The sequence below is a fragment of the Rhinolophus ferrumequinum genome, chromosome 14 (genome assembly GCF_004115265.2).
Source record: "Rhinolophus ferrumequinum isolate MPI-CBG mRhiFer1 chromosome 14, mRhiFer1_v1.p, whole genome shotgun sequence".
Taxonomy (NCBI): Eukaryota; Metazoa; Chordata; class Mammalia; order Chiroptera; family Rhinolophidae; genus Rhinolophus; species Rhinolophus ferrumequinum.
In genome coordinates this window covers 8,459,349-8,747,706 of record NC_046297.1, presented here as the reverse complement: position 1 = coordinate 8,747,706, position 288,358 = coordinate 8,459,349, and the positions used below count along the sequence as shown (strand labels likewise).

Genomic DNA, 288,358 nt, shown 5'->3' with positions numbered 1-288,358 from the left:
AAGGGCCTATTTAAATGCATCCTATTGTTTCACCAAGACTGGTTCCAGGAGGGGAGAATGTTTGAGTCATCAAAGAACTCATCACAGAGCCTCGGATTTTGCAGTGTTTGTGGTCCACAAAAATGTCCACCCCGGCCTGTCAAATTTCCTAAGGGTAATAATATGAACTACCCAGGAGAAAAATCAGAGTGATGACATCTGCATGTGGTACTATCCAGATTACGACTATACACGGAAGCAGGTAGTAGAGCATGAGAAATTCCTGTACAATTGATTTCGTGGTGGTTTATCGAAACTTTATGAAGAACATTATTGTGTAGAAATGGCACCGGACTGGGACCTGGGTTGGGGTTTGAGACAAGGTCCTGCTTATTCTCGGCTGTGATACCTTGGGCAAATCACTCTCTGGGGCTCAGGGACTGCCAATGCTGCCCCCCCCACGTGGGGGTGTTATGAAACTTCTATGGGGCAGGCAGGTTGTGAGAGAAGGCTCTGGAAGCTGCTAGCCTCGAAGAGTGTGACCTGGGTTGACCGTTTTCAAGGTGGTCTTGTGGGGTCATGGTTATAGTCACAGAGATGCAAGATTTAGACCCAGAAGGGAACTAAAGGATCATGTAGTGAATCCCTGGTTACTCAAGAGGAAACTGACACCAGAAGAAATGGACTTACCCATCTATTTTGAATTAAGAGGGCCCCCAGTGCGAGCCTGCACCCCTCCGCACGAGCTGAAATGCTGTGTAAAGGGCCACCGTGAGGGGGAAACTTGCAGAGCTTCTGCCTTTGCAGAAACTAACCAAACTGAGCTCACTTGACGGATCGATAGTTAGAAAGTATGCGACAGTTCCTAGAAACACAGTCAGAGCTTTGTAAATAATGTTAAACTCATTTCATAGAATGATTCTTTGGAATTCATGTTGAACGATGTGATAAGAACTTCAGCAATCCCAGTCTAGTGAAAGCATAATTTACAATGGCATTTATTCAGAATAAGGGACAATTTACCATGGCATTTAGTCAGGGCTTAGATCGTAGAGTAATGTTATGCTCTAGATTATTTGGCAGTCAGGATGTGGATTTTTAAGACAAATGATTACATGGAGTTGCCCAGAGAAGATACTGGCGAATTAACAGCTCTCAATGAAAGAGTAAAATTAATGATTGTGTCAGTGATGTGATGTAGAGATTGACAGCCTAGTTCTTGGACCTGAAATCATTAAAATGCTAATTCTGTTGGTCCCAGCTGCTTACTTACTGAGGAAGGAAAGATAGAAACCTGTTATAAAGCACTGTAGATGCAAGTGACCTTTAATAACCTTTGAAAGTAACTTTAAAATATCCTTTATAAAAGATCACACAAAGATCAGAGCAGAAATAAATGAAATAGAGACTAAAAAGACAATAAAAACGATTAATGAAACTAAGAGCCGATTCTTTGAAAAGATATACAAAATTGACAAACCTTTACATAGACACACACACACACACACACACACACACACACACACAAAACCCAAAAAACAAACAAAGGAGAAAAAGAGAGAGAGAGAGAGAGAGGACACAAATAGAATCAGAAATGAAGGAGGAGCCATTACAACTGATATCCCAGAAATACAGAAATACAAAAGATCTAAGAGACTACTACTGTGTTTCCCTGAAAATAAGACCGGGTCTTATTTTTTTGCTCCCAAAGACGCATTAGGGCATATTTTCAGGGGGATGTCTTACTTTTTCATGTACAACGATCTACATTTATTCAAATACAGTCATCTTCTTCTGGAACATCGTCATAACGTACTAAATGCATCCGTCTGGCTGCCGATCTTAACTGGGGCTTATTTTTGGGGTAGGTCTTATTTTCGGGGAAACATGATATGAACAATTATATGCCAACAAATTTGACAACCTAGAACAAATGGATAAATTCCTAGAAATATACAACCTACAAAGACTGAATCATGAAGAAATAGAAAATCTGAATAGACTGATTACTATTTAGTAAGGAGATTGAGTCAGGAATCAAAAAAACCTCCCAACAGACATACATCCAGGACCAGATGGCTTCATTGGTGAATTCAACCAAACACACAAAGAACAATTAGTGCCTATCCTTCTCCAACTCTTCCAACAAATAAAAGAGGAAGGACCACTTCCACATTCACTTTATGAGGCCAGGATTCCCCTGACAATCTCGGGTAGGACGCCACAAGAAAAGAAAGTTACAGGCCACCATCCATGATGAACACAGATGCAAAAATCCTCAACAAAGTATTAGCATCCGAATATTATTCAGCCATGAAAGCAATGAAATCTCATCATTTGTGACAACCTGGATGGACCTTGAGGGCGTTATGCTAAGTGAAGGAAGTCAGACAGAGAAAGGCAAATAACAAGGAATGATTTCACTTATACGGGGAATCTACAAGAACAAACAACCTGAGGCCATGCATAGAGAAAACAGATTGCTGGTTGCCTGTGGCGAGGGTGGGGGTCGGGCGGCGAGATGGGTGAAGGGAGTCAAAAGGTACAAATTTCCAGTTATAAAAGGAATAAGTTATGGGGATGTATTGTACAGAACGGTGACTATAGTTAATAATAATAATGTGCTGCAGATTTGAAAGTAGCTAAAAGAGTGGCTCTTGGAAGTTCTCATCACAGGAAACACAATTTGTAATTATGTATGGTGATAGATGTTAAGTGGACTTACTGTAGCGGTAATTTTGTAATTACATATTAATTTTGAATCACTGTTGTACACCTGAAACTAATATAATATTATGTCAATGATTCCTCAAAAAAAAAATCCTTTACTATAAGCAAGATTATAATAATCGGTTACGTGAAAGAATGTTCTTTTTGTTCAGGAAATGAAGACTACATTGCATAAGAAACATGGATAATAACATTTTCAGATGGGAGCTTAGTTTGCTGTTTAATAAAGAAGACATTTTGTGGAGAAGTTCTGTGATTGTGGCAAGGCGTACGTCTCAACTTAAGGTTATGCTTTGCTGGATATATGAAGAGCTACATCTTTAAATGACTTAACGGGACGTTTTCAAGCAACTCAGCACTTGGCAGATTTAATTTTGATGAGCAGGAGCAGGTGGGTGGCTCAGGCTTCTCAACCTTGAAGAGATGACCCCAAATGACTTTGTTTTTTCCTGATAGCAAGATAAAATAAGATTTAATTCAGGAACTCGGGGAAGGTAATATCTGTTGTTCAGGTGAAAGGGAGAGCAATGTGTCACAGACGAATAGAAAGAAACAGGTGTAACAAAATGCAACATGACATAAGCTCTGGGAAGCACGCTGCGGCTTGCTGGGAACTTGGGAGAACGCTTTCTATTTAGTACAAAGAAATTAAACCTAACCAGCAGTGGCACTCACACAGCCTGCGTACTGTTGTGACTTCTCAGCAGGAGATATCTTCTGTTTTTCTACAGTTGGGTGAGAGACCTCAGCACTGAGGGAGAACACCTTCATGCAGGCTTCTGCCTTTTCAGAGCTCTGAGAAGCTTTCGGTACTTTGCAAAACGGTGTAATTTTCCTGAAATCATTTCCAATTGTACCCATTTTGACACCGTCTTTCACTTTTTCGAATGATTCTATTTTCTTCCTTAGGTCCCTTCCCCCTTCTGCTGCCTCTCCTCTCTTTCCCTCCCGATTTGGGTAAAGTTTCTGGCACCTGGCTTGTTTGCCAGGAAAAAGACAACTGCTTGCAAAGGAGAAAACTCTCTCCCCCTTGCTGGGCTGTCTTCGGATCCTAGACCCGGAGACCGTTTTGAAAGCTGTGGCTGTGCCGTGGTTCCTGTTCTCTTGGAAAGGCGAATGCCCCCCTTGTATCCCTCTTTTCAGAATGTGGGCAATTTCAGGGGTCTCGGGAAAGAGTTTGAAATCTGTGCCGTCATTAGTCTGCCTATCTTTCTAGAAAATTCTTTGGGAGGGTAATCAGTTCCTTAACACTGTGTACTTGGGAGCATATGATTATGGGGCACAGAAGGTGCTCTATTGCGTGGCTTCTTAGAGAGAAAACCTTACGGACTGTAATTTGGGACCGTAGGCAAAAGCTGCTTGCTCTCAGGGAATGCCGGGAGAATCCATGCTGTCAGATTGAACAGGGTCAGTGAGGTGTTTGATTTTGGGTTTGTTTGTTTTCTTGATATAAAAATTCTATCAGAGTCTCTTATGTTCAGATCGCTCACTAAGTTTATAAAAGTTTTGCAAACCAGGATAAAAATATAATATACACATTAATATATATATATATATATATAAATCATGACTCCTATGTCTATATCTATATATATATATATATATATATATATATATATATTCTTTTTTGTTTAAATCGTCATGACTCCTATCAATCTGTGCTGTTCTCTTCTTTCACAATATCACCTTCTCCCATTGTTACATCATCTTAGATAGTTCTATGAGTGTCTACACCAATGAAATAAAGAAATGAGATGTCATTTAAGGAGGGCATCTGTCTTCTCTGACCTACACCGACTAAATGGCTTCAGTATTCTTTAACTGTTGAGCCAATAAACTCATCCTCACAAATGTCCAGAATGTCCCCTGGAGGTGCCAATGTTGGTTAGAAGATGTCTCATAAGCACAGATTACTGCTCCACAATGAAACAAAAAAAAGAATATATATATATATTCTTTTTTTTGTTCCTCTTGGTGTTCCTTAATAATGGTCTAGCCCCTCACCTCTTCGCTTTAGGCGCCTCTTATCTGTTGCATCTTATAGTCCTGGACACGTGGGATTTCCCTGTTTCCACAGATGGATTGTGTGTTGACTTGAGGTTTAGGAGAAGAACATGAACTAGCTGGACTCCCCACACGTGGCACTTCACGAGGATGGATGCAAAGACGAATATGTCCTTCAGTTAAGCCCAGCAGGACGTGGGGCAGTTCCTAGAACTCAAACCAAGGCTTCGGACATTCCACACATTTCTCCCCCCACATGTGGTAGAGGTCGTTCACGTCACTCTCAAAGGTTTTACGCGCCTTGTCGTTCCTGAATTTAGATGAAAATCTGGAACAGAAATGGGATCAGAGAACAGGAAGGTCTGGTTTTGAAGGGCCAACTTGCCACACTGAAATAAGAATTATAAACAGGTGCCTTTGAGTGACCAGTAGTCCAACCGTGGACAACCAGCCTGTCACAAATCTAAGGAAATCAAGAATGTTTTGACAAAGGTGGATCTGGTCCAAGTGATTAATCTCTTATAACCAGTAGTAATAATAATGTCGACTAGTCAAAGGAATCTTAAGGAGAACTGTATTGATCTGAGGGGTTTTTTGTTGACTGTGTTTAGGCAGACATATTAATAAAAAACGGGCCATATACTCACTACTTGTCATCATTCCACTCTTCCTTCAGTCCGTTTTGTGTCTTTCTCACTCTTTTGCTTTCTGAGGGCTCATAATGTTGCCTTCTTTAAATGCTTTCATGTTCCAACTTTTCAAACATGATGAGTCTGACTTCTGAGCTGACCAGATGATTTTGTTACATTCATGCTCTAAAATCACATTTACCAATTGTCATCGGTCCGCAGCAGACAGAAGTGGCCAGGGCCACCGAGAAGATGGGGGTACATTCATTTTGTGGCATTTTACCCTGTGGCCTTTTTGTTTTGGGAAATTGGGTTATGCGACCTTCCCTGGTCCAGAAGTTTCTTCCTCAGAAGTGTTCTGGGTGTTTTGACCCGGGTCAGAGACTGCTTTGGCTCGTGGCAACGTGACAAAGTGGCACAACAGGACAAAAATGAGTTGATTATTTCAGCTGAATTTGTTGGGAGTCCCATTCACAATACGAGAGAGGCAGAATGAGTAGAAAACTGGAACACGCAGCTCCTCATTGTCCCTCTGTTGTGCCTTCCATTCAGCAAATGTTTACACAAGTCCCTTTATGCTTCTTAATAGGAGACTCTGAGGGAGAGTGCTGAGTTCCCATGGCTACGAGAGGAGGCAGTGAGGTGCCTCAGAGAATTCAGAAGGAGGAGTTAGACGTCCTGCGTCCCCCTTCTCACCGGCTAACACGTCTGATGGCCTGTGTCCCCCTTCTCACTGGCTAACACGTCTGAACCTCACACTCCTTATAAAAACAACACCCGTTTTTGTCTCCAGTACGGTGTACTTGTGAGGGTTACGTGAAACAAGCAAATTCCAAGTATGATTTAAAAACATTTTTTTTTTATACTGAGACAGTGGCAGCTTTTTTGAGACCCTATAGCTGGGAATTAAGCTCCAGGAGTCCGGGGTACAGGTCTGACAGCGTCCAGAGGGTCGGTCTGCTGTGTATCTCCCAGGGCAGTGGAGGGGGCTTGGGGTTATAGGGCAAACCCTTTGAATGGGGGCAGAGTGCGCAAGAGAACAAGCTAGCCATCCTATTGTCTCTGCGACCTCCAAATGTCAGCACTGAACTCATCACATCTGAATCTTGGCTGTGGGCCGGCACTTGCCCTTTGTGGTCTTTTCTGGCCCGAATACCCCTGCCTTCTGAAGTGGACAGCACGGAAGGCAGCTGTGTCCTCCCCCAGTGTGGCCCTTGGCTGCACTGGTGGGGAGAGAGGGCCAGAGTGGACAGGACTCTCATGGCCTGGGATTTGCCCCACTGTGGCTCACACTTCTGATTGCCAAATCGGCCAAGAATGGAGACTATCTGGGGTAGGTTTTCACTAAAGAATTCAGAGTGTGTTGAACAAAATCAATGGCAAGCGATACAATTGGAGGGAAAAAAAGAGCTGGATTTAGGATTAGGTGATCCAGATTCAAGCCTGGTCTCTCTACTTAATGTTCCTGAGGCCTTGGGAAGATGACTTCACCTGTTTGCTCTCAGTTTCCCCACCTGCAAAAGGAGGTTAGTGGTAACTGCTGTGATCATGTTACAGAGTTACAAGGAGAGGCAGGTGGGGGGTGGATTTGGGGGGTCGTCTGCTGAACTGCTCCCTGTGGCGCAAAGAATTTGGGTCGTTTCATTGTTAAAGAAAGGCAACTGGAAGGAAACTAGAATTTACTGAGGATTTATTATGAACCTGACAGTGCTGAGAATTTTACATACATAATCACACTGAATCTTCCTAAGAACCCTGTGAGGTAAGTATTGTTATCCCCATGTTTGTCTGAGATTTTTGTGAAGTACCTTGTCCAACATTACACATTGGCAAGTGGACTTGCCAGAACTGAAATCCAGGTCAGGCTGACTCCAAACTCTTGCCCTTCACCTGACACCTGCGGCCTCAATAGTCGAACAAATATTTGTATTTTGACTCTAGGCAGTATATTAGTGATCTCTGTGCTTGGACATACAGAGATAAAACAAATCAACAATAACAATAACAAAAAAAAAACCCCAATCCAATCTTTGTATCTTAATCCAAATTATGTATGGGAGAACGGAAAGGCTGGGCTAAAAGCATAGGTGTATCAGAGAGATTCAACGCTGAAGGTTCTTCAAATGCCACACCTAAGAGGGTGTTTATTCTGGCAGCATTAGGAGAAGAATTCCAAATGATGGGACTTCCGTGAGATTGCACAGGGACAGTCATCATCCACCGGGACAGCCTGAACCAAACCCTTGCCATCAGCAGGTGGTGGAATGGACAAACCCGCTTGAATCTGGCTGCTGAGAAGCATTTCACATCATCTGTGCTGGCCAGCGCTGAAACTCACTAGATTTAAACGAAAGCTGAAGGAAATGCAGAGAATTCATGGAGGAATGTGTTAAGTGGAAACTCAAGTGTAAATCTCTCATTACTTTGTTTCTCAGGATCTGTGAGACGGTTTAAGGATCCTGGTATTTCAGATCTGTTTAGTCTAGGGCCAGTTTGTGGCCTTATGTTTAGAGTCACATTTTGAAACTGGCCCCTGGCTTGCAGGCAGACAGAAAAACAATAAAGCCATTTGGTATGACTAGTTAGAAAACTTAGCTAGTGCTTTTTAAAAATAGTTCCAAACCAAATTAGCTCTGGGCACCTGCTGGAGCTTAGTATGTTTTCAGATAGATTTGTTTGCTGTCAGCCAAAAAAAAAAACCTAACTCAACAAAACCCTCCACCCACATGGTTTGTTATAAAACCTGACACTCCCAATGCTTTTCCAAACCGCTTCTCTTAGATCAAATCCTTCAAAGAAGGAAAAAAGACTTTTGGCACCTTGAAAGAAGGGGACAAATTATTTGTTGTTAGATTAGTCTCAGACATTGTCAGGGGAAGAAGAAAGGTAGAGATGGTGGATAAGGTGGTGTATGAACCACCCTGTGGAAGTGTTTCGAATTCCTTATGTGGATTTGTTTCAACACTGATATGGCTGGAATTTGAGGATTTGCGGTTTCACTGGGTAGGCCCCTTCAAGTGATTGGGACATTTTGTTCCTTTACTCGACGGAAGAAATATAGACGGTGTCTAAATGAATAATGGCGACACAAATGGCAACAGTCATTTTGTGGAGATTTTTATATTTTAGGTAATAGCGAAGGCTGTCAACTGCTCACAGAGGATGCTCAAATCTGACAGATGAAAACCTCATTTCTGCAGTGTTCTGGGAGTGCTTTAGGCTGTTCAAGTTTCACCTAAAGTCTTTCTCCGACTGCGTGGTTTATTATACACATGTTTGCCCTAGTAAAAAGGAGAAGCCTGTCTTACCATCACTGGGTACATGTCACTGAATAAAATACAACCGATTTACGAGTGGTTCAACCCGCCTCCCTGAGCAATTCTGAGTCATTTCTCTCCTAACCACTGCAGGTTCTTGAAATCAAATTGGTATCTTAGAAGTCCTGGTGGGGTAACTATAATAATGACAACAAGGGTACTGATAACTCCGCTGCTGCTGCCACTTATTAAATGCCTGGTACAGAAACAGATACTTTATATGCGTTTCTTATATGCCTGATAACCCTGTGAAATGGTTAGTGCTAGCCCGATTTTGTACATGGTAAAAGCGAGCATCTTAGAGTCCACACAGTGAAAATCATGGGACTATTCGAATTTAAATCTAAGTCAACCTGATTTAAAACAATGTGGTTTTCATTACATAAGGGGGTGGGGGGGGGAAGGTCAAAGAAAAGGAAATTGGCACGTTTTTTCCAGGAAGTGGCCTACAAAATGGTAAACTTGTTTTGCTCCCCTTGGTAGGGTTCTGAAACCTGAGACAAAAATGTGATGCAGAAACACACTCTTGTTAACTCTAAATGAGGAGATGCAGGTCAAAACTTGCAGGAATTCTGTAGTCACCCTTCTAAACAGGTGTGGTTTAAATTAACCCAGTGTGGCAGAGTAACTAAAGCTGCCTTACTTTTGCCAAAAGAAAAAAAAAAAAAAGTTGCCAAAAGGCCTGGTCAGGTAGAACCCATCAAAATGTCTGAGTTCTCTATGGAGTTATCTGCTTTTGCCCGGAAATCCTAAACTCTTCTTTATGAATGTGAAGGCTCACTAATTCTTCTTTCACTAAACCCCAAACCCTATAATTTTGACTATGTACCCGAGAATGTCACAAATGCTAACATCAGAGCATTTTAGTCTATCACAACTATTTTGTCTAAATGATCATTGCAAAATCAGATTCAGTTTTTCCTACAAGTAACTGCAATGAATTTCGATGCACCACATAAAGTGTTTTAGTGGCGCTGATCCCTGATCTGTTCTTACTGATAGCAGTTCAGTTTAACGTGGCATTATTTACACTTTTATTTCAGGTTCTCAGGTGGGACGGATGCATGGCACTATTATTTATGTGTTTGATTATTCACCTCACAGTATTTAGATATTAGTTTAGCAACCCGAAAGAAACATTTCTTGGTCTTGGACTTTTCTCTTTTTTTATCCGGAGAATTCAAGCTTTGTGTAAATCCTTGTCTATGCACCTGTGGTTAAATCAGAATACAGTACATGAAAAAAACTTGCTTCGTTTCCTTTGTCCCCACTTACTTATACAGCTGAGTCAAGAGGTGAGTATTTGAAAGCATCTTCCACTATTAACTTAGCCCTTAGCTCATTGGGCCAGAGTTGAAAAAAATCCTATTATGATACGCCTGAGGTTACGTAGGCTTGGCTGAAAATATCCTGTCTCATTCTTGTATATTAAACAGTTTAAAAGGCCATATAGGTAAAGAACTGAATAGCGATGTATAATGCATTTATCTCATGAGAAATGTAATCGTGAGATGTTTCCTAGCGGGTCTTTCTTGACTGTCCCCAAGCTGATAGAAACCTTTTACTGCCCAAAGTACTTAGGTCATATCTTTTTCTTATGCAAGACCACCTGTTGGAACATACCATTTCTTTGTGCACATTACCAAAAGGCACCCTGCTGGCTGGACTAATTACAAAAAGTTACCCCTTCCTCTGGGTCGGGCTAAGGCAGCTCAGTGCCCGCTCTGTGTAGACTGGATCTCAGCTCCACTGTCTGTCCTTGTGTGGTGGCCTGTTCTTGTGTGATGTATAATCAATCGGTCGTGTAGTATAGATGTTTGCATTTGATCGTTCATTCAATCAACAAATGTTTAACAAGCACCTATCATCAACCAGGCACTGGCTAAGTTCTGGAGAATACAACAAAAAATAAGGCACAGACCCTGCCCTCAAAGAACGCCTATTTTAGTGGGTGAGGGAGATGTTTGTCAGTCAGTGTCAGAGCAGCACACCGATGGCACCTTCATAGGATAAACTGAAGGGAATCTAATAAAGAGACTATTCACAGCTCAGGGTGCAGGAAACTCACAAAGGATCCTCCAGGATCTAAGGGCTAGTTATGCAGGGCTTCAGAATGGTTGATGGAGGAAGCAGTTACTGGAATGGGGAGGGAAGGAGAAGGGGCAGGAAGAGAGAGAGAGAAGAGATAGAAAGACAGAGAGCGAGCAAATGAGCACTTACATGTCAGGGTCCCTGGCTGGATCTGAAATTTTGATGGAGGAATATAGGTAGGGACTGGGGGACCGTACAGAGAGTGAGGTGTGTGGAGGGGATAAATACCCCATCCTCACACTACTTCTGTCTTCTGTTCTTCTCCTGATGTCCTTCAACCAGAGATCAGGAGGCAAGGAAGTTTATTGATGTCGTCCTTACTCAGAGGTCAGCCTTCTGGGGGCAGAGAATGGGGTGGAGGAGAGTGGAGAGTCGATCTGGAGAGCAAAAGACGATGTCCAGCCCAGTCCGTTCCTCTTGCCTCTCTCTATCCACTCTTGTCCTTTACTCAGGTAAATATTCGTGTCCCAGCACAGGGGATAGAGTGCCATCAATCCCTGGTATTGATGCCATCAGTCTGGTCATATTCCCAGCTGAAAATGAAAATGAGAGCAGTCACCAGTGTTCTTCATATAAAGTCAGAGAATGTGGGGGAAGAAGGGGGAAAACGAGCAATTCATATAAAATATGGTGGCTCCGTTTTTCTATTTCTGTAGCTCATCACAAGACTTAGTTGGTAATCCTAGTGGCCTTTGTTCAGCAGCCATTCCATGTTTTCTCTGCTAACATCTCACCTGGAGAGAGTGCTTTACCTAGTGAGGTGACCCACACCTTCATTCCTATGGGCTCTGCATCCTTGGATGTTTGCCTTGATTGAGCAGCTGCAGTTTTCCGTTGACCAGGGTTATTGGTGCCCTAGGGGATCTCTGTCACACACATAGTTCTTCATGTGTCCATTACATAGTAACAGACCAATGTCCTCGTGGTAATTGGGATCAATCACCCTGGCCAGGAGAGTGACCCTCTTCCTTTGTCTGTTGACTCAGAGACATGAGAATTTCAAAGAGGCCAGAGGACAGCCTCAGAATCCATTAGAACAGTGATGTGTTTCCGGGTAGAAGCATAATTTCTGTGGACATCTAAATCCACCGATGTCCAAGTTGCATGGGGAGGATGCAACATTGCTGTGAGTTGTGGGGACAAGATGGAAAAACTCACTAGATGTAACAGTGAGAGGACTACGAGCACCTCCTCCCTCTGGTTCCTGGAGGAGATAGAACCGCCTCGTGGAAACGTTTCAGGCATAGACTACTACGTCCTGTAGGATAGCACCACAGCCTCACAGCATGGTCTCCCAGATGGTGGTCTTTCAACAAGCCATTCTACCATTTTTATGAAGCCAGGTATTTTGGGATGGTACAACCAAGGAATGACATATATGTGAACTCATTGCTATTCTTCCTTTGCCTTAAGGAAGCATTTTAAAATTTAAATATATTTCCTCCAGATGGAGCACCTGTGTGAGACACCAAGGGCAATGATTAAAGCATCCTAAGTAAGTCTATGTATGGAGGTGCTGGAAAAAGCACTTCGGACAGAGAAGACAAACCCACCCAGAATGTGAGCGTAACGTGTGAGGACAAATATACACCCCTTCCATCATGGAAGAAGTCCAGTGTCACTTACGGACCTCTGGGGGACTGGCTGCTCTCCTGGGAATCATGTTAGATCAGGCGTTCATTGTTGGTCTCCACTGTTGGCAGGTTGGACACTCAGCAGGTGTGGTAGCTACGTATGCTTCTCAAGTCCATGCACAGCCTTCCTCCCTGCTGCCGTGGCCACTTTTTTCATTGGCCCATCAAGAGAACACTGAAGGAAAGAGGCTGCCGGATGTATTGAACAGGGCACTCTGCCCTCCTGATTATTGGGGGCTTCCTGCAAAGTGATCCTTCCGGTCCATATCTTCATACTTCACATCCACTGTAAGAGTCCATCCACCTATCGGTCCCTTGTTACCAATTTTTCAATTTTGTTCTTTTCAAGTTTTTGACCAGCCAGCCAACCAACACTGTTAGCCTGTGCCCAAGAGTCCGTGTAGATCGAGAGCTCCACCATTTTTCTCTTCTCATGGAGCAGACAACAAGATGTGCTTTTCCGAGTTCTCCCATGGGGAGAATGTACATTAACCACTCTCTTTTGGGGATGGCCTGGAAGACATACAGTGCAGGTCTGCCTGTTACTGGGCCCATGCACTTCCGTCCTCTCTACAGATCACAGGGAACGTCCAATGACATCCCGGGGAGAGCTGCGCCTTCCATCCATGCTGAGGCTGTTCTGTATTGTACCATTTCTCATGTATATTGGAATGATGTTGTGCACAGTTTTGTGATTGGGGGGGTCAGATAAGCCTCCAGTTCATGACAGTTCAAATTGCAACGTTACTTGATGCCCCATGGTCTGAAATTCACTCCCTACCAGGGCTTGGGAATAAGCCAGAAGCTGCATTTCGAATGGAGAATCATTGTTGGCAGAATCATTGTTGGCATGGCTTGCTGCAGGCTTCTTTTTGGCACCAACCGGGAGATAATACCTGCCAATTCTCTTACAGAAGAGGAAATAACTGAGTCAGGTTTTGAAGGATGGATAACACAGGGTGGGAGGACAAGCTCTTGAATAGCATGTGCAAAGATATGAAAAAGTGAAATAACAGAATCCTAAGGTAGTTTGGTATTAGTGGATTGTGGGGTGTAAAGAGATATGCTCCGGGGTGGGAGGCCCTTTGAACCCTGCAGAGGAAGTCCCTGAATTCTTTCCAGCAGAGGAGTTATCTCTTTAAGGAAAGGGAGTATTCTTTGAGTCTGTTCTGGTGCCTTGTACAATCCCTTACAATAATTGATCATACAGATTGTTTTGGTTTTGAATTGTAATCAGAAATATGGTTTGTTACATATTGTGCCATTTATTTCAGTAAGTTCCCCCCCTTTTTTGCTAGGTCTCTAAATCTCGACCCCCAAACTAAAATGTTTTCTTATATCAGGCATCCTCTTCAATAAGGTTCACATGTGACTTGTTTAGTCCCCTCTCTCTCTTTCTTTCTCCCTCGCCCCTTCTCCACTTCCCCCCTCTTTTCCATGCAAACGAGAGTGCATGGAGGCACTTAAATGAGAATTGGGTTTTTTTTCTGCTATTGGATTCTCACCATTAAAATTTTTAGTCTAATTGGGTTCTTTGCCATGTAAATTCCAAAGAGAAAAGGTTTCACCTCCTCACTTCTATGAGTAAGATACTACTGCAAATGGATGCCATCTGCTAACCTTTTTGTACTCTTTTCCTACATGTAAAAATATCTTGCCTAAACTACATGAAATATTCTATGGGTAATGAGCCTTATGTTTTTGTAAGTGCAGAGTGTCTTTAAAACACGAGTAAATCCATTGCTAAAATATTTATAGTTTAGTCAATATACATAAACTGGAAGAATGATCAGCTGTGGTAACAGATACCCACACCTTCGGGATATCTTGAGAAATATATTACCTTACATTGTTGCATACCATCACTTCTGAAACGTTGCTTCCATATTTGGAAATTGGAACTTCTGTTGTTCTGTGATAGGAGCAGGGCATAGCACCAGTGAAAAGTGCCATCTGGGCCAGGATCCCGGGAGGGAAGGAAAGAGAGAACAAATGGCAGATCAAAAGTTTGGACAGAAAACTCAAGCAGTGTTTAGAGTAGGTCTGAGCATGGCATGCCTTTGATTTCAAAGATGGCTCCGTGCCTGGATAAATTTTGTAGGCTGTGGAACTTGGGGATGACTGGCCCTAGGGAATACACAGAACACTGGGTTCCCAGAAGAGAAGGAAAGATCAAGTCTGCCAAGCAAGCATGAAGGAGACATTGAGCAGTATACCAGGATTTAAACTCCCTTTAGCAAGTCTTCTGAGAACATGCACACAACACTGAACCACTGAGCAGGGCTACGAATTCTGTGGGATTGGACTGAGGCTCTGGAGAGCTGGGGGTTGGTAATACTGTCTGACAGTAAGAAAGAGGTGGAGATTGAATTATTTTGCCTCACTGTAGAATATCAACAAAATACATGTAGCACTCACTACAATGGGTTCTCTTAGAAATCATGAACTCAGGAATTACTGATTTGCAAGGAAAACGTGTCAACAAATTGAACTGAGCATTTTCCAATTCCGTTTTGTCGCCTTGTCAGTAAGATTTATCATGTCAATAAGATTTATTCTTGGAGAAATTTGGGAAGTGTTAGTGCTTTCCTGGTGGGCAGTGCCTATAAATGGTGTGTACATATTGGTAAACATGTCTGCAGAGCTGGCAAGTGAGAGGTTCTATTTTGAAGTGATTTTTCTCCTGGCTTTCAGCTGAGGTTTACTTTCATATCAGCAGTAATTACAGGAAACGTGTGGCGGTAAGGATAAATATTATGTTGCTTAAAGAGCATCTTATGTATTATGTGGCATGCTGTAATAATTTGAGTTATTTCACAGAAAGAAAGAAGTCTGTCCCAGCAATTGTGATACATAGGATTTGAGGTCCCTAGAAGCAGAGGGTACAGACGATTTGAGCTTTTGTAAAATCTGTGTTGTTTTGCTCAAGGAGCATTTTTGGAAAATGTACCCTCATAAACACTGGGGAAATTGAGAGATCGATACAGAAATAAAAATAGCTTGTGTTTTAGTCGAGAAGTTTTAAATAGACATGAGCCAGAGGACTTAAAAATACAAATGTTGTCAGCGTGCAGAGGAGCCCATCAGAGAAGGTGGGCGGCGCGGAGTCAGGTGGGCAGCTGTAGTGTTGAATCCCAATTGAAGAAGCTTCTTTGCTGTTGAGTGGCCTTGCTGTAGAGTGAAGGAAACGACTGCCTGCCTCACAAAGTCGTGAGATAATGGATGCAAACTCCTTAGCAAATTCACGGTCCATTAGTCGTTTGAGACAAGTTTCTTAAACCAAACCCACACACCTTTCTCACATCCCTTCCAGTGCCTTCCCTGCCCCCAGGTCAGCCTAGGTGGCCAGAGTCAGAGAGAAGACCGAGAAGAAGAGCCTGAAGAGCCAGCTCAGGACTCACGTGTTTCTTTCTTGGGGACTTTGGCCTAGATGATGTACGACTTACAACGATGGCTTTGCTCAATTCCAAAGCAGCGAGCGTGTGTCACATTCATGACTGGTCATCATCTTTTGAGTGGTCTTTCTATATTTAGGAAAGACTCTCATAATGAGTTTTCAACTCCCTATTATAGAGGTACACTCAAATTCCCAGCCCTTTTGCAGTGAGGATGGACTTTGCCAATCAGATATATCTGCGTGGCTCTGCAATTCAGGTGGGAAGAACATGAAGAAACATGTTGGAAATGGAGGCTCTGTTTTTGGTGGCCCTGGAGGCCATAGCATAATTTTCCTCCAGTGCTCACTGCAGTAGTGGTTTCCTTATCTGAGATTAGGCTTTATTTTTGGAAGGTAGGTCTTGCATCTTTTTTCCAGTCCTCTTAGCCATCTATGGGCCACCCAATACCTTTTACATAAACTCTTTTTCTAATCAATCAGCCAGAGTTAGCTTCTGCTGCTTGCAGCTAAGAACTGCTCTTGACAGAGAGATAATCTGCTGTGTTTGGACTCTCTAACATGTCTCATCTTTAAAGAACACCCCTGCCTTCTCCTATAAAGTAAGGGAGATTTGAGATTGAATTCACTCACTATTCAATCAGCAAACATTATTAGGTGACTTAAGCATGGAAGACACCATTAGGTAATGAGTGTTCCATGAAGAAGCCTGTTCCTATTCTCCAGGGATTTGAGATCTTGCAGAGCAAATAAGCGTTAGTATATGAACCAAATGTGCTATGCCAGAGGACTGAGCCAGATGTGATCTGTGAGTATGATCATAATTGATACAATGTTGAGAATCGCTCCCAGCCATTGGGCAGAAGTTAAGGATGAAACAGCTGGGGATCATTTATATTAACATGGCCTCATGCTTAAAAAGAATTTTTTTTTTTAAGTAGGAAGGGAAAGAAGGAAAGGCCATAGTCATTGATCACCTTGCTTCTCGTTTCTTCTAACTTGCTTTGGAGACTGGTATGGATGCTTGGATAGGTTTCATTTCAAGCTTATGGAACATTTGTTATTGGGGAGGTGAAGAGAGTTTTTATTGGCACTCATTTAATGTTCTTGATGTTGATGATTTGACTGAAGGATAAAAGAGGTACGGAAAGTTTAGACTTAGGTTCCATCATTGTTGACTGAGTACCCAGTAGGGACCAGACACTCTACTGGGGGGTTCCATATGTTATTTCAGTCAGTTTGTCTTTCTCCCTCCTTGCCTGTGTACGCGTAGGTCTCTTTAAAACCACAAGTGGAAGAAACACCACTCAGAGCAAAACCGGGAATGTTTTGGTTCATGTAACTGAAAAATTGGGGGGTAACTTCATGGAAAACTGGATCTAGGTGCTCAAACAATGTCATTGGGGATTTCCTCTCTCCATTTCTAGACAGTGCTTCCCTCGCCTCTGGTTTTGTTTTCTCATTGTTGCCTCCTTCATGGAGGCTGGTGAGAGCTCCAGGGTCACGTCCTATCCAACTAGTCACATCAGTGGAAGAAGAACTTCTAGTTTCTAAGAGTGGCAGCAAGTCCCAGGTTTCAGCTTAAGTCAGTTGGAATGGTTTTGACCCCAAATAACATGAAACTGGATAAAAGGGGTTTACTTTTCTTACGTAGCAAGAAGCCCAGAGATAGAAGCACTTCACCGTTCGTTAACACAGGGGATCGATCAAGTTAGGTCCTTGGTCAGTTTCTCCATGGCTGTCTTGACTTTCTCCTTATGGTCTCAGATAGGGAAGAGTTCCCAGCATCACATCTTTATATGACAATGTCCAAACACAGGAAAGATAAGTCTCTGCTGTGTCTTCTTTTGACAATGTGGAAAAACTCTCCCCAGAAACCATTGAACACACCTCTCCTTATATCTCATGGGTCAGATACAGTATGTGCTCCCTCTTTACCAGTCCTTTTCAAGGGGAATACACTTAACTTGGTAGTTTCCAAGCTTATTAACATCCCTTGGGGCTAGGTGGGAGCCCATGGAGGTCCCTCAGCTCACCCAATAACTAAACAACATCAGAGTTCAATTAGCAAGAAAGAAGAAGTGGGCTGTGTAAGTCGCCAACGGTGTCTGCCCTGGTCTCACTGGACTAACTCAGGTTATGCATCCATTCCTGACCACTCACAGTGACTACCCTTTGTCATATGCCTACCTGTGGTGCTGTGGGGATAAGGGCCATGCTGGGAGGTAGAGGTATTGTGTCAGTCCACTCAACTTATGAGGTTGGACAATGAAGTTTGCAAACTCATCCTAGAAAAAGTGCTACATACCTCATTGCTGAATATCACTAAGGTCACCTTTGAAGTACTCCCCTTGGGAAGCTATGCACTGATGCCAACACCTAGTCCACCCTTCAAAGCAATTTTGGAACTCTTTTACTGGAATGGCCATCAGAGCTGTCATTGTATTACCCTTGATGTCCTGAATGTCATCAAAATGTCATACTTTCAATATTTCCTTTATCTTCTAGTAAATAAAGAAGTCATTGGGGGCCAGATCAGGTGAGTAGGGAGGGTGTTCCAATACAGTTATTTATTTACTGGCTAAAAACACCATCACAGACAGTGCTGTGTGAGCTGGTGCATTGTCATGATGCAAGAGCCCTGACTTGTTGCTGAAAAGTTCAGGTCGTCTAACTTTTTCACGCAGCCTTTTCAGCACTTCCAAATAGTCAACTTGATTAACTGTTTGTCCAGTTGATAGAAATGCATAATGAACAATCCCTCTGATATCAAAAAATGTTAGCAATATTGTTGCAACAAGTTTGCGAACTTACTTGTCAGACCTGGTACATGGACTGAGAGTGGAAGAAATCGAGTCCCTATTCTTCCAACTGTGATTCCTATACAGAAGGAGCAAATCCTTTGTTAGATTTTAGGCCCAACTGTTAGTTGAAAAAAAAATTCCTGTTTCTGTCACTCAATCTTAACCTAACGTTTTGGGGTCACTCATAAATATTTCTGAGTTACCATAGACGGTGACCTGGGTGGTCGAGGATAAGGAAGCATGTGTTCAAGAGGATGTCTCACAAGAGAAGATACATTATAAGCTGTTTGACATGACACTGTTGTCACGGACCATCTGCAGAACGTGGAAATGCTTGTTAGTGGAAATATTTATTGTGATGATACTTGGGATTGTGTTGTTTCACTGTTGTTCTGCTTCTTCGCCTTGGTATACCTTTTGTAAAGTTTCCTTTTTAAGAATCCACTGCATAAATGTAGATGGATGATCTCCGGGCTTTACTGAAGAGATGATAACTCTGTATTGGGCACAGACATAAATACCCACGAGGTGACTTAGACCCACATATAAACTACATTTTATAGGTTGGGTGGTTAAACATTTCCATCATGAGGTCCTTCTCTCCAAAGTGTATAAGAGCTTTTTGTTCTCTATTGTGACAAGACCTCATTCTTCTTCCTGATTTTCAGGACTCCTAGTAATCTGTTCTATCCTTACTTTTCATTCATGATGCCCATACTCTCCAACCGAAGCTTTTCCCTAAGCTTCCACTTCTATCTTGTGACTTGCCTGGTGCAGGTTCTGACCATTGAAATGCCCTCCCTCTGCTTGTCTGAATTCTATCCATCCCTCAGGGCCAAGCTCCGTTTCCCCTCCTCCGGCCAGCTGACGTACTTCTCCTTGCTTTGTGGACTCTGAACCCATGATTACCACATATAAAGCAATTTAGCATGAAAAGCATCCCATGTTTCCATGTGTATATCCTGTCTTGAATTCTGAGTTACATCTCTTGGACATAGAATAAGTATCTTTGGCTCAGATAGTTCACTTAGCACCAAACGAATACTAGAGATCTGACCTTGGATATCTCAGAGACATCTCAACGTCATGTCTGAAATTGTACCTGTTACTTGCCTCTCTCTTCTCCACCTCACTCCTGTTCCTATAATCAGTTTCTATAAATAACCTTCAATGCAGGTGGCCAAACCACTCTTGTGTCTTCCCTTTCTTTCAGAAACTAATTGTCCAGTTCCTGAGTTCCGTCAGTTCTATTCCTATGCGCGTCTTGGGATCCCTTTCTCCATCCCTGGCACCACTGGCTTACTTCCAGCCTTTGTCATCCTTTGCTGTCCTTCCAACAGATCTCTCTGGCTCTGGACTCACCTCTTTTAATCATCTTTACTGTTACCCGGAGAGCATAGATTATGCCACCCCTCTGCGTAAGGACCTTCAGTCATTCCCACTGCCAGAAAAAATTCAGAACTCTTGACATAGTTTACAAAGTCATTAATAACCCAGCCCCCTGCCTCGCTTTCCAGCTTCATGTTCTCTGTTTCCTAACAAGTCCTTTCCTGCAGCCAAATTGAGCTCCTGGTGGTCACATGAAAACCCGTGCTCATTCAGGTCCGCCAACATGGATTTGGCATCTGGAGTTACCAGATGCTGTGCTAACTGCTCCATAGTACCAGTTCTATGTTGATGTGTGTCTTTCCCTCACTGGACAATGGGGTTTGTCGGTAATGACTGATACAAAGTAGGAAATCAGTATATGATAGATGAATATATGATGAGGTAATGATATGTAAACTCTATACGTGAGAGACTACGTATCCTAACTTCAAATCTCTCACAGAAGAAGCACTAGATTAAACCCAACACAGGCATTCAGCACACACTTGTCATGTGATTGACTCTTTGCCAGTGCCGAAAGCAAGGAGTCCCAAATGTTCACTAATTTTTAGAAAAATAACCTTAGGATCCATCCGTGTCTTTGCCCTTATTCAATGCATTATTGACTAGGTTTTTGGCACTGGTACAGGGTTTGCACAGCCTCTGGTCCCTTTATGGGTAGAATTCTGAGTATTTCAGGCAAGCCTTTGCTGATGGGCTCTGGATATGGCAAGGAGTGCCCTTGGATTGGTCCTACACTAAATCATCCACATAATCAGTTATCCAGAGGAATAAGAGCAATACGTGAATTAGAACATAATTTAGAGATGGAAACCTACTCTGAACTCCCTTTTGAATTACCTATGAATGCATTTTAAACTCCATATTTTGGGTGGAGGTAGGGTGTAAACATATGTAAGCAAACAGTGAAAGGTTTCCAGGTAAAGTCTACGTGGGGAGTTCTGTTTTCTAGTGATGAGAAACTTCAGGAGCGATTACATCTATCCAGAAACAAAGCTGTCCCATTGACCCAGTACAGGAGAACCTGTTCTTCTGGAATCATCAGCATTTCCTCAAAAGGGAATCTTCTCTATGACTGTCTTAACCCTTTAAGCCCTACAGCTTTTCAATGGGGTCGGATGGAGGTTTTAATAATAGAAAGTAACCATGCGTCTTAAATGAATCCATTGGGGTAGGACCCGACTCATTCCTTTTCCAAATTCCTCATGTGATGCCAGCAAGAGTGACTGAGATTCTGTTGGCTCTTAAGCTGCTAGCTGTTCTAGAGTACCCCACCCCCCGACACAAAGCTTTTGTTACCAGATCTCTTGTCCACTGTCACCTTTAGCTGCTAGTAATTTTTGTGGTCTTGGCTGCTTCTAATCTCTAATGTCATTATCTTCTGTTTACAGCCTTTGCAGCTTGCCATTCTTTTCCTTCTGTGTGTCACTTTTTATTTTAATTTCATGATCTCTCTTTTCCCTGATTCTGTTGACAATGGGGCTTACCTTTTTCAGCTGTTTCGAGCCTAGTAAGCCTCTCTTTCCTTGTTTTTATTACTGCTAAAGGTCCAGGTCCTTATTAGCTGGAGAAAGTAATATTGCCCTTGGTTTTCTTGTGGATGGAGCTCTGACGTATGGAGAAGTGAGGCCCTGGAGCATGAAAAAAATGAGGCTCTTCTTAGGCAGAGGGTGTGCATAGTCTCTCCCCATTTTATTAGAAACAGAGCCATTTTATTTCATGAAAAGCTATGGCATTCACGGAGTGAGAGAGAAAATGATTGTCATCACTAATTTACCTCTCTCTTCTATACTAGATAGAGTATAATTTCCTTGATGGTGGGACCCATGCCATAAGAATGTCTACTGCATATATATATATATATATATATATATATATATATATATATGATAGATAGATAGATAGATATAGATATAGATATGACACTCTACATGACACCTGCAGCTTATTAAGTGTTCAAATGAAAGAATGGCTGAATAATAAGATACATGACAAAGGTATCAGGATAGTACTTCTTACGAGAATCACCAAAGACTCATTTACAGCACATTGATGCCTAGACCAACTACTCTTCTTAGTTGATTCTAAGAAGCAATTTCCCTCCACATTTCAGCATCTCAGGAATCAACGCTTCTTACAGATGCTCCTTACAATTGATGTGATACGTAAAGAATTGTGCTATAATTTAATTTGAAGCATTTTCCTTTCTCAGTTGTACCTAAAATGCACTTCAGCTAGCCAATATCATCTTAGATTTTATGAAACACAGGAAGTCAGAATCTCTACAGGGTATAGCCTTGGTGAACATATTACTTAAAGTGCCCCCAGGGAGTCTGATACGTACTGAGAGTTACAGGCCTCTGTACTAAGGGGCTTATATGAGGCAGCCATTAGCAGGGGATGACGTACTTTCACATCGACCTTTGAATCCTTAGCATAGCACCTCGTCCATTGTAGATAACCAATCCTCATTGGCCGAACCAAATAAAACTGTTCAGGGTATTGCAGAAGCCATCAAATTTACAGTATGGATATATGGTCTGTACACTATTCATTCTCCCTCTCTCCCCACTATTGATGATATAGCAGTTGTCCTCTAAGAGAAAAGCAAGCATTTCCCAGGTGAGCAGGAGAAGAAGTCTAAGAAGCTGTGCAAAGGCCGACGAGGATGACACCCTAGAGTGTGTCTGGGTGGGTGTTTTTGGAGAGGAAGCATGTTGGAGGTGGGGTTGTGGGCGAGGCTGGAAAGGTGGTTGTTTTCCTCTATAAACCCAGAATAAATCCTGTTGAGATTGATTTGAGAGCAGGCCAATGGGCTGCTGGCAATTGGGAGCAAATTGAAGCGCTGATCCAAGCTGTCAAAATTCTGAGTAGCCCAAGAATGTCTTTAATCACTGCCCAGCTTCCATTGTGTTGGGGTTTTATCTTTGTACCAAGTGCCAACAGCCTGCATTGCCACATTTGGCTGGCCTGGACGTCCCACCAGGCTCCCTGTTCTCTTTCTGACCTTACTCTCACCCAAAATATCTCCAGTGCTTCACTGACTTGGTCGTTTTACATCTGCATCAGTTGCACACTTCCGGGGGGCACCATTCACACGACAGTTTCTGTCCTGTGTCAGCTCATAGGGCACCCGGTGTCACCCTCCTCTCTCATTTGCATGTTTCACAGAATTGGTCCCACAGCAGGAATTTTAGGGTTCATGGCTGATTATGGAAGAGGTAATTTTTTGACTGGGTAAGTCTTCTGTCAGAGGCAAGCATGATTTCATAGTTAGAAAGAGAAAGGGCTTTGGAGCAAAATGTGGTTTTAAATCCTGACTGCTGCTTAAAACTGCGTAACAGGGACACACGGCCTGCTGTTTATACCTCCGTGTTCTCCTCGGGAAGATGGGCGTATCATAATACCCGTCTCACTGAATCGTTGTGAGGATTAAATGGTTAATGCGAGAAAGCTTCTGAAATAGTGTCCAGGACATAGTAAGCACTCAGAAACTTTAGCTGGTATTATTTGCTCGGCCCTTTTTGTACCTTCGTAATCTCCTCTCTATACCATGTGCAATTTTCTGCTTTCCAAGAGATGGTAGGTTATTTCTGGTTCTTCAGTTATTACTATTCATTTGGTGACAAAGAGGAGAGCAACGGTAGAAGTGGGTTGGCAATTTAGTAGCGTTGCTTGCTTCAGGTTTGACTATGTTCCTGAATTTCAAAATTACCCATCACTTTGGTCATAGGTCTCTGCTTTTACTAGGTTCTGGTCAGCAGAATATGATGAAATTCACGAGAGGATGAAATTGAACTTGAGGGATGGACTCTGTGTCATTGTGTCATCCAGCCTTTATTGGAACGTCTCCAACTTTGAGATTATGAAATGATACCCCGAAAGTCAACCCAGAACGGTGGTGAGAAGACAAGCATTGAACCTTCCCTTCTGAGGCTGAGACTCTGGATTTCTGATTGGCAGTTATGGGTTATCTTCTCTTCTCTAGTAAATGGTTTAACTTTCAGTTGGGCCTTGGTATACTAAGCACAAGCTTAATGATGTCTCCTGAGGCATCACATAAGCAGCACTGATTTGAAGAAGGAATTAGTGCAGTATTGGTAGCGTCTTCGATCGTATTAAACTTTCAGAACCCATCAGAAACAAACCCAGGGTTCTGCAGACCTCATTATATTGGCAGCTTGTGGCAAAGAGGGCTGGCTCCGATTTTTAAGTTAATGGCAATTACATAGCGATGTCAGAGGGAGTGTACCGGATGTTTTTAACCCATTTTTAAAAAGCAGGTCAACTTCAGCAGCTGGAGAATAACTTGCAATTTGGTTGAGAATAATTGAACAAGTGTAACACGAAATTCAATAAAGGGGTCAGGGATAGTCTAAGTTTAAAATTCTGAGATAAATTTTCTTGGCCCAAGGCCCTTGTCAGCTGTCTGTGATTGCCAAGTCTGAGAGGTACCTGGGGTTTCATTTGTCCAGAGAGTATCTGTCTTGTTAAGATTGTGCTGAGTCACTCTTGGTCGTTCTTTAGAAAAACATAAAAAAGTCAGTGGTCTCTCTGCTTAAGAGGTGAAGTTTGCTGAACTATGGTAGAAGAACGTAGACTACAGAAGGGGTTCAAGTTCACCCCTTCTCAGAAGAAGGAAGTGAGGGAGAGGGGCAGTGACATGTTCCCAGAAGCAGGCCCAGAGAACATATGCATGTGCAAGTGACGAGTTCAAGACAGTAGCAGGGAGACAGTCAGGATGTGGGGTGTCAGCACACAGATGGAGGCTCAGGGGACAGCTACAACCCAGCCCTGCAGGGGACTCCAGGGTACAGGATGTGCTCCAGAGTTGTCCCCACCCACAGCAAGGTTGCTGAGGCTTTCATGTGCCTGCACCATTAACTGCTGGTGAAGGACCATGGAAGGGAGGGGTTTGGGAACCGGGACATGCGTTCTTACACTCTTCCCATTCCCATGTCTGCCCGTGAAGCAGGCTGTGGTAGCTCTTTTAGAAAAGATCCTGAGCTGCTGGCTGTTGAAGGTGAAAGCCAGGGAGCACACAAAACGAGAGGAAGGGATTCTAGGGGACCCAGGCAAAGCACCAACCTTGTCCACTACAGAGAAGAAAAGGTGCTGGGGCTCCTTCATTTTCTTCCTGCCTCCCCACACCCGGGGCCAAGTTTCAGCGGGGGTAGGGTGGGGTGGGGTGGGATGGTGGCTCTAGCAACATCTGTATATGAGGGAAACACACAGGCAGAGGGTGAATCCCAACACGGGGGAATCCGGCATAGTTAGGAGTGGGGACAGGGCTTATCGGGCAAAGGCAGACCTGGGGTTCAGCCCTGAGTCTCCTCTGTCTTCCACAGAGCAGGGAAGATGTCTGGACGTTCCCACACGTAGGTGGATAGCACTGGGTTGGGGGCCAATTGGAAGTCAGCAGATCATAGGGAACCACACTGTATCAGTGGGAACCAAGGTGAAAAATGAGCCACCTGGGAGAACTGCAAGGTCGCAAGGCCAGGGGCCGGGAGGTGGGTTTTTGGTGGAAGGCATCAACAGAGCATAGAAAAGGCAGGCTAAAGGGGTCGTCCCCTTTCCTTCCTGTGCTCATCTGTCTGGTTGGGCTTCTGTTTGGAGGACTCCTTCTGCCTTGGGTGGTGAGATGGGCCAGGGGAGGGCTGGGAAGAGGCGAGATAAGGCTATGGTGCTTTGTTCTCATTCTAGACTCTGAAGTTCAAAGGTGAGCGATAAAAGGGACTTCAGAAATCATCGCAGGAGAAGGGAGGCAGGCAGAGGTTCTGGACAGAAGCCCCATTTGGCATAAAGAGCCAAAGCAGGTCTAGCTGTAGGCAGCCTCTCAGCGGGCTGGCTTTCTGACTAATTAGCTGCAGCGTATTAATACCCTGCCTCCTGCTCATAGTTTAATAGACTTCCTTTCCCAAGATTGTTTGTAGAGGAGACGGGTACAGTCCTTTTGTCTTTGAAAAGTCACTGAAACATTTTCTCTGCTGTTATAAAAGTGCCTCAGGCTCATGTTAGAAAAAATATGTATGTAGAAAAAGAAAAAAATAAATACCAGTATTTCTACAACCCAGAGAAAACCATTGTTTTCATTTTGGCATGAATCCTTCTCATCTTTTTATCAATACATACTATTGAGGACACACACACACACACACACACACACACACTGTTTATTTACATTTTAACAGGGGGTGCTTGGGGGGGGCAGGCAGGTGACATTCTCACTCCCTGAAAATGAATGAGTTCAGACTTAGGCATTCTCTTTTTTATGAATCTCTATCATTTATTTATTTCAAATTTGTATTTTCAACTAATATTTACTAAGTTCCCATCAGATGCCAACCAATCTGATCAACGCAGCTAGTATATTGACTTATTTGTTTTATGTCTAGCTAGTAAGCTTTGAGGTCTGACACAGCGGTTTTCTTAATGTTGTATTCCGAGTATCTAGCATAGTACCTGGCATGTAGTAGGTGCTCATTAAATGCTGTTTGTATAAATCAAGATCTGGTGGTACTATTTCCTAAATAGAAAATCAGGACGTATGCTGACAAAGCACATTTTTTTTTCCTTATTAGTGGGGTATTTATATAGAATCTTATTAAAAAGCTAATTGATTCTGTTGGCTATGGTGAAAACGAAAAAAGACCTGGAGTACGACAAGTTCCCCAAATTGGTTTACTCTGACGAGGGGGGCATTTTCTTTGGGCTGAAGTGAGGTTCCCCAGGTTCCTTGGTTTTCTGGGAGCTCCTTGGAATGAGGCTCCTTCCTCATTAGCACCCTGTTCCTTTTAGGGCTGAAGTCCATCCTGGTCCGGAGGCAGTAGAGATGCTGATTTCTTATGTAGCTTTCCAAGAAACCAAATTTACGCTGCGCCATTTTATTGTAGGTGAATACCATAAGAAGAAAACCTTTCCCTCCCTCCTATGTCACCTTGCATGCCTTCTGTCCTTGAACTTGTCTTTTTATGTGCAGGCTATTTCAAGGCCTACTTTCATCCCAGGCTTGCCTTGGCACCTCTAAACTGGGCAGCCCTTTGAGGCAGAATGGCTGGAGAGGAACGGTGATGAGCTCCTGCCCCAGCCTCAGGACACAGAGCTCGGTCAAAATAGACACTACCTGTGATCACATTCAAGACACTGCCTCCCTCTTCCCAGTGGTCAGAGTCCCAGACTGGGGAATTGGGAATGGCTTCTTGTAACTGTGGGCTCTTGTGCTTCTGGGGTGGAGGTGTGGCACGAGGCCATGGTGTGGCGTGGAGAGTGGCATGCAAGAGCCCAGAATATATCAGTGTCTTCCCTGACTTTTAGTTAATCTTTTTCTTTTTTTCTTCTTTCTTTCTTTCTTTCTTTCTTTCTTTCTTTCTTTCTTTCTTTCTTTCTTTCTTTCTTTCTTTCTTTCTTTCTTTCTTTCTTTTCTTTTTTTCTTAACAGAGCTGTCAGTATGGAAAGAAACAGAACCTAGACATTGCTATTAATATGGCATAACTAATTAATGATTTAAGGAACTTGGAAAGCACGAGGAGTTCCGTAACAAGATGATGCTTACATTAAAAATGATCTTGGGCTGGGGAAATGTACTTGACGTGCAGTTTATATAAGGAAAGAACACTCTTTGCTCCCTGGTGGAGGCCCCTGCTGCATTGAGGAGTAATCGGGCTTTCTGTGATGGACGGATAACTGGTTCACACCCTATCCGTAGTCAAGGGCCAGAGTCTCTCCCTAATTGATGATTATCTAACATTTTTCATGTGCACACATCAGGAAGGTCACTCCTCACAAATTCCTGTATTTGGACTCAATTGTTCCGGCTGGAACTGGATGGCTGCACTGTGTGGTGATCCGGTCATCTTTTTCACAGACATTGATCACGATCAATTTATTTCAGATCAAGTTCTATTGAGTTTGTCTCTGAGTTTAAAAGTGTCTCCTGTTTCAAGATTTTATTTATGAGCCATGATTACTAAATCTTTATAGATTTAAATAATAATAATAATAAAAAAAATCTCTTCTGGGCTCACACATTCCTTCTAGAAAACTCTGACATCATTTTATTCAAGGGGGGACTAACTGAGATAGATTTCTTATCTTGGCCTTTATGTTTTAGGGTCAAAGGGTGTATGCCATTTATTTATTTTTTATTTTTATTTTTATTTTTTTTTAAAGAGCAGGCTTTTGTCAGGGCTTCTTGTTTTTATTTTTACTTTTATTTTTTTTGTTTTGTTTTGGGTTTTTTTTTTTTTTTTTTTTAGATTTTATTGGGGAAGGGAAACAGGACTTTATTGGGGAACAGTGTGTACTTCCAGGCCTGTATTTCCAAGTCAAGTTGTTGTCCTTTCAATCTTAGTTGTGGAGGGTGCCGTTCAGCTTCAAGTTGTTGTCCTTTCAGTCTTAGTTGTGTCGGGCGCAGCTCAGCTCCAGGTCCAGTTGCCGTTGCCAGTTGCAGGGTGCACAGCCCACCATCCCTTGTAGGAGTCGAACCGGCAACCTTGTGGTTGAGAGTATGCGCTCCAACCAACTGAGCCATCCGGGAGGCAGCTCAGCTCAAGGTGCCGTGTTCAATCTTAGTTGCAAGGGGCGGAGCCCACCATCCCTTGAGGGACTCGAGGAATCGAACTGGCAACCTTGTGGTTGAGAGCCCACTGGCCCATGTGGGAATTGAACCGGCAGCCTTCGGAGTCAGGAGCGTGGAGCTCCAACCGCCTGAGCCACTGGGCCGGCCCTTTGTTTGTTTTTATATATATATTTTTGTAGATAATACAGGCATCGTGTGAAATACATAAGATACAAAAATCACATACAGTGCAAAGTAAGCTTTCTAGAAAATTAAACCACCCTGTTTTTCTGTGCTTACTTAGAAATATCTCCTTATTGTCAATATGGATTCCTATGTCAACACACATCACGAATATAAATAATATGTTTTTAATATGAAGAATAAAGCTTTCTTTCTCCTTTCACTTGATTCTGTCTCCTGGAGATGGTGGTAATCGCTGCTCACTTTTCCTTTTGGCCGAGGCAGTAGGGGTGCACTTCTCTGACTCTGCAGTTAGGTAATCAGATGACTTTTTTTAACCACAGAAACATAATCAGAAGCAACGTGTGTCACTTCTGGGTGAAAGGATTTAGAGCAGGTGCATAATTCTCTGTTCCGCTCTTCCCCTGCTGTTGTGCTGTGATGTTCTAGATGATGAGCCCAGGTGTGGACAGAGCACCTCCACTCCACGAATATACGTGGTATGGCGGAAAAATCCTGCTTGTTAAGCTACTAAAGTACCGGACGTGTTTGTTATTGCAGTATAACCTAGGTTATCCTGGCTGATACAGGGTCCTTGGCTAGTATGCACAGAACTACCTCAATCTTTTTGACACATGCACAGAAATCTATTGTTTGGAGGTCCTACAATTTATTTAACTGACTACCTATTGATGGCTACTCGGTGTATTTCCAGTCTTTCGCCATTACAAACAACATGGCACTGAAAACCTTTGCACAGTATGTTATTGTAGGGCTGGATCGTTTTAAATTAGTCTTTGAATGAAGTAAGATCTTGATCCAGCTATTTGCAGGAGGGGTGTGTGTGTGTGTGTGTGTGTGTGTGTGTAGGCACCTTGCAGTGGTGGGAGTCAGGTCATGGTCAGGCTAGCAAGAATTCTTCCTGTTTCCCAGCAGCATTTTTCATGAGCTGGGGCAGCTGTCTATAGGCTGGTGTAGCCTTTACCTCCTTCGAGCCAACTCGAATGAGTGACTGTATCTACCCTGCCTTGTAGACAGATCACTTCCTGCAAACATGGCGTGATTACTGATTTCTCATGTAGCTTTGCCTCCCCTGCTTCTCCTTGGTGCTATTCCTGGTTCACAGAGCTTGTTCTAAATTGGGAATTACTGGTTTTGCCCGCTGGTACGTGTCCCCTACTTTACAGGGTCTGTGCTTTGCTCCTTTTACTGAGATTCATAGTCGCAGGCATTCTCTTGCAGCATCGTCCGGTACCCCTGTGTGATGCTCCCTGCGTTTGGCCGTGCCTCCTCATAGTTTGTATTTTGGGGCCACATATGTCTTCTAGCTTCATCACATAGGTGCCTTGATTAATATCTCCTGTTGTCTTTGTTTTGGGGCGATTTCCAAGAGAAGAACTGGGTAACACCAGCTTTCTTATGTCATTTTCAAACCAGAAGTTTCTTCCAACTTTTAAACATCTTAATTTAATAGTTGTTGCTCATTACTTTTAAACCCATGCCGAGTCCGGGAAAGCTCATGTAACTCAGCTGGGGGAGTTATTAGTATAAACAGTGAGATAGTTGCCATTTTTGTAGTAAAACACGGTAGAAGATCCGCGATTTCGTGGGGCCCAGCCTACGCTCTGGAGAGTTTATCCACGGCAAAGATGACGTAGTGCCCCCTCAGCTAAACACAAGAGGCAGGGGGCCACCCGACAGTTGCTGGTCATCACTGAGCTCTCTGTCTTGCCCAGGTACATGACCGTCTGGAGCGCTGGCATTGTTGTCCCTTATTTGAAACCCCGGTCCTGGCTCCGTTTGGCATGAAGCAGAGAATAGGGCAACATTTATATATTTTTAATAGTCAGCAACTATATCAGCACCATAGTTTCTATTTTCTTTAATTTATGTCATGACCAGCTAGACCATATTTTTATAGAGAGCCCATAATGGATTCCACACGGCAGCATTCCCTAAATTAGAGTGTGAGCCTCAGGAGAAATAGGTAAATTACGAACGTTAGACTGTCACATGGAGCGACAGGTAGACGTCTCACGGTGTGACCCAAGAAATAACAATAGAGCACGTGACTTGTGTATGATAGCTTTTGTTGGTTTGCTTTGGGCTAGCATTTCTGTCTGGAAGTTGCCTTCCTCTGGCTCACGTCCGAGGAAACTTCAGCATGGTGGCAGCAGCGGTAGCAGGAAGACATTTCTGAGCCTCTATCGCAAATAATTTCAGAGTCCACACTGCACTTACATAAGAAAAGTGAACCTCCTGGGTTCCTGCCGAGATTGTAGGTTCTGTTCAGCAGCTAGAAAAGACTGGAATAACTTTATTTATTGAATAAATAGAGTTATTTTTCTGTACTTGAGCAAACGGCCTCTCAACTTTTTTGGCCCCGAGGACTGGAAAAGAAAAAGGTCTGTTTGTTGGGGGCAGTGACTAAGGAAGAGTGGCGTCATCTTTCTCCTGACACGTCCCCTTTTGGGTTCGCCTCACGTCTGTTCCAGCTCAAGTTCCCAAGAGAGGGGTATGTTGTTCCACCATCCCTGAGTCTGTCATATTGGGGGTGACTGCAGGTGCAGCGGCCAGGGTCTGTGCTGTGTCACCTCAGCATCAGTGTTATTGAACAGGCAACTGCTGTTTCTTACTGCGAAGCCCGCAGCTCTGTGCGGGGTTTTCTCTGGTTGTAGGGGCATAACTGACCCATACACGAGGCAGATCCGAAGCGCTGGAAAGTTAATCCTCCCAGGAGTGGCCCTGGATCAGTGACAGATGGGAGCTGGTGGATATACGCCCCAGCGTCCTGGCCCCTCCCTCCGGTGGGAACACCCGGAGGTGAGTCCTGTGAATTTTCCCAGAGTTCCCCAGTGGGACTGCACCCCACTTGCCCACAGTGGTAGCCAGCTCGTCAACACAGCCACCTTCGCTTCCTGTTCTCCTCTGTCTCATCCCTCTACTCCCTTACAGGGCTTCCTGGGATCACTTTCCAAAGAAACTCCTTGTACTCAGTTCTAGTCTCAGGCTGTCCTTCTAGGAGATTCCAACATAAGGTGGCTGGTACTAGGAGTGGTCCTAGGGAGCAGATCCTTAGGATGAGTTCTGGAAGTTGGGTTCTTCTCTGGCCAGAGGGCAACAAGGACCCCATTGCTGGAGTTCAGGTGGTGGTGATAACCCCTAGGGTCCTGTAGCATCACACTTACTAAAACTCACCAGGAGTGGGTGAGGCTGGCCGGGGAGCAGGAAGAAGGAGGTGGATTGGCTCACACAGCATTCCAAGTGCTTGGAAGGTTGGGGTAGTGGTGGTTCGCTGGCTGGTGTTAATGGCCATAGAAAGCCTGAAGGAAGAAGATGACAGACTCACACGGCCACCTATCAATTCAGGGCATGGTGTGAAAGCTCAATGGCTTTTAAGGCAGGATTTAAATAGTCCCCCAAAGCTGGAAGGCAGACTGTGCTGAAAGCCAGGCACAAGATTTGGCTGTAAGTGTGATAGTCTCCTATGCTGGATTTAGGGCCCTGAGGTCGCAGGTGGGACCTGAGGTCTGCAATGAGGGCATTTGGGTGGAAACCCTGAGGTCCCTTTGATTGCTGCGGGCTGGCAGACATGGAGAAGAGCAGACTTCTGTGGACTGCTGTGTTTATTTCCTAGGGCTGCTGTAACAAATTGTCACAAACACGGTGGCTTAAGACAACGGGAATTTATTCTCTCACAGTTCTGGAGGCCGGAAGTTCAAAATCAAGGGTTGGTTCCTTCTCGGGGGCTCTGAGGATGGAGCTGTTCCACGCCTCTCTCCAGCTTCTGGTGGCTGGTGGCCATCCTTGGATCCCTTGGCTTCTCGATGCGTCACTCCATTCTTTGTTTCCTTCTTCACATGGCAGTCTCCCTCTGTGTCTGTGTGTCTCCTCATCTTGTAAACACCAGTCATATTGGATCAGGGCCCCCCTACTCCAGGATGACCTCATCTTCACGGATTACATCTGCAGAGACCCCATTTCCAAATAAAGTCACCGTCACAGGTATTGGCGGGTACGGCTTCAGCATATTTTTCAAGGGGACGCAATTCAGCCTGCGACATGCAGAAAGCATGTGAAAGGCTCACCTGTGAAGACGTTCTGCAAGATGGTGTATTTCTTTGTCAAGAACTGCCTCTCCTCACTGCTTCTAGACCAATGACTAGGGTTACAGTTCAGCGTGGCCCAAGTAGGGGCAGACATTCTCTGTTGTGAGAAGCAAAGCATGACTCCTCAAAAGAGCTGCAGGGCAGGGCTCACACGTACCCACAAGAGCAGGAAGGCTACGTCTGGGACTTGATCTTGAGGGTTTGGACTAGGATGGGCAGAACATAAAGGACAGCGTTTGACATGGGGCAGAACTTAATATACTGGCAAGGGCATTGGAGCCTGTCCTCCTGTGCTGATGGGATGGCCCCTGGAAGCTTGGAAATGACATCAGCATCCAGTAAAAGAGGTGGACGTGCTAGAAGCTCCTTGGCAGGTATTGAGGAAAGAGGTCAAAGGCTCAGAAGTGGGGCTGTTGGAATGAGAACCACAGTGCGGACCTAGAACCCGATCGTTACAGCAGAAGGCAACCTGGGCACAACTGGTCGGTCATTTCTCTTTATTAGATTTCATGAAAATTCTCTGCAATTCATTATTGAGAAGGATTCAAATCAAGACCCAAGACAAATTGTAATGGGAGCTGTATATTACATAAAACTCTATTTATGGAAGCAGGAAAACCGCCCCGTTTTTCCAGCTCTTTTTAGGGGGTTTGGAGTTGGGAGTTTTGCAAAGTTCCTTTGGGGCCTTACAGCCTGAAATTTGAGGGCTTCTCTCTGAGCTTCCGCTTTGGATCAGGGGAGACGTGTCCACCTGTGCACCATGGGTTCCCAGTGGACACCCGTGGGCAGGAGCTGCCAGGTCAATTAAGCGTCCAGCTCTCTGAGCTCCCAGCCATAACTTCCATTTTCTCACTCTGCCATGATGCCGACGTCACTTCTCCCAAATCCACTTTCCATGCACGCATTTCCTGGCATTTTCAAATGCCTTTCAGCTTCGTCCTGAGCCCCGAGTTCAAAGCAGCTCTTGGCGTTCACGATATACGCAGACACCTTTATTAGAAACTTCATTCAGACCTCTGTGACGTGTTGATTTGTAGCTCCCCACAGAGAGTCCTCTCCTGCAGAAATAAGTGAACTGGGAATTATATCCCACCTTTCAGCTGGGACGTGGAATCTTCAGTGACAGCACATGAGGTAGTTGTTGTGGGAGCAAAAAGAAGTCCACACTGGGAGAGCAAGACGGGTGCTGCAGCTGGACCACCCAGCCTGGGAAAGGCAGCCACAGCTTCACTGACCAAGTGGTCCGGCAACTGGTGCAGTTTTACATTTTCTGAACAAGACCACCAGTTACCATAAAAAATGGAACATGTTGTGTTTCTTGCATTTGAAGCAATACAGAGCCATGAGGGGTTGGGACGCATTGTGTGCACAGCTCCAAGTAAAAATGAAACCCAGATTCCGACAGACTCCACGGGGACTTGGTTCATTGCAAGGATCTTCCTTGTGGAAATGGATCACTGCTTACCCTGCTGCTTTTCGGTGCCATCTGCAGAATGTGAGCTGACGCCGTTGACCTTGAAATCCTCGGGCTCAGTTCCCCGTGTTCCGCTTGCCTCACTTATTTTTGGCTCGCCTCTGTGCTGTCCCACACGGCTGCTAACCAAAGCTTCGGGCGAGATGTCGCCTGCAGAGCTGATGGGATGCGCTCACGCAGACGCTGTAGCAGGCAGCGCTCTCAGAGACCAGTGACAACAGAGATCGTAGTGGCTTCCAAACTGTCTGGGAGAGTGAGTCAGCACTGGCACACCTGTAGCTAGCAGCTCAGCTCACACTTAGCACATAATTCACCAATCAACAACAATGTCCATTAAATGCACATAATTATTTAGATGAAGATGAAGGAGGCCGGATACATATACTAACCCCAGAAGGAGCTCCGTGGAGCTCCTGGTGGATGGGACCGGGTTAGGCTGTTAGGAGACAAGCAGATGACAAGATGTACTCTTACCCGGTGCTTCTGTTTATGTGGACCATCACTTTCACACTCAGGCCATGAGAGCCGGCACTTACTGAAGGTTGATTATACACTTGGCACCATCTAAATGTTTACAAACATTCATCCCTTGCATCCTATACCAAACCTGTGAGATGGATGCTACGATTAACCTCGTTTCACAAAAAAGAAGCTGAGGCAGAGAGGTGAAAATAACATACCTGAAGCCAGGCAAACAGTAAGTAGAGAAGCTGGGATGGGAGCCCAGGTCGCCTGCTCCAGGAGCTGATGTCCTTTGCTGTGACACGACAGCAGCCTTCTAGGTAATAGCAGTCCCTTTTGCTACGTGTTCTGCCTGGAATGATTTCCTCGTGTCATTTGAGTCCTGAGCTCAACACTGAAGTTGTGGGGTAACCTGCCTGGGTGTCAGTCATCCTTTTCCAGAGCCTTAGATCGCACTGTTAAAGCTGGTTACCTGCTACCACGAGAGCCGAAGTGAGAGGGCGAGGATGGTTCAGTACGTCTTCTCCTCCATCACCGGAAATACAGCTCATGTCGTATGATCAGGGAGCGCAGGTGCCATCAACTTTATCTGTGTATTGCGCTCTTAATTCCCAAATTGGACAGTTAAGTGGGAACTGTTGAGCTCAGTTCCTTCCATTTAATGGGAGGAGGCTGAAATCACATCGGGTACAATGTGACATAAGACAGGCTTGTGAGACGGACGACATCTCGTAATTGGCTCAAAGGGAGAAAAAGAGCAAGATTGGATGAGGGAGCTAATAAAATTCCAGGTAGTCGGGTTTTAACGGATTGCAGTTGGAGACTCTGTTTCCTTGCTCTAGTTCCAAACTGAGTAAAGGATGCAAGCGAGAGATAGGCAGATGCCAAGGGCCACCCTCGCATTAGACAGGCACTTTCACCCAGTCACGCGGGCAGGGGCAATGGCTGGCCTCACCTGCACTTGTAGCGGCTCCTTTCATGCTCCTAGGAAAGTGGCCCTCAGACACCTCTCTGCAGCCAGGCTGGCTCTGAACGAGAACCCAGAAGGGATTGAGGGGAGCCTGCCCAGTTCATTTTTCCAAACTCACTAGTCACGTAATTCACTTCCTCTTCAGGGTGTGGGGAGGGTTGAGCAGCAGGGGGGTGCCCCGCAGTGCAGAGCAGGCAGGAGCAGCCAGGCAGGTGTGTCCCTCAGGTAGGTGAGGGGCCACCACAGCCAGCTGGCCTGGTCCTGAGACCCTGGGACGTGAGACTCTCCCGCTAAGGGACCTGGCATTTTAGTTACACGGTAGCCCTTAGGCTTGTGCAGATGATATGTTGAAGAAGAAGAATAATATTTTCTTGATTAATATTTTCATTAACAATCATAATACTTTAATTAATAATGATCAATATTTGTTGGGTTTACAAAACAGTTTTCCTTCTGTTATTTTCCTGGATCCTCTCCATGACCCAAGGATAGGTTTATCATCAGTTTACAGGGTCTGGGCAAAGAACTGAGGTTCAAAGAAATCAAACAATCCCAAACCATATAAACCCGGGTGTAAGGAAACCAAGAATGGCATTCGGTGGTAGGGTCTCTATGTGCTGCTTTCCTGCTGTGAAAACCAGCCTCTCTCTTACTGTGGTGATTTGACGTAAGCTGAAATTTTAGGCTGGGTTCAATTTCTCAGAATAAGACGATGGATATGTTTTGAGCCCATGCTATGTGCCGGGCACTGTGTCTACCTGCGTTAGTTCACTGACCCCCCCCCTCCGGCCCCCACCAATCTATGACTTGTGCACACTCCTCATCCCCATTTTACAGATGAGGCGCTGAGTCACTTGACCAAAGTCACACGGCTTGTGAATGGCAGAGCCGGGATTTACACCCCAGCCTTGGACTCTGAGGGTCAAGCTCTTCTGTTGCCTCTGTAAGGTCTGGTTTAGTGGTGATGACATGGAGAGGCGCCTTTGGAGCCAGGAAGTGAGAAGCTGGAGGGTGGAGTCCCGTAGGTGCCTGGAAAACATGGTAATGGATCCCCAAGAAACCGGAGGGAGGGCAGGGCTCTGTCACACACGTGTCATTCAATCTGCTGATGCAGGAAAGTGTGTGATGTGCTGTCCTTGGTGAAGCCCGGGGCGTTGGAAAGACTTCTAGCTTTGACGGTTGGTCCTTTTAGAGGCAATTAGAAGACAGAAAGGCCGCTCAGAAAACCACAAACTCAGGAGCTGATTTTGAAATGTCCAAGGACGGATGGGCTGCTGTGTCTGAAAGCAGAGGACATAATTCAACACCTCCGATGAACTCCGGCTTCACGTAGTTGTAGTGCTGGAGAAAAAGGACACTTTTTCACGGGTTTAAAAACTTAACATATCATCTTGGGTTATATCTTGGGTATGGGTGATTTTTAAAAAGTAAAGTTGCGGCTTCTTTTTTTATCCCAAATACAGTCTCATTAGTATGGCAACAAAGAGCTCTGGCAGTAAGACATTTTCTTGCTGGCTCTTAGCAAAGGCACTTGCTTTGGGCAGATTTCTAGGGAGCCTCGACTGCAGTGCACTTGGGAAAAACATGATTTATTGTTTTGTTCACCAACTTGAAAAAGTTTGAAAGTGTGGCCTCTGCCCTCGTGGTCCTGGCATTTGTGTTTTGGGATGTACCTGTTTGATCAAAATTAGTGTCGCAGTGACATTTTGGAGTGTTGCGGAAGGCAGGACAGGCATTCTGCTTTCGACAATTAAGAACTAGAAGCTCCTGTAGGAAGGGTGACTATGTGATTTACTGTGTGAGCCAGGATGCTTTTGAGAATAAAGAAGGCACTGTGCCTAGTGATACCAGGACGCCAGCCTCGATTGTGACTGTCCCGGGGAAAGGGGGCATAGGGTCACCTAGCTTTCCCGAGTCATGCTTTGCAAGGAAGCGGGTTCCAGACGTGCAATGCCATGTGTTGTCAATTTTACCCCTTTCCCCACTGTTTTTGTTCTTTTTCAGTCCAGCCACACAGTTATCTAGGGAGCATCTTCAGACATAACAGCCACTGATTTAGTTCTCTGACATCCTCGCCAGGCATTCTGGCTTGGGCAGTTCACGTCTATGACCCACAGTGCAGAGGAAGATGTGTCACCCTGAGCTGCCTGAAGAGCCAGGACCAGAGGGCAGGGAAGTTCACAGGTCATAGGCTGAACCCTGGGCGCTCTTCCTTCACAGCTCTACAAACTTTGGGAATTTGCTTTTTGTCCTCTGAACCTCCATTTTCCCTTCTGTGGAATGGGAATAATAATAATACCGATTCAATCCACCTTTTTGTTTGTAGTGAGGATCAGTAAGCAAAAGCACGTGATAAATAGTACAGCACTGTAGGAATGGTGGTCATTAATTAGTATTGCTTTTACTATTAATGAGCTGAGGAAGAGTGGGCAAGTTATTTCACCTCCCTAAGCTGCCCTGTTCCTTGTCTGCAGAAAGAGAAGAATTATATCTGCCTCTCTGAAGGACTGATTAAATATAGAGAGTCCCTCCTCTACAGACCCAAGAAGCTTCTCTTTCAATTGGGCTGTTTTTGGAACTTTGGAACTGAGTGATAAATGGATTATTTTCCTCAGCCTAGTTGTCCAGGGGATGAGCTCTTGGTATCTTACACGCCCCACTTTCGGCAAAGGACCTCAGGAAGCTGTGTGGACCCCTTTGGAGGCTCCCGGTCAGGAGTGTGGATGCTGGCTGGTGCAGGAGACGACAGTGACAGGAAGATTCAGGGGACCGGCTCAGGAGTGGCAGACTGCGAGCCTGCCAAGAAAACGCACAGGGAGCGCCTTCCCTCACATTGCTAAAAATACTACCGGGAAAGTAATTCCTGTGGTCCAATTTTAGAAATCAGAGACAGAGCTACCATATTCATGTTTGGATCCTGCTCAGCCTTCTGGTTTGAGTTTTAAATTTCAAGAGAGATTTTTTTTTTTCTGGGGAGAGTTAAAATAATCTGCGTAGCGTTTCAGAATCGAAATTTGAAAAGGCCATGAAGGAAGATATGTGTTAGGCATTATTTATGTCACTACTAGTGTTGTTTCCAAAATGCTTTATTAGAGGCAATCAAAATGTCTGATGACGAAATCTTTCCAGCTGTGTACTTACTTATGTGAGTCAGTGATTTTATATATATATATATACATACACACACATATATATGTGTGTGTATATGTGTATGTGTATGTGTGTGTATATATATATATATATATATATATATATATTTAACTTAATGTAGATGTATCTAAAAAAAGGCTATTTTCCTTTTTCTCTCCTTTTTCTGAGTTTTCCCTTCCCTTTTCTTTCCTTCCTCTTCTGAAGCCTTCCTTCCATCCCTTTCCTTCCCACGCTTAGTGACTGTTTCACCCTGAGATACAAACCTTCTCTGTCCCTGTCTACCAGTTTGCATATCCCTGGTGCATTCTGCCTTTGCTTTCATCTTTCACTGCAGCTTTTGTTCACTTGCTTTCTTTCAGCAAACATTTACCAAGTATCTATTTGTGCGAAACACTGTATCAGGCCCTAGGAAAGTGCCAGGGGGAAAACAGACAGTAGTAGCACATGACTCTCGCTCTCAAAGGATGATACAATGTAGTGGATAGAGGAAAAGACATGAGGTTCAAAACCAAGGGGAACACTGACTGTGGAAGCAGGCCACTTTACCAAAACCCAGCTTGCCAACATTTCCCCAAACCACCAATATGCTGAAAAGCCTTACATTCAAAATCAATCTGCCATTGGCCCAGAGCTGCTGAGTATTATTTGGCAGAAATAATCCACCCGAAGGTTCCACAACCTTAGTATTAGGAGAGGCGGTACTGGTAAGTCCTGGCTTACTGATACAACTATGGTGGAGTGTCCTGTATACAAAATCGCAGTAATCAGAAGTGTGGTTTTCTTAAATAACAGAGGTGATTTTTTTTCATCTTACTCCTGATATTAGTCATGGTTCCAGCAGGAAGCAGATGGCACCAGCAGACTTGGAAATGGGAAGAGAAGCTAGTAAAAGGATATTTTTCAAGGCACAGGCAGGATGTGGGGAACCAACGAGGTATAATGCAGTGCCCTCAGGGTGGTGAGAGCAGGGAACCCTGGTCACTGGCAGCTGGGAGAAGTAGCTATATGGAAAGGGTCATCCAACTGGAGAAGGGGTCTGGTCACCTCTCGTCTCTCATCTCTCACAGGTGCCTCTCATTGGCCAAACCCAACTGTAAACCAAGGAAAAGGACCCCCAGGCACAAAGCAGGGGGAGAGAGGACGTGGGGGCATTTGGCATGTCAGGTTAGAATTCAGTAACATGCCACCGAATGACCATTTTGTTCAGTCACCGGCGAATATGTTTGTTGTTTCAGACTTAAAGCTCAGTGTTACTCCAAAAGTTCCTCAGTGGTGCCAAATTGATTACTGAAGAGTTGGAATGTACAACGAGGTGCCTGATAAAAATGATTTTTAGCAAGAGAAATTCTCAGTAATTCACCATGTAGATGGATTCAGCAAACGGTCTTGGAGTAGTAGGTCTTTGTTCAGAAGAGTTATTTGAATGAGACTCTCTGGTTCGCTTAACGCCAGACTGTTGGAAAAGGCCAGACCTGGGCTTCCATTCCTGCACCCACTCTCCTCCTCCCATCCCAGCATCGTCTTAGCTTTTGTTTTCTGTCCCCACTTTTCCCTCACCCTGGTCCTTCCTTCCATGCTGCTGGGTTCATCTCTGCCTTCAGGAATGGCTCACGGCCCTCCTGCTCATAAACCTAGCGTGGCTTCTTCTGTCCGCTGGAGGAAACCCAAACTCCGTGATGGAGAATGGAAGGTCCCCTGAGACCCCTGTAAGAATCAAAGTCCCATACATCCCCTTTCAACGCCATCTCCCACTATTTCCCTTCGCACATGTCTAGCTCTGGCCCAGACCCAGCTATTTATGTGCTTCGCTGGCTTGCAACTTTCCCTGATTGTTGCCAGGTAGGAGGAAATTCCGCTTCTTCTGAATTCTCACAGCCTTTTCCTCATGCCCCTCTTCTATGGCGACTATCACATTTTACACTATCTTATAATTTTTAAGGAATGTGTTTTTATCTCCTCCGCCCGGCAGCATGCTTGAGTGAGTCTCACCCCTGTGTCTGTCGTCTTTGTACCTGCCTCATTCCGGTCTTGGACAGGAATACATATTTTAAATTGGTTCATTCTGCCGGGCTCAGCTGGAATACTAAACCAAAAGGCTCCCCGGCCCACTTCTGTATTGGAATAAATCTAGGGTTGATTTGTTAACATCGTTTGTCCCTCAGATCTTTGATAAATCAGGCCACATGTGGGGCTGGCCTTTAGCTTTTTAGGACATTAAGGGTTCTGCACCAGAATCTAAGGGGTGTGTGTGTGTGTGTGTGGTGCTCCCCACACATCTAAGCAATTCTCTGACACCAGCCGGGGGTCCTACAAGTCAACACAATTCTGATATTATCTACTGGAGATAGCATCAGAGCCCACAGGCTAAAGCCTCAGTCCCAAAGAGGCTGCCCCCTTCCTCCCCCCCCCCACAATGATCACAAACCCAGGTTGTCACCTGTGCTACTGACCCACTGGCTATAGATCGGAGGTTCTTACTACCTCTTCCTTGGGCTCAATTAATTGCTAGCATGGCTGACAGGACTCAGAGAAACATTTCACTTCTCCGGTCAATGGTTTAGTTTAAAATGATATAACTCAGGAATATCCAGGTGGAAGAGACGCATAGCACAACGTACGGAGTGAGAGTGGGGAGCTTTCATGCCTGTCTGAGCACGTCACTCTCCCCCAGTCTCCACCTGGTCAGCGACCCGAAAGCTCTCTGAACCTAGTCCTTTTGGGTTTCTATGGAGGCCTCATGACACAGGCACGACTGGTTAAATCATTGGCCATTGGGGATTGAACTCACTCTCTAGCCGACCTCCTCTGCCTGGATGTCCGTGGGTGGGACTGAAAGTTCCAACCGTGGAATCACATGGTTGACTCCTCTGTCAACAAGCCCCCACCCTTAGGGGCTTTTCAAAAGTCACCTCATTCATGCAACCAAAGACAACTTCCAAAAGTTTTAGGAGTTCTGTGCCACAAAAGGGACGGAGACCAAGTATATGTATTTCTTATTAGGGGTCACAATATCACAGACATCTTTGAAAGGACCGGACTCCCTCAGGTTTTTCTGGTCCCAGCCCCGATTCAGAAGGGAGCAATCAGGGAGTTGGGGATCCGTCTGGGCACCCCTTTGGATCCAGCATGTTCTTTTCTACTGTATATGTGATAACCGTGTTTGTGTATTTCCTTTAAGTCACTTTGTTCCCTTGTTGGATCGAAGGGGCAGGAGGACGGGGTGGGGTGAGTTGCAGAAGGAGAAAATGGTCAATCAGACGAGACGAGAAGGGAGACAAGTCCCAAAGAGTAAAGACAAGTCATTCTCTTTCAGTGGGGAGTTAGGGTCCCCCTCTCTGGTGTGACTGACGATTTGTGCCCACGGGTGCAGGGCTCACGGCTCTGCTCACCGCTCCCATTCCTCGGTCACTTCCTCCACAATTCCAGGTTCTGCTGGTTCAGTCAATGATCAGATATGTATTGATGTTTGACACAAGGTACTGGACCAGATATTTTAGGGAAATAAAAAAGAAGAAGTTTAAGGTACAGACTCTGCCCGTTAGGGGTTTTGTAGTCTAATTGGCATGTTTCAGGTTGAAATAGGCGTGAGAAAAAGCCATAATGTAAAACAACACTGAGCACAGGACGCAACCAGAAGGGGAACCAGCTAGCAAGTATCAGTGGTTTCCAGGACTGACTTCACACACACAAAGAAACACTGTAAACATTGATTTAAGCCACTCCTCTTCAAGACATGATCCAGTTCCCAGACGTTTCTGAGCTTCTCTGAATAACTCAATAAATAAAAATCATGCTGGAAGTCAAATATCTTGGATGTTAACGCATGCTCTGATCTCTCTAGCCATCTGGCTCAGTGAGGGCCTCTTTTCTCGGACTCAATAAAAAGTGTTTTTAACAAAACCTAAAGGATTCGAAATAGTGGGTCACTGGAGAGATTCAAAATTGTCGTATTTGGGGTGAAAGTGTGAGACATAAAACACTGAAAACATTTTAGTGTCCAGACGAACAAGCACTCATTTTTACATATTGCCACTAAAACCTGGAGCGTTAACCTACTTCTGGCCAGAAAGAGATGCACAAATGACTATTAATAGATACAGTAACCTGGTGTGAAGCCTTTACCAAGAGATACTGATTCTCCAGCAAGAATGTCCAAAGCATCCAATTCATTACTAAAATTGGGAAGCTCCTTTGAATTGAAAATGACTGGTACTTCCAAAGGAGTCACAAAAACCTTTTTATGATCATTTCTGTCCCTAATCGACAAGCCAGGAAGTAGCACCCACCGCAGCCTGAGTTCTGAACTTGGAAGCCCTCAGGGTTTGCAGTGTGACTCTCGCTAATTCTCCTTCTCCGTATCCCAAATCGCTCTCTCTGAAGTAATTATGCTAACATTATCTACCTCACTGGAACACGGACCACGGAGCTAGGAGAGGAGTTGAGACAAAAGACACATTCTCATATCAGAGAGCTAATTTCGACACCCTGAAAAGGCACCATACATGTTTAACCACACTGAGGCCTCTGGTGTTCAGGAGCTAAGTGCCCCAGTGTGGGTTGTCTAGCTCTATTGCTTCACTGTGCGGCACACTTTTTACCTGTTTCCCTCAGTGCAGTTTAAACACTGGCCTTTACCCGAGTGCATTTTCTCCCCTTCTCCTGGCGATGGCTGTCCTGGCATCTGCCCCTTCTGTTCGCCTCCGACCACCACTCCTTCCACCCACTGCCTTCACTTTCTTTGCCTCTGTCTTTGGCTCTTCCTCCTCCTCTTACCCCTAGGGGAGTGAACCCAAGGGAAAAGGAATCCCCTCGCCTAGACCCCTTTAGGTGCAGTTGGGAAAATGCAATGATTCAGAGGGAATTTTTATGTCAAAAACAATCAAGAGGAAGATGAAAAAAAATAGTTGCATTGATAGATTCTAGATTTTGATCCTGACTTGACCACACATTTGCTTGGTTGGCACAATTTCTGGACACTTCTTCCTGGATCTTTCCCCTCTGTGCCTGGGGTGGGTGCTCGTCTTAGCTACCTGGCTTGTTGTCCCTCATGGACTCCCCCTGATCCTGCTGCTGGGTCCAGGGAGATCGAACTATTCTTGAGCTTGTTTTTGTGTTGAGACCCTCAGTTTGATTCTCTGGTCTGACGTTCTCACAGCAGTGCTCCTGGCTCAGCATAGCTGGGCCAGTCTTAGAGGAAGTTGTGCCACTGATTAAAAATTTCTTCCACGACACCTGACAGCCTACCAGCAGCACAAAAGGTATCTTTTGTGGGCCAGCTGAGAACCTTCCCAGCATTTATTATTTGTTTTAATGAGTACACGTGCTCTAAGCTTCCCCAAATCGCTTAGAAACCCAGCTTTGAAATATAAGCTGTTGTCCTTCACTGTGTGTGGCTGTGTGTGCGTGTGTAAACACACACACCCAGTTTCACATGTAAACGCATCAGACTTTGTTTCACTTTGTGTGTAAATATCTTTTTATTCTAGAGTGCACCTTTCCAAAGGCGGAACCTCTTCGCAGAGTATAAGCTTATACTTGGTAATTTGCTGAATCAGATGTAGGCACTAGTTCTCAGATTCCCTCAGATTCGTAAGGCAGCTTCTGTTAGCTTCCTCATTTGTTCTGAGTTTCTTCCTTGCTAAGTTTTGATTTTAATTTGTCGGGAGTTTATGTCACAGGAAAAAAAGTATCTCACGGTGAAGAATCATTAAAAACATGGCTGAACTGTTGCATGTCTCTTCAACTTCATGCTCTTTGGAACAAATGCTTAAACCGGAATACTTGTCAGAGAACGAACGACACTCACCAAGGAAGTCCCTCCTTTCTTGCACTTACAGGGATAGAAATTTCATCTCCTGAAATTAGTGTGGTTTATCATTTTTCAAAGGGCCCATTCCTACCATTCTATGAGAGAAATGAAATACCTTTTGACTGCAACATGAATAGAATTAAGTACCTGTGGTCCAATTAATACATGTGTTTTCAGATGCCGAATAACGTGTTTCATGTTTCAAGGCCTTTCTTCCCTGGAGGTATAATGATGTGAATGTGTCATTCCTGGAAGCCTCTCAGAGTCTAGCTACTTTCTGAATCGATTTCAGAACTACCAGCAGCCACTTCAGCAGTGGATTGAAGGGCTTTTTTTGGGGGGGCGGGCTCTATGTGATAACTGAAACATTTTTAAAGAGCTCATTTGTGTGGCTAGAACCTTTGTTCAATCAGATCGTCTATCTAATGTAGATCTGGGGTTGGCAAGTTTGTCTGTACAGGGCTAGCTAGATAGTAAATATTTTCTGCTTTGCAGGCCACCTGGGGTCTCTGTTCCCCCTAATCCCCCACGTCCCTCCCCATTCCCCTCTTCCTCCTCCTTTCCACTAGAAATGTACAAATCATTCTTAGCTCAGGGGCTGTACAGTCATAGTCTGCAGGATGAATTTGACTGTTGGGTTGCAGTTTACTGACCCCTGATGTAGGGCTGTACGCTACAGTAACAACTCTAATACTTGAAAGTCTCCATGGCTTAACACACTTGATACTTATTTTATACTCGCCCAGGTCAGGTGGCCCTCGTCCATTTTACAGCTGGTAGACCTGCACCAGCCATCCTCAGACTCCCTCAGAGCAGGGCCGGCCCTAGGGTGAAGCAAGAGGTCCAGTGGGCCCATTTAAGAGGCCTTCGCTCTCCGCTTCATATCCTCTGTCTCTGAATGGAAAGGGAGGGCTCGGGGAGCACATAAGGTTTTTTTTTTTTTTCAAAGACTTTATTTTTTAGAGCATTACAGAAAAACTGAGAAGACAGTACAGGGAGTTCCCATAACCCCTGCAGCTGGTTTCCCTGTTATCAACATCTCATGTTAGTATGGTTCATTTATTACAGTTAATGAACCAATATTGATACAGTATCATTAGCTAAAGTCTATACTTTATTCATATTGCCTTTGCTTTTACCTAATGTCCTTTTTTTTTTTTTTTTTTTTTTTTTAATATTCCAGAATCCCATCCAGGATCCCTCATTGTATTTTGCTGTCCTATCTCCTCCGGGCTGCAACAATTTCTCAGGCTTTGTTTTTCACAACCCTGCTCGTAGTTATGAGGAGTACTGGTCAGGTGTTTTATAGAATGCCTCCCTTTTGGAATAGGCCTGGTGTTTTTCTGTGGTCAGACTGTGTTTTCGTGTTTTGGCGAGAAAGACCACAAGAGGTAAGGTGCGTTTTCTGTCACAGGAGAGCAACATGATTGTCACTGTTGATGTTGACCTTGATCAGTTAGCCCACGTGGTATTTTTCAGGTGTCTTCACTTCCAAAAAGAGGTGTCTCCATTACTCTTTTTCCCCTTTTTCCATGCGACACTCTCTGGAAAAGAGTTGCTATGCGCAGACCACACTTAAGTAGTGAGAAGTTATGCTTCTCCTCCACGAGGGCAGAATTCTTCTGCAAGGAGACTTACATACGTATGGGCCCTTGTATATTTATCTTACACTTTGGGTTACAATCCAATACTTCTTTATTTTGTGGCTCAAATTGTGCCAGCTTTGGCCACTGGGACCCTTTCAGTGGCTCCTGTGTTCGTTTGTCATAAGTAAGCACTTCCTTTTTGGCACAAGAAAACCTTCCAGGCTTGTATTTTCTGTGCCAGTCCCAGAATCAGCCATTTCTCCAAGGAGTCCTGGTTTCTTTTACTGGAGAGACCAGGATTTGGGTGTTAGCTGTGCTCGTCGCTATTGGGGTGGTATTGCTTCTACATGGCACATATTTTAAGGGCCAGGTGTGAAAATATCTTCAGGGTGTGCTCCATAGACTGGAATCATCCTCCTCCTCTGAAAAATATATAGTTGTAGGCCCCAGACCTACTGAATTCACACCAATTTTAACAAGACTGCCAGGTGATTTACATGTACATTTGGGTTTGAGAAACTCTGTAAGGACTCAGTCCCATGGCCCCGACTGCAGGGGAAGCTGGAAATGGGTGTCTGGGAAGAGGAAATAATGTGGTGAAAGTATTGTGGTGTCTCTACAACTATGCACTCAAGTATTTGCTCAGTATTGGTGATTTGTTTGGATATTGTATGCTTAAAGTACCTATTTAAGTTCTGTCCTTGCTCTTCCACTGCGTTATTTTTTTACATAAAGCATTCATTCATTTTGTTTAAATACTTACTAGGCAAATACCTGCTATGTTTCTGTTACTGGGCTGAGTACGAGGAATGTGACAGTGAACAAAAAGATAAACACTTCTGCCTTCAGCTTACAATTCATGTGGTGGTGGAGGGCACAGAAAAAAATATGTCTACGTTAGACGTGGTAATTGCTCTAAAGAAAAACAAGACACGTGAAGGGGTAGAGCGTGGTGGAGGGGACGGGGAAGGTGGCTGATTTACACAGGATGGCCAGATCAGTGACGCCGAGATCTGAATGAAGTGAACAAGAAAGGTGGTGGCTATATGGGGACATTCCAGCCAAAGGGACTACAAAGCAGCGGTTTCTCTTTAAAGGCAAGACACATTATTTAACATTTTTAAAGCTCAGCTCCAAACTCAGGTATCAAAATATTCAGGTGTTGATTACTATGATTTTCAGTAAACACAGACATTGATTATGACAGTTTCTGATCTGGGATAGAGAATTATTCACATGTAGGATGTAATGCTATGTTACTTCTTTGGTCAGGAATGCATTCTCCCATGTTCTCCCGTTAAAATCTTCTTGTCATGGAAAAATAAGGCACGGGGTGAAAAGCATGAAAAACTCACACATTGCTGTTTTCTTCTTTGAAGAGATTTCTCTCTCATGATGTTTTTGGGCTCCATTAACATTTTTCATATTGATAATCTCTGGGATCAGGACTGAGAAAAATCTGCCTTCCCACTCCCTAAAATGAAACATGGACCATTAGACAACAGTTCTCCAGACCCAGATTTCATTCGTTCTCTACTCTCGCCATTGAGCTGAATTCCTGAGAAGTCCAGGAAGAAAACTGCCTTTGACGACTGGAATCATTCCCTCGGGTTCTTTGACCTTTGTGCTTCTCTCGTTTATAACCATTTTGCATATTTGCTGTAATCGTCATCAAGTAGTGCGATGAAAATGGCCAGCGAAGAACCTTGGAATCATGGAATCATAGAATGCTGGCTTCCTTTTTCAAGCTCCAATGTGATGCTTCTCTCTCAGTTCAGGATGTATGGCCTTCCTATTCTGTTGTATTTCACCCTGTGAGTTAAGATGGAAAAGCTTCCCGTTCTTCAAGCAACAGATGTGCTATGCACATGAAGTTGGGCCGTCTTGCGTTGTGATCTTCGCTATAATAACGATCTTAAATGTAAAAGAACTTCAAACGACAATAATACTAGGTTAATCCTAGAAGCATTAACAGTCTCCGCCTCACGCACCCCGAAAAGGGAAGCATTTATGTAACTAATTAGTTTACCATAGTAAATATCCGCTGACATTTGTAAGAACCACTCTTATGGGAGCCTGGACTAAATATTATGTTTCATGTTAAACTATAAATAGGGTGAATCGTGGTACTAGGCCCAGTTATAAAATGCTATGGAAAATAAGCGAGCTTCGTCTGGGTGACAGGGTGTTACAAGCCCTCTATACACAGTGTCCAGTTGCCTGGCTCACGGTCCCTATAGCTGCTGTGGAAACTTGATGATTCATCCCGCTTTCTCCAGCATGACGAGCTACAAGGCAGCTAAAAAAGTGAGGGAATGTTTCTCTTGGGGAAAAAACAAACTGTAGAAGGTGAGAGAAAACAAAATTTGTACCGGACTTAGAGAGGTGGAGTCCATCCAGCTTTGAATGGAGAAGCTACTGGCAGCCTAGATGATTCAAAGCGTTGAGATAAGGAAATCGTATCATGCTCCAGATCATCTTAACCTTGACGGTCTGTGCATTTAGAGATTTTCTTCAAAACAGCCCATCAGGTGTAGCCAGAATGAAGCCCAGAGTCGGAAAGTGAATGATGAAACAGAACGTTTACGAGCCCTCAGATTTGGGTGAAGCACAAACCAGGGACTCAATTTAAGGCCTAACTAAAAGGGAGCGAGGAGAGGAATAGAAAGGAGGACCAGTATTTTTAGGTCTCACCCAGGCAGAGCCAAAACAGCAGCTGCCTTTCCAGGATATATGAGGGGTCCCAGATTCCTCACTTGCCTCGTTCCTGAAACTCCAATCACGAGAGCCACACATTCAAATGCAGTCTCTCCTGGTGGAATGATCCCATTCCTGTGTGTGACCACATATTCATCCATTCAACTCATGGACTCAACATTTCCTGGGGCCTATGGATTGTTCTAGGCATGTAAAGATGCCAGAAACAGAAAGACAAAAAGTGGTATTTCCTGTCTCAAGAACTTCATGGTCCAGTGGGGTAGGAAGAGATAAGAACACAAACGGTGATTGTCTTGTCGGTGTGGGCTGCTATAACAAAATGCCATAGACATGAACTAACAGACGTCTGTTCTCACTGTTTGTAGGCTGAGAAGTCCAAGACCAAGGTGCTGGTAGGTTTGGTTCCCTGTGAGGTGTCTCTTCCTGGCTTGCGATGACCACCCACAGATTTGGGTGAAGCACAAACCGGGGACTCAATTTAAGGCCTAATTAAAAGGGAGCGAGGAGAGGAGAGAGTCAGTGAGAGAGAGAGAGAGGGACAGAGAGAGGAAGAGAGAACACGCTTTGGGGTCTCTTTTTCTTATAAGGACACTAATCCCATCATGGGGGTGCAAAATTATCAGATGGTCAATTCAAGACATAATTAAGAGAGGCGTGTCAATGCAGGCCAATAACCAGGGTGCTACAGTGTGATGTGTCCCCCCAAATTCGTATGTTGATTAGTCAGAGCCTTCATGAATGGGTTAGTGTCCTTATAAAGAGGCTGCGGAGAGCTCCTCTTCTTTTCTACCATGTGAAGACACAGGGACCAGGTATCGGTGATGACCCGGGAGGCAGGTCCTCACCAGACCCAGAGCAGGCCTTGATATTGGATTTCCAGCCTCCAGAACTGTGAGAAATTGATTCCTGTGTTTATAAGCCACCCAGTCGGTGGCATTTGTTATAGCAGCCAGACCAGACTAAGACACAGGGTCACACCAGTTACAAGGGCCCCTTGTACCTGGTGGGTTCTGTGTGTGTGGCAGAGCCCTTCCCCCTGATCTGGCCCACAGAAATCCCCAGCTCCCTTTGCAATCCACCTCTATGACTCCTAAAGAGATGTTGGAGGGAGAATGCATCCAAGGACTCCACTGATATCTGCATCCGACTACCAATAGGTTTAGAAGAAAGAATATAAAGGGTGATAGCAAAATCAAGACAAATGCGGTGACCACAAGGTGGCCACGGGGACACGAAAGTCAATTGGGGAGTGTAATCAATGATGTTGTGAAGATTTTGTGGGGTATCCGATGGACACTTGTCTCATTAGGGAGACCACCTCAGGGATGATGTAGATGCCTGATCACTGCACTGTACACCTGAAGCTGAAGCTGAACAATAATGAACGTCAACTACAATTATATATATATGTGTGTGTGTGTGTGTGTGTGTGTGTGTGTGTGTATAATTGTGTATATTTATATATGGTTACCATATATATATATATATATATATATATATATATACCTACAAGAAGCGGAGTACAGCATTAGGAATAGCGACAGTGGAAATGTAATGGCTGTGTGCGATGTCAGAGGATGGGGGAGGGGGGTTGTCACTGTGTGAGGGATAGAAATGATAAATGTCTAACTGTTACATTGTTTTGTGCACCTGAAACTAATAAAAAAAATGTTTAAAAAAATCATGACAAATGGTCCTCGGCTGGAGGACTGGCTCCGAAACTTTGCTGGGCTAACACGCCCCCGGGCTGAGGCCGCCTGGGTCTGAGGGCCTCTTCCTGGGGTGTGGAGAAGGCTGAGTGGGGCCCCTTGCAGGAGGCCCCCGTGGTGCCTGTACTCGGGAGGAGTTTGTGTCTTCTGAACGGCTACGATTAACTTGCAAACCCAGTGAACCGTGATCTCTGATCAGAGGATCAGCCTCTAATTCTCTGAAGCTGCATTTGGATGTAGCATCTCTCTGAGATCGTTCAAGGTGCTGGCTCTTTGAGAGTTCCATTCCTGTTTTAGTTCCTGTTGTTTAAGTGTGGGGAGGGAGGAGCTTCTGGGTGGCAGCAGGGGGTGAGATATAGACTTCCATGTGGAAAAATCAGGGTACCCAGCGCCCCACCCTACCAAGGCCAGGGCCTGGACGACTGAAACAGTGGCTGGGGAGGCCACTTAGTGTCCTGCTCTGAGCTTGACCCTGGTCCACCTGCTGTTCTCATCACTGCTACACTTCCACTCCAGGAGCCCTTCAGGCTACTCCAGCCAGAAAGGAAGTGAGAATGGGAGCAGCGTTTTCCAGGGAGTCCTGACCCACTGACTTCTGCCTTTGGGGTGGATAATGGAGGAAGCACCTCTTTCCTCTAGAGCAGGGTTGTCAAAACTGCGGCCCGCGGGCCAAATGCGGTCCACAATCCATTGTTAATTGGCCCGCAGCAAATTCCAAAAATATATTTAGTTTACTTACAGGTGAGGCAATACGTACTTCACCTCGAGTGAGTGGCCCGGCTGTTTGTGTCTTTTACCGCATATGGCCCTTGGTGAAAAACATTGAAAAAAGTTTGGACACCTCTGCTCCAGAGGATTCTCATCTCATTCACAATAAAACCCAGATTTCTTGCTACAGCCTCCACGGTCCTGCGTACTCTATGTAGCCCCTGCAAATCTTCCTTCTGTCATTCCCTCCACTGCTTATTCATGCCAGTCTTGCTGGCTTCTTTGCTGATCCTGGAATGGGACAGGCGTGATCCTGCCTCTGGGTGTTTGTGTCTGCTGTTCCTTCTGCCCTGGGTTGTTTGCAAGCCTCCCTCCCTCCTTCCAGTGCTGCATTCAAGCATCTGCCCAAATGTCTTATCATACAGAGACAAAAATCCTGAACAAAATTCTAGCAAATCGAATGCAACAATGCATTAAAAAGATTATCACGACAAGTGGGGTTTATCTCAGGGGCACAAGGATGGTTCAACATACGCAAATCCATCAATGTGATACATCACATAAACAAAATAAAGGACAAAAATCATATGATTATATCAATTGATGCAGAAAAAGCATTTGACAAGATACAACATCCATTTATGATTAAACACTTAATAAAATAGGTATAGAAGGAAAATAACCTTAACACAATAAAGGCCATATATGACAAGCCCTCAGTTAATCTCATAGTTAATGGTGAAAAAAAAAACTGAAGCCCTTTGCTCTACGTTCAGGAACACGACAGGGCTGTCCCCTATCACCTCTGCTTTTCAACGTAGTGTTGGAAGTCCTTGCCAGAGCAATCAGGCAAGAGAAAGAAATAAAAGGCATCCAAATTGGGAATGAAGAAGTTAAATTGTCACTCTTTGCAGATGACATGATGCTATATATAGAAAAACCCTAAAGACTCCACCAAAAAGCTATTAGAAGCAATCAACGAATACAGTTAAGTTGCCGGCTACAAAATCAACGTACAAAAGTCCATTGCATTCCTATATACTAACAATGAAATCTCAGAAGAAGAAATAAGAATAATTCCTTTTGCAATTGTGGCAAAAAGAATAAAATACCTAGGAATAAACTTAATCAAGGATGTGAAAGACCTAGATGCTGAGAACTATAAGATATTTTTTAAAAGAAATTGAAGAAGACACAAAGAAATGGAAAGAAATTCCGTGCTCATGGATTGGAAGAATCAACGTAGTTAAAATGGTCATATTACCCAAAGCAATATACAGATTTAATGCAATCCCATCAAAATCCCAATGTCATTTTTTAAAGAAATAGAACAAAAAATATCAGATTTATTTGGAACCAGAAAAGACCCCGAATAGCCAAAGCAATCTTAAGAAAAAAGAAAAATACTGGAGGGTACCACACTCCCTGACTTTAGTTTGTACTACAGGCTACAATAATCAAAACAGCATGGTATTGGCAGAAAAACAGACACGTAGACCAATGGAATAGAATTGAGAAGTCAGAAATAAAACCATTTAAATATGGACAGATAATTTTGACAAAGAAGCCAAAAACATACAATGGAGAAAAGACAGCCTCTTCAATAAATGGTGCTGGCAGAATTGGATAGCCACATGCAAAAGAATGAAACTGGACTGCTCTCTGTCACCATGTACCAAAATTAATTCAAAATGGATCAAACACTTAAGCATAAGACCTGAAACAATAAACTGCATAGAAGAAACATAGGTTTAAACTAATGGACCTTGGGTTCAAAGAGCATTTTATGAATTTGACACTAAAGGCAAGGGAAGTAAAAGCTAAAATAAATGAATGGGACTATATCAAACTTAAAAGCTTCTGCACAGCAAAAGAGACCATTGACAAAATAAAGAGGCAACCAACAGAATGGGAGAAGATTTTTGTAAACAGTGCCTCCGATAAGAGGCTAATATCCAAAATATACAAGGAACTCATGCAACTCAACAACAAAAAAACAAACAACCCAATTGAAAAATGGGCAGAGGACCCGAAGAGACATTTCTCCAAAGAGGACACACAAATGGCAAATAGACATATGAAAAAATGCTCAACATCACAAATCATCAGAGAAATGCAAATAAAAACCACAATGAGATATCACCTCACCCCAGTTAGAATGGCTATCATCAACAAGACAAATAATAACAAGTGTTGGAGAGGCTGTGGAGAAAAAGGAACCTCATACACTGTTGGTGGGAATGCAGACTGGTGTAGCCGTTATGGAAGGCAGTGTGGAGGTTCCTCAAAAAATTACGAATAGAATTACCATATGACTCAGCAATCCCTCTCCTGGGTATCTACCCCAAAAATCTGAAAACATTTATCCATAAAGACACGTGCGCTCTAATGTTCACTGCAGCTTTATTTACGGTGGCCAAGACATGGAAACAACCAAAATGTCCTTCGATAGATGAATGGATAAAGAAGTTGTGATATATATACACAATGGAATACTATTCGGCTGTAAGAAAAGATGAAATAGGACCATTGTGACAACATGGATGGATCTTGAGAGTATAATGCTAAACGAAATAAGTCAGACAGAAAAAGCAGAGAAACATATGATTTCACTGATATGTGGTATATAAACCAAAAACAACAAAAGAACAAGACAAACAAATGAGAAACAAAAACTCATAGACACGGACAATAGTTTAGTGGTTACCAGAGGGTAAGGGGGATCAAATATATGGTGATGGAAGGAGAACTGACTCCGAGTGGTGAACACACAATGGGATTTATAGATGATATAATACAGAATTGTACACCTGAAATCTATGTAATTTTACTAACAACTGTCACCCCAGTAAACTTTAATTAAAAAGAAAAAGTCTTATCAGAGACCCCTGCCCCCCCAACCTAAAATACTCCCTACTCTCCTCCCTGCCTCGCCTCTCACTCTCTACCCCCTTCCTGGCTTTCTTTCTTTTCCTAGCACTTCCTACATCTGACATAAGTTGTAGCTTTGAGATGATAGCCTAAGTGTCTTTCTCCTGTCACCTAAATGCAAGCTCCTTGAGAGTGGCGACTTGGTATCCCCGGCGCCTGGAACAGCATGTGGCACATGATAGGGATAGCCAAAAAATATTTTCGAATGTTTACTGAAGGGGTGAGGGCAGTTTTCTTTAAAAACATAAATAAATAAAATACTGTACCTTCAGTGTCTGCCTGCATGTTAACTTTCTATTCACTCTGCAACTCACAGCGACGAAGCCTCACCTTTGCTGAATGATGACTCTTTCATTCATTCAGCCCTTTTCAGCCTTATTTGACTTTCTGAGGCAATTTCTGCTATAAAAAGAGTATTATGGACTTTGGAGCCAGCTAGGTTTGGCTGTCACCTCATCTCGCCACTTAATAGCTATGCAACCCTGGGCAAGTTACTTCACTTTGCGGGGCCACAGTTTCCATGTGAGTTAAATTAGGATACGAATGCCTCGCTCGTAGGATTTTTTCCAGGATCATTAAGCGAGAGCTCATATGTGAGATGTGATGCAGGACTGGGGACATAATCAGAGCTCAATAAATGTTAGTGCCATTGCTTTCGTCCCTCCCCCTAGACACTTCTGCGACTCTCTTCATTCTTCTCATCTCTAGTCATTTCCTTTGTCCCTTGCCCACTTTTCCTTATCCATTTTCAACCCAACAGAACTACTGTTGTTCCCTGAGGCTGTCCTTAGCTTTGTTCTCTTTTTTTGTTCCCTGGGTTATTTCCTCCACACCTACGACCGACCCCCAGCTACCATCTGTACACGGATAATTCCCCAATCCCCGGGCTCCTCCCACTTCTCTCTTCTGGGCTCCAAACTCCTATTTCCTGCTTTCTACTGGCCTCTCCAGCCAGATGTCCTGCTGGCATCTCCAACTCAACTTGTTTCGACCTAACTCATTAGCTTTTCTACTCCTCCAACCTCTCTTCCTCCATCTTATACAAAGATACCTTCTTCCCAGCTGCTCATGGGAAATGTGTGCCAATTTTCTTGTTCGCTTTTCTCTCTCCTATGTCCCATGTCATTAAGCCCAATAATTTCTAAATATCCTTTGCACATTTTCACCCTCCCTGGTGCTGCTCTCTGAATTCAAATGGTAATCATTTCTCACCTCCTTTGGCTGCCATTGTTTTTAACTAATCTCCCCATCTCTTGTTCTCACTTTTCTAAATAGTCCCTCAGTGTGAGCTTTCTAAAATGGACATGTGATCACTGCACGTCTGTTTAAAAGCAAAATCCTTCAATGGTTACCTGTCACCTTCAGAATCGAGTTCGAACTCTTTAGCACGGCCGACGACTTGTCATGATTTGGCCCATTTTCAGCTACACTCGCCGTTGCCCCAACGCACTGTATTTCGCACCCCGCAACCTCCCCTTTGCCCAAGCTCTTTCTTCCGTTTGCTTGAAACACCCTCCTCTTCCCCGCGTCCACTCGTCCATTCACCCACTCGGCTCAGCCTTGCAGTACTCGGCATCGAAAAACAACCAGTAAATAGTTCAGTAGGATTAGTATTCGATTTGAAAAGTTATGCGAAGCCCTGATACTTCTCGAAGGAGAACAGACTTGAGCACAAGAGAAAATTCTGTACATTCAACTCTCCTCCCCCACATTATTTGGATCCCAGCTCTGAGCGTCCCTGACTGTGGGTTTTCAGCCAGGGGTTCCTTCAGGTCACCCACCTGCAGTTTCCTCCTCTATAAAATGCACACGATAATGGTAACTGTGGCCTGGGGTTTTGGGAAAGATTAGATAATGCCTGTGGAAGCGCCTTGTAAACTGCAATGCGCCAAACACATGTGAGTTTGTATTTCGTGGTCGGCCTCAGGCTGTCCTAGTTGCTGGGACTGTCATGACGAGGAGGGCACGGTCCCGGCCTTTAAAATGTTGTTTCCTTGAAGCCCTGTGGCCGGGCCACCCTTGACTTGTGTGTTCTGGCTACCATAGGTCACAGTTTCCTATTTCTCTTACCTCCCATGGCTAATGTTACACACAGAGCAGATTGAGTTAAGGCAATATCTCCTTTCCTCCCATACAAAACTCCAGTCTCCAAGGTAGACTTTCTGATCAGATGGCTCTCCTAACAGCAACATTCGTCCGTCGGTGACACAGTACTGAAGAACAACGCAGTGTGGGTAGCTGGGGAGGAGAAACCCCCGGGAGTGGCCTGGCTCAGTGGCAATTAGGAGCCAGGGACCTTGCCTTTGTCCTGATATAAGGGGTGAGCGCAGCACAGACTGCCCACGGTCCACTCACAACAACCTTCCGTCTTCCGCTGGTCACAGAGCATCCAGATTGAGCTGAGCACGTGACTGCCAAGCTGTCCACCAAGGTGTGGCTCTGCAGCTAAGTCCTGTGACGTGCACAGAACTGTGTGTGCAACTCCCGGGTGGTGCCGCTCCAAGGGATGAGGTCCTCACTCAGTCTTCTCCCCTTTCTGTAGGCTGGAATATTGACGTGATGGCTGGAGCTGTAGCAGCCATCTTAGACGACAAAGTGGAAGCTGCATGCTGACAATGGCAGAACAAGATGGAAAAAAAAGGGCCTGTGTTCCCAGTGCCCTAGGAGCAGCTTTGTTAGTGATGGCCGGCTTATACATTGCCTGTCCCATAAGGGAGAAATAGACCCTATTTTGTTTCCGTCCCTGTTGCTTGGGCATTTGTTATAGCAGCTGTATCGCAACTAATCCAGAGAGGAAGGCGATTTTGTGCCTGTAAGGATGGACACCTCCATACATTATGGGGACCATTGGATGAGGTCGTTGTTAGTTAGTGGAATAAGCTCAGACATTGGCTCGAAAGACTGTGTTAGCATTACCACATAATTGTTGGGCAAGTTATCACCCTCTCTGCGCCTCCGTTTCCTCTTCTGTAAAATAATAATAATAATAACGATAATACTAGTCATAATGGTACCACCTTCTAGTATCTTAACTGATCTTGCTTTAGGTGCCACACACTGCTTGGGTTAAGGGAAATAAAGTCTTGAGTAAACCTAATACAAATGTTATTTTAAACTTTGTTTTACACACACACACACACAGACACACACTCACACACACATTATTATTTGATTTTTCCCATACCGATTTCTTGCTTACGCAACTGCTTATGGGCACTGGCCACTCCTGAGGCTTTGCATCCCACAAAAGACCTACTTCAAAATTTAGCACGTAATAGATAGTTAATGAATGTGCGTTGAAGGCATCGCTTATTTTTTTATTTTTATTTTTTTTAAGGAAGGCGCAGCTCACAGTGGCCCATGCGGGGATCGAACTGGCAACCCTGGTGCTACCAGCACCACACTCTAACCAACTGAGCTAACCGGCTACTCTGGCATAGCTTATTTTTAGGTGGGATACTTGTATTGACAGAATGACATTTTTATCTTGAGCTGCAATTTTAAAACTGTGTTATATACATAACATAAAGTTGATCCTTGTAACCATTTTTAATTGTACATTTCAGTGACATTAAGTACGTCCACACGGTGGTGCAACCATCGCTGCTGTTCATTTCTGGAACGTTTTCATCATCCCAAATAGAAATTCCAGACCCATTACAGGAAAACTCCCATTTCTCCCCTCCATCCCTTTCCAGCCCCGGGAGACTCTATTCTACTTTCTCGCTTTACGAAGGTGCCTATTCTAGGAACCCAAATAAGTGGCAGCACCCACTCCTTGTCCTTTTGTGTCTGGCTTATTTCACTGAGCGTGTTTTCCAGGTTCATCCACGTTACAGCCCATGTCAGGATTTCATTCCTTTGTAGACCTGGATAATATTCTAATGTATGGACAGATCACATTTCGTTGATCCAGTTACATGTTGATGGGCCCTTGGGTTGCTTCCGCCTTTTGGCTCCTGCGAATGCTGCTGGTATGAACATGGGTGAACATGTTCTGGATGTGTGATGGAAACGGCAGTTTTGACCTCACATCTGGGTGGACACCTGGTCTCTTTGGGGCGTTGCTGTGCGGGCAGCTGCCTGCAGGGTTTCTGTTGGAGGCGTGCTTGGGATATCGCAGATGCCGTGGGGGTGCCTACACACAACAACTGGTCCCTGGCACAGCTGTGAGGACGTTCGCAGTGTGCTGCCATGTCCTCACGTTGCACGGAAGGACTCTAAGGGACAGAGAGGACATGGGGAGGGTGACCCTGGTGTGTGTGCGCACAGTATGCGTTTGTGCCAATGAGTCTGTTTCTGGATATAACCTGTCCAACCTGACGTTGGGCGACCGCTTCCGAAGGGGGCAGGCACATCAGTTGGCTGCACGGTGAGGTTGGCGTCTTGGAGCCAGAGAGAGGTCAGGCTCCCTGCCCTCCCAGCACTTACAGTGCCGTGTGTGTTTGGCTGATAATCCTTTGCTCTTAGAATTGGCTCCCTGCTGCAGCAGCAGAAGCCGATGACTTTGAAGCTGTGGAACAGCAGCAGGACGCCTGTGGAATGCGGCCATTACTCCAACTTCTGAGCAACGCCGTCGTGAGGATTCTCACTTGATGTCTCGCGCCCTGGGCTGCCTGGACCTGCAGGTTTCACACTGGCTGCCAGCGAATTTTCGAGTCTGTGTCAACAGAGAAGCCAGTGCGTGGTGGCCTTGGAGTGGGTCACGTTGATCCTGCAGCCTGTGAGATCAGATTCCAGGAGGATGGGTTGTGGCCTCCCCTATGGTTCAGACCAGGTCAGATGAGGACAGCGCAGGCAGGTGTCCTCCTGTGTCCTTGGTTTCGGGATCTGTCCCTCTGGGTTTCAATCATTCAGTGAAAATTCAGATCCTTTTAAGCACTGTGGGTGTAAACTTGCCTTCACTGCTTGCGAGGAGGTGTAAAAGGCCTAATGAGATACGCTCAGGAAAATCAAGACGCTGGGCTGCATTAGGAGAAAAAAAAAAGGACTTACAGACCATTTTTTTGGTTCACTTCAGAAATAAAAGAGTTGATGGAATAGAATAGCTCCAAACCCACTGGCTGGGGTCCAACGTCCTCATTTGTTTTGCTTGCCAGGTTTCTAAAAAATTAACTCGTTTTCTCTCTCTCTTTTTTTAATTGAGAAAGAAATATCTGCACGTCGCCTTAGCCTAGGAAAGAGAGTTTGGAAAACAGTTGAAGTGCTGCCAGTTAACTGGGGGGTACAACGAGGAGGTGGGCAGCCTGAGGGTTCTCATGTCTCCACATCTTTGTCAACACTGGTTATTTTCTGGTTTATTTTTGTTTTAATTTAAAACATTTTTTTTTTTTTTTACAGCCACCCTGGTCGGTGTAGGTGTAAAATGAAGTGTGCATTTTCCTGATGACCAAGGATGTTAGCCCTCTTTTCATATGATTATTGGTCATTGGTATATCTTGTTTGGAAAAGTATGTATTCAAATCTGTTGCCCATTTTTAAATTGGGTTGTCTTTTTCTTGTTGAGCTGTACAACATCTTTATATAGTCTACATAGAAATTACGTATAAGATGTATGATTTGCAAATATTCTCTCCCATTCCATGAGTTTTTTTCTTCTTACTTTCTGATGGTGTCCTTGAAGCACCAAAACTTTTAACTTTGATGAAGTCCAAGTTGTTTAGTTTTTCTTTTGTTGCTTGTGCTTTTGGCGTTTTATTTACAAAACTATTGCCTAATCCAAGTTTATTAAAGTCTATTCCCTTCTTTTCTAATATTTATAGTCTTAAGCGGTTACATTTAGGTATGTGATTCATTTTGAATTAACTTTTATATATGATGTAAGGTCGGGGTGCAGCATTTAAAAGACAATTAAAAAAATAAAACAAGGTGTTTTTTGTTACACGTGAGCCATGTACATCCTCTCTTAGTTGAAGCTCATTTTCCTTCAGTAGAGATTTGCTCATTCATTCACTCATTCAATGAGTATTTATTGAGCAACTGCTCTGTGCCAGGCGCAAGCACAGAATGCAAAGGGGAATGAAAAATACTCTCTATTTCCAATGAGCTAACAGCGTAGAAGGGAGAAAGAGGAGACAACTGACAATGACTGGTGTGGCGATAGGAAGGGTGCGCATTTCATCCTGAGGAAGTCAGGGGGATGCTTCTCTGGGGAAATAATGATCAACTTGAGCATTGACGAACGAGGGACCACACTACAGGTGGCGTGACAGCACGTGTACAGAAAGCCACGCAACCCGTGAGGAAGTGTGGAGCGTGTGCAGACGTGAACAGGTCGCCATGTGCAGTAGCATACGGGGGATCTGCCTTACAATCCTGGTGGCAGGAAACCAAGGTGAGACGACCTTGTTCCTGGAACCCTTTGCTCTCTGACCGGTGAGGAGGGATCAGAAGCTCAGCTAAGTCAGAGGCTGTGGAAATGGAGCAGGCGGTAGAGTCAGAGACTGTTTCGGAACGCTGAATTGATGGGAGTTGGTGGCTTTCACTGGGCCGGTGGAAAGCAGGAGCTACCTAGAATTACAGTGTCAGGGGGACCAGGGTGCAGTTCCCTGAAGCCATGAATTCAGTTAGGGACCTAAATACGGTTTGTGAACATCTACCACATTTTAAGTAAACTTGGGCCAGGTTCGAAGCTCTCAAAAGGCATCAGAGAAGGTCGTTGACTCAGGTCCTCTGCCCATTTTTTAAATTGGGTTGTTTGTTTTTTTTTTTTGGTGTCGAGCTGTGTGAATTCATACACTCGTATTTTGAATGGCGATGGATGGTAACTGGACTCGAGGTGGTGACCACTTTGTAGTGGATACAGGCATTGGGTTGCAATGCTGCACACCCGAAACTGATAGAATAAAAGAAGTAAATGACATTCCTGTGCTGTCAAACTATTAGGGTGGTGCAAAAGTAATTGTGGTTTTTTCAGTTATTTTTAACATTTTAAACCACAATTACTTTTGCACCAACCTAACAGTAAGAGGCTTATTTACTTTAAAAAATGTACATACATTGCTAAGGGACAGAAGAAAGATGTACAATTATGAGTTTTCTCAAGGAAATGCTCTAAGAAGGGAGGAGAGGTCTTTTCCGCTTTCTGCACCAGGCAAAATTCTCTCTCTATATTTTAATATTTGTATTTACCCTTCCAGAAAGCTCTATAAAAATTAACACAATTTCAATCAAAATCACAATAAAAATTTTTGATGGAGTAAAAAAAAAACAACAAAATGGTTGCTCAAGTGTTCTTCCTTCAAAGTCCAATTCAATTTCTTCCGTTTGAGCTCTTACCTCCAGAGTTTCTTATGTTATTACCACATCATTGGATCAGGTACCTATTCCTTTCCTTTCCTTTCCTCCTTCCCTCCATCCTTCTTTCCTTTTTCCTTTCCTTTGTCAAGACTGAATGTCAACTATAATTTAATACAGTTACAGGAGGTGGAGTACAGCACAGGGAATAGAGTCAATGGAATTGTAACAGCTATATCACTATATAGGGTAGTAGATTGGGGGAGGGAGGTTATCACTTTGTGAGGGCTGTAAATGTCTAACTAGTATATTGTTTTGTACACCTGAAACTAATAATAATAAAAAAAGGACTCTTTTGCAAATTTGTGTTGAACTAGCCTATTGCAGGCTGGGGAAGGAAGGACCCAGGACTCTCCAGGACTGTTTTTTCCTTCCCCCTCCCCTGCTTCCCCACCTTGCGGTTCCTCTCTTTGTTGAACTGACCAGATCTTAGTGGATGCAAAGGAATTTGCTTTCCTGCTGGGCCCCTTGGTGAGAGCATTGCAGGGACCGAGCAGATGCTTCACAAGGAGGAAAAGCTGTTGTTGGAACAGGAAAGGGGGGTGATTGGCAGCTTCCTTCTGGCTGCCAACCTGCCCTGAAAACCTGCTTCCCCTGAGTGCAGCTTTTCCTGGTGTGGCTGTGGCTCCCGGCACACAGAGGCCGTCCTTGGGGAATTAGAAACACATTGATCTGAGCTGTAAAAGCTGATGGCTCAGGACAGTGAAATTGCACGTCTCCTCTGAGAGTTCGGTCTGTGGGCCGAGGGTGGTGAGCGAACCAGTGTCTGGCTCTGCTTTGGCTGGGCTGGGACCCAGCTTTCGACAGCAACACCACGGGGCAGGGCCCTCATCCTTGGTCCCAGGGGGGCCAGAGAGTCAGAGCATGTGTCTCCTTCACCAGAGTGCAAGCTGTCTGAGGACAGGGGAGTGGGCTTGCTTCCCTAGTTCCATCGCACCCAGCATAGTGTGCCTCCAGGAGAAAAGGCAGTTCAAGTCCAGGAGTCCAAGTGGCCTTGTTCAGGGAAGGCAGCAGCTGGGTGGCATCCTTGACCCTTTCTTTTCCAGCTCATTCTCAGGGGTGCTCACGGGGCTTGGAGCCAATAAGTGGGCCACCACTTTTGCAGGATCTCTGAAGCCAGCACACACAAGGAGTCATTCTCCTTGGTGTCTGGGGAGGACTGAGGGGCCAGCTGAAGGGGAGCTCGCCTCTCCTTGGGGCCTGGGGAAAACACTGGCATGTCATACTTGCCCAGGGGGATGAAGCTGGAGAATTTCACCTCCACGACCTCCACCTGGAGAACTTGCGGACCGGCGGGAAGGCCCCCACCAGAGCCTCAGGTGCCTGCTACTGATTTGCTGGCTCATCACCGAAGGCCCACCTTTAACCCTTTCTTGGTTTGCTCACGTTGCAGAGCCTCTGATGGTTTGACTTGTCTGCTTGCAGGGCTGGGGTGAGAGCATGGGACACAAAACCAGGAACAGGCAAAGAAAGAACCAAGACAAGTGGATACAAAAGCCAAGTGGGACATCTGGCGCAGGGCAGTCTGCAAGGCAAAGCTCTTTCCACAGATAAGGTAAGAGAACTTTAACCAAAAACCATGAAAATTCTTATGGAGATGAAATAAGAGCTTTAAAACGGTTTTTCTGAAACTAAAGAACTGTGGTGTTTGGAGAAATTCAATCGTTGCATTTTGAGCATCAATTATTGGAAAAAACCCCTTATCTGAGTACAGAGGTGACTGAGACGGTCTCTTACAGAGTTTACAATCTAGTGAAGAAGAGAGGCTTGAATAACTGGACACGGCACAAAGGAGGATGACACAAGAGCTTGTGTGAAGTCGAACTAGAGTGTTTTTGCACAGAGAAGGAGCTATTATTCCAAGTGGCAGATGGGAGAAACTTCTTGGAGGGAGTGCCATTTCAGGAGATGGAAGCGTCTCAGCGGGGAAGGGTGAGGGGAAGGGCAGGCAGGATACTGGACCAGTGAGACCGGACAATGTCATGGGACATGAGGTCGGAAAGTGGTCTGGAGTCACATTACAGAGGGTCTCGTTGACCATGATAAGAAATTTGAGGGCCACGGCGGTGCATGGACCCGGAGCGGTGCCACGGGTGTAGGAGAACGAAGGACCGAGTCCTTGGTCTCAGGCACACTTGGGTCTGAAAGCCTGTTACGTCCCTCACAGCTGTGTGACCCAGCAGGCATCTCACAGGTCACCACTCTGTCATGGCATTGCTCATGGAAAAAGAGAACTAACGTGTAAGAACGAGGAAGCACATTCGTAAAGGGCGTTTGGTACGTCACAGTCTCTCGCTGTAGGTCTGCTGCCTGAATAAGTAAGCCTGAGCGAGGCTTGTGTGAGCTCCATTTTAAAGCCAGCTATTTGAGGCGGAGAGAGTTTAAATAGCTTGTCTAAGCTGCCTGAGCAAGTAAGAATTTCCAGTATGGATTTGAGCCCAGAGCCCACGTCCTTCCTCTTGAAAAGGCTCTGTGGGAGAAGGCCCAGCACAGGCAGTGGCTGTACAAATGGCAGCATCTCTGCCTTCCAGGGGGTTGACCAGGGGTCTCTTTACATGGGAAGTGGGACTTCTGAGCCAATGCTGCCATGCGGTAGTGGTGCCAGGGGGCTCAGAGGAGGAGCCGAAGGGCTGGGGAAGGCTTCAGAGTTGTCCAGGTTGGGTAAGAAGACCAGACCTGTCACCTGGACTGGTCAGTCGCTGGGTGTGCACTTCCTCTGGAGGGAGTGGGACCTGGAGCGAGGCAGCTCTCTCTTCAGCTGAGGCAAGTCCTGGAGGGCTGGCAGCTGAGGGCCATCGCCTTCCACCTTCCTGCAGCATGGCCCACAGCGGAAAGCGGCAGTCCCTCATTCCTGGAGAGGTTGCTGGGCAGCCAGCTCACAGCCTCCACCCCCCTGAAAGTCCCTCTATCCAGCCAAGTCCACAGGGAGCGTGGCTTCCTCCAGGAAGCCCGCCATGGCTGCGTCTTTCACAGGGACTGCTCCTCCTCTGATCCCACTGGCTACGTTGGAAGGCTAAAACCCAGCGGGGGGCTGGCTCCCATGAGGGGTAGCCTCTGACCCTTCTTCTTCAGATACTGGGAACCTTGGACAGTCATGTGCCCCATAATGACTCTGGGTGATCGCCGGACTACACAGACCATGGTGGTCCCATAAGATGATAACGGAGCTGAAAAATTCCTCTTGCCTGGGGACGTTGGAGACATTGTGATGTCCTAGGGCAACCCCTTACTCACGTTTGTGGTGATGCTGGTGTAAACAAACCCACTGTGCTGCCCGTCGTAGAAAAGTAGAGCACATACGATTATGTTCAGTGCATCCTGGATAATGATAATGGTCCAGGTTCATGTGTTTCCTATACTTTTAATCGTTATTTTGGAGTGTGCTCAACTTATATAAAAGATCGTCTGCTCTAAGACAGCATGCTGTGTTTCACCAACAGCCTCACACTTCTGTTTATTGCGTCTCCTGGCTGCATTCTTTTCTCTTGGGCTTGATTTCATCTTGTGTTGTTTTGCACAGTGACGTGCTGTGCAGGCTTGTGGCCCAGGAGCAGTGGCTGCACCACACAGCCCAGGTGTGCAGTGGGCTGGACCACCCAGGTCTGTGAGTGGAGTCTGTGATGTTCGCACAATGACAGAATCGCCTAACAGTGTGTCCCCATTGTGAAATGGTGCATAACTGTACTGCTGGAAAGGCTCTAGCCTGGTCCCATAATACACGGTGGCTGTTTCCTCTGTTTCTTCTAATTTTCAGGGCACTGAAGAAGCTGGTGTACCTCCTTCCGTGAGGCCGTCACAGGCTCAGAGCTAAGTTTTGGAAAGATGTGGCTTTGTATCTCTGGAAAGCCCAGGCCACAGCGAGAGAAAGGACAGGCTGGGGGAAGGGAGACCCAGTGGCAATGAGTTGCCGAATTACTGTGGTGGTAGTGGGACTGCAAAAGGGAGCCTTTGAAACATACTGGAGGCGGAATGTGTGGGAGGTAACAAGGGCTCGGGCAGCGAGAAGCCCGGTTTCAGCTCCCAGGGGATGGTGGCTGGTACCGCTACTGAAACGCACTGGCAGGTAATTCTCATAAACCCTGGGAGATGGGCTTTCAAAAACAGATCTGGTTTCAAAATCTAGCTCTGTTACCACCAGCGGAGAGGGTGCTATCAGGTGTGTCACCTCACAGCGCCGGGTTGGTTGTTTTTAATTTGCAAAATCTTTCTCATTGAGTTATTTCTTGTAAAGAACCAATTAAATGAGAAATCATGAAACATTTACAATAGGTCAATACTCAGTAAAAGGTAGTGACGGGGCTGATTCATGCAATGTATGAGGTTGTGTCGGGGCCATCGATCAGCCTGCAGAGAAGAGCGACCGGTTCTGGTTGAGCTGCTCAGGGGAGGCCCGTGGACAAGTCATGACTTTGTGCTGGGGTCTCTTCAGGTCTTTGATGTTTTAGAAGTCCAACTCGCCCAAGCACAGAAATGAATTGATTTATAAAATAGTCTTTTTCAGGGCAGCTATGAATGACACGCATGAGTACTGTTGATCATTTTTCTCATACTTAGATAATGTGGAAATTCTTTTCTTTTAATAACAGATGAATACTTTTTTTAAGAGGGGGATTAAACCACAATGACATGTACTGTTTAACATGACATGTTTGTTTAACAAGAGAAGTTCAACGATGTTATGAAGGAGCCTAGCTTTTTCTAACTTTCTGCGTTCCCCTTCCTGTTGGGTTTTCTTATGCTTGCTGTCTCATGGTTGCAAGGTGGCTGCCATAGCACTGGGCATCACATCTATATTCAAGCCAGGAAAAAAAGAGGAAGGTGCAGCACCATTGAGTTTTTATCAGGAAAGCCAAAAGTTTCCCAGAAGACTCAGTACTTTCATTGGCCTGAATGAGGTCACATGGTTATCTCCAAGGATTAAAAAAGGCCAAGAAAGTAAATATCTGGCAAAGAGAAAGGGGATTGTCTGACAGGGGGACCCTACCTTAAGGGGAGATTTTTAAGCAGCTGAGATTTTTGGCATACGATTTTGGCAACTGAGAGTTCTGGTTTATCTGGTGACTCATCACTTAACCGCAGGTCAGTGGACATTTTCAAGTCTGAGTAGGCAGCCTGTTTTCTAGGGGTAAGAGAACTAAAAGTCCATTTTTGGAAGAAGAGATATTTTTGCCTTTTTGGTTGTCCAGGGCAAACACTTTAATTGCTTTTTCCTTTTCCAGAAACTTTAATTCCCCCTTTCTTTTAATTTCAATAAATAAATAGTGGGTCTCTCCAACTAGATAATTAATGAAAAACATTGGTGGATTTAAGATTCAACTTGAGGGTTGCTTTTAAAATTAATCTATGAGTTCGGCAGGAGGCTCAAATTTCCACAGGAAACTGAAACAACAGGAAAAGAAGACTAGGAAGCCCACTCCACCTCGAGCATGAGGGGGCTTCTGCACTCGTGATTAGTGGTAGCTCATATTCATCCCTCAGGCCTGGCCTCTTTCTTATAAAGAAGAAGTTCCTGACCCTTCACGATTGAGCTGAAGATAGCTGATGCATTCACAGATATTTACAGTCCCTTCGTCATCAATTCCTGGTTCTAACATGAATCAGAAAAATGGTATATTGGATGTGCCATTCAGTGACCTGAGATACGGTGATAAAGCAACTTACGACAATAACTTCAAACACCTTTGCAAAAAAAAAAGAAAAAAGAAAAGCCCAGTTAGTGAAATGACGAATACCAGTAGTTATTTCTTTGAAAACGGGCAACTTTTAAGATGGACGGTGCTGATGGTTGCACGGTAATGGACTGAACAGAATGTCATTGAACTGCACTCTTACACATGGTTAGAATGGGATGGTTGTGTCATGGATATTTCACCACAATAAGAAGAAATCTCCTGAATGGAGTCCGTTGGAGGGACCCGTTCTCATAAATGGAGAGGCTAATTTGTAAAGAGAAGAGCAAACCATTGCATATAAGTGGGTGTGTTTTGCCTTCCCTCTGCACTGGGTCTCCATCCTGATCACATGGAGTGATCTCTTCCACCTTGGACCTGTACACCCAATGGCATCCTGTCCGCTTCACCAGCACCTCTGGTCCACGATGCCTCACACTACCTACGTCCAGTGTCTTCAGCTCACCTGTGCACGCCTCTGCCCACCATCCCGGTCCTAGTGAAGGACCCTAGCTGGCGCCCAACTGCTCATGCCTGAAACCTGGACGTCATTCTTGAATCCCACTTCCGCCTCCCTCTGCACACCCAGTCATTCACCCCCTCGGGTTAATTCCATCTCCTCCTCGCTCCAAGGTGTGTTCCTTTCACCCCCACAGTTGCCCCTCTAAAATAAGGAAATCTCTGCATCAGCGCCTAGCATCCATTCTGCCATGCACTACTCTTAAATGCCTGAACAAATTTCAAGGTGCTAAGAAATAATTCAAAATAAAAATGTATTTTGTGATGAGAACACTTAACGTGTGATTTTTCCCTCTTGGCATTATTTTTAAGTGCTTAATGCAGTATTGCCGTCTACAGACACAATTTTGTACAGTGGATCCCTAGAACTTATCTTGCTAAGCTAAAATGTTATACCTGTTAACTAGAAAGGATTTTCTGGATCACAATTGATGAGCGGCTGGCCTTCTTGGATACATTACCAACTTATTTAGCACACCAGTTTTACAAAGGTGCTCAGCCATAATTTTTGCCAAATATGTAGGATTTCTACATAGGCTTAAAACTTCTCCTACAAAGTATTAGCCCTCTCCCACCTTCCATTTAGCATAGGAATATTAACACTGTAAGACAAAAGAATTTGGTGGTGGGGGGGTCATGTCCTCAGGGCATGGAAGATGGTTGTGTCTCTCTCGTGTGTGAGCTGTCCAAGGGCAAAGTTATTTCTGTTTTATTGATCCACGCATCAGTCTTCTTGGACATATGTGTTATTGGGGTAGAGAGATGGGACATAGTCCCCACTGGCAAGGAGCACAGAGCCGAGTGGTGAAGACAGCCTTGAAAGATGTGATTTACGTAGCAAAGTGCTGATCATCAAGCAAGGTGGTCTGGAGTCACTGAGCAGGGACATTGTCAAATTGAATTCCCAGAGCTGGAGAGTGACGACAGTCTGGATTTGAGATCGGGGTCTGATTCCAAATCAAGCCCCTTCTCCATGGCAGCTGAGAATGTAACCGGTGTGCCAGGTGCTAGATTTTGAAAATCGCATTTTAATTTGCGTTTCCCTCGCCACCAGTCAGGTTGAGAGTCTTTTCCTGTTTATTGTCTGCGTGTATCTTCAGTTGTGTATTGTCCGTTCTTCTCTGCCATTTGTGGAACAATCTCAAGGTTGAAAATAAACTCTCTGAGGCAGATAGGGAACTTGTCTGGTGTTCATGGAAGGCATTGTTTTCCTAAATCCTACACACAGCTCCTGACAAACATAAGGGTCAGGATGTTTTCCTAGAAGCCCCCATGCTTCCTGCCAATCACTCTCTGGCTTCTCTCTGATTATCAGGCTTCCTCTTCCAGCCTGCGGGTCACTGAAGAGCAGCAGGGACGTGATGGAATCTGTATGTACGGACACTGTCGTCACCTTTTACTGCTTAGTTGTTTTTTTCCTGTCAAAACTAGGGCAGAAATCTACACAGATGGACAGAGAGAGTTGTGTGTGGACTTGCAATTGTGAGCACTGACTGATAAGAAGGAAGTATTTGAGTGTACACATCTTAAAGAATGAGGTCCAGTTTCCTATCTGATTGGAGAGAACCGTGTAGATAAACTGCGGGATGGTTGTGGGAGTGACTCTTGTTCATGCAATAGGAAGCACATTGTCTTCAACCTCAGGTATCAATGTTTTGTCCCCTGAGGACTCAAAGCTTTGTGCTGTCTGGCCTGATGGTAGCCAGAAGGACTCTCCACCTGTGCCCTATGCTCTAAGCTCTCGGTGGTCAGAGGACAGTCAGAGCTGCTGAGACGTAGGGAAGGCATACCCAGGGTCTTGGAGCCAGAGGCCCTGGGTGCAAGTCTTGGCTCTGCTACCTGTCGGCTGTGTTCTGTGAGACAGTCACCTCCACCTCTCTGGGCCTTGGTTTTCTCACATGCAAAATGGGAGACATGCTTCCTACTGCACACTGAGTTATGAGAAGGACCAAATAACATGACTGCTGGACAGGTGTGAGGAACGAGTCTATGTATTCTTTTTCACCCTTCTTTCTTCTTTACCGGACCACGCACGCAGCCAAGCCAAGGGCCTTCCCGGAATGGAGTTGGTGTTTGATACTTGTGTGTCGCTTGACACAGAAGTGGTTCTCAAAGTGGGGTTCCCCAGCCAGCAGTGGCAGCATCACCTGGGAACATGTGAGAAATGCGAATTCCCTGACCTACTCAGCCGGAAACGCCACCAGTGGGGCTGATTCTAGTGCTTGCTACAGTGTGGAGACCTCTGAAATGGTCTCCTTCCTGTGTGGCCGATATAGACTGAGACTTGTGAGTAGGGGCAAAAAAAGAAGTGTGCATGTTTTAATGACGTAAAAACTAGTTAATGTCCCAGGAGGTGATTTTTATCTCAGGTTGGGTTTTCCTTCACATGGTGAGTGGCATATGTCTCAAGCAGGAGAACTGTTTCCTGTTACCCACTGCGGAAAAGCACCGAGTTTGACTTCATGTGGGATTTGAGCTAAGCTGTCTGGATGTCTACGCTGAACTGGATCAGTGAACTTCTTAACGTCTTTTCTGTTCTTTCTCTGTAAATATTGACGACAGAATCTGTAAACTACGGGTGCTACACTGATTCCTCAGCTCTCGAAGAGCTGACATTAGGACGTTTGGCTATTATGTCTGATTAAATACACTTTAATTTTATGCAAAGCCAGAGCCATTTGCCACAGTGATTAAACATAATAGCTGGGCCCTTGAACACATTTCTGCACATTGATGAATACATCAGGAGGTTCGTTCCTACAACACAGAGCAGGGTCACTGCACCAAGCCTTTGTCAGGCTGGTTTCTCATGTACCTCACTTGTGTCTTTTCCTGCTGCAGGTTTTGTGACTAACAGACATTAGTGAATAGCTGTACCCAGTGTACATAATGAGTGTTCTGTGTTATTAAATATTCCTAAGCCTTTCATGAGAATGCCTCAGTGTTTGCCAGTGTGCCTTCTGATGGCCATTAGAAGCTCCGAATTTTAATCGTCTGCCTTTTGCTTTTGAGAAGGAACCGATTTAATTGTATAAAGTACAGTGGATTCTACGTGCAGACTACATTTCTTAGGGCAGGACGTGAGGCTTAATGACCAAAGGCTGGTAGAATTTCCTTTCAGTGAAGTTCAAGAAACATCTATTTTGCGTAATAAATGTTTGATGAAGGAGTAAGAATCGCTAATAAGGTGAGACTATTAAGTGTAATAACTACTACCTACTGTAGGTTGAGAGTTTACCACAAGCCAGGGAGTTGACTGAAGTTACCTGCTTTGATTCTATAAAAACACCATGAGGCAGATATTATTGTCCCTATTTCACAAACATCAAAACTACCTTTAATATGTACCAAATGGCCACGTGACGTCCGGTGCAGGCATATCCAGTGGATATGGGGACAACTCAAAAGGAAGTGTGTGGCTGGTTCCATAAAAATGGCATCTGAGAAAGTGGCATGCCTGAATTTAGGCCGCCTTCTGCTTCTCTAGTTGAATTAATATCCTCAACTAAGCTGGGATGCTTGTCAAGCTGCAAGGGTGAATTGTGTGTGTCTGAGCATGCAGCTGGTCTGGGGAGGCTGACACGGAGCTATGATTAGATGCCATGGGGAGCTCAGGCTTTGCAGGACGCTGAGGCAGTAGGTGTATTCTGAACACACAAGCAGTGAAATTCCTGCAAGCTTGGAGCAAGGTATTAGGTATAGGTTTTGAGTACTTCCTTTGTAATTTTCTCAAGTAGTCTTTAGAATGTCAAACACAATACAGGTAAATTGTTAATACTTTGAATGAAGCAATGGAAACCCCCAAACCCAGTCTATTAGGATCTTTAAATTTTCACCGTCTGTTAGATCTTTGAGATTTTTCTTTTTGTGAAGAAAAAACAAGGATATGATTATTAGAAAAAAATGGAGAGATGTTGACACACAAAAATTCTAATGGAAGAAAACCAAATTGTAAAGTAAGGAAATACAGGGAAATAACAAAGTGGATACTGAGAAATGACAAATCATGCTGCATTTCTCACCTCACTTGTATTATGACAAACAAATCAGATGGCTAACAATAAACCTTATTTTGAGCACAAATATGTTTCATCCTTTGGCGCTTTCTTGTGTTGAGATTACTTTCCAAATTCTTGCTTGGTTTCAATGGAGTGATGAGTACCAACAGACAAGTGAATGCCTTACGGATTTGCGTATTTCTGACTGCTGCTAACTTTTTATTTGGCCCAAGTATCTGATATAAAACTGCTTTCAGAATGCCATCTCCAGTTCTTAGGTGAGGGATCCCACCCCTTGTTAGCTCTACAACAACACTATGTTTGCACATCTTCTTGGGCTTTACCTATTGCAGAAGTAGCGAGCTATCTGACGTCTAGGGACCTGCCCTACAGGACGGAAGCTGTCGTGAAAACATGCCAAGAACATGAGAAAATCAGATGGCCTGGGCTTCTCACTTTTGCTTCTGCTTTTACTGCACAGGGGATGTGTATTTATCTACCAGATTCTTTTCTTCCAAATATGTGCCCTACACGGCAGGAATGTGACACATACAGCGTCGAAACCAAAGACCTCTATTGCTTTCCCTTAAGCAAATATCATCTTGAATTCCACTGAATGTTCAATATTCTTGATATTTCACAACCGAGTTTGTATGGGGCAGGTATGCAGACAAGGACACACTTCAACATGATAATCACCTTTATTGAATTTATTCTGCCTCTAAATCCTCCTACATTCTTTTCAAAGATTGATATACTGTCCTCTTTTTAAAAACCTTAAAAAATTTTCAGTTACAGTTGGCATACAATATTATATTAGTTTCAGGTGTACGACAAAGTGATTAGACATTTATATACCTTCTGATCCGTCTGGTACCCGTCTGATCCCTCGTTATTACATCGTTATTGATACATCGTTATTACAATATTATTCACTGAATTCCCTGTGCTGCACTTTACATCCCTGTGGCTGCTTTGTATCTGGCAATTTGTATATCGTAATCCCTTCCCCTTTTTTTACCCAGCCTCCTGACACCCCTCCCAGCTGACAACCATCATCCATCATTTTTTTCCTCCATATCTATGAGTTTCTGTTTTGTTTTGCTCACTTTTTTTTTTTTTAGAATCTGTATATAAGTGAAATCATATAGTATTTGTCTTTCTCTGTCTGACTTATTTCACTTAGCATAATACCCTCTAGGTCTATCCATGTTGTTGCCAATGGCAAAAATTTCATTCTTTTTTATATTATGGATGAGTAACATTCCATTGTCTATATGTACCACATCTTTATTCATTCATCTATTGATAAACACCTAGGTTGCTTCCATATCTTGGCTCTTGTAAATAATGCTGCAGTGAACATAGGGATGCATATGTCTTTTCAACTTACTATTTTGGATTTCTTCAGATTTCTCCCAGATATAGAATTGCTAGGTCATATAATAGTTGTTTTTAATTTTTTGAGGAACCTCCATACTGTTTTCTATAGTGGCTGCACCAATCTGCAATCCCACCAACAGTGCACAAGGGTTCCCTTTTCCCCACATCCTCACCAACACTTGTAGTAGTTTGTTGATTTATTTCCGATAGCCATTCTGACAGGTGTGAGGTAATAGCTCATTGTGGTTTTAATTTACATTTCCCTGATGATTAGTGATGTTGAGAATCTTTTCATATGTCTACTGACATATGTATGTCCTCTTTGGAGAAATGTCTATTCAGGTACTGTGTCCATTTTTAAAATTGGAATGCTTGTTTTTTTGGTGTTAAATCGTATGCGTTCTTTATATAGTTTGGATAGTAACCCATTGGATATATCCTTGGTGAATATCTTCTATTCAGTAGGTTGTCTTTTCATTTTGTTAATGGTTGGTTTCCTTTGCTGTGCAAAACTCTTTTGTTTGATATAATCCCATTTGTTTATTTTTTCTTTTGTTTCACTTGCCTGAGGAGACATATCCAAAAAAATATTCCTAAGAGTGATGTCCAAGAGTTTATTGCCTTTGTTTTCTCCTAGGAGTTTTATGGTTTCAGGTCTTACATTTCAGTCTTTAATCCATTTTGAGCTTATTCTTGTATGTGGTGTAGGACAGTGATCCATTTTTATTCTTTTGCATATATCCAGTTTTTCTAACACCATTTATAGATGAAACTATCTTTACTCCATTGTATACTCTTGCTTCTTATGCCATAGATTAATTGACCATATAGGTGTGAGTTTATTTCTGGGTTCTCTATTCTGTTCCATTGATCTGTGTGTCTGTTTTTATGCCAATACCATGCTGTTTTTTTTTGTTTTATTTTTTTAATTTATTGGGGTGACAATTGTTAGTAAAATTACATAGATTTCAGGTGTACAATTCTGTATCACATCATCTATAAATTACATTGTGTGTTCACCACCCAGACATGCTGTTTTGATTACGATAGCCTTGTAGTATAGTTTGACATCAGGCAGGGTGGTATCTCCAACTTTGTTCTTTTTTCTCAAGATTGCTCTGGCTATTCGGGATCTTTTGTGGTTCCATACAAATTTTAGGATTTTTTGTTCTAGTTCTGTGAAAAATGCCATTGGTATTTTGATAGGGATTGCATTGAATCTGTTTATTGTTTTGGGTAGTAAGGACATTTTAACGATATTAATTCTTCCTATCCGTGAGCATGATATATCCTGCCATTTATTTGTATCTTCAATTTCTTATAGTTTTCCAAGTACAGGTCTTTTACTTCCTTAGTTAAATTTATTCCTAGGTATTTTATTCTTTTTTGATACAATTGTAGAGGATGCAATTGTAAATGGGATCATTTTCTTAATTTATCTTTTTGATAGTTTGTTATTAGTGTGTAAAAATGCAACCAAATTCTGAACGTTAATTTTGTATCCTGCTAGGTTACTGAATTTATTTAGTAGTTTTGGTGGACTTTTTAGGATTTTCTACATATAGTATCATGTCATCCACAAATAATGACAGTTTTACTTCTTTCTTTCCAATTTGTATGCTTTTTATTTGTTTCTTGTCTGATTACTATGGCTAGAACTTCCAATACTATGTTGAATAAAAGTGCTAATAGTGGACATCCTTGTCTTGTTCTTGATTTTAAAGAAAACACTTTCAGCTTTTCACCACTGAGTATGATGTTAGCTGTGCGTTTGTCATATGTGGTCTTTTTTATGTTGAGGTATGTTCCCTCTATTCCCATTTTGCTGAGAGTTTTAGCATAAATGTATATTGGATTTTGTCAAATACCTTTTCTGCATCTATTGATATGATCATATGATTTTTGGCCTTCATTTTATGTGATGTATCACGTTAATAGATTTGTGGATATTGAACCGAACTTGCATCTTGGGAATAAATCCCACTTGATCATGGTGTATGATCTTTTTAATGTATTGCTGGATTTAGTTTGGTAATATTATGTTGAGGATTTGTGTATTACATGTTCGACAGGGATAACGGCTGCTGATTTTTTTGGTAGCGTCTTTGTCTGGTTTTGGTATCCCAGTAATGCTGGCCTTGAAAAATGAGTTCGGGAGCCTTCCGTCCTCCATAATAGTTTGAGAAGGATAGGTATGAATTCTTCTTTGAATGTTTGCTAAGCACTTTGAAGATTATTTTGCCGGTTTTCATAGCCAGATTTCTAGGGACCCCTCTTCCCGGTACTGGAGATTTGGGCTGAGGAGACTGGTATGGGGTAGGGACACCTCGCTCCTTCCTCCTCCTGGGGTGACCTCTCCAGCTGAGATATCCCTCCTGATTTTTTTTTTCCATAAATCAAGTTGTTTTTTTTTTTTAAAAAAATATAATTAATTATTTTAAGGAGGGCACAGCTCACAGTGGCCCATGTTGGGATCGAACCAGCAACCTTGGTGTTACCAGCATCACGCTCTAACCAACTGAGCTAACTGGCCGCCCCTCCCTCCTGATTCTTCATTGCCACACATGCCCGTTCTACGTCTCTATCCCTCCTACCAGTCTCCACACGGCTTCTTTACATCAGTTATAGGAATTCTGTTCAGCTAGTCTTCAAGTAGTTAATAATGGCTGTCCGATAAAGTAGTTGTGGTTTTGATGTGGTCATGGGAAAGCTTTCCCTACTCTGCCTTCTTGAGCAGAAGTCGATACACTGTATTCTTGACCACAGGAACTGCACAGCTTTATCAATCACTAGCTGAACAGTGATTTTTCAGGCCCTAACTTTTGTGTTAGTTCTAATGGTTTCTATCAGACTTGAGATTCAAGAGAATACCAAAGAAATGTTATTGAACACTAAGATGAACTGTCAAAAGAACACCACGATATTTGTCTAAATCTTTTAGGCCTTCTAGGCACTCTGTGTAATTTCTGGGTTCATCTTAGAGATCAAGTTCAAACACACACATGCACGCATGCACACACACACACACCCCAAATTCGTTTAAAACGTGCCTCTTAGTTCAAAATACCAGGCTATCATTTAAATGCTAAACTATTGTTAATATTTAGTATTTCGTAAGGTTCCAACCTAAATATCATAAATACCTCACTAGAAGTTATAAAACAGTAGGATACTAACGACATTATTCAGAACTTTTAACAGACTCCACTATTGTTACATCAAGCGAGTGGCACTAAGGAACTTATGAAAATGGGCTCATTCGACCCACACTGTTACCTTGAATTTCATGTTTTCTACCTTTCCATGGCCGACGAGTGTGACAGTGTGAAATAATGCTAGCCAACACATGCGGACGAAAAAGCGCAACATTTAGAGTCAGATCTGGGACTCCAATACAAACTTTTACAACGTTTTGGCTACGTGTCCTTGGGTAAGTCATTCAATGGCAGGCAATCTTTCCCAGGAACCTTGTAAGAATTTCAGGAGACACTGACCTGAAAGTTCTTTGTAAAGCAAATGTCTCATCTTCTACTATCACGAAAAGCACATTCTGAGCAGAGAAGGCACTCTAAGTGTGGTTTTTCATTTTCACAGTGACAAAGACTCACTGAACACCCCTGAAGAAAGAACAGCATATGACCTGTGGCATAATTAACCTTTCAAAAGAGGCCTTTAGTGGATCTCACTGTAGTTTTTAATGCGTTTAAAAGTTTTTTCCTAGTTACAACAATCAGTAAAAGCTAACACGTCCTAGTTACAACAACTAGTAAAAGCTAACACAGCAGTTTTACTATGTGCCAGGCTCTGTACTAAACACTTAACATAAATGTGCTCATTTCATCCTTAGAACCATCATGAGACCAGTGCCATGGTCACACCCCCTTTACCAAGCAGAAACCAAGGGCACAGAGTAGAGAAGGAACCATAGTCAATCATGACGACAGCCAGAATTTCATCCATTCACAGCATTCATCAGTATTCATTATATTCTCTATATTTTGTTATTTTCTCCTACTCCCATAAATCAGAACTCTACAGAGGGTGTTACAGAATACTAAAGTACTTTTCAGTACTTCCAGGGTAAGAATGAATATGTCAGATATAGTTCCCAAAGCTGGGATAATCAAACACAGCCTGATAAAACTGTTCCCCTGTACTGGCAGAATGTGCCACGTCTACAGCGACACAGGAAGTTGGAAAGACGAGGCTACATAACTTTCCAAAGCATGAAAGGAAAGCTGCTAGTAGCACTGAGTATATGGCTGGGAAGCCTGCTCACCACGAGTCTTGAAATAGTTATTGCATTAAAAGGATATGCGGAATATTTTCCAGATTCCCCAACCACACAGTTTTCACCGTAGCTTTGGCTGCAACTGTTAAAACGTGTGGTTTGGACACGAATCTGGAATTAATAATCTTCCTAGCACCCTGCACTTTTCCTGCCGGCTCCAGGATAGTCTGTTCTGTGTTGCGTTCCTTTGGGATTTGCTAGGAGATTAATTGTGTAAGTTGGTAAACGTGGCAGTACCTGGAAGTGATAACTTTGAGCATTATTGATATGAGGGTCTACAATATGTTCGCCCTCAACAGAAGTGACGAATCTAGGAATCTAAAAGCACCCTGGCAGCTCCCTGGGAAGCTGTTTTGGAGAAGGTCCTTTTATTATACCTCAGAGGTACCTCGCCTAGGCCAGCACCAAGGATGGCTTCAAGGGGAGCCCAGTGGCTGGAAGTTCTAGTGGCAGCAGGAAGCCTAAGCTTCCAGAAGCGTGCTTATGCAGTAGGGGCCGTAGCAACATACTGATTTATTTGGGGCACGATGGTCAAGAAACTTTAATTAACTAAAAAGTACTGGGCCAGCCCGGTGGCTCCGGTGGTTGGAGCACTGTGCTCCTAACGCCGAGGTTGCTGGTTTGACTCCCCAAGGCTCATCATACCAGCCTGGGCCAGGGAACTGTGTCCTACACAACTAGACTGAGAAACAACGGCTTGAAACGGAGTGTGGGGAAGGAGGTGGAAGAAAGCGGGGGAAAAAGAGTACCCACGCAGGAGGGAGACATACTGTAACTTCAGATTTTCCTTAGAAACAGGAGCAGATTTAAAACCCTGGATAAGGCACTAATCCAATTAATGAAAACAAGAACCAGAGCAATGAATCTTATTTTACAAAATTATTTGAAAGGCCCAGGATGAAACCTAAGAAGGAAAGAATGGTGCAGTGTCACTGCCTTGTGCCACCTGGATCCTTTGAGCACCCCCATGCTCCGCTGTTTCTATTGTTTATTTTTCAGCAGCTCTTTCTTTCAACACCACCACCACCGAAAATTCCACATAACTCATGACAGTAATTTACTCACAAAGAAAACACACCTGCAACTTTTTAAATAACCAACTTTTTATTATTAGAGCAGATACAGTTGTGAAAACTGTACATTATACATTTTGGTTTCAAGGATTATAAATAAAGGAACTCATGGGTAGGGAGTTCTTTTTCACAGCAAGAAACTTTAAATAAAGTCATGTTTTATTAAGGACATCGGCAGACCTCATGTGCTGTCCAAAATGTAGAGTACAGTATAACAACCCATTAGAAAGAGCCTTTCATGTAAAATACAGCTGTGCACATTTTAGAAAAATACCAACAATTTGAGCTTTGTTTTAAAAAAGCTTATAAATCATACATATATTTATAAATGGAACCAACATGCTCACTGTATAAACATATCCTTTAGTTATCTGTTACCCATTATTCCAAAGCATTACACATTTTAAATAAACACTTAAGATTAAATATTTAAAAAAAAAAATCAGCTTTCCAGCATCAAGAGCTATGGGGTCAGGAAGGAGAAGTGAGTATTGAGACTGACACAGGAACTTCAACGTTTCTTAGGTAAAAACGTACTTCCTAAATTTAAAAGTCAAAGCAAAATGTAAAAAATAAATAAATATACAAGTTGTAATTTTCATGTGCTCTCTTTCTGCTTTCTTCTTTATTCCACATTGGTCACACCCAGGAGTCTTAACGTATTGTACTTCTGCAGAAAATGCCACCGGGCTCTGACATTCAGCCCACACCTGTGCTAACACCTGACCATCTCTTCTGCAGTGAAAAGGTAGCAAGTAAGGTAAAAAGAATCTGATTAAGTCGTGTAGGTCATGAAAGTATTTAGGAATAGCTCCCTCTCCACAATGTAATGTTTCATAGAGATTTAACCGAAACCTTTCCTCCCCGATTTCTTTTTAAATAATTACTTTTAGAAAGACCATGTAGTTTCTCGAAGTAAGCATGCTTCTGAGTAATAAAGGATACATTAGAAAACAGGGGGAAAAAAATCAGAGTATGTCAGAATAACAAAGGACTGCAAAAGACAAGTATTTAAACAGAAATGTCTAAGCCTTTAAAACGTGAAATAAAATTACAAAAGGACTGAAAAAACACAAAGCAGTCATTTCACAAAGCTCTACCTGAATGTATTCAACGAAAATTTTAAGTTGGAAAAAAAAAGAAAGAGAAGAGCAGTTATTAATAGCATCTTGCTTAACTTTCAGGGGAATTAACATAGCACTGACAAGATTTTATTTGGTTGTAAAGTACGTCAGCAATGAAACTGAATCCGTTGGACACCGATTACTGCAATCCATGCAACATTTTGACTCTACTTCATAGAATTCGGTTGTCTTTCAGCTTTTCATATTTAGCACCTCCTAAGTGCATAAATAATTCATCTTAGTAATGTTAAAAATATTTAAAATTAAATGACTTCTTAGGACTGTATAATGCTTTCAAATCGCTCAATTTTAAAGATAAATAGCCTGTTACAAAATGTTTCGGAAGACTAAACGACATGAAAAATGATGTATTGCTCTCAAAATCAACACATTTTTTTCTCTAGAATTTTGTTGTTTCTTTTCCTTGAGATGCGACACGTGTGTTTCCTCCGGCCCGGAACGCACGTCGAAGGTGACTATACATCGCATTTCAATAAACGGCAAAAAAGGAACACAGTCGTGCACAAGCAAACAAAAGGTTCTCTCCCAGAACATTCCGGGAGATGTTAAAGCAGCAGGTCATGGCATAAGACTGGTGAGTGAGTGATGCTGAACCTATTTCTTCTAATGAGACAGGAGTGAATGCTGGAAGCACGGCCGCAGCAATGCATTCCTCTGCTCCGGCTGCATTCCTCAGGCCGTCGTTTGTTTCCCCAGCTCCCTACTAAAAACGTCAGATGGTAAAATAGTAAGGCAGCTGTTGACTTCCATCAAAAAAAAAAAAAATGCAGCTCCATACATTTCCAGTTTAGTCACACTCTGCTAGGACAGATGGAGTAACCAATGCCAAGGACTTTGCCGGATGGGGCTGCTTCAGCAGATTTTAAAAGAGAATGATTATTAAGTTTTGCTCTCCGTCATGGCTGCTTGCTTCAGCTCCCAGAGGACCCCAATGCCACCAAGCACTCCCAGGGGAACCGAACAGGTCCTCTGGCTGTATTTTCCAAGTTTCATCTCTCTTGCGATCCCATCCTAATTCCAAGCCTCCTTCCCTGTGTCTGAGTCTGATTGGGGTGTGCCATTTAAAAGGCTGATGACACCACTGCACCACTGCACCACTGCAGAGAACTGTGGGCTAATACCACTAGTTGTCATGACTTCACTGAAGGGTCAAAACAGTTAGATCATTAAGTAACTATGTTGAACCACATTCAGGCACAGCCAAAAGTAAAAAGTGAAGGACAATATGTAGTTGTTTAAAAAAAAAAAATTAAATTTGAATATGGGAAACAAATGTTATATTTGGGGATTTTATACAGAAATGAAGGCTATTCTTACCTTTCCTAATTCCAATCAAGTTAGAAAGTGAACAAAAAGGATGGCCAACCCGATATTCAACAGCATGACAAGAACAATCATGACTGAGTTAGGGCCCTGGAAATGAAACAACAGAAGAAGCATCACTTTTCCATGTTAATATCAGTATATAAACTAGCTCACAAAGCCAATTACCAAAAACATAAAAAAACCCCACAGTTGCAGTAAATAAAGCAGGATTAATAATAGCAGTTACAAAAGGCAGAAACTAAAAATAGCAATGCTGTATTTAGATGGAGCCATCGTGGAACTTTCCCTTAACAATGAACACAGTCTCGATTAAATCTAAAAATGCCTTAAAAATAATCTGTTTTATTCACCTCAAAACATTGGGCAGCAGCCTGGGTGAGACACAGTTCCCCATCACGGGGTTAGGGACTGACGGGAATGAATTACGCATTTTTTTGTAATCCGGACGAGGAAGAATTATTTCCTCATAAAGACGGTTAGAATGTGGGAGTAAAATCTGTAGGACGGTGAGGCCTCCTAGGAGAAATTTAGGGAAAACACACAATGAGGTTCTCTGACTCTTGCTTCTTTTCCTGGTCGTCTTTTTGGATTCTGTCCCTTCCTTAAAATAAAATCTGTAAGTGGGAAGCTGAACACTTGCAGAAATTATTTTATAGGTCTAGCTTTCTGCTTCTTGCTCATAACCACATTTCAGAAATCGTTATCTTTAGTCGCAGAATCCTATTTCGATTAATGCCGCTGTAAGAAATACCCCACGGTCCGAGGTATCCAAACTTTACTCGTTTAAAAAAGCAAACCAGCCTGAGGTGACCCATCTTTTGAGATCTGCCCAAGTTTGGCCATCTTCATGACGAAGAAGACACAGTCTTCGCGTTTATTACTAAAATGGTGTCTGATTCTTAAATAGCAGCGAAAGCATTCTAAGGCTGGTCTCATGACGTCAATGGGGAGGTAGGATGGTTCTCGTTTCCAAGATGAGGAAACAGTTGTACTGTGTGTGACTCTCCAGGGAGGAGACGGCACTAAACCTGTGTTATCGTCCTCAGGTGTTGGGCTGATGGGGAAGGGGTGGAGGAAGGGAGGCGGGAACTGCCACTGGTCCGGTGCTCATCTCCCAGGGTCTACGGCGTGGGTTCCAGAACCTTCCAAGGAGGCCAAAGCCTCCACGGTAGAGGCCAGAGTCTGTGCGCCGTTATTTCTCTGTCCTAACACTTCACGCTTTCTTGTCATTTCTTGTTCATTGCTATCGTCCTCCCTAAACTGAGTTCCACGGTGGCAGAGGCCCTGCCCCGTTCACCTTTGGGCACCCATACAAGGGGCTCCCCAATTCAGTCAGGCAGCCATTGTTTAATGAAACAGTGGGCTGAGACTCCTGTGTAGATTATTTTTGAAAACTCTTTACAAGTGATCGTTAATTCTGTTTTACAGAGCTCTGGGAGGGGGTGTTGCCCAAGGTTACTCAGCCAGTTTGCACGAATTGGAACTAGAATTAAACTTCTGTGTTCTTTTCTCTACATCCCTATTAAAACCACAGGCTTTAGTCTAAATATAATAATTTCCCATCAACTTCTTTAAAATGGCACATTCATCTGTACCCTAGGATTCCACAGTACCAGAAAAACATCAAATTTTGATAGTGACTGGTGGTTTTTTTTTAAAAAATAGGTGTGTTCTAAAGGAATTGGGGAGTACTAGCCAAGGCAATGTCTCAATGATGGTTACCTCTGAACAGATAAATAATGTAGGAAACTCTTATAACTCAGAAAATAATTGTGATGATCTTTCAACATCAAAACTCGGCGTAGAGATTAAGGAAATGCTACGAACACTACCAAGTTGGATTAGATTTTGCTCATGAATGTGTTAACAATTTTGGGATTGTTTCCAGTCTTTCGGGGCAGTGGATTGAATTCGTAATTCCCAAAGGTAGCGAGCAATATAAAAGATGAGGAAAAGCATCCAGGGATGGACCACTGCAATGAGGGGTTCAGAGTCTTACAGTGGACCCAGGGAGAGCAGAATCAGAGACAGTGCCCTCAGGAAACCCAAGTTCAAAAGCTGGAGGTGTGCCTGGACCTTTGCTTCCTATTTTGTACGTCCCCACAAGGCTCCATGAGTTGATGTAACCTTTTTGAATTGGTTCGTATTTGGGGCTTGAGGACTCTTTTCTGGTGAACACATACATAGACTTATCCTGTACATACTCTACTACACACGCCCATTTACCCTATTAGTAGAGCTCCATTTTATCAAGGGATCTTTAAACATGACTCAGTGAAGGTGAGGGTCAACCAGCAATAAAGAGTTCAGATGGCAACCAGGTGCAAAGTAAGTTCTGGGACGCTGTGTTTCGTGGGCAGATACCGAGACACAACCTCTGTGTTCTTCAGATGCCTCGGCTGGGTACAGGGTGGAAGGCTTTAAGGTGAAGTTTCACAAATGTGACTGGTGGCCAGTCGTAGCTTAAAATAGCAAAATGAAAAAAAAAATCAGTCTTGCTTTTCAAGACTGACTGGGACAGGTGTGATGAAAGAAGCTGTGGCATGACCAAATGCAAGTCCTGATGGGATGAAAACCTCAGGCGGTTAAAGTGCAGGACGTCAAAATATGGAAAGAAGTTGTGACTCAAGATATCTTTTCCTTTTTTTTTTTTTTCCCCGCCAAGAGACCATCTACTCATTTGAAATTATCAGGACTCTTCTGCTAAAGAGTGAGCGTAGTTTATGTTACATGGAAAACTTCTCCCCAAACAGGAAAGAACAAAGCTTAATTTAGTATTCATGGCAACATTTAATATATATTGACTGTTGCAGTGTGTGTACGTGTGCGGTGCAAACATGACCAAACATGACAGAAAGGCCTTAAGTGTCACAATGGTTCAAAAGAAGTCACAGGTACATCTCAAAATAAACTTGGAAGCTGATCAGAGTGACTGCTAAGAAAGTGCAGGCAGTTTGCAGAAGGGGCTGAGATTCCTGAGTAGAAGACCCCTCACCAGTCCAGGTGACAAGGCTTTACAGACGCCTGTCCTGGCTCCGACCCGAGTCGGCAGGTTGCAAAATCCTCTCCAAACTGTGTACTCACATAGGATTTGCTGTCCTGGGTCACGGGACCCCCGGCAACCCACCCAGAGGAGTCACAGAGTTTTGGAGGAGGGCTGTGGAGTCGTCCTGCCTACCTTCCTTCTCCTCCCTCTCAGAGTCACGTAATTACTCTGCTCTAAGTGTCAGCCTGTGTCACAGATTTTCTGTATTTCTAAGAGAGGAAGAGCCATGTCGAATAATGTTATTGTTTCAACATGGTTTTGTGGTAACATTGAGGAGAGGGGGAAAAAAAAAGTAATTTCCAGCTGGGGCCACTGTGTGTGTGGAGTTTTCCTGTTCTCCCCACATCTGTGGGTTTTCTCTGGGGACTCGGGGTTCTTCCCACACCCCAAACATACGCACGTGAGGCGAATGGACTTGTCTCCATTGTCCCTGACTGTGGGTGTGGGTGGCCCTGTGATGGAAGTGTGTCCTGTCCAGGGAGGGTCCCACGTTGTGCCCTGAGTTGGGGTAAGTGGGGTGGAAAACAGTTATCGGACTTGCTTTTATTCTTCTTCCTTAAACATATACAGCTCACATTTATGTCAATATTTAGATGAGAAGTGTTTGGGTCTTTGTTTAGAAGTTTGGTGATGTTTCTGTGACTAGAAATGTGCTGTAGGAACTTAACTCGTTTTTGTCCATTAGCCTGTGGTCAAATTGGTCTCGTTACCATCATTTCACTTAATGTCAGAGTTTACAAGAACCTGTCTCGAACTTACTGCATTTATGAAATTTTTATGCTTCAGCTGGTACAGTGTTGAAGCAAAGCTGATAAAAGCCAATGTTTTCTGAGTACTTACTATGTGCTGGGTACCATGCTAAGAACTTGGTAAGTATACACTCATTTAATCTTTACAACAATTCTGTGACATAGGCACACACGAGGAAACCAAAGGAAACCAACTCGCGGTGCAGTTAGGAAACCCGCCCCAGGTCACACAGCAGGGAAGCCACACAGCTGGGGCTGGGACCCGGGCAGTTTGGCACCACCGTTCACACCTTCAGCCACGAGCTTATTCTGCCTCAATCGGCTGCCTGACTGGAATTCCAGACTCAATTCGGGGAGCCACCCTACAAATGGTGATTCGGCCTCCAAGAGCACCGACTGGTTCAGTCTGGTTTTCCCTCAAATGTCTGCTTTACTGTGATGGTTTCTATGAATTTTCAAGTTGTTACTGATAAACCTCTAACTCATACAGCGTCTTAATCTCAGAATTGTTTGTAGTACTCCTTTGTTTGAAAGGCTGTCCGACTACCTTTATGATGACTTTGTGACTTCTTAACTCTGGGAAGAAAACATTAGTAGGGCGTGCAAGGCAGCTCTCTGTTATTCTTAGGAAGAGAAGGTTCATTGTTCAAATCTTCCCACCAAGGTGCCACGTCAGTCTTGACTACCAGTTCCATCCTGTGCAGGTGGGAGCTGCTCAGACTCCTCTCCCCGTGGGGTGTGGAAGGGAACCCGAGAGACCAACGGACTGGGCTGGAGGATGCCTGACAACTTGCAAGAATCACACAACTCTGCACATACGTAAAACACAGGCTTTTTCTACACAAGGAGACTGTGAAGTTTATAGAAAGAGTGGGACAGGTAAGAGCTGGGCAACTCACCTAATGTGTAGGACACGGGGGCAGAGTGTCCTTGTCCCTTGGAAGTCAACTGAACCCCGCTGTGGAACCCAAAGGGATAAACTACAGGGCCCTGCATTGTTTGAACTTCCCCCTTGGAAGTCAGGCAAACTCATGCTGACATATATGTGAGGCTGATGAATCTGTGGCTATAAATGCTGAAAGCCCAATGAGAAGCGAGCTGTTACATTTAACAAATTTAATAGTGACAGTATTCTGTATGTTAGGTTGGTGCAAAAGTAATTTCGGTTTAAAAGGTTAAAATTAACTGCAAAAAGCGCAGTTACTTTTGCACCAACCTAATAGTGATAACATCAGGATACTGAAATGTCAAAGCTAAAATTGAAAAAAACAAAACAAAAAACAAAAGAGTGCTTCCTGAATAGCCCCAGTCTGTTTTGAAAACCATGAATTCCCAGGGAGGTTGACTTTCAGAAAGTTAACCCAGTTAATCTGATTAATTTATACTTAGACAATTGCAAAGATGAGAATTTGAAAAAAGGGTGGGGACCAGTGTTTATAGATATTAGCAAAATAAACAAATGCAAGAAATGTCACACATAAGTGAATTAAAAAGATGAATGTCAATTGTTTAACCCTAAGAGTAGACTGAACAGACAAGAGAAAGAAACCGATGGTTGTATTATATTCTTCCTGGCCAAGGTATTAACACACACCTTTATGCAAACGTGTCTGTGAAATTACCTGTAAATATTGGGTTGGCTGTGGCTTCTTCCCTAAGCTACGATTAAAGTGCAACACCGCTATTCCAAAGGCATATGAACAGGTCAGTCGACGGTTTATCAAAAATGACTTAGCTTCAGATTTTATAAATTCTACAGAATTTGATAAAATAGTAATTCCAAATATCACCATTAAATAAATCTCACTGGAATGAGGATATGACATTTACCAATAACTGAGAGCTTCCAGGTTGAATAACAAAAACCTTGAATGCTCACCACATAAGAAAACCAGCATCTACCAGAAAACTGAATTTTTAGGAGCACTTGCAGTCTGAGGGGTTAGAAGACGAAAGTAATTTTCCTAAACAGTTGAAAAATTTCAGTTCTCATATGGGAAAGAAAAACGTTCTAGCTGCAAAGCCTGGTTAATTAGGTAAAAGCCAAACTACATACTTATGAGACTAATTCGCAATAGTGAGAAAAGATGGTCTTTCATCTAAAGGTGCAGACTATTTTGGGGGGACAAAAGGTCGGCTAAGCATCAGCAAATGGCAGAGGAACCCTTGTCTTAGCTGGCGCTTTGGGAGTGGCCAGCCCTTGGCAAGGCCCGCGATTCCTTTGTGGCCACCAGACAGTTAGCTATTGCTACGGGCTGCATGTCTGTGACCTTCCAGGATTCGTGTGTTGAAACCCTAATCCTCAGTGTGACAGGTACCTGGAGATGGAGCCTGTGGAAGGTGACGGCGTGGTGAGGGTGGGGCCCTCAAGATCGGATTAGTGCCCTTACGAGAAGGGACACGAGCGTTTGCTTCCTCTCGCTCAGCTATGTGAGGACACAGAGAGACGACGAGCTATGACCCAGGAAGTGGGTTCTCAGCAGACATGACATCTGCTGGTGGCTTGATGCTGGGACCCCCCCCCCCGGGACCCCCCCCCCCCCCCCCGCTTCCAGAACTGTGAGAAATAAATGTGTGCCATTTAGGCCCCCGAATCAATGGTATTTTTGTGACAGCAGTCCAACAGCTACTGTGAAGCTTACCAGGAAGTGCTGGTAAAGACTGGCTAAGAGGTGACACTGCAGCCAGCTGGCCTGTATGTAGCCCCGTTTCTAGTGGCCTGAGGCAGGTGGGTGGCTGGCTGAGTCACTACGCAGAGCTTTTTCCTGTCCCTTTCCTGTCTGTGAATGTGCTCAGAGCTGCTCTGACAGCCCTGTGCGCTGGCCTTGTGCCACCAAGCTGCCGACCACCCACCCATGCTGCGCCCCAGAGAACCAGGGGAGGAAAGGAGGAGAAAACCCATCTTGCCCAACTTACTGAATTGGCTTCTTTTTCCAAAGAAGGGCACGAATCGTGGCTTGCTGGATTCTTTGGTATAGCAAGTTCGGACTTCTTAGCTTTTGGCTCAGCTTTGCTTTCTTTGGCAACTGGTTTTGTCCCAGATTTAGGGGCACTCCACTTGTTGGGTGACGGCTTGTGCACCAGTGCGGAGGAGGATTGGCTGGAGCCTTCGTCTTCCTCCCTGTCTTGCGGACGGTGCTTGGAGGCGTTCAGTTTCACGTAGTAGCCGTGGTACTGCGAGTGCAGCTCCCCGTTACTGGGGTTGGGGACGTGGTGGCGGCCAGAGTACTTGGACTGGGGTGCTCCCACCTCCTTCGAGGGAGCTTTGGACAGCAAGGGCTTGTTGACGGTGGCTGTCACCTGCTCATCAGCCACACTCCTTTTGTCTCGGTTGAGTCTGGCCCCTGAGCTGGGGTTCTGCTTCCTCAGAGGCTTTGGGGAAGGCTCGGGAGAGTGGCTTTGTTTGGGACTTGCCTCAGGAGACCCTGGGGGTGTGGTGCCTTTGCGATAAAAATGAGGAGATTCCTTTGGTGTAGGAGGCTTCTCTGGTACCTTTTCTTCTGGATTTTCTTTAGCATCTACACCTTCCTGAAATCTCTGTTTGATATAATCTGGGCCTGGGGAAAAATGACAACGGAAAGGAAGGTGATAAAAATAAGGCATAAAGGCTTGTGCCTTATGATATGTATATACAGCAGGTCCTCCAACAACGTTTTGTTCAGCGTCATTTTGTGGTAACGTTGATGAGGTGCCATAGGAACTTAGCTCTTGTTTCTATCAATTAGTAGTAGTAAGGTTTTGTCATGCGTCATTGCAGTTCAAGTCACAGAACCTATGGACGGTGTTAAGTGAGGACTTAGCAAAAATATACAGTAAGTCAGCTTAGCCTTTCCTCTTTTTCTTTCAAGTGTGTTTATGAGGCCTGGCCTAAGCACATGTCATTCCCCAGGGGAAAAGATGATTGCTGAAAAAAATGTTTCTACGGTAATATATACCATTTTTTATCCGATTTTGATAGCCATAGTGAAATAGTGGTGACTTCCCTAAGAATTGCGCTGTTCCTGCCGGCATATAGAAAGACCACTGAGGCAAACAAAATTCCCCTTGATGAGCAAGGCTCACAGCACCAGTTAATCTGCATATTCAAATTACACGATGCGACTAACACACACATTACACACTCATCCATAAAGCTGACTTGTATGTTTCGTATTTAATCAGAAAACACTTAATTTTAATACATGAACTGCACGATAGGAGGAGAACCGGCAGATACCATGTTTTTAATGATCCTCCACCAAAGGATCGTTCCAATGTCCCAGTTAGCAACGAGGTCTGTGGTTCAGGCTGCACTTTACAAAGTGACTTACCAGGAGCCCTTCCCCGGCACACACACCGGCACCAACGGCAAGACAGGGCAGTCATCTCGGGCTCTCTAGTGCCAGCCTTTTTGATTTCCTGAATACTTTAGGGTTGTTTACAACAATCACACTAATTTTTATAAATGGAAAACCTGTCATTTAAAAAAAAGGGACCCTGCTGCACCGTTGTTTTACGGGGAGATCTGAGTTCGTGTACAAGGGAGGAATCACCCCACCAACGTGCTTACAGGACTGGACCAGGTCTTGTCAACTCCACAGCTTCTGCTCACTTTTCTGCCCACCCCACCCCCACCCCCGAAAGGGCTGAAGAGCCATTATTATCCTTAATTGTTAAAAATACATACTGCCTTCTCACACTTTTAATTGCTCTTCCCGTGGGGTTGGAGGGGTGTCTGAGCAATAATTTATTGGAGGAGACTGACATTTATTATACAAGGTATTTCCCCAAATTCAAAGCCTCACCAACATCTTAGGAAGCAGGCATTATCCTGATTTTACTGATGTGGAAACAGCTGTAGCAGCTGAAAAACCAAGTCACATAGCGCCTATGTATCCTTAAGAGAAAACAGAATGCAACATATACGTAATGTAATATAGTACTTTAAGCCCACAAATGAGAATGCCTAAGGACCCGCAATTATAGGTTGTGGGCAAGGCCAAAAACCTTAAGAGCACTGTCCCACTTTGCATCCTCCAGAAGATACGTCCACCCCTGAGGGCTCAGATTTCCCCAACAGGTCAAGACTGCATGTCAACAATGGAGATTTCCTTTCTAAACTCAGTATAAGCAATTTTCTTTTTAGCCCTCCGTCAAGAATGGCAGTCTGAATGGCAGGCACAGAGAAAGGCCTCTCACTTGAGTGAAGAGAAAGGGGCAACTGCAATTATTCAAAAGGTGCTGTCTTTCCCCAAATTCGTTCCCGGAGCTGGGACCGGGAAACAGGACCGAGAAAGCAGCAGCCATCAGCAGTGATGTGCTTCTCCTGCAGGCCTGGCCCTACTTTCTAGAATCCATTTAGGCCATCTGTCTGGGTCATTCAGGAAGCGGACCCTTTTTATACTAGTGCACAAGTATTTTCACGGAACCCCTCTTCTGTCCAAGCAACTCTTGAGAAAAATGACAGCTGCCAGCCAGGGTGAGACTGATGAAACACTAACAGCTACAAGAGATAGATTATTTGGGGGGAAACTCAGGTAATTTAGTAATCGTGGGTCCAAGGAAAATTATTTTTTAAAGTCAGCAGTTTATGTAATATGCTTTAGCTATCTGGAAAAAGAGCACAAATCTGGAATACCTGAACATAAAGCACATTTTCAAATGCTTTCTGTAAATTGTATAAATGAAGAGGTAGGCGGAGTTCTATTTATTATCAATAACAGGCCAAGGTAGGAATAATTTGGCCATTGGAGGAATTTGTATTGATGGATTTATGAAGCGACATTTTGGATTCCATTGAATGTATTTATCATCTTTATTAACTCATATACTGGTCTAATTAAACACTCCTTTAGATATCTGATGTGTTACTTCTTTGGACACAGTTTTCCTGTCCTACATGAATGAGGAAAGGCATTTCTTACACGATTACTTGTGCCTGTGTCTCCTACGATGCAGTTTTCAGGCATATTCATTCTGGCTTAACCTACAGAGCTTGTATTCATATTCAAAATCTATTGGGCTGAAAGAATTTACTAGAATGGTGGAAGTACACTCTAGCACCAACTTTCAGATTAAAAAAAAAAAAATCCCAGCTTTATATTATGCATTAAACACAGCTGATAGAGGACTAAATGTATTCCAAAGCAGTGGCCCCAGATCTGCTGCCAGTAAGAGGCTCCTGGGGTATGAGTCCCAGAGACTTTGAGTTCATGAGTATGAATCGAAGCCTAGAAATCTTGATGTTTAACAAATGCTCCAGGTGCCTCTATGGTACCCAGTGATAGGTGTTTGAAAGCACGCAAAAAAAAAAAAAAAAAGCAAACGTTGACTAGTGGTGACCTAATTCCAGGCTTACGTTGACTACAGCCAGTTGGAAATGGTTCCGACATGGCCCAGTTGTATGGGGGCTGGGCAGCTAAATGAGGACATACAGTTACAATTTCCAAAATAAGATGAAATGCTTTTTAAACAAGCCATTTAATATAATGCAAAGGACAGACGTTTTTCCTGGACTATTTTCTTGGAAGGCACACGTTGTGCCTGCTACTTGCTCAGCGTCGTGACATGTGGGAGCTCCGCCCATGCCAGCAGCAGCGTGGATTTGATGAGATACAGCAGTTCCTTAAAAAGGCCGGTCGGAACATTGCCAGAGAGGAAAAGGATGGCAAGTGTGAAGAGTTGCTGCGGTCAGCACTCACTCATCTGTTTTTATAGACAGTATCTACGGATCCTCAGGGATTTGTCACCTAAGGATTCATACTGGGTTCCAGGTCATATACCCACTGCCGTGCCACACAATGTGCAACAAGAACATTCGGCAAACGTCATCCACCTACACTGAAAGGTGACTTGTTATCGTCGGCATGAAAGCTCTGAACAGATATGGCAGATGGTCACAGCAGGGTACCCAGCTCATTGTTACAGGTGAGCCTCGGTGGGCTGCCTAGGGCAGGAGCTGCTCCGTGAAGATGCCCCAAATGTCTACAAGGGCAGTGCTGATCACCAACGCTTCGTAGCAACATCAGAGTCATTACATGGAAATTAGATCTCTTTGATGGAGACGGCCATCAAAGAGTCTAAAACGATTATATAAGTGGGAGGAGAATCTTTTATGTGCCGTGTGGAAAGAACACCTCACCGTCCCACCTGTGACAACTCTGCCACTTCTGTGAGCCCAGCCGCGCGGGCTGGTCTGCAGGACGTCTGTTCCTGGGCCTTGCATGTGGCTGGCCCTCATGTTGTGGAACCGGATGAGTAAGTGGTGAAGAATAACCAGCCAAATCATGAACTGTTCATTTCCTTATCAAGGAGTAGGTTATTCCAGTTCCCGTTTTCTATGAAAACAATTTGTTCGGAATTTTGGGTTTTGGAAAGGGAGCTGAGAAGTTGTCTATTCCAGAATGTTTCCCTTGTTTTAACCAAAAATATAGGAATGATAGCCATTTCTAAAGACTTCTAATTGATACCAGAAATGTGAGCTTAGTGAAACACAACCCATAATAACCTATGCCACACAGTCCACTTTTTACTGTAATTTACAGTGTGTGAACACAAACATGCGATTACGGACTACATGTGAAGCCTCGCCTCAACTTGCTGGTATGTGGAGGTGAGTCCTTTGGGAGGTGAGGAGGTTTAGATTAATTAGGTCATGAGAGTGGGACCCTTAGGATGGAAAGAATGATCTTATACCAAGAGGACGAGGCTGCAGAGTCCTGACTCTCCACTTGACTTGCACCCAGGGAAGGCCAGGAGGGTACACGGAGAAGACAGTTTATGCTGCATCCTGACCCTGGACGTCAGAGAAGGGGCTCACACCTTCCTCTTTCCTTTCCACCCACGTACCCACCTCCCGCTCCTCGGGGAGAAGGCACCCCCACTTCCCCCCTCTCTCTTTTTAACCTACCTCTTTCTCCTGGGCTTGCTGTCTCCGAACAATGGCTCTCCGTAATACATCTGCCACATTCTGGGGCGGTGTTTCTAACCCATGCCCTGTCACTCCCCCAGAGGGTAATATAAACATTTTACACTCTCCTCAATAGTAAATACAAAATATCTTGACAAAAAGGAAACTGAAGCAGTGGAACGAACAACCGTACATATATATTTCCCCCCTCCCATTCCCACCAGGTCCCACTCCCCCCAGGTTCGAGGGACCACCCAAAGTCTCATCTTACCTTGCCCAGCGTACAAACTCGACTTCACCAGCACTCGAAGCAGAGCCACCCCTGGGGGCAGACTCCCATGGCCACCAAAACTCACAAGACTGATGTGTAACAACGCCAGAAGGCCAATTCATTATTTCACAACCACCAACGCCAATGTCACATAGGCCAGGGGATTTGTACGGCTACCACCAGTGCGTGCTCTGCTTGCTGGTAGACCTCGACCAGAAGCTCAACCCAAATGAGAAGGTTCCGGGGGAACGTGGACTCAGGACCAGGAGCATCACTGAATCCAACATTTCACAGCAGAAGGTGCAGCCCTTTCCTCAGTGGGTGCTCTATGCCAGTCAAGTCATACGCCATTGGCTATAGTTCCCCACCTCCTTCCTCAGAATAGAAATGTCCTCGCCAAGGCAACTGTCAGAGTCCAACGTTCTGGCCAAGGCGCCTGTGTCCTCTGCACGGTGTTTGGATGTGCACGGCCACTTTTTGCCCATGTGACTCTTTTGTCCCCCTATATTTCTTTGGGTGACCAAACTTTTTTTTTTTTAGATGTTTTAATAGGCTCAACCGGGTTACAAGGAAATCTTGCAGTACCAAAACCCAGGCTGTCACTTTATATACCTCTGCGCAGTCTCAGGGGTTCCCTTTAAAATTAAACTCTCACAGGGCAACCTTACTCTCAGTTCTTGGCGGAGGACTCACTGTGTTACTCACACTCATGGCAGTTTAGGTTTCTGTGTGTGTATGCGGTTATCTACACACACATTCACATACGTCCCATTTGTATGCTTTTTCTGATTTAGTAGAATTTAACCCTTTACTCAAAGTCATCCTACAGGGCTACCTTTCTTGCTTAGTTTTTAACTGGACTGTAGAATAATACAGTTTTGAACTAAAAACATTAAGATTTAATGGAAATGGTAGATAACCTCCCACGAAAGTGATCAGAATGTAAGCTACGACCTCGTTTTTCCCAGGGTTAACAACTTCTCTGCATGGCCCCTGCACACCCAACAATGTGTAAATTCTACCCGAGATATGTAAATTAAATAAGCAGCCTGACTTAGAAAAAAGACTTGAAAGCCTAGCTGAGGCCATTAACAAAGAACGAAATCGTAACCATTTGTGATGACATGGCTTGACCTAGAGGGCATTATACTTAGTGAATAAGTCAGACAGAGACAGACAAATGTCATATGATCTCCCTGATATGTGGAATCTAAAGAACAAAATAAACGAACACACAAAACAGACTCATAGATACAGAGAACATTTTGATGGTTACCAGATGGGAGGGGGGGTTGGGTGAAAAAGGGGAAAGGATTAAGAGGTACAAACTGCCCGTTATAAAAACCATCACGGGGATGTAAAGCACAGCATAGGGAATATAGTCAATAACAGTGTAATAACTGTGTAGGGTGCCAGTTGGGTACTAGACTTACCGGGGTGATCATGTCGTAAGTTATATAAACGTCTAATCACTATGCTGTCCACCTGAAACTAATATTGTATGTCAACTGTAATTGAAAAATAAAAGAGTGATGAGAAATGAAAAAAAAAAAAGTCTATCTGATTTGCTCGCCCTGTGAAAGCAGAGGGGAAAATGCCTGAGTTACGCTCCCTTTAGAAGATCAATAATACTCAGCAGAGAGAAGACTTTCCAGAGAGCTGCCAAAGGAAGGGCGGACTGCAGCCCCCCCCCCCCACCCCCCTCAGCTGTTGTCTCACACAGACCCGTTGTCATCTCCTGCTACTGGGATGTATTCATTACGGGCTGACAACTTGCTTCTGTGAAGCCGTTTTCACTCAGAAAGGGTGGAATTACATTTTCCCACAATATTTTTTTCCCCCTCAAATGCTTTTACAACAAGAAAGGCTTTTAAAACCATTTAGTCTGGGAAACTGAGATGAACTTCCGTATCATTTACCTCTTGGTAACACCCAATACAAATCTACAGGGACCCCATTCCCCAACAGAATTAACAACAGATTCTAGAAATTACCATCTGCAGACTACAATAGGAAGTTTGTTTGCTTTCAAAGCCGCTCAAGCCCAGTGCTGATGGTGAAGCAAAATGGTCTCCTGACAACGGCTGCATGATGGGGGCGGGGGATGTGACAGTCCCCCTAGGGTGGCTGAACCCCCAGCTCTCACACCCTACAACATATGGTACTCCAGCGTACTTAGGTACCAGGGAAGTGAGTTCATTTCACACCAGGAAACAGCTGTCTCACCAGACGTCACCATAAAAATCAGAAAGTTTCCCTTTCCCAACAAAATACACATACCTACATATTAAATGATTTCAACTCATCCGGTGGGTTAAAAAGCAACATGAAGGAAAACACCCATTACCACTGGCTGCCTCCCTTGAACGGTTGCAGACATCACTCTGTGACAACTCCATCACGCACCAGGACTGGGCCTTGCCCCAGCCTCTCCCTTATAAAAACGGTCTTCTTAACCGGCTTTCTACTGTCTTCATTCTTTGCGCACACACACACACACACACAGACACACACACACACATACTCACAAAATCACCATGTTATTTCCTTCTCCGTCCTCCACCCTTTATCGTAGCCAAGGATCTTGCTATTTTGTTCACTTTGATTTCCCTGCTTCATGTAGTCACGGTAATGGGCAGTGAGTTCCAGTGTGCTGTCACCCTCCCTGGAACCAAATGTGTACTGAACACATACACGTGTTCAGGGTGCTACTCACCCAGCTGATTGAACAGAAACCAACGCAGAGAAATTCTTTACCAAGAAAATATAAACTTTGACATTTAGAAATTTAGAACATCTTCGGTCCCTTCCCCTAGAAATCTGGCGATCCCTCAATCAGCAGAACGCTGCTGTTTATAAAACACAAAACATACATAAAAGAAACATACACAAAAATGGCTACTGCCATTTTATTAACATCAGCATATTATAGAAAAGGATGGACACAGTCTCCTAGGAAACCACTGGGAAGTGACTGAAATAGTTAAACCGACTGCAAATATTTGTCTACTGATATTTTATAACACTTGAGAGGCAGATAATCAGTATTGATTTCTATGTTTCGAGGCTGTCACTTTCACTGCCTCCATCGTGACACGCATTGCCATCTTAACCTGTGCAGGCCAATCTCTCTTTAAGGGGATACTTCTTTACCTCCTAACGACATTCCTTTGAATTTTAGTTTAAGTGCATTAAAAAAAAAGTCACAGTTCTTACTGGCTCTTCTCTTACTGCTAATGTTACAGGTGCCTCTGATTTGGGGCTATTTGTTACAGCACCTGTAACGGTCACTGAACTGTAACACACTTTCTTAGAATCAGATACTTCTTTTAGACCCTGTGGCCTTTCCTGCCATCAGCTCAGTTTGTTGGTGGGGGAGGGGAAGCAGGACCGGAGATATACCCTGGGGAGAATCTGAGTCTCCAGCGCTAACACTCAGGCTTCAGGAATGATTTGTAACTCTCGCTGTCGCTTGTTTCCTAGTTTTTTCTGGGGTTCATGAAGCACACAACCTTTCAGTGACACGGAAAAGGACCCAAACGGGAAACCGGACGCCACGCTCTTACCTGTTCCATCACAGGACAAGGGGCTTACCTGGTTGGTAGAAGTCCGGCGACAGCTCCCTGGCCACAGCTCTCGCGATGTCGCTCTCCTGGCGGGCAGCCAGCGCAGCCTGGTCCGCGGCGTCAGCTTTCGCTCTGGCGTGCGCGGTCCTGCAGGGAGAACAAAGGGCCCGTCAGCAGGGCGGCACCTGGTTAATTAAGCGCGGACAAGCACACCCGCTGCCGCGGAAAAGAAATGCTAATTGTGATCCTGCAGCACCTGCAACCCCAAGTTTTACAGTCCTGTTGCTGTGACATTTCAAGGGAGACAACATGCACGAAACCACCAATAAATGGCCTCAACCCCTTTTCAGGGCAAAGGAAAGATGAGCATGTCTATACAGCCAGATGCAAACCCTGGTTTTCAGAACTCAGGACATCAAATCGCCTAGGGACTTGGCTTGGGGGTCCTCTCCCAAACCGCGGAGAGTAGAATTAGAGGGCATAAATTAACATAGCGTCCATGGATTTCATTCCCGAGGTGAAATTCGATTAAGAAGGGTCTTCCCAGTGATATGCGGGTATAGTAGCTGGGGGGTTGGGGGCGGGAGCCAGGCAGGGAAGTAAAGCTCTGATTTGTAGCACTGACCCATTTCCGTGGTGTAAACACTCCCACCGTGGCCGGTTTCAGGCGACCAGCGTCCTGTCACTGAACGTGTAGTTGGGAAGAGGGGAGCACAACGGGCTCCCCCAGCCTCAGGGGCAGACCTCAGGGCCTGCTCTAAGGGTACACTCAGCAGGGTTCCCAGGCATCCCTGGAGTTGTTCCTGAAGCACATTGGTTGTGCAAAACAGAAAGGAGACAGGCGGCGGTGGGAGAGGAGGACACGGATGTCTTTCATCTTTCTCCCCTGGCCCAGGGCCACCCTCACTCAGAGACCTTCGATGTTTCTGGAGGGCTGGGACTCAGGACAACGCAGCAGGGACAACATGGGACTTGTTCTGGCAACAACAGGGGAACCGATGTCTGCCTGCCTGAGAAGAGGGCATTCGAAGGGCCTGACCGAGACGCTGGGCCACCTGCTCCCACAGGAGACCTTGTCCAGTTAGCACTTAGATGATCACAGCACCTGGTTCTTACGGCAAACGTTCTACGTTGCCTATTTTATTAGAACAGGCAGGGCGGCAGGTAATCAGTAAAACTTAATCAAGTCTAAAAAAGGTGCTTGGACTTCTGTCAGAGACGAGAACAGGAGGGAGAAGCGGGGAGATGGCACCGTGCCCTCACTGCTCTTTGGAGAGAAAACACAGAGGCGAGCAGACGGTCTGTGGGACGAGACTGTAGGAAGAAGGAACAGGAGGATGAGGTCTGACCTGAGACCATGGGGCTGACTGGTAGGGGGCCCCACTCTCAAATTACTTTTTCCAACTGTCCCCTCTTGTCCTCTGCTCTCACAGGGCCGTTTCACTCCTACTTAGGACCCAGCTGAGCCTGGGGGCTTGATGGACCAGACGCAAGCTTCGCGATCCCTGAGAATTTAAAGTTTTGGTCTTTTGTGGTATGGCCCGTGCAAAGAACACTGCCTGGCACATAGTGTTCATTGAGGGCTCACTTTATAAAGAAAGGAATGAATGATGCTGCCTTAGAAACAGCTGAGTAGTTACTTAAAGATGAATGGACTGACAAGACTACAGAGGAAGTAAAAAGACCAGTGAGTGGTTGCCAAGGATTGAGGTGAAAGTGGGCGAGGGATGGATGGGTAAATCACGGGCTATTTGGGGCAGTGAAACTATTCTGTGCGATACTGTAACGGGGAACACACGACCTTTTGCATTTGCCAAAGCCTACTGCACTGTACAAAGAGTGAACCCTAAAGTAATTCACCGACTCGAGTGACCGTGTTTCCCGGAAAATAAGACCTAGTGGGACCATCAGCTCTAATGTGTCTTTTGGAGCAAATGTTACTATAAGACCTGTCTTATGTTATATAAGACCTGGATTTATAATATATTAAAATAAGACTGGGCTTATATTAATGTTTGCTTCAAAAGATGCATTAGAGCTGATGGTCCGGCTAGGTCTTATTTTCGGGGAAACATGGTAATCCTACTGTATCAACATTGGGTCATCAATTGTGCCGAATGCCCCCTCTAATGCAACGTGTTAATAGGGGGACGCTCTGGGTCTACGGAGAGGAGATGTGTGGGGACTCCTTGTACTCTGCTCAATTTTTCTGTACAGTTAAAACTGCTCTAAAAAATAAAGTCTATTAAAAAAGAGTGGATCAAGGTCCATTAATCAAAACTGTTACCTCTGAATCCCGGAGGGTGTTTTAGATGATCTCTGTCTAAAGGGTATCATGAAATGGAGAGAAAATCAGGAGTGTTCGAATGGATTCCTAAACAACCGGCTTCGTAACCCCGGCAGGGCAGCCATCACCAATGACAGGTGATGCTTCAGTCCCATGCATCGTGCCTGATAATCAGCAGGTGCCCTCTGGTATATTCTTTCAGTTTCCCAGAATCTCAACTCCTTTCTCCCAGAATTATTTTTCGTTTTGCCTGCTATTCTTAGCCAGAGCCTCATTATGTCTGGTATCATAATTAATGGAACCGTGAGAGTACAGTTGCAGTGCCTTGTAATAAAATCTCCTAGCCCTTCAATGATCAATTTATGAAACTCAAGTACAAACACCTTATTTGGATACAATCATGATCAAATAAAATGGTCAAATAAAATGGTAGGATTATTTTTGCCGCTTTTTACAATGTGCCGAACTAGAGAACAGCTTAGCCTTTCTGCAACTATATTTGGGAAGCATAACATCAGTGAAGCCTTGACCCTTGAAAGTTTTATCTGCTCTTTCATGTAAGACCAAACGGGGAGGGGACACCTTTCTATCTAGTGCCCGTCCCTGGGTCAAGGTTCCCTGCTCAGCTGGCTCAGCTGAGTCAAAACCATGTGCAAAGCTGAAACCAGAGGTCTGCCTGGAGCTTTCGGTAGCTGTGCATCTGATCACAAGCCAAAGAGAACAGAAACTTACTCGGAGTTTGGTGTCACCACCAGCTTTGCGTGGCCAGGCCACGGCTATGTCCAGATGTTGCCTGGGGGGCAAAACTCTGGCTCATGTTAGTGAATTCATGGGTTCCAACTCCAGGCTCAGTTCCAGAGCAACACATGACCCTTTTAATCAGTCAGCCTGTAGGACGTGCCACCATTCATGGGTTGGGGGCATGGGGGTTCAGGGTGGTCAGTCGGGGGTGATCAGTCCTGCTGCTGTAGCTGGTTACATGGAAAACATATACACACAGAAGGGGCAAGCGTCCCCATGTGCCTTTCATTCACTCAAAAGACTGCTGCCATCACGGATGTTTGGACTCTCCTCAGCCTCCAAATACCATCAGCACATCCACTTTCTCCAGAAAATGCAGCAAGCAGTAAGTGAAAAGCAACCTCTCTTGGGCGATTGCCACTGACTTTCTTGCAGGGTCATATTTTTATAAGTAAACCAAAGCTTTAACTTGTAGCGAGTTACTATGTATGAGTGAAGAGACGCAGACACCTCGGCAGCTGGCTAAGCTCACACAGCAGCTAAGTGACTCCCTCCTGGACACGAGCCCTGCAAAGGTCGCCTGTGAACAGCCGAAACAGTCAATGTTGGCGTCACCTGCATTAAGAACTTGACTACAACTTATTTCTCCCATCAGTGATTTAAAGAGTATCTGAGTGTTTTGTTTTTTTTTTTCCTTTAATGATCGAAACAGTGTTTCATGAACTCTTAAGCCATCTTTCTCAGAACAACGTATAGTCTGGCTTCCCAATATTTATTAAACATAATAATATTTATGCCAAAAACACGCATACAAACAATACATGCCCAGCTAAGGTAACATGTGGGTCCCCATATGCCTTCCCCAATTTCTCCCTTTCTAACATAGCTGATAATGATTTCCATCTACAATGTACAATTCCGCTGAAGACAAAATGTATACGGTATTTACACATTTTGCTAGTTCTACTTTTCATACATTTTCTCCCCAACAATAAACTGCTTCAAAAGATATGCTGATTTTGGTGTCTTTTGAAATTTGTTACCTATGAAATCAAAGTTTCCTGGTCTGACTCTGATGGCTGAGGCCATAATTTATTTGGTTCAGGGGTTGTACAGGTGATTTGCTCTGACGTCCAAATAGTTAGAGAAAATGAGCACAATTTAAAAGTAAGAGCGATTGGTCATAAGAGCCTGAGCCTCAGTTGATGCGACACCGTTCTCCCAGTGGCTCAAGCCAAAACCCCTTGAGTCACCCTGATGCCTCCCCTTCTCTCACACGCCACACATCCACGGTCAGCAAATCCAGTTGGCACTACCTCCAATATATGTCCCCAATCCAGCCATTCCTCGTTCTCGCCACTGCTCCTGCCCTGCCCACATCACTGCCATCTCTCGCCAGGCTTCCTGCAAAGGCCGATCTGACCTCCCTGCTTCCTATCCTCGCTGGCGACCCTTCTGTGCCCCTTTCCGGTTCTCTCGAAAATGCCTGACAATAACCAAAATTCTTTCCTGGGTGATGGCATTACGCGAAGAAAACGCAAAATATACGACCCATTAATTAGCCTTTCTTTTTTGGACGGTGACATTCATGGATGAGAGACCTAGATTTGCGAAAACCGATGATCTTGTGCACACATTTGTAGCCCTTTTAAAGAAGAAATCAGTCTGGTAAGCAAGGAATGGTCTCGATCCGAATAAAACCGGGTGGCTCCACAGAGGTCAGTTAAAAGCAGGGGCCCGATTGCTAAGTCCCTGCACCTGTAAGGAAATGGTCTTTCAATTTGGATTTGGTTCTCTGATAAAACCGACCGGGCAAGGCTCAGCACGTACTTCTCCAGCTAAGGGACATGGGGTCCCTTGGATGTCTGGCCCAACTTCTACCTTTCAGTCTTTTTATACATCTATTCACTGACATAGCTGACGACAATTTCAATCTAGAAAGGACAATGATTCTCGTCCAGGAGATCAAAAATTAAACCACATGATTTTTTAACTATCATAGGACTGTCTTCAGAGAATCATCATCATATCACACCCTTGGCTTTTCATCGAGGGCAGACCACGGTTCGTATGAAGAATGGTTCCATACCTTGTGTAAAATGCGGTCCACTGTTTGAACCCGTATCACTGTCATGTTCAGAAAGATCTAGGCGGTACATTCCTCTTCAAGGTCACTGCCAGGAACAATTTGGACTCTGATAATAAACTGGTGTGCTTCCTTGTGCCATAGACGAGAACTACACACTTGGCTGTTTCTCTTCTTGTGAAGGCCACGGGGAAGCTTGGAGCAAACCTACCCTCAATGTACGTGTATGGTGACCTTCCCTAATGACATGGCTTTAACATCCCCCAGTGCCAGGAATACTCCTACATATGCAACCCATCATTAGGCCCTTGCAAACCCTTTTTGGAAACTGGCAAGATAGGGGAAAAAGTTACTGGCTCCCTAAGGTCTTGTTGTACTGTTTTCTGGACCCAGCCCCTCACGGTACGCTGACGCTCAGCGACGTGTCGAGAAACTTGGGGACAGTACAACCTACGAGTCAACTTCCTGTATAGGATTTTCTTCTATACCCAGAATATTGTCAAGCTTGGAAAATACGTCCTCATTCTTAAGTAGTTTGCAGACTTCATGCCCTAACATTTGACCGAACTTAATAAGCTTAAGGGCCGTGCTCTCTGGATAGGTCAGGTCCAAATGCACCTTTCTAATCAGTGGAAATATACCAAAGAATTATCTCTCTTCTACTTTATTGGTTTATAAAATTTATCTGGAATTTGCTTTCCCGTGCAATTTATGCATTGAGGAAAACTGGATGTAAAAAAAAAAAAAAAAAAAACAACTTAAGGGATGTTTTATTCTTGAAATAATTTTTAGAAAAATAGTCCTTTTTAATGGGGGTTTTTTTAAAGTTCAGAAACAATACCACTAAATAAGATTAAAACTTCACTTTGAAATAGAATCACCTGCAACCCAATGAATGGGAGAAAATATTTGCTGACCACATATCTGATAATAGGTTAGGTTCTAGAAAAATCTAATAAAAACCTCCCACATCTCAACAACAACAACAATTAAAAATGGGCAATGGACTGGAAAAGACATTTCTGTAAAGATGACATACAAGTAGCCAATAAACACATGAAAAAATGTTCAACATCATTAATTATAACGTACGTGCAAATCAAAATCATAATGAGATCCACCTCATAGTCACTAGGACGGTTACTATTAAAAAAAACCCCACAAAAAACAACCCAGAAAATAACAAGTGCTGGCGAGGATGTGGAGAAATGGGAACCCTTGTACACTGCTGGTGGACGTGTAAAATGTTGCAGCTGCTGTAGAAAACAGTGTGGTGGTTCCCCCCAAATTAAAAATAGAATTACCATATGATCCCTCAATTCCATTCCTGGCTATATACCCAAAGAACTGACAGCAGAGTCTCAAAGAGGTATCTGTACACCCAGGTTCACAGAAGCGTATTCACAACAGTCAAAAGGGGGAAACAACCCAAGTGTCCATCAGCAAATGAATGGATAAACACAATGTGGTCGATACGGCCATGCATTGCATAACGACGTTTTGGTCGATGACACATAGATGGCGGTGGTCCCATAAGATTGTATAATGGCGCTAAAAAATTCCCATCCTCGTGAGCTCGTAACTGTGGTAACATTGTGGCGTGAGGCATTCCTCACACGTTTGTGGTGATGCTGGTGTGAACAAAGGTGAATGTGCTGCCAGGGGCATAACAGCTTAGCACATACGATTACAGTCGGAAGCTAGACCATGTAGGTTTACATGAGTACGTACGCTCCTTGATGTTCACACAACGACACGGCCACCCGACGATGCACTTCTCAGAACATATCCCCCTCCTTAAGCTGTGCATGACTGTACGTACGTAGAATAATAGTCAACCTTAACAGGAAGGAAATTCTGACACCTGCTACAACGTAGCTGGACCTTGAGGACACTATGCTAAGTGAAATAAGCACGAAGATTGCACGACTCCATTCCTATGGTACCTAGAAGAGTCAAATTCATAGAGACAGAAAGGAGAAGGGTGGTTGCCAGAGGCCGGCGGGACGGAGAACGAGGAATTAGGACTTAAGGGGTGTAGAGGTTTAGTTCTGAAAAGATGAAAAAGTTTTGGAGATCTGCTGCATGACAATGTGAATGCAGTTCACACTACTGAACTGTACACTTACAAATGGTTCAGAGGCTCAATTTTAGGTTCTAGTTTTAAAAAGAGAGAAAACACACTCACTGATGTACAAGTATTTCTAGAGCGTCGTATGTGTCCAGCAGAAGTGAGGTGGAAAGGCCAAAGGCTGGGCTCAGCTGAGTGGTCGGTCGCACTAACCCCGGCCAGCGCATGTGGTGGGCTGAGGGCACTGGCTGTAAGACCAGGAGTAGCCGAAGGCCATTTTAAGGGAAGAACGCTCAGAACTTTGAAACATGAGGGCAGCCTCCCTGTCTGTGTTGCCAGCTCTTAACATAAGGCCCGGCACAGAGGCGGTCCTCAGCAAATACTGGTGGAACGGCGAAATGGGGAAGAAGGAGAGAAACATAAAAGATAACCCCAGGAATTCTAACTTGGTTCTCCAGATGAATGACTTTCCTACAGAAATTGTGCAGGTGGGATGGGGACACAAACGGAAGGTGATGACAAGTCCACTTTCGGACGAGCAGGATCTGACATGACACAGGCATTCATGGTTGGAAATCCGGGGCTGCCAGGCTAAGCAAAGGTCCAGGTCAGAAACAGGAAGGGGGGCATCTGACCTCAAAAGATGAGTTCACGAAAGGTGGACGAACCCATCGAGTGAGTCCAGAAAGCAAAGGTCTCAGGCCAGAGACAAGAGTGTCCAGGGGACTTGGGAGGCACCGGTATACAGGTGGAAAGTGAACTTCCCATAGAACCACCCAAAGTTCTTCCTGGAGAAATCTGTGTTCCTCTTAGGAGTTAAGTGGGCCAGATGGGACTCTGTCCCCTCTCTGGGGCAGCAGCACTGACTGGCTGACTTACGTGGAGTCGCTGTGACTGTGCGGTTAGAATCAGAGGGAGGGATAGTTTGCCAGTCCTGCCATGTGCTGGAGAAAGCTGAGGGCTGTAAGGAGGCCACCAAATGCGCTAAGAACCTTTGAGAAGGCAGTCTGAACCAGAAGGCCACAGCAGAAGCCAGACCCAAGGGGGTTGGTGAGCAAGGGGGCAGAGGAAGCAGAGCAAGCAGGTGTGGGCCACAGGCTGGAGACTTCTGACCCAGAAAGAAAGGGGGAGATTTGGACGATAACCAGAAGGATGAGCTGGACCAAGGCAAAACACGCTTTACTCGTATCTTAAGAAAACGAGAGCTGATCCTGCCATAAGGCGGGAAGAAGAAAGATGCTCAGAGAACAGGACGAAGAAGCTTTGAGAAGATAACAACTGTTGGAGTCAGGTCTGAGATAAAGCAAAAGAAGGGGAGAAATATAAGAACAGTGAAGGGTTGATCCAGTGTTTTAAAGAGATGTGAAAGATCCTAAGCCTGAAGGAGACAGGGAGAGCTGTGGGCTTTGGAACAGACCTGGGTCCAATCCCCAGTTTAAGCCTGAAGGAGACAGGGAGAGTTGTGGGCTTTGGAACGAGACAGACTTGAGTCCAATCCCCAGTTTATCACATACTGGCTGTGTCATCTTCATTTCCTTACCTGTAAAACGGGGATGATGTTATCTTGCAGAGTTGTTCTGGATCAGAACAGCTTTATATGAAGTACTTAGCGCTAACTTAGAGAGGATAGTGAGTCGATACGTGGCCATTCATCTTCTGCTGAAATTTAGGGTTGGTGGGAAGAATGTGGGGGCTTAAAGAAGGGAACATTTGGAAGCGACACTGCATGCAAGTTTTACGGAAGGAAGGAGGATTAGAATTGCTGAATGGGATCAGAAACACCTGACTTTAGGTCTCAGCAGAAAAAGTAGAAGGTAGTCTTGATGCAGGTAGAGACCCCAGCAAGAAGGATGGAGGGCACCACCACACAGCTCTGGGTAGGCAGGAGGGCACATGCCGGGTGGCGTCCGGGCCAGAGGAAACAGAAAGGGTCAAGTTAGGATGAAATGAAAACTGGGGAGGTAACCTGATAACTGTCAAGTCATATGAATGCAGCCTATTATTACAGTTTTAGGTGCTTTTAAATAGAGTGAAATAAGGCTTTATCTATCCTTCCTATGGCAAATGCTACAGAAACGACCTTATTCTGACTAAATCTGGCTTACTACTAAAGGGTACACCTTTAGCTCAAATTAGCAGCTAGTAGGTTTTTGGTAACAAAAGGTAGGTCAACGTATTTTAAAACAGAGGCATATTCCGTAAAGCGAAACCAGATGTAATCATGACGACGCTTTCCTTTTAGTGCCATCCCAGAAACATCTGGAGGTGCCGGATAAGAACTTTGCAACTTTCAGTACCTGAGAAGACCTTCTGGGCAGCGGCGATGAGAATTGTCAGGTCCGTGCTGTTTTCGTTTGCACACCAGTGTGGTTTTGCTTCTTGTTCTTTACCCCTGGTCCTTTATGGGTACAAATTAAAGTATGACGAAGAATTCGAGCAATTTAAGACTATCTACTTGGTCAACACACATGATGGCAGTGAGCACTGTTTGGCTGAGGGGGACCCAAACTCCACTTACTGCTTCAAACACCCATTAAATACACGCTCCGTGGTGCTCAAACCCTTCCATTTTATAAATCCTTATACATTTTTAGAACATTAAGCAAACATCGCTCACACTTTCAAAATGACAGGCATCCTTTAGAATGCCTCCTTCACAACTCACAACGGAAACACATTCTCTCAGGTAATAAAATACCCATTTTCTATCTTTATATTACCGAAAATGGCTCTCTAAATCCTGTAACTAGGTGTAGCGACGACTGTTAACTAGTCTCATTGTGGTGATTATTTGGCAGTATACACAAATATTGAATCACTATTCTGTACAGCTGAAATCAACGTGTGTCAATTATACCTCAATAAAAAATAAATTGTATAAATTATAAAAAAAATTTAAGAGAATAAAACTAATATCAGTATCACACACATTAAAAAAATGTCTGTCTAAAAACCTAGAATCTACCAGTTTACCACTTCCCTTTGCTCTGTCTAGCTATGCCGAAATAATGAACAAGAAAAGGACCCGATCCTCTACGGGGCATTTGATGCTGCACGGTCTGAACAAGAATTTGCTTGGGGCTGGCTACGCAAAACCATCCGGCATCTTAAGCTCCGTTGCACTCAACGTACATGTCTTGAAGTTGAGTTTATGAGAGAACCGCTTTTCGAGGAATGCCCAAATCGTGAGGATTTCGTTATTTTTCTCAGCAAACTAGTTTTCTTCACTTTGTGTTTCCTTGTAGGAATTGCAATTCAGCTACAATGTCCATTTACTTCATGCTTGGTCTGTGACAAGGAAATCACTCAATAGTTCAGCTAAGAAGTCCGTGACTATTTTCACTTTAAATCTTCAGTTCTTTGCTGCAACAGACATGGGGACGATAATCTAACGAGCATCAAGGATGTGCTCTATGTTACGCTTCTAGTTACAAGGAAGTGACTCCTGAAAGATCTGCTTTACTAGATTGAAAAACACAACTGGAACTGGAAAGGCCTCCGAGAGCCCACATGGTCCCTCCCCTGGGGTCAATTACTCTGCTCTTCTGCAGGGGTTGGAGACTCAGAGAGGCTGAGGGACATATTCAAAGTCACACAGCAATTCAGTAGGATGAATGGGCAGAACCCAGGTCTTCCAACCTGTGTGGCCATGTTGTGAAGAGATTTCTGTGCTACTGTCTTCCAGATTTTGCTTTAGCAAACATTCTATTTAATCATTTCATCTTCTAGTTATATTTTTTTCTGCTATAAAAATTCATTCATATCCATAGGTCTATCTTCCTATATTCATGCTTTCTCTTTGAGTCTGTTGCCTTCTTTATTCCTCTGTTCAATACTTTAATTTTAATAGAGTTACGATTCCCATTGAAAAATGCAAATTTTGAGCTTCTTCCTCTTACATAGATTTTAAAACCAGTTTTGGCTGGCTTTCAAATGAAATAACACAGCTTAGAAACCATCTTGCTGGAAACTATAGGAAAGATTTGGTTTTCATCAAGGTTATTCTTTAGCAGGAACATTTTTAGGTGGTGTTAAAAATACTGCAGATTCATCCAACTCAGGATTGCCTTCCCCAGATCACCAAATTAGTAATTAGTGCCTCCAAATTTAAAAGGAAATATCACGAGATCATCCAATTCTTCCTGAAGTCTTAGAAAGTTTTCTTCTTTTTTCCTTACGAAAATCTAAAACAATTTGTTGTGATTTTTACCTGTTTTCAGTCTTTGCGTGTTAAACTGAGAACAGAAATTTTTCATCCCAATACTCAACAGATAAAATGATAGCTCATCCAAAGACACAGAGAAAAATGGAGGCAGAAACAAATACATAAACCAGGGCAACTGGTTTCCTGTTTAGGGCTTTTACGTAAAAGTAACACTTGGTACAATTTGGGGGTGGAGTGGGGACAAAGGCAGTTTTGAAGATGAATACACGTACATTGAGATCAAAATGTATACGCCTCCTTCATCAGAGATAACGGTAGACGTGCAAGGCAGGACTCAAATAAAGTAAGTAAAATAATGTTAAAATCTGGTTCAAATAATAGGAATATTTTCCTTCTGTCAGTGATCTGCTTCAATACTACATCCTTATGGTGCTTATAATACTTGGATTTTTCTGGACCAGGAGCCTGCTAGACACATTTTGGTGAACTTTTAACCTTTATTTTCCTTCATGATGGAATTAATTGACTCTCGAGCCTGGGATTCGTGCCTGCTGGGAGGATGGAAAGACGCCTGCTGCAGCCACTGGGGAATGCGGGTCTCCTTCCGCCGACTCCATTCCTTAGTGACAGATGCATGAACTGGAATGGAACGACTCCTCACCCGTCCGAGATCCACACTGAGCCCCAAGAATTTCCAGAGGAATGCCAGGCAGAGAGGGAATGCTGTACACCCCCCAAACCAGGGCGGAATTCAGGCTGTGATTGGCATTAAGGTAAGAATGTCTTCTGAGGTCCAAGAATGCAAAATCTACTGACTGCTGTCTTGGAGCTGGGGGAAAGGCGGGCGGCACTCGGGAGGGGCAGGGAGTGACCTGCCAAACCACAAGGCCTGCCCACCCGAGTCGGGCGTTTGTAGGGAGCTGTCAGCATCAAGGTTCAGGGCCTTACCTGCTTCTCTCAGCTGTGCCAGAGGCCCCGGGTCCACCTCAGTGCAGCGGGCTATGCTTCCCAAGTTAGATTTTCCGAATGTGCTAAATTTTAGCCAGTGTCAGGAGTATTGCAAATAGGTCTGCTTCCTTTTCAAAGCCATCGTAGCATCTACTGAAATGACAACAGTCTTGGCGACAAAAGGATGGGTCCTTGCCTTACGGTTGCTGTGTGTTATCTCAAGTGGGAACGTGAAAAATCCTCTTGCATGTAAGGTAGAGAACCCTGGAGCCACGAGAGGGTCTGTAGGATTCTGGTAGAAACCTGTACAATGCATTTATACACAATTTTGGACCCAAATAATGCTGCACTGGACACAATGGAATATGACACTTCATATTCTTCACTGTGTTCCGGCATGGATGAAATGGGGCACAGAAAGCCGTTTTACAGCTTTATGTGGAATCCCTTTGGGTCAACCTGTTACCATGCCAACGTAAGGGCCATTAAGGAAAGGCGAGGCCCGTAAGAGTTAATCATGACGTCCAAGACAAGCCCATCCTTTTCTCTTAAACTATTTCAAAAAAACTGAAGAGGCAGGAATGCTTCCAAAGTCATTCTGCAAAGCCAGTATTACCGTGATACCAAAACCAGACGAAGGCATTCCAGAAAAAGCAAATTACAGGCCACTATCCTTGATGAACATAGATACAAACATTCTCAACAAAATATTAGCAAACTGGATTCCACAATACATTGTACACGATGACCAAGTGGGATATGCCTCAGTTATTCAAGGATGGCTCAACATCTGTAAATCGATATGAATAACAAATTAACAAAATGAAGGTTAAGGTCAGTCGCTTTAATAAGTGGTGTTGGGAAAACTGGACGGATATATGTAAAAAAACACGAAATTGGACTACTTTCTTATACCATATATAAAAACAAACTCAAAATGGATTAAAGACTTAAATGTAAGATCTGAAACCATAAAACTAGAAGGAAACATCGGCAGTAAACTCTGACATGGGTTTTAGCAATGTATTTTTGAATGTATCTCCTCCAGCAAGGGAAACAAAGGAAAAAATAAATGGGACTACATCAAACTAAAGAGTTTTTGCACAGTGAAGGAAACCATCAGCAAAACAAAAAGACAACCTACTAAACAGAGAAGATATTCACCAAAGATGCATCCGATAAGAGGTTACCATCCAAAATATATAAGGAACTCTTACAACCTAACACTAACCCCCGACCCCCACAAACAATCCAATTAAAAAACAGACATTTTTCCCAAGAGGACACACAGATGGCCAGTAGACATACGAAAAACTGCTCAACGTCACTAATCATCAGAGAAATGCAAATTAAAACCACAATGAGATCACCTCACACCTGTCAAAATGACCATCACCAAAAAATACACAAGTGTTGGCGAAGATGTGGAGAAAAGGGAACCCTCGTGCACTGTTCGTGGGATTGCAAATTGGTGCAGCCACCATGGAAAATATTATGGAGATTTCTCAAAAAAAAATTAAAAACAGAACTAGAGCTGCCATATGAGCCAGCAATTCCACGCTGGGTATTTATTGGACCCAGCCACCTACACGTCCATCCACAGATGGCTGGATAAAGAAGAAGTGGTACATATATACATAATGGAATATCATGCAGCAATAAACAAAGAATAAAATCTTGCCATTTGCAACAACATGGATGGAGCCAGAAGGTATTATGCTAAATGAAATAAGCCAAAGACAAATTCCGTAGGCTATGACTTACAGGTGGAATCTAAAAAACAAAACAAATGAATAAACAAAACAGAAACAGACGCACAGACATAGAGAACAAACGGATGGTTGCCAAAGGGGGAGGGGGTTGGGGAGATGGGTACAATAAAAAACATATAAATAAAGCTCACTTTCACATAAAAAAAGATCTCTAGGTCTCCTTTTATAAATAGACCTGGGGGTAGGGTGGGGGTGGGGGGACCAAGGCCATCTTGAAGAGGCCTCCATTCCCTGAGGAGCGTGTGAGGGTCTCCACTGTCACGCAGATAGGGCTTCTTCCCGGGAGGAAGTGGAATGCCCTGGAGAATGGCACCCGTTCCAGAGTAAGGAGAGTGAAGAAGCCCCTGTGCTCGGCAGACAAGGAGCACGAGAGAGCACACGGGAGCCAGTGGCTGGCGAGTGGCTTGCTGCTGGCATCCATGCTGTTCGGAGCTCTTACAGATGTCCCTCATGCCCCACTCTCCTGTCTTCCGATGGATTCTTCTCCAGGTTTCAGATCACTTTTGCAATTGGTTCCCTAAAATAATCACCATTGGCCTGTCTCTCCTGACATCTTTACATCGCTATCCAAATCCTCCTTTCATGATCCACTCCTAATGTTTTCTACCCGAAATAAAACCTCAACCTACTTCATGATTCACCAATGTCTAGACATGCTTTTAAATTAGTTGCTACTCTGGACACACACAATTCCACTTAATTCTGGATACCATGCTCATTTTTCTTTCCCTACTTATAATTTATATTATACATCTCGCCACCTGTTCTGAGCCCTCTGCAATTCTGGTGGTGAAACGAAAGCTTGTTTTCTCTTAAAGTTCTCCCTGGCAGATGGGTACTGCTGGCAAGAGTCAATCGTCAGTATGAAACTGCTCTGCAATGCTTTTCTGAGCTCTCCCCGCACCCACAGCTCAAAGAGTGACCATGCGTGGTCAAGTGAAAATGCAGAAGGTTCCGACGCTGCTCTGAGAGAGAGGCCTGTCACGCCCCAGGTTCTGAGACACTGCAATAAGTCACCACAGTGTCACATTTTAGCCTGACACATTACTTCTTGCAATTTACTTGTTACAATTTCTTTTCCATGGTGCCGGCTGAACTGCAGAAAACAGCTTATCTATCTTGGTTCTAAAAGTCTGAAACTAATTTTTGAAGCAGACCTCTTTCACTTTAAATATAATGAAAAGACCTAGGATGATGATTTTTAAAATCTGCTCTGTCATCGTAGAAGCAACTATCAATTGTGACTATCAATTTAAATGCTATGAGAAGGTGAAAATTCCTATCGTGACCATTTCTAATGCAGAATGAAATGTCTGTGTGGTAGATTCCGTACGATAGTGAATTTTGGGGGAAGCACACATAAACACACATAAATATATAATATATACATTTTAATATGTATATTTGATTGAAATATATATTTGCACCACCAAAGGTTAAACACTATTATATGTGTCTGAGGTTTTTATTTGTTCTCATTTGGGGCAAATACTTAACTATACTTATTATCTAATGATTTTTTTTTTTTTTTTGCTTTTGGTGAATCTCAGTGACCATGAGAGTTGGAATGAAGAGAAAGTTAAAAAACCAACCAAACGAAAAATTTCAGGAATGAATAACTGAAGTGAAATATTAGCAAAAACTCTTGTACTGACTGCTACCACGGCCCTGGCAACTAGTTACATCAGGACTGCTCATACTTTTAAATTAGTTTCATTATGTACAGTACCAGGCTCCTTTGTCAAATAAGGCTTTGGGACAGGGTTATTACGTAATTCAATTTATGGGCTCAAAAGGTCTCCTGTGCCTGGCAAACCTAATTGCAGGGGGATTGTGCTTGAGTTTTGATGAGAAATCATTAAACTGGGATTCAGTAACCAGATATTCACTTAAAAATAAGAATACAGCACATTTGCATTCAGTTTTTGGAGTACCCTCCCAAGCTTCTGACGGCCGTACCCAGTGTTGTCTTCTGCGGGACGCAGTGGGAACTGACGTGACCTGAAATGTAGGTTCTGAAGCAGGATTACGGGGGGCCTACCTGCTGTTATTCTCTGAGCCTGCACAACCCGTCTTTCCCGTCCCTTAGCCATCTCTTGGCAAAGAGCCCCCCTCCCTGCCATTTGCCATTTGTCCTGGGCTATTTTAATTCTGGACAGACTGCGATAGTAGCTATATTTAAATCAGCCTGCTTGGTGAAGAAACACGGCAAATGCCTGTGGCACCCTTTTTCCCTTTTTGACATAATCCAATCGTGCTCTGGCTTTGAGTCAAGCTGTGTGAGATTCTGTGCCGTACACACTGGCTGAGCTCCCGCTCCCTGCGTCCAGGTGTTCACCGCCTGTGAGGTGGGCTGGGCTGGTTTTCTGGGCAGGATGAGCCCAGGCAGGGACGCTGGAGAGGTCACCAAAAACTAAAGAGTAAGAGGAGAAACAGGAACCAGAACGGAAGGAAAAGGAAAGGTACCTCTAGCTCCTGGCTGAGTGCTACTGGAATATGTACAGAGCAGTTTTTCAAAGGCCACCTTCCAGTATGAATTTTGTAAAATGTACTGTGTTTCCCCAAAAATAAGACCCTAGGCAGACAGCTCTACTGCATCTTTTGGAGCAAAAATTAATATAAGACCCGGTATTGTATTACATTATATTATTACGTTACATTATATATTATATCATATTATATTACATCATATTATATTAATTATTGTATTACATGAATAATGAGACCCGGTTTTATAGTAAAGTAAGACTGGGTCTTAGTTTTGCTTCAAAAGACGCATTAGAGCTGATAGTCCGTCTAGGTCTCATTTTTGGGGAAACATGGTAATGCATCTATTGAGAGCCTGAAGAGAAACTGCGTGCACACGAAAAGTCAGCTTTCTTAAGTTCCTGAGCTTGGAGAAGAATCACCTGGTTTTCACCTGCCCTCCCCACGGAGCCCACCCTGTTCCACTGCCAGCAGTTTAGACCCTTCCGTGCTGGACAGAAGGTATAGGTTCTCATCTGTGCCTCCAGAGAAGAAAAACAGGTTGGAAATACACCCCCAATCATTCATTCAAAGTTAAATACAACGTAAAGAACACTTTTCTAGCGACCTGCTGCTGAGGCCTTACAAATGTTCACGGCTCCAAGCTACCTGCAAGCCAGAATCTATCACGATGAATCAGAAGACAGTCAACTTTTAAGGAAATATTTAACAAATCCAGGAGTTTTGCTTCAAGACCTTAACGCACAAGTACTGGTATTGACATGCTCCATTGTTGCAGTGGAATTAAAATGCAGACGTGTCATTTTCATCGAGCAGGTAGGTCTATAGGGGCTGAAGCATAGAAACCAGGATTTCTGCCTAAAGAGGCCTTTTCAGGTATTTACTTTGACTGCTTGGCTATGAGAATTTACCTGCCGTTAGCCAAGATTCGACCTGATTTTTTTTGCTGAATAAACTTTACTACCCAAGCAGGTGTATTTGTTTTCTGCAATGAGCAAACAAACAAACAAACAAAAAACCCCAAAAAACAAAAAACAAAACATCTTAGAAATGTTACTACAAAAGTATTCACCCAATAGACCGGTCAATTCTTAGGAAACCACTTTTCAGTGTCCCTAACAAAGGAGGACCCATTATTTGGTTACATGTCATCAGGGCTACAGGCTTTCAAGTTTATCTACATAGTAGCAACACAGAGACGAAGAGAATGGATGGAAATAGGGATGCCAGTTTTTACTAGAAGGCACACAAGTGGTACTGAATATCACTATTCTCTGAGTATCATGAAAACACAACTCGACATACATTCCGTAGTATTATCTATCCTTACTGTTCACCGCTTTCGGAGAGCTAAATCCCAATTTTAAGAAATAAAATGCCATCTTCTCTCCCAAATGTTTTCCCAGACTCGCTGATATTCTTGTAGGTAAGAAAATTACCCGAGACCTTCCTACTATGTGCTTTCCGTTCCCATGATGTCGTCCAAGCTCATTCTCCAAGGCAGCAAGACACTGAAAAGCGTGAGGGGTCTTCCCCGGCTCCGCTCGGCGTAACCACTCAGAGAGTAAATCATGCATTTATAAGTCTGGGTCAAGACCCAGCCACGGAAATGCTGCCAGCAGGAGGACCGTAACAAAACAGATCACAGAAGCATCACGTCCCCAAAGGCATTTCAAGTCCTTGCAGGGAACTGCTGACAGCCGTCAGGATCTTCCTACATAACAAGGGTCTGAGGGGGGCTCTTCCCCACGCCCGGCTCTGAGAACCAAGGGACAGAAAGCTCCTGCGAGTTGTCTTCTTAGGTGGGAAAGAATCGAGGCAGGAAAGGGACCAATTCTGGCTTTTGTAAAATAATTTAAAGGATGATTAGCCCTTTTCTAAGACATGTTTCTAATAACGTCCACGTTACTAGTTCAACTTTCATGACACTGAGTGCTTCTTTGATTATTACTCACTAACACACACATCTCGCTACCACATATGCCAAGATTGCAGTAAACAAAGGGCTGATGTGTCATGATTTCTAGGAATGCCGGGGTGAAGCAGAAGTTAAGGGACATTGTATCACATTTGTTAAGGAGCCCAGGACAGGGCCATTACAAAGACAAACGAAACCATAGGTGGTAGGAGCTGAGAAAAAAAGGGACACAGGCCAAATTTCTGGGCTTGGGAGGTAAAGAGGGGTGAATGTATGGGACAGGTCCCAGGAGACGACACCACCCACAGCCTGGGCTTCATGAAGCTTGGACAGGCTAACCCCAGGCTGTGAAGGAGTGAGTGGGGAGGTGACCGGTGTCTCTGCTCTCTGTGGCCTGGAGGGCAGCCCCCGCCTCTGGTCACCATGTGGCATTGCCAGGGTAAGAGACAAGGAGAGGGACACACTCTCCTCCTCAGTTCAGTGACTTGAGGATCTACACAGTACAGTAAGTCCTCACTTAATGTCATCATTGCGAAAGGACGCAGAAGGAAACCAGTTTTTCCCATGGGCTAATTGACAGAAACAGGAATTACGTCCCTATGATGCCTCATCAACGTTACAGCGAAAGGCATTATCCGAGGACCTGCTGCTGTATCACCGCTGGGAAAATAGAAAAACCTGGGATATTTACTGTGTGAAAAATCAATCAAACAACTTTGGGGATGATGATTAGTGTTTAACATCTATTGAGTGCTTGTTATATGCCAGGTGTAGCTTGCATTATGTTTTAAGAACTCTACATGTCCTATCTCCTGTGATCCCCCCTGGGTTACAAACTAGGACTAATCTGAACTGAAGGTAAGAATTGTGCATGCACCCCTCTCCGTCCCCCGTTCCCCCCCCAAATCCTACTCAAGCTATAGACTTTCCTACAGTGGTCTTTCTTTTCATGCTGGCCATAAACACTTGGTTTTCCTCATCATCTGAATTACTAAAAGATGAACATTTTTTCCAGATATGACTTTTAACGTTTTTTCTTAAATTAACATATTATATTTCTCCTTTTTGCATGACTTGATTCTTGCATATGATAATCCACTTTTAGGGACAAAAACTTTTACTTTAAAGTATGATTGATGCTAGCATGTAACAAATGATTATTTGTTGCACTAGCTTTTCAAATGATTTTTATTCTAACATAAGAGACTATTTTATTTTATTTTTTCCAGGTTGCAACATCTCCCTCCGACTTTTGCAAGATGTTGAGGTATTCCCGTCTTTCATTGGGGTTTCAGTGGTGACACACACCAAACCCTCCAAGTGGGCACTTCACGCCTGTGGGGGTGGCAGATGAAACCTTGTGCCTGCCGGGCCACCCTAAGGCCACCCTGCCATCCATCCTGGTCCTTGCTGTCTCTGCCATCTGGACTGTTCCCTCCCCACCCACTGCCCCTGGCATATCCTTAGGCGTCTCAGCATTTATAATATTTGGCACAGAAAATCTGATACCTCAATCTATGGCATATTATTCCAGCCACAGCACAAATGTAATCCTTGGATTACATAAGCATAAAGGAAATTTCACTGTCTCCCTGGACTTGCACTATAGATGTGGACCCACGTTATTGAGGCTTTACAGAATTCAAAACTGCCAAACTGAAAATATCTCTGACATCATACTGGAACACACTCAAAATTGAGGTTCTTGGTGTTTAATTCCTTCCTATCGTGGTTATAAGCATGAGTTCGAGAAGCAGACTGGATGCGAATTCTCTCTCACCATCACTAGCCTGCAGCCCAGGGAAATTACCTAACCTCGCCGTGCCTTTGTTTCTTCATCTGCAAGTCGAGAATGGTGGTAGAACACACCGTATGGGGTTATTATGAGAATTACAGATGATACATGTAAAGTCCTAAGCATGGATAATGCACGTAAAGCCGGGCACAGAATACTCAACATCATAACAGATAATATTTATCCATTTAATGAATTCAATAACTTAAAATACATTGTTTCTAAGTAATATATGCAAATGATTCAATAAAAAATAGAAAATGATCAGAAAAGTTTCCCTCTTACCTTGTCCCTAACTTACCCTGGTACGAACCCAGACATAGCTAATCAGTGTTGCTGTTCTTTTTAATTAAAAAGATTTTTCCAGAGTTCCTTTAAATATATAGAAGGAAAGAGGAATGTAAGTTCCTCATATATACAATGTTTCTGTACCTTTGTAAAATGTAACCAGAAAACAGGGACTATACAGAGCATAAAGCTAATCAGAGCATTCAATTGCAGCAAACTATTGTATCCCTTTGTCAGATAGGACCAGGGTCTCCAGGTCTGGGTTTTTTTTACTAATTGCTATTCTTGCTAAACAGTTCAAATGTAGCACAGTACTTTGCAGACACAATGTAGCACAGTACTTTGCAGACACAATGTAGCACAGTACTTTGCAGACACAATGTAGCACAGTATTTTGCAGACACAATGTAGCACAGTATTTTGCAGACACAATGTTGCACAGTATTTTGCAGATGTAGGACAGAAACTTAAGTGCATAGGTATAGCCAACTGCAAAGAAGAAATCAACGTGTAATTAACCAAATACTGTAGACAGGCAATGGCTACGCCTCCCTTCTCCCTGTGGGAAGCCAGAGCTTTGGATGTGAATCCCCTATCGCCATTACTTGCTGCAAGTAAATAAAACTAACAACAACCATGTCTTGTTCTCGAATGGAACACCCTCAGCAGTGACAACACCTTTCCCTTCGTGAGAGGGAACAGTGACTGTAACCGCCCAGGTGAAGCTGGGGCAGCAGAGGTGGGGGTGGGGGACCAGTCAGAAGACCTCCTTTTAGGTCCCGGGCAGGCCTGACATTTGTAAGCTGAGCAACCCCGGGCAGATTAAAAGTCTTGAGGCGCAGAATTGGTCATCAACATGGTTGTTGTGGGGATATAATGCGATTTGAGTGCAAGAGTTTTGTAAATGTGAAAACATACACATTGGGAGTTCTTACCAGTTAGAAGCTACCACAACCCGTAAGGCCACTCTTTCTACTCTGCAAACACCAGTATGGGGATGGTGAGAACAAAAGTCTGTATTTCTGACCTGCTATGTGGCCGGCCAGGTGACATTCCCTGTAGGGTTACAAGAGCTGCTGTGGGGTGTGCTCTATGCATCACATCTGCCTCATTCAACGTTTCCAACATGGATCCAGCTCTCTGAGAGCGGACCTACCATTGTGTCAACACGATTTTTACGTGACACTAGGCTTAAGGTCTGAAAATAAACGAGAGGTAAATTGGGAAAGAGTAGAAGATGACACAGAAGACTCTAGTGGTTCCACTGTCACAGGCAGCCTAACGGGTTCGGTCCTCCAAAAGCATGGCTGACAGGCCTGAACTGTCTGCTGTGGGCCTGTCGCTCCTTCAGCGGTCTGGGTACTGGCCGAGGAGACACTCTGTGTGGGTGTAAGAGATTTGGGTTCTTTTGCTGATTCCTTTCTATTTATGACCAGAGGTTTCTCACCTCCCAGTGGTATATTAGCTTCCTCATCTAGAATACGAGGGGTCAGAATGAGAATTCTAATTCATTCTTATAACAAAATTTAAAATACTTTCCCTCCACCCCATGTAAAATCACGTGTCTGGCTTGCAGGGACCCGTCTCCATCCCCCCAACTTTCCCCACCCTCCTCCCAACAGCCCTTCCGTAAAAACCAGAGAACGTCAAGGTTTGAAATGACAGTTTGAAGATTCCTGGAAAAGTAAAGAGTTCTAAAGTTCTCTTCAACTTGAATATTCCATAACTCTGGCTACTACACTTTTATTTCTAGGGAAATTTGCTTATTATGTATAAATAAAAACTAGACCTCTATTATTTGTTTAAAGTGGTAATAGTCTGTTTACTAAAGATGAATTATATTGTGCTTTAGTAAATACAGTTACAGGTATTAGGTTCAAGGAGGAGAGGCGGCTATATCATCTCGCTAAAACTTTCCTACAACTTGAATGATAAAGAGCCCTAAATAATGGCCTGTACACAGCAATCACATCATCGGTGGAAAGTAAAACGTGAAGTTGTATGTATTTGATAACGACACAGATCAAAAAGTCTAGCAAAAGATGTTTACACGTATGAGCACGGAGCCCAAGCATCCATCCTCAAGGATTCATGGCGGATTATTTGTATAAATGGATCTCTACTGCTAACCTCAGTCTTTACACCTCCTGTAAACTGCTAATGAAATGTGGAGTTCTTAATCATTGTAGCTATGTGTTTCACAAAACCTGGAAACTGAGGAAGACCTCTGAGATCACGGAGTTCCGACTCACTCACGTGGATGAGGAAGCTCAGGCCAGGAGTGCTTACGGTTACGTGACACACACACACACGCACAGGAAATGTCTCCATCACAGGACCCTGCCCTGTCCGGAGCCAGCGCCCGCGGTGCCAGCATGGTGGAGGCACCACAGCAGAACCACACAGGATGCAAAGTACTAACAGTCCTACAGGTTGGGCAAGAGACATCGCTTCACCAGCCACGAGGTGATAAAACGTGGGGGACCCGCCACCCTCGGGTCGTTCATGTGCAGGAACGGCTGTTTTAAACTTGACCGCCATTCACTGGGCTCCTCTTCAGCAAAACAGATGTTTTCCAAATATTTGTGTTTCAATTGATTGTGCCACTAATGTATTCACCTTTCTTATCAGTGGGGAAACTTATGGGAGAAAGGGGCGGGAGGGGGAAGACCCAGAGAAAGGTGGGTGTGGGGAAGCGAGAGGGGGCGGAAAGACAGGACGCCTGGGCTAGCACTGCGGGTTCAACACAGCCAGGGGTAACTGGCCGGTAAATATGCCCCAGGTAACACTGAGGAGCTGTCTACGTCCCTGAGAGAAACGTGAACATTAAAATGTTAATATTTAGACACCCCCATACCATGTGTATAGAGACACACGAATGCACACTCTGCAGATACACAGTTCCCATAGCACTGCCCTGCCACTACTGAGCTGCTGTGTTCCAGAAGCTCGGCTGAACACGTATGAACAAGGGCGTTAGGCTGGACTCCCCCAGCGCTCCTTGGGGGTCACCGCTCCCCCTGTTACGAATAAGGAAGCACCCGCTGATGGAGGTTTGTCCAGAGCACACAGCAGACTCAGGACTGACCCCGGGGACACTGAACGATAAGGCCCATCCTCTTCCCTCCACATTTTGCTGCCCATCAGCTGGAAAAAATTAACATCTTATGGGGGGGGCAGGATGGGAATCTGCCAACTTGAGATACTTCTTTGCTTACTATACTGGTTTTTGTATTTAAGTCAAACATAATCCTGATAAAACTAACTTTCACGGAAGTTGATCACTCAGATAAAGAGTCTTATTAGTCCTGTGAGCTTCGGATAAAACTAATAATCAGCTGGAAACGAGGCGGCATCGCCGACCCAGCTCCGCTTACCACTGTGCTGCCGGCTCAGAGCCTTGTCACCAGGGGTCACGTGGGCCTGTGAAGCTGGCCTCCAGATGGGCGGAGCGAAAGCCCGCCGGACGCCACAGCCAGCCAATCTGCTGCCGGGAGGGAGCCCCACACACTAAACGGACAGATGTGTTTACCCAATTATTTCAGGCGACCGGGCTCAGCCCGCCCCGGAGTCCAACACACTGAAATAACCCCAGGAGTCGTGGGAAGCAAGTGTCTAGGGCCAAGTTTCTACCTGAAGTTGGATGAGAATGTTCTGGATGCATGAGCGTGTGTGCGATGCGGAGTGTCGTTCCGACTGCCCGCACCCACGTGCGGTCCCACGCCCGGCTCACCGCGCGCTGCAGATCCGCTCTCAGCTGTCCTCCCAGGACAGAGGGAGCTACCCCACCCCTCAGCCCACAGCTGTCGCCTCACACTCATAGGTCGAGGGGCTTCGGTCATGGGATACAACCGTGGGGGGACTGCCCCCTCCTACGCCCTGCCCTCTTCTCATACCCACGGCTGCCGCCCGCCACCCACCTCGCCCCTCCCAGGTCTCTGACATGGTACCAGGCCGGAAGATGGTGAGAGACTCCACAGACAGGGCCAAACTGGCCCTCAGAAACGCTCAGAAACACGTGTGCAAAGATGTCGCATCAAACCTGAGCTGAGGAGACTTTCTCACTCATGTCCCACGGTGAACCCTTTAAGGGGAAGGCTCACTGTGCGTCAGGCATCCTGCAAGACCCACCTGACACGTGACCTGTCAGTGTCGCCATGGGGCGGGCTCTATCCCCATCCTAATTCTATTGGTGAAGAAACCAAGGCTGACAGAGGTTCAGTAACTTGCCTTAGGAGGAGTCAAGACTCTGCCTCATTCCTGAGCATGTGTGTTTCCCACGCTCATGACCTTGTGTTACAGACTGTGAGTTAAGACCAATCCTCCCCCCTTACTAGTCTAGAATCTTCCTCCAAGTTTTCCCTGTCGAAGACCTGAACGATTATTGGGAAGATGTGTGACTGTTTTATTCTATGCCGGAAGGCTCAGAGGCTGTTCACCCAATGACAGAACGCGCCCCGGAAATGCTCAGGAAGTTTTAATTTTGTCCTGTGCCATAGGACAGGGACACAGCAGTGGTAGGTGAGAACAAGTATTCTAAGCTGTAGGAAACCATTTTAAGCTCAGAACTTCAGAATGCACACACTGGATTCTAAGCAGGTAGTACACGATTTTACGGGAGGGACTTGAATGAACTCATCTTGGTTTTTAAATTCTAGCTGAACACAATGTTTATTATAGCACCGTTTGTGACAGTCGGGTGTTAGGGCCCCCTAAGTGTCCATCACTACAGGATGTCAATTAATGTGGTTCGTGCATAATCTGGAACACTATATGGCAGCGTGGCTAAATCTTAAAACACGGTCTCGAGGGGCCAAAAACCCCCAAATTGAAAACAAACAATATAAAAACTGTAAAATGTCATTCAATATATTAAATATGATTATACATAAAACGAGGTGTGTGACATAGTGCCAATCATGTAAACATACAGACAATGAGATGACGTGTTTCCATTTATATAGAATAAATGACATAGAATCAATGCCTGCTGCTGAATGCTTATGGAGGGGAAGGGAAAGGGCCTGGGCAAATGGAGGAAGGGGAAAGAGGAAAGAAGAGAGAGGGGCCTTCTGTATAGAGGGGGCTTCTGTTGATGGCTGCATACAGAAGGCCCGGACCTGAGCAATGCGAGGGGTTAAGAGAAAGGAAGGAGGGAGACAGGGAGGGAGGGAACACAGAGGAGTAGATAGAGGATGGACTCAAGTCATGAATCCAGCTCAGAACTCAGTCTCCACACACTCATTGTTCTCTTTTTGTTCTAGTTCATTGTGTCATAATACACAGTCGTCACTTTTGGGAACTTCCGTGACGTACGCGCGTGTGCACGGTCACCTGGCACCCCCAAACCCTGCATGACCAGCCTGGATTAGAAGCCCGGTTTGCAGGCGTGAAGACTAACATAAACCGAAAATGGTACTTGTGGGCATTAGAATCGAATCCTTGGATTGACTCCTACAAAAATGCTCCGTTTTCTTTTTATGAATCCATACACTGCCAGAGTAAAACACCACAAAATACGGGGACCAGGGAAATGAAAACATGAGAGGTGAGCCAATGAGTGGATGTAATGGAAAGTTCAACTTTTCCTCCTTCTCTCCCTCCACTTGGAGCATCGGAGGGGTGGCCGGTGGGAGCCCCACACACTAAACGGACAGCCCCTCTTCCTTGGACCCAGCCTCCGAGAGGCCTGTCTCTGAGCCTCAGGCCAGCAGGGGAGGCGCTGGGCTGGTTGGAGAGAAAGCTGTCGGGAGCCAGGGGCGGTGAATGGATTCCGAAACCAACTCTCCACTGACACATCACTAAAAATAAGTGTGCTTACAGGCACAACACATTTTTGGAACGGTAAACTGAACGCTCTCCTTTATCCTCTCTAGAGACTTAGCGTTTTCTCTACTCAGCTTTAGTGAACATAAAATGCAGGTGCAACAGCTCCGAGCAGGGTGGGCAGTAGCTTTGGATGTGTGTGTTCACTGCACATCTGCCAGAGGGTCAGGACTTGCAGAGAGTCCACTGCCCGGCTGTCAGCCCAGCTGTAGTCCAGCAAAAGCTGATAAGGCTCAGTGGGGCATTGCCTTATTTAGTCAGGCTTCTCTGCCCGAACGCTGGTGCAGGGTGACAACTGCGGTGACAACTGCGCACGCTACAGCCCGTCTTTCTCCTCCAGCCACTGGTGCTGACACACCAATTACAAAAAGTCTCCCCGGTATTTAGAGAGCCTCTTGCCTTTCCGAGTAGCAACTTTTCTATAAAGAATAGTATTACAAATGAACCTGCATGTGTGGACTTGCCAAAGGATTCTCATAAGGAATACTGAAAATTTAATTCTAGTTCTTAAGCTTCCCTCCCCCAACCCCTAATACTGAACAAATCATAATGTTGTGTATGGTGGCTCTATTGGTTTGGCTAAACAGCATGTTATTTTGCCCATAAACTAGCATTACTACTATTCCTAACTGTATTATTTTTAAAAAGCAGGCATTACAGTATTGGAGACAGCCTTATATGCCAATAATTTGATCTAGATCTGACTGTGCTTTCAACTGCACCAATATATAAGCACCGGTATTTCTACCTCTACATATACACATACATACGTGCATATCTACGTGTACAGAAACCGCTCTATGTAGTTAAATTATTTTTTACAAGAAGGCTGGCAGATGAGTCAGTTTTAATTGCTTATAGAATGAGGAAGTTCTTAATGTACTGAAATGGAATGAATTCTAATATATTTTGTTAATTTTTCTTGAAAAAGGGGTATAGAACAGTGTATAGTCCAGGCTCCAATCCTTTCTTTACCTGAATTTCAACATCTAAAAAACTTTAAGAACCAAAATTTTCTTTTTATAAGTTTAGTGACAAAACTTATCTGACGGTAACACCTGAAGGTAACTGACATGAAGCTATTTATATGGTTCTTATTTACCCCACTTGGTGTGAATATTCATTTTCCCTGGAGAATTAAATGATTCTTTGGCGCTGCTCAGACCCCTGGGGCTATTGTGCAATCAATGTTATGTGCACTGTACTACTGGTTTAAAATCCAACGAATTCTGAATTATGAAATATACCTGGACCCAAAAGGTTTTGGAAAGCAATTACGGACTTGTGGTATGTAACCATCTTCATTAAAGGGGACAAAATAGGTATTTGTAGGTATAAATAGCAGAAAAACTGTATGAAGATACTCATAACATGGCCTGTCTTCAGGAAAAGGAGCTGATTGGCTGGAGCCAGGAGTGGGTTGGAGATGTATCACTCACTCAGTCCATGCCACTTTGTAATACACCATTTAAAAATTGTGAGCCATCAACATGTATCGTCCATTAAGAAAATAAAAAAATAAAAAATCACCAATTGCAAGTACACGACAAGAGCCTAAGCCATTTATTAGATTGGTGCAAAAGTAACTGTGGTTTAAAAGTTTAAAAATAATTGCAAAAACCGTAATTACTTTTGCACCAACCTAATAACATACATCCTGCTAAAAAGTCTTCAGCAGGCAACGCTTCACGCCCTGTCAGTGGATCCCTTTGACCAGCCTTCCTTAGTGAGTCAGCTCACTCCACGTTTCTCTTGACTCTCATTTTAAGCAAGTCCAGGTCTTTCCAGGGCTGCTATCTTTTCCTTCAAAATACAGTCAGTCCTCACTTAACATTGTCCATAGGTACTGTGGCTTTCAGTAAAATGGTGTACAACGAAACTGGTTTTTACCGTAGGCTAACAGATAGAAGTTCCTACTGCATCTGATCAAGGTTATAATGAAACGACGCTGGTTGAACCCAACGATGTTATTCGAGGAGCTGCTGTACTGTTTACAGCTCGTTTCTTAAATAAAGCTTTGTCTCCCTAACCCACCTGTGGTTACTGCAATCACGTCTGTCATTCTATACAACTCTTGTAATTGGCTGGACACATGCTCACTTATCTGTCCTATCTTTTCGATTACACTGGAATTTCAGGAAAATACAGGTAAAATAATCTGGCTTTACAATTTTACTTGGTACAGTTTTTTTTTTTTTCCATTGATAGTCAATTAAACTGTGTGAGTATTTGGTCTTCCTAGGGGGCTCCCAGGGCCTGCCCAAAGAGTAAGTGACAAATGTAAGCTAAATTGAATTAAGCCTACAAAACAAAAACTCATTTCCCAAGAAGGCTTTATAATGAAAAGGAAATGGAAAATGAGTCAAGGTCGGTTTTTGAAGACTCAAATACCACCTGTAATGGCAACGAGAAGTAGAACCCTGGGCTGACGAGAGCTATTCTGAATTTACCATTTCCAAGCATTGATACATGCGCTGACGGTAGAAAGAACCCGGTTACGTTCTGGTGCCATTGCATTCAAAAGAAATGGCCCAATAAGAAGTCCTGTGAGTTAAAAATTGCATTTGTTCCCTGTAATATTAAAGAAACACGTTATCTACTGACTGCGATGGGTCCCAAGGACCTAAACTAGGAGTCAAAATCTTTAAAAATCATGGGTTACTAAATTTCAAAAGAACTTAATCCTCATCTTCCTTAGAATCCTTGAAACCACTTCGACATGATTTTTGAAAAGGTCACACACATTCAATTTACAAATAGTCCAGTTTCTCTTTTTTTAAGACAGAAAGCAGAGACTTTTGAAGAAGAGTGAAATTCCATTCAGTGAAGTACAAATTCTCTCTGACTATATATTTCATTCACTTCCACCGTCCTGGCAGTGGTGACAAATCTTTGCATTCAAAACCATAAAAAACAAACAAACAAACAAAAAAACAACAAACACCAAAAATGAAAACTACAGTTTCTCTGCTTTATACCCTTGGAAATTAATCCTACTAAGGAAATTTACTTATAAACCATGTCTGTATAATCACGGAATGTCAGCACAGAATTCTTGCCAAGATTTTTGTGGCTTAAAAAAAAACCCCTGTGATTATCAGCTGAAACAAGTACATATTTGTATTGAAAAGGAAGTCACTGTTCTCACTTTGCAGAAAAGAGAAAACCACGTCCAGGGAAGTCAGCTTATTGGATGTATTCTATCCACTATGTACTGGGGGTGTGCAATTATTTGTAAGAACCGGCAGGACTTATTTAAAGAAAGAAGTGCATCTATGCGGCATAACATGTATGGAAACGGGTCTGTACCCAATGCCATGGGAGCAGACAGGAAGATGGAGCAGGCAGCCCGGAGAGGGGTTTTGGCAGGGATGGGTTTCATGTTCCGGCCTCCTCCCTCACGGGTCCCTAAGCCTCCCGCGCTCACTCCGGCAGAATTTTAGCTACACCAGCACTTCTGCCTTGTCGTCGGCTGTTTACTTGTTTGTCTCATCCAAAGGGCGAGCGCTGCCTTTGAAAACCCACTTCTTGGATACGTGGAATGCCATGTTAACACCCATTACATGAACTTCAGGGTACGTACGGGCCCAGCAGAGCTGGACATCCAGGATAGTGGATGGTAAGTCTAGAAGCGGGAAGAATAGAAAAGGCGGTAAAGGGAGGTAAGCAGGAAGGCAAGAAGAAGCAAGAGGCAGAGGGCAAAAGATGGTGAAGGAGCAGTGAGCATGCAAGAATATGCCTTATGAGGAAGGTAAAAAAAAAAAAAGGAAAGCGAGGCCCGTGGACAATTTCTCAAGACAGATCAGAGTGTGTGTCCCCTGTAGTCAATACGAAATAAATAGAGGTCATGAGACGACAGACTTACATAATTGTAATAACAAGTCTTAGGTTATTTGAATAATCTTTGGTCCACACATTTCCAGGAAGAGTTAGTCAATGGTTTAATTGTGCAGAGCTGGCTTGGCCTTAAAAATGGTCTTTCCAACTATGTACTTCTCTGTGCACAGAGTGACAGCATCACCTAAGAGCTTGTTGCTTGGCAAACTAGGACTCACCTGTATGTGAAGGGAGCAGACGAGCTACCGGAAAGGAGGCTGCTGTGTAAACGCTGAAAGGTGCCAACAGACCAGTCCAAAGAAATACACCTACACTCCATCACAGGACCCATTAAACCAAGCTACCTTCAATAAGGGGAGAGATGTTTTCTATGGAAACCTCACTGGAGAAGATGGTGCAACAGCTGACGGAGAGCTGGTGTTCATTTCTTTACAGGATTAAAAGGCAATAAATGACTGCCGCGGTTTAACAGTGTAGGTGCATTCCTGGCAACGAGCATCTGTGTCCATGACAAATAGGCCGCCAGGTACAGTATGGGTCTCTTTAGAGAAAGATGACAACACAAACCTGCTTCACAAGAACAGGATGGTCTAAGAGATGTGTAATGGTTAGCTCTGATTTTTATAAGAGAAGATAACCTCAAAGGCATTTACCTGAAAAAAAATGTGCACTTATCACAAACCTCAGCAGCGCTCCTGGTCGTGCGTGTGTTCCAAGATGGTCTGTGTGCGATGGCAGCCCCCACAGCTGCTTTGGGCCCTTTTCTCATGTTCTGTTTAGAACACCTTTCCCTCCACATTTCCACCTGCTCCAATCCTTCTCATGGTTCAAGATCCAACACTAACTCCCTCCCCATGAGACCTTTCCTGATTCAGCTCCCACATGGATAAAACCCTTTGCTTTTTAAAACTTGATCCAGACCTGAAAATATTCTGCAAAACACAGCTGAGTCTGTCATGGCACTGGCGCTCCAGCTGGACCCCAGTGACGCGTGCATGCAGCTGGGAGTGGTGCCTCCCAGTCACCTGGGAAGCCCTCGCGGTGTCCACTCACAAAGCATCAAGGATTCGTTGCGACAAAGGACAGCGGTCGAGGACTTGCACCAATTGTCACAATACCCACGGCACGGTGGGGCTGTGAGCATTGAAGTCTGCCTGTGTGGGACTCTATTCTTCTGATACCATTTTGCAAATGGCAAGTTTACCAAACTGTGTATGGGGAAAAGACTGGCTTCACTCATTTCCCTAAATCCTGCACATACACACTTAGAGAAGGATACAGTGAAGACATATTAATCACGTCATAGTAGACACGTCACACTTTTCTTCTTTCGTTACACAGGAAAGTTGGATAAGGAGACTATCCTAACTTTAATGGTACTTTCTCAGACCTTCAAGCCTGGCCATTTGCTCTAACCACGCTGACTGAAGCCATGAGGTACTGAAAAGAGAAGTTCAATCAAATCCTGCTTGTACGGCAAGGCCCAGGACAAAAGCCCAGGTGTTCAGCTCAAAGCTGTTTCAACTTGCACAGCAGATGGCATGCAGGCTGGTCTGAGAAAGGAAGCCTGCAGCACACAGGTCTGTCTGTCCAGTGTGCTCATACCCAGAGGTGGCCTCAGGTACTTCAAACAGAGGTGGGGCCGTGCACATTGCAGGTGGGACTTTGCTCCCATCTGTGTGTGATGTGTTAGGAGAAAATCACTTACCCTCGTCCAGAATTCGGCAGAGAATCTCTATAGCTCTCTTTCTCTGAAACCTATGAGTGGCGATGAACTTTATACCCAATAACTGAACATGTATCTGACTTGAAAAGGGCCTCAAAGACATCATCACATCTTCGGATATGTCCAATGAGGCAGCAGGAGAACGACCTCACCAAAACCCTCTCTATGGTCACAGCGCCCACCTGCATAGCTTACTGGTGCCACGTGCTATCCCAAACACTTCACACATGTCAACTCATGGGAGCTTTCATTCCAGCCCTGTGAGGAGGCACTATGAACGGTCACACCCATTTCACAGATAAGGAAACTAAGGCTTGGAGAGGTCAAGTTGTCTGCTTGAGGCCACTCGGCGAAAACGTGACAGAGCCAAGACTTGAAATTGCGCTTGCTGTGCTCTTAACTGTGACATGACATTACAGAACGATTCCAAAATAATTCCCTAAGCCTCTCTGGCCAAAAATCAGGCTGTCATGTTAAAGATTTATTTGAAGCTTTTCCCTCTTTTCTCCCTGAAATTCTTTGCGATGCTACCAGCTCACGCTCATTTCTTCCTTGATTTTCCCACAGTGACACTGAATGAGAGCTGACCTACAAGCCTCTCTGCCCAGGACCAGGCTGACCAAAGAGATGGGGCAGCAGTCTGTCACAGAGCTCAAACTGTGGGCAGAGCCAGCACACACCACGGCCCGGGAGGTATTTCTGCCAGAAATAGGGTAGTTCCGGACTTCGGACTCGACTGCTTGAAGACACTGGGGGCCCAGCAACAACAGCCATCTCCAGCCTGAGAGCTGGTCGCCGGGAGACGCGGAGACCTCAGCAGGGCGCACGGTGGGCACTGCTGGGCAGAGGCCACACTCACCCTTTGCTTTCTCAGGTCCGGCTTCCAAAACACAATGTGGGCCTCCCTCTGGTCTGTATTGGGGGAGCAATCGGGGTGCGACCTGCAAATCTGAGGGAGCTCCCTCGAATGTAGGGGTCGGTGAAGCCGCTGGAACCAAGAGCAGCAGAATGGCTGGAAGGGCAGGTGCGTGAATGGGCCCCGAAGTCCAGGCCTGGGGACTTATCTGTAACCTGACATCCCTGCTCTTGCTCTTCCTGCACCTCTGTCAGGCTGATACCAGACACCTACCTCAGTCACCCCTCCGGCTTCAGTTCTAAGGGGAGCCTGCGAATGCTGTCCAGGTAGATGTGAGAGGAGCCAAGACCAAGTCGGCCACAGAGAATGAAACAGAGCCAGCAGTGGCCTGGATGGGGACCTGCCCGGCTTCACGCGCGAGGGAGCCAGCGTAACCCACGAGCGCGGGGCCACGCTCACCAATGCCTCCTCTCCCGGGAATTCCTCCTGGGCCCTGGAACGAACCTCTTTTCTGGGGGTGCTCCCACACACGGCCTCCACTGCCATGCAGCTCTCCTTGTTTCTAGCTGCACTGTAGTAGTTTCTGTCTCCATCTCTGTCACTCGGTGACACATTTCCTGGAGGACAGGGGACAGACTCTCTCGTCTCCCAAGGCACCAACTCTATATGCTGCACACGGAGCGGGCACTCGGGAAGTGGTGGAAACGATCAGAAAACTTACTCTACCATAAAAGAGCATCTACTTCCCACTTCAAATTTATTCACTCATGGAACCCTCGCCGTCATCCTGAATGAGCTATTCTTGTTCTTTCCCCAGTGGGCAGGCGAAGGAGCATGAGACGTGGACAGGCCGTTTGCCTGTGTCACACCACACCCAGCGGAGGGCTGCCGTGTACAGCAGTCCCCCTTTCTCCAAGGGGGATGTGCCCCAAGACCCCCAGTGCATGTCGGAAACGGTGGAGGGCACCGAACCCTACATATACTGTTTTTCCCACCTACATACCTTGCCAGCTTCTCTCTGGCATATCTCAACACCGGTGTCGCTGCTCTTCGCTTTGGGACCATTATGAAGTAAAATAAGGGTACTTGGAACACAAGCTCTGTGGTAACCCAGAAGCCTACTACGTGACCGATGGGCAGGGAGTGTCTACAGGGAGGTTACGCTGGTCAAAGGGATGAGTCATGACTCAAGCGGGCTGAGCGGGACGGCATGAGATTGCATCATGCTACTCAGAACGGCAAGTCATTTAAAACGGATGAATTATTTACTTATGGAATTTTCCATGTAAGACTTTCAGACCTTGGCTGACCGCGGGTGACAGAAACCATGGAAAGCGGATAAGGAGGAAACGCTGTGTGCTCTTAACCACTACCTCTCTGAGCCCCGGAACTCCATGGATATAAATGACACTGGTGTTTAGCAGCGTAGAAACAAACAAGAGCTTTTAAACCCCCCACCCTCCCCATGCTTTGCCCTTCCAGTTCCTCTGCTTGGAGAGCCCTCCTTCCCTTTTCTATTCCTGGAAACAACTACTTGTCTCCTCAAGACTGCTTAAGAGTCACCCCTTGAAGTCTCCCATGGTTCTTCCAGGTGTTTGGGGACCCTCTGGGCTCTTGTACACACCGTCCTTTGCTAGATGACATCATATAAGGCCTGCTGGTTTTCTCCTCAATCTCCCGGCCCAAGAGCTATCTTTTCACAATATTCAGCACGGAAGCATTCAACAACGCTGGCCCGCATCAGTTTATTTAGCACCTATTATGTGCTACTTCTTCGGTTAGGGGCATTCACATATTCACATATACTGATCTCATTTAATTCTACCAACCTCCTGGGAGCTGCCAGGTGCCAAACCGGGTCTCATTTTTCGGATGAGACATCTGAGGCTTAAACAATATTTCATCAGACAACATTTGAAGAAAATTTCACAGCTCAGTCTAGTAAGTTCCCAGAGTCTTTCTAGCCTCCCTGGCCCCAAACACAGGATGATCTCCCTCAGGTCAGTGGCACATGCGTCTCTGGGGTTCTCATCTGAGCCTGTTGAGGAAACGGGGACAGTTTCCAGGTCACAAGCCACTCGGACTTCTCAAACTGCAACTCCTTCATTTGCTCGTCTCCTATCACTGAGGTTTCGTGTGTACGTTTTAGCTGAGTGCTAGGAGATCAGTGTCACGAACCATAAAGGACGTGTAGTCACGAATGATCATTGCCATTAAACGGCAGCAGTCCTGGGCGGTGATCTCAGGATAGAGCATTTTAAAACATAAGTACTGAGCTGACATACATGAACTGTGAGAAACCTGACTGGATCTTAGCCTGGACTGCAGATTCTAAATCTCTAAGAAAGAACACCGACTCAACTATGACAAATCAATCAGAACCAAGTATTTAGAGTACCTATGTCTTGACACCTATGCTAGGTTCCATGCAAAGTATAAAAAAGGAGTTGTTTTTATGAGCTATATATTAGTATATATTAGTAAGCACGAAGTAGGCTGCTGACGTTTAAAAAGGACCTAATTCATGAGTTATTATTTTTTTTTTCCAGGTATAGTACAAGTAAACATTTTATTTTGGGTACAACCCTCAGAGTTCTCACAACAATGACTCCGGCTAGCTTTAGATTTATGCTTAACTGTTAAGAGAAACTTTTAATAATGCTGCGTGGCTTTATAGCACATTAGTTTAGTATTTATGCCTTCAGAGTTTTAAACGTTAGTTAGAATTTAAGTAAGCAGAACTTCATACCAACCACAGAAATGCGATGGAAAGGGGGGAAGGAAGAAAAACTGAGGAAAAACTTCCTGGAAATGTCATGAGAAAAGCCAGGTGTGCCCAGCTTACTGTGAGCTCCTAAAGATCTTTATACCTACTTGGCACATGAACTCTAAGTATATAAATTTGCCTAAAAATTTCATTTGTTTTTCCTACAAAGAAATCCCTTCTTACTCTCCATGGCTTGAGGACGTCAGCTTCTACATCTCTGGCTATTCCAGCGTCCTCCTATACACAAAGCAGTATAGCATGATGCAACGAGACCCGTGATTTTGAGAGAGTGATTTATATCTGAAGAGTGTATGATACAAATAATTTTATATTTTGATTCATTTCAGAGGTGTTCATCATTTAGTAAAAATACCGGAGCTTTTCCCATTTTCCTGTTCTATGAGCAAACCTGTTAATGAACTAGGACAGGATATACATGTAACCACCTTCTCCTGAACAGAAAGATCAGACTGTTCAACAGAGACCCTTCCACCGCACCAACCACCCCCCACGTGCCTGTTTCCTCGCAGGAGAGGTGATTTCTCAGGTGGCTGCTCAGAGCCAGCTGAATAGGGGGTCCTTTCAAGCAGGGACTTGCCACTGCTAAGGATTTGTAGGAAAGCTGGACACGCCAGCTCTGGGAAGCTAGGCGGATTCTCTATTACAGACCTGAGAGGAGGTCCAACCGAATCAACAAGTTAGAGCAGGGACCAGCGAAAGAACGGACATACCGTAGATGCTGTTGTGGAACGGGAGAAACACAAAACAGGCCCCCGGCAGCCCCTTGGTTTTGCCCCTAAGCTGATCCCAGGTCCTGGCGGAAGACGTCCTAACTCACTGCTCTCCGTCTAAATGCCCACGGACGTCTGTTGGGAGGTACAGACCCCTGGAGCGTGAGGCCTGCGGCCTGAAATCAGCCCCTGCAAAGTCGTCATGCTTTGTTTCACTAGTAAGACAGGTATCTTCGTGCAAGCCACGTGTTTATTCTCTTGATCCAGTCTGCACACACAGTAATAAAAAAAAATGAAAAGATGCCTTTTCTAAGGCAAAGAAAGTCACAGACATTCTTAGTCAGGCACGACAGGGAACATGAAGATTGAATGGAAGCTCTGTATGGCTCACCAGATAGATATTGCGATAGTCACTCTCTTCATAGAGTAAATTAAAAGAGAGAGAGATTTGTTATTTTGATTTGATTTTCAGATCATGGAATTAGGCAACTAGAGATGTCAGTTATAACTGAAATCAACCTTGCTCAGGACCTTGTCTTATCTGGGCATAAAACTATTCCCTGCTTTCTTCCACACACGGGTCACTACCTCGGACGGTTCCTTACACATTTCCGTACCCCAGCCCTCTCCACTCACTTTCCTAACAACTCTTTATTATAGATGACAATGTAAATCTTTGATTTTGATGTTTTCTTCCTTTCTTTTTTCTTTTTTTTTTGGAAGCTCTTACATGCACAAGCGTTCGGAGCATCATTCTTACAGAAACCTCATCTTTGTTTCGTTCCTCCCTGAATGTCCAGGAATCAAGATTCATTATTCTACACTCCCACTGCCCCGTGTCTCCATCATTATTCATCATAGTCCACTGGTGTTCTTCGTGAGCCATGCTCAGATCTTTAGCATTTTAACTCCCTCATTCACAAGCAGGTGTTTACCAGATGAGTTCTCCTGTGTCAGTTTCCAGGGTCCAGTTCTTTAGGCCTGGATGGATTTATTTGCATCCTAGATGGTTCTGTCCTGACTTCTGCTACTAGCAATCCACCTTGTGCACCGCAGCGACAACCCTTCCCCTGGGACGCTCGCTGTTCTGCTCACGTTGCTAACTTCCTGGGAACGCTGCAATGGTTTCCACTTGTGTGTTGCGTAACACTTGATTAGTGCTTTCCAGATCCTTTCATAGTCAGCACCCCTTATCTAATTGTCCTCTTCTCCACCCATGACTCAGCTGAGCTCTACACCACTGCGAAATGAAACGGAGTGAGTCTTAGGTGGCACACGCGAGTGGGGCGGGCGGGGGGAGTGCAGGCCCGAGAAAGGGTTTGTGTGCATGTCTGTACACACACTTGTAAGATGAAGCTCTGGAGTCTAAATCTGACAGAAAGGCTCTCTCGCCTCCTACTTCTCTATGATTTTCATTCCTTTTTTTTTTTTTTTTCTTTACACACCAACGGTAATAATTTTCAGGAATTTCAGGCTGGCAGCACGACTGCTCCCTACACATTTTTACCACCTTTCTGGGTCATCTTTCTGGGTGCTGGGATGAGGGTGACAGGGAAGTATGTATATGAATATGATCCTTGTTTTCCAGTTTCATTGGCAGGGGGGGTCACGAGGGCACATGGACACAGACCACGAAGGGGAAGGTTAATGAGACTGTGACGCTAAAAGAAGGGCCACTCCAGCAAGCCAGGACAATGGCGCCCACAGAGAATAGGCCCAGGTGAGCTTCCCTGCCTTTGTGTTTCATCTTCTTCGGGCTGTGAGTCACCAGATACACGATTCTTCCCCCACCGGGCAAACTCTCTGCCTCTTGACAAATCATGCCGTAGCTCCCCTTCAAACTATTGCTCACAGCTCAAATTCTTTATGAAATCATTCCAGACCAATTCCATCTGGCACCGGACACGCCAGTTATATCTGGAACCCCTCTATTCATGCCGTCTCTCTAATTTTTCCCCCCTTTTCTCATTATCTGGCATTTCTTGAGGACTAGCATTCGGAGACACACACGTTGCACAGACTCATCTATACATGTTCACACAGACCTTGTTTATGGGGGATGCTTGTTTGAGACTTTCTTTTCTTTCCTCTGTTGACTGACACCTTCTATTTCCCTTGAAATAGCTTTAAAATCTTACTGGGCACCAAATACAGTGGAGGCTCTGTAACTGTTACAAATATAGCAACGCTAAGGAAAACTTTTCAACACTAAAGTTTACTAACTGAACTTTGACGTCACAAAATTAACACATCACTGAAGATTCTGGAAGAAAAAAAAACACAAAACCCCTAATATGCTCTTCTTTCCTCCATTTTCACTTATGGGATTAAACATTAGTGGCTGACTGCTTGCTCTAGAATCCGAGTTTCACCATTCCAACAACAGGTGGAAAGTTTCTCTAATTTAGGAACAGTAGGAAGAATAACAATTTTGAAAATGCTTTCACTGTTTGTACTGTAACATGAAAGAAAAAAGCCCCCTTCTCCCCAAATGTTATTGGGCTCTGTAGCCATGTAAAAAGGAACTGCTTCATGAACAAGCCAGCCTGTTCCTTTTAAATTTCTATAAGACAACTGACCACGTAGACACTCACGGAATGAGGCAGAGCACTCATAAGCAAAGAGCTGACTGAATGAATTGGTCTGTTACTATGGAACAACTTCTTAGAAGTTATCGCCAACCAACTGAGGCTGTGGAGAGTCAGGCCTCTGCTTCCCCTCCCCACCCCCTCAGGTCTAGCACAGTCCCAGTTGTGTAAGTACTTAGCAGTAACTCAGTCCTAGGTGTGTAAGTACTTAGTAACTCAGTCCTAGGTGTGTAAGTACTTAGCAGTAACTCAGTCCTAGGTATGCAGTACTTAGCAGTAACTCAGTCCTAGGTGTGTAAGTACTTAGCAGTAACTCAGTCCTAGGTATGCAGTACTTAGCAGTAACTCAGTCCTAGGTATGCAGTACTTAGCAGTAACTCAGTCCTAGGTGTGTAAGTACTTAGCAGTAATTCAGTCCTAGGTGTGTAAGTACTTAGCAGTAACTCAGTCCTAGGTGTGTAAGTACTTAGCAGTAACTCAGTCCTAGGTATGCAGTACTTAGCAGTAACTCAGTCCTAGGTGTGTAAGTACTTAGCAGTAACTCAGTCCTAGGTGTGTAAGTACTTAGCAGTAACTCAGTCCTAGGTATGCAGTACTTAGCAGTAACTCAGTCCTAGGTGTGTAAGTACTTAGCAGTAACTCAGTCCTAGGTATGCAGTACTTAGCAGTAACTCAGTCCTAGGTGTGTAAGTACTTAGCAGTAATTCAGTCCTAGGTGTGTAAGTACTTAGCAGTAACTCAGTCCTAGGTATGCAGTACTTAGCAGTAACTCAGTCCTAGGTGTGTAAGTACTTAGCAGTAACTCAGTCCTAGGTATGCAGTACTTAGCAGTAACTCAGTCCTAGGTGTGTAAGTACTTAGTAACTCAGTCCTAGGTGTGTAAGTACTTAGCAGTAACTCAGTCCTAGGTGTGTAAGTACTTAGCAGTAATTCAGTCCTAGTTATGTATTTAGAAGTAACTCAGTCCTAGGTGTGTAAGTACTTAGCAGTAACTCGGTTGGAGACGATCAAGAGTGATTGACGTGTGAACTGTGTTCCTTATGAGTCCTTCACAATGGCTCTAATCTTGGTCAGATGATCCTAGCTACAATCTCGTTCCTCACAGTTTACACAGTGGGACACTGTCCTTGTCAGGCCACCATCCTCTGAGGGAGGGCAAGCCTGGGGTTGGAAAAGTAAAACGTCAGTGATGTTTCACTATGTTTACTAAGTGAACAATTTCTGTAAGAAACGTCGCTGGAATAGTTAAGTGATAATCAGGTTCAAAAGCAAGCAAAAGGAGGAGATACCAAGCGGAGGCCCAGACTGGGGTCTCTGCGACAATCTGGTCCCCTTTCCCACCTCCTCCGCCCTATTTTATTGACTAGAGTGAGAGACCCAGGAAGATGACCTGTTTACTACGTTTGAAAAATATCACCCATATTCCAGAATGAATGAACCTTTTCACTAGCATTATTCTGGGCCTTTGGAATATAAGACACGAGCATCTTAGATTTGCCTCTGTTCCTTACCCACCACATCTAGTCCATCGATTCCGGCCAATTTTATCCCCTGCTTCTCTCCCACTGCTGCCCTGGACGGGGTCTTCATCCCGTCCTCCACACACCAGGCCTCTGGTCTTGCCCCCACTTAAATCCACCTCAAAGGCTGATGGCTCCCTTCAAATCCTTTTAAAGAACAATTCCCCTTTGCCTCCAAGGCCAAGAGTAGAAAATATAGCTCCCAAACTTTCACGATCTCACTCCTATCATTACCCAACTTAAACTTACCACCCTTTAGTGTGCCTGAGAATAAGCTGGCAAGGTTCTCAGATGCAGACCTCTGGCTGTCGTCCAGAGAAAGGGGTGGGGGACCGGGACTCTGTAAGCATCCCTTGAGCTCTGCTGCAGAGGGTGGATGGGTCGCACCTGAGAAGCATGGCTCTTCCTTCTACCAGACGTCTGCCCGCCTGTGGGAACCTACCCGGTGCCCTTTTACCCACAATCTTCCTCCAAGCCGAATCGAAACTCAGTCTCCACAGCTCAGCCTTGCCTCTATTCCCTTAAGGATTCCTCCTTTCTTTGCGTTTTTCAGAGGTTTCTCCTAAAATTTGCCATATTACATCAACATTATTTGTTCGGCGTTTTTCTCACACACAAGATTTGTGGCTGTTGAATGAATAATGTCTGTTAAATGCAACAGTGGCACAAGGGCATATATGAGTATATATAGTACTCCCAAGCAGAGCTCCTTCATGAGCTAAAGGAGAGGACACGGATTAAAGAAGAGAATTCTATCGGAGTTCTCAAAATTGAGTGGGGATTAAAGGTTTGGGCTCTGATATTCTGCTGCCTTGGAACCATCCTCGATATATCTACGGTTTTGTGACCGGGACTCATACGTAAGGTACACGGGGAAATGTCCGGCAGTGTCTGCATTGCTTCCGCATCTGAAAACATTGCCAAAAAACGATTTGTTTGCAAAATAGTTAACTTTGATGTCTCTGCATCCAAATACTGCCAATGAGACCCCACTACCATCAAAAATGAAATCTTATAGATCTTACAGCCTCTATGCAGAAATCCTTTTAAATTAAAATGAGTTAAATTAAAATTTAATTACTAAAAACTTGTGTTTTTTTTAAGAAAGCCGTAGTCACCTTACCTTTAACATTATAAAATTCTGATCTACTTTATGTTGGACAGCTATTCTGTTGCTAGCAGTACCATCGTTAAGGGTAGAATTACTTATTTGAAGAGGCATTTTCTTAATTTAGTCCGTGTCTGCTATGGACCTTGCGTGTACTCACGAAAGATTAACAGGGGCGAGGAAAGAAAAGGGATCTGGAGGTGAGGGCGCCAGGCAGAGAGCTGCTTATGTAAAGAGCCCCAGAAAGTGTGACAAACTTGTAAGGCTGGGTTAGGTGCTTCCCAGTGGGTCCCTTCAACCCGTAGCCCCACCGTGTTCCAAACCACAGAAGTGTGATGAACCTGCCAGGGTATCTGCCGTTCACGACAGGTTTGTTTCTTATTCATCTCTGTACTCCCAGGGCCTAGTGCCATGTTTGGACAGAGCTTACACTAAATAAATGTTTGCCAAATGATGTTCTTTAGCATAATAATTTGTGAGAGTGATATTTTGTGCTAGTATGCTGCCAAAAAAGAAACAGGCCAACAGATCTTGCTCACTGGGGAGGTCCCCTGAGCACAAATCTTCGAAAGCATAATTCCACAAATTTAAGAAACAGACATTCTGATATCCGAATTGCATTATTCTAAGGCAACAGATTCCCAGTCATTTAATGCAACAACTGCTTTATTTGCTTTACTTCTTAAAAAGAGTTGTGTTTAGCATCGTGTACATACAGTTCCTCTCTCGGCATGCCTCATAAACGTCTTTGTTCCTCTGAGTTCTGCTCTGTGCTCTTTATGCAGCGCACAAATCTCTCTGAGTTCCAGGGCCATGTTCCCAGCTGTCTGTCTGGCCAGTTCAAAATTCAAGAAGTCCAAAATCCAATCCAAACGCATCTCCCTCTCTAAACCTGGTCCTTCCTCTCTGGTCCCTGTCTGAATAAACAGGACCATCATCCATCCAGTTGGCCAAGCCAGCTTAGGAATCACTCCGACTCTTCCTTTTCTGGATCGCCACACTTATTCCCTGACCATCTAGTCCCACTGAGTCCGCTTGGGAGGCTCTCACCCAAACATTCGCTTTCCCCATCCCGCTGCCATGGCTCAGCCCTGAACTACTACTTAGCAGAAGACTTCTTAACTTGTCTCTAGTTTTAGTACCTCTTACTCTTCCCAAACCCTGTACATCATCTGTAATCAGAGTGTTTTTCCTAAATTTGATCAGGTAATTCCTCTGTTTAAAACTATCAATAGTTCTCCCCTGTCTTTGGGCTAATGTCCTAACCACCCCTTATAGGTCAGTGAACCCCTGTTGACTTCCCCACCTTATCTCTCAACACCTCTACCTAGCACCCTGTTTTCCACCCATGCCAAACATTTCACATTCCCCCAAATACACATGGGCCACTGCCTTTAGCACCCTTCTCCATTCTTCTGGAAAACATCCACATATCCTTTGGTTCTCAAGCTGGATACCACCTGCAGACTCATGTCTCCAGCCCCAGGCTGGGATGAAGCCCCTCCTACATGGGACCTACGCTCAGAGCAAGATGCCAGCCCTCCGACTGGTAAGCGTTTTATCTGTCCCGACCAGATGGAAAGGACTGGGTCCCAGGCATAATTGTACATTTACCTATGTGTAATCAATGTTACAAAGAGCGATTCAAATCAGTATTTCCCTGAGACAAGAACCAAACCTTATAAAACGGGCTGGTAACCGAGTGCCTTTCCTGAGAATCAAAGCCAGAGTGTTAACTAACGTGTTAACTGCTGACAGATAAGGGCTAAAGGTACCACCCTTCCAAGGCATTTGCATCTTTGCAAGGTAAGGATTCTCAAATCATTGGGAAGAGCAAGAGGGGGTGGGAATACGTGACCAGGGCTGGTAAACCTGGAGTTCCTCCCTTCCACTCTCGAACCCTAACCTCTAGCTTCTATGGGACAGCTCCTCAATATGTCTTGACTAATAGGCTCCCCACAAGAATCTCAATTCCGTTCCCTAATGGATGGAAGCAAACGTATGAAATCTTGATATGCTAATTCAAAAAAGCTCTGACACCAATGTAAAAGATTAAACAGACAGGGACTTCTAGACCAAGCAACTGAAATCAAAATTCGGTTCATGTGGTACAGTAAAAATTGTCCAAATTTTTACCTTATTTAAAAGCTATTCAAAAACAAAATTGTTTGTTAATCTGTGGCATAACCGATTGTTTTAAAAATGCTAGAAAGTGAATTAATGCATTCTCCTTGGCTTGAATAAGTTTCCTTTGGCACATAGGAGAATCCTAAGAAGATTTAACTTCACAGAGTTGTACTATTTTGGAGGCAGTCTTGATTCCTTACACATTAATTAAATTTCTGATAAAGAAGCTTACTTTGAATTGAGCGTATTACACAAATAAACGTGGAACACCAACTAAGACAGAAGGGCAAAATTATTAAAAGCCTATTTGGTTAATTCTCAAGAGGCTGTTGTACTAAAGCTGAATGACTTACATAAATACCTTCGGCATTTGTTGGATCCTGTTCCCAAACACAATGTTCATATTTCATCTATAATAAGAAAAGCATCTCAAAGATTTGCAAGGCACTAGTCTTGCAAGCGTCCAGTTTGGTGTCTTGAGTAAAGTGAGATTGGCAGAGTCAGCTTAATCCACAATGGAAAGTTGAGAGCAGGGTGCCTGGGCTGTTGGCATCTGCTGCCTGGAGGAGGCTACCAGCTATGTCGGATGCACACGGGGCTCTGCCACTTGCCCGAAAACAGAGTTTCTCCAGGTCACAGCTACACTTTGTACGGAGCACACGGGATGGAACACGAATGCCATCGCGCCTTTGGCTTTCCGGAAAACACAGTAGGGTGGTTTTCATTACAAATGCAGCGTCACTAAAAAGTAAGTGCTGCTCTGCTTTAATGCTTCGTATGTACAGGATCAGGAAAATGTCATTGTTTCAGAGTGAAATGGGATAGACTGCTGAAGCCCGTCCTGTCTCAGCAAACTCAGAGGTCTCCAGTTAAAACAAGGCCAACATGTGTCCCGAAAACCTTGCTCGTCATCACCCTGGATTGTTGTTTTTCTCCTCCACCCATCCAGCCAGTTTTCACAAAAGGATTTCTACAGAATTGAGCACAACTTCATACCCCATTCATACAGCACCTTCCCCTACTCCCTTTCTGTTTAATCAAAGCGGGGAGCCATGCCTACAGGATTCAGGGTTTTAAAAAGCATGTTTTTAATGGCTCCAAAGCCTGGATAACTCTGTGACCCTCCCGTTATTATGGCTCAAGACTAATTTTCATTAAGTTGTATTGCTTGAACCTACCTGTTAATCCGTAGAAGGCTCGCCCGCCTCAATCTTGCACAGATTCTGAATGGGCCTGGACTTGGAAGGGCTGGATGAAGAGTTTGTTTTGCTTTTTGCATAAAGAATTTTTTTTAAGAAAGATCTTTACGACAAGACAGCCTCAGACCGTTTTATGGGGTTGTCGTGACACTATACGTTCCTGTGTAAGATAACCTGCTAAACACTGAGGGTGATGGAGATTAGAGGTGAAGAGCAGGTGCTGGCCAGGAGTTTCTCTGTGTTCCCCACTTAGGCCGCCTGGGGACCACTGTACCCCAGCTTTATCTCTCGCCTGGGGGCAGGACAGAGCTGACGCCGGGGTTATCCTTCTGGTTTCAGCTGCCCCTCCGTCCACCCGCACAGAATTCTCAGCCCACCGAGCAGTCCCAGGCCGCCTGACGCAGAGAAGCACGCCTTTCTTTAAACGGCCTGGAGAACGACGTGAGGACATCGGAACAGTCTCCTCACTTTCACCCACGGGAAACGGGCATTCTTTGGTAAAGAGGAGAAATGTGTATTTAAAATGTTTACAGGCAATGCAACAACTGTAATACACATAAAGGAGAACGGTGGCCTACACCAATACAGGATGAGGCTAAAATCTGTAGTACCCTCCGATACTGTCTTCAGAATGGGACCCCGGCGTAACTTGATATAAAAACATATGCATTGCTTTCCTCATTTCCTTTTCAGTCTTGAATAGAATCGCCTGTTGGCGGTATACTAATTTCACCCAGATCTGAGGCTGGGGGAGTCCTGACACACGTGCACGTCCGCACACAGCGGTCGAGCCTGGGGGATTCACTCCTTTCCTCTTGCTCATCCCTCTTTCCGCTTCCCATGCCTGCCTTCCCTCCCTCCATCTTTAAATCTATCCCAGTCTTGGTTCTTGGCTTTCTATCAGCTTTCACTTGTGGGAATGTAGGACCGTGGTGCTTTCCGAAACATTAACTGTACATTGTCATGTACAGTTTACAAAGCCCTGTGACACCCACTCTCTCACGCAACTCTTCAAACAACCCTTCTGTGAAGAAAGAAGCAAGTACCAGGCCTCGTTCCTGGTAAATGTTTGGCACTCAGAGCCTGAGTGTTTGAACGAGGCCTCTGGAATTAGTCTGTAGAAGGGCTGGCGATAACAGGTGGGAAAGGGTGACGGGGACAAAGGTGCACAAAACCAAAGAAAATGACACTTTCCTTAGCTGTAAGGAAATCACAAGCCAGGTGACTTTCCTCCCAATGCTTTACCTCTTTAACAACCTCTTCATTTATAAGAACTTCACCTTCCTGCCAAAATCACTTATGCTAACAAAATAACAAAATTAACAAGAGCCCTAGCAGGAGAAACAAAAAAATTCACGGAAAAGGTCAGCTAAATTGTTTTCAGGATGTGATACGACCCCTAACAGCACGGAAAAGACATCAAGATAGCATATAAACTATGATTTTAATTTGCCAAAGACACAGAGAATCCTTTTGTCCAACAGAATTTCAGAATTTCAGATTCCTGGCCCTTTACAACAAACTTGGCTTTTTCCGAAAATTGGTACTAGGAAGTTTAATTTGGACCCATAATGTGCACTCACGGCTGACTTTGGGTTTTAATTACTCATACCTCAAGTGAGAATCAAGTTAAGTAATTGAATATCATGATTTGAACTTAAAAAAGAAAAAAGACCCCCGAAAATGGCAGGACAAGAAAAACTTGCCAGAGGAAAAACAAGCCAGCTGAACGTTCAGCAAACTTAGATGTTCCGACGTATCACGTATGTTGGTGATGTCAAAGACATCGGCTGAGCTAATGTTAGGATAGGTGTGTCAGGTGACTTCCTGGAGTTTCCACATCTGCTTACAGGAAACTCACGTGGACCCCTGGACCCGCTCCTCCCTATGAAGAATGGTGATCACGGTTTGGCTTAACCTGAATCTCTTACTTCCTGGCCACGCCTTAGTTGTAACACTTGAGTGTTACTTCATAACACTCGATGGTGACTTCATTAGAGAAGAGGGGACCGGGGACACCCACTTTCGCATTTTCTGCACTTCCTGGACTCCTGCCAGACGATAGTGTGAATTAGTCTGAGAACTATGTTTCCTTCCTTAGAAAACCGTGGTTCATAGGTGTCCAGCAAAACGGAATTAGAAGCACCGGCAGTGTTCACACCCCAAGAGGAAGAATTTCATTCACTCATTCATCAGATATTTACTAGAAGCCTTACAAAAGTGCGCTGATCTAAGCTGGCTGCTGGGTCTGGCTTTCTACTCCAGTGGGAGAGAAAGAGAGAGATCCAACAAGTACACTGCAATGACAATTTAGACTGCTGCGGGGATGGATTTAGACTGAGGGGGATGGCAGTGGGGTGTGAGGGGATGGGGTTAGGGAACCTTGGGTGAAGAGGAGACTTCATGCCTAACCTGTGGATGGAGCAGTGTGAGGGGCTGGCCCGGGATCCAGGCCAGGGTGCCAGGCAGACGGAAGGGATGAGCAAAGACGGTCCTCGGAAGTGAACTCGGAAAGCTATCGTGGCTGAGTCGTTCTGGCCATGGAGGGAAGCGGGAGAGTGGTATGAAATGATAACATAGCTTTCTTACAGAAAAGTATGGGAAACACATTTTTCCTGTCAAATTAAAAAAACAAAACAAAGCGATGTCCTTTTTATATCTAAGTCAACAACTGGCAAACATGGAATCCAATCTCTAGTTCTGGACACAGACGCAGCAAGCTCAGCTGCACACCAGGTCCCTGGAGCTGGAGGCCTTGCACGTTCTATCTGTTTCCATCGCCCTGTGCTGCTAGTATATCTGTGATGAGTACCAGAGGGCAGGGCAGGGGACAAGCACAGGGCTCCCTCCTGACATTACCTGCCTAGGTGCTTCTGCCACCGCCTAATGTGCCACTAATGGTTGGGGAGAAGATGGGAACAGCACAAACCCCACACGACTGGCCGTCCTGTACCGTCACTGACACATCACAGTAGTGCTAGGAACACCCAGCCAAGCGTCCTACAAGCTTCAGTGAGACTGGCCAGTCAGTGAAGAGTGGCAACTATTCCACTCCATTCTCCCCCACTTTTTCTTTCTTCTAATCTGTCCAAACCAACGAGTACAAGCAAAGGCCCGTGCTTCTCCGTTGCTTTACGCCAGCTCTCTTCCATTCTGTCACCACACCTCTTCCGTCCTCTAGCACGAGAAGCATTTCCTGGGAGGCTCAAATCCCACAAAGCCCTTCTTTTGTCTACACCCCTTTCTGAAGTATCCATTCATTTCCACCAAGTGCGGTTGTCTAAGGGCCACTTATCTGCTACCTCAACCTAAAGAATTAAATTCTTAAATTCTTCCTTCAAATATTCTTGTCAAGGAACAATAATTTGAACGTCTCTCTGCAGGAGAGATTGGAATCAAGAATCAATGGGGTAAAAAATGACCAAATGAGAAAGGTAATTGAAACAACAGGGCGTGAAACAGAAGGGGCTTGAAATGTCCAGAGTTGCTCTCCTCCCACTTGAACATTTGTTAAAAAATTGGTTGAGATACTTTTGTCAATTCCAGGTGATGATGTTTACCTTGACCAAAACAAAACATTTTGTTAAATCTTATAAACACAGCACTTTGGGAATCAGAACAGAAACCTAAAGAAAAGTTACATATAGTTGCTGGCAAATTATTAGCATCCTGTACAGTTCTAACTCTTTTAAGTGCTAACCTGCTAGTACACTATCAGTAGCTACTAATTCTGCATCTGTTGCATTATCTCTACTCTCTACTGCCTGTTAATGTCATCCCCATGTTCCCTAATCCACAAGAATTAAACAGGGGACCATAAGAAGCCTTCAGAAACAAGCCTCCTGTGTGATTCCTGGGAAGACACATCACACCCTCGTCAAAGCAGCAAAGGAAAAGTCCACAGATCGACCATGTTTTCCTGAATTTTGGGGCCTAAGAGGGTGGTCCTGTCTCCTGGTTTCCATCAGGCGATGTTACTGGAGGATACAATTCTTTTCCCTCAGAGCTAACCTGAGGCTTCCAGATAAAATAGGGTGATGGTACGAAAGTAGATCCATTTTCCCAGGACTTCAGGAACAAACAAAATGCTCTACAGCATAAGGAATAACAACAGTAGAAGAATGATTAACACTATGTGGGGGGCAAACAGAAATGGTCAATAACTAGTCATTGCTCATGTCCCTTTGCTGCCATTGGTGATCCGCTGATTTCAACAGTGGCAGCTGCAGGGGTCTCACTGTCTGGTTCTTATTCTGCCATTACCAGGGCAGGGGGAGAGGGAGAGTGTCAATTTCCCCTAGTTTTAAAAACAAAACCATTTATAACAACAGCTAACCAGAAGAGGGGCCAGACAGGACTGAGCAGATACGCAGGCCTTACAAAGAGCCAGGCTTATGACACTAATCCAGCTAGAAGTCTGCGTCGCTGGTAGCAATCTCCAAAACCTCAACACAATCCTTTCTTCTCTTTACTTTTTTAAAAAAACAGTTTTAAAAGAACGTAGAACTCGGGACTCAGAGCTACTCTAAAGGGAATATGCCAGTCCTTCTTCAGCTACCGTCTACAAAAACATGTTGCAGAACTCTCTCTCTGAAGTGGTCATTAAAGCACGGGAAGGGGGCTAAAACAGTGAAAGTAAGAACGATACAAAAGGTTAACTGAGTGTTTTTATTTTTTGCCTATTGTGTCATCCAAAGAGCATTTTTTTAAAAATTATTATTCTGGTAAGAACACTTAACACGAGAGCCACCCTACTAACAAAACTTTAGGCACACAACAGCATATTGTTAAGTACGGGTGAAACGCGGTACAGCAGATCTTAGAACTCGTTCACCTTGCTTCCCTGAAACTGTACACCTGTCGAACAGCACCTTCTCATGTCCCCTTCCCCGCAGCCCCTGGCAACCACCATTTTACTCCTATGAGTTTGACCATTTTCAATACCTCACTTAGATGGAATCACGCAACGCGTGTTTCAGTTACCATGATGAACTGAGCATATTTTTAAAGACATAGCAAAGTGACGTCTGTAGGAAGTTACCTGGCTAAAAGTATAACATCTGAAGCTAAAGATGTCTTGATGACAGACTGTGTAACACAGTATTCCCAAACTACTAATGCCACCCCCAAAAGACTTTCAATAGAGAGAGCACGGTCGGGCTTGGGTAAGGGTTTTATGGTTCTAGGAGAATCAGCGATCACCTCTGCGTATCACAAGCAGTTCCCTTCTGTTTTGTAGATTCCTTCGATTTAAAGTAATCCTATAAGTCAGTAATTACAGCAAGCATAAGAATGCCATTTGCTACAGTGTCCTGCACAGGTTTACTTTCTACCTGCCAAGACTGAATTGCCTCTAGTATATCATGTGGTTGCAAGGTGGCAGTAAAACGGAAGGATGTAGGAGTGCATTTAAAATTAGAGGCCAGGGCCAAACAGCAGGTATATGACTAACTTTAAAGGTAGCTGAGGGCCACGGAAGCCAGCAAGATCAGACGTGCAAGTATTCTACCTACAAAGCAAACCGAAAAGCAGGAGGATGTATTGCCTGGTGATCAGAGAAAACTATGATCTAAAATAAAAGATGCTTGGCAGAGAAGTCAGGAGAGACCCTTCACGAAAGTTTGTGTCGACGCACAAGAAATATTAACTTTAAAGTAGGAGTAGTTTGGAATAAAATGAAAAGATGTTGGAGACTTTTAATACAACATATATTTACAAATAACTCAAAAAGAAAAAAAAAAGACCTCTTCCATTTACCAATTAGTGTTTTAGACACTCAGAAATAAATAGTAAATAAAATAGGGGCATTAAAAAAAAGAAACTTTATTAGCCTAGCAGTCCAGAGATCTGGAAGTCGAACCACACGACACTTCCATTTTGGGGCACAACAAAAAGTTAAAATACCAGAAATTTCATATGGTTCAATCAAAAAAGGTAGGGGGGCTCATTAATTCAATGCTAAGAATTCAAACCTGAGGGCATGTTAATATTCTGTGGTTTCAACAGAGGGTTACTTCCACGGGAGAATACTACTGAAGCAGAAAAAGGAGTTTTAATATTGTATGCTAATATCTGCCTCAAGTCACACAAAACTGGGGCCAGTCAGTCAGTACCCACTTCAATAAACCGCAAAATAAAAATTTCCATTTATAACCGTCCCTTTCTTTGTGGTCTAACGTGACACCCATTCCTAATCAAACCTATTCCCAACAGATTTCTCCATCCTGCTGGTTGCATCCCCGAACCCAGCTCTTAACGGCAAAACTTGAAGCGCACAGTGCTTTGTGCCCCCACACACCCTACTTGGGTATCTGTTACTCACCCGCCTTCTCCTCCTCACTCCAGTGCTTCTCTACTGCTCTACTTTCTTCCCACCTTGGCACAGCGACAGCCCCACCTGTCCAAGTCAGGTTGCCCCCACCCCTTTCCTTGTACCACACCAGTGATCTGATCTTTCCTGCACAGAATGAGGGGATCCCTGGGAGCCTCTGTCCCTCTGCCTTTCCCAGGCTGATGAGCTCTGCTGTTTTCAGGAATACATGCTAGACTCTGTCACGGGACTTTCCATTTCTGCCATGACTAGATGTCGGTGACATTCTCCAAACCAACTTTACCTACCCGGCGTCAATAAGCAGAACTTGCATTTTATAAATTAGGTTAATTTTATAGGGGGAGCTGTAAACACTTCCAACTTAGAGGGATGCACCTCTACTAGGCATATTCCATGAGGACGGATAGTTTCCCTCTGGCACACAAAGCAGTGTATCTGTGGCAGTATTTCAGGGGTACTTTTAAAACACATGTAACTTTCTGGTCTCAGAAAATGAACATGGGATCTGTGTGAATTCCATCACGTCATGTATTTAGGGAAGTAATTCCTAACAGGCAGGGGACCTCCATGTGCCTTCAACGTTTTTGGATGACGGCAACTTTCAGAACGGGGCAGGTACATTTCTGACTCTCGTTCTGTTGGGCTCAATCACTTGCCACCTTTGAGTCCAGCTGAGGTAGAACCTACTTGGTGATGTCACCAACAGAACTGACAAACACGACATTCGATATTGCACTGGTTTGACCGACCAGGCAGAACCACCCACCCTGCGTTTACATACCTCGAATTGGCTATTTCCACTTTGGTTCTCGCCATGGCAGCTGCCCTCTGTGCGCCTTCGATTGCTCTGTCCACCTTCTCCCTAGTTTTTGTGTTTCTTATTGGTATCAGTTGCTTCCTTATTCCACGGACCAGAATATTATTTTTGTATTTTCCCTCTTCTTTCGAGCCGTCGGGAAACACGGTGCAGCCGTACCCATGCCTCTTGTTGTTTGCCCACTCGCCTTCGTACTTCATGCCGTTGGAGCGCTCGCTGATGCCGAAACCGTTGCGCTTGTCATTCTTCCACTCGCCCATGTAGGTTTCCGTGGTGGTGGCGTCCACGTGGTCCTCCACGGGGCAAAAATCACAGTCGACGTCGCCGAAGCTGATGGTGGAGTTGGCGTCGCTGGAGCTAATTCTGCTCATGGCCGCGTCGCTGCGGACGGAGCTGCGCTTGCTGGAGATGGAAGACTTGGATTCGGACTTGCGGATTTTCATGCTTCCCAGGAGGGAGCCCCGGCGGAAGAGGCCGCCCTTCTTCTTGCCCGCGAGCTCAGCGTCGGCTTGGAAGTTGAGCACGAAGCCGCCACGCGTGCCCGCGGGGCTGTCGGCGGCCGCCGCCGCGTCGTGGAGCACACTGCCGTTGCTCTGCTCGCTGCGCAGCGAGGCCAGCGAGGTGCGCAGGGGCGAGCGGATCACCGTGGCCATGCCATAGGGCACGCTCTGGCGCACGCCGTAGCCGTGCCGCATGCCGCCGGCCCACTGGCCCTGGTAGGTACCTGGGAGACAGAGCACAGCGTGAGTCGCGGCACAGGGGGCGCCCGTCGCCTGCAAGGGCCGGCCGTGCAGGCCCAGGCGCAAGACCCGTCCCTTCCCCACTCAGCTCGATCATTTTCATCCACGTGTGAATCCCCGCCCTGCAACTTTGTGTCTTATTCCTTGCATAGGATTTTCCAATAGTCCGGTCATTTTTGCTTTTCATTTAAAAATGTATACCTGTTTTGGATGAAGCCACTACTTTCGCGTACCAAAGGAGTGATCACTGAAAAACAATGTTTCTTCCCTGAAATGAACACATCAGAACTACCTCTTATCTTCATTACGTTATATAAATGTCTGACCACTCTACTGTATACCTGAAACTAATATATTGAATGTCAACTGTAATTGAAAAAAATTTTTTTTTAATTTAGAAAAAGTAAAAAAACAACAACACACCACCAAAATCCCACTAAGGAAGGCAGTGCCAAAGTAGAAGAAATAAATTCTATTCATGAATCTTATTCTAATTTTACTAAGTTAGCTGAAAAACTCTGAAAATGACTTTTGGTTCTTTCAGGGTAACATTACAACAAGTTCTAAGACTCAGAATTTTAGTGATTTTAATACTTAAGACATGGATCATCCAATAAATTGTCTTAAATTTTGTTTCTACCATATTCACCATTTTTTTTTTAGGGTAGGGGAAACTTTAATATTTAGGATTATTAGCTTTGGATGAAACTTTTTGAGCTAAGAGTAATTTGACAAATACAATACATACCCTGAATATAGTGAACCATCATGAAAAAAATGGGTGATTTGTTTTAACATTATGTACACTTCCAGGTGAAAAGGTTCATATTTGTCCCACATTGGTGACGGATGTTAACTAGACTTACTGTGGTGATTATTTTGCAAGATACACAAATATCGAATCATTATGTTATACACCTGAAACTAACATGTTACATGTCAATTATACCTAAAGTATATATTTAAAAAAAGATTTGTCAAATCTTACTGTTTCCCAAACATTACTTGCCAAACTTCTGCTTTCTCTTGGCCATGCGACTTCCCTAGCCTCTGTCACTGAATTGTCACACCACGAACTAGAGGTACTCTGCGGGCAGGAATTACTTCAAGAGAACACAAATTTCTAGATTGATGACTTGTGTGTGCTGTGGTCTCTAGGTGTTTGATAACTTTATAGTAAACAGCTATGGTGGCTAAAAAGAATACACTATTTACCCTTAGAAAAGCTGAGATAAGGCCAGAGGACATGGAATCCATCTCAGAGCAGATATGTTTGACAGTGTCCCTTCAAACTTTATGATACCAGATCACTTTTTCAATGAATATTATGCCTTTTCAGGAATAGGATGACCTTGAATCTAAAGTATTTGTGTTCAGTAAGTTTTTCTATTAAATAAATTAGCAAAGACATTTTTTTAAAAAAAACCTGGTGCAGATTTTTAAATAACCTTAGGAAGAAATGAGTGTTAAAATCAGGGAACTTAGAATTTTCTTTTCAAAATCAAGGCCATTTCCTTTCATCAAAGGCACAATTTAAATGATGGTACCCACCCCGAAAAACTACATGGAAATTTTAAGATGCAGTTACTTCTGAATTATTCATAACACTTCACAGTATCATAGAAAATCAATCATGATTACAGTCTATCTTGACCTCTTTAAGTTTTGGATTATATAGATCTACCTTGCAGTCACTTTTCATTTTATATATTACCACACACAGGTTTCCCTTGTGTGGCATGTATTTCATTTTAACATTCTGAGCAAAAATGCTAGCGGTTTTCTATGATTGTGTTAACAAGGGTTGCACTTAAAAGTTTAAACCAGAATGGCTCCAAAATCAAAAGTTTTGACTCATTTCAAGACGACCTTCTCTTTCTGTTCATTCTGATGTATTTATGTCATATAAACAGACAGTAACAGAAGGGCGACATTGAAATACAAAGTGGGTCTGGTACTGTAACTGTCATATTCTGGGTAGATGTGAAAATTTTCACCTGGCAGCTATGAGGAACTTCTGAGGCGGTGGGCGGGCCACAGCTTTCTCAAAAGCATAAACCCCAAAGGGTAAGACAGTCAAACAACACTTCAGGGTAAGAAGCTTCCTACTGAATATTAGCCAGCTCTGAACACCACCACTGTAACAGAGAAGGAAACTTGATTTATTTCAACTTTAACTTTCCTTTTGATTACATGGATAAAATTTAAATTCTAGGATAAAAATTATACAACCTGACTTACACATACTAAAATAAACCACCTTACTTAAAAAAAATATTTTGTGTTAAATAAACAGGGAATGCTAAAATCATATCCTTTTAACTTTTCTACATAATGACAAGTTAATTTTGCTAGAAGAATTTCCAAAGGTGCTGTTTGGGTCAATAAGTATTTACACTTTTAAACTGCAACCATAGTATCTTAGTAAATATTTAACATGGAGGGAAAACTAACAGCTAGTTTCCTTCGATTGAAATCTCCGAAAATAAGACTAATATTTGCAATTTCCGAAGAAGTGGTGCTTGAAAATCTAAGTGGTTTAAGGCAACAGCAATAATTAATTAGAAAGTTTAGGTCTCTGTTTAATTGTCAAGTGGGGAAGTCGGGACCAGCAGCCCTGGCCACATTCCCATCCTGTTCTGTTAAATCACAGTGTATGGAACAGTTCCTTCACGGACTTGCTAGAAACCAATTTCCAGTCAAACTGTTAGGAGTTCATCTGAAATTTAAAATAGGTTTAGTTTAGTCAATGAACCTAGAAAAAAGGGCCTCTATTTCTTTATGAAGCAGGTGGGTTCCGACTTCTCCCTGCGGCTCCTAGTTCTAATTAGGTCTTTTCTCTCGACTCCTTAAATATAGATGCATATTTCACAAGTGTAAAAATGATTATTATGGGCTTTGTTTTAAATTCTGTTCTATGACTTCTCCTCTGGGAGCTGGTTTTCTAGATATAGCCATTTTAACCACATAATCTTATAGTGGAAGGCGTCCAGTTTAAAATGGGTTCCAGTCAAATTTAGACTGCTCTATGCCAAACTTGTTTATATGCTACAGATGGGGATGTGCAAGTATGCATATACTTAGCACAACAATGTGTCTTTCTAGACATTTCCAGTAGTTTTATGACAGGTGAAAAAAATGAAGTACAGCAGATCAGAATTTGCCCCCAAAATGCTGGACACCCAAACTTGGATTTCATGAGTATGGTACCCATTTATTCCGGGGGCTTCTATTTTAGCAACACTTCACCCCAAAATCGCTCGTGAAATAAATCACGTGATTCTTCTCGCATGGAATTACTACTTCCTTCCTCTAATTTAATGTCACCACAAAATACATGGAATCAGATTTCCCTACATCTGACAGGGTACATTGGGGTGGACATATGGTGCAGAGGCAAAAAAACAACACCCCAAACAAAACACATTAACTCTTAAATAAGAATAGGGAAGGTGGTTATTTCCTATTTGGGCCAAACATCTTTGTACAAAATAGACTATAGAAATATACTTCCACTTAAGACTCCCATTTTATGATTAAGGAATTTCTAATTAAATGGAGTTACAAGTGAAAGAAAGCAGGAAATCAACACACAGTAAACATTCAATAGTGATTTTTAAGAGTTTTTTTTCCCCTTCCCAATTGGTAACATTTTTTTTTTTTTGTACTAAAAGAAAACCACAGTCCTACCATGATGCCAAATTCTAATATTTTAAAAAAACATTAGTTGAACAGAAGTTAGATTATCCATGAAGTCATCCTGGACAGTTATTTGAGCTTCTACAAAACATACAGAGACGACCTTCTGTGCTGTATATATTTTTTGATAACGAATACTCTAAACCTAGAGATTTAGCTTAATGAGTAGTAACTTTAAAAGAGTATTTTTAACCTTCCTAAGCTGAAGAGAACTATCCACAGCCTTCTTAAAAGGTTATAGTATAATGCACACATTTAAAAAATAAGCATCACACTCCAGTTTTGAGCATGGAATTTAGATCTATGGTAGACCGGGGGCCTCCAATAAAGTCCAATCACAAATTAACATATTGATATGGGGGTCCACCCAGGCACCGTATACCCTTCCAGAACATTTCAGGGCCCTAATTAACTACTGCAGAATTTGGAACTCAAGGAGCACATATAAAAATTATTCAAGAGAAGTTTTTTTCCCTTCCTTTTAATCTATGAGAACCATATCCTTTATTTATGCTGTAGGTAGACGAGATGTCTTTTTACCAAGTCCTACCACTCTGCTGTTTTGCATCTGACACACCGCCGTGTTCTGAGTAAGTGAAGTGTACAAATTGTATGAGCTTTTTTTATATAAGCAATTGCACCACTGGGGTCATACTGGGCTGGAGAAACTTTTAATTGGATTCCTTTAACCTCCTCCAACTCTGAGCTGCATAATTCCAAAAGGTGACATGGCCTCCTACCATCCTTTTCAATGAACTATGATTATGTTTATTATCAGAAAATGTATTTTGCGGAAGCAGAAGCCATCCATCCTTCTCAGCTTCTCACACAAGGAAATTCATCACGTCGTGACACCTGTTTCAGTAATGTATACTTTTCCTAATTGAAAAGAGAGGAAGTCTGCTCTACTATATACACAATTCCTTTTGCAAATATTGTTAAACATTAAAATAGGGTGTTTTGTTCACAGCCAGCGTTCCATTTCGGTCATACACCTCAGCGCAAACCAGTGATTCAGTACTGCCATTCTCAGGAGTAAACCGGCTGGCTGGTAACAGCAACCATCGGGACTATACCTTTTCTTTGTGTTCTTTGAAAACGTAGACTTCCTTGTTCGTTTCTAAAATGTTTTCCTAGCAATCTGTCTAAAGATCTCCAAGTCAACAAAGACTACCATTCTTTCGATCAAACACCCATCCTTCACGGAAGCTCATGAAAACTGAGACGACAAACCCACACCCTGGGGACCCCACCTGCATCAGGTGGCCTTTCAGTCCCCATAACTAGGATGTTTCCAAATGCACCCCCAATAAGGTACAATTCCCCCACATCCTAGTTATGGGGTTCTGGCTTCTATCTTTAGGCTACTAGAGGACCAGCAGCGAAATACGACTCCACGTGAAACCAATCCGGAGAGCGGTCAGCACCGACCGCCAGCCTCACAAGCCCAGGGCGCTCGCTCTAACTCCACGGGAGTGGCGATTTCAAACGCGTCCGGGAGAGGGAGGGATCAGGAACGTAATGTGACGGGCTCAAGTGACAGCGTCCTCTCAACAGCCCTACCCTCCCGGGCGGCGCTCCCTCCCGGTGGCAGCGCAGCGCTGGCGCCGGCCAGGTACCTTCACGCCTGGCTCCCCCGGGTGTGGACACACCGTCCGCTCCCCAAACCCGGTCAGATCAACCCCCGCGCACAGTCGCGTGCCGACGCTCCCTCCGGGGGAGGGCGGCCGGCGGAGGTGGGTGGGGGGCGGCCCCAGGTGTTTTGGCGGGTTTCCGGACACGTGCGCCTCCCGTCCTCCCCGCCTCCCCGCAGCCCCGGCCGAGCCCCCCGCGCCAGCTGGCGGAGCCGCCGAGCCGCCCGCGCCGCCGCTCACCTCCATCCCCGTAGGTCTCCACGCCGTACCCGTCCTGCAGCCCGTTACTCCAGGTACCCTCGTAGCGGGCAGGGGTGCACAGGCTCTGCCGGACCCCGTAGCGCCCCTTGAAACCATGTGACCACTCCCCTCGGTACATCCACTTGCCCTTCGTCTCCACCCCCAGCCCGTGCCGCTTGCCCTGCGCCCAGTAGCCCTGGTAGGTGTTGCCGCTGGGCCAGGTGTAGCCTCCGACCACCTCGAAGCCGTGCGACCAGGAGCCCGAGTACTCGCCCTGGCCCTTGGGCCCCGTGCAGATGCCATGCCCGTGCGCCTTGCCCTCCTCCCAGCCGCCGCAGTAGGTGCCGCCATCGTCGAAGTCGAACCTTCCGCCCGTCATTCGGGGGGCAGCCCCGGCGCGCTCCCCGCGGGGGCACGGATGCGGGCAGAGCTGGGCACCGCAGGGTGTAGCTCGGGGGTGGGGGCCCGGCGGGCGAGCGCACGACAGCGCCCCGGGCACTTAGCGCCGCCGATCGGCTCCAGTCCGACGCCGCCCCCGTCCTCCCCTCTGCTTTCGCCGCCGCCACCGCCGCCTTCCTCCTCCTTCGCCGCCGCCGCCCCGGCCAGCGCCGCGCGCGAGAGGACAGCCCCGGCTCCCGAGCGGACCTTCAGCTGCTCCCGCCCGCCCACGTGAGCCGGGCGCCGCCCCGCGCCCGCCCCTTGTCCCCTCCCCAGGCTCCGAGGCCCGGCCCCGCGACGCTCCCGCCCCACCGGGCCCTGCTCCCAGCCCCCGGGCCGCCGCTTCCCCGGAGGGCGGGCGGGCGCGGGGCGCGCGTGTGCCCGCGCAGTGGGAGGCCGGTGGGTGGGCGAGTGTCCCTAGGGACGCGCGACAGTCCCCACCTGGAGACGAAGGCGCGGCTGCATGTGTGGGGGCAGCTCGCGGGCGGCGCAGCCTCCCGGGTTTGTGTGTGGGGTTTATCGAGGTGGTTAAGCGTCTCTAAGTGCGGCCGTGTGTGTGTGTGTGTGTGTGTGTGTGTGTGTGTGTGTGTGTGAAAACTCATGTGTGCGTGGTGTCTGCATGGGTTGGTGATTGCATTTTTTCGGCATTCCAACTTGTGTACTGTTGCATTTGTCATGCTCAGCTGTCATCGTAAATTCATAGATATCCCCCCAATAGAAGTAAGCCTGAATATAAATCTGTGGCAGCCTAGATAGACATAATTGTGCAGGGTGTTCTTTTACACCTACCCATTTCAAAGCACATGTGTTTGCGTTTGTTTAATGAAGACATAGGAGGATAGGGAGAGCAGTGCAGTTTGAAAAAGTACGGGATCAACTGGTTAGGTTTTTTATTTATAATAATGAGGAGGACGTTTTTAATCTGTCTTTGTAGGGGTGCAGGCTATTTCCTTATACATCAGAACCCACTCCCCTTAATGCCTCGTTTGTTCTTCTCCTAACCTTAGAAATTCTTCAGCCTGGAGCTGTGTACCCAACAGGCAGACGGCTCAGTCTGTGTATATTGTGTAAGTGTCTGGAATGTACACCTGGTACCTCTCCACTGGTATCCACAGTTTCAGAAAGTAAACAGAAGCTTTCAAGGAGGAATATGGTAAGTAAAACACTGCTCTAAACTTACAAAGAGTCTGTGACCTACAAAACCAGGACAGGTGTCAGCTGATCTCCTTTCCAGCCACAACACTGCTTTGTTGGATTCACTTTAGGCAACTCTTTTAAACTTTTAAAACCTTGATTTCACCAAGAGTTGCCTTTTCCTTTCTCTGTTAGATAATAACTGAGTAAAGTGTGTGTGCAGGGCAAAGCCAGGAATTAGAGACTTGGTAAGAGGCAAGTTGAATCAGTCAGTGTTGTCTCTGGTGAAAGCAGGCGTTGGTCTCAACTTCACCCTCGAAGTGCCCACAGAGACACTGCTCTGTGGTTCGTAGCCAGGGGTCTTCGGTTGCCCTCCCAAGGACACGCTTTGCAGAGTATACATGGTATTCCTTAGGCTAGGAGGCTTTTGGATGGCTGAGCAAGCATCACAGGCTGCCAAAGTTTCTCTCACTAGATATTTGATAATCAGATAAAAATATAAGGACAGGTGTCAGGAAAGGCAGCAGCAGGCAAAAGCAGACTAAACTGCACAGAAAAGGAACTGAAATTGACCTTGACTGCCTCCATCTCAGGACTGGAGCGGGCCTTTCCTGCTTATGTGGCTGAAATGCTGAAAGAAAAATCTCAGTTTACATAGAAGCAAATCACCAAAGAGAATTAGAAACCTTCATCCATGGCACTGCCTACAGAGCTGCCAGGAATAGTGCTTACCCTGGTGGCCTGAAATAATTACCATCTTGCTCAGCATCTCGTCCTGGACCAGGGATTGATTTAGGCCACTGGGAAAACGAGGGCCCCGGACTTTGCAGCTGAACCATAAGTGCATTTCTCTGTTGTGGGATACACCAGGGTCAGCAGCTAGCGTAGGCAGACACACTTCCATCTATTTGGGGGTTCTGTTTCATAGGAGGAACTGTGGTTGTCCAAGCCAACATTTCTATTTTTTCTCTTTTAAAACTGGCTTTCTTTACAGAGTATCTTTTGTCCCTTTACCGTTTTTCCTTTTTGGGCCCACCCCTATGTGTTGGGTCTATATAGGAACATTGAAGGACTAAGTTTTTATTTGTAAGCATGGTAGAAACATTTAATGATTTTTTTTTTTTTTTACTTTTCCTGATTAGCTCTCATGCAAATGCTGAATTTTCTGGGATATACAGCAGCACAAAGCAAGTTTCTGGCTTCTGTAAAAGATGTCCAGTCTATAGTATATGGACACAGAATGGTAGTGCATACACATCTGGGTTAGAAAATGAAGATTTGGGGAGGATAAAAGATGTGGCCGTTTATCTCTTAATCTTTTCCTCTTGCTGTCTGTCCCTAACAATATCTTCCTTGGAAAGAGCCTTCATTAAAAGAGAGCACCCAGCAGCTACGTACTATTAAATTTTGAGTACTCTTAGTCATAACCCGACTCTGCCACTGACTCTATTCATGGAAGAAAATGAATATGGACTATTGGGTACCTCACCGAACAATTTTTGGCAAAATAACAATACAGGCCATGCTCCCATGTACCATCACAATGGAGTGTTTCCCCAGTCGCCTTGATGTGTTCGTTGATGTCAGTGCTGAGCTTCCATGGTAATGGTTGGAGAAGACTGGGAAAGAGAACCAGGACGAGGTGCCGAGAATGATGGCATGGCAGAGAGCAGGCAGTAGAAAGATGTCACACTTACTCGTCAGGGTTAGCAATGTCCTTATTTTCCCTCTCACTCTGAACCTTTGCCCTGGATAAGGGGGAGTTGAATTTAGCTTTAAGAAGGGATTAGTAAGAAGAGAATGTTGAATGTTGGTTTGACAGGTGGGGTGGGGGAGTCCTTTAAAACCCGGGTCCAACAACCAACTGCTCTCTGTTTCCTTCCATTCAAACTCAGCTATTAGAGACTGCCAATCTCGAAAACTTTGTAACAGGTAAGCTGTTTTGCGTGGGAATGTCTAGTAACGACATATTGGGGAGGATGTTTTACTGAAAACAATCTTTTTTTTTTAAATGAAGGTGTGTTTAAAATTTCATTAGTGACATTGCTTTATTTACATAATTACTGAGAATTTCTGATAAAAACTTTACAAATGACAAAAAGCTAATCTGCAAGTGTTTATTGTCTAAAGGTTGTGATCCAAGTGTGTAAAATAAAGCACATAAAATTAAAATGACTTATTGCAAGTCAAAATTACGGTCAAAATTATAAGTCAGCATTATGGGCAACTTTGTAATAAAGCATTCAAAAAAATTTAAGAAATATGTCTACAACACATGCAGAAATTAAGAATTATGGTCATGAGCTTTTCAGAGAACAAGAAGTCAGAAGAGGAAGAAAATGCCGAGATGAATGGTTTTCAAAACTTTGAAGGCAATCGCTGTGTGCCAGATTCTGTGCTAAGTTCTCTACGTGCATTAATCCATTTAAATCTCATAATAAGCCATGTGTTTAGTGCTGGTATTATAACTATTTTACAGGAGAAGTAAAATAAGGTGTAGGGCATTTATGTGCCCAAGATCATTCAAGGCAGAAGTGGCTGAGCAGGGATTCAAACTCAGGTCTGTCTGACTCTACGGGTGGTTCTCTTTATTACCACCCTGGATTGGAGCAGGAGTGAGAGCTTTCAAATGGGGAAGGAAGCAGTCTTGATGGAGAGCAAGAGGCGTGGGGGTGACGATGACTTTTCTTTCTTATGTTTTAGAATAGCTGCCCAGATGAATGGTAATGCTACTGGCTACAATGAAAGAAATGGAGGAAAAAGTGAACGACAGAGCTCGGGAAGACAGGTTCAATTAGGAGAAGATGATCCAGAAATACATGCCAGAGGAAGTGTTCAGTAGGCCGTTGGGTAGTGCAGCTCAAGAACTAAATATTAGTCAGTGCTAAGTATAGGCACACGTCTGCAATAGTGTGGTTGGGTTCCAGACCGCCGCAATCAAGCGGGAATCACAGCAAAGCCTCTCGTAATCTTTTTGCTGGTGGAGGGTCTTGCCTTCAGTATGTCTGTGAAGTGCAATAAAACCAGGTATGCCTATAAATAAACCTCGATTTCCTTTTCTGACGGCCGTTGTTCAGTAGCGTCTCCTTTTGAGCCTTGCACTATTCAGGCAAGCCATGGGGCCCAATCTTGTCACCATCTTCTCTAAGTCACACCTCTGTGTTCATCCAGGACGAATGGTTACTTACCCTCCCCCTCCCTGCTGTCCCCTGACATGGTCCCAGGCAGCTTCATCCTGGCCTCACAGCCTTTCTCAGCAGCATGACCTTTATCTTAAAATCTTCAGACACAGCCTGGACCTTACTTTGACCCAGATATAAACCAACTCTGTAAACTGGACCTTTACAACCCCACTCTTTGACAACACTCTCGCATCTTTCCCACTCACTGAACAAAAGCATCGACTTGTATCAAAGTCCTCACTCCTTTGATGGCCTCCCTGTCCTCCTGGCCTGTCCTTACCCTGCCTAAAGTTCGAACGAGTCGTTTATACCACACGCTCCTTTCCATAGTGACCTCCTGGTGCAGTTACCCACCCGATCCACAATCCCAAGCTGCCATTTCTCATCGCACGCTCCTAGAAAGTCCCACTTACCAGTTGCCATTGCAAGTCATGGTGGCAAGCCTCAGGTCCATCCCTCCACACCGCACCACACACCGCACCGCGCACCGCACCGCACCCCGCATAACACACCATGCACCGCACCGCACCACACACCGCACCACACTGTGCACCGCACCACACCGCACACCACACCACATACCTCTTCCGAGGTAACCTCTGATTGCCTCTGACTGTCCCCAAGCTCCTTTCAGCCCCACTTCTTTCCCACTGAGTGGAGGCCTTGTCTTCTTCCTCAGAGAGGAGAAGAGCTAACACGTGGGAACACCTGCCCTTTCTTTCCTTTCTTCAAACCTTAATATCGCTTCTCCTTTTATTTCTCTCCCCAGCCACCCCAACCCAGAGGAAAAGATGTCCTTTTCCCTCGCCAAGTTCTGGGTGAATTCCTTCTCTCTTCTGAACATGCTGTAATTTATTTTCTTCCAGCCATCAAACGTGCTCATGTGTCCTCAAGGTCAGAACAGCCCTGATTTCCTGGCGCTGCTCTCACCTCAAGTCCCGTGTGTCTGCTCTTGAAACTGCACACCTCCTTGAAAGGATATGTTACATTTGAGTCTTTACCGCCCACCACTCATTCTTAGGCCACGCGATTTGGGTTCCGTCCTCACCAGTGCAGTGGAGCTACTCTGGCCATCGGGGGCCTCCTAATAGACAGATACAATGGCCTCACTTCAGTTCTTGTCCTGCTGGTGGCATCTGTGAATTTGATACTTGTGGGCACTTAACACCCTCGGCTTCTGTAAAACCCATATGTCTCACTCTCCTCTCCCTGCTGCTTCACCCACCACCGCTGCATTTTCCTTCTCGTCCCTTTCCAGTCTCCTGGATTTTAGGCTATCCTTTTGTGTCCTAGACATTAGCTTCATGGTACCCGAATTTTGTATAATTGCTGGATGCCTGTTGGCTTATCTTGTGCCACTAGGCGATCCTGCCCCAGGGGCTGAGAGTGTAATTTAGAAATAGTCGAATTCCAGTATGAAAACACCAGTTGGGCCTTATCGAAGTCTCAGGGGCAGTGCGTCGGTCTCCTCCCATGACCTGTCCCTGTGGCTCTCTGCCTGCCCTTCCTCATGGGCAGAGTCCCGTGTGTGTCCGATGAGGTGGTTCACAGAGGGTTTCAGGAAAGTTCTAACAATGAAAAAGTAACGGCGGATTAAAGGCAGATGTAGGAGACGTAGACAGCTTGAAGACAGAGTGGGCTGCAGGTCTGTACTGAAGACCTAGCACCTGCAGGAAACCGTAAAATGGACAGGTACGTGTATGTGTACATATATGCACAGGTAAGTACAATTACTGTTAGGTTTGGAGACACAGAAGTAAGGCTCAGAATATTTTCTTAGGAGTGTAAAACATCCCTAAAGAGGCAGGAGATAAAAAAGACGAATAATAAAAGTACCCGGGAACAAATGAGTGCCAAGAGTATTAAGAGTCCAGATGACAGAGTGATTTTGTGGGCTGCTATGGTTGAAGCTGTTTTGGGGGGATCACAGGCTTAGCTTTGTGGAGAAAGCAGAAGGGGCATCCTTCCAGACATCTCTCAAGGGATGATCTTCTTTAGTTAAGAGACACCTATAGAAGGAAGGAATGAGGGGACTCCATGTCTGCGACTTAGACGGAGGAGACTTGCAGGAAAACGGGTCCCTGGAGCCTGGGGAGACAAGAGGATGAGCTCATTTCTCTCATGCTACATTGAACATCAGAATGCTCTACTCTGAAGAGACAAAGACATCAAGGCAACTCAGGATTTGAAACAGCACTACTTGGGGGTGGCAAGGGAATAGAAAAGCATATTTGGGAGCGTTGGTATTAAGATGTTAAAAGTTGTGAAAATTGGTGAGATCATCTTTTTCTAAAGAGTTGAACAAAGAAGGGAGGCACACAATCTTGCTGAACGCACCGCTAAGGAGTAAACAGCTGCTACATGATGATAGCTGGAGGAGAGAAAAAAAAGAAATCAATTAGCAGGCAGTGAAAGCAATGTAAATTCTAATTGGGGAAGGAGTGGTTCCAAGAGCTCTGGACCAGGATTTGAAACAAAAGCCAATGACAGACAAGGCTTTGTTCTAACGGAATGACGCAGGGAATGTTTTATCCTTGCCAAGTGTTACAGTCCCAGTCTCCATGTCACCTCAACACACACACCTCAAAGCCCTCGTTGGGTTCTTCAGCTACTGACGCATTCCAGATAAAGCTCAAATTCCTCTTGCTTTCCTTAGACACGCTCCAGCATTTTTGTTATCGCTTGCATTTCACTTACTACTTTCACATAGCAAGCACTTTCTAAAGCTTACTGAGAAGTGGGGACACCCCATGCGATGGTCTGCTTGGGGGCAGTGAGGAGGGTACTCAACAGACAGCCTCCAATTGTTAAGTTCAGTCAGCTGTGGCATTTACGGCAAGGCCACGCTCGTCCGCGGCATCCCCCCCAAAGTAAGAGACACATTGCTGCATCATGTGGCCTCGAATCCAAAAAAGGAACCAGAGCACCCGGTAGGTCTCTTGGATTCCAGAAGCAACACACACCACACTTAGAAACTACTCCAGCCTCTATGCTGAGTGACACAGGAGGAAGGCTGCCAGCTCTGAGAGGGTTGAGAGCCTGAAGGAGTTTTGCAGGAGATGCAAGCTGCATGGGCCACACGATCAGGCCGATTCTTTGATGTCTGTGTTGGTGTCAGGGGTGAGAAAAGATACAATGTGAACATTACGGTAAGCCCCGGTGGAAGAATCACAACATAGAAGAAGCATAAAGCAAGGCCGTATTATTGAGAACTCTGTAGCTTTGGAGAACCACTTCCGGGTAAGTTACTCGACCTTGATAGGAAAGAAATCCTTGAGCACAGGATACCAAGTGACCATTCATCTAGAATTTCCCATTACGAGCTGGGTCTTCTTGAACCTGCCAAGAGAAAGTCAGACCCTGAAGCAGTCTATTGTGAGACGGACACGGTATGTCCAGGCTCAAGCTGAGCAGGGCCAGAGGGCATGAGCAAGCTGCAAGAACAGGCTGCCCAGACCCCTTCCTGCTGCACTAGCGCCCTTTTCCCAGCTCCCACCCGTGAGGAGACTGGGGTTCCACACAACCAGCTGAACAAGGAAGAAAAGCCTGCACTAGGTTGATAGGTGGACAGGCTCAGTATGTGGGTGAAGCTGAAAATGAACGGAGGCTGCATGACAGCCACCCTCAGGAGTGGGGTTGAAAGTCTGTAGAGGGGGGAGATCTTTTCAAGGGACAGAGCTGTGACTGGTGAACCTGGCCATTTATTTTGTGTGAAAGGAAGTGGCCTGAGGTGGGAATACACTCGTAGCTTTCTGGGCATTGTCCAACATTCTGGCCGTCTCGTCAGAGGCCTGGGAGGGAACGGACAGGAAGATTGAGACGTCGAAGGTGGAGACGTGTGGATGAACGGATGGGAATGAGAACTACGTGTGAAGAGTTTTGTGCTGCGTGTCAGTGGCCTCTGTGGAAGACACTGAAAACGCAAGTAGACACCAGGACTCAGCCAGTTGATGGCCATCCTTCCTCATCGGCCATCTCAGACCCGGAACAAGGGGCACGTGAACCAAGTGGCATCAGTGGCAGCGATGGACCTTGTGTGCGGGCCCAGCAGGAAGGACTCCATCATCAAGGCCACTTCAGCTACTGCTGCCTCTGTCCCACCTGCCAGCCACAGACTACCCTTGAGAACACCAGTCATCCACTTCCTGGCAAGATGATTGTGTTGGCCCCTTCCAGCCTGGAATGGCCGTTGTCCTCTACAGGAATGGGTTCTCTCCTCTTTTCGGGATGGGTTTGCCTTCTCTGCTCACAGAGCTTCAGCCTGTTTCACCACTGCCCAGAGACTTATGGAATGACTGATTCAAAGGTAGAGAACTTCACATGACAAAGTGTCTAACCAGGGAACCCACTTCACGGTGCAGGAGGAGCCACAGTGAGCCCGGACCGTGGGATCCACTGGGGTCACTACCTACTGCATTACCGCATCCTTCCGGCATCGATGAGCTCGGCGCTCTGCAGGGTCCCCAGTGGGCGGCACTCTTGTAAGAGGACAAAGTGAGAGTGGTGCTGAAAGGTACATTCTGGCTGCTGCTTGGGCCCCCCCGCCCCCCCCCCGACTCCTGGTGCCCAGGGATCAGCAGATGCGAAGAGGAATCACCATACTGCAAGGATAACTGAGCTCTGGTGAGCAGGAAGGGGCTTTTATACGGCAGCGCAGCGACAGAAAGGAGGCCCAGATGGTCCTCTGGGTACCCCCTGGCTCTCCACCGTCGCTATGAATGCATGCGTGCAGCAACCCCGCTATGAGAAGGGCAAGACATACCAAGGACCCAGACCCTCCAGGAAAGAAGGTTTGGGTCACACTACCAGGTAAACCCCCAGAACCTGCTGTTATGATAGCTAAGGGTGAGGGGAACTAAGCATGGGTCGGGGGGGCGGTGGGGGGCGATAACAATTTGCAGCCCTGAGGCCAACTGCACAGATGGGGGCTCCTGTTTGTCCCATTAACTTTCCTACTCTAAGATTTCCCGCAAGAAGAGAGGCCTATGGGAGCTGCTCCCCACATACACGCATGTGGAGAAGATGGTCTTTGGAACATAAGGGGAGATGGTGCCGGCCCTCGCTGTGCACTGCTCAGATCTTCCTTTAAGAGAACTTGATGCCAGGAGGGAGACGGGCAATTGGTGCACCTTTGGGTCCTGGCAGGGTGTGTGCTGCGGCTCAGCCTAGACAGTCTCCAGCCAATAGCTGAGCTCCTGGGTTGCTAGAGCTGGGCCATTCCTTCTCCACACAGGCCTCCTCTGCCAGGCTGGCGTGTTCTGTGCCCCCTTCCTACCCACCCCCCAGCGCCGGATCACCCGGCTGAAACTCTCAGGCCTACACAGTGCAGTGTGACGCTCCAACAACCAACCCTTCTTCCTTCCCTCCTCTTTTCACGCCTTCCAAACCTACGTCATGACCTAACGTCGTTCCCTACCTACTCCTGTTTCCTCTGGCCTTTACCCTTCACCTGTGTACCCCAGTAACTCCTTGTATGTCTAACTCTGTCCCTGCATCTGCTTCTTGGAGGCCCTGGACGGACACACCTAGTAGTCTTTTTAAGTCTCTCTCTCTCTCTCTCTCTCTCTCTCTCTCTCTCTCTCTCTCACACACACACACACACACACACACACTTACATTTACAGGTGGGCCTTGGTCTAAGGGAGATGAAAGTCTGGTTGAGATCTTAATTAAATTGAACTGAAATTCAGATTTCATGGTTCCTGAAAAAGAATGAGGAAGCTCTCTATGGACTGATATGGAAACATCCTCAAGAGCTAATCGCAGGAAAAAAAGCAAGGTCCAGAATAGTGTATGTAACATGCTGTATTTGTATGTATGTAAAAATCTATACAGTTACCAAAAACAAGGGGGGAGGCAGGGTGGCAATATTCACTGAAGAGCATTTCATTTATTTTTATTTTAAACCTTGAAATTATATATAATACCTATTAATTACCTTGAAATGTCAAGCTTCAGCATCTTAGCATGTTATTATTTTGAAAATCAATACTTTGTATGTGATTGAGTAGAACGGCCAGTTGGCATATGATTCAGTAACATGGGTACGACAGTGAGTGGACCTAATGTGTCTTAGGACCCTCAATAACTTTGTGTCTCCAAAGGAAAAGGATTGTCTGGGTAATCCAGACGGCATGAGTGATTTCTGACTCACCAACTGATTGAATAATTCATCGACTGTCTGCCTAACGGTGACAGAGCAGACATGTAGAAACCTCAGCTGTATACTGGTGTGTCGGTCCTGCCGTGCTTGCTGGTCTGAAAAGTTTTACAACTTCTAGAAAGAAGTGTGCACCACCATTTCCTTCTTCATTGTTATAGTGTACGCTCCGTTGTGCCTCGTTTCCACACCCATAGAGAATATCCTTTAGGACTGACGCTTCATCCAAACCCATCTGAGAAACCCTTGTCCTAAGGATGCTTGTCCAAGTGCCACCCTCCGTTAGCAACTTCTCTGAGAGGCTCATCTCTGATAGGTCACATGCATTCTGGGAGCTTCCCTAGTGATTCTAAGGTATTTATTTCTCTGAGGAAGAACCATTTCAGTAGGGCAATTTCCAAAACTCCCCTGATGACAATCACTGGGGCACTTGTCAAATATACACAAGTCCAGGTCACGCCCTTGGTGAATTCTGATTCACGGGGTTTGAGTTCGGCTCAGGAATCCAAGTGTTCTTCAGGGGAATAGTTTTGTAGGGTAAACCGCTCATGTGAACTACCTTGGAGTCCATAAATGGGTAAAATAAATTCAAAGTTGCCCAATACTAGCGATCCTATTATTAATTCATTTTTCTTGCATGAAATCTCTCTTAATGTGCTTTGATAATTACAAGATCCTCACCATCATTTTAAAAGCAAAATTCAAAAGTACTGTGTAAGAGTTTCCTAAGGATGAGTGTACAATAGACAGTGAATACTTATGAAATGAAACAAGCCATGAATGGGGTGGCCTTGAAATCTAGACCTTAACAAAAATCTGATCACTCTAGACCAGTTGGTGGACATGTACAGTCTCTGTTCCTGGCCCAATGTCTCTGGAGCGTGGACTCAGGGAGGGGAGCCGTCTTTAGGAATTTGAGAGGCTTTGAGAGGTCTCTTTCCACCCTTCTTGGACAAGCAGCAGGCATAGAGCCTGCACTGAGCCGGGAAGAACTTAGGGTTACCACACACAAAGCATCCCGGCCCCAGCTCCTGGCGTTTCCAGCTAGTTTAGAATTGTGGTCTGGATCCTGCTGGCAAGGTTTGCATGACCCGGGACTAGCTGGGCACTGTGGCAGCCAGGCACGCTGACCTCTCCTGTTCCTGATTAGTGCCCCTGGATTGGTTGGTTTTTCTGTCTGTTACTCCTGGGGGTTTATAGCAGTGTTGAGATAGCAGGAGCTTAGGGTTGAACACACAGGAAGAGAACATGTCCAAATGATCCTGGGACCACCTTGTCCAGATTGAAAAAAAAAAAATTATGTCAGATAGATGAAAAAAATGTTTCCTTTCTATTATTTTGAGAAAATGGTTTGTTGACCATGTATATATGGCCATATCATATATATCTTAAAAGCTATTCTGTCCAAGTAGTAACTGAATTTTGCTAAAAAAAAAAAAAAAGTCTGTAGCCTTTGTAGGCACTTTCAACTGATTGTAGTGGATAGTTTGTCTCTGATTAGTGTCTTTGGAGGCTGTATACAAAGAGTGTTTTAGTTTGTGATTCTCCATCTCAAAGGCCACATGTTATTCTTCCTCAAAATTTATCATTCTTTTGGATTGTTCCATGTTAATGTAATCCATTAATGAAAAGACTTTAAAATGTTAGACAAAGACTTACACCTTCTTTAAAACTATTTTAGTTATATGAATGTAATTTTAAGGTTTTCCATTTGTTCATTTACTCAATGTAGATATAGTAAATGCCTTCTAAAGGGATACCCTCTATTGGGTATGAAGTCATCAGTGACCTACCCTCATGGAATGTACAGTCCACGGGGTCAGGGGTGACAGATAATCAATATATCACTGAAAGTTGCTGAGCTATAGAAGAAAAAGGGGGTTATAAAAATAATATCAAGGGATACTCTCATTTAGATCGCAAGGTCAGGAAAGGCCTCTCTGTTGGTCTGTCCATCCATCCATCCATCCATCCATCCATCCTTCCATGTATCCATTCATCCATGTATCCGTGTATGTATCCATCCATCCATTCATGGATCCATGTATGTATCCGTGTATCTGTGTGTATATCCATCCATCCATCCACCCACCCATCCATGTATCTGTCCATCCATAATCTATCCAACAGATAATGCTCAGTGCATCTCTAACAAGAGACATTTAAGCTAATCTCTGAAGGATGAGGAGAGAGCCTGGAAAATAAGTAGGAGATCAGCTGCAGAAGAGAAAACAACTCTGAGGTAGAAAAAAGCTTTGCACATAGAAGGAATGGAAACAGGCCAGTGTGCTCAGGCTCGTTGAGCAAGGGAGAGGATTGGTGAGAGATGATGGTGGGGAGGGAGGGAGCAGGGACCAGGGGCTGTTTGTGCTCTTATTCTAAGAGCTCAGTAGGAATGGTGACTGTTTAGTCACTTCCCCCATAGAAGGGCAGTTTGGGAAAGAAAATACAAAAAGGGTGCTGAATGCCAGCCTCTCCCTGCTGATTCGAGATATACCCTGAGGCAAGATATGACCCTTACCCCGTTACAGAACAGTATTTTCCAAACTTAAGAAATGCACCAGAAGCTTTGGAAGCAAAACACACATTTATCCAGACCCGTCTCCCATGGTGGTTTCAATAGTTTTGATTTAACTTGAGTATATAATTATTGTATATGTGTAGGTAAATATGTAAACTATAAAATAAGGCACGCCTCTTTATACTTATAGTTTATTTACAACATAAAACCAACATAGATTAAAAACAAGTAATATTGAAATTAACCTGAATTTAATGTGACAGATGATGTTTTGAGGAAATGGAGTCATTGCGTGCATTTTAAAAAGTTACAGCACTGCCCACGGAGGCACAGCCTCCCAGATTCAGCGTGTGCTAATGCCTTGAGGACGCCTTTCTGTGTCCCGTGAGCCGGCACCACTGGGATGTTGCCCGGTGGAGATATATCATCTAAATTCTAGGTCTAAAAATTAAAGTAGAAAGACTCAATGCCAAAGTCAGACTGAAACCAAATCACAGTCCATGGAGGTGAGGTGGGAAATCTAGAGAGACTCGCCGAACCCCTCATGATACATGGGTGAACCCCCAAGGGTGCGGAGACTTGTATTTGGAAAACAATCCTACATAGGACAGTGAATTATTCCCAGAGACCTCCTAGAGGGAAGGATGCCTTCTCACGTAGAGCCATGGGGACAGGATAAATGGTTTCTTCTAACATTCTAAAACGGGACTCTTGGAATCGAAGGGTCATGAGGGATCATTAAGATCTGAGTGCAAGGAGTGACCAACTTGGGTGTGGTCACAAGTCCCTGTGGGTCCTGCTTACGGGACTTAGGACAGACAGGATTAGAAAGAGGCCACGGAGCGGTCTAATGACTGGTGCATTATGGGGGGTTTAAAGGTCTAGCTCCCTTGCCTCAACTGGAACAACTCGGAAAGGTCTTCTAGCTACACAGCAAGCTGTACAATCAGCTTCTTGGCAATTGCACGGCTGTTCTGACTTCTGCTTCACCCAGCTCTCCTCACTTCCCTACAGGTGCTGTTCCGGAGAACATTTGCCAATAAATTTTTTATAGGCAAATCTCAAAGTCTGTTTCCTGGGGGAACATTAGCTACGACAGGCCTCCTAGATCTCCCTCGCTCTGGGGTTGAGGGCTGAAGTATGGAGGAAACCTGAGATGAGTTCTGACCTGATAGAGATTAGAATTACAAGCTGGCAGGCTGCCTGTGGGTTGCTGCCTGCCTGTACGTGGCGTGGTGAGAGGTAAGGCTTTGGGTGCATGTCACAAAGCAAGGATGGAAGATGTGGCTAAATTTCAGAGGATCAGTTGGAGCCAAGACTGAGTCAGCATTGGTGGGGAGAGGCGGGTGGGCACACACGGACTGTGCTCGACCATGCTGGAAGGACCGGCCACAAGCGACCTCAGAAATCAACCCTTCAGCATAAGCAGAAGGGCCAGAGGTCAAGTCCCAAAGATCCAGCTGGACAAGACACCTCGGGGAGGCCAGTGAGGACCAGAGGCTGGTTGTGAAACCAGATGGCCCTCTCTTGACCTCGGGTGAATACTAAGCCCACCAGAAAATTCGATTCATTCTCTGCCCTTCCTCCCACCACCAGAGGGAGGGAGAAGGGAAACTGAATATTTATCCCAAAACGCTCTGTATTATATCGGAGGTGGCTGAGTTACCATGAAAGGAAGAAAATTCAGAGTTTTTCCACCATCAGTGGAAAGGAGTCCAGAAATATGCAACTGAAACAAGCGAGGAAGGACAAACACAAATCAGGGCAAAAAAACCCTACGTATGTGATATGTGTTTATCGCTTTCTTAACGCACACCAAGAACCAGGTCTTGCTCTACGTGCTTTTTATTTAGTAGTTTTGTAGCTGATGGACTTTTCTGGGGAAAACTAGCCAAGCTGCCCTTTGATAGTAAACTTTAAATACGACCTTGGTTCCTGAAAAGGTGTTTCCCCAGCAGGCAGCCCAAAACACCTGAACCTGGAACACAGCCTTGTCATTTCAAGAGCAGACAGGCAGGTTGGAGACGAACTACAGCGGATCCAAAGGAAATGTGCCGGAGAGAGGTTAACGCTGTGTCCTGACATGGAAACAAGGCTCCCATTCTCAGCCTGTTAACCTTGCTGTGCCTATGCATCGTGTTCTCACTTAAGTCTCACAACACCCCTCTGAGGGGTTCACCGTCAGCGCCCTAATTTTACAGAGGAGACGGAGGCTTAAAAAGGTCCGAGGCTGAGCAGGGATCGAAACCTCCAGAGCCCCGCAGGCCGCCTGTGCAAACCCACAGCCTCCCCAACACTTTCTGCTTCCGTGTACGTTACAAATTGGATGCGTGTCAGGGCCCGTGAAATCTGAAGAGTCACTTTAGCCAAGTTAGAGACGTCAAGTATTGCCAAGTGCAGATGACCGGGCGGCGAGTACAAACATGGAGGGATCGGGGCCCCGGTGGAAGATCGGAGATGAGCAGGGGTTAGTGGGAAAGTCAGAACGACTCGCATTTGGTGTATCATGTAATGCATGTGGCAATTAGTTATTTACGCGTCTAAGGTCTTCATTTAGAAAATCTGTATATAGTTACTTTCCGGGAGCTGGTCACCTGTGCCCTGTATCTTTGTATCCTTAATAGGACTTTCTGTGGCTTGTCACTGTGTCCCTTTCACGTCACAAAAGAGGAGTGTCTTAGTAAGGAAGAGTGAAGGGACTGAGGCGGGTGAAAAATCCTCAAGTGTGCTACCGTGTTCTCCCGAAAATAAGACCTAACTGGAAAATAAGCCCTAGCATGATTTTTCAGGAGGCCACCCCCTGAACATAAGCTCTAATGTGTCTTTTGGAGCAAAAATTCATATAAGACCCGGTCTTATTTTCGGGGAAACACGGTAGTAACATTTGGGCACGCCTAACACTTAGCAGTGGGAGACTCAACATTTGCCCAAGTTTCAGGTTGTTTTCCTCCTTCTTTATCCACGTTTTCTTAGCAAAGTCACCACCAATATCAGTGTATGGTAATAGTGGGAGGCTGAGAGCACATATTTAAAATACCGGACTATAGAACTGACGGCTTTTAATGACACACAGCAACTAGATTGGAGAATACTTACAAACTTCTCATTTTAACTTTCCCCCTGACAGACTCTATTTGTATCCCTAGCTGCAGCCTTGCAGACTTGGAGGGGGTGGTGAAAGATGAACGGGCAGTGCTCAGCCACAAGGGGAGAAAAACGTCATCCAGCCCCCAGAATAGCAACAGCAATAAATATGGTCACGGATCTCTTCTGCTGAGGCCGAAACGACAGACAGGATCACATGTGTGGCACCCAACAGGCCTCCTGGCTCCCGGGCTGGCTCAGGGGTTTGGAGGAAACACGCACAAAAGTTGATGCTGACGGAGAAGACACACTTGATTTCGGAGCTGTGACTTAGCACGCAAAGAGGGGGGCCCAGGATCCACCGTAGAGCCAGGGGGGCTCTGCACCCTTCTGGCCACCGGGGAGCATGTCCTAAATCCGCTTTTGGGACAGCTGACTCGTGAGAGCTGAGCAGAGAACTACCCTACACGTCTGCCTGAGAACTTGCTGTTATCTGCAGCTGCTGCAGCCGTCAAGGCACATGGCGAACGAGGAAGGTGAAAAAGAGGGCTCCCTGCGGTCATCAGTTATTTAAACAGGGCCCAGTGGATTTCAGCTACTTCATGGGACAGAATCAGCCCCTTTGTTCCAGGAGTCCTGGAGGAAGGGCCATCTCCCTCCCTTCAAAACTCCGCAAGTCTCCTCTGCAGACCAAGCCACTAGACGCCAGCCATGTTGGGGTTCCTGCTGCTTCATCACCATCTGTCCCTTTTCCTGTACATATCAATGTCATCTCATATGTGGCCAAGTGTCTGGGTGGTTGTGGTTTTACCATCTTTACATTCTGACAATGGGAATTGGCTTCTGGGCTTTTACATTTGTATAACTCGCATACAGCATTAGTCTTCCAGCTGAAAAGTTTTTAAGCTAGTGATACGCATATGTGTCCCTGATTTTCCCCCTGTGTTTTGGAAACCCAAGCATCACCTGAATTGGACCAGTTTACCTTTTTTTTGTGAAACATCCCTACTCGAAAAAAAACAGAATTTCTTATAAAGCCAAGCTCCTTCTCTCTATGATCTGTGTGGATCACTGGTCTCTCCAACCAGTCCCCAGTGTGACGCAGGAAATCACTATAAAGAGATTCATGGTGGCCACACGTCACCTATTCCTCTTGTGTAGCTTTAACAGGCACCGATTCAATTCCACCCTTTCGTCTGTTGCAGTTACATGCTTAGGACTGAAATTCGTTGTTTGTGTTTTGTTTTTTTTTTTTTTTATGAACCACAATATTTGAAAAAAATGGAGTATGTAGCATATTAAAGCAAAGGTTGCTTCGGACTTTGGTAGCTCAAGGTAAAATTCAGCACTGTCTTCTATTGTCACGATGACCCTAACTTCTTTAGGAGCTCGCTAAGACCAACAAGACAAAGGAAGTAGGTTTTACTAGCTGTCATGTTTCTTCTCTCAGTGTCTGCTGTGACGATGGGCCGTGCTAGTAAGAAAACAGCCGTGCTAGTATGTAGAAGTCAATGCCAAAGGAACATAGATGTCTATTGGTGCCCAGAATCTTATCTTGTCCTATTTATACATCCACAAAGCGAAATCTTACTTAGAGCGACCCTTGGCAACATGGACATTTTCTTTCTTTAAAGCTCATGTCTCTGAGTTTTTATACCATTTTTTCTCATGTGGCCAGAGACAATCCAGGCGTAAATTAACTTTTCCACTTATTATTTATGACCAGAAGAACACAAAAGCAAGGGCATTGGAAAAATAAATTCCAATGTATAATTAAATATTCTATTTTGAATTGCAAAGATAAGCACCACATGATCTTAATTCCATGGAAAGATTCCTTTAAAGATAAAGAGAGAGTGATGAAATAAGGCGTCCGAGAAAACTCCCTGAATCATTTATTGGGAAATAGGAAGAAAAAGTCAGCTTCCACTGAGAGAATGGCATTCTGCAGTTATGATAAAAGGATGAACTGCACACAAGCACATTTAACTTAGGAAGAAAGTACTTAACTTTAGGAAATTTGTAACTGATAAAAAAAAAAACAACTACAATTTCAGACTAAAGCCTTAAGTATACTGTATGGAATACACTTTTTCCAAGATTGCGTCTAAATATTCTAGAGGCTTTCATAGCTGCAAATATTTATAAATAGACTTTTTTTTAATAATGGTTACATTAATGAAAGAAATCTTAGTGATATTCAAATACCAGTAGAGACACTGGAAAGGACTCCTCTTTTCTTGTCTTCCTTTCATAGTATAAGTGGTATTTGCATGATATTAACACAATCACCCGAAATTCTTCTAGTGATCTACTCCAGTGGGTATAATGTGAAGTTCAGAAATGAACCTGTACGGATGTATGATTAGTAGCTAAGTATTTTAGCATTTGTTGTTCTTTAACTGAGAAATATTTAATTACCACCTAAGACTGATTATTTCATATGTATTTTGAAGTAGAAATGGCTAAAAGTCGCATGAAATCATTAGCACTGTCATACTAAAGTTCCAAAGTACAGCTCACCTAGCACCCAATATCACATGAATAGTTAACATTTACCCAGAGTGTTAAAAAATACTAGTTATTTTTACTGTTCTATCATTATTGTCTATTATAATTTTTATATACCCTGTGCTAAACATTGCGTGAGATACTTTGTATTTTAAAAATCACAATTAATCCTCAATAGAGTTGACCCAAGAACAACACCGGTGAACTCTATGGGTCCACTTATACTTGTTTTTTTTTTGTCTAATACAGTTGGCCCTCCACGTCCACGGGTTTTGCATCTGCAGATTCAACCAATGGAGGGTGGAAGATGGTATTTTTGATCTGCAGCTGAAAATTGGCAGCTGTGAGGGCAGAATGTATGTACTATTCTGTGCCACGTTAGATAGGGTACTTAAGCATTTGTGAATTGGGGTATTTGGTGGGGGCTGTCCTGGAACCAATCCCACCCAGGGACAAAAAGTTATATGTGGATTTTTGATTGTGTATGGGGGAGTCAGCGCCCCTACCCCTCATGTTGTCCAAGGGTCAACTGTATATCCCAGGGAAAGTGGTATGATTCTTTTAACCAGTTTATAGGTGAGAAAGCTATGTTAACAGCTGGTCACAGTGCAGCCAGGCTTTGAAACCCGTTCTGACTTTTTTTTTTCTTTGAATATTTGGTAGACAACAAGAGCAGTTTTAGGTCCACAGCCAAAGTTAGTGGAAGGTAGAGAGATTTTTTCATCTCTCTCCACCCCACTCATGCACAGTCTCTGCTTTCATCAGAGTAGGACATTTATTACAACTGATGAACCTACACTGACATACCATAGTCACCCAAATTCTGTGGTTTAAAATAGAGCCCACTCTTGCGCATTCTGTGAGTTTCGACAAATGCCCATGACATGTACCCACCGTTAAAGTATCGTACAAAGTAGCTTCACGCCCCTAAAAACAGTCTGCACTCCCACTACTCATCACCCTCTCCCTGAAACCCCTGGTGAGCACTGATCTTTTCACGGTCTCCATAGCTTTGCCTTGTCTAGAATGCCCTGCTGTTGGAGCCATGCAGTACTCAGCCCCTTCAGACCTCGTCTTTCACTAAGTGACATGAATGCACTTCTGACGTGAGAGTCTGAGCACTTGAGAGCTCCACGTGCTGGAGTGGAGGGTGACGCTAAGTTAGAGTGGGGAAGTTACACAGAGAAGTCTAACCCCAGGCATCACACGCTTACGTGAGAGGACCCCACGTCCTGAGTCATCGTGTCCAAACCCTTAACGGTAAAGTCAAGAAACGGAACAGGAGTCAGGCTGTGATGGAACCGATCCGTAACAGAAGGCTCTAGAGTGGGATCCGGGCTGCAGCTAGTGGGGGGCCATGGGGAGCTGTGGGATGCAACAGGGCGAGCACAGATCCGGAGCTAGAAGCCTGGTGTTTTGGGTCCCTCTCCCCCAATTATTCGCAGGGTCGTTAACTTCCTATCTCAGGGCTGACTCCTTATCTCCAAGAGGTGCTTAGTAGGAAAATCCAATGAGTACTGTTTTCAAGGCACTTTGCAAACTTTTAGTAGGAAATTAGATGTTATCAGGGGAATATGGGTACAGATGCGTAGTAAGTGTCGGTTTAGTTTTAGGAGGATATGCTCTCCATTCTGTTCCTCCCCATTTCTTCTAGGAACGCTAAACAACCGTGGGCCAAACAAAATCCCTGAAGCAAAACAATTAGTGACTTCAGGAATAGGTAATTTGCATCTGATGAGCGAAATCCCAGCTGTTGGCTCCGTGGTTTTCCCTCACGTACTGAGGCTGCATCTTTCGCTGGGAGGAGCCAGATCTCAAACCCGGTCTTCTGGAGTCAAGTCCCAGTTTTGACACTAACAGTGTGAGTTTGGGAAATTTCCTGACCTCTCTGTGCCTCCATGTCCTCATCTATAAAATGGGGATGATATTTCTTCCTGCCTTAAGGGATCGGGCAGGTGTTAAATACAATATATGACGTACATATAAAGTCCTCAAAATATTTTGTGCCACCCAGTAAACACTCCAAACACTATTAGCAACTGTGTAGTGCAGGTGCATCTTTTTTGAACTGTTTATTGGTCCATATTCAAGTATTTACTGAAAGGTACACCATTCCTCACGGTAGAGATGGATGAGAGAAGGTGGACAATATGTCAAGTCCTCTCCCAGAAATGCGGCTCGATGTGAATTCTCTACTAAAAAATAAAGAATCGAGTGCATTATTAACATTAGTAGTCATTATTCAAGAAACTAGAAAATTAATCAAATTTGTATTAGTCTGCAGGAACCTTGTAGCAAGAGCTTCCAGAATTTATTAATAAGTTGCACTTGGTATTAAATATGATTATTTGCTCTGGGATGCAAGAAAGGCAACAGGAAACATTTTAGAGTTTCAAAAGCAAGCCCGGGCTCTTCTAAGCTTACTGAGGCTTTTGCTTAGAAACCCACTGGTGGAAATCGATATTTTTTTGAGGGAAAAGTGAAAGAGTCTTAGCATCTTGAGCCTGTAAACTCAAACTGCTGGTTAGGCATGAGGGAGTTTTACCAGGCTGTTTTATGGAAGTGATTCTAAATTATTTAACCTTTTCTTCCAGGTACTGTAGGTCTGCCGTTGAATTTCATACACTATTCTTCTCTACAAATTTGACCAGTGGGGCCACCTAGGGACTGAGAATTGGGATGGTTCATCAATTATACACTAAATTGGTAGTTCTCGAGCTTAATATGTATCAAAAAAAACTGGTGCATGGGTTTCCATTAGTTAAGAAAGCTGGAGGGCTTTTAAAAACACCAATTGCTCAGCTCCACCTTCAGAGTCTTTGATTCACTAACATGTGCATTTCTGACCAGATTCCAGTTGATATTGGTCTGTTTGTCAGGGGACCACACTTTGAAAACCACTGTGATAAATCAAATCAGGGGTCACGTTGATTGGCGCTCTGGTGAACTCACCAGAACCATCACAATTCTTTTACCAAATCAATGGACTTGCATGTGCCATCTTTTATCTCATTCAATTAGATAATACTTAGAGTTTTTTAGACGCTTGAGAATATCAGAGAGCAGGACCTGTTCACATTTGAGATAAAAATTCTAAAAAATAATTTCTAAATAGCCCATTCTGTTTTTTCTTACGTGTACGTATACCAGTGACAAATCCTACACACAGTTCACATGGGTTGGGTCAGGGCAGGCAAAGTAGCTTCTGGGTGCTTAGTACTAACGTGGCCGCCTGCAGGAAAAAGTGGGAAGTCTATTTTTGTTTTTTTTTTTACATATGTATATATACATTATTTTTTCTAATTTTGGAAAATTTGATTTTGCACCAGATAGCTTAATTAGTTAAATATATTCTCTAGAGAATACCGCCATTTCTGTTTTCTAATTTGCCAAGGAAAAAAAAATAGCAGGGGATTGATTATTCTTTAAAAAATAGAGACCTCTTGTGGTCATTCATAAAAGTACTTTAAGAAACAAACCTAGAGTATTCCGATTTGTCAAAAGTTTTCAAGATCTCTGGTTTAGTTGACATACACTAAAAAAAAGTACATATATATATATATATATATATATATATATATATATATAGTGCCAAAAAATGTATACACATTTAAAGAAAGGAAAACTGTATTAAAATTGTAATACTCAATATATACTGATAACAAAAGATGAATACAAGTCACATTTGACTTCTGCGATTACAAGAGGTGCTCAAAGTGGTTACCATCAGCATCCAGACATTTCTGATGATGGCAAACTACTGCTTGAGCAACGTTGACAAAAGTGTCCCCTTGTACACATTTTTTTGGCACCCCCGGTATATATCTCCTAATACCTATCAAAGTAGATAAGATCTATAATTGGACTTTTGGACTTTATATAATGGCAACTTTTATAAATATATGTATCACTCAGCCATAACAATTCTATATGACAAATTAAAATTTGATTGAAGTATAAGAGATAAAGAGAAGTGCACAAATCAAAATTGTCTAGCTCAAGGCATTTTCCCAAACTGGTTACATCTGTGTAACTAGCACGTCTAGTAGGTTTTTATCATAATTTTAAAGGTAGGGTGACAGAGGGTCAGACAGGTTATGTGATTTGTTATTTCATAACATCAATCAAACCTTTTTTAACTTCATTCACTCAGAAATATTTAAATGAATAAAGAATTTAAATAACTATTAATATGAAAGAGGGTCAATTTACAGAACTGTAATCGTAGGCCCAGATTTATAAACATCAAATGTTGTCAAATAAAATTACCTTTACACATAGAATTTCTAGGGTGGTAGACTAAATAGGCTATAATTTATTATTATTGTTAGTTGTTGTTTGTCATTGTTTGCTGTTGCTGCTGCTGTTGTTGTTGGTGTTCTACTCTTTTTCTCTATTAATTCATAAGTAGTTCTGGAGCATCTTCATGTACCAAGCACTATTTGGGATTCCTGGGGATACTGTAATAAAATGAATCCCATTGGGCCTTGACCTTAATAAGCTCTGAGTCTAATGCACAAGAAAGACATATAAACAGTAGTTTATAGTACAGTTTGTGCGCTAATAAAAATATATATCAATGAGGACTAGTTTCTAAGAAAGTGGCTACGTTTTCCCCAAAGTCTACCCCGAGCTGTGTAAAACTTCAAAGTCCACAAATTTCTCTCTTTGGTGTAAAGCTAGCATAGTGCAGTAGAAAATAATACTTGACTAGTAGTCAGAAAACTCATGTATGAGTTATTATAGCTCTTCCACTTATTAGCTCTAGGATTTTGGACCAGTCTCTCAGTCGCTAAACCTTGTTTTCCTTAACTATAAAATTAGGAATGGTGGCTACCTCACAGACTATCATGAGGGTCAAATGAGATTGTAAGAAAGTGGCCTGCGGTGTTCACATGCAGAATTTCTACATTATACATTTGATTATAGGGTACTATTAATATTGCACAACAATGCAATAATCATTTCTTCAGTGTTTACTGGTTTATGATTTTGCTGCTGGAAAGATATGCTAGTGGACAGACAGACGTGGTGCATATCCACTTTCTTCCTAAGTAGAGTGAAGAGAATGAAAATGCAATAAGGGAAGTGGGTATCTGAGAATGGAGGAGGAAGGAGGACCAAAGCTGGTTGGGACAGGAAAAGGTACCAAAAGCCCACAAATATACAAACTCACTCATTCACAAATTTACTGAAGGTTTTCCTGATCATCATCATTAAAATAATTTACTAAACACCAAAAAGATTTCATACATTCAATAGTGTGCTGGTAAATGCTTACCAACCAATTTTTCTCTGGGAAAAAAACCCACCACACGATAGATAGCACTGGCCGATTTCCACAGTGTAAATACTCCTCCCACGGCCAATTCCAAGCTTCTAACACAACTTCACTGAACAGGGAGCTAGGAAGAGATACATAGTAGCAGATCCTTACATCTGATTTCCATCAAATGAACATAATAGAAGTAATCTCAAGAGTGCAGATAATAAACAAACGTAGCAAAATGATTAGGAAGTGACGAGTTTGGAATATTTGCAAGCTCTATTTAAAAAAAACTATTTAATGCAAATCACTTTTGTTTAATTTTTAATGTTGGCTGTGGTCAACATCCAGCTTGCAAAATTCCTGAAAATGTAACAGTCAGCTCTCATGAGCCAGTGGTATGTTGGTAAGTGCACCAGTGCGGTGCTAGCGACGGTAAAGGCATCACCTCTTCTGGGAAGACACTGTCGTTAGGAGCCTTTCTTTATAGCGCTCTCTCTGTCTATGATAAGCTCCTAGATATCAAAGCAATTACCACACTGTGTTGTAATCTCATCTCACTCCTTCCGCACTTGAATTCCCTGAGGCCAGTGATGTACTTTTAACTCTTTCTCTTCTGTCTCTAGCACTGTTCCTGGAACAGGGGAAGTTCATCAAGTGCACACTGAAGAAATAAATGGGCCTGGATCTGGTTCCTTTTCCCCAGGAGCCCACCATCTAACGTGATGCTGCACAAAGACACACAGCAGCAGAACCAACACACACACACACACACACACACACACACACACACACACACACCCCCACACACACACACACACTTCAGTAGATGCTCTGAATAACCATGTGAATGGAAAATAAGGTTTTCTTCTATTACCTACACATGACTTTTAGTGTGATGGAAAATAACAGGGATTACAGATCAATGAAAACAGACGTAGCAGTTGGTTTCCTAAAACACCACTATGTTTCCTTACCTCATCTGTTCACTGATATTCTTTTGATGTTCAAATCTTTAAGTAGTAAAAGCAGCACATAGTCACTATAGAAAAAAATCCAATATGTAGAAACAGAAATAAAAGCCATCTATGTTTAAGGGTTGAAGTATTAGTGAAGATAGGTTAAGATGATAGCACTTGGAAAGCACCAAATGACGGGCTTAAACAAGGGGCTTTGTTTCTTCTCTAAGTTAAAATTTGGAGGTGTGCAGACTCAGGGGGGTGTGTTGGTCCTGCTTCCCAGTGTCCGTGTGTGTGTTGCATGCCACTTAGTCGGCTCTGACTCCTGGTGACTCCGGTGAGTGAGTGAGGTCCACAGTGTCCTGTCCTTAGGGGCTCAATTTCCCTCCAGCTCAGGGCTTGCCTATCCCCAGGGTGTGGCCCCATCCCTCATGGTCAAGTTAGCATCCATCCTCCTGGAAGCGGGATAGAAGGTGGGATGAAGAAGAGGTACAGGGCCAGCTGTCTCTGTAAGGAAGCTTCATATAACTTGCTCTGTGACACACCCATTACATCCCATTTGTGAGGATATAGCCACATGGCCACCTTTACCTGCAATGGAACCTGGGAAATGTAGTCTTGATTTTCAGCAGCCATGTACGTAGCTAAAATTTCTATTACCATTGAAGAAGGGGAAAATGGATTTTTAGGGCCAAGTGACAGAATTCGCTGCCCTTATCTCTTAGTGAAATTGCAAAGAGAAGAACTGATAGATTTAGAAGTTATGCACATTTTCAAAGTTTCTGATGCATATTGATAAGTTTCCCGTCAGAAGCTCTGTCCACATTTTCACTCCAGAGGACATACTCGTATATGAATTCTTAATGTTAAACACCAAGACAGGAATCCACCAATTCATTCAATATGTACTGTCTGGCTTTGCTGCTGGGAAGATGTCACACAGTGCTCAGTGTTTGAAAGACCTGAACTTTATTGTTAGAACTCTTCCAGCTGCCAGTGACAGATGGCCTACCAAGAGGGTTGGGTTTCCTCAAATACTGAGGGGATTGAGTAATTTAAGGAAAGGGAACTGTATAGTACATGTTGGAACCTGCAGCTGGAGAGTTAAAGATGTTCTTCTGAAGAGGAATGGAGAGGGGGATTATGTAGGTAGTTGTAAAAATTGTGAGGCCTAAAGAGAGAAGAGCAATAAATTGTCCTCTTGACATGACTGGGGGCTTATCCATGCATGCTTTCACCAACAGATGTACTGCAGGCAACGTCCCAAGTGCTCTATGCACAGTCTCTTACTGAATTCCCACGGCTGTCATATCTTTTTATATATCCGTATTTTATACATGATGAAATGAAAGGTCAAGGGAGGTCGTAAGGGGTGGAATGAGTATTGAAACCCCACTCGGTCTGATTTCAAAGTTTTGCTTTTCCCTTTCTATTCTGAAGCCTGAACTGATAAAAAAACAAATTTGGTAAGGATCGCTTTTGCTGTAGCATTTGAAATAACTTAAGGGCATAAAAAGATAGTATAAAGTATTTTTTTTAAATTAAAATTTATTGGGGTGACAATGGTAGATATCATAAAATCGTTAAAAGTTATAAAAGAAGTATAGAGAAAAACAAATGAAGCGTTGTAAGGGGGAGAACGGACCTTATGCGATTTTGTCTTTTAGAGGGACTTTTTAACTTGAGTTGGATACCGCCTCTCTTTTTTCATGGGACGTTGTGTTCACTCTAACACAGATAGGTCTTATCTCTGTTTGGTTGTCGGTATATTTTGTTGTCTCTGCCACCAGACTTATATCTTGGGTACCAGGTATCACGTCTTACACATCTTTGTATTCCCAGGGCCCAGCATAAACTTGGAATATAGTAGGTACTCAATAAATATTTGCTGAATGCATTATCCAAGAATTCATTTCATGGTGATATTAATACATATTTACCGAAAGGGAATTTTATTATTTTACTACGAAGCCAAATTTTAAGAGGTGTACAATAATAACTGACTGGTGTAAAATTATTATTCTGACCATGGCTATAAAGAGAATGTTTACAAGGCAACTGAACCTGTGAGCATTACTGATTGCCTACAACTATTTTAAGTGTTTAACATTGTATTTAGTTACTTAATGCTCACAAAAAAACCTTATTTGGGAAATAAATTATCTCCACTATGAAAATGCGAAAAATTGAAAACTAGGACATGAATCCAGGTAGATTTGTTTTAAAATTTCTTTAACAACCAGGCTATTTTTACCTCACCACTGTATATTAGTTGCCTATGAGATGTTATTAATAATAATAAATAATAATAATAATAATAATTTTTCATGACTCTATAGTAGCATCTTCTAATGACAACACCTAGATCCTATTCTTGTGTTTTGTATGTTAACTGGAACTTCCCTTCGGTCGAAGGCACAGACTCTCTCTAAAAGGAACCTTAAGCATGTTGGAAAATCGCTCCTTTTATACCTAAGCAACCCCTACACCATCGCCAAAACCAATGAGTAATTTGCAATCAACATTATCCATCACTCATTTTCATAATCAGGGACACATAATTTAGATGGTTTCCAGTTGCACCTCCCAGGTGTCTGTACTCCAGAGGCTTTCTGGCGCGCAGACAGCACCCCTCCCCCAACCCCCCCCTCTTTGCGGCTTTCTCGCCGGCAAAACTACACTTCCCAGGGGTCTGTTCGTCCACGCGAACTCAGTGTCCTTCCCGGCTCCAGGGAGGCATCACGGAAAAACTACGAACGCTTTGCGGGGCAGTGTGGGTGGGAGAAGCACACAGAGGCCAGGCTGGGCCCTCCCCTGCTCGCGCACCCCGAAATGGCTCGGATGCAGGATGAGCAGCGAGGGGGCGCGCCCTTGATGGCGGAAGGCAAGTCGCACGCCGAGGTTAAGCTCATTCTGTACCACTGGACGCATTCCTTCAGCTCTCAAAAGGTAAAAGCCTGGGCCGGGCTGGGCCGCGCGGATCGGGTTTCAGCACCGGGACAGCTCCCTCTGGGCCTCGCTCAGGGCCACCGACCCACCTAGAAACAGGCCTCCGCCAACGCCCTCACCCTGGCGGCTGCTCCCGCCACCACAGGGGTGCGTGCGCCTTAGTGCGGAGAAGGGAGAATCAGTTTGAGATGGAAATGTTATGACCCCGCCACTGGCACTCATGAAATGCGACAAAAAAAAGCATCACGGCTGGAGGCTTTGTCCCCTGGGCCTTGCAGGATCAGGCAGGAAGGAAGCGCCTTCAAGCAACGGAACAATCTGCAGTTGCTTCTTTTACTCCTTTTTGTTCCCATTCACTCTCTTCCACGAGGCCTAGCATATCCGTATTTCAGGTTGTTGTCTGGGGCGGACATACAATTAGGTTTAGGGCACACAGAAAGTAGAGGTGATGGGGAGGGTGGCTGTAAAATGCATATAGCCAGAATCACTTTCGTTATTTATCTATTCTAATTTATAAGAACAAGACGCCAGGATAGATCTGACTTGTTCGTTCTAGAATAGGAATGCAGTCACATGAGGTGTAACAACAGGGTATGTTCTGAGAAACGCGTCGCTAGGAGATTTCGTTGTTCTGGGAACGTCACAGACTCCACTTACACAGACCTAGACCGTCCAGCCCACTGCACACCCGGGCTGTGTGGTACAACCCATTGCTCCTGGGCTACAAGCCTGCACAGCCCGTCACTGTACAAAACAACACGAGCTGAAATTAAGCGCAAAGAGAAAATGACGCCATCAGGAGAGAGGTAAACATGAGCTGAGGCTGCTGCCAGTGTATAACGCGGCAGGCTGTCTTACAGCAAATACACTCTAAAATAACAGGTATAGTACAGACGGAAACCAGTAACACCATCATTTATTATCACTATCAAATCTTATGCCCTGTCTGTCATTGCACGTGCTATACTTGTATATGACTGGCAGTACGGTAGGTTTGTTTACATCAGTGTCACCACCGCACGGGGACGGTTGCACCAGGATGTCACTAGGCGACAGGCACTTTTCAGCTCCATTATAATCCTATGGGACCTCTGTCATCTACGCAGTCTATCGTTGACCTCAGGTCAACGATACTGCACCTGACTGTAGTTAAAAAGCATGTTGAAAATCCTGAAACTCAGGGGAGTGCGCTGAAAAACTGCTTAGTGATAGCCAGGAGGTCATTTAATTAACTGAAAGCCTGCATGTGCTGTGGTAACCAGTGTGAACTCTTCCAGGTTCGCTTGGTAATTGCTGAAAAGGCATTGAAGTGCGAGGAACATGATGTAAGTCTGCCCCTGAGTGAGCACAATGAGCCTTGGTTTATGCGTTTGAACTCAACTGGAGAAGTGCCTGTCCTTATCCACGGGGAAAACATTATTTGTGAGGCCACTCAGATCACTGATTATCTTGAACAGACTTTCCTGGATGGTAATGTTAAGGCTATTTGTGATTTCTTGGATTTACTTTTACCACAAACCTATGTGTTTCCTCCCTGCCTCGCACCCTTCCTCCCTCCTTTTTTCCTTCCCTTCCTATTTCTTTCTTTCTTTTTGGTTTCATGATGGTGGTTTAGTGATAAAAACCTTTTCCATTTCCATAAGCACACAAATATATCATAGGTCAATAACATAAATTTTTGTATAAGTCAGTATAACTCCCATTTAAAAAAATTTGGTGTAAACCAAACATTTTAATGTTGGACCTTTCCTTTTAAATGCACTTGCAAAAGACCCTGCAGGGGTGTGGTTTGTAGTAGTGATTTACTAGCCTTGAAATCAAATTGATAATATTGATTCTAAATGTGTACTATGTAAATCAGTTTCATCTGTTCTACCAAATGGTTCCACCTCAAAAACTGTAAGCGGGGGGAAAAAGAGGAATAAATTTTAGGCAAGGGAGAATGTTGCTATACTTTGATTTCTTGGTCCCTGTTACACCTGCATAGTTTGAATTTCATATCTTTTGTAAGGCATTATAGGGCTTAAATTTAGATAATGCTTTTAAGAAATAATCACTCGACGGATAGCCTGTTTTATATCAGGCATTTTATAATTTGTCTTGTCGTCAGTTTTCAAAGAAGCCATCTGAGACAGTCATGGCAGGCCCGTTATTCCCATGTTGTATATGAGGAAAGAGAAACGGGATGCCTGAAGTAACAGCTGTGCTGTGGCAGAGGAGGGCTGGAATGCAAGTCGCTCAAATCCAGACCTTCATATTATACTGGCCAGCTCCCGTAGTCATTGTCACCTATCCCTTGTCTCGCTTGTTCCTAATGACAACCTTTGAGGTGAACTGTCACTTCACCACTTATGACACCACTGGTCACTGGCAGGACTCAGAGAAGAGCCAAGGACGCCCAGCTTTCAGCTGAGGACTCTTCTGAAAGACAAGCTACATGAAATCCAGTGGTTCTTCATCTGCCCCCAGTTATGTGGATATTAATTGGGCAGATTAAAACCAGAATAGAATCCCAAATTACTGGAAGCTGAGAAGGGCAACTGTCCAAAAAAAAAGAAAAAAAAAAAAGGCTGAGGAATTCCTTCAAAGGAAAGTAGATATGGGACCTGCACGGGACCCCAGAATTACAAGAGCAACGGGCGACCTCTGCTCTTAATCCAAGTGTGTAGTACTTCCCTGGGATTCTGATCGGAGGTTTTATTAGAGGTGGCCATTGATCTAAACCAGAGAATTCAATGTGACTGCTTTCTCCTTCACCATCACTCGCTATCCCTTCTATGGGCTGGGAACTGTACTGAAAATGGCGGCTAATTGATTTAAGACAATTTTTCTTAACGTTGAGCTTTTTGGAAATGGACAAGTCTGTTATATATTAATTTGCATTTCATGGGAGACGTGATTATAGCAATGTGAGTAAAACAAACTAATTGTATAAGAATTCTATTTTAAATAATAAAAAAACTTTAAAAAGGTACAGTAAATGGAAAACCATATTTAAATCTTTTGTTTGTTGGCATCCTTTCAATGACTACCACCATTCTCCTCCTCCTCCTATTTTTCTCCTTACATTGTTTCTCCTAAGATATTCAGTAATATGATATATGTTACTTTATAACATAGTTATATGATTATAACAATGTTAATGATTATGAGGCTTTCTTAAAATTTTCCTTAGGCATTTGCTTTTTCTTTGACTAATGGTATAATAACAAAACTGAAGCATATTCTGAGTCCAGCTCAGACAAAGGAAATACTAAGTTCTCCTTATTACTATTTATTGAACCATAAGAGAAGGCATTGTGGGGCTAAATGTTAAGATGAAAATATGGAAGCAAAGGACTTTAATTATGGTTGTACCAATAGAAGTAAGCAATGAAGAACCCTAGCTTTTAGTCTGAAGCTGTCCCTAACTTGCTATGTATCGGTGGTGACTTGACTTCTCTGTTTTCCCTCTTGGATTAGGTGGTATAGTTTTCTCAGTTGCAGAGATAAAGCAAGTCCCATCGGTTCTTATTTCACTCATTCCTCTTTCCTAGGAGAGTAGTCATTCGATTGGAGAGGGTTGACAAAAGACTAAGATTAAGGGACCTAAAACCCACGGGAAGATATAAAGACAGCAAGAGAACAATTAGTTACCTAAACGAAGGCTAGCCTAGTCTACAGATGAAGTGTATCCCAAAGTATTAAATAAAAACAAACATGTAAATGTCATCACAATTATCATTAAGATACGTTATAGGAACTCACTGAGATTAGGAAAAGAGCCAGAAAAGAGACGGACAAATGTTATCCCAGTTGTCAAGGAGGGGGAGAGGGGAATTCTACCAGTCCTGGCTGCTTAAAGTGTGTTCCATTGATAAGCAGCTCTGGTACCACTGGGATCTCATTAGAAACGCCGAATCCTAGACTCTACAGTCGATGTCCTGAATGAGAATTTGCATTTTAACAAGATCCCAAAGTGACTCATACATACATGAAAGTATGAGATACACTACTACAAAACTAATGTGTATTAAGTCATTGTTCCAGCTTTACACAGTGCTATAAATTACTGTCTTTAATTGTGGCAGAGTTCCAGAATGGATTGTCAAAAATTAATATATATACATATATATATATAAATTATATATATATATAAATTATATATATATATATATAATTTTTTAGTATCTCAGTTAAAAGGAACCAGTCTGAGCTTTACATTAATGAAGAATGTCATTAACTGACACTTAAAAAAATGAGTCTATTATGTGCCAGGCATGACTCCAGATACAGAGTATCTTGATTTAAGTACAGCATTTACGATTACTTCACACAATGCCCTTGTAAGTAATGCACATTTTCAGATGAATAAACCACCATATTGAAGAATATTCATTTTAGATTTCTAATAGCAGGCTGCCCCTTTAGCTGTAGACTCTCATTTTACTTTTCCTATCATAATTTTATCACACTTTATTTTAATTATTTCAATTGCTTGTAGACCACGGTCAGCACCAGGAGGTCACATGTACTGTCTGGCTCATACAGACAGTATATACAGCTGTTAAGCTGTGTTCCCAGTGTCTCATAGGAGCTTAATAAATACATTGGAATATTTAAAATAAATGAATTATTGAAAACAGAGGTCAAGCTGGACAGGGCTCTTTACTGGTGTCCTTACAGGCTTTTATTCTCCGACGTGAGCCTAACGATTCTCTAAATGACTTGAATAAAGACACAGAAACACTGTTACATTTTTAGATGGCAGAAAGACTGGGATAGTTAAAATGATGACCGGCTTATGAAATGTTTCTCATGCAACAATAAAATGGAAACATAACTGAGATAAAGTTTCACAAGGCTAACTACGGCATGCAAATTTTGTTTTTAAAAATCAGCTGCATTAATGAAGGGTGGGAGACCTGGCTTGCTAATAAGTTACTAATACCAGTCAATAATACAACGAAAGGCTAGTGTGATCTCAGATTGTTTCAAAAGTACAGGTTCTATCCAGAGCACGGTGAATTGTAACCCACTCTGTTCTCAACTGGTCAGAACATGTAGCATTTTGTCCAATTATGGGTGGAATTTTGGGGAATCTCGACAAAGCAGAATGAAATAAGTGAATGGATTTCATGAGGTGTATAGTTGCCCATGGTCATAAGGTGATTTTCATTAAGTGTATCCATTTGTCTAAAGAACAGAGTGTAGTGAACTGGAATCTCTTTTGCTGTCACTATTTGTTACAGCTTCAGGCTATAATTTAATTGTTCAGTTACTTGGTGTTTATTATCTGATACACTAATGTCACCACTAAGTGATCTAAGTAAAATAAAAAATCAGCAAAGGGAGAGAGTTAGAAATGAAGTCTAATCTATTTTCATTGAGCCAATGAGGAAGACCTGAAAGTTATTCAAATAGACCTCAGGGGAGTCTTTCTCGAAAACAAGGCATAATAATACCGCCTTTACCTCTCATCCCTGGGGAAGGCAGAAAATCAAAGCAGTGAATTTAGCAAAATAATGGAAGCTTATGCCTTTAAGCCCTTCAGTTCTTTTTGTTTTTTTGCTACTGGGGAAACGGATTGTAATTTTTAAAAAATGGCTCAGGGCCATTGTTATTCGAACCAGCAGTACGGGACTGGACGATGTATGGAGCTATTTGTCCCCATTAAATGGCTGCAGAATGCTTTTGTGGTTTCCTTCTGATTTTGTTTAAAAAAAAAATTCTTTGGTTTTCTCTTCTTGTTGCTTATCACATCTTTCTGCTTTTTGTCTATCTGCCTGTTTCTAATTTGCTGCCTAAACTTAGGTGCAATACAAGACCTGCCTGTCCCTTACTCAGTTCTTCTAAGAAGTCAGTTTATGCCAACTTATTTATTTATTCTTATTCTTCCCGTTTAGTCACTAATCCTGGCTTCCACTACTGCAACCCCATTCCCCTATGCCGGGAACTGTTCTCATTGCCTACTTCTTAAAGTCCCCTGATTCTCTGCCCTTTGCAAGCTCTTCTTTGCTTTCCTACTCCTGATTGAGGTACAATTCTAAGAAAATATTTTCTTTTTTTAGTATTATTGACCTTTCACAAATAGTCAGATATTTCTCCAGCAAAATGGGCTTATTCAGGAACAACAAAGAATGACAATTTGGGACATGTGGTCTAATGGTGAACCACCTGCAGATCCAGAGAAACAAAGGAGAGGAACACTCTTACACGAACTTGGGAGGGACTGTTGTAAAGGAAGAATCCATTGGAGGAAACTGAAAGTTCGAAGTATAGTGACTTCTCATTGGCTGAGTTATGGCAGCCTCTCATTGGCTGAGCTGTTACTGGGCAAACGAGGAACCTTTTCTTCCTCCTGCTGAGGTAGCGAAGTAGTGTCCCTTCCTGTTGGAGATGCAAGGTTTCTTTTGGGAACAGTAGTGAGCACTGAGTGATGAGTGCAGGAGAGTTCTCTCTTCTAGCCTCCTGACTCCGTTTAAATGAGGTCTCACAGTATTATAACAAAAATGGAAGGACTGGAAAATAAAATAGGATGAGAGTGAGAGGAAAGTTCTCCTGTATAGTTCAAAGGAAAGTCCCAGTTGTCTTTGAAAAACTGTTTCGAGAGGCAGTGGACACGGTTGTGTTCTGGTGAGAGGAGGAGGATGGCAGCACATTGCATGTGTGAAACTGGACAGGATTTCTGGAGAGAAAGAGACTGGAGGAGAACTTGGGTTCCGTGCATGTCTTAGGCTCTGACAAAGTGTTTCAGGAGACAGTTATATACTGTGTTTCCCTGAAAATAAGACCTAGCCGGACCATCCTTATATAACATAACATAACATAACATAACATAACACCCAGTCTTATATTAAAACAAGAACTGGTATTATATTATACTATGTTATATTATATCCAGTCTTATATTAAAATAAGACTGGGCCTTATATTAATTTTTGCTCCAAAGATGCATTAGAGCTGATGGTCCGGCTAGGTCTTATTTTCAGGGAAACACGGTAGCAACGGTGCACTCCATAGAAGAACATCGTTTTAATGGATTTCAACATTTGTCCTCCTTTGAAGAATTCAGGTTTGGCCAGATGGAACATCCCCCAAAACCAGTCAGACGTTTTTGCTGCTCTCATTCACTTTCCCGGGAAGGCAGTGGTATGCTCACCTGGGCACAGACATTGCCTGGCAGTCGAAGGCAGCAGAGCGAGTAACCATAAATGTGACTATTTGGGAAGCATTTGAAGATGCTGAACCATGTATAGTATTAACTTGAGGTTCCTAGACTCCTAACGCAGTGGTCTTACACTTTTTGGCTTCAGAGCCCCTTTGTCTTAAAAATGATTGAGGATACCTGAGAGCTTTTGTTTATGTGGGCCGTATCTAACAATATTTACCATATAGAAATTAAAGTGGAGAAAAACTTAAAACCCAAGAACACACAAGCACAAGTCCCATAACTGCCATGGAGGCATCCCGTGTCATGTAGCTTCTGGACAACTCGGCTGTACGCTTGAGAGAAGAGTGAAAAAGCAATTAACATCTTAGCATGACTATGAAAATAGCTTTGATTTTGCGGAGCTCCTGAGAGTATCTTGAGGACGCTCAGGGGTTCTCAAACCACACTTCTGAGAACTGTTGCTCTTAGTGGTCTATGAATAGAATTCAGGAGATTAGAGCTCGTAGGTGGGAAAAAATTGTCTCTTACTTACACTAATTTCCAACAGACATTTCCTTTCATTTCTAACGGATGCATAATCGACAGCAATATCAGGAGTACCGATGACTTTGTTACCAATAGAAATCATAGATGTGTTTAGTGTTTATAGCATATCAAGTTATTGCAGGCATTTTAAACTATCATTTGTGCTCATCTCTACTTTGAAATTATGGTAGGTAGGACTGCTGCTAGATCCTGTAAATGTATTTATAAATAGGCACCCGTGTTAGTATTTTGTCATTTAAAATTACTTCGATAACTCTATTTTAATACAATTTCCTATGCAATCCTGTCTTGTATTTTATGCATTTAAGAACAATATTTTGAGAACAGGTCAGTGGCACACAAAAGATAAAGAACACTTTAGAATTTCAAGGACCTTAGAAGGCGACCAGCGTGTTGTCCTCATAGAAATGCCTACCATACATGGGTTGGGATCCTGGTGATATACTGAGGTCCTGAAAGGTCAGCGAGGATGTGTGCTATATTTGGGTGAATCCACGTTGACACGCAGTATGTAACTGACAGGTCATTCTCGATTATTCTAGTGCAGCCTTCAGAACTGGACTCCTAGTAGGGAGTTAAACATTTGCCAACTGGTTTGAAGAGTAGTCCATCTTCTGTTTCCTTAGAGAGTCAGAAATAGCCTGTTGGCTTAAAAAGCTTGTTCTACTTGGCCTGGCATTATGAAATCTTGCCTGAAATGCTCTGCAAGCAACTCTGAATTGTCAATACTTAGGAGTGAGTGTGTGGTGCTCAGAAGGATTCGAAATTAAACAAATAACCCAAACTAAGAAATAAAGCAATAAAGTTAAGGCTGTTATTTTCACTCGTTGGAATTAGCTAGTTGGCATTTTTCAGGGGGAGTCTGAGAGTCAGAAGTGGGAAGGGATTCTGAAGGGACAGAGCCCTGATGTCACGTGATTTATCTTGGATCGTCTCTGAACAGTAAACCCTCCAGATGTTATGCTGCCGTAATAAAACAGAGCACTGCATTCGGAGTGAGATGACTTTAGTTCTTGTTCTTCCCCTAATTGGTGGTGGGATCTTGGGAGAACTTCTTAGCTTTCATTGTCATCCTCAGAGATTCTGCAGCTTAAATACAGTAGACTCCCTCAGTCTCAAGAGATACATTCCAAGACCACCAGTGGATGCCTGAAACCGTGGATAGTACCGAACCCTATACATATATATGTTATGCTTTTTCCTGTACCTGTGATAAAGTTTTAAATTTATAATGTATAACTGAGTTGATTTATAAATTAGGCACAGTAAGAGCTTAACAACAATAACTAAGAGTAAAATAGAACAGTTATAACAATACATTGTAATAAAAGTTCTGTAAACGGCTTTGGGGCTGTTATGAAATAGAATAAGGGTCACTTGAACATAAGCACTGTGATACCGCAACAGGTATCGGATAACCAAGATCGCTACTACCTGACTAACGGGTGGGGACAGCCCAAAATTTCATCACACTACTCAGAACAGAGTGCAATTTAAAACTTATGAATTGTTTATTTCTGGAACTTTTCATTTAATATTTTCGGACCGCGGTTGAACGTGGGTAACTGAAACCACGGACCGCAGAATCGCAGATACAAAGTCTACTGTGTTCTATAATAACTAGAAATTTGGCAACAGATTCATTCATTCATTCATTCAAACTTATTGCACACCTACTATGAGCCAAACATTATATTAGGTATTGGGGATGCAACAGAGAACACCGTCCTTGCCCTCAAGAAGTCTGTAGTCTAGACTTTAACCAGCAAATGAGGATTTATGTCGAATCCACTTTCCAGGGAGAAAATATTTGAAATTCCATGAAGATTGTCATTCCACATTCACATAGCATCTACAGGTCACTCTCGCTATTAACTGGACCCCGGAAAAGTAGTCCCGGATCCTCTTCCTATCATTCACTTAACCAAACCTTTACCAACGGCCTAAAATGTATGAGACACTATGCTAGACCCGGGATCACAGGTCCCTTGCCCTGAAGGGGTTCATGGCGCAAAAAGATACCAATAACTAAGGTGAGAAGGGCTCCAACGGAGTGTGTACAGGTACTTTGCGTGGACAGAGGAAGGCACGCCTGAGCCAGGCACATGCTGGTCTTTTAGGAGGCCCCGAAATGCTCTCCGGAGCTGGCATCAATCACTAGACCTTGAGGGTTGAGTCGCAGTTTGTAATGTGAAGTGAGAGAATGCCCATGTGGTCATGCTTCGGGATCTGGTCTGCTACATCAGGCTGTTTCTGGTTTTCACTGTCTGGGCTGGGGAGGAATCTTTTCAATGCCTTAGTATAATGTTGATGATGAGGTGGTTGGGTGTTTGGTTTTGCTTTTGGATGTAATGCTTCACTTGTAACTTTCCCTTCAATGTTTGTGTATGTCTCTGTGTGTGTGTGCACTTTAGAGAAAACACCCAGGTTAATGCCCGATAAAGGAAGCATGTATTACCCACGGGTCCAGCACTACCGAGAGCTGCTCGACTCCCTGCCAATGGACGCCTACACACATGGCTGCATTTTACATCCGGAGCTAACGGTGGACTCCATGATCCCAGCTTATGCAACAACAAGGATTCGCAGTATGTAAACATCTTAAAGACCTGGAATTCTGTCTTGAGTGTCTTTCAGTTCATGTTGAGACCTAGCTCATCTCAAGGTCACTGAGAGCAGATGGGGGACAGAGCTGTTGAGTGTGTTTCACGGGCTTGCACGTTATAGGCTGATCTATGCACTGGTCAGATTAATCTGTGCTTCAGTTGTTCAGATGGACATTAGTGTCTGTAGGGCCTGATTTTCCAGCTCTTGGTTTTGAAGGGCCAAGTGTGGATAAAACTCAGGAGAGGGGCCTCTGGAAAAAAAGAACATCACATGTTCTCACAGACAGATGGCCTGGGGATCAGGAACGCTGGGATCCGCTGGGGATTACAGGTAACCGAGTTCACATTTCTGGCCTTTTCCGTCCAGTATGGGAAGGAGCGGAACGACAGACGGTCTAACCATTCCTCTACCTCTAAATTCAGTGACTGGGGGTTTACAGAGATTGAGTTGTGATATCCAGCAGTCACTTCCCTCCCCGCTGAGGACAGAGCAAGGCCAGTGCACGAGATGTGGGGCCATAGGAGCTGTGCTCTATGGCCTGGGCCCGGGAACTGGGGACAGGAAGGTCAAGGAGGACGGCTGTGGTCAGGCTCGGCAGGGAGGCAGGGCTGTGACGAGCAGCACGCAAACCTAGGCCTTCTAAATCTAGAAACTACATTCTTTCCAACACGTCCCGCCTCACCGTTATCGTTCCCTTACTTATGTCACTTTTCTTTTTGGTGCCTCTCCTCCTCCCCTCTTCCTTCCCTTCCCTCCTCTTCTCCCATTTTTCTCCTCTCTCTTCCTGCTTCTCACCTTCCTCTTGTTCTTCCTCCTTCTCTTCCTACATATTCGTGGATGATTTAAAACAAGTGTACCGATAGATACAATTCTGTCACCTAGAGTTAATATAGTTTTTTTAAATAAGGCCTTTTTCTTCCCTTCATACAGAAGTTCATTACAGAAAGTCTGAAAGAGACAGAAAGGCAGATCGGCTCCCTTGCACTTAGCAAGTGCTGGGCCTTTCCCTAAGTGCTTTCCATTTAATCCTCACCCTGTGTGCAGGTACTCTGACAGGTCCATTTTACAGGTGAGAAAACTGAGGCACAGAGAGGGGGAGGTGTAGGCAGAGGCAGGGCATAAATCCTAGACCTCAGTCTTTTACTATTGAGTGTCCCCGCTTCTTCTTCTTTCTTGCATAGAAGGGCGGAAATAATTTTCTGTTTCAAAAATGATTTCATTATCAGGCCAAATTGGTAACACAGAGTCTGAACTGAAGAAACTTGCTGAAGAAAATCCAGATTTACAAGAGGCATACATTGCGAAACAGAAGCGACTTAAAGTAAGTACACCGGGCTGTCCTCAGTTGACATCCGCTGTTTCTATTAAATGTTCCACCTTTTGCAAAGTATCACTATTTCTAGAACATCTCTTATTATCGCAAGTCACCAGTGCACAGGCTACCTTTGGCTTCTGCGGTGCTTTCAGAAAGAATTTTTCTTGATTAGCTTTGATAGTCAAACCTAACGACCATTGCTTAAAAAGCAGACATTGCACATGCTGGTTGCCTGGGAAAGTTATCAAACGTAAAACCCAGTTAATAAAATACTCCAGGAATCTGTCATTTCCTGGGCTCTGCCACGTCAAGCCTGAGCTCTCTCTATGGCTTGTCTGCCTCCTAAGGGGCCGGACTTTGCTTCATCGGGTATACCTGGCCCTCTTCTTTCTGTTGATTCTTTCCCCTCGGCCCAGAAATGCAGGCAAGCTTCTCCCACATTAAAAACGTAGCAAACACCAACACTCCCAGCTCCCCTCAACTTCTCATCTATCTTAGCCGAACGCAACGCCGGCACACACGGCACTCCTTACTGCCCACGCACTCTCTCCCTCACTGCATTCGTCCCTGAGTTGGGCACGAGAGGAGTCTCTTTGTAACCCTCAGAGTCTGTGACCTCGCTGGTCATCTGGTCCCCCAGGAGTGGCCAGTGAGCAGTGGGTCTGGCCCTCGGGTATTTTCACAGCTGGGGCATCTCCCTCCAACTCTGCTTTTGCTTTAAGGAAGTTAGTCCACTTCTCATTTCCTAAAATAGGAAGGCTCCAACTCTGTGAGTTTACACTTGCTCTGCTCTACATCGCTTGCTTTTGCAGGCACAAATAACCTACTGAGTTGTTTTTGTTAATTAGTCAAAGCTGCATGACCACGACAATGTCAAATATTTGAAGAAAATTCTTGATGAGTTGGAGAAAGTCTTGGATCAGGTTGAAACTGAGTTGCAAAGGAGAAACGAAGAAACCCCAGGTAGGTTTTCATGTGTGTTCTTTTCTCTTTTTCCGGACAGCAGAAGGATATGGAATAGTCTTAGATATCATCAGAAACGTTCTGCGACGTTTTTTTTTATTGTTGTTTTCATGGACAGTTTACCTTAAGATAGCGACAATAATACTGTATTCAGCAAAACCCGGGTGTCTAATTGTAACTCGGCCGGCATCTACGCAAAACATGGGGAAGCATTTTTCTGCACGATTTAAGTTAGAGGTGAGAAATTCCAACCTGGCCTGTTTTGCAAAGTTGTAATTACAGTAGTTTGGTTGAGAAACCTGAGTAATTGCAAGAGTGCGCCCTCTAATTTCTTCCATAGGCGGGGAAGAATCAAATAGGGGCCAGCTCGTGTGTGTGTGTATGTGTGTGTGTGTGTGTGTGTGTGCAGGCTGCGTGCTGAGCATCCATGCACTGTACCTGCAAGCCGAACACCACGAGGAAGCCACGGCCCGGGTGCAAGCACACTGACCACCTGTACTGTTTTAATTGACAACAAAGTTGAAGATCCTGTTACCTGAAACTTGCTTCACAATAGGGACTCCTGCCTGCCTTAAATAGGAAGGGGGAGCAGCACCCACTGGGTGACGTTTCAGGCCCAACTCGATGGATTGTGCTAAAGCTCATCTTCTCTCTTCCCTTCACCACCAGGAAGTATGTGTTGACTCCTCTGGCTTGGAGATTCTCAGCCCCTCCCAGTTCTTTGCAAAATGGTAGGCAGGCTTTGAGCTCAAGCGGTGGTAGTGTCACCTAGAGACCGGGATGGTTGAGAGATGGCAAGCATGCCCCCCCGCCCCCTTAGCTTGGGATCCATTTGCAGGGACTTTGTTTTTGGCACAAATTTCTTGCCGAGTGTGAGTATGAAGAAAACGTGCCATGGCCTTCGGCTTCTCAACACAGATGAATGGTAGCAGCTGGAGTGTGTGTGTGTGTGTGTGTGGCAAACTCCTAATTCTCCATGTCCCTTTCTCTGAGCAGAAGAGGGCCGCCAGCCCTGGCTCTGCGGAGAGTCCTTCACCCTGGCAGACGTCTCGCTCGCTGTCACCTTGCATCGACTCAAGTTCCTGGGCTTTGCGAGGAGAAACTGGGGAAATGGAAAGCGACCGAACTTGGAAACCTATTACAATCGTGTCTTGAAGAGAAAAACATTTCACAAGGTTTTAGGACATGTCAACAATATACTAATCTCCGCAGTGCTGCCAACAGCCTTCCGGGTGGCCAAGAAAAGGGCCCCCAAAGTTCTTGGCACCACCCTTGTGCTTGGTTTGCTTGCAGGGATGGGGTATTTTGCTTTTACGCTTTTCAGAAAGAGATTTGGAAGCATGATATTAGCACTCAGACCCAGACCGAATTATTTCTAGGCTTGCAGGGACCCAGTGGTGGCAACTCACCCTCCCATTTAGCTGAACATTGTCCACTCTGCTGGGCCCAGTGAAGTTCCTGGGCAACTAGTCAAAGGCATAATTTACTTTCCTCTTTGGGTACTTCACGTGAGGAGAGGAGGACCTGACAAGGCTGTGTGGGCTGGAAACTTGAGATTACCGCTTCGCAAACCTGAACTAAACCATCATGAAAACTCGTACAAGGTCAAGATGTATCAGTGCTGACAGGTGGAGAACAGACTTTTATCTCAAACTGCCAGTTCAAGTTCAGATGTGTTGTTAGTTTTTTTTGGGGGGAGGTTATTATTATGAGCGGACAGTAGTAATAATCTGGCATGGCCTATAGCTCTTCATCTGAGACTAGGTAAGTGGAGGGTGGAACAGTTGGCAGTATTATTCCCTGGAATTCAGAGGTCATCTTTGTTACACAGCAGAGGGGTTCTGACAGCAGCAGGACACAGGCTTCTTAGCAGCACTGCTGGCTCCAGGCAGAAATGAGGGAGAAAATGGGAAGCGGGAGAAGGAAAAGGGGAGAACGCAGTCTCCACTGTACCCAGCAGCAGAAAGCCCTTCCGGGAACCCGCTCGTGCCACTCACGGCTGCCTGGCCCCTTAGCAGACATCACCAGGACTTCCTGTACCCACTGCCTACACATCTCCTGGGAAAAGAAGACTAAGGAATTCCTGGGGGGAGTGGGCGGAGAAAACCCCAGGCTTTATACTTAGGGCACTTCATTTGACCTTCATCCTTTTAAATGCATATGAATCACACTCATCCATCTGTGAAGATGAACTGCTTATAGACTTGGCTGTGAGATGCCCGCTGGACCATGTCTGCCCGCCATTTACATGAAAATCTGAAGTGAGGTCAAAATGGTTCCTTTCTTTTCACAGTTGCCCGTTTTGGTGGTGCCTGTGAGCTCTCACTTCTCCGGACTGTGGTGTGCAGTCCAGGGGGTGTGGCTCTGCAGCCCCGTTTATGCACGCAAGTGGCATCAGGCAAATGTCCCAGCTAATCAGGAGCATGGCAAGAGGCTGGGTTGGGGGTTGATGGTCTGGGAGAACTAAATATGCCCCTTCTGCATTTGGGAGGCTGGGGTACTAACCCCAAAACTGCTGTTCAGGCCTTGCATCTGTTTGTCATCACCACAAAGCTTCAGAAGGTTACAGAGGAAGACGAAGGTCTGGCGTTAGCCCTTGGGAATTAATGCAGGGGGAGAAGAAATGAGAGGCTAGCTAGCGACGCCCACCAATATTGACTCATAGATGTCTAGGCATTTTGGGGGGTACCGCAGTCCCTCTGGATGGGACAGTCCCAGTGTCCCCGTGAACCACCGTGTGCAGGAACAATGTTTCTTGGTGACAAGGAGGTAGGCTTGCTCTCGAGCTGGGCAGAAAGGGAGCGGTTTCAGGTCTCTGGCGGGACGTATGTCAGAGGACGAGGGGCTGAGGGTCTAGCCAACAGCATGAGTGCCTGGGTCTGCCTCAGACTGGCTGTGCAAGCGTCAAAGGCTGTACCGATGTTTCTTTAACAGGAAGCAGTCATACCTCGAAAGGCATGATTTTCTGATGGTAAAATGATTCTATAAATCCATTTCGTGGTCCAATTGCTCTAGAAAATCTTGATGAACTGGATGTTCCCTGTTTACAAAAATTAATAACATTTCCAGTGTAAACTCAACCCAACAATCCCTAACAGACTGGCGGCTTTTATAATGTCTTCACTGTGCGCTTCAGTGCATTGTCATATAGAGTCTGAATTTGTTGCTGGAACATTCCAACCTGTGTATTCATAAAAGAGCCACCAACCTGATTATTCAGTGGTTAATAGTGTTCTTTACGTTGCTCTGTTAGAAGCAAGAACTCAGACATGAAGAAACGAAAGCTGGATTTTTCTAAAAATCGACACAGCCTATTTAAGTATTACGTAAGTGTTGTTAACAATAAAGATTAGGAACCCAGTGCTGGCTTTTCCTCTAATTTATATCATTACTGAATCAGAGAAAATCTGCTAGGGAGTGTTTATAGATTTCTGATGCAGTTTCTCTGGTCTATGCTTGTGTCAATATTAAAGGTGAGGCATCCTGGCGATTTCCCTTGTTTTATGGGTACCCTTGAGTTTCTATTTTACAAATGTTTGTTCAGGGATACCATGGCCACTAGATGTCGCTGTTGATCCAGTAGTCTGAGAATGGGCGTTCTTTGGGTTCATCAAGCCTTCTGAAATGTTTCAAGTGAAGATAAACATGAATGACCTCAGTTTCTGAAATGAGGGCGTCTTCATCAGATCATTCATCTGTAAAAAAGCTTGAGGCACATGTAATATGGATTTTTAATGCTTTGGAAGGGATTACAGTACCACACAATGCGAAGCTAAAGAGCTGCACATGTATTATTAGCAAAATAGGCACTTGTCTGTGTTTTGGTTTTCACCATCATTGGTGACTGACCACTGTGCTCTTCAGTTTCTAAAATCTGTATAAATATTCCAATTAGAAAAACGCCTGAGGTACTAAATTTATGTTGGCTATTTGCGTCTTAATGGATAAATGCTGTTTTTGTTGTTACAATTATATGCCTTTTCAATCCATTTTCCTTAACTGCAGACAGTTGTAAATTGCTTGCTTGATTTTTCGTAGTTATTGATATTGACACCAGAGTTACAGATATTTTGGAATTGTTGAATGTAATAGAGAGATCAAGATACTATTCTGCCTGTAAGATCAATAAAAATAATTGGAAAATAAATATGAACCTTGCAAGTACTAGTTTTGTAATCTTTTTGAGAAAAACAGATGCATTTGTTTCATTTAAAATCAAAGCCTAAAAAAAAGAAATCAAAGGCTAATGTGGTAATTAGTAAAATAAGCAGAAGTTAGGTATTCAAGATATTTAGCCGTTCTTTCCTTTTAACATAAAAATTACCAACTCATAATTTATTTAAACACACACAATTTTATGGTTGAAATGAATGACAGCTTAAAGGACAACATATTGATACTGATAATTAAAGGAGTTTAGCCAGCCACCTAATAGGTTAGCATGAAAACGATAAACACCAAGAGAGTATTTAAAAAAAAAAAGTAGTGTTTTTTGGATTTCAAATATTACTTATGATGTTTATGTATATTTTGATATATCTAAGTCTCTTCCTTCTATTGGATGGATATTCAAATTACCATCCATATTTCTAGCCTTGGTAAACTTAGCCATTATTCTAATCATCAAATAAAAACTGAGTACTACTTTGGTTTATACTGAGCAAAGCAAATTAAATAAAAATGAAATTTAACTTATTTGCCCTAATGTAAACAAAATGAAAAGCAACAATTTTGAATACTCATGGAAAATCAAGCTCATATACAATTCCGTAGTCTGCTCAGAAAAATCATAAAAACACCATGGTAAAGACACAAAAGTCAAATTAATGTAATGCAATGAATAAGTTAGTATTTAGACATCACCTTAATATTGTTTATGCCAAATATTTGGCCCATTTATATTATCGCCACTTATTCAAATCAGAATGTCTTGATTTTCTAATTCCCCAGAACGCTTGTGTTTTACTAGGTAAGGTATTAGAGAGTCCAAGGCCAGAGAGGAAGTGTAATTTCTAGAGTGAGGATAATAGTTTTAATTGTGTATTACATTATGAAAATGAAGAGAAAGGAGAGAAAGAGAACTTGCTTTGAGGGTTAGAAAGGCAGTGCATTGATGAAAGCAATACTCTGCTTTACTTGCTTCTGAGTTGAGCCCTGGATTTTGTGGTAGGAGGGAGGAGGGACTGACGGACCAGAAGATGCGGGGAAGAGCAGGTGCTGAGGTCTAGACAAGGTCATGTGGAGCTTGGACAAAACGTGCTTATGATGGGCCTTGATATATTCTGATCCACGGAAGGTGCTGTATCTCATCCGTAGGACCTTGTCGTAAACGTCTTTGGGAAGCTTAGGAGTTCTTCGTCTTTATTCATTTATACATTGACTCCTTGATTACAATGTTCTGTCATTGAACACACTGACTGGGAGAAACCAGTAGGATGGGTGAAAATATAAAGATGATAATGAATTACAGTGCAAAGGGTCAGGTTTCCATGGCAACAGCAATATTCACATCCACGTGTATAAGTTAATTCCTAACCAGATAGGTATATGGCCATTATGTGTAACTTTTGTATCATCAGGTTAAACTATCATTTGAATTTCAGAATCTGATATTCAATAGTAACGCATAAAAATCATCAAACATACATCATAATAAAAATACAACGATGATACACTTTTAGAGATTCCACATTTACTAAGCTCACTGCTCAAAAGAAAGTAAAGACTGACATTGAGAAAATGCAATGAACTGAAAATCCTCCCGTTAAAACCAGCATCCTTAGATCACGACTACTTTAGGCTCATCCGAGGGGAACACAGCAGGTGGGAGATGGTCAAGATAAAAGAAGAGAATCTCAGGGACACATGGACAACACAATGCCTCTAACATTATGTTAGAGGAACCCTCGAAAAAGAGGAAAGTGAGAAAGGGCCGGAAAGGGTACATAATTAAATAACTCCAAATTTCTCCAAGTTTCATGAAAAATGTTGACTTATAAATCCAAGAAAAGCATTGAACTCAGTGAAAGATAAACACCAAGAAAGCTGCACCTAGGCACCTCATAGAATGCTGAAAACTAAAAATAAGAGGAAAACCTTGAAAGCAGTCAAGGGGTGCGGGGGAGACACATAACCTATAAGTGAACAAGAAGAAGAAGATTTCCCGAGTTCTCATCAGAAACAGTGGATGTCAGAAGACCATAGAAATGTCTTTAAACTGCTGATGGGGGAAAAAAATCCTCAGAATTCTGTACCCAGAGAAAATACCCCTTAAAAATTGAGTGAAATAAAAACATTTTTAGATAAATGGAAGGTGACAGAATTGGATCCAGTAGGTCTGCAAAAAAAAAAATAATAAAGGCATACTTTAGACTGATGGAGGAATGATACCAGATAGAAACACAGATCTACAGAAAAGAAAAAAGAAAAAAAAAAAAGAGTGCCAGGAACGGCAAATCAGTGGGTGGTCTAAAAGACTATCTCATCACTTCATAATTTCCTTAAAAGGCAACTGACTCTTTAAAACAAAATCAATAGCATTATAAGGTGGACTGTATAATATATGTAGAAGTAAATATATGACCCAAAAGCACAAAAGTTGGGGGAGATGGATAAATGGAATTATACCATTAGATTTGTGGAGCGTAAAGTATGAAGTGTGAAAAGAAATGTGTCAATGTAAAGTAACAAGTGGAAAGTGTGAAGTAGTACAATTTTCATTCTGAATAGACTCTAAGTTAAGAATGCATTGTTAGCCCTGGAAGAACAGTAAACATTAATTTTTAAAAAAGATCTAAGGAACCAATAGGAGGGATAGAAACAAAATACCATTGAAAGGAGCAACAGAATGAAAAACAAGAGACAAATGGAAAATAATCAACAAGGTGATCGACCTAAACAAACCACAGTAATAAACATATTAAATGTAAATATAATATAAATGACATTAAATGTAAGATGTTCCAATTGAAGGTCAGAGATTGTCAGATTAGATAAAAATGCAAGATATAAGTACAGGCATCAATTAGACATGCACCTTAAATTTAAAGATACGCATAAATTGAACATACAAGAATGGAAAGTGATATGCCAGGGAAATGGCATAAGAAAGATAGAGTAGCGATATTAATTGCAGAAAAGGTAGACTTTAAGACAAAGCATTTTATAAGAGATAGAGACATTTAATAAATCACAAAAGAACCAATTCATCAGGAAGACGCAATCATAAATACATATGCATCTAATAGCAAAGCTGCAAAATTCATGAAGCAAAAACGGACAGAACAAATGGAAAAAATAATTTGAGAGTTTAACAGCATTCTCTCAGTAACTAATAGAACAAGCAGACAAAAATTAGATCAGTTATAGAAGATGTGAGCACACTATCAACCAACTTGAGCTAATTGACATTTATAAAACATTGCACCCAATAACGGTGGAAGAAGCATACTTTTCAAGTGTGTATGGAATGTTTATTAAAGTAGACATACAGTAGGTCAAAAAGAAATCTCAGTAAATTTCCAAAGATTTGTATATTATAGAGTGTATTCTATGGGCATAGTGTTAAATCAGAAACCAGTAACTAAAATATTTAGAAATTTTCTAAACATTTGGAAATTAAATAACATTTGTCTAAGTAACCCATGGCTTGAAGATGAAATCATAAGAGAATAAGAAAATATTTTGAGTTGAATGATAATAAAAACACAACATATCAAAATTTGTGGGAGTACTTGGAGGAACATTTATAGCTTTAAGTGCCTGTAATAGAAGAGAAGGAAGGTCTAAAATTTTGATGTAAGTTTTCACTTTAAGAGCTATGGAAAGAGAGTAAAATAAACCCAGAAAAAGTAGAAGGAAAAAAAAAATAGAGTCAGTGCAGAAGTTCATGATTTGGAAATAGAAAAAATTAACAAAGCTCAAAATTCATTCTTTGAAAGATTAATAAAATCAATAAGCCCAACAGGACAAATCAAGAAATAGAAACATATAAATTACCAATATTAGAAATAAAAGAAGGAATACCATTACATATCTTACCAATTTTAATAGGAAAATAAAATATTAGAAACAAATTGTCAATCAATTTGGCAACTAGATAAAATGGATACGTTTCTTGAAAAACACAACTTAGCAAAAACGACTCAAGAAGAAGATTGGAATAGCCATATAACTATTGAAGAACTTGAATTTATAATAATAATAATTAAAAGAAATCTTCCTGCAAAGAAACCTCAAGGCCCAGACGTTTTCATTGGTAAATTCTATTGAGCACAAAGTAATCATGCATGAACTGTTTGTCAGAAAATAGAGAAGGGAATGGCTTGTCAAGTTCTTTTATGTGGTCAACATAACACTGATCCCAAAATATGACTAAGACTGATAAGAGATCAGAGATTATTATGGACTAAATATCTGTGTCCCTCCCAAATTTATATGTTGGGGAATTAGGAGGTGGGGCCTTTGGGAGCTAATTAGGACTAGGTGAGGTCTCGGGGAGGGGATGGTACCCTTCCGAAAGGGATGAGTTTGCTTAATCTCTGCGCTCTGCCCTGTGAGATACTACAAGAAATGGGCAGTCTGCATCCTGGAAGAGGGCTCTCACTAGAACTCGACCATCTGGTACCTTGATCTTGGACTTTCAGCCTCCAGAACTGTGAGAAATAAATTTCGGTTGTTAATAATAATCTATGATACTCCGTTATAGCAGCCTGAGTTGACTATGAGACCGGTATCCCTCATATATGTATATAGATTCAAAACTCCTCAGCAAAGTACTGGGCAAATGGAATCCATTAATATATACAGAGGATAAATCCTACATTATGGCCCAGGAGAGCGTATCAAAGGAATGCAAGCTTATTTAATGTTTGAAAATGACACAACATAATTAACCACATTAACTGAATAAAGATGAAACATTATTTGATCATCTCAGCATATGCAGAAAAACTTTTTGGTAAAAGTCAGCACACATTCAAGAAAAAAAATATTTCAGCATAGTAGGAATAGACGGAAACTTCCTTAACCTGATAAAGACATCCACAAAAAAATCCCAAGTTAACGTTATTTAATGATAAAAGACTGATGCTTTCCCTCTTAGATCTGGAATAAGGCCCACTGACCCCACTTTTATTTATCATCCTACGGGAATAACAGTGCAATACAGCAACTAAAAGAAATAAGAGGCATAAAATTGGAAAGGAAGAAGAAATACTGTCTCTAGTTGCAACTGATGTGATTGTCTATATAGAAATCTTAAGGCATCTTCTTTTTTTTAAATTAAAGTTTATTGGGGTGACATTTGTTAGTAAAATCACATAGATTTCAGGTGTACAATTTTGTATTACATCATCTATGAATCCCATTGTGTGTTCACCGCCCAGAGTCAGCTCTCCTTCCATCACCATATATTTGATCCCCCTTACCCTCATCTCCCACCCCCCACCCCCTTACCCTCTGGTAACCACTAAACTATTGTCTGTGTCTATGAGTTTTTGTTTCTCATTTGTTTGTCTTGTTCTTTTGTTGTTTTTGGTTTACATACCACATATCAGTGAAATCATATGGTTCTCGGCTTTTTCTGTCTGACTTATTTTGCTTAGCAGTATAATCTCAAGATCCATCCATGTGGTCACAAATGGTTAAGGTATCTTCTAAAAAAACCACTTAGAAATATTGTTATCAAGGTCAGTTCTGGTGAGGGCCCAGAAAGAAAGGGAAGCCTGTCTTCTTAGAGAAAACTTCCAGAAGGAAACATAGGAGAAAATCTTTGTCACGTTGTATTTGGCAAGGATTTCTTAGTAACAATACTAAAGGCACACTCCCTAAAAGAAAAAAAGGGACACCCTGGACTTCATCCAAATTAAGAAACTTCTGCTTTTCAAAAGATAACTTATCAGAATGAAAAGACAAGCTACAATTGGGAAAACATTTGCAATTCTCATTCCTGAGAAAGGGTTTCTACGCTAAGTAAATCAAAATCATACGTGAGAAAACAAGTAACCCAATAAAAACATAGGTAAAAGATATGAACTGACATTTTATCAAAGAAAATACATGGATGACCAATAAGCCCATGGAAAGACGCTCATCCCCGGTCTTTGAGGAAAGGAAAATTCAAGCCACAGAGGTATATTCCATCTCTGTGGGAGCATCTATAATGAGAAAGATGGGTCATAACACGTGGTAGTGGGGATGCGGAGCAACTGGAACTCTCCTCTAAAGCTGGTGGGACAGTAGAAGAAAACCAATGTAGTACTTTCTCCAACCGTATGGTAGGTGCATGCCAACTATTTGATTCCCAGGAGAAATGAAAGTACAATGTCTTGCAAAGACCTGCCCGTGAGTGTTCAAAGCCCCAACCTGGAAACGCCCAAGTGTCCATCAACAGGTAAATAGATACACAAATGACGGTGCGTGAATACACTACAATGCTACTCAGCAATAAAAAGAAATAATCGATTCATGCAGCTGCATTGACAAATAGAGAATACTGACGCTGAGTAAAAAAAGCCCGGTGAAAAGTTTACTTCCTTTATGATTCTACTTGCATGAAATTCTAGAAAATGCTAACTGATCTATCATGCGCCCAAGATGGCCTGAACGCTCCCCTCCATGCGACTAAACGTTAGGCAGCTTTCATCCTAACGAGCCCCTATTACCTCAACGAAGCTGCTAAAACTGCATGTATCTGACCCAATAATTTGACTTTTCAGACTACTTTATTAATATAATTGCATGTGTATCCAGAGACATATGAATCAGGATAGGCATGGCAACAGAACTCTGTTGAAACAGAATGAAATAACTGGAAACAACCTTGTTTATCAATAAGAGAATTAATAAATTATGATATATCCACAATATTATGCAGCTATTAAAAGAGTAAGTGGAGAGATCTTCAAGAACTGAAGATTAACATAGGTATATTATTATGTGTGATTCGTTATGCAAAGAAATATGTAAGCACATACAAAAACTGTTACACTGAAACTCTTAATAGAGGTTGGCTCTGGAGAGGGGATTGGAATTGTGAAGGGATGTGGGAGGGACGGCACTTGAACTCTTTAGTTCATCTTCCATGTTTTATGTCAGTAGCCTGCGAATCTCTGAGCGCTCGATTCTCTGCTTTCTCCTTCATGTCCTCCAAAATTGGCTACTATGATAGGGTGTGAAAGCTTGGTCCGTTTCTATTACTTTCCAGTTTTCACAACAGTGAATTGGTTTCCTAGCATCCACCATGGATGACCGATGAAGGTTTTCTGGGTAATATTATGAACTCTGGGATTTAAACATATTTCATGTGTTTCAATCCATTGTGTTTATTATCATGCTGATGCTCAAATTGCCTTCTCTTTGGCCACTATAAGCCTGTTCAAGTTGGCTCCTGAGTTCTTATGCTCATCATATAATTTGATAGCTCCACTGATTTCCGGTATGATAAAGTGCTTCAAGAGCCTGTTTTACATTTCCTGCCCCCGACTTGGAATCAACTGTTTTTCCAAAGAGCTCTGGTTCCTGTTGATAGGAAATTAATGGGAGGGTTGGTCACTGATATTGGGTTGATCATTTTCTTCTGGATCTTTTCAGGGGATAGAGCTTGGTATGTTCTAAAAGCGTCTTTAAAAGCATGGACTTGCAGTAGGACCTCCTTTCTAGCTAACACATTGTTAGGTAACTTGGGTATTAGATAAAGAAAAGACTGACACTGATCTTCAGTAAATGTACAGTTTAATTGGAGTTTAGTGATTTTGCCTAAGAATAAAAAAAGTTGAGTCATGTGTTTTGAATTCAACCATGAGGTTATCATCCTTTTTTCCATAGGTGGATACCACTTCTGAGTTCTCTTTGTCACGGCTGGATTCAGATGATTATATTAAGTAAATGACTGGGACATTAAAATAATCTGTTTTAGAAAAATAACTAATGAAGAGAGAATGGCAGGCTGGATTTTTGGTTGTCATACATCTTCTAGATAAAATTAAAACAAAGGTTCTCTGTTTAGGAGTTTGAATTATTTAGGTAGAGAATTTTTAGATTATTAACTCTGTCTATCTTTTATTTCAGTTCCTCCTTATTTAGAATCTCTTCTTTCTAGCATTTCTAAGCTATTTACCCCTCAGTTGTTGAACTAAAAACTTAGAATTCATGAAATCCGAATTACATTAGACTAAAAAAACCCCAAACCCAAAAAACAAAAAGCAAACTTCTTCCTCAATTTGCTTATAAGTCAATCAGCTTACAAAATGTAAAACTTTCCAATGCTTTTATAAACCTGGGTTAAGTCTGGGTCTTTTCGGGATATAGCTTTCAAATTAAGCAACATTTCACAAAACATGACATTTTGTTTCCCTGGGTGTTTGCATACAAACTTATTTAAACAAATCCAAGTCCGGAACAGCCATTCAGTATTTCAGCTGGCCCATTCAAAGCTGGGTTGGGGGAAATCTTAAAAACCAATTCAAATTAGCTTGCTTTGTTGAATTTCACCTGTTTGCAGGTTTCTGATGGCTTTCGTACCAACCTTGAACCCAGTCCAGGTTTATTTGAAAACCAGACTGCATTGGCTGTAGAATTGATCTGGGCTGGTTATAGATGTATCCCACTCAAATTGCAGCCTAGGTTAGTCCAAAACTCATCTCTAGAACTCTATTTTTCTCTTGGGAGAGAAGAATCTGGCTGCATTTTCAGAAATAGAACTGATTTCAAAAGTTTTAGATTTAATAGTCTGTTTGAATTTTTACAAATAGTTCCATCCTTAATTTAAAAATGTGTTTTTCTAGCGAAAGAGAATCCAACGCTGTCTATAAGCCATGGCAGAAATCTTCTCATTTCCAAATCTCTCCCTTCATCTTCCGGGGTCTGGGGCCTAATCACCCTTTTAATGACATCCTCTGGCATTCTTGGTCCGTACCTCTTCACACTCTCTTGACATAATGGGAAGAAGTTATTTTCTTCTCCTAATTTGCCAGTTTATCAGTGTTTTAGCCGTACCTCTTGAAGATTCACTTCTTCCATGAAGCCCTTCCAATCAAAATCTATGCAACGCCAAAGAGGAAAAGCGTAAGCTTACAAATATATAATAGTTAGTGTTCCTCATCTTGTGAATCACACCAGGTCTTGCTTGTAGTTGGTGTCTGAGCTGTAAGGTTGTAAGGCTTGCATTATCACACAGCGTACATGGATTCAACTCTTAACACCAACTTGAAGTTTCCTGCCACTGAAATGATGAGAATGACAATTTCATTCCTTTACCTACCAGGAACTTACGACTTGGAATACAATCAGCTGAATTAAAACAAGGCACTAACCGTTTGCTTTTTAAAACATGCTGTTGTTTATTTTAAAAACAGCTTGTTGAATTTTGTCCATTAATATAGGACCTATGCTAACATGTTCTTGCCCAAGAAGTTTGTGTGTGTGTCGACACCTCTTATGGTTTCTGGCAATTCACTTCAGTAGTGAGAATAACAACCAGCAGCAACAAACTGTATTACACAATTTCTTTCAATTCCTCTAAGGCGACCTCTTTTCAACCACTATGTTTTGTTCCAGAGCCCACGCATGAACAATTTTTATGTTTTTCCAAAGTAAAAGTTGTTTTCTTCAGGTCTTTTCTTTCCACTAGGAAGTCATGTTTTCCCTGTGAATGGAACTTAAACCCCAATTGTTCAATTCTAAATTCAAAACCCACAGAATTTGGTCTAAAGTAAACAAAACACATTCATTCTCTTGTTCCTAATTGCTTGAAACTCTATCCAGGTTTTCTAAAAGTTGATTGAGTCTTACCATCATTTTCTATGAACCACACATGGATTTGGAGTTTATAGACAAACCCCAAACCTCCAGAAAGAAACCCTACATCAAGAAAGTTTCATTTGGGTTTCGGGTTTCAATATAAAAATTCAATATAACTTTATTAAAAAAAAAAAGAAAAAGCACTAAGCAATCCTGGGTGGGGATGATCTTTGCTGCCAGTGAAATGTAATGCTTAGTATCACTGCATACCAGGACTAATTTATGTCTTTAAGTCTTGAATAAAGTCCACTCTATGTTTTGCAGTCAACAAAACTATGTACGTCTTATTTGTAGCTAAAATTCCAATAATGACTTTACATCTTGAAATTACTCCAGAGTGTATTAGAGAACAACGTTATTATGGGTGTGGACCTATTTTAAACCATAGTTAAATGATGCTAAGGCTTGCAAAACATTATATGTATAATTAATTGAATATTAATCTATTAACTTCTAAAAGACCTAGAATCACAGAAGTGAAAAGGACTTTGGGGAATTTTTTTTCTACCATGGTACTTCTTTTGCAGGTAGGGATTACGTATTACCAGACCCAGCTGCTGCATGCCGTAAAGAGAGACCTGGTCCATACAAATCATCCCTGATCCTTCTCACATAGTCTGTAGGACATGTGCTGTTGCTCAGGAATATCAGTATTTATCTTATCAAGAAAAATCTGTAGGGTTAAGATACAGACATTTGGGCGTTTAGTTTTTACAGATGCTAGCATTATTCTTACTAATACAAAATGTATTTTATACTCATCTTCTATGTGTGTTATTTTTATCAATACCAAAAATAGTAAGGTACTAAAAATAACTTTAGATTAATAAGGAGAAAGTTTAATATATTTGCCAATGTTTTAGCATTGGCATCACGTGGGGTAGCATTCTTATATTATATTATAGCATATATTAGTGAGAATTATATTATAGCATATAAACAAACCATCTTTAGGTTTCCTGGTTAAGGCTATGTAATTTAAATGATTTAAATAATTGTTCCTTTCTAGTGAAGAGATTGGCAAAAACATAAAAGAGAACATGAAAACTTCTGGCTTGGACAAAAAAAGTGAGAAAAAACTATTTTTTAATCCCCTCTCTCCACTTCCTTGATCACTGGCTTTGGAATCTTGGCACATTCTTTTTGTCTTTCTTGCTGAGTGAGATGAGTAAGTTTGGGATAAGGGATGATGGTCGTAAGGTATGAATAAAAGGCCTCAGGGCATTTTTAGATGGAAAAACTTGACCCCAAAATTTTGTTCAATGTGTGTAAGCTATGTAAGGTATCTAGGATCAAATGTCCTGAACAGCCTAGAAAGATGATAATGACTGTTTTCGTTTTTTTTATTGGTACCAAGGAAAGAAAAAAAATATGGGGCAGAAACTTAAAATAAATTCCATGGATTGGGACTATCCAAGTGACTCATGTTGATCTGGGGGAAAAAAACCAAACCAAACCAAACACAGTGTATATATATATATATATATATATATATATATATATATATATATATATCATGTTTGATTAAATAAAAAACCAAACTCCTGCTAACCAAAAGCAGACTATATATCACCATAACTAATAGTTTTAAAAAATTATTATAAACACGTCAGTGAACACTTAAGTTCACTTACATGGAGACAGATGTCTTTCAAGAAGACACACGTTTCTGTGAACATTTTTAAGTGCTAAATGACTCTTCAGTTTCTGAGAGACATACGTGAAGAAAACAGAACCATCAAGGTGGTGGTCACACTGGCTATTCTGTGCACCGTGTTTTTCTCCTTCTTGTACACCCCCCTCCCATTCTTCTATAACACTGTTCTTTCCAGAGCAACGTCTGGGAACATCCTCATGGGAATATTTGCCTTGAGTGAGGAGAGGTAATCAAACGCTCTGGATAGAACCTTCTAGTAGTTGTCTTCCAGGAAGTCTTCTAGATCCTCTTCGCAGCTTCAGTGGTCAGGTTCAATGCACTCTTTGACTCCCCCAGGCAGAGAGCTGATCACTGCGTCCTCTCTGTCTAGAGCATTTGGTTCATACCTCTGTTACACACACACACACACACACACACACACACACACACACACGCGCTGATATTGACCAGAGGGTGAGCACAAAAGCATGATGTGGTGATGACTCCGAGAGGACACGGAGAGGTAGGTGGAGTTCAGCTGAGCTGGGGACTACGCGTGGCCCTGCTGGTGAAGGGCCGGAAGCAGGGGACATGGAAATGCGAATCCCAAGAATGCTCAAAGCCAGCGGGAGCTATCATGGTAACGGGGTCAGGTCAGGAAGGAAAATCATGAAACCCGAAGTCGGAAGAGCTGGAGTTGCATCGACTGCAAAGAAAATGAATGTGTGGGACCCATGTATTGCTTCAGCTGGGTTTTTCAGTTTGTTTCCTCCGTGTGGGGGGCCCTTGGACCATATGTCTTTTTGGTTTGCCTGTGAGCTTCCCATGGACCTCTTGTGTATTTTATTCATCTGAACTCAGTTTCTGGTGCCCAAACAATGAGGGTTACATGAGTTGGACAAATTCTGGAAGATATTGTTCACCTTATTTTATAGATGCTAAGCCCAGGGATTCATCAAAGCTTTTCAACATGCTAGTGAGTACGGACACGGCTTCAGTTGGAATGTGGTACAATTCAGTGTCTACCAATCTGACTTTTAAGTCCTGGGACCCAGTCATGCTTTATAAGTGCTGTCTCTGATTTATATGTAAAGGGTGTGTCAATGAAGAACACAAAGTCAAGGTGGATTAAGCATACAGAATAGAGGAATCTTAATTTCACGTCCTCTCTTTATGTGCAGAGCAATGAATGCACTGGATGAGGAAAAGAATTACTTTGTTTTGTATACAAGACAGCTTCAGTGTATAGCAGAACCAGAGCCACGGCGTTGAGAGCATGCACGGAGCGAAACTTGGGTCACAGAATCCTGCTTTCCAATGAACGACCCTGGGACACTGCCCTTTAGTGATTTCTTGATGACCTGCCTTATGTGGGTGTAAGGCTGGAGTGCTTTAACATTGCAGTGGGTTACATTTCACCTTCAGTCAAATCTAAACAAAGTGAATTTTTACGATGCCTGTACCTGTGAATCTAGTCATTTGGTTTTAGGCTTAATGAAAGTTTAAACACACACACACACACACACACACACACACACACACACACACACATTTACGCAGTATCTTGTGCATGTATCACATTGTTTTAGATCTTACAGTGACAGGAAAACAGGTTAAAATAACTGAAACCCACAGTTTGGGTGTAATACAGCATTTTTCAAGCCAGTGGTATTAATAATAATGCATTAATGGATGGTGAAAATTTTTTTTAAACTTTTTTTTATTCGTTACAGGTGCAAAAAGCAATGTAATAGTTAGACATTTATCATTTATATCCCTCGCACAGTGACAACCCCGTACCCCCATCTACTACCCCTCTGACATCGCACACAGCCATTACATTTCCACTGTCTCTATTAATGGATCGTGAAATTAATTCAGTATATATACCATGATTGACATTAAAAAGGAAAGAAAGGTAACAGTATAAAATAGCAGAGAAGAATAAACAGAATGCCTCATGTGTAGTAGGAGAAGTACTGTTTGCCGGAACACTTTTTTCCATACATACACATGTGTACTGGCTCATGATGTCAAAGGTAGTCCTTACTGTATGTGTCACAATCACAAGCATTTCAGAGCCACTGCTTTGAGGAGTTCTGCTGTAGAAACACTGCAATTTACATGGCAATCTTTTGGGAACTAGAAGCCCCTCCCCCATGTAGCTTTTTAGTTTTGAAATTTCTAAGAGATATTTTTAAATGTCAGAAAAAAACAAAAGCCATGCAATTATCGTTTTCTACAATGCCAATGTAACATTATCTCTTAAATATAACACTTTAATTTTGCACTAAAAGTAAAAATATACTATACTATACTATAGTAATGAACATTTTCATTAGAAATACATATATGACCATAATGGTCTAACAGTATATTAAAATATATGATAATTTTATACTTTGAAATCATGGGAGAAAGAGTCATTCACTGGGTATGTTTGACTCATTAAAAATATTGGAATCTATTAAGTTTGATTACATTCAGGTATTTTTTTTTTAAATGAGATAGATGCTTCTGCTTAATTGTTTAAATTATATTAGTACTGGATTTTCCATCCTACTAGTGTTGCTAGAGTATTGACTGTATTTTACTGTTTTATTTGAAGAAAACTTAAAGGGAAAAATACAAGAAGAGGGGATTTCAAACAGATTTAAAAATTTAGTTCTTAATTTTCCCCCCTCCATTCTTTTCCCCTCCAGAAAAGATGGCATGTTTACATGTTTCATTTTGGTGACTATCTCAGTCTATTCATTCTCCATGGGAGATGGTGAGAATTGAAAATGAACACAGATGGTGGAATTTTCCTTCTAAACAAGGCAGCCAGTTTGTAAGTTTTACATGCTTACATTTCAGCTTTTGCTAATGAAGCATATCCACCGAATATCAAGAGAAGTTTCAACAAAAGTATAGGGACTATGGTTGGTAGCATTTGGGTAAGACAGACATTTGAGCAGATTTCTCCGGTTGCAGGGTCGCTGTTGTGTATGCTTCACTAACTTTTAGAAAGCATGTGACAGAACACCAAGGATGAACTGTAATCACCCAAAAGGTGCTGCCGATATTTAAACATGATACCCAAAGGAGCTGCGTGTTTGTTTGGATTCAACTGAGATTTAAAAAACTCCATATTCTAACTGGGTGTTATGTATAAGATTTTTGAGGCCCATGATATCTGGAAAGCTTTGTTTTTCAGTTTCTTTATTAAAAACATACACTGATCAATCTTTAAATATGAGCCATTTTAAAAAAGGAAAATATGATAGTGAGTGTTTTGAGTTTATACAGTACAAACAACTCAGAGTGTTACCTCTCTATGATAATATTGCACCTATGAGTACAATTATGTACAGTGCATAATACTTGATAATGATAAATGACTATGCTACTGGTTTATGTATTTGCCACACTATACTTTTTAATCATTAGTTTAGAGTGTACTCTTTCTACTTATAAAAAAATAAAACAGTGTGCTGTCTTTCACCAATGGCCTCACACATGTCGTGTTTACCTCTCTCCTGATTGCGTCGTTTTCTCTTGGGCTTGATTTCATCTCGTGTTGCTTTGCACAGTGACGTGCTGTGCAGGCTTGTGGCCCAGGAGCAGTGGCTGCACCACACAGCCCAGGTGTGCAGTGGGCTGGACCACCCAGGTCTGTGTGAGTGGGCTCTGTGATGTTCGCACCAGGGTGAAGTCGCCTGATGACACGTGTCTCAGAACGTGTCCCCATTGTTAACAGTGCGTGACTGTGTTTGTAAGCACCCCAAACGATTCTGATGCAGGTGGTCTGGGAACAAACAATGCCTCTGAAGCTCTACAAGGGATCCATCTCAATTCACCTGGGGCGGGGATCAAATGGGGATTGGTGACTAAATGCCCAGCCAGTCACAGAGGCTGTGCTGGCGTAGTGCTCTGTATCTCAAATGATCTCAGCGGGGACACCGGGTACCCATGTTAGAAGCATTCAGGATTTGGAGCCCAGGTGGCCTCTGGTTAGAGACACCATTTACAGACGAGTCATGTAATCAGCACAGGGCCGAGAACAGGAAGAAGGATGCACAATCCACCCCTTCACCCACGTCCACTGGAAGACACCCTGGGAGAGTTCAACAATCTCTGGTAGGGAGTACACAGCACCATAAAATGCCAAACAACTCTTTCCAGATATAAGGAAGAAGTTTTTAAAGTTTATCCTTCAAAAAGAGCAAAAAGCAGATATAGTCCGCCCTCCCCCTCCTCTTCTGTTATTTTGAAGCGTTACAGCCCTAGAGTGTGGGAGCCTTTGGTTGCTCAGAAGTGTAAAAGGATTGTAAAATTTAGGATACTTAAGCAACCTGTGTATACGGATGGAGGTGGAATTTGGACTCTGGGTAGTTTAATTTGGGGAATTCCATTTGACTCCGGAACGTGGAGAAACGGTAAGGCTCATCTCCCGAGGAGAAATCAAGTATTTTAGGCTTGCAATCAGGTTTGATTGTAAGAAGAGAAAAGAGATAAGTACTTTTCTGATTGTCTCGGCCAGTTGGCCAGCAGAACAAAGAACCAGGCAACGAAGATAGAAGCTTTGCCCAGGATAAAGCCTGCATTTGTCAAAGTATCACCAGGAACTTTCTCTAGAAAGATATTTCTAAGAGCCACAGTTTCACTCCATTAATGGAATATGTACAATTTTCTTTGGCACGTTCTATGGACCAAAGCCTAAAAATTTCATGACAGAAGAGCACCTGATCCAGATCTTTTTTTAAATTATGTCAACTTCAATTAAGCCTGACATCAACAGAGAAAAGGATACTGTGATGACTCTAAGAACAGGTGGTTAAGATACACCTGGAAGACCTACCTGCTTACAAGCTGTTATTCTAAGTAAACCTTCCCTTGTGAATTAACTGCACCCAGCTACCAATAGGTACTTGAGGGAAGCCGTCCTCTAGCTTTGAAACATGAATCATCTCACAGTGAGAACTTCTGGGACTCTGCTAGCACCAGTTGGAACCATGATTAGTCAGAAGCCACAGTTCACTCCAGGAACCCATGGTAGAGGTCAAGGATGAAATGGTGTTGAATTATTATGTCAAAAGTCCCACCATTTGCAGGTTTCACCAAGGAGAAAAACAACTGGGAGGCAGAACAGACAGCACCTTCTATCTCCTGTCTGTTGGTTTCAAAGTAAGAGTAATAGTTGCAGAATTTATTAAACGACCTGAAAGGTGTACCAGTATGGGAGCTCTTTAAATAAGACTGCTGCTCTAAGTGTTATTTCCACAGTTTCTTGTAATAAGAAGTGAAGGGAGCTGTTCGTTTAAGGCAGAACTGATGTTTCAGACCAGATTTTCTGGGTATCACAGAGTCTTATGCTAATACTGGGCTTGTTAGAAGTGCATGTGTGTTTACAGGGCCCACTCCAAAGTAAAGTCTCAAGCACAGAAAATAAACAGTGATGCTGAGTCAGTGCGTATTTATCATTGCTAACCCAGAATTCATTAAATGACACCGACTGTCCCACACTTTAATTTGAGCCACAAGTAGTCCCACGTTGCTGAAAAGGCATGTGCACCACACATTTTCACCTCGTCTGCCTTTCGGGGTCTAAGAATTACAGCTCAGCACTGTTTAAAAAGGATTTAAACTAACACAAGTTCAGGTGGGTGTCTTGGATGATCCAAGGCGTGTGGCTCTGGCCAAGCGGTTAGCTTTTGTTTATGCCGAGGGCTTGCTTTTCCTACATTAAAAGGTTTTAGGAGCCTATGCAAGCTACTGACATTTACTGATTCCAATATATTTTTGGCTCCTTGGAAAATGGCCCTGGTGGAAACTTTCACAGTTTAAAATGTCTCCTCAGACATCTATTCTTTGCCAGAACACACCATTTCGTACCCCACGGCTCCCTGTAATGTTCTCAATGTCATATTCATGACTGGCCTCCAGGGCTGAAATATTGAAATTCTACTCCTTTGGATAGATTTCACTCTCCAGAAGCCCACTCATATTTTAGTCCCTCAACTTCTCGCCTTGCCCACTGTCAGGATTTACTAAAATGCTTCAACCCTGCGTTATCAAGACTGGTTTAGCAATGTTGAAAATAACATGAATGTCTATTTACTTAAAAGGAATATTATCTGTAAATCCAAGAAAAAACTTATGTCCACCTACCACCACAGCCGACTTTTGGGAAGCGCAAGTATAAAGACATGTAGAAGGCACTAGCAAAGCATAAAGGAGGGTTCCTCGGCCAGCTCGGACAATGGTAAACTTTAATTTGGTTCAGTTCAACAAATACTTACTCTGCACCTCAGTGTTCCTAGCATATTCTCCAAGGGTGAAGGAAGAGGAAGGAAAGAGAGAGAACTCTGTGTAGATGCAAAAGTCATTGAAGAAAGAAAAACAATCTCCCTAGTGCTCAGTTGACAACACCCATATGCATGGACTTCAAAGGAATACAGAGCTTTGAGAGGTACTGGAGTACCATGGGATAGACCACTACCCAAATCCAAGACTGGTCAATGTCAAGTGCTCATGCAGGAGACACCACAGAAACACTGCTTTGAAAAGGCTTTTGAAACGGAACTGACATTGGAGCCACAGCCTTAGAAGGTGGACTGAATTCACCTGGTTGACTGCCTGCCTAAACACAAGTATCGACTCGATCCTTCAGATAGAAACCAGCTCCAGAGTCTCCTAATATAATATTCCAAATGTCTAGGATCCAAGTCAGTTGGCATGCGAAAAACCAGGGAAATCTTCATTTACACCGGAAAATACAATCGGCATTCATATGTTGACATAACAAAGATGTTGGCGTAAACTGACAAAGACTTTAAAGCAGATACCATAAAGATGCTTCAATAAGTAAGGACAGACATTTGAAAGAAAGGGAAAGACAGAAAGTCACAGCAAAGTTATGCAAGATATAAAGAACAATCAAATGAAAATTTTAGAGCTAATTTCACCTAAAAAAACCCTCAAGAATAAAAAGGCAAACAAAAAAAGCAACAAGAAACAGATATTTATCTTTTTTTGGGGGGGTAGAACATTTAGGTTCTACGCTCTCAGCAAATTTCAATTATAAAATACAGTGTTATCAACTATAGTCACCATATTTTACGTGAGATCCTCAGACTTTATCTCATAACTGAAAGTTTGTACCCTTTTACCAATTCCTCCCCTTTTCTGCTACCCCCAGCTCCTGACAACCACTTTTCTACTCCGTGTTTCTATGAGTTTGACTTTTTTAATTTTTAGATTCCACATATAAATGATACCATGATGCCGTATTTGTCTTTTTCTCTCTGGCTTATTTCACTTAGTACAATGCCCTTGAGATCCAGCCATGTTGTAACAAATGGCAGAATTTCCTTCTTTCTCATGACTAAATCATATTCTATACTCCATTTACATATATATATGCATATATATATATATATATAGTGCTTTACCCCTAAGATACGATATACACACATATACATACACACATGCACACGCAGGTGCATATATAGATGCACATATACACACACATACATATATCTCTCTCACATCTTCTTTATTCAGTTATCCATTGATGGATGCTTAGGCGGTTTCCATGTCTTTGTTATTGTGAATAATGCTGCATTAAACATGGGAGTGCAGATATCTTTTTGATACTCTGTTTTCATTTCCTTTGGATATATATTCAGAAATGGGATTGGTGGATCCTATGGTAGCTTTATTTTGAATTTTGTGAGGAACCTCCATACTCTTTTCCATAGGAGCCGCACCAATCTGCAATCTCACCAGCAGTGCATGAGCATTCCCTTTTCTCCACAGCCTCGCCAGCACTTGTTTGTTGAATTATTGATAATAACCATTCCGACAGGTATGAGGCAATCAATACCTCATCATGGTGGTTTCAATTGCACCTTCCTGATGGTTAGTGATGGTGAGCACCTTTTCACGTACCTGTTGGCCATTTCTATGTCCTCTTTGGCAAAATGTCTATTCAGGTCCTCCCATTTTTAAATTGGATTGTCTGTTTGTATGTTTTGGCTGTTGAATTGTGTGAGTTCTTTTTTTTTTTTTTTTTGATATTAATCCAACCATTATCAGAGATTTACTTTGCAAATATTTTCTCCCATGTCATAAGCTGTCTTTTCATTTTGTTGATGGTTTCCTTCACTGTGCAGAAGATTTTTAGTTTGATGTAGTCCTACTTGTGTATTTTTGCTATTACCTTTGCTTTTGGTGTCAAATCCAAAAAGTCAACACTAAAGACGTCAAGGAGCTTACTGCCTATGTTTTCTTCTAAAACTTTTATGGTTTCAGGTCTTATGTTCATGTCTTTAATCCAGTTTGAGTTGATATCTATGTGTGGATTTAAGATAGAGGTCCAGTTTTATTGTTTTGTATTTCACTGTCCAGTTTTCCCAGCACCTTTTATTGAAGAGACTAGTGTATATTCTTGCCTCCTTTGTCGTATTAATCCAAAATTCTATGTCTGGCAAAAATATTCTTCAGAACTGGAAAAAAACCAGTCTCAGATGAAGGAAAACTAAGAGAATTTCTGCAAGCAGAGCAATGCTTAAAGACAGTCGATCAGATACATGGGAAATAATACCAGAAGGAAACTGGAAACAATGAAATAAGGAATGATGGAAGACCAGTATGTATCTAGGTAAATATAATAGACCATTCTTCACCTACTGAGTTCTTTAAAATATGTTTGAAAACTAAAAGCAAAGATTTTAACACCATTTTAAATCAATTTCTTCCAAAAAAATAAAAGAGGAAGGAACAATTCCCAACTCATTTTATGAGGTCGGCATTATCCTAATACCCAAACCAGATGAAGTTGACAGAAATAAACAACAGCAACAAAACCAAAGATCAATATCCCTCGTGAATACAGATGCAAAAACCTTAATAAAACAGCCAACTGAACCTAGCAATATATCAAAGAATCATACACTATGACCAAGTGGGGTTTATTTTGTGAACACAAGCCTTATTCAATATTTGAAAAATAAATCAATGTAAACCAATACATTAACAATGTAAAGAAGAAAAACCATATAATCAAATTCAATGAAGGAGAAAAACATTCAACGAAATTAAATATCCATTTATAATAAAAACTCTCAGCACCCTCAGATAGGACTTTCTTCAACTGACGAAGGGCGTCTACTAAAAAACTTAGAGCTAATGTCACGCTTGTACTTAAAGGTGAAAGACCAACTGCTTTACCCCTAAGATCAGTAACAAGGCAATAACTCCCATTCATCGTTGTACTATAAGTCCAAACTAGTTTAATAAGGAAAGAAAAAAAATTAAATGACATACAGTTTGGGTAGGAAAAAAAAAATGTCAGAGGTGACATAACTATCTACGTAGAAAACCCCAAAATGAGTTAAAAAAACACCAAGTCTCCTAAAGCTAACAAGTGAGTTTATCAAGGTCACAGACTATAAGATAAACACACAAATACCAATCCTATTTTTACACACTAGCAATAAACAATTGCAAACCAAACAAGTTAAAACTACCACTACATAGTCTTTGCAATACTTAGGTATCAATCTACCAAAAACAACTATTAGATATTGCGTATGTTGACAATGACAAATTGCTGATGAAGAAATATAAGAAGCCCCAAAGAAAGGGAGAGACAAACTGTTTTCGTGAATTGAAAATCTCAACACAGTAAAAATGTCAATTCTCCCAAACTGATTTATAGATTTAATGCAATTCCAATCAAAATCCTGGCAAGAGTTTTCATAGATATAAATAAGATTGTTCTAAAATTTACGTGGAATGGCAAAGGAACTAGACTAGCCAAAACAATTACGAAAAAGGAGAACAAAGTTGGGGACATCATATCACCCACTATAAGACTTACTACAAAGTTGAAGTGTATTCAGGACACACGAGCAAAGGAATGAACACAAGGCTCAATGGAACAGAACCGAGTCCAGAAATAGAACCCCCAACACATGACCAATGGATTTGTGACAAAGTTGCAAAGGTGGGTCAGTAGAGACACAATAGTGTTTTCAACAAATAGTGTAGGAACAATTTGAAATCCATCTTAAAAAGAAAACCTTCCACCTAAATCTCATGCCCTTTGAAAAACTAACTCAAAATGGTTTACATATAGAAGTGAATGAAGCACACAAACATAAAAATTTTTGAAGAAAACGAGAAAAAAAAATTATGTGCTGGGATTAGGCAACATGCTCTTAGACACACCAAAAGCAGGCTGCATACAAGAAAAACTTGGGCTTGAAAGACAGATTGGATTTCATCTGAAGTCAAAGCTTGTGCTCTATCAGTGACACTGACGACAAGCTCCAGGCTGGCAGGAAGTGTTTGCAAGCACAAAGCCAGCAGAGGACTTGCATCCAGAATATATAAAAAACTCTCAAAACTCGACGGTAAGAAAACGAACCATTCGATTAAACACTGGGGGAAAGGCTTGAGCAGACACTTCATCAGAGAGGATGTACAGCTATCAAAGAACCACAGGACAGTTGTTTAACATCATCAACAGTTAGAGAAATGAAAACAAAACCATGATGAAATACTACTACACACTTCGTGTAATGGCTGAAATTCAACATCTCACGTGTGGCAATACCAATACCATACCACGTGTGGGAAAATGCAGAACGACTCTTTCCTGTCATCAGCTTTGGTGCCTTCCCTTTTGTCGAAGCTCTAGGATAATCAGAGGTGCTATGTGTATGTATTTAAGGGTTTGGACTTAAAATTCTCTCCCATTGGCTGAAGCAACTCTGACCTTTATTGCTTGTGGGGACAGACGCACTATGATGGAGCTTCTGATTTATCGTATTGTCTGGGCAGAGTCAAGGCAACAGCCACAAGCCTTAGCTCTAACATGAAGCTTTCTTTTCCCGGTGAAATTGTTAAAACGACTTGAAAGATATACAACTCCAGGTTAGTCAGCAGTCTGTCCAATAAAACCTTGACCCTTTTCTTAGGTTCTTTTTTCTCTTAAGGAGTTTCCCACATGTATTTTTCCCTAAACTGAAATCAAACAAACTGGGGGGAACATAAATTGGTTCTCACACAAGTATTTGGGACAAAGAGTGAACGCTTGTCACCGCTGTCACATATGTCAAGAATGTCATATTTTCCTGCCTCAAAAAACAAAAGCCTAAATAAAACCTGAAGAGCAAGTGGAAGTTGGTAACCGCACTGAAAAAACTTCACTTATATCCAGGGACGGGTGTCATTCATCAAGGGGAAATGATGTCCTCTTTTAGCTCTCTGGGGGGACATTACAGCAGGGCCATTGCTTGTACCTTTGCCAGTCAGCTTCGCTGTTAGATAGGCAACTGTTACAGCACTGAGATACTGTTTGGCAACGGGTACAAGCTGTCTGCTTTGTATCAGACCAGACACTGTCATATTAATGCCATTAAACATGGCTCTTTTGGATACCAAATAACTTATGTGATCCCAGACGACAGACTTTTTTATTTTTATTATTAATATATGACTTTAAAACTACTACTGCTAAGCCTGGTCTCTTTGTCACATATTTGTTAAACCCCAGCATTTTGCCACAGCTTTGAGAGAGAAAAAGGAGTCACGTTGAAAAAGTTAGAATGCAATTAGGGGGGCAGACCCAATAGACACATTTAAGCATAAATGCAACAGTAGCATATGATGACCATAAAATAATTGTCCTTTTCTGTTTTTTTTTTTGGGGGGGGTTATAAATACACCAGAGTTCCTTCCTTCCAATATGTATAAAATCTTTCCTGTGTTATGGTCTTTGCACATTCTGTCCATTCTGCTTCTCCCAGGTCTCTGCATGGCTATTCTCTGAGAACAGCCCTTCCCTGACTGCAGATCTGGGAAGCCTCTAGCTCTGACTCCATCATTCTTTATTTATTTCATTTAAAAAAATTGGCACCATTTCTCTTTTAGGTACCTACTCTGTTTCAAAAAAAGTTTTTGTGTTGTTTTTTCCTTCCCCTTCTCATTTCCTTCTCACTTCCTGGGCTCCCTCAACTTGTAAAAGTCACAAAAGACAGGAAAGAGGTTTGTTTCATTTAGGAATATATACCTAGGGCGCAATGCAGTGTTTTACAAGTATAAAATATTCAATAAGTATTTGATAAACGAATTGATGATGTTATCACTGGTGGAGACTCAGACCTAACTCCACATTTTTCTAACCCCTCTGGTTTTCATAAACCCAATACAAGCTGATACGTTTTGATTGTCTCCATTTAATAATATTATCCTAGATGCGAATATCAAGTTTCTGCATCAAGACAGACTTAGCATTATGACTTACAGCAATAATCTCATTGGTTCCCCAGCTCTGAGGCTTCCCCTTCTGGGATAAAGTGATGAGAACAGCACATTAGAGCAACACAGAGGAATCCCACATTACCAGTCTGGGAGCTGATATACACGTTGACCCCTCCCCTCTTAAGAAGGGAAGAGGAACCTAATTTCGCTGACGTAAACAAAGTCTTCTTGGGAAGAGAAGGTGAAGGCCCCTGGGTTCTTCCTGCATTAACTCTGGACTTGGCCATGTGGCCCATGGGACTCAGTAAATGTGATGCCAACAGAGGCTAGGAAAGGGCTTACACATCAGGGTTTTCCCTCTTGGGATGCTGCCCCCTGGTGGAGAAGACTGGGTTAGTGGGCTAGAGACACGTGACCCAGCTCTCAGCCAGACGAGTGAATATGGCCATTTTCTACCAGCCCGTCCCAGTTAAGTCTCAAGTCACTGCAGCCGCACGAGTGATCCCACGTGAAATCATCATACGAACTGCTTAGCTGAGTCCAGCCCGACCCAAATTACTGACTCACAGAACTGTGACAAAATTGTTTTTTGAGCAATCCATCTTGGGGTGGATTGCTATACAGCCATTGATAACTGATAGACCCTATAAAAGCTTATGACACATGGCTCCAGGGTGGATACGTGAGTCTCAGAAGCATTCATTTTCCTTGGACAATCATTTCTCTGGTGATAAAAATAATTTACTCATTGAAGTCCTATCCTAAGCAGATAATCTTTTGATTCTCTTTTCCAATCTAATTTATCAATGATTCACCCTTTTTGTACCCTAAGAGGGCTTTTTTGAACTATAGATTAATTCTGAAAAGTCAAATAAAAAAACACACTCACATGGAAACACACACACGTACACTACTGTTTCGACTAGTCTGTATTCAACTTTCCTTTTCAGCACTCATGTAGAAGAAATTGTTGGAAACTGGGTGTAACATGGGTGGACAGACACTTTTACTTGCATACTCTTTTTGCAAGGTAGCTTTAGAATTTAGTGCCTTGTGCATATATTACCTTTTACATTTTGTTTAATTTTTTAAAGTAATTAAAAATTCGTATTAAAAACTTTTTAATTAGTTTTAGGTGAATGCATCTTTGCAGAAAATGAAGATTGTTTTCTGTCTATTTTTATATTTCAGTCCAACCATCAGTACCCTCTCCTAAAATTAGATGTTTTAAAACATCTTAAATGGCCATCAATTTTTTTTTTTTTTTTTTTGCAATTCCTATTCCACTTACATGAAAGTAATGCGAGTCAATGTTACTTGTAAATACAGTAAACAGGCAGACCACTTCCTGGAAATTAGTTCTTAGAAATCTCTTCCTTCTAGTATCATCATGGTAGGCTGTAACATGGAACCCAAGACCGACAGATATTAAGTTGTGGAAAGACACAGTCTGTAATCCTACAACGCTTACGACTTAAAGCAGGGGAGGAGTGATATAAAATATTACGAATGCGAATCTGATGCAGGAGACTGACACTCAAGAGCTGACTCTGCTATTTCCAAAGAGAGCTAGAGAAACATCCCATTGGAAGACACAGGAGCGTATTTTCAGCGGCAACTCAGGGTCAATATACAGAATGAAGAAAGAGTTTCAATTTCAACAGAGTCTGAGCCTGTCTTTGCCTCTTACTCCATCCGATTCAAATGAGAAGCTTGAATTAGGAAGAGGGGAATCTGCATGGTTGTAAAAATTCCTGGAACACATCTGCATTTTAAATCATACCAGTAGGTTGTACCAAAGCAAAAGGATTGTGGGTCTCTAGAAAAAAAAGCAAATGCATTAGCTTTCAAATCAAAGAGTAAAAATCTTCAGTGACATGTAAACATTAAATTCGGTTGTTATAGTTTCGATGTTAAATCTCAAAAAGAGACCACTGGAAACGTTTCTACTTTGTTTCTCCCACATATCGTAAATCAACTCTTTGATTGCTCTGTATATTTTCTTCAGTTTGTTAGGCTTAAATGTAAAAACATGTGTTTTAATCTTTTAAAGTAATCAACAAGTGTTTCTGGATCTTAAAAGGACCAAATGTGTTATGAGACCAATGGGAGCAAACGTTTCAACTTGTGGCTAAATATTAGCACATGATTATTAATGAGTTCAAATCATCCCCAGAATGTCAAGAATAGGATAAATATTTGTAAATAGTTCCGAAATGCATCCGACTGTGCTGATTCCGGGGTGAAACTCTTTAAGCTGTTAATGAACAGAAGGTAAGCACACTGTCCTCATGAGACCCGCGTCACAGTTAGACTGCTCAGAGATTACTTTTGGGGTTGCTTTCTTGCGCCCAATTATTGCTTTCTGGAAATTGGCATTAATACTCAGAGGTAGGACCCTGTTGGCAATACACGGCTTTGTCCACACAGCCAGTTAAACTAAAAGCATGTGTGACCCACGCTGAACCATTTAGAATCTGTATGCTAGGAATTAAAGAATTGGAAAATAGTGACAGGGGACTTGAGATTTTTGGGGCTGTGTGTTTTAAATGGTAGAGCTCTTGACAGAAGGGCAATAAATCTGATGCTGAAATCTTTGAAACGCTCCCTTTCTAAATTGTCTCTTCTTTTGATTCCAAGAGTCTTTCCAATCATTGTCTTTCTCCTGCCTCCTACCCCCCAGAATCCAGCCAGAATCAGTGTCTTGCACTAAAAGAACGCAAAGTTGAAACAGTGATTTAATTAGGACTCAAATGTTTTGAGAAGTGAGAGGTTATCTAAATATCCCTTACAGCACAGCAGAAGGGGAATCTGCCCAGGCTGGGAGTCACTGGTGTAACAGGAGAAGGGGAGGTGATTTTCTGTTAGCAGCCAGGACAGAATATAAGGTGGACATGGTCGGGAAGAGGGAATGATGGGACCCTTCACACAGTAATGACTCAGGAACATCCAAGTGTAACAGAAGTTCAGGTCTTCAGTTTCAAATTATACTTTAAAATTCAAATCATTGTTCATGCTTCTCGTGCTGCAAATCCCGTAAAGTGCTTTGAGTTGGATTTTATAGCTGTCAAGGGACATCAGAGATTATCTGGTTCGACTCTCATTAGACAGATAAGAGAAGCGAGGCCGAAGGAATTTAAGTGACTTGCTCGTTAAATGGTTGTAACGATGAAATTACCTTGCAGCTGGGAGTCCAGTGCTTTTATTCACTTAGGGATGAAGTACATGCTTTTCATACTATCTAATTGGATTAGTTTTAATTAGGATTCATTTGTGACTTGTTTTAAATTCATCTTAATGTATGATTTATTTTTGTACTTTAAACAATTTTTAAAGAGAAATGGCAACATGGGTGAAGGCGGTCAAAAGGTAGCAACTTCCAGTTATAAAACAAGAAGTCAGTCCTGGGGGCGTAATGTACAGCATGGTGACTACAGTTGATGATACTGTTTTGTATGTTTGAAAGTTATTTATTGCGTCGTGCTTTCCAGAAAAACTTTTTCAAACAAATCACCGAAAGCCCAGACTTCTCTCTCTGCTCTCATTGCCAAGCCATTTTTTTCCCCATCCAAAGTAGTGAAGTCATGTATATGTTTATAAGTACTCAGTTTGTGACAGCTGTGATTCTCAAACGCTTTTCACAGGTACAAGGAAGATTGACGTTGCAAGCAGATCATACATAGCGATTAAAAAAACTGAGCAGGCAAAGCCTTACTCTAACTGACCAAATGACCACTCAGCTGGATTCAGCCTTTTTAGGCTACAGATGATTTTGCTCACGAGCCTTGCGCATATCAGAGGGGCTTCCATCCACGTGGTTAACACAAGTGCGGCGGCTGACACTCGATGCTGCAAACAACAGCTCGACCACAGAAAGGAGACCTTGTTGTTTCCGTGTTATTATTCGCCAGATCTCTCTTCTTCACTCTCTTCATCGGCTTCATCTCTTTCCTTGCAAGAATCCTGGCTGTCGATATCAATAAAATAATGTTCTCCCCCATTCTCTCCTTCTTCTATTGTCTTCTTCATTAAAGCTTTCTCTATCTTCAGTGAAACTTTTCCTCTTGACGGCGGAAGTATTCAGATATTTTTCCACTTTGGCCTTTCTTTGAAACAAACCTGTCAGATATTCCTAGAGCTTTTAGGGGGTTAGAATAATACTTTCTCATTGCCAGTCTTGCAGTTTTCTGAGCAAGTCTTTTAAATAGTAACAGCCTCTTTAAATTTCGTTCTTTTCTTTCTTATAGTTCTCGTTGGTATTTGCTCATCATTTCTCTTTTTCTGAGAGATTTTACTCTGGACGTAGACAGTCGAACTAAACTTTGATGTGCGTCATAGCCTGAGCCCAGGTTGTCAGGAGTTTCTGCAATTCTTTCACCCTTTGCTTCTGCTTAGTGAGGATCCGGTTTCTCTCTTCTTCCAACATTTTCTTTTCCTCAAACGATCTCCTTGTGGTTTGTTCTGTGCCTCTAGAAGGTGCTGTGGGCACTGGGGGGGCTGTAGGTAAAAGGCAAGGGCTTCGCACTTGACTTCGTACTGGGGACTCGCGCCTTGGGGATAGATAAGGCCAACATGTTCCTTCTACATTTGCTTCATCTGCTTCAATGTCTGCCAAAATGTTCTCTTTTGGTGTATGTACATGAGGATGCATGAAGAGCAGATGGTTTACAGACTGTTAGGCCTTTTGGACACTTGTGTTCTGAAGGGTGTTTCTGATCCTCTCAGGAGGATCTTCAAATTTACAGGCTCCTAATTTACCGACTTCCTCCGTTCTTCATTTTGCGTGACCATATCATGATGGGGGGAGGCGGGAGACGAATGAGGGAACCAGATTGGCTCAGAATTTATTCTGACACACTCTGAATCTTTTTTGTTTTTTTTAAAAATACTTTTATTTAAAAAAAATTGAGATGTAATTGACGATTATGTTAGTTTCAGGTATACAACATAATTCTTGTTTTTCTTTTCTTTCTTTCTTTCTTTCTTTTTTTTTTTTTAGGAGTTTGGATACCATTTCAATATCTGACTTAATTTCATGTTCACTTCTTTTTTCTTCTGTCCTGTAATCATCATCATTTGAAAAAGGTCAGGTACTGTGATCTTTGGGACCCCACCTATATCCTTTGGTTTTTTTTCCTTGTTTTTTTCAGCTGCTGGAAAGTCAGCATTTCCACATTGAATATAATCTTCCACAGAAAAAGTTGGCCCACATGCTGTTGATAAGCTCCTCGTTTTTCTCAGGATATTCTTTTTCTAAGTTGGGCAACTTGTCTTCGGAAGAAGACATATACAGGGAGGAAGACCTGTCCAAATCAGGCTCTGACAGTGAAGTTTCTAACGAGACAGCGTAACAGGAGTACAGATCTTCAGGTACAGATCTGCGAGAGGCCTAGGAGTGTCTTTCCTGGTGATCACTGGCTGAGCTTCCTTGAATCTATTCTGCTACATTTTCCCTACTGTGGCCATCATTTCCAGGTGGGCAGCTCTTCTCACTTCCTCTGCGTGGTAAATATCAGAAAAGTCCATAAAGACCTCATAGCTTATATATGTACATTCATCCACCACAGAAAAGCTGGTGTTAGAATCAGCCAATGCCCGAGCCAGCCACCAGCACTGCCTTCTCTCTTCCTCCTCCTCTCCTTCTTCCTCCAAGGCCACCTTAGGGAACCTAAGGGGTCTTGGGGCTTGGACTTGGTGACTCGCACTCTGCTGCTGGGATCTAGCCAGGTTTGGAGATGGGAGGCCACCAGCTTCGCCATCACTGCACCACCGAGGCTCAAGTGCCTGTGCTGGCCCAGGCCAGGGAAGCTGGCACCTGCCTCATCTATTTTAAAATCTGGGTTGTAAGTCCCTTTCCATTGATTTTTTTCCTATGAGAATTCTTTATGGCCTGGACTGAGAGCATTTTCCACTAGAGAAAATTTATATTTGCTTTTCCAGGCACTCCCTGGTCAGAATGGCTTTGGGGCCATTTTTACATTTATGACTGAGGCTTAAGGATTCCTTAGCCACCCATGGATAGTGTAAATTTAAACCTATGTCTATATTGGGACAGGTCTGCAGTTACAAATTTTAACAGAAATCTTTTGCCCAACCTCCTCCCAGACAGACAAGTTATCGTGCTATCTCCTTGTACCAGTACCTGTTTTCTCTTGTTTCCATTTGCTCTGAAGGTGTATCTCTCGCAGAGTCCCTGATTTCCATGAAGGATATCAGCACTACGTTCTCATTTTCCAAGTTCTTATTTCTTGTCCTTGTATAAGGAATGAAACCCAAGTCCCTCTTACAATCAAGATCAGCATACCCTCAGAGCTATGTTAGACCTTTGCATGGTTATCATTCTTATTGCCTGTTTCTGCTCCATCATTATTTCTTTGGAACTGTCTTTTTAAAAAATTGCTAATAAATTGGAATTTGCACGTAAATATGTCTGTTATACTTCCAGATATTTGGGATGGGAGCAAATCATGTCTGCCACGTGATGGCGAGAACAAAATTCAGTATTAAACTCTAGCATATGAATTAGAGTTCAATAAAATTATAACCCAAAACAGCATCATTTTCTATTGAATTCGTCTATTTCCTAAAATATTTAAAATGCTGACTAAGAGTTATTTTTGCCAACTGACACAGAAAGTAGCTCTATTTAGAAATCCATATGGCAAACTCATGTCAATAGCAATTGGTAGATTAAATCATTCGACAGTGCAAATATTTCTCGTTTCATAAAATAATACGGTGTACTTTTTCAAGAGGATGCTTCCAAACATCTGCAAATCAGTATTAATATCTGCCTTTTAGAAACTCTAATTAGCCATTCTTTACAGCAAATTAGCAATCTGAAAGTATCCCGATACTACTTTTCTGACTTCAAATTCTTATTTTACCAGAGTTCAAGTCAACCAGTTTGCATTTTCTGCAAAGTCTGGGATTTGAGCTCAGTGGGTAGGGTACTTGATGGCAAGGAACTCTTGGAGTTCCAATGAGTCTCCTCACGACAGACTCAGGCCACCTGCCTTCAGGACACGTGCCTGGTGTTTATTTCTGCTTTGCTATGCACGTGGCAGATGTATGAATATACAGCTTTACGGCTTCAGGGGCCCATCATGAGTTGTGTTTAATGAGGGTGTATCACAGATATCAAACTGTTGATGAAAAGCGTATGGATTTAGCAGCGTGTAAACTGGCCGGCTGAGTTTTGGTTTCCTCTTGTTCTAACCTTTGAACCACTGGAGCATAAAATAAAGAAAAGATTGAGTGAAGAACCTTTATGGCCATGTTCTCGGGTATGGAAGTAATTTGAAAAGATTAACGATGTGGGGCTCACTATGTAAAACAAAATTGGCATAAACGTTGCAATAGTGCTCACTCTACATGTTTCCCACTGAACCAGAAGAGTCATCACAATTTCCACAGTTTGTTATTCGAATTCCAAGTTGGAGTAATCCTTCACATTACAGCTTTTAGGCATTTATAACTCAAATTTTAATATATGAATTAAGGTAAAGTTATAACTTATATTAATAATAGTATTTCTGTTGATGGGCAATGATCAATCTTTGTAAGCTATTTAAGAACGGCTCTGAGAATTTCAGTCACTATGGAAAGTAGCTCTGTTTAACAGTATTTTATTTGTGCTACCTCCATTCAGAGACTTAACTGCTATTTAAACACACATATACACACATAAATACACACACATACACACACAAATACACACACACACACACCACTTCGTGATTTATCAGACTAAAATATGAAGTGGTGGAAATATACTTTTCTATTTCAATTTTCCTTGTAATCATGTCCTGGACTTTCATGCTACCACTGAAAACGTTTGTTACAGATTTTAAACACTGAGAAAACGAAGTTAAATGAACATTTTCATAATCATGTGCTACCTCTGGCTCGGACAGTTACATTTCAGAGAAGAGCTGATGACACCCACAGTAACCGCAAAGGACTCAGCCTGTGGGTGGGGAAGACAGACACTTGTGACGGTACATGGAGCACGAGTTGGCTCTTCTCACAGAACCCCTGTTTTCTTCCAGGCTTTCCTGTGGGTCCTGCACTGTGGTACCTTCTCCCCTCATTCTACTGAGTCGTTCGTTGGCACGCAGCGTTTCATCCTTCCATTTTTCTCACTTCTTCAATTCCAGTGTAGTTCAACATTGAACTTCAACATTTCTAATCTTCATTTTGTTTCACATTTTGAGTTGCTACTCCATTCCTGAGGCCACAATTTGATTAAGGTTCAAAACCTTTCACTAACTGATTTTGGAAATGAAGCATAATTTGATTGATAAGTCTCTAATATGTCTTTACACAATTTCAATATGTGGACATCCAGATTTAAAGAAACCAAATACCTTTGAGGGTAATTATTCATTTAGAGAGAAAACTGAAAGCTACTTTCTGGAAACCGCAAGCTCTCTAGCTATTATAACTGAAACCTTCAAGATTGGGACCAAGCAGCCATCGGCACAGAGGAACAAATGTGAAGACTGAATATGGAAAGAATATGGAAAAGATCCAAAGCTACTGGAGACGCAGAAGCAAAGGAAGGTTGTGTGCAAACATGTAGAGTCGAAGGTTCAAAATGTATACATTTTCTGCAATGTCCAACCACAAATGGGGCAAGTGTGACATGGCGTTCCAATGAGCAGACACCAAAATCCCAGTATTTCATTCATTCATTCATTCATTCATTCATCCATCCATCCATACTTTGTCCATTTATCCATTGAAACAAACAAAACCACATTTCAGCTGGATACTCCACTAGACATCAGCTAGACATTAAAATGAATGGCAACTTTTGCTCTCAAAGGGTTTAGAGAGAAGTTTAAAAAATGGAAGCAGGGACTGATTAATTTAATGGGAAATTAGGTTATTTCTGATCTGGACCAGGGGAGGACTTAGCAGTATGGTACGAAGCGAAGAGCCCAATGAGCCTGGAGCACAGGTCTGTCAAGTGTAGAATAAGCCCTGCACAAGGAGCGGACTATTGACAAGGCAGGGCTGTCTCCTCTGGAGCTTGGTTCCCAGATGCTCTTTTTGGGCCAAGGGTGGAGAGTAATGAACTTTCTGTCAGTCCAGTACAAAACAAAACAAAACAAAACAAAACGAAACAAAACAAAAACAACATTAAGGACAAAAACAAAAACAAAAAATGCAGCAAGAGTTTCATAAAGTGAACTTTGTCAAATTTAAGGAACTGTCATGTTTTTTGAGATCGGGTCCTTTCTACTTCTTAAAAAGAGGATGGTGATAGGTAGTTTTAAAAAAAAGTCTTTGAGGAAAATGACATCACCAAAATGGTGATGTAGGAGACCCTGTACCCTGTTCCCTTGCAAAGATCAACAATTAGATAGCTAACCATGAATAAAAATAATTCTGGGAGAACTCTAGAATCCACTTAAGAAATATTAGCAATCCAGTGTAACAAAAAGAACCTATGAATAACTGCACAGGAAGAGAGGGAAGCCAGCTTCATTTGGCCTGCATTGCTTCTTCCTCCAAGCCATCCCTGCTTAGCACCAAGAGGGACCTTCCCAGCTAGAAAGAGTTTCCCTCACCAGGAAAGGAAGAGTGGGGTGAGCACTTTTGGGGAACTGGATGAAGGACCTGTTTCATTTTTCACCCCACCCAGACCGGCAAAGCTTTGTATAGAGACAGCTAGGAATGAGGAGGGAAAGCAGGGACTACCCCAGTAACGGCTACACAGAGGGAGCAATCACAGTTCACAGTAACCTGCTCTGCAGACAAACCCAGCAGATTTCACTGAAGAAACTAATGGCCAGCATAGCTGCCACAGACCCCTTGCAGATTTCACCAGCTTTTGTCCTCACAGGTATTTATTGCTACCAGCCACCAGAGTCCTTCCCCACTTGCTCCTCTGAAGCCAGCTCAGGAATCTGTGACTGGGTGAATGCAAGATGCCAGCCTTTAGATATATGTACATCTATGTAAGGACACAGAGATCATGAAGAATTAGGGAAACATGAGTCCACCAAATGAATACAGTAAAACTCCTGTAACTGACCCCAGTGAAATGGAGTTCCAGGAATTGCCTGACAAAGAATTTAAAATATTTTTTCAAAATATGCAAAAGAACACAGATAAATAATTTAATGATGACAAGAAAACAACATAAGAACAAACTGAGAAGTTCAACAAGGAGATAGATAGAAAACATAAGAAAGAACCAAAGAGAAATTTTGGAGCTGAAGAATACAATAACTGAACTGAAGAATTCAACAGAAAGCTTCAACAGCAGACTTGACCAAGAAAAGAAAGAATCAGTGAAGTAAAAGACACATGAATTGAAATTATCCAATCAGAGGAACAAAAAGAAAAAAGAATGAAAAGGGATAAAGAAAGTCTATAAGACTTACGGGACACCATCAGAAACAATGACCTATCATTGGAATCCCGGAAGGAGAAAAGAAGGAGTTATGGGGTAGACAGCTTATTTATAGAAATAATGGCTGAGAACTTCCCAAACCTTGGGAGAGATTTGGACATCCAAGTTCATGTAGCTAATGAATTCCATAATTTAAATCCAAAACGATCTTCTCCAAGATATATTATAATAAAACGGCCTAAAATCAAAGATAAAGATAGAATTTTAAAAGTAACAAGAAATAAAACATTTTTCTTACACAAGGAAACTCCCATAAAGTGATCAGTGAGCCTATTTTGACAAAATAGGATGGGATAGTCAAAGTGTTGAAAGAAACTGCCAACCAAGAATACTTTACCCAGCAAAAAAAAAAAAAAAAAAAAAAAAAAAAAAAAAGGCTTTGACAAATTACGAAAGTTGGCAACTCTATTTGGATCATCTATTTCTTTTTTACATGTGGTTAGCCTATAAAACCCACACCCCGAGGGCTTACCATCCTACTCTAAGATCCACCCATGCAGCACCCAGCGGAAGCCCTTGGTACTGTGATTGCACATGCAGGCTGGGATGTTTCCTCTGTCTTTCTCTTCTTGATATTCTGGACTTCCCTTCCTCACAGTTCTGTCACTCATGCTTGCTGTCACAACCTCCCCCTCCTTGTATCCATTCACATTTAAGTGCGTCCACATTTCAGCCATTCAGTTTCCCTCCAGTTGCTGTTCTTTCTCAGCCTTGTTACGTTCAAAAGTCTTTCTCTCCTCACCTTCAGTCACATGTTTCCTTTACCCATTTTAGCCTTGCGTTTGCCTCCAACCATTAAAACCATGGTTGCCAAAGTCACCAATGGGCATTTGCCTGTTTTCACCTTATTTGACCTCAGGGACTATTTGCCACAGTTAATTACTCTTCTCCATTTGAATGTCTCCCTCACATGAAATTTCTACAATTTCAAACTTCGATTTCTCTTGCATCTCAGGTTCTTGAATACAGGTGGAATAAAGTCATTCACACTGCTGTTTTTCTTCTTCTTCCTGTCTCTGAATATATTATGCCCTTCCTGAACTTTAAAATTAAATGCCTTTTAAAATAATCTCTTCGGTCTAACTAAATAATTGATTCACTTTCCTTTTATACTTTCCACTGAGTTCTTGCCCTTAAGACCATTTTATATCCAAGGTGAGAAACTGTCAATTTTAATGAAGGCTACAGTAAGTGAAGTGACTTTAGGTCATTTTATGTCTCTATGTAGTAACGGTGGCAGTGTCCATGGAAAATGCCCTGTCCCTAGCCCAGAGAGTCCTCTGAGAGTTATCTATGACATTCTCAGAATGTCTGACCTAGAAGGGCCCTTCAATAGTGAGTCAAATCCTCTTAGGTTTCAATGAAGAGACTAAAGTTCAGATAATTTAGGGGTTCCTTAGGGAATTGGCCCTTGAATTGATCAAGGTTAAATTTTCCCTTTCTGGGGAGAGGGGTCTCAACAAAGAAATGAGATTTAATTACAGAAAAAATACAGAAATTTACATTTCTAGTATTGCGTTTACAGCTAGAGATTTTTACCTAATACACAAACGAGTATACACACCCATACCCTTCCCCGCTCTGCTGTCACAGTCCGTTTTTACTGTTCCACGAAGATACATTAAGCACAGAGAGAACATGTGACATTTAGCACACTCCAGTCTTTGCCTAAAATTGCCAGAAAATTTGAGATTAGGGATTAAGTCTACTTGAAAACTCTGGGTTGTCAGTACGCATTGAACTCCTCCTTTGCATTCTGGGGTATTAGAAGTTCAGAAGGAGTTATTACTGAGCCAATATCAACAGCTGTGGTCAGTTAATGGAGTAAGAATTAAACAGAAGAATTAGAGAATGATGATTATACAACCAAATAACTTCAGACTTGAATTTTGGTCACATTTATTTCAATTAAAGATCTGTAAAATTTCCAGTTCTACATAATGTGAGAAAAAGTCAGCCAAAACTGAAAGGAAAAAAGAACAAGAAACGAAACATATGTTGGGTTATGGTTTAGCATGAGGTATTTTGAAATTAAAGGTGCTAAACAATCTATTTTAGATGAATGACATTTCTTCTTTAAGACCCAAAGGAGGGAAATACTCAAATCAGACCGCAAATTAGATTAGTGCTAAGGACTGAAATCTCTGGGAACATCCTTAGGGATAAATATACATTCCATCTCTTCTGTTTTTTAAAGCCTTCGATTGCTCACTCTTATCAGAAAGTATACTGGCTGTTTCTAGTTAAGGAATAATAAATCTATTAGTTCGATTCTGAGGTTCCAGGATTTTCCAGCGAACTGACATACTTTGGCAAATTTCTCTTTTGTGTCATAACAAATTTTTCTTTGTGTATTTTGGGGGTGTCAAGTTCAATGTCTTAGTCAACAAGCCAGTCTTCTGGGGATCTACATTAAGCTGCAATGAATCATAGAATCATAAGAGTTGAGAGGGCAGCCAAAAGTAATCTAATCCTGTCCTCTGCTTCCAGGCAAGATATCAGAGTCATGCTTCGCACTGCTTCTAAAATCTGAGAGAAGAAAAGAGAATAATCTAGAATATCTGAGCTAAATACTACTAAGTTAACTGCTTCATCTCTTCTAATATTCTAGACTGAATCAAGGTCAGTAAGTAAAAATAGGGGAGGTTGTGTGCTTTGTTTCCTTTGCAAATTGTATAAGTCTACTGAAGAACTAACATAGGTAGCTTAGGTATTTTTCAGCAGCCCATTTCACAATGTCCTAGTGTTATAATAGCCAAAAGCAGTGCTGGCATCCTAAAGAAATACGATTCCACTGCTGTGGTTGAATAGTCCACATTCTTATCTATATGCAACCAGATTTCCTTTAGGTCGTTTCTATTTTCTTTCAGGTCCTGATCCTGTACACTCATGCTAATTTATACACCACTTAAAAAAAAACAAGACTAACAAAAATCTCTCCATCATTTCAGCCAACAGAGAATTTCCCTTTTTATTTTCCCTTTCTCTAAATTGATTGAAAAAAAAGTAGCTAAGAAAATATACCATTTGATATAACCCTCGAAAATTAAACATTATACAAGATCAAAATACTTTATTGTCACTGCAGATTATAGTTTGAGAACACATCAAATCAGATACGTACTACTCTGTATCAAAGTCTTGAGCTATCAGATTCTTCTCAATGTCTCATTGCAACATGAGTAACACAGAGCTATAGAAAAGATTTTAAAAGGGATTTTCAACCAGTTACCCTTTAGAGGAAAGATGCTGGTCTTTAGATTCAGGAAAACTTCACATTTCAAATAAATCTGCCCAACAAAAAGCACTTATCCCCTCTGATTCAGATAACTGAAATAAGACTCCTGCTGGTCCCACCTGGACAGCTCATTAACCATTGCAAGACTGTGATCTAAACCCTGGATTAAGAGAGATAGTTGCAATACCAATGTCTGGGAGACTTTCAAGAAATTTCTTCTCCCTTTACTTTAACAATGTAAATAACATGGAAAAACCCTCATCACAATTTCCTAGGGTAACATGATCAGCAGAGAAATAATAAAACACTGGGGAAAAAAAGTAAATCTGTTTCTTTCTCTACTGTGATGCATTTTTTGGCTGCTCAGAAAGTCAAGGGACCTGGAATTCCTAACATATAAATGCTGAACTGTCTGTGATGGGAGCAGGAAGTGTATCTATTTGTTCAGACCACAAAGAGTCCTTTGTGAGAAACCATTAAGAGAAATCTTCTCTTAGAAATAGTAGTTTAGCTTGTAATAAAATACAAGAACCTCCTGAAATTGACACGAAAACACCTGCTTTAGAGATCAAAGTGTCTGGCTGAAAATCCTGCAGTTTTCAAGTCACGATTTTGGAGAAGCTTTAAAATTTCTCCGTTGGTTAAAAAATGAAAATGAAAGCTAGTGTTTATTGAACAATTACTATTTGTCAGGCTCACGTGAATAAAATGTGGTATATCCATATAATGGAATATTATTCCAGTCATAAAATGGAATAAAATACTGAAATATACTACAATGTGGATGAACCTTGAAAACAGTATGCTAAGTAAAAGAAGCCAGACACAAATGACTACATATTGCATAATTCCATTCATATGAAATGTCAAAATAGGCAATTTCATAGAGACAGAAAGTGGATAAGAGGTAGCTAGGGGAGGGGGACATAGAGAGTGACTATTAATAGGTACTGGGATGTTTGGAGAATGACAGAACGTTCTGGAATTAGTGGTGATGGCAGCACAGACTTATGAACATATTAAAAACCACCGAATTGTACACTTAATAAAACCTTTCTGCATGGGCCTTCTTTCACTTTCCTAAACAAAAGATTGGCTGGGATGGAAAAAAAAAAAAAGGATCAGAGAGGAATGCTGCCTTCGAGGATTTAATTATCCCTTACAGGTAGGTGATTAAGACATAAATCAATAACTTGGATGCCACTGTCATGGGTGTGAAACCCACCCAAATTTTGTAAAGCTCTTTTTGCTTTGTGCCTTCCAATTACAGTCTTTACTTCAGTTAATAGTTTTGTTTCAGGTACCAGTATGTCCTTCTCACTGACGAAGCTATTTCATGAGATTGGCATCAAGTTTATAACTATTGTTGTTGTGACATGGGTAAATGGAGTTCATCGTTCTATTGTTTCTACTTCAATGTCTGGCTGAAAATGTCTGCAGTAATAAACTAAATATATTACCTGTTTGGGAAAGCATTATGTTCCGAAATAACTGGGAACATATTTTTCTTTCTTGCATTTTTGTAATGGAGCTCAAGTTGACATCAGTGAAATGCGCAGATCTTCAAAGGGCAATTCAGTGAGTTTTGATACATGTAACCACTACCCCAAGATATAAAACAATTCTCTCACCCGAAATATTGTCCAGTCGCTACCTCTCATAGATCGGCAACTGCTATTATGATTTCTGTCACGAGAGTACTGTTTTACCTGTGTGTGAATTTGGCGTCAATGGATATACAGGATGTCCTCTTTCTGACTGTTTTCTCCTGCTCCACATAATGTTTTTGAGGTTCCCCCATGTTGCTCTGTGTATCAGTAGCTGAGTCCTTTATTTTTTAAATAGCTAATGAGTATTTTATTGTATGAATATGCCGCAATTTGCTTATCTGTTCTTCTGTAGATAGATGGCTATTTTCAAAGAAGCTGTTATGTTGTATTCTTCCACTAGTGTTTTTGTGGACATACGTTTTCAATTTTCTTGATATTTGTAACAAAACTATCAGTAATTTTCCTAACTATCAGTAAAGTGTTATATCAATTTACAATCTCATCAGCAGTGATGAGTGTTCTAGTTGCTCCATATACTCACTAATGTTTTGTTTTGTTAGTCTTATTTAGTTTAGCCAATCTAGTGGGTATGAAATGGTACTTAATTATGGTTTTACTTGGCATTTCCCTGATGACTAATGATTTTGAGTATTTTTTCAAGTAGTTGTTGGCCATTTGAGTATCTTATGTGAAGTGGCTTTTCATGTCCTTTGCTCATTTCAGCAATTAGGTTGTCTTTTGTTATTTATTTGCAGGAGTTCTTTATACAGCCTAGATTCAGTTCCTCTGTTAGACATGCGTAATGCCAACAATTTCTTCAGTGTGTGGATTGCCTTTTTATATTTTTAATTATACTTTTGATGAGCAGATACACTGTAATCTGGATGAAATCCAAGCTAGCAGTTAAAAAAAATGTTCAATGCTAAGTAATCTTAGCCCACCCTGTGATGGCAAAAATATTTTTGTTTCATTTTCTTCTAGATGCTTTATAGTTTCAGCTTTTCAGTTGTACCTACACCATTTCAAGTTGATTCTGTATATGGTGTGAAGGAGGCTGTAAGGGTTACCCAGTTACCCCAGTGTCATTTATTCAAAAGTCTTTCTTTTCACATGAATAGCCGTAAGATTTTTGTAAAAAATCAGCTGACCATATACATGTGGGTCTATTTCTGGACTGTGTTCTGTTTCATTCATTTATTTGCCTGTATTTGTGACCCTAACACCCTGTCTTGATTACTGTAACTTTATAGTAACTCTTGAACTCAAATTGGAATCAACTTTGTTTTTCCTTTCATGATTATTTTGCTATTTTAACTCTTATGTGTTTAAATCTAATTCTAATTGTCAAGTTATATTAAAAAAAACCTGTTATGACAGGAGTTACATTGAATCTATAGAACAATTTGGGAAGAACTGTCTTCTTAACTCCACTGGCTCTTTAAATTCATGGGCATGATTTATAACTCCATTGATTTAGGTCTTCTTAGATTTTTCTCAACAATATTTTTTAGTTTTTAGTGCAGAGGATTTACATGTCTTTTTTTAAATTTATTCCCAAGCATTTTATGTCTTTTTCATGTTAATATAAGTGGTATTATTCACAAATCTTATTTTTCAATTTTTGCTGTTACTTCTGTATAAAAATACAATTGATTTTTATATCGACCTTGTATCTTGCTACTTTGCTTAACTCATTTATTAGACCTAGTCACTGTTTTGTGTATTGTCTTTGAATTTTCTATGCACAGGATGATGTCATCTGTGAATAAAGATTCTTTTTGTCTTTACCAATTGGTATAACCTTGCTTTTTTCACCATACTGTTCTTGTTAAAACTTCAAGTACAATGTTAACTAGAACCAGTGAGAGTGGAAATCTTTGTCTAGTTCTCAATCACAGGTCGAAAGCATTTAATGTCTCACATTTAAAGTCTGATGTTAGCTATAGGTTTTTTGAGATAACTTGGAAGGAGAAAATTCCCTCAAATTCCTAGTTTCCTGAGAATTTATTTTAAAATCATGAATGTGCTAAATGCTTTTTCTGCATCTATTAAGATGATTTTTCTGCTTTATTCTGTTGATATGATGAATTGCAACATCAGAACTTTCTACTTTTCAAATTTAGACATGAAAAATTATATACTTCCTTTAAAAATACTGCTTTAGTTGCATCCAAAAAGTTGTTATGTTGTGTTTCATCATCAACAGTTTGCAATATTTTCTTTTCTTTGATTCAGTGGTTATTTACATGTGTGCTGTTCAATTTACAAGTACTTGTTTTTTAAATATATTTTATTGTTATAGATTCCTAATTTAATTCCACTGTTGTCAGAGAATATGCTCTATAAGATTTCAGTCTTTTGACACTTATTAATACTTATTTCATGTCCCAAGCAAGATATAGCCTATCTTTGTGAATATCTGATAGGTACTCAAAAAGAATGTATATAATTTGCAGTTGTAGTTTTAATGTTCTATACATGTTAATTAGATCAATAATTTACAGTATTGTTCAAATACTTTATATTTCTTCACATTTTTTCTAGAGGGTCTATTAATTACTGAGGGAGAGTTATTAAATATCCAAATCTGATTGTGACATTTTCTTTCCTTTTAGCCTTTTAATTTTGTACATTTGCATTGATTATTCTGTATGACTTACAAAGATTTCCTATTTCCTTTTGTCTAGCAAACCAAACTGAGGTCAAGGGATGTTTTAATTCCAACTTTGCCACTATCTCCTTTACTCATGTATTTTGGAACAAGCCATTTCCATTTGTTCATTCTCAGCTCTGATACATAAAATGAGAGTATTACAACAGGTGAAAGGAGTCTGATTTCTTTTTCTCCAAAAGTTGAAAAAAATCCCATGTTTACCAAAAATTTTTATCTCCACAGCCCTACGAAGATGCTAATTGAGAAATGAAATCAAAGGATACTAGTCATTCCCTTGTTGACGGTCTTTGTTATCTCATTAACTATTCATTTGTAAACAAAACAAAACAAAACAAAACACCTGTAAGAAAGTATTCTAAAGACTTAAAGGAAAATTCCTTCTACAGTCAAACCTGGGAATGAAGATATCTATTAAGTACAGTATGTGAAAATTACTGGAGCTAATCAGCTAATTCTGTGTTTGTCCTGTTATTTAACAAATATTTACTTGGTTATTTGAGCCTGTGGCTGAACTTCTTTTTATAAGAGTTGCACCAGGGAAAAGGTATGCCAAAATGCCAGCTACGGAAATGAATCTAAACCCTTTCCAAATGTGCTTACCTCGGTTGAGTTCAGAGTAGTGAGAAAGGAAGTCCGATTGGGGGTGGGTGGCTCAGAAATGGAAGTATACTTTGTGGATCACTAACGTGCATAGCTTGGGTTTGGCTTCCACTGGTTGTGGGAGCGAAGGGCCAGGTTGAGGCAAAAGAGCCAAAGTGTGAGGCTTTAAAGCCAGAAGCAAGCTAATTTTAGATTTTAGACCTTAGAGACAGAAAAGATTCACAGGATAAAATTACCACACTTATTCCCCTGCCAGCTCAGGATACATTTGAACAGAGAGAAGATCAGATATGAAGCTGACCCCAACAAAAGGCCAGCGCTCAGCCATTGTGCGAGGCCCTGAAATAGAGATGTGGAGAAAGTTTAGTTCACGTGGATACTATTTCGATCAAATCAAATACTTCTTCCTCTTTAATGGAAGTGGGGATAGAATTTTTTTGGTTTTTGAAACCGAGAGAGAAAAGTATCCTGGAAATGTCTCCACGTTCTCTAGATAATGTGCTTGCCACGCTCGGCTCTGAATACTCCTTGCTTACAGGAACTGGGCTGTGGGTGTCAGAGTATTTGTGCCACAGTATCCCCAGAGTGGTGGTTCCCATGTGCCAGGCCATCTACTGATCCAAGGTCACATAGTACAAGGAAAAAAAAAAGACAATATGAAATTTTCATAGAGCTAATTTTATCAACAGCAAAGGATTTACCTTCATTTTTGAGATTAAGATCTTCCTGTATTTTTGTTTGCAGACTATCCTCTTTGAAACAGAAAGATAGTATTGCAACATGTATTTTTAATCACCTTTTTTGGGCAAAACAAAAACTGATAAAACCTTACATAAATCTTTCCATTAAAAAAATGAGTCCGTGGCATTCACATTCAAGGTACAACTTCAGAACAGCCTAAGGGCATTTACACAATGAAACAGGAAAGTACGTCATCAAAACTAAACCTCTATCAATTGTAAGACAATCTATTCTTTTAGGTCCAACTAACATAGAAAACATACCACCACGTAATTATCCATCTCATCAATAGCAGAATTGTTAACATGTGAAAACATGTGACCCTAAGAATCTATGAAATATAGTACTTAATTCACTAAAGAATATGCATTCATTGGACACATAATTATTGTAAGTGTTTTTCCTGAGTATTTTTTCATTGACACAATGTACTTGAGTCCAGGCTTTGAAGAGGTTCTGAGTAACATGTGAAAGTATGTCCGACAGTCTTCATTTTTTCCCTCCAGTCCAGCATTTCTCAAAAATTTGAAGTATTTCAAGTTACCATTTTTTAAACATTTCTCATTTGATAACTACGTCTGGCTGAGCTCAGCACTATCACTGTGCAAACCGTTCTACAGCCTCGAGCATGCAGTTTGGCAGATGAGTAGCAGACTAACCACATGACACATGTGATGTGTTTCTTTACATTGGGGAGGGGGCCGGTGTGCTGCCAGATGCATTCACGATGATGGGGTTCTTCCCGGTAAGTTACAGGGTAACAGGGGTCATATACTTAGGGGTCACAAACAGGAAAGGCTTCTGTTCACCCGAAGTCTCTCCCCAAGGATTTCTGAAAGAGAGTTGCTGAAACGACTCTGTCACATGCTTTAGAAAGCAAGGCCATCTCTTTCCCAAGATCTGTTCTTCCACATCTCTCATTAGTAGTATTTCACTAGTGATGTCAGTGTTTCACCCCAGTAACAGACATTTTGTGGGTCTTGTATTGATGCTCAAATTCCCGAGTTGTACAATTGTAACCTCTGACATTGCAAAATACAAAGAAACTAACTTGAAGTGCATCATAATTCAGTCATTGGGGGTGAGTTGGTGGGGCTGGTCCACGAACAGGCAATTTGGGATCTTTTAAAATAATTTAAAAAAATTTTAAATTAGAGTTGATATCTATCTAGTATTATACTCAATTTTGGAACTGTTTTGTAAAGAGGTTTCCCTTGTACCTGGGAAGCCCATATTCTAGTAAATTCTGTCATAGTGAAGAGTCATTAAATTAGGAAACTATCTCTACCAGAAACACAGAAGAACTTTCAATTAATCTTTCTATTTCCCCCCTGCTTATTTTCCATGTACATGTACAGGGAAGGAATAACTTTTAGGGTAAATGAAATGAAGACCCGGACTGAGAAAACCGGGTCATGACCCCCACTAGAAAAACTCACTTTGGCCTCCTCCCTTCTAAATGTCTTCTTTGGATGGTACTGACCCTTTATTGCAGATAGTGAAGAAATATGATGATGCTGTGGAAATATTCATACATAGCCTTAGCTGTTTCTTGAAGACAGTTTTCATGAAGAGTATATTTGCTCTGCATTGAGTATATTGACACTGAAAAACAACTGATAGGAAACCCACAAGGCAATTATAAAATAATCACGATACTGAAATAGCAGTCTTGTTTGTGCCACAAGTTCAGGGCTGGAAAGAATTTTAATATGCTTAGGATGGGGTTTTGACCTAACATTCTGTTGTGTGATGAAGTTGAAAATATGTAACTTGGGATAAGAAAATGGTCTGCAAGGAGAGGGAAAGGAAATTTGTGGCTTTTTTCTATTTGAAAATAATTACGGTTTCCTTTAGCCAACTCCAGGAGATTTAATAACTTTTTGTATTGGAGAAGGTGGTCTATGCCATATGGCTACCCCCCGCTTCTGTGTTCTAACTACAAATAGCACAATTTGGGAGCCTAGGACAATTTGTTCATTGTAAACCTACGCTGTAATTTTTCTTTATGTCTTAAAATTATATTCAAGACCCCTTTCTGGCTCTTGCACTGCCCTTTAAAAAAATCAACTGGCGAGCTTTAGAGGGAATAATTTCTAAGTGAATGACAGAAAACTGTGCCCTTTCCACAGACCATTTCAAAATAACCTTTGATGAGTCCACAATCCATTTTAATTACCTGTGCAACTATCCCATTTCTAATATTGTGAGCAATAAATGACCTTGTAACTCTGTGTAATTGCTTGGAATACTGTTGCTTAGATAAAGAATGCTTTATAAGGGACACCTATTCAACCACAAAATTAAAGGCCTGAGTATTTTGAATTTTGCACTAAAATTCAGCCATGTAACCTTGGATAATTCCAGTTTTCCTTTTAAATTCTCTTCCCTGTTTGTATAGAGAGAAGGAAAAGCATGATTTCTGGATGTTATCATATTGTTTCAAGCAATTTATCTCATATAATTCGTTCAGGCAGAATAAACATTGATTTCAACAGATGTAATATTTAAGGAAGTAGTTATAATATTCTGCTTGATAGGAATAGGAAAATATATAAATAAATGTTAAACATCTGTTTTTTTTTTTTTACCAAAGAACAGTTAAAGAATTTTATAGAGATTCAATTTTGTTCCTTTTCCAAAGTAGACTCAGGGGAAATTTATGGCTACTTGACAATTGACAAAAATGTTTAGAGAATAACCACAATTACTTCGATTCACTTTGATTCTGAGTAGTGTTTCAGCTACAAGGCACTAGAACTCAGTGATCAGAAACAAATATCCTAAGCTATCAGCTTCTTATTATTTATTTTTCCAAATATGTCATAATGATCACCACCAGATTATCTGCAAACTCCTTAGTAAGTCCTTGGAACTAGGATACTAGTTATTTAAATTATGATAATTCCTTCTTCAAATGATAATTCATTTTTATTTTTTAAAGAGCTCACTGTCCCTGAAGGAGCTGCTCTCATCACCCCAAAACATGGAGTTGAGTATATCCCTAGTGTTTTAAGGGGAGAGGATAAACAATATGAACATGGTGTGCTCTCTTTTTTTCTTAAATAACTATTAACTCATTGCCAACTGTTTACTGAGATGGTGAATTCAAATGAATAACTATACGTTAGCAATGCAATCACAGTGCAGAGTAGTTATTTTATAATATTGAAATACCAGTTTTCTTTAAGCTAAGATGAAATGACGGTGACTAAATCATTCCAAGGCCATAGTACCCTGTCTAACTTTGCGTGGCTGTTATGAACGATACATGCAAAAAGGGCAGTGCGCACTGTGGTTGGACCCATGACATAGTTACATGGACAAACTTTGTCAATAGGGTAGCATGAGTGCCCTGGTTTGATCTGACCCTGCTGGGAAAGACACGGTCTAAGTGAGGAAGAAGTTCAAGGTCCGTCCACTACTCTGGAAGTTGTTTTGTAGGGTGAATGGAAAGGAGGAGACAGTGTGAAGTATTGAGTTTGGTTCAGTTTGAGTTTAATGGGATATTGAGACATTGCAAAGACCAGTTCTCAAGTTGCGGGGAACCATTTGCACAGAGGTGAGGTACGGGGTTCAGTAGTATCTTCCCATACAACTCATGTCTACCTGGACCCTGTAAATATGACTTTATTTGGAAACAGGGTTTTTGCAGATGTCATCAAATGTAGATGAGGTCTTAATGGATTCAGGTGGTCCTAAACCCACTATTACTGGTATCTTTATAAGAAGAGGGAACTTTACATACACACATACTGGAGAAGACCACGTGAAAACGGAAACAGAGGTTGGAGTGGCGCATCTATAACCCAAGGCACACCAAGGATTCTCGGGAGCAACCAGGATTTAGCAGACAGACATTTAGCACATTCTTCACAGCCCCCAGACACCTTGCTGACACCTTGGTTTCAGATTTCTGGCCTCCAGAACTGTGAGAGAATACATTTTAATTTCTCAATTGTTTAAGCTACTCTATGGCGATTGGTTATGGCAGCCCTAGGAAACTAATGCTGGTGATCATTGGGTCTGGTAGTGAGTTAGTTCACTAATGGAGTACTGATGTTGATAAAAAGGGATAGTTTAGGTCAGAACCTTGAGTGATGTGCCAACACTTAGCGGGTGGAAGCCCACAAGAGGGAGGAGGAAAAAAAATCAGGAAAATACCAGAAGTAGCTCAAGGAAGCGCTAGCTTTCACGATAAAGGAGCCTCAATAGTGTAGAATGTAACGGGAATAAGGTGGCAGATGAGAACTGGAAAAATGGGACTGGCAAGAAGTAGATTAGTAGACGTTTTCAAGGAAACATTTCTCCACGAGCAGCACCTCTCAGTCTTGAACATGCATAAGGATGACACACAGATCTTGCTAGAAATGCAAGTCCCAGAGCTACCTTTGTAGGTGCTGATTCTGGGAGGGCAGAGTTGGGTCCAGGACTCCACACTGTGGCAAGCACCCCAGGTGACTGTGAGGTAGGAGCTTCTTGGATTTCAGTTTGTGAAATGTTGCTAGAATGGTGAGGTGAGGGGTAAACCCAGGGTGTGTGACACCCAAAACCAATATGATTTGGGGACTTCCTCTAAGAAAAAGAACACAAAATTTGACTACAAAATTAGGAACAAAGGGGATACTTATTGAGAATGAGAAAAGAATTAACAGCTAATTGCAAACTAAAAAATATCGTAATTATCTCAAACTGTAAAATCAGTTTCCATCTTCTACCAGTTTTCTTTCTTTCAGCTTATGTGTTTGGCTTCCACCGTCATACTTCTTTAGAACAAATTTGGTTTTTAATATCAATAATTCTGGACAATGTACAAAATTAATCTGAGATGAAGGCATGCTCAAGAGCTCCCCAAATGCATTTAAACTTTAATCAAAAATTGTATTTATACTGTTTAAGCTACATGATTATGAATAAATTACTCCTCTGCTGCCATTGGATGACTTTGTCATAAACACATATACGTATTTTTTCATTGGAACACATGTTTCTTCAGTCAACTCTGTGTTGGCGGAAATTACGTGTGTCACTCTGAGTGGAACATTTCATCTTTTATCAGGACAAGATGCATCAGCTATGCTAAGATGCCACCTAATAATTTCAGATGCATAGATAATATTAATGCAAACACAGACATATTAGTTATTTGTAGCCCTGCTATAGATGTGTGCCCTACAAGTGGGAATTCTGATTCATCTCATTATGTTCTCCATTAAAAAGGAAAAAAATGTATAATGCATTTATAATTGTATGTCTTATGCTGATTAACTACTTTTTGATAAGAGAAAACATTCATTTTGACTAAGCATCAATGAGAATTGGATCTTCCATTTGCAAGTTTCCACGGGCTAGTTTCTGGCTCTGTATGTTTTGAATCCTGATTCTCCTCATATCAGTGCATTTTTGGTGCCAGGTGCCATAATGCGACACAACCTCTGGCCCTGTGACTTCATGTCATGTTGCAAATTTTACCAAGCCACCTTACTAGGCCCCTCCCAGAGCCTTGGATAATAGGCCCATTTGAGAAGGATCCTGAAGCGCCAGCTTCATTAGCTTAATGATGATCTAACACTGCATAACAGGGGCAGAACCTGGCCTGCAGAGAGTGGCTACGTGGTGCAGTGCTTATAGGAGCAGGAGAGTTTAGGGGAATTTAGAGGAAGAAAGACAGGTGGAGTGGTGCTTAGGAAAAGGGGTAGGATCACAGGCAAAGGTGCCACGTGTGGAGTTGTGGATTGCATTTTTAAGTCTGAGGACATGAATATACAGACACGAGGTGTAGGGAGAGAAGAGATAAGAAGGAGGAGAAGACGGAGGAGGCAGCAAAGGAGAGAAGTAGATGAGAAAAAGGAGGAGGAGGAAAAAGGAGAGAATTCGGGTAGCAGTTTTGACCTTTCCAGTTACAGACCGAGTGCCTTCCCTCTTCCTTGAAGTTGGTCTAAATCCCCGAAGGTTTCCTGTGTTGTCCTGCTGTGGGGGAGGGCATCCTCCCTCCTCCTGGACTTCCCGAAAGGAGCATCTCCCGCTTGCACTTGGATGTCAGTTGTTGTTCCCTCTTCGTCTGAGGCCATTGCCAAAGCTTTGTCCCATTTTGGCCACTGAACGTGCCAGAGCCTTCCAGTCTTCATTTTTCTGCTTCCAGCCACAGAGTCTTTTCCTGTCCCACATCCCTCCTGGAGAACCCTCTCAGATGGCAAGTGCAGGCTTAGGGGATGGGCACACTACAGGATGAGTTAAAAATGGGGGTACCCAAGAGGCTAAAGACAGATGATCTCAATATAAATATTTTCCCTGGAAAGCAGAACGTGAATGCTCTGCTCTCTAAAACCTATTGAATGAACACACAAATTCATTTAATGGCCCCGATTCTTGCCATTTGTTAAGTGTTCAATATAAATTCTAAAATGAGTCTTGAAAGACTGCATGCTAAGTAAGTTTTCTTTGGATATTCAAGGGCTAGGACGTTTCAGATATGCTGGAACCTGAGGTCTGAAAGTAACAGCAACAATCAAAAGTGCCACATGTGGCTGGGTCCAGATGCTGCCAAAATAATTCGGAAGAAAAGTGAAAAATTCCCTCATTCATCTGGAAATTTCTAAATATCCAGATGTTTGGCCTCACGCAGACTGTTAGGTGACTAGTTGATTGGGTTGTTCATAGCCCACATGTTTGGCATTGTATAAATAGATTCTGGTTATGTTTTCAGATAGGGAAGTACAATGTGTTTTATGTATCCACATGGGACCCCAAGGCTAATGGTGTGAAATGGATTTTTCCCGCCTGAACCCCGTAAACATAGTTCAGTTTCACTCATGTTTTCTAGTCCCACAAAAATGCAGGTGCAGATATTTTATTGCTTTTAAAACTCATAAAGTACTAAAAGATTTGAATAAGAAAAATAATTCTGTTCCAGCAGAAAGCATTTCATCCCAAGGAATAAAATTTTCCTCTCTTTATTCCAGCAAGTGAACAATAAAAAGTACATGAAATCATAGTATCACCAAGTCTCAGAATAAACATCAAAACTTGACCTTGACTGTTTTCTTTCTTTTAAGGCAGAAGTAGGGGGATGAGATTTTTTAAAAAGGACTTTTGGTTAACAGTTAATCTGTATCTAAACACACTTTCTTATTTTAATAGGTCAAGATTTAGAAGAGTTAGGAGAATGGCTCGGTAATTTTCACTATAGAGACTCCTTGAATTCTCTTTGCCTGGAGTTAATTTTTTTGTCCGGTATTCCCAGCTGGGCTGTGCTATTCATTTTAAATAGATTGTACATTCTATGTGGAGCTATAGCAGAAAATGGGGAAAACAGACCCATTTAGGGACCAGCCCCTGACCACAGATGAGATACTCACAGTAATTTAAGAGATTTGGACCTGCAAGCCTTTCCTTCAATATGTCTAATGACTTAATTCAACAATATTGACCAAGGTATTCCCATCTGAAGAGCGTCTGCTTTAGCACCGTGGGACGTGGAGAGTTGAGCAGAATGAAAGTCTAACATTTCAGTTGACTTGAAGTTAGAGACTATTGGGCTGAAGTAAGAAATTTAATCAAAAATACTTCTTCTGTAGGGAAGAAATGGTGCCTGTCCAATACAAATTAATTATCAATATTTTGAGGAAAAGAAGTAGAAATTAGGGACCATTTAAGGAAATTTAATTGTTCCGGCCTCTATGTGACACGAGAACCATTAAGGAGAAAAATGGAGCAAAACAAAAGTAGGGAATGAAGATTATAGGACTTCTTTTCCATTTGCATGATTTCAAAGCATATGCCAACATTATAGCAAGTCTTCAAGAATTCTAGTAAACTAGCAAGCACTTCGAGTGACAACGGTACGAATAGTATAAGTACAGATCACTACCAGTGGCAGAACCAGGTGGATTTATTCATTCAGAAGAGATCAAATTATTACAAGATCAAATGCGAAGGGAAAAAAAAATCCATAAATACGGATGTGTCCGGATACACTGGGAAAAGAACCGGGCAGTAACAAGTGACAGCTCAGCTCTAGGGTGGGTAGCTAGAAATCCCAAGACGTATCTAATTAAGGCAATAAATTGCGGCATATGAGTAAATAACTTTGCTTAGGTTGATGCTCCACTGTGGGCTGAGACTCATGAATGTGGTACTGTCAGCATGACTTTAAGAGTATTTTAGAACAGAACTGCTGTGCGACATAGTGAGGTGCACCCATCAACGTGTCCTTGCTGCAGGAAAGTACACTCTGCAATGCAATTCTTCTAGCACAGCAGTGCAAGATTCTACCCCAACTCTCCAATTTCGTAGAAATAAGCGTAAGAAGAATAGAAGAATGGGGTTCAAGAAGAGGGACTAGACAAACGTAGAAATAGGGATGTCAACATTAAAATGGTGACCATCACAAGAAACCACCTGAGTAATTTAATAGTAATTAAAACCTCCCTGTGCCTTACTTCTTTATACAAACAGAAGCGGGTGTGTACAGGTATAAATCGATACTGATGGCCCAAAGTGGCAGTTTGATTCAGTCAGTAGAGACCAAATTATTGAAAGATCTAGCGAAAAGAGGAAAAAAATCCATAAATATGTATGTATCCTGCTATAGTGACAGAAACACCAAGAAACAATTAAAGAAACGTGACGAAGATATTCAGTTGTCATGTGGAATTTAACAATGACAATCTCAAGAGAGAATAAATCAAGGTGGTACTTGAGTTGGATTTTAAAGGATAAATACATTTCTATAGAGGAAGAGAATAGATCTGGTACAAAGACACAAGAGACTTTGAGCAACAAAACTTATGATCAACAACACAGGCTTGGGTGAGCTGTGCTGGAACCCCATGTGTGGGGTGACAAGTGAAAAGGAGAGAAAACTCGCCCCCAGAAGGTGATTGACACTCCAAAATATAGTGACAATAGAAGAGCGTCAAACTTCAGTTTAATTCAAGCTACCATATCCACGGTGATCGAGTTTGGTAAGTTGTATGGTTACAGCAGAGACCCAGGCTGCAGTAAAATTCAGTAGGGAATGGCAGATTCGTCTCCCAGTGCTTTGTGGGGTTTGCTGTAGGACTCCCAGCACTGGCTCCTGTAATAAGGACAACACACAGCCCTAAAGGAGGGGAAATTGGAAGGGGCCGGGAGGCTGTTAGCAGCCAAGTGAAGCAAGTTTGTTTTCAAGGAACAGCCTGGAGACACAAAATCCTATGGTTGTCTTTGCTTCCGTCTAAGCTCCCTGAGCGCTGGTTTCAAGACATCAAAACTACATTTTGTACACACAGGCAGATGGAGGCCCTGACGTGCTGCCTGCCTTGGCAAGATGCAGTTGAGTTGCGTTTGGATGAGATTACATATGCTAAGGGTATTTAGCAGCCACAGATTAGAAGAACTCAGTAAAATAAAGGAATGAAGAATCAGGCCATCCTTAGAGAAAGGGTTATTGGTTTCATAGTCAAACCCAAACACCTACCTGCCTACTGTCATCTGTAGATTGCTCTGTAAGTATCTTAAATTGAAAATACCTAAACCTAAGCTTTGATATTCTCCTACAAACTACTTCCTCCCTATCTTCTTTTCAGGTACAGGAACCTTGTTGCTTAAGCCACAAATTGAAGAGCCATCCTTGATACTTCCATCTCCCTCACCCCTTTCATCCAATTCATCACCAAATCTTGTTGATTTTCCCTAAAAGTGCCCCTGGTCTCCACATACTTCTATTCCTACAGCCACTATCTGGTCCAAGCCACCGTGTTCTGTGGACTAGATGACTGCCTGCCAGGCTCTCTACGTATCCTCCTTTCCCAACCCATTCTCCACGGAACAGCTTGATCATTTAAAATTGTAAATCAGATCAAATTAGTCATCGGCTTAAAATAACTTGAGACCTTTCATTGCTCCTAGCACCAAGTTGAATTTCTCAGTCTGGCCTTTAGTGTTTTGTGTGATCTGGTCTCTGGCTGCTCCCCCAGGTGTTTTGGTCCTTTCTCCCCATGCTCACTGCACGTCAGGCCCACTGATATTTTTCAGTGCTTTAATCACACCAAATTATTTCTCAACTTAAGATCATCGTATCCGTTGTGTAATTGTTTTCATCATGCTTCTAGGCCAAAAGGAAGACTTAACGATTTCATTTATTAAGTAGTTATGACCAAAGAAATTAGTAAGTATTTGTGTCCTAACACCTTAGTGGCCATTTAAAAAAAATACAGGTAAATTGAAAAAAAGTTTAAAAATTTTATTCTGAACCACAATTACTTCTAAGTGGGATCTGTGTACCACAGCACTTGCTCACAGCACAAATTCTCCAACTTTGGGATCAGATTGGATACTGCCACACTCATTTTCCATAAATAACATGGGTTATTTATGTGGTACTTGCTTTGTATTGCAGCGACTGCTAACATTTTGTAAATCTGCTTTGCAAAGATATTACATCATAAAAGAAATGTAGTGTAATCTAACACTGACGTTGTCAACAACCTAGTGTTAATAGTTCACCTTGTATCCCAAAGATACCGAGTACCTCTGTATGCCTCCCTCAAAAACTGAAGCTATCTCAGAGCACCGTGACCCACAGTTTGGGAACCATGGCTCTGGAGGGGTTGAGTGGAACAGTGACCTGATCTGTCTTAGATTCCAACAGAATCACTCTGGCTATTGTGGAAAAAATATTGAAGGGGCAACAGTAGAAGCATGACCAGTTAATAGCCTACTACAACCGTCAAAAGCTAATGGTTCTTGACTTTTTCTGTCTGACTTATTTTGCTTAGTATAATAATCTCAAGCTCCACCCATGTTGTCGCAAATGGCACTATTTCATCTTATGGCAGAGTAGTATTCCATTGTGTGTATATACTGCATCTTTATCCAATCATCTATCGAAGGACACTTCAGTTGTTTCCATGTCTTGGCCAATGCAACTTGACTAACAATTGTCACCCCAATAAATGTTAACTAATAAAAAAAAAAGAAAGCTAATGGTGTGGTAATTGTGGAGGTGATCAGGAGTGCCATTTAGATATACTTAAGATAGAGTTTTACAAGATGTGCTGATAAATTAGATTCCAGCAGAGGAAAGTTTGGAGTCAAGAAGAACGCTGAGTTTATTGGCTTAAGTAACGGAAAGGATAGACTAGCACTCTTAATGTAAGTGAGGAAAGATTAGGAGCTCAGTTTTCTACACGTTAAATTTGAGATGCTCTTAGATACCCCATCAGAGAAATTGATTAGGACGTAAGTGTCTAGGGCTCAGGAAAAGAGCTGATCTAAACATTTGTGAATCATCATCATATATTTACAGGCAGGAGACTAGATGAAATTTCCAAGGGAGTCAGTTATATAGAGGAATTTCAGGAGATACAATAGCATGCTTACAGATAAATTATATATAAGTTTATCCAGAAAGAGGAAAAAACTCATTCATTGAACAGTCTTTTTAACCCTGATTTGAAGTAACACCTTTATCATATATTAAAATCACATATGTATTGGGCCTACTTTTGGACTTACTATTTTATTTTATTTTTTGGTTTGTCTATTTATATACTAGTACCAAACTCTTTAAATTATTGAGATATTATAACATGTTTAATATTTGCTGAGGCTATCCACTCTCATTGCCCTTCTCTTTCAGTGGTTTCTTGCCTATTCATGGAAATATATTTTGGAATCTGATTGTCTATTAAAATATTTGTATTTTAATTTCAAATGTGTTATGCTGATAAATTAAGTGTAACTGACATCTTCCTAATTTTGGGTCCTCTCATTCAAGACATGTCCATTTGCACCCCCTTAGAGTTGCTATAGTTTTATTCTATAGACCTAATACATTTCTTGTTAAATTTATATTAATTAATTTTTATATATATATATTTATATATTTTTTTTTTGTTGTTGTTGTTGCTAACGTGAACGTGGTCTTTTCTCCCATCACATCTTTAAATTGGTTGGCTTTTGTATATGTGAAAACCACTGCTTGGCTGCTAACTCAAGTACAATGCTAAAAAATAGTAGAGAGACTGATCATTTTTCTCTTGCTCTTATCTTAGGAATTTCTCAGTTCAGCATAATGCTGGGTTTAGGTAAAGAATATTTTCTCATCTATACTTGTGCTATTAATTATTAGAATTTAGAATGATATTGAATTTTGTCGTTTTAGCATCTAAGGAAATGATTATAGAATTTTTTCCTGTGAGATATATTAGTATGATGAATTACATTATTAGGTGAATTATATTAACAGATCCTCTAATTCCAAACCATTCTTGCATTATTGGAATAAACCTCACATGGTCTTGGGAGATCGTTCTTTTAAATGTACTGCTTTTAATGTACTGATATACTACATAGGTAATTTTATTATATTTATAAGGAAGATTGGTTTGTAGATTTTTTTTAGAGTCTTCCAGGTTTTGATATGGATGTTATATTTGCTTTATGAAAAACCAACAAAACAAAAATAACTCCCCAAACAAACAAACAAACAAACAAACAAAAAACTGGAATTTTCTTCCTTTTTAAAGCTCTGGAACAGTTTATATGTCATTGGAACTATTTGGTCTTTAAGTTGCCTGGAGCTTTATTTGAAGGGTTTGGGAGGTAGCTCTTATCTTTACTTGTTCTATAGACATTGCTGTGTTTAGGTTTCTTTCTTGAGTTGTGAAGAAATTGTTTTCCTAGATAATTGTTCATTTCATCCAAGTTCGCAAATTTTTTTGCTTAGTGTTGAGCAAATCGGTTTCTTATAATTCACTTTATTGTCTCCATTTTTAATGGTTTTATTCTAATTTCATTTAAAAATATTTTTAGTTCATATTTTTTTCCAGATTAGCTTTGCTAGTGGTTTATTAATTTTATCGATATTTAAAAGATTAATCAATTAATTAGGGTTTTTTTTTTTTTTTTTTTTTTTTTACATTTTTCTATTTACTAACTCAGGGTACATCTTTTATTTTTATTAATTTCTTCCTTTTGCTTTCTATTGATTGATTTTGATATTCTTTTTCAAAATTTGAGGGAGATTTTAAATTTGTTTCTCATTGACAAACTTGAATGCCAAATATTTCCTTTAGACAGTGTTTTACCTGCATTTTATAGAACTGATTTGTAGTGTTTTCATTATTATTGCTTTCTAGAAATTCTGATTATGAGTTTTTAAATTTCCAGGTGGAAAAGCCTTCTATTATTTTATTTTGTATTTAATTTCTACTTTTATTGCATTTGAAAAGGGTACATCCTATAGTTTTAAGATGGAGAGTTCAAAAAATATTAATCACCTCTCTCTTATAATTGTGTCTCTTATAATTGTGTTCTTTAGATATTTCATATCTTCATTTTTCTTCCCTCCCGTACTTAGCTTTCATGGACTGAGAAGGGGAAATTAAGATCTCCTATTTATAAATGTTCCTATTTATCTCTGCATCCTTTAATTAATTTATTTTTTTAAAGGATTTATAAAAAACTTTTATTTATTTTAAGTATGTTTTTCCAGGACCCAAGTTGCTTCAATCTATTTGTTGAGGGTGCAGCTCATAGTGGCCCATGTGGGGATTGAACCAGCAACCTTGTTGTCAAGAGCACAGCGCTCTAACCAACTGAGCTATCTGGTCATCCCTCTGCATCCTTTTAAATTTCTTCTTTAGGAATGTTCCTTCTATATTAGTTGACATTTTTATCTGCAATTTTGGAGCATTAAGTGGAATCTCTATCTGTTGTCTTTCGCTGCATAGCAAACTACCTCAAAAGCTAGTGGCTTAAAGCAACCACTATTTATTTAGTTCTCCATTCTTTGGGTCAGTTGTTCCATTCCGCTTATCAGGGCCAGTTCAGCGGATCCTGCTGGGCCTCTCATACATCTGCAGCCAGCTGACAGATTGAGTGGCAGCTGAGGCATCTGGGATGACTGGCTGTCAGCCAGGGTGTCTGCGCGAGTGGGCTGTGTATCCTTCACATGGTGGGCATGCGATTCTAAGAGCAGTAAGGGGAGAGGCTGCACAGTTTCTTGAGACCTAGGCTTGAATCACAGAGTCACGTCTGCTCCCTTTGGTCAGAGCAATTCACTAGGTTATTCTCGATTCACATGGCTATCCCAGACGCGAGAAACTGCAAAGGATTGCGGCATTTTTGCAAGAAACACATTAATTGTGCTGTCCCGCTAGAGGCGGGATTGGAGAATAGATGCTGTTTCCAGGAGGACTAGTCAGATGTTCAGGAAATGGATGCTAATGTCTTGAACTGGAATAGTAGCTGCACGGGCAGAGGAATATTAACAGGTAGATGTTGGAGGTGAGGGAGAGTGAGGTACTGAAGACTCTTCAACCTGTGACTTGCTTATTTCTTGCTTGAATGACGCATGAATGGTACAGCCATTGAGTCACCAGAAGGAGTATGTTGCCCTGTGGTAGCTCATAGGCCCCCACCCCCCCAGTCTCTTCTACTGTTAAGGAACAGAGTATGTCCACGCTTTTGGTAAAATTTGCAATCACTTCACCGAGTCGAGTCACATTTCTAGAGGCTGATGCTTAGAGAGACGTATAAAAATAATTCCGTACCCGGGGAGGACACTGTGCTTCTCTGTCTCTTGCTGGAGCTGGTGGTCACTCCTCACGTTGGACTAGTATACGTGGGCCTTGTGGTGGAAGTCTGCAGGACAGAACTTTTACTTTACACTTGTTTAAAGCCCTTCAGGTCATGGAATTTATCCTGCATCCAGTACAGCTCCCTGGGAATCGAAATGAGTACCCTGTTTGCAATAAAGCATGCTCTTATCTTACTTTGTTCTGGGAAGAGACCAGCAGCTCGATATTCATCGAGCACTTAGAATGTGTCCAGCACCGTTCTAAGTGCTTTTGGCATTTTAAATAATTTAATCCTTATAATAATCCATATGGGGACCGAATGGATTATCATTATCATTTGCATTTAGTAGTTGAAGCAATTGAGACACTGAGAGTTTTCCAAACTGATGAGCTCTGCGGTCAGAATGGGTTTGAATTTTCGCTCTGCCACTGACTAGCTGTCTTTCTCTTGGGACACCCCGGGTGTTGCAGTTCTAGTTGACATGGGCCAGAATTAGACGAAATGGTTCCTGTTCTCAGGGCATCTCAGTCAAGGGTGGGACTAAGCCAGTGAGCCCTACTTGCCCTCTGGTGGCACCAGGAAAAGCTGCAGTGTTGACACCTGTACTATTACCAGTATTATTACCAGGATAGATAATCTGATCATTTCTGATATTCTAGTTCGATACCCTGCTCTTTGGTTATACCATCCTTACCTGGTGAAATTCATGCCTTATTACAGATATTTGTCCTCTTTTAACGAAAAATATGGCTATAATTATTTACCTGCATACATTTAATACATTTCTTATCTCTAACTTTTTTGTGTGCGTTGTTGCTCTCCAAAGAAACACTCATTATGGGTGACACCCCACTTTCTGATAAGCTGTGCACTCTTGTGGCTTTGTTTTAGTCGGACGAGATTTCGGCCATGGTTTTAGATTTGCTCATTTCTCTGGAGGCAAAAAGCTGAGAATTGGCCCCTCAGTGTACGATGAAAAAAATAAGCTTTTCTTCTGAATAATTTTCCTATTAATAATACAAAACATGAGTACACAATAAGGAGAAGAGGAAAAACCAAGCTTGAAAACTGGGAGCATACCCAACCTTTTGTTTGTTATGCTTGATGATGGAAACTGATTACATAACTTGCGATCACTTGTTTCTAACAGACTAGAAAAAGCAATCAAACCATGGGGACTGAACCACGGGAGGCTGTTCTGTACCAGGGGAGGCTAGAAGAGGAACTGGGCGTAACGGAGGTTAGCTTTTGTGTATCAGGAGGTAAGAGGGAATAAAGCAGCAGGATAAGAATGAAGGTAGAAGGATTGTTCATTGGATTTCCCAAGGGCTTCTCAAGCTGAACTGAGGTTTCCTGGGAATGATCTTCCTTCCAGAATCAAGTTATATAGTATCGATACTACTGTCTTCCTTATATTTTATGCAGTTCTCAGTAGTTGCATCACACCTGTGGAGTCCGGGCTCTCTTTAGCTAAAGGTGGCAGGGCTCACCCGATGAGGAAGAGCTCCTTGATGTTAGGCCTCCATGAGTCGGTTAGTAAATTATCCACAAGCAATAATCCAACATGCTTGCTAGTGGCATTCCCCCTCCCCGTCCTCTCCTGTTCCTGAGGGGTCCCTGGGGATTTGTTTCAGGTACTGGGTGTTCCACATTCTGTGTCTGTGGATGGGCAAGGCATCAACTACTGTGTGAGAAAACGGATGTGACAGGGTTCAAATAGGAACAAAAAATCATTTAGATGAGTATTGCTTTAATACGTACACATCCAAAAATACCATGTGGACCAATGCTTTCCTTTCTTCTTTTATAAGTTGCTCATTTGGAAGCACTGTCAGGTGTTCCTTCCCTAAAACACATGCATGTGATGACTTCTCTTCCCTCATCCCAAAAGAGAAAGGACAGAGGGAGGGCACTGGGCCTGTGCCACCAAGGGCCGTCTCTTAACAGAACTCTGGGGTGAAATGATCCGATTGTCCTCACTACCAGCTCCCTCTCTGTACCCTCTGTGACTATACGAACTCAATCCTCTGTTGTAACAAATACTCACAGAGGCAGGGCACTGTGGTCCTCACACGTGTGGACTTTGGAGTCAGAGTGCCTGAGTTTGAATTCTGGTTGTGTCATTTGCTGGCTGTGGGACCTGAACGCATAAAGTTACTTCCCTGTCCTAAGCCTCAGCATATTAAAATGAAAATAAAAATAGTCTTCATGAGATTGTTCCTGATAACCATAAGTACATGAGACCACAGAGCTAACACTCTGCTGGACAGTTAAAGCTCTACGAAGGTCTGACAATTAAGTTTGCGAACTCATCCTAGAAAAAGTGTTACATACCTCATTGCTGAATATCACTATGGTCACCTTTGTAGTACTCCCCTTGAGAAACTATGCACCAATGCCAGTGCCTAGTCCACCCTTCAAAGCAATTTTGGAACTCTTTTCCTGGAATGGCCATCAGAGCTGTCGTCATATTACACTTGATGTTCAGAATATCATCAAAATGTCTTCCTTTCAGTATTTCCTTTATCTTTGGGTAAAGATATAAGTCATTGGGGGCCAGATCAGGTGAGTAGGGAGGGTGTTCCAATACAGTTATTTGTTTACTGGCTAAAAACTCCCTCACGGCAGTGCCGTGTGAGCTAGTGCATTGTCATGATGCAAGAGCCATGACTTGTTGGTGAAAATTTCAGGTCATCTAACTTTTTCACGCAGCCTTTTCAGCATTTATAAATAGTAAACTTGGTTAGCTGTTTGTCCAGTTGGTACAAATTCATAATGAATAATCCCTCTGATATCAAAAAAGATGAGCAACATCGTTGAAACGAGTTGGCAAACTTAATTGTCAGACCTCGTATAAATGTTAGTGATTATTATTGGGCATTAACTAGATCTATTAAGACACTGATCTAGGGCCACGGGGAATACAAAAACGATAATATCCCATCAAATGCTCAGAGTTTGTATTCTTACAGGGAGATAAGATAAATGCATAGGAAATATATGATGAGGGTAGACATTTAGACCATCGTTTTTCAGAAGGCTTTACGCAAAATTTATAGCTGAGGATTGAAGCATGAGTACCCTTTAGATAGGAAGGTATTCCTTTTACTCCCTATCAAAGCCTACTCTCTAGAAAAAGCATTGTGTAAACCATCTGAGTACTGGCATGCATTTTTTTAGAAGTCATTTTTCGAAGAGTCACACACATTTAAAACACTGTCCTTAATTGTAAGAAACTTCATACTCTTACAGGCATTCTGGAGCAGGGGGTGGAGATTATTTTGGGGCTGAAGGATCTTCCCAGAACTGCTGAAATGGCATTACATATTGTTTCTGCATTTTATCAGGCCATAAGGGCCATGGTTAACTGCAGCCATATTGGAAGAACAGCTTCTACTGAGCAGAAGCTGGAGAACTAGTTGTTCCTTTTTGCTGAACCTCTTGAAATGCAGCCATTTTCCCTTCTGCTGAGGGGTGTTTGTCCTGGGGCCACATGAAGGGATAATAAGGTTTTTTCCTTTCCAGTGATCATAGATTTCAATAGGATGAAGTGACATACGAACTAATATTACGAGGCGTGCATGAGCCTGCTCACAAATGCTCAGGCATATCTCTATTGTCTATTTTTCATTGGAGGGAAGAGAAAATGGAGGCCAATATGCAATTGTGCAAAATAATATTTAGAATATGCACCGACATTCATTTTTAAATTACTGATTAAAATTATAATTTGATATGGAACGTTTCCATAGAAACAGCTTACGAAAACTGGAAGATGCTAAACCGTGAAGTCAGGTGACCTAAAAGTATACCATAAGCTGACCATTCCTACTAAATTCAGGTTGAATTTTGGATGCTCCTTCTCACGGGAAGACACTGGTAGGCTGTACTGGCATCAGTCAGGTTCAACGTATACTTAAGTTGCTCTTTAAAGAATGGAATAATCATTCATTCATTCATTCATTCATTTATTCATTCGTTCATGGCCAAACACTATAGTAGGCCCTATGCATGTCAAAGCATTCCGTTGTGTATACAATTTTTATTTTAAGGACATTAGAAAAGAATGACAACTAAACATCACAGAGAACATTCCTGATTCTACAACAGCCTTGTGTAGTTGTGAACGAGAAAACCTATTTCTGCTTAACTAAAATAGGAACAGTTAACCATGAAATGAGTCTGAATCATGAAATAGGAATATGCTTTTCCATCCCAGAAAAACTGTATCTATCAGTGGTTAGTGTGAGGAGATACTTCATACCAGATCCACACTGGTGTTCCTAGTTTTTGGGTTTTTTTTTGGGGGGGTTGGGGTATGAGATGTTATTCCTATGTTTGTTTCCAGGGACAGGAATCTCCAAGCCTGCCCATAAGTACTGGGGACTGGTCAAAATGACCTTGCCAAGAAGACAACACAATTCTGGCCATTTCTGCAAGGCAAACTCTATTATTCTGAATTTGTCCACTGATTCCCCAGAAAGTCCAGATACCTAATCATCTTGATTCTTTCTCTTTCAACAATTTCATCCAATAAGTCTAAAAATCTATGAAATCTATGAAATCTGTATCACGTCTCATTGTCACTCCCTTGTCATTTTGTAGACTATTGTAACAGTTGCCTGATGTCTTCTTGACCCACTCTTAGACTTTCCAAGTTTATCCTTTACCACTCTAAACACACACATTCACACACAAGCTGGCCAAATCACCATGCTGCTTAAAAGAAATCAATGGTAGTCCATTACCTACCGAATAAGCTTACACTCTATAATATGCGATGTCCTTTATAATTCCTTCCTTTGGGCTTCCACAGCTTAAAGCATTACACATTTCCCTCTTACTTTCTGTGTTTATACAAGACTGACAGCAATCCTTGTGCTACAACTATGCACCAAAAAATTTTACTCCAAAATCTGTACAGAAAATTCAGTTTATCCTTTAGAGAGCAGTTCAGCGATTTAAATCAACAAGTAATTACTGGCCACCTGAGTTCTATATTAGGGACTGTGACAGATACAAATAATATATGCTGACCATTAGTCTTGGTTTGCCAGGAAACACCTCCTGTTTATGCCTGAAATCTGAGTAATTACTAATATTCTCTTTCCACTCTCAGTTTGGATGATACATTAGGAGGTCCCCCATCATACAAGGCACAATTTTTGCTGTTATGAAAGTGCCCTTTAGACATGCACACAGGAAATTATTAGACATTAGGACAAGATTCGATGCAACTGAGCATTTCGTTTTCTGATAGAGCCCAAAGCACCATGTTTAGGAGGGACAGTGAAGGAGCTGACGTCGTTAGAAAAAACCCAAAGGCTGGACAGGACAGAGAGTGAGAGCTGATGTTGCAAGTAAGGTAGGAAGCGGGAAAAAGTCATAGGGGTAGGACTGTGCATGACAATTCTGTGCCCCACTAAAAAACCCAACTAGAACGGAGTGGGGAACACGGTTTGTTGGAGGGGGTACGGTGTTTGATGGGGAAGCATGGACTTGCCTGAATCATAGAAATTGTGACATCTGGTGCACCCGAATGAGAAAACATGGCAACAGTCATGATTTTGAAAAACTGGACTAAGAGGGGTACTTGCCCAGTATGGGGAGGATAAGTTGAGATGCTGAACTCAGAGGCAGAAATTCTCCCATTATACAGCCTCATGTCAGGGAATGCCATCACTGGGGAAAGCCACGCTAGCTGTGATCTGGTAGGTATGCTTCTGTCTGCCATCCATGGGACACAGTTAAATGCAGTACAGAGTGCTGCTACTCATGTCATGTGACAGATGAGAAACCATTTCTTAAAGGAAAACATTGCGTCTAGGGTGACATGTCTCTTCTCTGGGTTAAGAAATCTATAGGATTACCATTGTTATGTATTCAATTAGAGGAAGAACAGAAACAAAAGTACGGTGATGTGTTCCACATGCCGTACTGCCATGTTTCACAAAGCACTCACAGGTGATCAGTCGGTTTTCTTGCCCCTGCTGTACTTCGCACACTTAACACACACAAGGCCAATGTTTCTTTTACTTTTCCAGCTTTGCTCCCACACTGAGAATTCTGTGTAGTCAAGGTCTCATTTTGATAATATTTTATCTTCAATGCTTTGCAGAATGTACTCCGTGAATAAAGTAGTGAATAACCAGATGATGCTGGAATTTCTGCTTTTGATGATTCAGTTTTCACTCAAAGAGGTTAAAAGATCCTCGAAACACTGGAAGAAGGAATGTGATGTACCTCTTGGGGGTGCTAAGCCGTGTCAGGAAGTGTGATTGGCTTCACTGCTCAGCGTGGGCTGTTGTAGTTTTTGTCCTTGATTTGGCTTTACATGAAATCATTACAGTAATAATGATAATCATAAGATGTCTGTCCTCTCAACTAAGAAGACACATGATGTTCCCTGTGTGGGTATTAGTGTATTTGATTCTTTCTGCTCACGTTAGTTTCTAATATTACCTAAATCAGCCGTCAATAAACATTACATGTGAGGAACAGAATCTGATCTTTATTGCATTCCCTTAATGCTTTTTGTTGTTAATTGTAGCAAGTCCGATCACAAACAATCATATTAGAAACTCGAATGGGCTTTGGAGTCAGACCGAATTGGCTTATATTATTCTATTAATATCTCAATAACTAACTGTGCGACCATTCATAAGTTATTTCTCCTCTCCAAGCCTCCATTTTTATTCTGTAAAATGGGGATAACGATAGAACATACCTCACTGAGTTGTTATGATTATTAAATAAGATGTATATTTAAAAATAAATGTTGCAGAGAGGGAGGTGATGTCATCAAGACGGTGACACAGTTTGTTCCTGACTTCAGGCCCCCTCACAAGAAGACAAACTAGCAACTATCCATAGACAAGATGCTGTTGTGAGAATCCCAGAACCTGGGGGTGAGGCTGAGACACGCCCCTGGAACGCAGAGACTGAGAAGAGCTGCCTCAGATGGGGACGAGGAGCGATTTCTCTCTGACCACACTGCCCCTCCCCTGGGGCCGGCATGGCGCTGCAGTGAGCGCCGCCCCCCGCCTCGCCCCCGAGCCTCCGGGGTTCTCCAGTGGGAACAGAGAGCCCACACTGGACATCCAGTGCTGTGGGGCGCTTCCTGGGAGGCGCACTCCGGTTTGGCCTCCCCGGGGTCACTGGGGGAGTCTGTAAGGCTCAAGCACTAGGGATCAGAGAGGATGCAGAAGGGGCAGGTGTACAGCAGCTAGCACCCCTCCCTTGGCGCCCCACATCCCTGCTTGCAGGGGCACCCATGCAGAGCCCCTACCAACAGCCCTGCCCATCTGCTGAGCGGAACCTCCAGTCCTCAGGGGACCTGGGCAGCACTGGAGCCCACTTTTCTTACTTGGGCAGGCAGCCACGCCACGAGCCTTGTCCAACTGTTAAGCTTAGTGTCCAGCCCCACATAACCAGGGAGCCTAAACAGTAACCACGGGCAGCCTCGGACCCCAGCTTGTTGTATCAGCCTACGGCCTTGCTCCGTTGCACAATACAACATATAGCCAGTGATCCCACGCTGTCACGACACAGAACTTGTGGCTGCACCCGACCAGGGAGCCTGGACAGTGACCCCACCTGACTGTGGAGCTCATCTCCAGCTCCATCCAGCTGTGGAACACAGCCAGTCTGTGGCCCCGCCAACTTTGGGGCACAGCCTGTGGCCCCATCTGATCCCCGAAGCCACACCTGTGGCCCTGTGTAAACATGGAGTCTGGCCAGAAGCAACGTACAGCTGGAGACCACAGCCTGAGCTCCTACTTGACCAGGAGCAATTGCAGAGTCCAGCTAGCAGCCCTGCCCAACTGCAGAGTCCACCCGTGGCACCATCTTGCCAGGGGACACAGCCTGCAACCTTGCCCAAATAGAGGTGGATGCAGAGCCTGGCTAGTGGTGCTACCTGCCTGCAGAGCACAGCCAGCCCCCTGACCCATCGGAGGGCCCGCCCAGTGGCCCAGCTTGAACATGGAGCCCAGACAGCCGGCCTGCCCAGCCATGTCGCCCAGCCAGTAGCACCATTACACATGTTCAATCTCAGAGCGCGAGCAGTCGCCTCATCCAACTAGAGACTTTGATACGAAGCTCCTCCTACCTGGGGATGCTACCAGCAGATCCGTACAGCACGCCAAGCCGAGCCGACTGGTGACGGTCTTTCCTCGCCAGGGCAAACCTGTAAAATCAGGAAGGGGAAATTGCTTACTCAAATGTGCAGATATCCTGAAGAATCAGGTAAACATGACACTATTGGAAAGAATTAATAAAGCTCCAGTAGCTGACCCTAAAGAAATGGAGATGTACGAACTATCTGAATTCAGAATAATACTCTTAAAGAAGTTCGGTGTGAGGTGAAGGTGCTATCCAAGTTTTGAGAAAGAACAAAATGGGAGAGATTATGTTCCCTGTTCTCAAACTATGCGATAATCAAGACAGTGTGTGGTACTGGCATCAAAACAGATACGGAGATCAATGGAACGGAGAGCCCGGAAATAAATCCTTGCTTATACATCTATGACAAAGGAGGCAAGGATACACAATGAGGTAGACAGTTTCTTCAATGAGTGATGTTGGAAAAAATAGACACATACATTAAAAAAAATGACATCGGACCACCTTCTCACATCATATACAATAATCAACTCAACATCAATGAAAGGCTTACATGTAAGACTTGAAACCATAAAACTCCTAGAGGAGAACATAGACAGCAAACTTTGACATCGCTCTGAGTAACATATTTTTTGGGTATATCTCCTCGGGCAAGGGAAACAAAGAAAAAAATAAACAAATGGGATTATGTACATCAAATTAAAAAGTTTTTGCACAGCAAGGGAAACCATCAACAAAACTAAAAGACATCTACTGAACGGGAGGAGATATTCACAAATTATACATCCAATAAGGGGTTAATATCCAAAATATACAAGGAGCTCATACAATTTAAAACAAACAAAAAAATCCAATTAAAAAGTGGGCAGAGGACCTGAATAGACATAGACATTTCTCTCGAGAGGACATACAGAAAGCCACGATGAGATATCATCTCACTGTCAGAAAGATAAGAGATAAGTGTTGGCAAGGGTGTGGAGAAAAGGAAACCCTTGTGCGCTGTTGGTAGGAAAGTAAACTGATACAACCACTATGGAAAACAGTAAAAAATTAAAAATAGAACTACCTTATGATTTAGCAATTTCATTTCTAGGTATACGTGTATATCCGAAGGCAATAAAATCACTATCTTGAAGAAATATCTTTACCCTCATGTTCACTGCGGCATTATTTACAATAGCCAAGATATGGAAGCAACATAAGTGCCCATTGACAGATGACTGGATAAAGAAAATATTACACACACACACACACACACACACACAAAGCCAGACTATTCTTCAACCATAAAAAGGGAAATCTTACCATCCACTTGCAACAACATGGATGAACCTTGAGGGTATTATGCTATGAGAAATAAGTCAGAGAAAGACAAATACAACATGATCTCTCTTATATGTAAAATCTAAAACAAAAACAAAAACAAAACAAAACAACTCCCCTCCCCACCAAAACAACCAAACTCATAGAAACAGAGATTAGACTTTTTTGTTGCCAGGGGCGAGGGTCAGAGGGTGGAAAAAATGGGTGAAGATGGTTAAATGGTACAAATTTCCAGTTATAAGATGAATAATATACAGCATGGTGACAATAGTTACCCATATTGCATTGTGTACTTGAAAGTTGATAAGAGTAGGTCTTAAAAGTCCTCATCTCTCTCTCTCTCCTCTCTCTCTCTCTCTCTCTCACACACACACACACACACACACACACATGACTGTGTGAGGTGAGGGATGTGTTAACTAACCTTTCTGCGGTAATCATTTCACAATATATACATATATTAAATCATCATGTTGTATGTCTTAAATTTAGACATTATTATATGTCAATTATATCTCAATGAAATTTGGAAAAAAAAAGAATGTTATATAGTGCCTGGCATATGGTTAACCCTCACATAACATTAATGTATTTCATACATTTTTAACCTTATGGATGAAAACGGGCTCTTCGGTTATCCTAGAAGTAGCGGTTTTGACATGTGGCAGTGCAATGAAGGAAACTATTTAAGCGAAAATATATCTTAAAGAAAACTAATGTAAACTCAAGAGTGGGGAGAGACAGGACAATTCATATATTTTTCTAAAACATTAATCCTTGGTCCTTCTCCTCCCTCCATCCTGGTTTCCAGTATTTCATGGAGTCAGGATATACTGCCTCTTTAAAGGGAATTAGGACTCCTCTGCCTAGGTTGGCAATGGCAATGTGAGCAAGTCCTCTTTTATCTAATAATAACTAGACATAGACAGCTGCCTGGCCCAATACAAGCGAGAAAAGGGGAAAATGTGAAAATGTGAATATTCACCGCTCCGTGGAAATGATAGGCTTGGTGGAGATTGGCCGGAATGGCTGCAGCCAAATGCAAGGTTCATGGGATCTGTTGGCCCTTTTCGCTTTCCTAGCAGGATTGGGAAGTACTGCGGTTATGAACCATTTTCTAGGGAATTCAAATGGTAGAGAGGTAAAGTAGGTCACGTAGGCCGAAGGATCGATGTTAGATTTGCCTCTAACTTAATCGTGGGATCCAAGAATCAGGTGTGGACTGAAGTCAGTGGTGCACCGAGAGGAAAGCCATCCCATCTTCGACTGAAGGACGTGGCTATGGGCCGGGGGGCAGTGCTGAAACATGCTCACCTAGGACGCGCTAAGAAGTTCCATCTGGAGCTGGACCCTGGGATCTTGAATAAGAATAGAGATTTGTGTGCCAAATACCTATCCGAACTCAATGAACTTTAAAGCAACAGGCCATTCTGCACTTAGGTCTCTTCTCTTTTCCACACTGGCACACAGAGCATAGCCTAAAATGTAATGCTTTTGCTGTAACTTTTCAACCCATACTTCATGTCCTGTATATTCTAGTGATTCCATTGATGAAGTATTAGAAAAACAACCATCAGAATCTCATTGTTAAAAATACTGAAAAATTACTTAACTGATTCATTCATTCATTCATTCATTCATGCATCCATTCACTCACCTACTTTCATCCACAAGCATTCTGAACAGTTAATAATCAGAAGAGATTTTACCCTTTTATGGAAGTTATTATCTTCCATAGAAAGAATATAACTTCTTTTTACTCTTATGGTGTTTGGGAAAGATACATACATAAGTCATCGTTGGATTTTGTCATGCTCTCAAGAAATACAACTCCTAAGAATTTTTCTTCTCCCCACTGGAGTTTTGGAAGTAGCCGGCACTCATCCATTTTCAGTGTAACTCTCTAATGGTATAAGCATAAGCAGTACATTTCCTGGACTATAATAAAGTGACTATGGCTGTGGTTTATAATGGCAATCGTGTGGATAGAGTGAGTTAGCTGCTACTGATACAAGTATTCTCGTCACGGACGCATTGAGACTTATTTTGGTTAATGTGTTCTTACGAACTATCTCATTAGATGTTTGAAGACCGGGATTTATTTTGATGCAATTATCCAACTGATCTGTTTGCTTTCTATTTCTAGCTTCTTACATCCAGTATATCGATGTAAGAATACTTCACCTGGTGCCAAAGATAACAGAGGACTGGCAGAGCTGGACACCGCGACAGTGTATCAGCAATAGAACTGTCCTGGCACCCGACAGTTGGGTTCATTTCAGCAAATCCATTATCAAAATTTTTATTGGCCAGTGATAAATAAACAGGTTTGGAGCTTTCCTCTTCCCCTTACTATCTTATTTTATGTAATCAATATCTTGTGGAAATTTTCCTGTCTTTCTGGTCCCACACTAGTTTTCAAAGTAAAGGTCGTCAGTCAATCTTCACAATGGATGCCAATTGTCCCTTCACAATGGATGCAAACTGGATTACAGGCCAACCATAGAGGATTCTGGGTGTGTTTTAAAAGTAGAGTAGGAACTCAATGAGCTCAAGCATAAAAACGTTAGTGATTAGGACGTACCACATATATGACAAATTCAAACTGAAGCAACTTGGCCCTGGAGTGATGGTCGTGGATGTATAATTTGAGGGACATTAACTAGATAGCTTGGTTTTGAATCGATCCCTACATGTATTCAGTGATGGACTGTCCAGGCACATATAAGCACATGCGATCACAGAGGCTTTAGTCTTGCTAAGGCCGTGCCATGGCGGGCATCCTATCTGATAAGAGAACAATGCTTCAGACTGAGGTACAGTGAGGGTCTCACATACCGTTTGTAATGGTGAGCAAACACACAATTGTTTATCACGTGCAGCTGACAGGAAAGAAACATCTCTTTCCTCATCAGAGGCATTTCACATGTCAGTACTAAGTCCAAGATATTAGAAAACAAGATGTTACCGTGGTGAGAAAGGCCACTATTTCTGAATCGATTTTTTATTTATTAAAATTATCGTTTCTATAGACACAGAATTGAGATAGGGACAGTATAAATAAACGATGATTCAAGATATTCCTACATTCTTTGATAATAACTATGTTAGGACCTTAAACAAAATATCTTCTTTTTGATTAATTTGACAGTGGGGAAATATGTTAACAACCATTATTTGTGATACTTTTGTAGACTTTACCTCATCTGATTCTTGTAGCCATCCTGTATTATTAATACCGACTGATCGTAGGTATTCTTATCAGCCCCATTTTAAAGATTGGGAAACAAGGTTTAGAAGAATTAAATAACTTGCCCAAAGTCACCCAACTATCATGTTTTCCCGAAGATAAGACCTAACCGGAAAATCAGCCCTAGCATGATTTTTCAGGATGACATCCTCTGAACATAAGCCCTAACGCGTCTTTTGGAGCAAAAATTAATCTAAGACCCGGTCTTATTTTCGGGGAAACACGGCAGTGGTAGGCGGTAGTGCTGGGATTTGAATCTAAATCTTTTAACTGAACTGATATGCTCTTTTCACTCTACAGTTCTCTCTCTTTGTAATCACTATTGACTGACTTAGCTGACAACTCCATAATCGGTTGTGAAAAATTACATCAGTGTTGACAAGTAGGCACATGCTTTGAGTCAGTCCTGCCAATGTCCTCCATGTAGAAACCTCACATCCATTTAGAACGCCTCTCAAATCTCCTGGTACATCACGATAGTTCTGGGAAGAGCACACAGCGCTTCTTCCAAGTCTGTCTGTTATTATTTCAATCATCATGCCTTCTGGGTTCATAAGACCATTTTCCAACACTCCTCAAAGCATTTTTCTTTTTACATAATACTTCTAACCAGAAAATTTCAGATAAATGACCTAGGATACTTGTTCATTTGATCGGCTTTGAGTTTTCTAAATCCTTTCTACCTAGTATGAACTTTTTCATCAGCTCTTCTAGCAAGGACATCTAATTTTTATTTACTTATTTAGGAAGCACTCTCTAAAGGAGAACAAATCTTTCCCTGTAAGAAGAATTCTCTCCTATCTCCTAACCAATTCAAGAAACCACACATAATGTAAGTGGAAAGAAAAGGCAGATTTTATGAAAACCTATTTTGCTTCTCAAAGGTCCACTGCATGAAATGAAAAGACGTATGTTTTATTCTTTCTAGTCTCTCCTTTCCCTCCTTTCACTCCTTTTTCTCATTTGCTCACTTGTACAATCTTTTTGCCTGTTTCAGAATAGGATTTACGGTGGCTTAAAATGGTATACAAAGCATAGCAAAGTGACATAATTAGAAATTGGTGAGGAATGAAAGGGTATCAATGATAGGAAGACGGGAAATCACTATGATTTAAATACTTTAGTAGAAGAGAAGGCCAAGACCAAATAAACTGCTTGATAAATACTCAGACAATACTAGTGATGATTTCAGCACGACCATTTTTACATGACCGCAGAATACCGATAGTCAAAAGATCTCTCAGAAAATATAACTTCCAAATACACATGCACATTGTGTTGTATTTATCTTCTGACTTCTCCATACTGAACTGCACGCTGTGGTGGGGAGGACTCTTACTTATTCACGAGTGGAACGAACGGTGTTGGTGTTCCGTGCATACGTCAAAGAGTACTTACTACTTCAAGGTACACCAGTTGCCCTCAATCTCTTTGCCCAAGAAGTTTTCTTTTTAAGTTGAAGAAAGTACTTCGCTCATGCAGGGAAATCAGCACCGGCCCACATTCTCCAGCATCCTTCCACCCAAAATAACAATAGCTGGTGTATAAATACCTCCACTCCCTCACCCCTCAGGAGTACAACCCTGGTACACGTTTCCCAGAGTCTCTCGGGGAATAATTCCCCGTCACCCACCGTAGACGCTGGCTTACTTTCATTGGCTGCCTTCTTCTCTCACTTCCCCATTCCTCAATCAAATCAACTGCTTAACCATTAGGCCTTGTTTCAGTGTCTACTTTTGGGAGAACCCAAATTAAGACAATAATTATATCTCCAGAGCCTACGTCAGGACCCAACACAAACGGATTGATATTAAGACAAATTCATTGTTTACAATGATAAAATTATAGTTATTGCTATTCCCTACAACATTTTTTTTTTAATGCAAAGAATTAGGGTATTGAATGCCTAAGCTGTTTTCTAAACTTGACCTTACGGGGAGGGGTGTGAGGTGGTGGTCTGTCTGAGGGCTGGAGTGATGAGGTAGCCACTCTCCAGCCTCCGAAGTACAAAATGCTCCACATCCGCTCCTTCCCTAACAAGGGAGGCAAGAAATCCTTGCTTCTTAGAGGAATTCTCCATGATCAGGTGAAGAGGAGAGGAATGAAAACCATTTTTCAGGGGTGTGAGTCCCTTTAGAGCATTTTCATTACCTTATTATTATTTTGCTAGGTACACAGTATGAGGCGACTCTAGTCAGTCTCACATCTACTGTACTAGTCAGTTTTTGCCTCCTCCTGTCCCAGAGCACTGCGGTCAGTAGCCCGGTCAATGACGTGGGGAACTTCAGTTTGCCATCACCTGCAGCTTAGAGCAAATCCCTGAGCATCCAGCTGCCTGCTTTCTTTCTCTGGTGCTACATCTGGCTGCTTGAGGCTCCCAATGGTACGAGGTATACCCAACGCAGATTTCTGGCTTCTCTCAAAAATCACCAGAAGACAGTAATTCTGAGCCTGTGATCTCATGCGGCACCAGTTGACTGCAGCTGGCCAACTGCTGTCCTATTTAGAGGTGTGGCTTTTATTCTCCCGGGTCCGCCAACCTGCCTGCTTCCCTTATGTCCCCTGCTTGTAGTGTGGGCTTGCGATTTCTGGTGGCTTCCTAAAGCTCTCTTGTTCTGTTGTGTGACATTTGCGACGAAGGCTGGAGTGACTGAAGGAAAAGATGGGCCCGCCCCTCCCCACTGCCTTCCCTTTGTCCAGTGACGCTCTCTCTCCATGGTTAAACATCACTGAAACGCAGAGACCTGTGCCAAGCCTCAGATGGAGTTTTGACGTAGAAAGGTAGGGGCTGTAGGAACCAACTAAAGGTTACACTGGGTGACATGGATATGAGGCATTCAAGAGATGGGACACACTCTTAATTACAGAAAGACATTGGAGTTTGATGACCTTCCCATGCCTGCCTCTATGGGACAAAAAGCACTCTTTCAGAACTGATACACTCTCTGCCTTGCTTCATGTAAAAACTCCACCCTCGGGCCAATTGTATCATTTAAGTAAAGGAAAATCCAGCTGTCCTCAAGTCCCCCTACGTCAGGACTTGCCAGCCAAACCACAGGTTCAATTAATTCTTTGACTTGATTCCTAAATAAGCTCCTCTTTTCTTTGTTTTACTTTAATGAAATCGGTTTACTGTGTCTAACTTGAAGATACTCTACAATCTGACTTGAGTTCCTTCTTTTGCTTCGGGAAGAACTGTGCCCTTCTACAGTCTAACAAGCCGTGTTTTCACCAGTGTTACCAGTTCTCTAGATCAGGGAATGGAGCAGACTCAGAGCAGCTGGAGTTTGCAAGACTCTGGCAGCATCTCTCAACACCGCTTTTGGGTCCAGCAACAACTGGATGATGGGATAGTGAGGCACGCTGGTTATCTGTTGAAAAGTGCTGTTAAATTTACGTTACTTGGGAGGAAGGTTTTACCAGACATTTACTTAGCACTCATAGTCATTACTATAATTTTTTTTACAACATCATGGGGGCAATATTTTGCATATCTTGTTCATTATTATTTTATTAGTGAATGCATAGTATAAGAAGGGGTCTTTTACTAAATTTGTAGAAGACATGAAATTGGGCATGCTTTACAGTCTATGCCAGAATCAGGATCCTGACAGTTCTTGCGAGGGTGAGGTCAAATTACCAGAATTACATTTACGGAAGAAAGCTATACTCTTCTACAATCAAGCAGAAGGAAAAACACGGATGTCCAAAACACCACTGCACAAGCCTCAGATGGAGAAGATGTGGCTTATTAGCCACGTATGTGCGAAAGGTTATAGTTAGCCGAGAGCTTGGCAAGAGTCACCAATATGACGTGGTTGTCCCAGAGCAATGCAATGCCGAACCGATTGATGGAAAAATGTGTGTATGTGTGTGTTTTGTCTAGAAAAAGACAAATGATGCTCTCGCTTTAGTAAGTATGTTTAAGACCACACCTGGACCTGGTGCTCACTTCCGATACCATGGTTTACGTGGGATACTGACAGACCTGAGTGTATTTGGAGAGCAGGGACTAGATGAGGAAGGCTTGGAAACGATCACTAGCCTGTAGATGGAAAGACTAAAGGAAGACATAATCATTGTTTTTAAACATTTCAAGGTATGAAAATCTTTGTATTTATACTAGGTGACATGGACATGTAATTTTTCTTTCCTGAAAATTGGACTGTTCCAGATTTGCACTAGGTTGCCTCAGGAGGTAGTTTTGTTATTACTGGTGAGGTGTGTAAGGAGAGCATGCATATGTAGATACGTAACAGTTGCAGTGAGGTTTCACTAGAGAATCTTCAATTGTCCTTGGAAGTTCTGAAGATTTTTGAGTCCTATAAGCATGAAGCACTGAACTTGGTTTGATTTCAAAATGAGATCCAACTTCCAAACCGTAATTTCCACTGAAGTCTATTCAGTCAAACCATTCATTTCTGTACTTGCTGTCTATTAGGTTGTAATGCTATTCATTCACCTCCAATCCCACTGTCTGGCACAGAACGGACTCTGAATTTGTGTTTCTCAGATGAATGCAAGTTTTTGAATTACAGAAATCATCGGTGATATTACTGTTGCTACTAAACACTTTTATAAATTCAGCAGTAGAGATTCTTTTTCATAGATGCTTCCATGTTTTTTTCTCTCTTCTGTTGTCTGTTCTCTTGATACTGTGTTGCTCGAAGTGTGGTCTACATAGTGCTGGGGTCCCTGGTTGTGATTTATGTATCATATGCTCTGCAGGAAATTTAGTAGTTTTGGTGCAAAAGGTGATTATATAAGTTTAGTCATATGGATTTTCCATACTTGAAATATGAGAATTGGGATTGTCTCAGCAATCCTGTAATAGTTTAAATTATTTCATTTTGAATATGCCCATCTACTACAGAGATTGTGTTGGTCACTTTTTCTTGCCTAATATTTTATGTAATATAATCATATTTATTAGTTACATTTGCAATTACATTGTTGTTACTAGCGTTTTAGTAATAGTCTTTATCCACAAAAATGAATTGGTGGCTCAAAAGCTATTCATTAAGTTGTAAAAGTAAACTAAACCTTATGATTAATAACTTACAAACTTAAACAGTAAATAAATTTTGATATCAACCCTGAACATGAACATTTATGGGGTGAGTGAGTAAATCTGCAAGTGTTACTGTTTTGCACAAGAAAAAAGTAAAAATGTAAACAGGATGCATGGTAAATATCTAAAAATGGGATACTGTTATAGCAGTAGTCCATTTGTGCCTTGTTTCCTGATTGGTATAAGCTTTTATCAAACAGAGGAATAAAAGCTTGGAAGCTCTGCATAATTATAAACTAAGGTAGAAGGGGTTCTCTGGTCTAAAACAAATACAAATCAATGATTTGCAATATGAAATGTATGAATTTTGTTGCCATAAATAGTGATGAGCCCAAAACTTCCCGGGAGTCACAGTGGATATTTACCGTGGCAAAAGCAGATATAAAGGATATCATTTCTGAGAAAATTTTCAAACTTGCCTCCAAGTTAAAAACTTCTGTGCTTGCAGAGGAAGCAGAAAAGGAGCTGGCAAAATGTGCTTATGAAATGGCACGGTCAGAGACCGTATAACGTCAACGGCATACAGTCCAGGAAGCCAGGTGTGTGCCAATAGATGTAGGTACATGGTACCACAGGTGTGCAGGCAGGGTCACCTCTTGCATATAGGAGGGAGATGTGCCCCACGGCTTTCAGCCTCTTCGTCACTGAAAACCTCTCTCACAGTTGAGATTCTCTAAGTCGGAAATTGTTTTGTGATCTATGTTAGAAAGGGTGTAGAGGGATCAGTGATAACGGGGCACCCACTCTATCAGGGAACAGACTAATATGATGAGTAAATTCTGCATCCGGTTCAAGATGACGACGTAGGAAGATCCTGAACTCACCTCTGCCCACAAGCACATTCAATCGACAGCTATACGTGGAATAATTTCCTTTGACAAACTAAAAACGGGGAGAGTGACCCCTTCATGTTGCAAACTAGAGGGAACCACATCGAAGTGGGAGGAATGGCTCCCATTCTCCCCATAAACCCTACCCCGGTACGGCAATCCACAATCAGGAGGGAACTCAAAACCCAGAGCTTCTCTGAGGAGTGAAGGGTTCACACGCTATACGAGGCTCCCCAACTTTGAAGACCAGCACCAAAATGTCTGGCTTGAAGACCACTGGGGCCTGCGCCCACAAGACCTCTGGGGCTGTGGCATGCTGAGATTGGCATAAAAACAGACAAACCGATCTACTAGACAGAAGAGGATCCAGAAATAAACCCACACACATATGGTCAATTAATTTATGACAAAGGAGCCAAGGATATATAATGGGGAAAAGACATTCTCTTCAATAAATGGTGCTGGGTGAACTGGACAGCCGCATGCAAAAGAATGAAATTCAACCCCTGTCTTACACCATAGAAAAAAGTTAACTCAACATGAATTAAAGACTTGAATGTCAGACCTGAAACCATAAAACTCCTAGAAGAAAACAGTAAGCTCCTCAACATCGGTGTTGGCGAGGATTTTTTTTGGACTTGACAGCAGAAGCAAAGGTAACAAAAGCAAAAATAAACAAGTGGGACAACGTCAAACTAAAAAGCTTCTGCACAACAAAGGAAACCATCAACAAAATAAAAAAGCAACCTACTAAGTGGAAGAAAATATTTACAAATCATATAACTGACAAGGGGTTAATATCCAAAATACATAATGAACTCATACAACTCAATAGCAAAAAGCCCCAAAAATCTTATTAAAAAATGGACAGAGAATCTGAATACCTTGTACACATTTTTTTTTTCCAAAGGAGATACACAGATGGCCAACAGGCACACGAAAAGTTGCTCAACATCACTAATAATCAGAGAAATGCAAATTAAAACCACAATGAGATAGCGCCTCACACCTGTCAGAATGGCTATTATCTAAAAGACAAGAAATAACAAGTGTTGGTGAGAATGTGAAGAGAACCCTTGTGCACTGTTGGTGAGAATGTAGATTGGAAAATAATAGAGAGAGTCCTCAAAAAAATTAAAAATAGAACTACTACATGATCCAACAATTTCATTTCTGGGTACATCTGACAAAAAGAAGTCAATAACTGGAAAGGATACCTACACCACATGTTCACGGCAGCATTATTTACGGGTAGTGTCTTCTCATATGCTTATTTGCCCTCTACATATCTTTTTTGGTGAGGGGTCTAGTAAGGTGCTTGGCCCATCTTTATATCAAGTTGTTTTCTTATTGTTGCGCTTTAAGAGTTCTTTATATATTTTAGATTATAGTTCTTAATCAGATATATCTTTTGTAAATAATTTCTGTTAGTATATGGCTTGTCTTCTCATTCTCTCGATATTGTCTTTTGCATAACAGGTCTTTAATTATAATTTAATGAAATGCAGCTTATCAATTATTTCTTTCATGAGTCATGTCTTTGGTGTTGTGTCTAAAAAGGCATCATGATACACAATGTCATCTAGGTTTTCTCCTACATTATCTTCTAGGAGTAGTTTTGTAACTTTGCATTTTACATTTAGGTCTATGATCCATTTTGAGTTAATTTTTGAGAAGAGTGTAAGTTTGTCCCACTTTTTTTTCAGGTTGTTTCCTTTCTCATTGTTGAGGTTTAAGAGTCTTTTGTATAACAGAGGATATTTTGGATAACAGTTCTTTATCAGATCTGTCTTTTGAAAATAGTTCCTCCCAATCTGTGGCTTGTTTCTAATTCTCGACATTGTCTTTTGCGGAGCAGAAAATTTTAATTTTTAATGAAGTTCACTTTATCAATTCTTTCGTGGCTTGTTCATTTGGAGTTTTATCTAAAAAGTCATTGTCTATTCCAAGGCCATCTAGATATTCTTCTGCATTATCTTCTAGGAGTTTTTTAGTTCTGCAGTTTCAGGGACAATCCATATCCAAAAACTGTTTGGAGATCTCTGGTAAGTGGTCATGCCAGGATATGCCATTGGAAATGAAAAGCAAATCAGTACCTCCTGCTACGCCTACCATGGAGGAGGCACAAACTCTGCTGGGTCCTAAGCAAACTGCACGAACAGGTGGCCCTGACGTCACCCATTGCAGGTGGTTGTACCTACGGCTACGTGAGGAGTCCCCTGTGACACACAGACGCAGTGGGCCAGCTTGGTTTGTGGGCACAAGCTGCAAACGATGGCAGCTGCACGAAGCCCTCAGGTGTGGTCTTGAAAGAAAGATGGCAGCAGGGAAAATCCCCCTGATGGATCACTTGGTGGGGAAAGAGAAATGTTGGAGATAAGACAATATACAGACCTGTAGTTAGGAGTCTGGGAGGGACAAAAAAGGGAAGATCGGGGCCCAGGAGGTCTGGGGTAGAGCATGTGGGTTAACATATGGGAGTAGGTATAAATGTGCAGATACACATATATGTTACACCCACCAGGGAACATCCTTGTCGGAAGAGGCAGTACACAACCCAGTAGACCAAACCACCTGGCCAACTGATGTACGCCAGCCTCTGTCACTGGCCACCCTAGCGATGGCTCGATGGGCTCAGGAAAGAAGTGGCTGCGATGGCACAGATGGAGGCTACGTGGGGGCCCAACAGCATGCCCTCCCAGTTCCCAAGGCTCATCTAGCCGCTGCCATTGCCGAACGTCCAACTTGCCAGCAACCGAGACGCCCTGGATTCCCAATATGGCAGCATTCCTTGCGGAGACCCACTGACGACTGACGACAAGTTGACTGCCATGGGGTTTTTCATCCTGGAACGGTTAATGATTTGTTCTCACAGAAACAGACACGCATTCACGTGTGGAGTTCTCTTTCCTCGTGAGGACATGAAGACTGACGGAATGCTTGGTCCACAAGCCTGGGATCCCACATAAGATTGCATTGGCCCAGGGGGCCAGGGACAAACAAGCAGGTGCAGCAGTGGACTCGGGACCGCGAGATTCACTCCTTACACCACGGACTGCACCACCCACGCGTGGTCTGCATTATGGAGGTTTGGCGTGGTTTGCTCAGTGCAGCTGGAATACCGGCTTGGAGGCAGCGTGTGGGGATGAGGCAACCAGGTCCCGGACGCCAGTCCTATATTGGTACGTGTGTAAGAATAAGAAAAGATCTTTATTTGAATGCATAACTCTAGTCAGTATTCCTTTCCTTTTCTTGGTTTTGGGTAAGGTTGGAGATTAACTTAATAGTATACCTTATAGGAAAGCAGAGTTAGGCCAAAAATAACTGCAAGTGGAGTAGCTACAGTCTATAAATCAGGCCATTCATTGGAAATCCATTTTCTATTTTGATTTGCTTTATAAAAAGAAAGGCTGGCAAAAGAACCCAGCCCTGGACAATATAACTGTGGACAACATAATAAGTTTTTTTCAGCCCACTGCTCCTGCTGATTCAATGGCACCTCGTCGAATCTGAAGTGTATGTATGGATTCCTGGTTTCCCAAAGGCTTCCGTTGCTCCCCGGGCCTGTGGAAGGTTTCCAGATGACATATTATTGACTCATGGTGATGGTCTAAATCTGTCTACTGTGCAATGTACTGGTTGGATCAAATACAACAAAGGTGCTTTGTGTTAAGATTTAAAGTTTTGTTTGGAAGCAATGCATCACCTTTTCTCGTCCTGCTTGCTAAGGCTGAGTTGAAAATACATTCTTTTGTCAAAGTCTCCCCTAAAGAAAGGTAAGCTCTTCGTTCACTAATTTTATTACTTTTGATTAAACTCAAGGTTTTGTCAAAAATTTCCTCTCTGTAAAATGCATTTCTCATCCAGCTTTCACATTGGGAAAACCACTTACCCTATATAACTACTCTTTAAAATGCTTCTGTGTCACTTCACGTTGAAATCCCACTTTTACCGTGGAAAGAGACTCGCTTTCCAAAAGTCCCCTCTCCTGATGGCACTCCACACTCTACAGTTTTTGAGATTCATTTACAAACTGTTCCCATGCACTTGTGGTTGCCTGTGTACAGGAGAATTAAATAATGAATTAGTGCAATTATCCAGAATGTTTACATTAAATGTTGGGAGAGAGCCCAGACATTTTGGCCTGAAATACCTACAATGATTTCCTAAGCTGACCAACTCCAGAGGAAGGCCGCTCAATTTTCCATATCATAGAGGCACAAATTGCAACATTAAAAATCAAAGTGTTTAGAAACGCTTAAGCGAGGTCTCTACCGGTTGAAAACTAGACTGTTCCAGGTCTGGGTATAGTTAGTCCCTTTGAGCTCCTGAGCTCGTCCTGCGTTCTTTACCCCTTTCCTGCAGGCTCGCAGGAATCACCCCGCTTTTGACTGTGCTTGCCAAACTGTGTCTGCTTTGTGGGGGGTCTGTCCCCTCAAATCTTGACTAATAGTTTCTGTAGTTTCCTTCTTTTCTTACTTTCACCAAAGAGATTCACACGAATCGTCCAGTTTTCAATGCGACACTGCTAATTAGCTATGGGGCCTTGTACAAGAGACTTAGCTTTTCTGAAGCTCAAACCTTCTAGTTCATTCAATGAAAAGGAGAATGACTACGTCATAGCGTTGTTGCAAATATTACATGAGATACCTTGGTACGTATTATAGGAAGCAGTTCTCTCCAACGCCTCCCTCGCATTTGTTCCTGTACACAATCTGAAACATGCAGGACTTTATAAAATTGTCAACAATACCATTTTATATTGGTATAGTAATTCGTGGTTTACAAGCCATTTTTCATACAGCTCATCTCATTTACTCTTCCCACCCTCATCTGAGTTAGGTAAGACAATTATTTATTATTACTACTTTCGGATAAGGAAATTGGAGCCCAGGGAGATTACTACGAACATCCAGATTTACGATCTTTTTCACCGCAGAGTAGAAATGGGAAGGAGGTATTGACACTCAGTTCCTGAATTGTGGGGTTCAGTGGAGACCTCTACCTGGGTCGTGGTACTGGAAACCAAAGTGTAAATCCTAGAAATAATATCTCCAAATATTGGTGGATAAAAGTGAGGGACAACGACTAGAAACCAGTCTGCCTCTAATTGGCTGGACAGACTTAGCAACAAAAGTTGGTGAGGAAACCACAGCCGGAAAGAACTCCCCAGGAGGAGCTAGGTTCATGTGGGCACACAGCGGGCGTTCAGAAATGAACAGACAACATTGAACGGAAAGGACCATTAAACTGTTTCTACTGGGACTGATTACATTTTTTTTTTTTTTTTTGGTCAAATTAGCTAAAGTTGTTTACTTTAGTAGATACCGTCTATGTTTTTCTGATTAACATCAAAATCTACTAAAAGGACACATTTAATGCATATGCATGCATAGAAACACCATTTGGGCTTTTATGAGTGATACACCCATGAATGTATGTATGAGATTACCTTATTCCCTGCCATCTATGTAACAGATCTTTCTTGTGTACCTGGGATGTATGTGCCATTCACTCTGCTTGGTCCAAGAACTACTCCAGCAAACGTCACCATGACAACGAAAGAGATACTCATAGCTCAGTAATAGGAAAAATCATCTACAAAACACAGAACATGTTTGAAAAACTACAAGAAAGGAAAGATAGGAAGAAGAAACTAAAACTATGGTGGGCTTATTCAGAATTTCCTTGTATCTGAAGGCATCAAACTGGCATTATCTGCTCTGTTACTTTTTCTAAAACTTTTGTAGCAAATAGAAACAAATTCACTTTTTGTCACAGTCGTAACAACTGTATAAGTTGTACTGTTTTAATTGCGTATGTTTAATGTCAAGCAGACATTATTTCTTCTCCACTAATATTAGCTGGCCTATAGTGCTGAGCAGAACATATGAATATAATACTGATATCGCAATATACTAGTTTTGAATTCTATAAACAAATATTTATTGCATGCTACAGAACTCTTTCTTTCTTTGCTTTCACTGAAAGTATCCACTAGGTTTCTTAATTTTAAGATCTTTAAAATGATGTGAAGGGATAGAAGTTATTTTTATTATCAATTTATTACAGAAAAAGTCATAGAGGCATTTGTTTCATTGATCAAAGTCACACAGCTAAAAAAGTGAGTGGATCAGGATTTAAACTCAGCTCTTTTTGATTCCAGAATATATACTCTTTTAAATACCATGTAATTTCACGTCTACAATAACTGTGTGAATGCCACTAGCAAATTCTATTATTCTATTGTTTCATTTTTCATCTCTTTCAATAACAATAGTTTTACTTTGCTAGAATACGGTATAACTGATGCAATCATACCAAACCTCTGGGTTTGTAATTTAAAATTATGATTAAGAGCTTGTACATAATTGCAGGGACTTCAGTTATTCAATAAATATTTATTAATGACCTATTATATACTAGCCACAGTTTTATAGTCTGAAATTTTGAAAAATAAAATATGAAACTACCTGGCTATTAATATTTCCAGCAGAAAATATTCTGATGTAAACTATCTGCCCAATAAAATGTGCATATGTAATCTGTAAATTGTTTATATTTTACTAAATTGAAACAGCTGAAAATGGAAAATTTAAATTATTATAAGAAACCTACATTTATTTATTACAAAGAAAAATAGTCATTCAAAGTAATGAATAATCAGGTAATTTCATGTAAAGGGCCACTTTAAGAAACAGATACAATTCTCCTCTAACATTCCATTTGCAACTAAAATTAATATGCTAAAATACATGAGGTTTATTTTCTTAATTAGGTTAAACATCCTCTTTGCAATTATGTTTGACAATATCATTAATATTCTTAGCAAGCCTTATCTTTAACACAAAGTAAACTCCAATTGGCTGCAGGTCAAATTTTCAAAAAATTTTGAATTAGTTGAGGCTACATCTATGTATACATACCCCTGTGCACAAAGTGAATTAAAGTTTTTATTTTTTGTTGTTTAAGTTTTAAGACCATACATACATGAAATCAGTGGTATTAACTGCTGGTCACTGTATTTTACCTGGGGTAGATAAAGACCCGGGGGGTTTAATCTAAGTGTCTTGTAGTCCATAATTTTCCCTGCTCTTGTTCTAAACAAAACTAGCTGAGCAGGAGTAGCATAGAGGCAATAAAAGAAAATAGCATTCCAGGGTGTTTCCTTCATTATTGGAATCTTTGAGTGAAAGAGAGCTTTCCGTGTCTGGATGAGCACATTATTTGAGGTACATTCTAAGAGATGGAGAGGAAGGAATTTCACTTTTAGGTGCATGGAGCCAGATTTTACCAAATATAGACTTGATCAGAGTCTCTGGATGGGAAATAATAAGAAACAGTCTGGACTTATTTCCTCCAGGCTCCATCCAACATGTTAGAATTAGAGAATTAGAAGGGACTTGGGAGCCTGACTCCCTAAATAGGAGAAAACAGAAGTCCACAGGGCACGATGGCTGTTAAGGGTCATTTTGATGTTGGCAGTGGAGTGAGAAGTCAACTCTAGCCCCCCTCCCCCCATGCCCTCTCACAATCTTCCTGTGAGGGTAATTCAAACCACTAATGACCTTCCAATACATGGCTCTCTTTTTCTTTGAAAACAACTGTAAATTGACTTTTTTGAATCAGTAATACAGTGTTAGATATACAGTTTTTAATAGCCCAGTTAGAGGCAGTCGTCTAGATGAGATAAAGAGGTAGAAACAATCGCAATTATAAGACCTGATGGCTAATGGATACATGGCAGGACGGTTAACTAATGTGCATACACATGTATGAATTATGCAATTTCTAACATGGACTTCGATTCACCCCAAGGAACACAAAGCATGCTCAGTACCTCCTGTTAAATAAGTTGGGGAACTATAATACATTTTATAATGGTGTCTTTCAAAAAAATTGAACATTGGCCTTTAAAATGATCAACTTTAGATTTTGGGAGAATACATTTATATTGAGAACCGAAGTCCTTTGGAATGACAGATTATTTGATTATTTAGACTGATGATAAATAGCACTATACATTGAAAAAAGAAGCAATTACTTTAACTTTATATGTAATTAATAGTTTAATTACACATTTGGGGCTTTCCTGCAAGGTAAGTGAGCTAAAGCATTTCAAGTTGATGAGGAATAGTCAACACAGGTAAAACGGTGGTGAGTCCCATTGCATGTTTAATGTATGTGCAATTTTTGTTTTGGGAAATAGGTTATTTCTGATCAGCTGCAGTTTAATTTTATTCAGTTATATATACTATTCCTTAGAAGACTGGGAAAATATTTTGGTTTTATCTGTCATCTCCAGGTGATTGGTAGTAAGTTATTTTGCATGTTTTATTCTGGAAGATTTTGAGGCTCTACCTTGATTGTATGTGTGTATGTGTGTGTGTGTGTGTGTGTGTGTGTGTGTGTGTGTGTGTATGTGTTATGAATGATTAGCCATGTTTGAAAAAGGCACGGAAGAGGGGGGATAACTGTGCCACTTATTTGCAATCTCTTGCTTAGATCAACCACAAGCCATTTCAATTTTCACGTTACTATAGTTAACTGGTGCTTCTGGAATCTGAAATCTAGTGGACTTGAGTATTATTGTGTGCTTTAGTGGGGAGAACAGGCAGACTGACTTGGAGTCTTAGCTTCCCTACGGACTAGTGTTCGCAGGAACAAGTTACTGAATATCCACGAGTCTCCGGTTAGCCATCTACAAAATAGGCACAAATAATACCTCTCTTCTACCGTGTTTCCCCTAAAATAAGACCTAGCCAGACAATCGGCTCTCATGTGTCTTTTGGAGCAAAAATTAATATAAGACCCAGTCTTACATTATAGTATGTTAGATAAGACCCGATCTTATATTACAGTAAAATAAGACCGGGTCTTATATTAATTTTTGCTTCAAAAGACACATTAGAGCTGATGGTCCGGCTAGGTCTCATTTTCAGGAAAACACGGTATGGATGCGTGAGATTTAGATTGAAAATGGTAAGTGAAAACCTAGTACTTTATCTGAAGTTATGTAGCTGCCATTTTCCCCAGCCAGTACCCGTGTGTGCTTGGGAATACAAGAACATTCTAACATTGGTCTTAAATAGAATTATTTTGGGAAGAAAGATAAATCTGTTAAGACAATAAATATTTCATACATTCTAAATAATAATAATAATATACATGAGGTTTAAATGTTGGCCCAACCTTCACCTACATTAATGTAAACAATTGAGAAATGTCTATTTAATTTCTATGCAACACTTATGTGACTTTATAAAATTGATGTGCAAAGATGTTTTATACATTCACTCACATTATGCAGAAAACACCTTAAGAGATAAAAGTACAGAGACACATTTTAAATGAGTTCAGTGAAACTTAAGCATCTAATATGTAACCTAAGAATATTACAGATTTCTTTTCGCAATTCCGTGTACTATGAATTTTAGCCAACCCCTCTGCAGAACTGATCTCTGTCCCATGCGTACCTCTCTCTTTGGCTGGCTACACAGAGGCGTTTTATTTTCAGAACTGCAGTCTGTCCTAGCTCGCCCTCTACTGGTTCATGTCTTTGGTGCACCAACACGTAGGTCCCAAGAAAAAACCCTAACAAAGGAGGGCCGCTCATGTTTAGAGTAAGAGAGGGTGTTCTTAGGAGAGAAGCACACACATATACACAGAGTATATTTCAGGTGCCTGCCTTCTAGTGTCTTAGCTACACGATATGCTCTGTGAATTTATGGTTCTGGAGTTCTGTACCACTTCTAAAGGCTCACAGCCCTGATATCCTGGTTGTTCTTACATTACACACACACACACACACACACACACACACACACACACACGCAGTTCACACCATGGGAGGTGCAGCTTGAGAAAAGGCAGACCGGCAGAATCTCTGCCTTCATGGTGGTTACAGTCTGCTGGGGGAGCCAAACAATAAACACGTGAGTTTAATTTCGGGCTGAGACAAGCTTTCTGCAGAAGGCGGACAGAACAAAGTGAGAGAGCAGCTCTGTGGGTGGTGGTGTGAGTGGTTACGACTTGGGGGTTCAAGGAAGACCTTCCAAAGAGGTGATGTCTGAGCCGAGACATGGGTGATAGACGCTGAAATCCAGGCACAGGGGACAGCCAGGAAAGCATCCTGCCCCAGGACCGAGCTTGATGTGGTTAAACGCAGAGGGAGCAGGCCAGAGTGACGGAAGCACACAGTGAGGGAGAAGAGGCTGGAATTCAGCGGAAGAGGGGGGTGGGGTGAAGTCACAGCAGGACCTGGAGACGATCATAGGGATTTTGTTTTCAAGTGCATTGGGAAGCCATTTGAAGTTTTAAAGAGAGGAGTGACGCCGCTCAATTTATTTATTTATTTGAAATGTGACTCCAGCTATTTCGTGGAAAAGGGATGATAGGGAAACAAGCATGCAGGCAGAGTCCAGCCCCTGCAGTGTCCTGCCTGGAGCTGACAAGGTGTCCGACTGGTAGTCGTGGACATGGTGACAAAGGCTGTTGTTCGAGATTGCTGGCCCCCTTGGCAGTCTGGTGAAATGCACAAAACCCTCTTAGAATAATGGTTTAAAATGCATAACGTACACTCACAGGATTACAAAGGAAAGTAACTATATTAAAATGTCATTATCAAAATATCAAAATAGCCACATTGGTGAAATACTAATGTACATGCTGATTTGGTCATACATTAAATAATAAGAATTAGTAGTGGGTCTGATAACCATTGTTAATTTCAAAGTTGTGGCACACGTAAACACTAGTCCAGCGTAGCTGAAATAGTAACAGAATATGAAAATGTCTGTAATTCCTCCTGGTGATGATGTCGAGAGGCTGCTACAATGCCTACCACGCTCCTAATTCAAGGAAACATTAAATGTCAGTTAGAGGCTACTCAACACAAGATGTCATTTTTTTGCCCCTTTAACCTTAATGGACATACATCCTGCTTTGTGGTAGAGGCGACACGACTTGTTTATAAATTGACTTTGGATGATAAAGAGGGGAGGCAAAGAAGGGATATGGAGATGGATGATGACATAATTCAGGTGTGTGAATTCTGTGCCGACATGACTGAAACCAAAGTGACAGTAACTGGCCTCAGGACGGAAACTTTCCTTTGTCCAGTTATGTGGGCATGTGGGAATTCCATTGACCTGAACACACATAACGAGGCAAATTTAAAAGAAAGCTATTTTAAAATGTCCACTGCAGAGAAAAGGTTAATTTTTATGTAAAGTATAATAAAGGATTATTATCCCAACTGGAAAGGCGTAAAGCAACACTGGGTAGTTCAGTAAGTAGATTTTTTTTTTTTTTTTTTAATCCTGTTTTTAAAAGACTGCTGAGAAATGGAAACACGAGAAGCCACTAAGGAAAATGAAAAACAATGACAAAACAAGTCAAATCAGCCTTTGGTTATTCATTTTTAAATTACAGATACTTTGAATGAGAGAGAAGAACGTATAATAAATAAAGTTCATGCTTACAATAATTAAAATGGAAGGTATCGCTACTGCAATGCAGGGAATACTGTCGAGCCCGTACCCTTATATTTGGCTTGTCCCATTTTAAAACATAGAAAGGATACGATAAATGAAATATAATTTCCTTTAAGCAATTCTTTAGTTGGTCCAGTTGGTCCAAATTACTTCTTCCATTTTTCAAGATAAAGAAACTGAAGAATTCCACTAGACATATTCCCTTGTTTAATGTGACTATAAGGGTTAAATTATTAAAATACTAAAGGACAGAGTCAATTTTCCTAGAAAAATGAACTACTGTTCCCACAATAGTGGAGACTGTTTTTACTTCTGGATATTACGCTTGCAAGGTTAATGATTCTGCAAAAAATAATTTAGCTAAATCTTTGCTTTCCAAATTAATTGTGAATTGGACTTTCACATAGGTTGAAAGTTTCTGTGTTAATATAATTAGACTATTAAAACTTGACATGAATAAGTATTCCTTGCAGTCTCGATTTCAGTTATCCATGCTGCCTTTGTAGGTGGATGAAAATTTACTGCAGCAGGAACTACATATGCTGAGCCAAAAGCAATATACCTTTACTGTCTCCAGAGCCCTTGAGTTCAAAACGTATGAAGTTGGGACTACAATGAAGTATCTATATGGTAAGCAGTTACTAGAGGCAAGGCTAAGTTCATCTTTTCTTGAGTCAGAGTTTGGATTTCTACTTTGGTATCCAGAGAGTGCATCCTATTTCATAGCAAAACTCTGTGGAACAATAAAGTATTGTAAAAAGAACAAGAACAGCCATTTCTATTCTTTTAGCCATTTGAAGGTAAGATTTTTTTAGGGTTTTCCCTTCTCCATATAAAATTTTATACTCTAGCCAACTTGTGAATACATAATACTTACAAGTTCATTGTGTTTTTGATGTCTAATGAGAACTCTATCAACAAAGATTTTGTTATTCAATGAGATGTTTCCTTTCAAATGTCCTGCCTGTAAGCACACAGCAAAACGGCAACTCACCAAAGTGCTTACAAGGATGGATACTTATTTTTAGAGAATCAAAACAAAAAATGAAGTTTGGATCTAAATATGGGAATATGGAGTCTTCCAAGTCTGTCAGCTTGCCCCTACTCCCCAGGAGCTCAGTGCTTTCC

The 288,358-nt window shown here is 42.5% G+C and overlaps 2 protein-coding genes, 1 long non-coding RNA gene, 1 other non-coding gene and 1 pseudogene across 8 annotated transcripts; 2 read left to right on the top strand and 3 right to left on the bottom strand.

The window, feature by feature from the left end:
• Positions 1-75,664: 75,664 nt before the first annotated feature.
• On the bottom strand, positions 75,665-75,738 carry TRNAT-GGU (transfer RNA threonine (anticodon GGU)). Its single transcript has one exon. It is a non-coding gene; the product is annotated as a tRNA-Thr (tRNA).
• A 2,849-nt stretch (positions 75,739-78,587) lies between these two features.
• Positions 78,588-155,527, bottom strand: JPH1 (junctophilin 1). 4 transcript variants are annotated; one of them, XM_033126563.1, is made up of 6 exons: positions 154,865-155,527; positions 148,516-149,275; positions 96,589-96,707; positions 87,752-88,392; positions 81,032-81,127; positions 78,588-80,855 (listed from the first exon to the last, which is right to left on the bottom strand). In XM_033126563.1, the coding sequence occupies exons 1-5, from the start codon at positions 155,241-155,243 to the stop codon at positions 81,047-81,049; spliced, it is 1,980 nt and encodes a 659-aa protein (XP_032982454.1). In that variant the 5' UTR covers positions 155,244-155,527; the 3' UTR covers positions 78,588-80,855; positions 81,032-81,046. The 4 variants fall into 4 exon arrangements, with proteins under 4 accessions (XP_032982454.1, XP_032982452.1, XP_032982451.1 ...); XM_033126561.1 differs by having other exon boundaries at positions 78,588-80,564; XM_033126560.1 differs by having other exon boundaries at positions 78,588-80,561.
• Positions 155,528-155,596: 69 nt separating this feature from the next.
• On the top strand, positions 155,597-159,435 carry LOC117033993 (uncharacterized). Its single transcript, XR_004424996.1, has 4 exons — positions 155,597-155,803; positions 156,310-156,455; positions 158,332-158,368; positions 159,140-159,435. It is a non-coding gene; the product is annotated as an uncharacterized LOC117033993 (long non-coding RNA).
• A 23,405-nt stretch (positions 159,436-182,840) lies between these two features.
• On the top strand, positions 182,841-198,387 carry GDAP1 (ganglioside induced differentiation associated protein 1). Of its 2 annotated transcripts, none has more exons than XM_033126742.1 (6): positions 182,841-183,068; positions 184,346-184,538; positions 193,182-193,355; positions 194,601-194,695; positions 195,538-195,652; positions 196,649-198,387. In XM_033126742.1, the coding sequence occupies exons 1-6, from the start codon at positions 182,952-182,954 to the stop codon at positions 197,029-197,031; spliced, it is 1,077 nt and encodes a 358-aa protein (XP_032982633.1). In that variant the 5' UTR covers positions 182,841-182,951; the 3' UTR covers positions 197,032-198,387. The 2 variants fall into 2 exon arrangements, with proteins under 2 accessions (XP_032982633.1, XP_032982634.1); XM_033126743.1 differs by having other exon boundaries at positions 182,935-183,068; positions 184,346-184,393.
• Positions 198,388-227,240: 28,853 nt separating this feature from the next.
• LOC117034190 (protein FAM161A-like) lies at positions 227,241-229,099 on the bottom strand (annotated as a pseudogene).
• Positions 229,100-288,358: the final 59,259 nt, after the last annotated feature.

Bases quoted from the DNA above. Each gene is read 5' to 3' on its own strand.
- JPH1 (XM_033126563.1), bottom strand. From the start codon at position 155,243: ATGACGGGCGGAAGGTTCGACTTCGACGATGGCGGCACCTACTGCGGC. The intron at 149,276-154,864 runs GTGAGCGGCGGC...TCTGTCTCCCAG, and splicing joins GGAGACCTACGGGGATGGAG to GTACCTACCAGGGCCAGTGG. The intron at 96,708-148,515 runs GTATGTAAACGC...TTCTCCCTGCAG, and splicing joins GTGGAAATAGCCAATTCGAG to GACCGCGCACGCCAGAGCGA.
- GDAP1 (XM_033126742.1), top strand. From the start codon at position 182,952: ATGGCTCGGATGCAGGATGAGCAGCGAGGGGGCGCGCCCTTGATGGCG. The intron at 184,539-193,181 runs GTAATGTTAAGG...TGTGCACTTTAG, and splicing joins TGAACAGACTTTCCTGGATG to AGAAAACACCCAGGTTAATG. The intron at 194,696-195,537 runs GTAAGTACACCG...TTTGTTAATTAG, and splicing joins CGAAACAGAAGCGACTTAAA to TCAAAGCTGCATGACCACGA.